The sequence below is a fragment of the Caretta caretta genome, chromosome 1 (assembly GCF_965140235.1).
Source record: "Caretta caretta isolate rCarCar2 chromosome 1, rCarCar1.hap1, whole genome shotgun sequence".
Lineage (NCBI taxonomy): Eukaryota > Metazoa > Chordata > Testudines > Cheloniidae > Caretta > Caretta caretta.
In genome coordinates, this window is record NC_134206.1 from 291,102,913 (window position 1) to 291,391,270 (window position 288,358).

Sequence of the window (288,358 nt, forward strand, 5' to 3'; positions counted from 1 at the left end):
TCAATTTGAACGGTTGGGTCCTGAGCCTGAAAACACATACACACGTGTAAGCATGCATATGATGGGAGCCTTATTGCTTAGGGAGTTAAGCACTTTTTACTGGATTGGTTGCCACTATAAGGACTACAGAAAGACTCGCATCTGCACTGTCTGTAAGTTTTCTGTCTAAACATCTTGGGTAGAAATATTACTTTCATTTATTTTAAAAATTTATTGTGAAAATAATACTAGTGTCAATTGTTACCAGATTCTTGATCTGAAAAGACTTACTGAGCATTCCTATAGACCTATTTTCTAATAATGGGGAGAAACAAGGTCAAAATGTCACACACATCATTCCCACTCAGCTACACAAAATGCTGAGTCAGATATTTTGCAGGTTTATTGTGAGCTCTGTAGAAGGCCTCATTTTAATAGGCAATAAACGTAACAAATATTAATTCAACTTTCCCACTGACCTAAGGAGCATTTCAACCTTGTTGTAGTGCATTGGGAAGCTAATGCATTTGTTCACGGTGCCAATCTTATCACACAATGATCCAGATTATATTGTATCATGCCTGACTAATCTAATTGCCTTCTATGACGAGATAACTGGCTCTGTGGATGAGGGGAAAGCAGTGGACGTGTTATTCCTTGACTTTAGCAAAACTTTTGACATGGTCTCCCACAGTATGCTTGCCAGTAAGTTAAAGAAGTATGGGCTGGATGAATGGACTATAAGGTGGATAGAAAGCTGGCTAGATCGTCGGCCTCAACGGGTAGCGATCAATGGCTCCACGTCTAGTTGGCAGCCAGTATCAACTGGAGTGCCCCAAGGCAGTGGGACTGCCAAGAGTGGACGCTCTATAGAACTAGATCCAGTGAATTAAGAATGAGACTCTTTCCTATAGTAAGTAAAGAACTATTAAGCAGCGTGACGGGGTGTCCTGAACTCTGGTGAGTGCCTCCTGTTGGTTGGGAGTGGTGCTGCAATTTTCTTTTTCTCCTGGCACCCCTGTAGGGTGTTGACCTCATCAGGTGGGTCTTCAATGGCTCAGTCCTCCAGCTAAGTCACAGAGGCCACAATGCTACCTTCCCAGGTAACAAAGTGTTGGCCCTCTCCAAGGTCTTCAGCCCCATCTCCGGGCCTGTTTAAATTCCAGCCCCTTTCTCAGGCTTTTAGGACAGAGTTTTATCCCCTTCTCAGGGCTTAGGTCACTTGCCCAGTGTCTGGTGGGTGGATCTGGGCACACCCACTGGTCCAGATCCCAACCCATGGACCCTATAGACAGCAGCCACCTTCTCCTTCCCTTTAATAGTGGCTGCTGCTGCATTCCCTGGGGTGCTTCCCACTTGATCCCATCACCTTCAGCGGTTGCCTTAGGGTTACAATCCCTGGGTTCTCCCAGTCTGTTCCTTGTTCGAGCTCTTTTTATGTGAGCCTGCTGTGCTCTAATTGGCTGCTTCCTTGCAGCCTTTCTAGGCAGGTCTGAAGGATCCAGCTTCACTGCTCCTTTCCTGGGGTGGAGTGTGGTATGACTGCGAGGCCTCCAGCAGTGGGCCTCAAAGGGCCTGGTACACTCCATTACAAGGAACTATAGCATCAGCATCCACATTTATGTTTGTACAGCGCACAGCCATAGGCTGCCCCTCCCCAAAACTGCAAGCCTCAGGCAGGTGTAGAATTCCCCCCCGCCCCCAATATAGAAGTCAGACTACGCCTATGATACAGCACTTAGCGTAATGGGCGTGTCCTTCAGGTGCTACTGCGATATACATGTTAATTTATGCAGCAGAAAACCATAATTTGGTGAAAAGAGAGACAGAGACTTGCTGGTGCCATGGGCTAGGAAGCTAGACTTTTATCTGTAGTTTGAGATGGGCATTGTATTCCTCACTCCCTGTCCTAAAGTGGCAAGGAGTCTTGTTGGACTTTATCAAATAGCTTCTCCAAGTCACCGGACTGGTGGCTGCATTTCAGGTGCAGATAAAGTGATTCCTATTATTATCATCATGGTATTATATTAAGTTAAGGGGAGTAGGGCCTTCCATTTATATACTGCCCTTTATCCTGATGGATCACAAAGCTTCTATGAAAACATCACTAACAGATCATTTTACATATGCAGCTGCAAGTACAGATAAAAGTTCAGTTCATTCACCCACCTCATCTCACCCTCTCTTTCTTTTAAATGACTCTGCTATGGAAATACCTGTATAGATACCGATGCTACATCTACTGCATAGTTTCCTGAATGCCTACGTTCCTTGCTGTATTAAGGCCCCCCACTGTAAGTGATTTCTCACACACTTTACGTATCTGATCCTATAGTTTAAATATTATATATGAATCTAAAATAAAATCAGATTCTCATATTTGTAAAGAGCTTTGGGAGTCATGAAATTCATAGAAATGTAAGGTCAATGACTCACTTTCCCTGCTACAAAAACAGAGCTACCTCTACACTGAAACCTGGCAGCTGGCTGACAGCTCACAGGAATACCATTTTTGAACAGGGAGTAAAGAATACTACATCTAACTGAAACTAGAGATAAAAGTCTAGCTCACTAACCCAGAGCGCCACCTCGCCCTTCATTATGTAATATCAGTTAATGGCATGACTAGAGAGGCTTAGGAGTTTCCTGAGTGGAAGGCACTATTACAACCGCAGGATAATGGTCATTAGCGACCTCTCATAGACTGCAGTGGGAACAGCAGCACATCCATTAGCCTTATCTGTGGAGATCTGGGTTCAGCTCTAGTAAAAAAAATAAATGTGACAGTCTCGTTACATTCCTTTGTGGATAATTTTTGCTATTACAAAATGATGACACAATTGGCCATAGTTTGATAGCTGACGCACGAGAGGCCAAGGATCAGAACAACAGGAATATTGCAGGTCCTGACTGATGTTTAGTGGCAGAGTTACACAGGGAAGCTTGCACCAAGCCTGCCCATGTTATCAGTCACAACCTCATCTACAACCAAATGGCAAACAGCGCAACCTTGTGATTGGGGATGCAAAGTGACTTCAAGATCATCTCTACCCTCTGTGGGTCCAGCATGTGGGGCCCACCCCTCTGGGTCAAGTTAAAGCAATCTAATGGCCCCTAAGGAGCCAAAACTGTAGCTGGGGATTGACATGAAATGAGGGTGCACCCTGGTCATTCCTCCTTTCCTCCGCTATGCCATCAGCAGGGAAGGGTATTGATGTAAAAGCCTCTACACCAGCTCTAAGCCACTAGAGGATCTTCCTTGCACTGCCTGGGATACACTGGTGTTAGGGTCAGATTATACCAGCAGTACAGTACAAAACAATCAGAGCATGAGAGAGAAGCTGGCCCCGTGTCACATTTTAGTCAGTATTATCAGTCCCTCAGTCCCAGAAGCACCAAATGATCTCAGTTATGAAAGGAGGCAGAAAGGGGAGGGGTTAGAATGGGTTGGTTTAGACTATACTAATGTGGCAAAATGAGTCCTCAGAATGTCACCTGACATTCTAATTGATTGTCACACAGATTGTCCTTAGATGCCCTGCAATACTTGAGAACAATTAACAACTGAATTATTGCACCAATACCACTTAGGTTCCCAGGCATGTAAACATGAAAGCAGGACTGAAAACAACATGAAAGCTCTCCATCTCCACCCCCGCCCCCCCCTAATTTTTGTAAAATTTTTTGTAGAGTTGATTTATCAAACTGAGTTAATCTGTGAACAATGAGGCATTCCAAACCTGTTTCCCTAGAGACGAATCCTTAACAAAATGCAAGTTTTCAGCCAAATTGTTCAGCTGCAGTCTATGCACTCGCATGGTATAACTCTTATAATTTGCAAAGTGTTATCTGCATAGAACTCCCCAAAGTCCTACACTACACACAAAAACATACGGAAGTGGCTGAAGATTTTTGCTAAGGTGAAGGTTGAGCACTCTCCCCTCAATTATATCTGGATCTCTCAAATACTTTCCCAGGGACTGGTGCATGTAGGGAATCAGAGTACACTACACTGCTTAGGCCTCTACTACAGAAAGCTGCTTGTGATAAAAAGTTGGATACATCAAAAAAATACACAAAATGCAGACTGTCATAAGGGGACCCAGATAAAGGAAGCACCTTAGGATTGGCTGAAGTTGAAAGCAGATGAACCCATGGCAAAAACAGATACACTTAGGAAAGAAAACAGGGCAGTGTGTATTCAGAAAGTAATTTTATTGTATATTCATATATGATAAATATATGAAAAGAATTTTCATTGAAAAATTTATATACGATTTCTTAAAAGTATTGAACTGTTCTGAGGAAAGGTTTTAGGTATTAAAAGGTACTGAAGGGTGAAATGATCATTGGATATCTATAATATGTATGTGTACCTTTTAGGTAACATTTAAAAAGTTATCCTGTTCAAACATCCAAGTTGCAATACAGAGAGGATATTATAAAAGACAGCTTTCTATTTCGGCATCATTTGCTTTCAGTATATATAAGCCTCCAGACTGTACAAAGTTTAACCGGATAGAAATGCTCACTTGTTACATTAGACAATGTGCTCAATTCCCAAGATCCATTTGTCATGACCACACGCTGACTGACCTAAATTTGGACTTTTTAATACCAGCCAATGCTGGCATTTTGTAACAGCACTTACCTTGCACTGTGCGGTGGTGCAGAGAGAGAACAATGAATTTCCTATGTTAAACGGTGTAACTCCCACAGATCACATACACCTCACCATATTGATTCAGTTCATTGCATTCCATATCCTGCCAAAATAAATCTACTGTAGGACAGCTGACATTATTGCTCACTGAAGATTTAACAATATATTTCTCTAACATAAGACAGAAATACACTGAAACTTGATAACAAATCCAAGAGCAATCTGAAATTAAACCACATGCATGCACCACATTTTTATAATGTTGCATTTTTTACGTTTGTGTCAGAAAATGTGGTAGGAGAAAACTTACTTCTCTTCAAACAAAGGTAAGGAATAAGAACAGCCCTTCTCTAAGAAATTGTTAAAGAATCACGGGACCCTGAAAAGCTTGACTGCCTTTATACGCTAAGGACTAGCCTGTATAACCTCTACCTACTTCAGTGAGTAATTGTTTACAGGACATCAGTGGGACTACTCCTGAGTAGTGGCTCATTAATGTTAGGATTGAACAATCCAGCTCTAAATATTTAGCACCTTGATTTGTATTCATTTTACTTTAAAGCATTTTATGCTGCCTCCCTACTTTTGTAGTAGTGCTAATGGGGGCAATTCTCACCTTTCTATACGCTTTTACAGAGGCTGTTTTTAAAATAAAGGGCGACTGTGTCTACACTTCAAGCTGGGGGTGTGATTCCCATTGGCATTGAGCTAGCAGGCTAAAAATAGAGCGTAGCCACTACGATGCAAGCCCTGAGTTTGCACCCGGACGAGGCGCTAAGTGCAGACTTGGGCTGGGTACCCCTCCCTTCACTTGTGCTCCCACAGCTACGCTCTCTTTTTAGCAAGGTAGCTCAAAACAGAGCTACTGGGTGTACGGCCCATGCAGCTGGGAGCCACCCCTAGCTCGGAGTGCAGCCACCTTCTACATTTCAGGTGGTATGTTCAGTTTTATTGATATAATAGGCTCAATCCTGCTTCCATTAAAATCAAGGGGAATTTTGCTCCCAGCGGGAATAGGATTGGACCCGATGTCAATCATAACAGGATACTCACAAAGGGAGCACTTGATCTGATTGGTCACTGAGCATTTCAAGGCAAAGTGATATTAGATAATACTGTCTCACTAAAGCTTAGAAAACCTCATTACTCGCAATTATATGCTACTAAATTAAACTCTAAGAGCAGTTGCGGACAACTTCTTGCCAGGGGAAATCAGCAACTCACCAAGTGAAGAGTCTGGCTTTTTGCCAGCTTTTTTCATGCTCATTTGTTACATCCACCTCCCCACCAACACCCCTCACCATAGCTACCTGTTATAAAGACCTGGCCCTTCGAGGCTTTATGGTCCCAGGCCAGTTTAAATTAAAAATGGAGTATTTCAGAAGGGTGTTACTTTTCATTATGCAGTCCCACAGTTCCGCAGAGCCTGCTGATACCTTGTAGTGATTCCTTGCCTTGGGTAGGGCAAACAGCCCACCTATGTCAACCCACATCCACTTCAATTCCCTACAAGTTCTACCGGCTCCTGGCCAAATAATCCCCTTTATATTTTAATTCAAGTCCAGACCTCTAATTGTTGTAGCGGAAGAAGACAGGGCCTCACAAAAAAGCAAAGGCTATTCAGTGAACCTTGAACAAGTGAAGCTCAATAGTTTTGAGCTTGATTTAATACCCCATTCCAACATCCAACAAGGGGAAAATATTTATTATAATGCAATATATATGTCCCTGCAACTACACCCTTTGTATTTTGGCAGTAATTTAGCCAAAGGAAGGGCTTTACATCTCATCCATCACTTTTAGTTGGAAGGGAATTGCCTAAGTCCAAGTTTTTGCAGGGTGTGGTTGATACAGTGAGATGGTTGAATACACATGACCAAAGGCCACATGCCTCACAAATCAGAACCACCACAGATGTGCTGGGATCTCAAGAATTTTATTACACTCAGGAGTTTTCTGTTGTCTGAAGATAACCACAATCCCCTTTTCTTCACAAAAAAAAAAAGGAAAAATATTCAGATCTATAGTAACAAATCTCTAAGGTGCCACTAGTACTCCTTTTCTTAAAGCATGAAGAAGAAACTAATAACTAATGGGGCTAAAGTCTCTTGTTTTAAGCCTTCCCCAAAGCAATCTCCAAAAACAAAACCAGGAGAGTCAATCAACAAATATTTAGATCCTATTATATAGTAAAATACATTGGCAAGCAAGGCCTCAATTTCAACAAAGAAAAAAACCTGATGGTACAGAATGCCTTTATACATTTTAAAATATGGTATAATATAGCAGGCAAGTTAGAAAAAACGTTCTTCATAAGCTGTGAGTTTTCTGAAGACCGCCCTTTATCCTACAGCTCGGTTTTGTCTGTTTGGGCAGGACTGGTGCTACTGCCGCCTTCTCCAGCATTGTTCTTATCTACAGGCTCGAAAGATAATGAGGCAGAGTTTATGCAATATCTTTTGCCAGTTGGACGAGGCCCATCATCAAAGATATGCCCCAGGTGAGCACCACACTGAAATAAAACAACAGAGTATCATTGTATTTCTATACAACTACATGGCACGGCAATGCTATTAATACTAACATCTGAAGGTTAGTCTATAGTGGGACAATGTTTACACAGGAAACTAGATTGAAGAATTTCTTAGGTACCTTTCATTAGCCTAACCCCTAGTCGATGTCTCTGTGGGCTGTACTATGCATACGAGGGAACACAGAATAGTGGAACTGTACATATCCAGAATCATTCAGAAACAATGATAGTTCAGGTATGTTCAGATTTTTTGGCTAAATAATTAAGCCAGGAATAATTTATAAATCGGATTGATGCTTAATTTGTTACTTGCAAGGAATGTGAAAGTATATGTGCTGTCACCCCAGAGAGAAGTATTGTTTTGGATGAGTGGATGTCAGATATGTATAATAGCATGGAAAAAGCCATGCTGCTGACTATAACAGAGGTAACATTCACTTTCCTTTACATAGAGAACATAACCTTTGAAGAAACTGATCCACTGAGCCATTACTGAAGAACTAAGACTGCTGTAGAGGCACATGATGGGGGAGAATTAGGTTAACAAACATCTTGAAACCAACAGCATGCTGTAATTAGCCACTCCGATTCTTTCTTATTTCTCCAGCAGGTCAGGAGGAATAAAAAACAAACCCCTGCACTGTACAAACATTCACCTTGAATAGGGAGTCATGCTGCTTTGCTTGGGCCCCAATGCATCTCCCATTAAAGTGAATGGTTGATTCCAACATGAGTTGAAAAGCCCGTTGCCAATTGTGCCCACATATCTATTCAGGGGACACCATCACAGGGCCTAATAACATCAGCCACACTATCAGAGGCTCGTTCACCTGCACATCCACCAATGTGATATATGCCATCATGTGCCAGCAATGCCCCTCTGCCATTTACATTGGTCAAACTGGACAGTCTCTACGTAAAAGAATAAATGGACACAAATCAGATGTCAAGAATTATAACATTCATAAACCAGTCGGAGAACACTTCAATCTCTGTGGTCACGCGATTACAGACATGAAGGTCGCTATCTTAAAACAAAAAAACTTCAAATCCAGACTCCAGCGAGAAACTGCTGAATTGGAATTCATTTGCAAATTGGATACGATTAATTTAGGCTTAAATAGAGACTGGGAGTGGCTAAGTCATTATGCAAGGTAGCCTGTTTCCTCTTGTTTTTTCCTACCCCCCCCCCCAGATGTTCTGGTTTAACTTGGATTTAAACTTGGAGAGTGGTCAGTTTAGATGAGCTATTACCAGCAGGAGAGTGAGTTTGTGTGTGTATGGGGGTGGGGGGGATGTGAGAAAACCTGGATCTATGCAGGAAATAGCCCGACTTGATTATGTAAAGAGTTGTCACTTTGGATGGGCTAGCACCAGCAGGAGAGTGAATTTGTGTGGGGGGGTGGAGGGTGAGAAAACCTGGATTTGTGCTGGAAATGGCCCACCTGATGATCACTTTAGATAAGCTATTACCAGCAGGACAGTGGGGTGGGAGGAGGTATTGTTTCATGATCTCTGTGTGTATATAAAGTCTGCTGCAGTTTCCACGGTATACATCCGATGAAGTGAGCTGTAGCTCACGAAAGCTCATGCTCAAATAAATTGGTTAGTCTCTAAGGTGCTACAAGTACTCCTTTTCTTTTAGCGGTGTCACAGTTCAGAACATATCCCCTCATGGGCTAGCAGCCTGACAGACAGACAGACAGTCACCCAGCTGGACATCCAGATAACAGAAATTAAGGCAAAGAATTATTCTTTACGCTTAATTCATTTCTAACACAGTATCCAAAGCACATACCAGCAATATTGAGTATTCCTGGCTGTGAATAATTATGCATGTTGGCTAAGTTCCGAACAGCTCAGCATACTGGGGATAATTTTTTGCTCTCTTTGGTCCCTTTTATTGCAGTGTCCTCCTCATGTTATAGTCCTCGATTCACCGAAGCACTTAAGCATGCACTCAGGCCGTCTGTAGGAGCAGGCAGAGATCACTGCTGCAGGTTATACTCTCTTCATGCTTCCAAGAGGTATTTCACAATCGTGATGGCTAGAAAAAACTCCCCGTCCCAAATGAAAACTGAATTTCTGACTAGAGCTGGGCAGGAAACTGCTTTCCTATCCATCCCTTAAATATTTTCCAGATTTGAGGGGGAGGGGGAAGAATTTTCACCTCAAATTGGGACAAAAAGTCAAAATCTCAAACATATTCACAAACATATTTGACAAAAAATGTTTTACTGAAAAATTCCCCACCTGCTCTAATTCTGATCGACACAAGACTGTAGGAGCAGGGGTCGTAGGCATGTGCATAACCTAGTGCTGGATAAAGAGACAGTCCTTACCATGAAGAGTTTAAAGTTTAAGACTCCAATCCTGCAACCAGAGCTGTGTGGGCGGATCCCTGTGAGTGGCAGGCTCCAGCTGTGGTATTGGGAATGGCACCATAAGGGCTAAACTTCCCAGACAGAGAGTTTTGGAAGGGCTCTGTGAAACTCTTGTTGTTATGCACAACCAGTTGGAATCAGCCATAGAAAAAAAGCAGACCTCTTGCAAGCACCTTAAGCATTGAGTGATCACTGAAAACCACACCAGCTTCCTGAGGGCAGCCCATGATAAAGCCCTTCTGCCCTGGCAAGGCAGCGGAAATGGCAGTGGTAGCTCAGTGGAAACACACCATTAGCCAGTGAGACTGCTTCCACCCTGTGGCATCATCAGGAAGTGCTTTCAGTAGCTGCTGTTATGCAAATGAGCGTTGGGAAGGCACAGGAAGGACTTTTAGGGAGGTGGTTAAGGAAGTGGTTAACAGCACTGGTAAGGCTGGGGACAGTATAACTACCTACAGTTATTTTTTTCAGGAGGGGGAAAAACAAAGGAGGTAATGAGGGTTAAATGAAAAAAATAAAAGCATAATATAAACAAAGATGATGCTTTAAAATAATACAACTAATGAGTCTGATGTTATTCATGACTGATCACTTGCTTGTATCCCTCTTTCCTAGCCCTGATCCCTTTTGTCCTTGGAGTGTGTAAGTTTTTTGAAGCAGGGATTGTCCTCATCTTATTGTTTTTTACAGCATGTGGTCTAGCATAATGAGGATCTTATTCCAATTGGGGCCTTTGGACATCAACATAATACAAATCAATCATAATAATTTCGTTTTCCGACGTATTTGTACAAATCAAAAATATGGCAATTAATCTTCTTGACTGAGAAAGTTTTCAAACCTCATGGCTCAATAGCAAAGTCTTTACCAAATTAACATTTACCAAAAGATTATTTATAGATCACTCATTCTCCAATGTAAAGGAACAGAGAAAGAAATTACACAGAGGAGCAGATTTCAGGAAACATTGACATACAAATTTATGGACTACCAAGTCAACCTATCACAACAGAACTTGGCAAAGAATACTAAAGCCTCAACACGGTTAGAGGTGGTTTCATTATATTTTTCTGTGGTAGCAGTCATACCAGGATTGGATTACTGAGAAATCTGTTATATTTTGTGACATTGTCTCTCACTAAAATTTACGTATAGATTCCATGTAAACATGTGCTAGTACTAGTGTGCAATGAAAATAACTCAAATTCAATTGTTTGCACCAGAAAGGAATTGTTTTGGCTGTTATTTGAAAGCATGAAAGACCAACTGTCCCTACACTACATACAACATTTCAACCATCACGGGTGCTGACTATTTTTCTTCGGTGACTGTTAAAGTTGGTAAAGCCTCCCCATGAAAATCATCCTGTGCTGGTTTATATATTGGGCAGAACGTGGCAAGATGATGGAATGCCAAGTGTAACTCTGGCCTTTGGCAGATTGGGAGCAGAGCTGACCACAGCCAACTGACAGCATGGTTGGGTCTCTCTGGGCTCCTGGTTCTCGTTGGTTGCCATGAGCTGAAAAAAGCACTGTGCAATCGGCTGTTAATAATTTATTCAAAGCATATCAACTTGCAACCAATCTTTTTGTGATTAAAGAATTTTATTGGTTTTTACAGGCACAACATAATAGCTAGAGAGACCCTAGGGGGAAGGACCCCCTGCACAGGAAAGGAAAAGGAAGGACACAGAATGTGCAACTAATTTAATATTATTCCCTAAATGTGCCTGCAATTAACATTTACCTGTCACAAGTATGACCTTATATGTATTTCCAGGATGATGTGTTTCTAACAGAACTGTAAACATTGTTTCTCAGATAATCCCAGGGATGCTTTTGTTTTATAGTAAGGTAACACCCCCAGCGTTTGATCTCTAAATTGAAGAACATTTTAAATATTGGCATTTACACAGAAGCAAACAGATGGAGGGACATTTACAGAAAAAGCAACTTTTTTCATCTGCAAGAGATTAATACAGTTTGGAGCATGTGTGTGTGTGTGTTTGGAGGGATTGTTTACCAAGAACTGCACTGCAGTAAAATTGTGGTCTTTTTTGCTGCTGGATACATGATTCACATTCTTAGCATCCACGGGAGGAGAGGAAATGGCTGTGTTATAGGTACACTATATGGGAGGGTTTAGTTGTGCCTTGTGCAAGTTGTTCCCCACCCCCAGGCTATCATCCTGTGTGATCTGCTGCATCTGCTGGGCCAAGTACGTGGGTTCTACTGGTGGGAAGTCACTGATGGGAAGCTGCTGTTGAACTTTGCTGTGGGGTTTAGCCTCATATTTTCCTACATTGTTTAGTAAATTTAGGTTTTGGTGTGTTTTAAATTGGTGTGTGCATTACTAATGCCATTCTGTGAAATCTGCCAGTCCTAGTTTCTCCGAAGCCAGGTAAACGACATTCTCAGACTCCTCCACCCTAACCACATGCTGCTTTGGGCTCCAGTCAGATGAATCCAAAAACTTTGGGTTCTCTGGAAGGGAATCGTCATATTCCAACCCATACGTTGGCCACAGGCTTCATTTGGCTGTACTCACGTCCTGCCAGGTGGCACTGAGTAGGCTGCATTTTCAACGAATGTCAGTAATCACTGAATAAAGGACTCAAATTCTGGTCCCACAGGGACCTTGCTAGTGGCTCACTGAGAGCTGCCTGCCCAGATGACGCTGGCTTGCCTTCTCATTTTCTGCTAAGAGAAACAGAACAGATGAAACGATGATACAAAGCAAGATTTTTTGTAGATCCAGAATAGGGCAATTAGCTCTCTAGGAGGGACACAGGTGAGTTATGCATCATGTGAAAGTATTTTATTTGATCCTGCTTTCAATTTGCAGCCCTGTGTTTGTATTATGAGAGAAGCAGACATTGCTCTCTTTACTATTCATTATTTGATAGATCTCTACTATGTCACCTCTTATTTATTTCTTATCTATACTAAATACAAGTAAGCTCTGATAAGATGAAGATCTCAAAGGAATGCTTCAAAAAGAACAGTTACTATTTTGATATGAACATTAGATACATGGCCAGATATGGATTTCAGATAACCAAGATATTCAGATGCTAGGGGCTGGTAAAACACAACCCTAATAATTTTTAGTATCTCCTCATCTGGAAATTTTTCCATGCCTCTAATTTAATTTAATTGATTTTCCTTGGATTTTTTCTATTTGTACTACATCCTGTTCGAGATAGCATGATCCAACATGAACAGTGCTCTATGTGAGGCCACGCCTGTGATTTATAGAATGGCATTATAATATTTGAAGTATTATTCTTTATACCTTAATACTCTCTAACATCTTGGTTGCTTTTCTAACCACCAAAATCTATTGATCAAATCTTTTCACTGAGCTGTCCACAGTAAAGTCCAGGTCTTTTTCCTGAGTGGTTTCAGTTAATTTAGAACCCATGAATGTGTATGAGTACGGACTTGTCTACATGGCGCCAGCAAAGCTCCCTAGAGGGTTGTGATTTGTACAGTGCTGTAACCTGTTATGCACTAGCTGCCCCTTTAGACCCAGCTGGGGCACTCTCTTTCAGGTACCTGGTTCGCACTGACGTAGTCCTGTTTCAGACCTTTAGAGCAGGGTCTACACAGGGCAGTTGGAGAGCATGTTATTGTGCTTTTCAAATCGCACCCCTCTAGCATGCTTTGCTCTGTCGTGTAGACAAGCCTTGTTAAAATAGTTTCTTCCAAAGCACATGTTAATATTCAACTGAAAAAGTGTGAGGTATCTGCAATTATATTGTGGAACTGTTAAATCATTGTTAAATAGCACCAGTTACCAGCTGGACAGGGTCCTAAGCACAGACTGTGACACAAAGTATTCTCAATACTTCTGTACCTCAGTGAGCAGTACTGCCCTAAACTCAGCCAGGGAAGAATTAGTCCTTGTTCCCTCCACACATTGCCCAGCATGCATGGAAGGGGAGGTTACTTACATGTAACTGGAGGTTCTTCAAGATGTGTGGTCCCTATCTGTATTCCACTGAGGGTTATGAGCAAGCAGCCTGTGCCCGGCACTGGAACTTTTCAAAGCAGAAATGTCCGGCTGTCCGTGCATACGCCCTTGCACTGCCTCATGGTTTTTCCCAAGGCAATGAAGGATGGGGCAGACTGACCGCATCTTTGGCTCCTTCTCTACCACGAATCTACCAGATCCGCAACAGAAGGGAAGGAGGGTGGGATTGGAATACAGTCAGGGACCACACATCTCGAAGAACCTCCAGTTACAGGTAAGTAACCTCCCCTTCTTGTTTGAGTGATAGTCCCTACTGTATTCAACTGAAGGTGAGTAACAAGCTGTACCTAGCTAGGAGAAGGGTGCAAGGAAGATGATGGAACTGTGGAGCAGAGAATCGCTGTGACAAACAAGGTGTCCATTGCAGAATTATACACTAGAGCATAATGAGAAGAAAAGGCATGTACCAAACTCCATGTGGCTGCCTTACATACGTCCACAAGTTGGCACATTTTGGAGTGTGGTGGAATTTGATGCTTGCACTTTCATGGAATGGGCCCATATCCCAACTGGTGGGGATCATCTCGATAACTGATAGCAGAGCATAATGCACCCTCAGACCCACTTCGAGATTCCCTGGGTGGAAATGGCCTGCCCTTTAATTCTCTCTGCTATGACAAAAAATAATCTGGGAGACTTCCAGAATGGCTTCATTCTTTGTAGATAAAAGGCCAGGGCCCTACGTACATCGAGGGAGTGAAGCTGGCATTCCTCAGTTGAGGTGTGGGAAAGAAAGTGGGCAAATGTAGGGTGGGTAAAGGTGAAAGCAAGAAACCACTTCTGGTAGAAATTTGGGATGCAGGTGCAGTGAAACTTTGTCCTTATGGAACACGGTGAGAGGGAGGTTTGCGATCATGGCCCTCAGTTTGCCAATCCTCCTTGCAGCGGTAATAGTAACCAGGAAAGCGACCTTCATGGAAAGAAGAGAAAGGGAGCAGAAGGCAAGAGGTTTGAAGGGAGTGTTCATTAATGATGTAAGCACTAGACTGAGGTCCCATTGCGGAGTGATAGGCTGAATGGGTAGGTATTTATTTACCAGGCTCTTCCAGAATTGGGCAGTCAAAGGAGGGGTAAAAATGGAATGCTTCTCAACGGGAAGGTGGAAAGCATTAAAAGCCACTGCATGCACCCTGATGGAGTTGAGAGCAAGTCCTGAGGCCTTCAGATAGAGGAAATAGTCTAAGAGCATTGGGATGTCCACAGCTTTGGGGGCAAGACCTTGTTCTTGGGCCCAGGAAGCAAAACGCATTCATTTGGCTTGGTAGGATCATCTTGTGGAGTCCTTACTGCTACTGGAAAGGACATTCTCTACTGCCAACGCACACTCCCATGCTAGTGCAGGCATCCATCCAAAAAGCAAGCTGTCAGCATCTGTGGACAGGGGTGCCGGAGTCTGTCATTGTGTTGTGTGAGCAGTTCCAGAAACATCAGGAGCAGGAATGGAGGATGCTTCGACATGCAGAGAAAAAGAGGAAACCAGAACTAGTGATTGCCAGAACGGAGCAATCAGGATGACAATAACCATCTCCCACTGGAGTCTGTGAAGGATGCACAGCAAGAGTAATAGGGGAGGGAAGGAGTAGCTGATCCAGTCCAACCAGTTGATGACCAGGGCATTGCCCTGTGAATGGGCACCAAGTCCTCCCCTTGAGCAGTACTGAATGCACTGGGTGTTGGCATGAGATGTGAAGAGGTCCCTGATCAGAGTTCCCCAGTGACCAAAAATGTCCACAATTACTGTGTCATTCAACTCCCATTTATGGTCAGCGGCAAAGTTCCTGCTGAGAGCATCGGCAATCACATTCCAGGTTCCTGACAGGCAGGCTACCAACAAATGGATACAATGTGCAATGCAACATTTCCAGAGGCATACTGCTTGTGCACAGAGCGTTGGGGACTTTGTGCCTCCTTGCTTGTTTATGTAGTCAACTGTAGTGGTGTTGTCCAACATGACAAGAACACAAAGAGAATGGATAGCTGGTAAAAACTCATGGCATGCCTTGCGTACCGCCTGAAGTTCCAGGATGGTGATAGGTATCCTGACTTCCTGAGAGGTCCAAGTGCCTTGTGTCACATAATCTCCCCTGTGGGCACCTCAGCCGTTGAGCGATGCATCTGTTATGATTGTCTCACACGGCGAGGACAGAAGGAAGGGCATTCCGGAGCAAACTTGGAACAGTTCCTGAGGCCAAGGGACATTTCTGAGTCTCCCCAGAGGCAGTGGCCTGCAGTCTATGGATGGACCCGGGGCTGGTAAGGGGAGTTGTCTCAGGACCCACGAATCACGAGATGCCAGCGGGGCATGTTGCGCTGGAACCAGGACCAGCAGATTTGATGAGCGATGCAACTTCTTGTCGCTCTTGTGGGCTTTTGAAGGCAGCGTTCCTCTGTGGCTGGAACTCGTGGATGGTGTGGTGTCTTTCTTGGATCTAGAGGAAGACTTACTGCCATACTTATGTGCATGCTTCCGAGACTCATGGCTAGGCCCCAGCATGGGTTCCATAGCACTGGTACTGGCAGAGCTGGACTGAGGCTCCAAGGTAGGAGGCGCACTCTTGGATTGTTCAGGCCGATATATGGGGGGGTCCCTGCCAGGATCCGACTGAGGCCCCCTGGCAACCTCCATGAGCTGCTTCTTACAACGGAGGGCTTGGCCATCCCATGTATGGGCAGGGAAGTTAGAGGCAGATACTTCACCTGGATGCGGCACAGGCTTCCCCCAGGCAGTACAGACAGCATTGGTGCTCATTGCTGAGTGAAAACGAGCAAGGGCAGGAAGCAAAGATTTTGAATCCTGGCATCATTGGCACAATCCAGTACCCCAGACATGGGCTTTAAAATACAAATTGTCAATATCACATTTCAAAATATGCAAACTAAATATCCTTAAATCAAACTCTTAAGTTCTCATGCACACTTTTATTTTTTCCATTTTGGCTATCTGTGAATTTCAATTATTGATGGAAATATGTTTTCATTGCTTTGTGTGTACATAAGGAAATTAACTTTTACCAACATTTACTGATACAAATAAAATCCTTCCAAGCCTATTTATAGTTATCATTTAGTTCCACAAAGCAATTCAGTAAAGTGATGATTAGAAGCTCATAAGGTTCCTCAGTCTATTATGAAATAAAAAAGACACAGCCCGAGTTCCTCTAATATTGAGCAATATCTTTTTATGCAGTAAATTTTCCAGCAAGTTGTTAAAATTCTTTAGCAATCAGAGATCATAGCAGAGGTTTTGAGATTCCTAAAATGTGTACAGCATAGCTACCAAAAATGTGTTAAATGGCTTTCTTGCAGCATGTTACCTAGATAAGAATAATACAATTTCATAGAATCATAGACTATCAGGGTTGGAAGGGACCTCAGGAGGTCATCTAGTCCAACCCCCTGCTCAAAGCAGGACCAATCCCCAATTTTTGCCCTAGATCCCTAAATGGCCCCCTCAAGGATTGAACTCACAACCCTGGGTTTAGCAGGCCAATGCTCAAACCACTGAGCTATCCCTCCCCCCCTATAAAAAAAACCAACACTGATGGCCCCACCTCTCCATGGGGCTCCGCTCTGCCAGCTGCTCTGCATCCCACAAACTGCTCTGCTCCACCAGCCGCTCCGCTCACCGTGCTGCCAACGGCTCTACCATATAGCTTCAGGCTCCCCCGCTACCTAACACAACACTCAGTGATTTCAGCTCTTTTGTGATTTCAGCTTGTAGTAGGGGAGCCACAGTGCTGGTGTACCATTAGCGCAAAGTGAATTCAGCTCAGCAGCCTGTAACTAGACTCCTAATGGAATCAAAATTAGCTCTGATATTCCACAGTGGAGAGAGGAGGAAGTGCAATTAGCATGTAAGGCCCTCACCAGGGGGCCCATGCCACCAGGTATTAATACCTGTTCCCAGCCTCTCTCCATTTATATCAGTAGATATTTCCCTTCAGACTGATTCAGGCACTGGCAATTTGGGCCTCATCCTGCACACACTGAAGTTCACTGAGATTTTGCCATTGACTTTAGTGGGAGCAGAAATGGCCCCAGAAGACTACATCATCATTTCAGAGAGCCTCTTTCTTAACATGCTCTAAGCATTCCTGTATGAGCACAGAATAATCAGGATATATTTCAGCAATGCTGAAATCGGTTATCCCAGCCTTGGTCCTGTCTGGAAACACAAAGGCAGATTTATATAGCATGAATGAAGCTGTTGCACCCTCACCAAAAGGAGGTTGAGGATTTAGAACTGGATGGTTGAGAGTTGCTGGGTGTTTTTGTAACATGTCAAGTCAGCAGTTCCCCTCCCTTCTATATAATGATTATGCCATTCACTTCACAGAAAGCTGGGCATCATAATGGATGAAAGCAAGCAGAACAAGACAGATAATGAAAGTTCGGAGCATCTGGCATTATTATTGAGTTCATTATTATGGCAGATGGGATTACCTGATGTGGCCATTAAGATTGACCTGGGAATGGGTCTTGGATTTCAGTTAGTGCTGCTCTTCAGTAATGCACAGTGATGGTATCAGCACACAAATAGTCGCTACAATGCTTCCAACCTCTGTCAAAACCATTTGTACATGGAGGTAGAGAAGCGGAGCTCAAGGATGAGCATTGACGGGATTCCTTTCAACAAGACAATTTCTGTATACTTGGCACCACTGATTCAAGCCAATGATGTATGCTCTGTTAAACAGTGTTTAAGCATACTCTTATTAGCACTTTGTACTTTGCTTGGACCATTTGTCTGTCATACTTGCAATCCACCACGCAATTTTAAGATTATTAGTATTTAATGAACTAAAAGCTTTGTAAATCACAGGGAAAGGGTAGGGTGCTGTAACAATATTTGCAGCCTTTACTATCAGAATGGTCTCAGTGCTATATACTGACCTGACTGCAGCCTGTTTCAATCCTGTGCATCCCATAAGAGAAGTCATCGGTGAACGTAATTGCATCAGGACTGATCACATCATAGAATGAAGGCCAACCTGGAAAAAAGGAACAAGAGAAATCAAGAGCTTCAGTATCTTTGTGTGAGATTGCGTTACCAACAATTGAGGGGACCACTGTCAAAAGCACCTACGTGACTTAGGAGCCTAAGTACCATTTTCAGAAACACCCGTTACCTTGCATGTACAATTATAATACATTATTACTCATGTACAATTATAATACATTATTCACATTTAGACCCTCTCAGAGAACAAGCTGCCAGCACTGCCCTTCTTCTGCACCTGCAGAGCTCCCTGGCATGCACCTCCACAGACAGCAACTGCGGCAGTCTAGCCCAGGTAAAGAGATGGGTGCTCTGGTAACCCGGACACAGATTCAAACCATGCAAGCCTTTAAAGATCAATAAAAAAATACTTTGAGTTCCACTCAGCTGCCCAGAGGCAACCACACTAGCTCATGGGATGCGCATGTTATGTGCTTCAAGTGGAAAGCCCCACTTACTAAAGGGCTCCTGAATTCTGGAATAGCTCAGCTTCTGCATGGTCTCAGGTGCAGCCCCAAGTAGAGAGCATTAAGGGGTCTAATCTCAGGGCAACAAAGGCATGGATAAGCATAAGGCCTACATCCAAAACAAAAGACCTCACTTCACTTTGCCATGCCCAGATGGAAACACGTGATCTTCAGCACAGCTGCTATCTGAGCCTTCTGTAGCAGCCTCAGGTACAATTAAGAGCACTGTATTGTGACCCCTATTTATAAGTCATGGCTGCACATCATCATCTGAAGAATGACCCTTCATTCTTTAACTATTCGCTCCCTAGTCTCCCCCTACTCACCAACACAGGGACTGGGGAACCCAAGCCCCTGCAACTACAGTGTCCCAGCAGATTCCCCTCACACAGCCTGATTAGTTCACCTAAATAGCAATCGAAGGGCTGTGTTGCTTATAGCTGGGCTTCCACATAAGAATCTGCCTGAGAGACTTGAAAGGTCACCTAAAAACCCATACACACCTGATCACCACCAGATACCTGCCCCTCTCATGCAATCCCCTAAGGTCACTCACCCATACATTATACACATACACACACCAGTCTCTCTGTGTGTATATATGCTCGCACATACCAAAGTTCTTTCTCCTAATATCTGTTAAACATTTGTTATTAATGGTTTTATAAAATGCCTTGCAGTAAGTCATTAAAGAATGTAGCTGCAGCTACAAATCACTTTGCACAGCTGAATACAGGATGTACAGAATTTCCCACAAGATTTTTAGTAAAGGGAGGTGTGGAAGCTATCAAATGGTCTCAATATGTGCAGGGAAAGCATGTCAATGCGGAACAATACTGCACATCTTTAGTCACATTTTACTGTGTAAGGTGTAGATGAAAACTTTTGAGGAAGAAACCATGTAAGAGCGAAACAGCCCCTCCCCGAGATGGTTCATTTCTCACCCTTTTGGAAAAACTTGGATAAATACAGTAACATCTTAATTAGAGTTCCAAGTAGGAGCCCACCAGGACCTGCAATGAAGTCCATGGGGTCTACCCACACAAAGCTCATTGGGGTATCAGGGGCTAAAAGTGTTATCCAAGTGTGACCAATGAAAAAATGGACAAAGCTGAAGATCAAATACTCTGAACAAGGCAAACATCCTGCGAGAGAGAAACCCACCTGGAATCCCTCTAGTAATGTCAATCTTTAAAAAGAATGGTTACAAAGTAACAAATGTCTTTATAAATTATTCCACACTGTAAACCGTCCCTGCCAAACAATGCACATAGCTTCACAAACAAAACAAGAAGCAGCCTATTACAAAATTCTGCAGAATGGGAACCTGTCAAAAATTGTTATCTTCCAGTTGGTGGATCCTCTCCAACAATGCAAATTATCTCCTGAGAAGGAACTCCACCTAATGATGAGTGAGGTCTTAAGCAGACCTGGCTGAATAATTTTCAACAGAACCTTTTCTGTCAAAACCAAAATGTTTTGCAAAGCAGAATTCTTGTTTTCTGGCCAGCCCTAAGTCTTAAGGAAGAGAAGCCCCAAAGAAGAGAGCATTTTCCTCATAATGTGAAAGTATTTGAAGGAGGAACTCTTCACTGTTGTAGAAATCCTCAAAGGTAACCCTCCCTCCCCCTACGCACAACAATAAGGAGAAAGCTTCAAAGGCTGCTCTGCAGAGATTGAAGCAATCTGTGTCTTGCTGAGAAAATTATCTTGTGCAAAGGGGTTGGGGGGATATGTTTATGTCAGTTTTGACATTAAAGGAAGATCATCCATCCTCCTCTCTCCAGACTTTTCCTTTTGGTCTTCCCATCTAGCACAAAAAATTATTTGTTTTGGATGCATGCCATGCACTTTTAAAAAGTGAAGTCAGCTGAAAACCTGTACAAACAGAGTTGAACTCCCTTAAAGCAGCCTTTGTACCCAACTGGAGTGACTAGAATTTAGTTTATTAATTTCCAGTGTACACATTGTTTTTTCAGAATGTCACTTGTTCTATAGATTCTGCCAGTGAGGCATCTGCTCCCGCAAAGTAGTGACTACAACATAGTTCGAAAATCCAAGCAGTGGTTCCTCAGATTTTCAACCACTTAATGCTAAATTGTTGCATTTCCACCTCAATGATATCTCCTCCACCTCGTCGCCTCTTTGGGTCTCTTATAGTATTACTATGATGAACTAATAACATTAAGAAGGTTGGTAGTATAACTGTGTGAAACCTGCAGGGTACAGTTCATGAAGGGCACCATCATTTGGTTGGCCTGGAGATGGAACCAAACTAACCGCTGCATGTTTGATGGAAAGTTTGAATTCACTGGTCAAACTTACAAGGCATACCAGTACCCTTCCCCCTCACCTCTCTCACTCCCTCTTGCAGGAAACGTAGCATATAGGAATAGAAGGCAAAAAGAAAAGGAGTACTTGTGGCACCTTAGAGACCAACAAATTTATTTGAGCATAAAATTTCATGAGCTACAGCTCACTTCATTGGATGCATTCAGTGGAATTCCAGTGGATGAACTTTCATGAGCTACAGCTCACTTCAACTGGATGAATTCAGTGGAATTTATGCTCAAATAAATTTGTTATTCCACTGAATGCATCCGATGAAGTGAGCTGTAGCTCACGAAAGTTTATGCTCAAATAAATTTGTTAGTCTCTAAGGTGCCACAAGTACTCCTTTTCTTTTTGCGAATACAGACTAACACAGCTGCTACTCTGAAACCAGGAATAGAAGGGTATCCTTTGGATAGCTTGTGAGCCTTCTAGTAGTGCTCATTGTGTACTATGTTTCAAAAGCAGCCAGAAACCAGTCAGAGCTGGATTATGTATCTAGCTAGACCTGGCATGTTTGTGTATATTTAGTAAACACACTTATCTGGCACCCAGTTGTACCCATGTGGCTTCTTCTTATTGTCTGTATTGTGTAACTAGCAAAACAATAGGGGCTTTCTTGTTTCTCCTCCTTTCCCAGCAACCTCCAGAAGATCTCTTCTTGCTTTAGGGTACATCTACACTATAATTTAAGGTGTAACTGTAGCTCAAGTAAGCTACGTGTGCTAATTTTAATCTAGCTAGCACAGGTAACAATAGGAGTCAAGATGTGGCAGCATGGGCTTCATTGCAAGCTAGCTGCCACAGTAATGTCTGTCTGGGATGCTGGTTGCTGGGTATGTACTCGGGTTTCAAGCCCATGCTGAAGCCTCTGCTGCCACAGAATCATAGAATATCAGGGTTGGAAGGGACCTCAGGAGGTCATCTAGTCCAACCCCCTGCTCAAAGCAGGACCAATCCCCAACTAAAACTTCTAAGGAAGGAGATTCCACCACCCCCCTAGTGAAAAAGTTTTTCCTAATATCCAACCTAAACCTCCCCCACTGCAACTTGAGACCTTTACTCCTTGTTCTGTCATCTGCTACCACTGAGAACAGCCTAGATCTTCATTACCATTGTTACTCACACTCACTAGAATAAAGCTAGGATGGGTACACCTACTCTTCCTTTGCTGCATGGCCATACCCTTAGGACTTGTCTTCACTACCGGGATAAGTCGACCTAAGTTACGCTACTCCAGCTATGTGAATAAAGTAGCTGGTCGATGGAGCTTAGGTCGACTTACCCTGGTGTCTTCACTGTGCTGCATTGACGGGACACACTCTCTGGTCAATTTCCCTTACTCCTCTCTGAGAGCTGGAGTACCTGGGTCGACTGGAGAGCGCTCTGCCGTCCATTTAGCGGGTCTTCACTAGACCCACTAAATTGACCCCTGCTGCATCGATTGCAGCAGTGTGGATCTCCCAGTAGTGAAAATCAGCCCTTGGATGTTATAATCTCCCATCACTGCTCCCTCCTCCTGGGACCGAAGCCCTGCCACCCAGGGTCATCCCTAGCTATTCTGGGGCCCTACACAGCCCCTCTGTGGGGGTGGGGCCCCAGGCCTCAGTAGGGGTGGGGCTGGCTTGGGGGACAGGGGAGAACCACCCCCAGCACTCACCAGCTGCGTGGCTGGGGCTGGACCGCTGCACTGCCTGCCGCCGGTGAGTGCTGGCCAGGCCCTGCTTCAGTCCTCAGGTGCGGGAAGAGGTGGGGCTGGGGTAGGGGTGGGAAAATGTGGGGCTGGGGGGGGAGCAGGGGCAGGGGCCATGGGGAAGAGGTGGGCCAGGGGCTGGAGCAGCACGCAGCTGCACGAGGCACCAGGAAATTTGGTGCCCTACGCAGCTGTGTACTTTGCATATGGGTAAGGACGGCCCTGCCTGCCACCTCCTCCTCCCTCCCAAAGTCTGTAAGTGGTGCAGAGTGGCTGCAGTACCATGGGTTTCAGGTGGCTGCAAGCTATAGACTCATGCTTCATTCAGTTTTTCAAAGGGCATTTCGGGGCTGGATGCTTCCAAAAGGGAAATAGTAACGGGGGAGAAAAAGCTCTCCCATTTCTGCTCTCTGCTGGTTCTACTGAGTTGGGGCTGAGAGGAACTGTAATCCTTTGCATTGTAAAGACTGTGCCCGGGAAGAAACACCTCATTAATGTTCACGCGTGATTTCTTTAGAAGAGTAGCACACTAAAATTGGACGTTTATCAGCTCCAGCTCAGCAGATCTAGCTGGTCGCAATAGCAGGAGTGTTTTCCCTTGAAAAACAGTAAGCTTGGTGGGTAGAGCAGGACAGCAGCTGGGGGGAAGGGAAGAAGGGTAATTGCAGGAGACAAGCTGGGAACAGGGAGTTTGGGATTTCCCAACTAAGTGAACAACTTAACCAAAGTTTGCAAATTTTTGTGAATACATTGATCCCTGAACTCAAGATGCAGTTTGAGAGGGACTGATGCAAATGTTACACACAGCCTTGTTTGTTAGGTTTCAGAGGAACAGCCGTGTTAGTCTGTATTCGCAAAAAGAAAAGGAGGACTTGTGGCACCTTAGAGACTAACCCATTTATTTGAGCATAAGTATGCGTCCGATGAAGTGAGCTGTAGCTCACGAAAGCTCATGCTCAAATAAATGGGTTAGTCTCTAAGGTGCCACAAGTCCTCCTTTTCCTTGTTTGTTAGTAATTTGTATTGCATTATAGACATTTAAAATGGGTCTAATTCTTATCTTTACTAAGGTCATTTTACACCACTCTGACAGTGGAAAGGGGCTTTAAAACAGGAATATATTATATATATGCACTCACTTTAAGGCCCTGGGGCCTTTGTGTAAATGAGAATCAGGCCCATTTATCCTTGGTTCTGTGGGTTTCTGATATATTACATGCCAGATTTAATTGTTTCGATATAGTGAACATCCATTCTGAGCCAAAAGTGCAAACATACAAAACAATGAAACGTTATTCTATCCATTACCTCACTAAAAAAGGTGTATAAACCATACATTAGAGACAGGTCATTTGCACTTGGCCCTGAATAACAAAAAGACTCTTAAACCAGTAGGTTTCACATATTTAATCAGTCATTTGCTACACTTCTCTCCACCTCCTCCACCTGGGATTTCTCCCAAATATTTTGTAAAGCTGCATGGCTTTTGCCCTAAAATTGGGATCATTTGTTTTTACTGAGGACCCTTAATTTTCTGAAGAGAAGATGGAGGCTCATACTCCTTCATCAGGGAATGCTTTCTTCAGAACAGAGAACACCTGATGACTGCCCTGGGCAGCCAGGTTAAGAGCAGGAAGGAACAGAAATGTTTCTGCTCATACAGTATGTCTGATGTTGTTAGTGCAACCCACAAAATCTACTCATAGTCTCGTGTGTGTGTGTGACAGAGAAATCAAAACTTGTTGCAGCGGATGGCATATGATCTCTATCACATTAAGGTTAAAAGACAGAAGGAAGCTTATTCTCCATGAAGATGAAAATTCTAGAAAATCCTTAACATATGCACTCCCAGGGCATATTTTCATAAGGTGATCCTGACGTCTGGGCATAGTCCTATACAGTACACAACATATTTCCTACTTAAACCATCAAATTACAGCATAAATGTAACACATGATAAATATTTTCAAAACAGTCTACCCCCTGGATTTTGTTATTTATCTTTCAAGGAAAGTCTCAATCCTGCTTCCAATTTTGTGAGTTGGGGCACATTTTGTAGCATTTAGACATCTAACTGCCTGCGTCCACGAATTAGGAAGTTAGAGGTTTAACTGCTAAAATGTGAGCTTGTAATTATTTGCAGAAGCAAAACTGCAGGCTGCTTTAGAAAAGCAGGCCCAGTTAGCGTGGTTTCTTTGTTTTTGGTGGGTTTTTTTTTTGGTCCAGAATATTCCTTTTGATAATTTCCTGAACAGCACAATTGCAATCACAAACCATTTCATGTTTTTGCATTAGTGCCCCATTCAGATACCTGTGAATTGGAGACCTCCTCTCTGTCTTCCATAGCAGTGATTTTTACAGTTATGTTTTCCATTTTAGAATCCAGAGACAGTAAAGGGTAGGCTGCACTTCATCATTTTTTTGCTAAATTATTCCAAGCATTTCCTTCAGAAAGCTGTTTGCAGGTGGAAAGGTAGAGAGTGATGGCATATGCTAGGGCTGCAAAATGGCACCAGCTGGTGGGAGGCAGAGCAGGAGGAAAAAGGGCCTTGACCTGAAAAATGCCTGGTTTCTCTGATGGGTTTTGGAACTCTTAAGCTTTTTAAACACAATTTTTGTTATTGTAAACCACAGTATTTAATGTGGAGTCTCATAGTTTGTCTTATTCCACTGAGAAACTACATCTTTGTAAAAACATGAAGCATACAAGGTTTAAATACAGTAATAAATCTTCCACTTTAAAACAGTTGTAGGTCTTTAAGTTACTTCACTCTCTCTCCCCATACACATTTATACTAAGACCTGACAGAGTCTGACAGAGATCCATATACCAGCCTCTAACTTCACACACACAACCTAGATGTAAAAACGGTACAACAGCTGTAATTTTGTTATATATAATGCCTTTGCAAATAAAAGATGTGATTTGGTTAATTTGGTGAGCTTTACACGTTTATTTTCACAGCATTTTCTAGATGATGACTATGCAGTGAACAGTTACAGGAAATAAAATATTTCTTATACTATATCTTGATTACACTTCAGTAAAAAAGTTGTACCAGATTTGAAATACTGTCCTTGATTCAAAATACTACTTGCTGGGATGGTATTGGATAAAGTAGGCCTGATTATGGTTTCATTTATGCACATTTTACAGTGAAGGAAAATTAATTTCAATGGAGTTACTCCCGATTTACACCAGCGTATCTATAAGCAGAATCAGGCACAGAAATCTTGTAAGCTTCCAGGATTATAATCAAGTGTTATATACATCCCACTGAAAAGGAAACAATCCCAATTGTCCAATTCCTATGGCATAAGGCTTTCAGCGGGACCATGAGACCATATTGTTAGGAAGGGACATGTAGGGAGCTGGGCTGAGAGCAAGGCTGTGAATGTGGGGGAGCATAAGGAAAAAGTAGGGCCTGGAGTTTGGAAAGAGAAGCGGATGGGCTCTAACAAACTCGCTGTGATCAGCAGAATTGTGCCACCATAACAAGGAAATATCACGCTTAGGAATTGTGTCTGAAGGAAATTTTACAAAATAATTGTTGATGTGAGAGGATCACCATCTTGCTGTTCTGTCTCTCATTTGGGCAGTAAAGGATTGGAAGTCATAAATAAAGACAATGATTTTTTTCTTTTGATCGCTGTTCTCTGAATGTCAAAACAGGTCTTTACACAACAATGTATCCAATCTGGATTTATTTCTTTTGCTTAGTTTTGGCATGATAAATCTGTTTAAAATGATTGCTGAGAGAAGTCTGAAACTTCACATCTACAATCTTGTTTGACATTTGAATAACTCAGAACAATTGGATTGACAAGAGCAACCCAGATATTCCTGGGTCAATGAAAACATACGGCATCTGTTTGCTTTAGAAAACAACAACAATATTAGCATACAGCTATTGCTATGCCTCCTTCATTAACCCTTCTGCAATATTCTAAAATACTTCAATATATATATATACATAACGGCTGGGAATGGGCTGCATTTCCTCTAGACTACATCAGACATCTCCAACCGTGGACTTTATTAAAATGCAACAGGTAGGCAGGAGCACTGATCTTTTCCCCAGTGTTCTTAGAATGATTTCTTTTTGGTTGAGATTCAGTAAAACTACTGAACCTAATGCCCTTCATCCAAAAGGGTTTTTTCCTCCCCTCAGCTGAACAGTGCCTCTTGTAACTTTAAATCATGGTTATTGTTTTTAAACATGTATCTGACACATAAGTCAGTTGTAGATCTGCAGCAGCAATGGATCTGAATAATATCATGTGTAGCAGTGTAACCTATAATTTAAAAATGTGATTAAGAAATGTCTCAGATAGTTTTTTAAATTTACTGTTGACCTGATATCCTCAATCCAAAAGTATTCAGTTTTGGACAATGGATTTATGTTTCTTATAAGAGCCCGAACAGTAAAGCAAATGTATGTCTTGCAAGTGGCTTGTGATTTACATAATTATGTATTAGCGCCATAATTCACTAAATCAACCACAATTTTCATCCAGTATAAATAAGTCAGTATCAAATTGTGACTGCAAGTTGTGTAGTTATTTAAGTGAGTTAGCCTTGACAGCAACCTGATATAATGCATTAATGGGAAGAACCAAATTAATAAAATAAATACAGCCCAGTCATCAACATAATCCAACTAGAAATGAAACTATTATTATGTTATGTTGTGGTAGCACCTACGAGCCCTAGTCAGAGACCAGGACCCTAACCGTGCTAGGTGCTGTACAAACTGAGACCAAAAAAAGACAGATCTTGCCCCAAAGAGCTTAGATCCTTATATAGCCCAATCCTTCAAGATTTACTCAAGAAAAGCTCCCACTAAAATCACAAAGATTTTTCCTAAGTAGTATTAATATTTTAACATCACCACCACCTAGCTCTTATATAGCATTTTTCTTCTACAGATCTGAAAGCAATCTACAAAAGGTAGGCAAGTATCTTTAACCTCTTATCTTCCTGGCCATCCATATTAAAACCAAATTTTTAAAAAAAATCCATTTATAAGAGACATTGCAAAATGCCACATTAATTGGGCAATATTTCATAATTTGTTACTTCTTTTAAAAAAGATTTTGCATTGAGGTGGCAAGGGAAAAATAATTTGAGGGCTCTCAAATTTCATGGGCCTGATTCTCTCCTCGTTTTCACCAATTTGGTGCAACATATCAATCTTAGGTACTTAGATGACCCCATTACCATAGTATCTGAACACCTCACAATTTTTCATATATTTATTCTCACAATATCCCTGCACTATTATCCCCATTTTACAGATGGGAAACTGAGGCACAGATAGTGACTTGCCCAAAGTCACTCAGGGCGCCTGTGGCAGAACAGGGACTTGACCCCAGGTCTCCTGAGTTCCAAACTAGTACCTGTACAAAAGGACCAAGTATCAAACAGCACGATTCATCAGACATAATTATTGATGAGCTTATATAACAAAGTCCCTTTTTACCAGCTGTAATCAAGTATGTAATGCTCTGATTTCTATGTTTACTCAAACAACTGTGCACAGAGCCTACTTCATTGGAATTCAAGCATGTTTTCATCCTTTGAGAGGCCTGCATTTGTGACAACTTTGCTTTGGACTATTTCAAGAACAGAATATCTATAATTGTTTTTTAAAAAGTGCTAAAATATTTTGGCTGTAATATTCTGTAGATCTATGGAATTTATTTTAGAAAGAACAATCACAGTTCAGTTAGAGAGAAAAACTAGAATCACAGTGATGTAATTCTGATAAGAAAATTGCTTTGACCCCCTAGTAGTTGGTAGGATATCATCAGATTAGAGACACTCAGTCAAAATGTGCCTTGTTACTGAGCAACATGTCATAAAACATCATTCCACACAAACACACTCCCGCATACAGTTGAACAAACATGGAGCTTGGTACAAAGACAAGGTTATTAAACAAGGGAAAGAGTTATGTGTAATGATAAAAAAGTAAGGCTCCCTTCCTTCTGTTTACTTTACCTATTAAATGTGATGTCTTTGAAAGAGAATTTATGTGATACTTACGTCACAATTAACTTAAAAGGTACAAAATATTCTTACTCATCAAGGACATTTTTTCATAATTTGGAACAAAACTTAGGAAGTCAACCGATGACAATTTCCACCCATGACCTACCAAGAAAACTGCACTGGGACAAATCAGTTCACAAAGCCCAAGAGGAAGAGAGTGAAAAACGAGGCGCCATTGCTCTGAGGATCCTGTAATCCAAAGTAGTCTCAGCAGAAGGAAAACCACCTACTCTGTTGAATTTGGCTAAAGAATAAATGAATATTAACATGGCTATTCCACAGATCTCTCCAGAACAAGTTCAATTTCCTTGCTCAGGTGGACACTATCTCTCTTATATGAATCCCTGCTTGAGAGAACTAGAAGCTGCTGGTTTAGCAGGCCTCTGAGGTGCCAAACACCCACCAGTTCTAAGAGGTTCTGGATCTATTTTAACTTGCTCACACTACAACAAGAAGGTAGTCAGATTCTGAAAGGAATGTATCAAGCAGCACAAACACCTTACATTCTCTATCAAGAAAAAAGTTGAACAACATTTTAATCTAAATTAAAATGAAGTGATATGCCGTTATTTGGGCGGTGGGAGAGAATTCAAAGGAAGGAAAAAACAAAGGAAAGGCAACTGTCCTCAAGACCACTCCTCTTGAGGGAGAAAAGTGCATGTTAACATCTAGAGTGAAGATCTTACGTAGCTTCACTTATTTCTTTCTGAGTGGAGCTGAGAATTTTGCCCTCAGATCTGAAAGGTCCTTTTTAAATATTTAACTAACTCCAGGTCACAGTTCTGGAGTGAATGAATGGTGGTAGGGTCTAGGCAGCAAGTTATAATACTTCTTCCAGATTTCCATAATCAGAAGAATTGCCAAATGAATTATTTGCCACAAACAATCTGGAAGCTGCCTGGTGCACTGCCTTCAAAGTTTCTTACTGCAAGCAGTATTTGTCTCTACCCAATCTGGACAAAACATTCTCAGCACGCTGAGTCATACAATCACATCTTCCACAGTGTCAGGAATGAAGAGTCCCCTTCCCTGGCCTTTTCAACCACTGAACATGAGGGGAGCATAGAGAATTGTTGCCCCTTAATAAGATCTTAGCTTTTCCCCCTCTTTAAACAGTGAAGGAGAAGAACAAAGAAAGAACAATGTCTGCTGAGTTGCCAACTTGACATGTGAGGATGCTATTTGAGAATGACCTGCAATGCTAGACCCAGGCCTATTGAGCTTTCACAATGTAGAACCAGAAGCTGAAGGTGCTCACCTAAAATTGGACACTACTAGCAACATGAACAAGATTGTCTAGAATAGGTCAGAAGCGTGACACACGTAAGAAAATCACTAAATAGCACAGAGCTGGTCCCCCCTGGTAGTGACAGTAAACAACTGGTGAATGAGATCCAGCAAGCAGGCTCCAGAAAGAGTGACATCTAAAGTTTTGTTCCTGTCTCCACCTGCTGATAGGGAAAGTAAACCCACTTGCCCAGGCTAATACAGGACTTGTAGAAAGGCCTACATAGAAATATAAGAGGATTGTTCTAAAACTGTGTTTGTGAAAGCACATCTATAGCAAATCATGCAGTTCTAACACCAAAATGTGGAGGTGGGGTGTGAGTGGATTGTGACAATGGCATAAATTATAAATGACTGTTTTCTTAACTATATTTTTTCACTAATCTTCCTGAAGACGAGAATAATTTTACCCTAGAACTTTCCCAGGCCCTAACATTTTAACATATGGATATAGATTATGCAATGCTAGCATATGTGCTACATTCAGCCATTTAAAACTGTTGTATACATGTATACGGCAATTCATTTATTCATTTGGTTTTCAAAGTAAATATCACAAAAAAGTATTCACTACATAGGTGCCAACTCTGTGGGTTACTCCGGGGCTGGAGCACCCACAGGGGAAAAAACGGTGGGTGCATAGCACCCACCAGCGGTCCCCCCATCAGTTCCCCCCCTCAATGCCTCCCACCCACTGGTGGGCCCTGCCAATCAGTACCTCCCCCTCCCTCCCAGTGCCTCCCCCCTGCCATGGATCAGCTATTTAGTGGTGTGCAGGAGGCTCTGGGGAGGAAGGGGGGAAGGAGTGAGGGTGGGGCATGCTCAGAGTAGGGGGAGGGAAGATGTGGGAAGGGGGGGGCAGGTCCTGGGGCGGAATGGGGGTTGAGCACCCCTCGGAAAAGGACAAAGTCAGCGTCTGTGATTCACTATATCAATTTTTAATTTCAGACACTATGGCCCTTTATTTAATGTGAAGCTTTTGATGCTGATTAAAACTGCTCTGCTATATTACTGATTTTTAACTATTATAAACAAATGTGAAACTAGATTCTCCATTGGTACAGAGTAACAATTTATACTGAAGTAGCTCTTGTGATTTCAGTGAAATAATGTTAGTGTAAAACTACTGTAAGAGTGGAGGATTAAGACCAAACAATCTGATAAATAAAACTGTACTATTAATACAGTTTCCACGGTATGCATCCGATGAAGTGAGCTGTAGCTCACGAAAGCTCATGCTCAAATAAATTGGTTAGTCTCTAAGGTGCCACAAGTACTCCTTTTCTTTTTGCGAATACAGACTAACATGGCTGTTACTCTGAAACCTGTTAATATATCTGTGACTCTTTTAAAAATGAAATAATTACACAAGCAAGGAATCTGTTTGTAAGAACAACATAAGAACGGCCATACTGGGTCAGACCAAAGATCCATCAAGCCCGGTATCCTGTCCTCTGACAGTGGCCAATGGCAGGTGCCCCAAAGGGAATGAATAGACAGGTTATCATCAAGTGATCCATACCCCATCACCCAATCCAAGCTTCTGGCAGACAGAGGCTAGGGACACTTCTTAGAGAGTTTTGGTTTATAGCTACAGTCTTCACTAAAACAAGAATTCCTGTCACAAATTTATATCAGGGTCTAAACAGTCAGCTCAGAATATTTAGATATTTAAATCAGAAATTTGCTGATTACCTCAAAAGACCACTTTCTTTGCTGTTTTGAATCATGCTATGCTATATGCATCTTCCAAAGTACAATGATCTGAGGATCCTTTACAACTGTCATCTTGCCGAATGAAGTTGAATTCATTTTTAAATGGCATTTAGGCTTACACTTCAGTCTTCTCAGCTTAAGGACATTCAAATAGATCACATAACTCTCACAAAAGCATAGTCATTTTACACGTAGAGAGAGACACACAGATGAAACTCCTTGTATAAGCAGGACTCGCTCACACTACAATCGGTCTAAACATTTCTGGAACTCACATGCCAAAAAGTATCATCTTCAATTCACTGAACCTTTCAAAACAAGAACACACAAGGTTCTGGTATTCCAACCTCACCTGACTTTCACCCCCTTCAAAAGTAGTAAAAGACTAAAACAAGAAGGGAAAAGGCATTTCTCATCAATCGCTAAACGGTCCGATATACTCGTAACTCTCTCTCTTTCCTTTCCACCATGTGAGTGATGAAAACCTGATGGGAAAGGCCTGCAAGCGACATACTAACATTAAATCATTGGGGTGCATGCTCAGAATTAGACACAAATATTCATAAGCAGACATGGGGAAACTGCAGAGGCAGCAAGTGAAAATCATTGTTGTCATGAAAGGAAGAAGCCAAAAAGATTTAACACATTTCTGAATAAAATGACTACAGGTAAGGTACTGAAGGGGATCAATTTTCTTGAAAAACAGGAGTCAGTCTGTGACCTGGCTCTCCAGGTATTACGTGGAGATATGAAGCACAGTGTAATTTAGAAAGTAACTGCTTCAAGGAGCCCAGCTAAACCTACAGACATGAAATTCCAGTCAGACACAGGAAATTGTTTAGGAAATAAAAGAATTTTATGAGTGAATACCCAATCCAACTAATCTAATGAAGTACTGTCACCAGGAAAGGGGTTTGATGAATTTGTGTGTAGTGCACCACAATCTTAAACAAACCAGGAAACTGAACAAGTTTTCCTTCTTGCATTCCCCCTCTCCCCCCTGCCCCCCCCCCCCCCCCACACACTTTGTTTTTGGTTTTTAAAGGTGCAAAAACAAATTACCCCAGATTCTCCTGTGCCATGGGATTGTTGCATTTGAGATAAAAGAACAATTCAAAACTACTCAAATATTTGGCAAGATCTCCCCTCTGTGGCCATGGGGAAGTCATTTATTTATTATTTATATTACTGTAGGGCCTGGAGGCCCCAATCAGGTCAAAACTCCATTCATTTAAGCACTGTGCAGAAATATAATAAAAGACAGTCCCTGACCCAAAGAGTTTATAATCTAAAATGTAACCTTTGCCTCAGTTTCCCCATCCACAGCATGTGTTTCTAATATCTTCTTCACACACTATTGTGAGGACAGACACTTTCTGGTAAGTGCTTTGAATATGAAGAGTGCTATGTGGGCTTGATCCTGAATGGTTCTGAGCACTCTGGTCTCGCTCAGCATAGCAGCTGAGCACATACTTACCTTTACGCATGTGAGCAGTCCCATTGACGTCAACAGAACTACTCACATGCTGAAAGTGAAGCAAAGAATTAAAGTTAAGCATATGCATAAGTGTTTTGCTGAATTGGGCTATAATGCTCAGCATTTAGCAGGATTGAGCCTTAAATTTATTTACTAGCATTATCAGTATTCTACTTGGATTCAGAAATGCAACAAATCAAGCCCTAGACTCAATAGCTGGCAACATGATTATTTGGGGATACACAGCATGACTGGCCACTTCAGTTCAACATCACATACAGCATTTAAAATAAAGAGCTGGTGGGTTAATAGTGTCCCATTTTGGATGCCTCTGTGTGGGGCAAGGAGAGTTTTCAATTACTTCTTTGATGAGTTCTCAGTACAATTTTACTAATTCACATAAGCAATGTTTAGTTGTTTGTAATCAGCAGAATGCATTTTAGGACACTTAAACTATTAAAATATTTTTAAAATTGTGCTTGCCCAGAATTCTTGCTGTCTTTTGGCACAAAGTTGTAAAAACTAGAGCTGCTCAGGAATCAGATTTTTCATTTCAGGGGGAGTGTCACTATTTTGAAATCTCATCTATTCACAAACAGAACAAAAACGAAACAAAAAAATGAAATTATCCATGAACCCAAACTGAAAAAAATTGTGTTTTGGGTTGATCGAAACCTTACATTCTGATTTCGATTTTTTTTCCATTTTATATTATATTTAAACTACTTTTACATTCATTTAATCTACTGCTTAGTTTAATCTCTGAACTGTCTGTCTGCATCCTTCTATTTGGGTTTGATTATGGACTTAAAATAGTAATTGTTTACATTAAATGGACAAGAGAATGCGTGATGTATTTTACCTGTCAAAAGTGTTGTGAACAGCAGCAGCTGGAAGAAGAATGTCTAATTCACTCTCAGCCTTGTAGATTCAAGCCTCAAGACTTCTATATTCCCTATACCAGCAGCTACATCTTTATTCTTGCGTGCAAAAAATCCTTTTCTGGTGCAAAGGAATAGCACAGCAAAATAAAACAGTGATATAGACTCCATAGGTGCTGCCATAGTGGGTCAGAACGGTAGTCCATTTAATCGAGTATCTTATCTACAACACTGGCTAGTACCAGGTCCTTCAGAGGTGTAAAAATGTCCATTATGTTTCTTCCTAATTCCCTGTCACTGGTTGGCTGGTTTATGTCAGAGATGCGATACAGTTTCCCCTCCCTTGTAAAAGTTATAAACTTTGACTCATATCTTTACACTTGTCAATTGTGGAATTATTTCTAATCTCTTTAAAAAGATGTCTGTCGTAACAGGATAATAATCACCAAGGACTGAATCCTGGCCCCAGTGAAATCAACAGGAGTTTTAGCATTGTCTTCAATGGGATTTCTCCTCTGATGTCCCTTTCATGGTCTAGATGTTGATTTATATTTGTTTAAAAGGACTTATGCAAAATAATTTGGTGATTCAGTTCATTTCCTAGTGATCAGGTATCCAAATGACAAAAGACATCCTCATTCTTGGCACTCCCATCTGCGATCCCTGGAGAGAGAACAAATGCTTGAATGGTGATTGACACTACTCTGTCACCTCTGAAGGAGATCCCTCCCGATCAAAAGAACGACATATCGGCAGAATAGTGCAAGCAACCCTCCACTGCCTGTTCATGACCTCTGCAGAGGATAGAGAGAGAACTATAAATAGATGTCAAATTGACCCAATGGAGTCTGTGTTGTATTTGTCTTAACACAAAAACAGAAGTTAAAAAAATGTGATGGATCCAAGGATTCAGATTTATGGTTCAGCTGGGCAGATGTTGTACGTAATCTCCTAGTTTATGTATTCCTCACTCTTGAAATAAAGATTAAAATACTATTTCTAATATTGCTCTTGTATGGTTATCTACGTGACCATTACCTACATCCTACGTAGACTGGCACTTCATAAATGCCTAAGATAAACAGATTTTACATTAAATATATAGATTATATATTATACAAACACAGTCGTTTCATGTCACAAGTAATATAAACAATGTTAATTTAAACAAAATGTATGTTAATATCTGCTTTTCTGCTGCCACCTATTAATTTAAATTTACTTTTTAATTGTTGAGAAATTCATATTACTGGTTTAGTTTACTTTCTTATAAATGAAAAATCAAACAATAAACCAGGCTATACAAGAGCATGAAATACAAGACGACATAACTCAGCTTCTAGGAGATGAAAGTCAAGCTATGATTTTTTTTTTCGTTTTCAGGCACCACCACCAGTAACTAAAGTTACTGCAGGCCAAATTATGCCTCACTTTTGCCTGTGCAACCCCATTGTCTTCACTAGCCTTGAGTTTAGTAGTTTAAGGTAACCATTTTTATTGTGGTTTATTTACTTGTTTATGAGGGTTTTCTTGAGGAAGATTTTTTTTTGGGTCTATCCCAGAAATGTAAGTGAATTTTAAAATATCAAAACAAAGGGTAGCCATTTTTATTTAACAGGTTTGTTAAAATTCAAGCCTCAGTTAACTAATAACAGGGAAGTCTGTTTGAGCATTTTATAAAAACTCTTCAAACTTGGAAAAGAAGAAAAGTTCCCATTACAGAGCTATTTATATGTATTCTTCCTTGAGGTATTTTGAATATAATAGGTTTCAGACGTACAAGAGATTGTTTTAGTGGCTGAGACAGAACAATAGTTTTACTCAACTACAAAATAAGCAGATTCATAAAACTTGTGCAAACAGTCATAGCACTGGTCCTTTTGTCAAATGTCACCATTAAAAATGGATACATTTATTTAGCATGTTCAACCGAGGAACACCTTTTTGTTCACCCCACTGCGTGTTTTACCTGTACAATTGCCACTTATGTACTAGTACAAAAAATAGACTTAATGAAGTGTAAAATCATGCACTGCATTCAAAGACAGTGCTGTACTTCATTTCACTTTAGTATTTATTTGAAAGTAAACTCTGCTGACACGCTACATAAACAGTGCCTAGTGCATTTGTGAAGTGTTTGGAAATCACAGAAACAAAATTAATTCATATATCAGACATACTATGACTTGTTTGGTATTTCACCGGCAAAAATTCTGCCAAAAACTCTGAGTGAAAAACCTGGGGATATGAATCCACTATACGTTTGACTGGAAGAAGAGTCAACAGCAAGATAGACTTTGCCAACAGAATCATGCCTTTGCCAACCATCAATAATTAAGAAAATTAAGGTTTAGGGTGGCACTAGGTAGAGAATTTTTTGACACCTCAAGTCATTAGAGGTCTTTTTAATCTTCAGTCACTCCCCTTATTTGTCCCCTCTTCTTTCTCCTGATTTCCATGAGTCTTTCCTTCCTCTACTGGCAGCCTTGTTCTTCTTCTGTTTTATTCAATGAGGCAGAGAACTTGTCTTCTGAGTGGCCAGCTTTCTCTTCCTGCAGTCTGTGCTTCAGAATGGGAGGCACAGAGCCGAAGGTACAGGATTTCCAAATAGATCACTGGGAATTCTTTAGCATTGGGGGTGAGTTCCATGGCCCATTCTGTGAGGGGACAATAACCTCTATCCCTGCCCCAATGGAAGGAAGGAATGCTGCAAGGAGATCCTCACAGAGACTTTCACCAAATGAGACAATCCAGCCCAATGACTATAACTAATTCAAATGTTGGGGTTGGCTAACTGAACTATAGAAATATTAGGCTAAAATTTCCACCTGATATTCAGAATCGTCACAAATATCTTGAAAGATATGAAATGGCAGGTAGAGATTTTTCTGCACTCACAAACACATGCTCATGTGAAGATTGGGCTGACCAAGCTGGTACAGGATTGAATTATTTTCCTCTTACAGCACGGCAAGCAACTGGAGGTTAGCTTTTACAGCAGTGGTATAATATTGGCAGTATTATGCTGCTGGAGTTGTCCCAAGTGACTCTCTGGAACCATTTTGGAAGGTGCAGTAGGATTCTTGAAATTACTTACAATCTATTTTACAGGGTCACAACTGTCGGTGTTTCCAGTCAGCTAAGCCAAAAGCAACTCAGCTGCCATTTAAATGTCCCTTCCCTTTTAGGTCAGCCTCAAAGATGTAGCAACTAGGTAATTGGCTCAAATGGAGATCTACCTTGATATACCTGGATATAATTGAGAAATTAGGATAAGGCAAGCCTTCTGCTCCCAGCAACTCTGCTGCTGAGTCTTTGAAGTTGCAAGATATTCCAGTGATATAAGCTAACCATGTGGAGAATGTGTTCAGCTAAAATATTACTGTTTGTCAGTGTAATTTACTTCTTGATTCATCAGAATTGATAGCTAAAGAAGATCCAAAACTGGAACCTCATATCCAAACCTATCTGGATTTTGGGAGCCTTCAGATTCAGCTCCTTGTATCTAAACACAACCTGATAGTTTGGTTCTCGGTTTGACCATAAGAAACCTATTTTCTGGTTCTGTGGTCCCATGTTAAAGGCCTTCGCCATCTCAACACCATAAAAAGGAAAAGAGCCTGAGACTAGAATTTCAAAAATCTAAGGGTATGTCCACACCGCAATAAAAAAACCTGCAACACCAAGTCTCACAGACCAGGTCAACTTACTCAGGCTTGCGGCGCTCAGGCTGTGGGGCTAAAAATTGCGCTGTAGATGTTTGAGCTCAGGCTTGAGCCTGGGCTTTGAGACCCTCCCCTCTTGTGAGGTTTCAGAGCCTGGGCTCCAGCCCAAGCCTGAACATCTACACTGCAGTTTTTAGCCACACAATCCCAATCCCCACAATCTTTTTAGCCAATCCCCACAATCTTGAGTCAGCTGACCTGGTGCAACCGCTGCCATGCCATGGGTCTTTTATTGCAGGGTAGACATACTCTAAGTTACCACCCACCAATGGGCCTAACCTTCTCTCTGTGAGCAGTTTCTAGAGTGTAAGGTTCTCAAGACAAAGACTATGTGTACTGCAAATCACTGAGCGTATTTTGGGTCCCTAAGAAATAATAAAAACGCACAAGAACAGCCCATTCTAAATTCTGCCTCTGATTCTACCTCAAACCCTAACCCATAGCACCAGCCTACACCTAACCTGGATTCATTTATATTGTACAAACTCAACACGCTTTTAAATACTATATGGCTATTTGTATAGCGAAGGTAAGATGTAACTATGTAAGGTATCTGCCGACAATGTCTTTGCTACCAAAATACGGATCATCTCCCAGAGCATTTTCGGTTAATAGGATTACATGAGTTTGGAAATTTCACACAGTGAAAAAATATTTATTTACTTATTTACCCATGTAGTGATAATTAATTTACCCTTTCTGTGCATCAGGAATATAAAACCTGTGGCTTTAACACAGACGCCTTCAGCGAACTGTCTCAAAGACGGAAGTGTTTCTTGTGGATGAGAGGCGCACCCCTAAATACAGGTCTACCTACTCTCTCATTCCAGATTCCACTTCTAACTCAATTCCACTTGAGACATTTTCCACTTTTTGTAACCTTTGCACCATCCTTCATCCTGACCTTCCCCTCTCTCCTGGATCTGCCTGCCTGCAAGTCTTCACCTTGTTGGGAATAATGCCTGTGTACCTTACTGTTTTGGCTTGCCTCTCCCGAAATCCTCATCCATGCCCACATTTCTTACAGCTCCCTTCTCTGCAACATCCCCAAGTCCAAGTTGCTCATATTCTCGCACAAGCCGAACATTGCTAAACACATGCCCAGGCACACCGTACAAAGAAGTGTGAACACGTCACCACCCCTGTCTTCAAACAGTTCTGCTGATGCCCTGTTCATTTCAGGGTCCAATTAAAAATGTCTCCTTCTTTATTAGGATACTATGCATGCTTGCTCAAGCTTCTTCAGAGCTCTTGTCTCTCTGCACCCCCCTCCTGACTCCCTTTGCTGTTTCTTACCACAGTCTCGCTATGTGGGTGCAGTAGCATTCTTCACTGCCATGGAAGCAGGCTGCGTGTGGAGAGCCCAGCTGCTCTTCAGGGGCTTTAGCAACACCACTGTGCGGATGTGGCATGGTGATGGCCAATGAGTCAGTGACTACACACATTCCCACAGCAGAAGTGGACACCACTAAACCCGGGAAGGGCAGTAGCAACGGTGAAGCTTTGGCTGGAACATTCTGTCCCCACCATACAGCTTCTCTACCCCACCCCAAGTCCATTGATTTACATGTGGGAGGAGAGGATTTGGCCCCATTGCAGTAACTAAGGTAATGTTAATGGACAGGCCCAGAATGCAAGAATTCACGGACTGAGAGTTACCCCTTCCCTTCGCATTCCCATCAGGTTGCCTCCCACATTGGCAGGCAAAAATGTGCTTTATGGCTGCAGTCAACTCTGATCCTTATGGAGAGGGTCTGCTTTTCTTTAGCTCAAAACTCGGCAGAAATCTCAAGGGTGGCTATTGCCCCTGAGATGTTGGCGGTCAACCCTGAAACATCTGCAGCCCTCTGCAAAACTTGAACATACCAACAGCTTTGCACACACTCCTGCTGTAATTGTATAGAACAACCGGGTGTTCTCAGTAGGGTTCCTTCCTATACAACCACCAAAGAAGTAAACCACAGTCTAAATCTCTGCAGGAAAAAAATGAACCACTAGGACAATCAGTTTCAGAGAGCTGACTTGGTTCCCACCCCACAGGCAGTAGCATACAAAGCACATCACAGAAGGCACTCAAAACACCTTGCAGAATCCAGTTTAAAGGCAAGGATCAAAAAGATCTGAGGACCCCAAATCATGCAGCTCCATTCCTGTCCTCTGAAAACACACAAGGGGTGTTGAGGCCTTGCAAACTTTGTTAATCCAGGCCACATTTAGCCTTAGGGCAAGAACCCCAGATGCAGCCATGTGGAAACAGTTCTATTGTTTATCCATGAAGTATAATTGTATTGATTACATCTCAGGGGGTGAACTGTGGTATACTGGGGATTACAATTTCTTAGTATTTTAAGATGCCTCAGTAGCAACATTTCAGTTCTCATTTTTATGTTATATTCAGAATATCAGTTTAGTGTTTAATTGTGGTCGAATTAGAAAATATTTGCTCACATCCTAAAAAAATCTGAGGTCTAAAATGTCATGATATTGTACAAATTATTACTCATTTTCTACAAAGACGTGAAACAAGCTAACCATCCTTTAGATATACACAATTACTATTATTTGAACATTTTGGGTATGCTTTTATAAAGAAAAGTTACAATCATGGCAAATAACCAGTCCAAATATTTAAAATTAGGTTAACAAGATAAATTATGTAGTTTACACCCTCTTCTTCTTTCTGCCCTTGTTTTGACCCACCATCTACTTTACTCTGTCCATCTTACAACATTATTTACCTTATCTTGGCTTTGCATTTTCTTCATCCATCTTTATTAGGGCCTGATTCAAAGCCAGCTGAAGTCAAAGGAAAGACTCACACTTACTGAGGACTGCATCAGCTCATTAGTGCCAGTCCTTTTGTTGTCTCCACTCACTTTCTGAAGGCTTTTAAAAATGAGTGCTATCATTTCTCTAGTCTCCCATCATCCATTAGTTTTACAATAGGCTTACATAAATAAACCATAATACTGAAATAATGTGCTAAGGGCAAAAAGTTTCTGTAAACAGTCTGTATTCGGCAGCGGCAGCTCCTTCTTGATACAAGGATGACGTCTGCCAGGAGAAAAGTCCTTGATGAGACTTAAGATGGCTGAGGATACCAATCCATGCACTACAGGTTTTTCCACATATGTGACAGGTGGTTGCGTGGAGAGAGCACAACTGCAGATTAGGATGCTGTACACTTTCCTTCCTCCTCCGCCATTTCTCAGCCTGTTTTAGCAAGGTGATTCTCTTCAAAATGGGTTCCAGCTTGATGTATGGTGCAACGCCATTGCACTCTATTGACAATCAGTTCTTCCTAATTCATGGGGTCAATGGCTGTCTTCTTAAGACATACTTTCAGGGAGTCTGCAGTGTTTCCTCTGTCCCCCATGGATCCTCTTCCCATGATTAAGTTGAGAAAAGAGGACTTGCTTCAGAAGACAAGTATTAGCCAGCCGCACTCAACGACATCCCCAGAAAAGGTGATGCTTCATAATCTTCACTTCAACATTCGTGATGTTGGCTGCAGAGAGAACACTGGCATTGGTGTGACACTCTTCCCCTCTGATACCGAGAATCTTCCCAAGGCAGTACTATTGGTACCACTCCAGACGCTTAAGATGGCTTGGATATGCTACCCAGGTCTCACACCCAGAAAGGAGAACGGGGATGACTACTACCTTGTAGACCAGGATCTTAATTTCCATTCGCAGATCTCTGTCAAAGACATGATGGAGCAATGTTCTGAAGGATGTGTTGGCACAACAGATCCCATGTTCGATCTCTACATCAAGATGGGCTGACGAGTAGAGGTGGCTACCAAGGTAAGGGAAATGCTCAATGTTTTCCAGGCATTCACCACTGATGACAATTTGTGGGAGAATGGGGGCAACTTGTGCTGGGGCAGGCTGATGGAGGACCTCAGTCTTCCCAATGTTGAGGGAAAGTCCCAGGCTATGATAGGCGCCTGAGAAAATATCTAGGGTGGATTGCAAGTCAGCCTTGGTGTGTGTGACATATACCAGCCTATTGTTTGGGGATTGACAAAAGCTAATTTTTGTACATTTACAGCACATTTTGGTTTCATTCTCATTACTTCTATTCCATCTCTTCCCCCGCTTCCCCCCCCCAAACACAAACAATTTCCCTCCAGCCCCAGAGTGGATGCTTATCGGTGAGTAATGTGTTTGCTCAGGTTGAATGGTATCATTAGGTAAAATGCACTTTCTGGACTTTACCACATTTGACAATATTTACTAATAATTCCAAGGCGGAAAAAAGAGGGTTGTAACATGAGTCGCTTTGGCAGTAGAGAATGATTGGGAGTGGATAAACAGACTTTCCTCTTAAAATTAAAAAAATATATAAGTTATTAGCACTGGATATAATTGTTACTATTACATTCATTACTTGTACACATCCACAGCACACAATGAGCCAAATTCTGCCTGCCGAAGTATACAAGTGCGTGGCAGAAAACCCAGCTGGCAGAAGAATTGAGAAGTTTATCAAACTTCACAGAGGTAGTGTTCTAACCATCCTACTCAACAGGAACAATGGAAAGGTGTAACACAATATGGAGACTACACCCACTGATCACCTGTACCTGCATATACGCTCCCGACCCAGCAATGACCTCTAAGGAAGCTCCCACTTATTCACTGTCTCAACAGGAATAGATTGTGTGAAGAGGCCAGGCACAGGGCTAACTGGAGAATGACCCAAATAATCAAAGCACTTACGGTATGTCTACACTACGAAATCAGGTCGAATTTATAGAAGTCGTTTTTTTAGAAATCGGTTTTATATATTCAAGTGTGTGTGTCCCCACAGAAAATGCTCTAAGTGCATTAAGTGCATTAACTCGGCGGAGTGCGTCCACAGTACCGAGGCTAGCGTCGACTTCCGGAGTGTTGCACTGTGGGTAGCTATCCCACAGTTCCTGCAGTCTCCACTGCCCATTGGAATTCTGGGTTGAGATCCCAATGCCTGATGGGGCTAAAACATTGTCGCGGGTGGTTCTGGGTACATATCATCAGGCCCCTGTTCCCTCCCTCCCTCCGTGAAAGCAAGGGCAGACAATCGTTTCGCGCCTTTTTTCCTGAGTTACCTGTGCAGACGCCATACTACGGCAAGCATGGAGCCCACTCAGGTAACCGTCACCTTATGTCTCCTGGGTGCTGGCAGACATGGTACTGCATTGCTACACAGTAGCAGCAACCCATTGCCTTCTGGCAGCAGACGGTGCAATATGACTGGTAGCCGTCATCGTCATGTCCGAGGTGCTCCTGGGTGCGTCGGCCAGGAGTGCCTGGACCGACATGGGCGCAGGGATTAAGTTTGGAGTGACCTGACCAGGTCATTCTCTTTAGTCCTGCAGTCAGTCCTATTGAACCGTCTTATGCTGAGCAGGCAGGCAATACGGATTGCTAGCAGTCGTACTGTACCATCTTCTGCCGGGCAGGCAAGAGACGGGGATGGCTAGCAGTCGTATTGCACCGTCTTCTGCCGAGCAGCCATGAGATGTGGATGGCTTGCAGTCCTTCTGCACTGTCTGCTGCCAGACAAAGATGTAAAAGATAGATGGAGTGGATCAAAACAAGAAATAGACCAGATTTGTTTTGTACTCATTTGCTTCCCCCCCTCCCCTGTCTAGGGGACTCATTCCTCTAGGTCACACTGCAGTCACTCACAGAGAAGGTGCAGCAAGGTAAATCTAGCCATGTATCAATCAGAGGCCAGACCAACCTGCTTGTTCCAATAAGAACATTTACTTAGGTGCACCATTTCTTATTGGAACCCTCCGTGAAGTCCTGCCTGAAATACTCATTGATGTAAAGCCACCCCCTTTGTTGATTTTAGCTCCCTGAAGCCAACCCTGTAAGCCATGTCGTCAGTCGCCCCTCCCTCCGTCAGAGCAACGGCAGACAATCGTTCCGCGCCTTTTTTCTGTGCGGACGCCATACCAAGGCAAGCATGGAGGCCGCTCAGCTCACTTTGGCAATTAGGAGCACATTAAACACCACACGCATTATCCAGCAGTATATGCAGCACCGGAACCTGGCAAAGCGATACCGGGCGAGGAGGCGACGTCAGCGCGGTCACGTGAGTGATCAGGACATGGACACAGATTTCTCTGAAAGCATGGGCCCTGCCAATGCATGCATCATGGTGCTAATGGGGCAGGTTCATGCTGTGGAACGCCGATTCTGGGCTCGGGAAACAAGCACAGACTGGTGGGACCGCATAGTGTTGCAGGTCTGGGACGATTCCCAGTGGCTGCAAAACTTTCGCATGCGTAAGGGCACTTTCATGGAACTTTGTGACTTGCTTTCCCCTGCCCTGAAGCGCATGAATACCAAGATGAGAGCAGCCCTCACAGTTGAGAAGCGAGTGGTGATAGCCCTGTGGAAGCTTGCAACGCCAGACAGCTACCGGTCAGTTGGGAATCCATTTGGAGTGGGCAAATCTACTGTGGGGGCTGCTGTGATGCAAGTAGCCCACGCAATCAAAGATCTGCTGATATCAAGGGTAGTGACCCTGGGAAATGTGCAGGTCATAGTGGATGGCTTTGCTGCAATGGGATTCCCTAACCGTGGTGGGGCCATAGACGGAACCCATATCCCTATCTTGGCACCGGAGCACCAAGCCGCCGAGTACATAAACCGCAAGGGGTACTTTTCGATAGTGCTGCAAGCTCTGGTGGATCACAAGGGACGTTTCACCAACATCAACGTGGGATAGCCGGGAAAGGTACATGACTCTCGCATCTTCAGGAACTCTGGTCTGTTTCAAAAGCTGCAGGAAGGGACTTTATTCCCAGACCAGAAAATAACTGTTGGGGATGTTGAAATGCCTATATGTATCCTTGGGGACCCAGCCTACCCCTTAATGCCATGGCTCATGAAGCCGTACACAGGCACCCTGGACGGTAGTCAGGAGCTGTTCAACTACAGGCTGAGCAAGTGCAGAATGGTGGTAGAATGTGCATTTGGACGTTTACAGGCACGCTGGCGCAGTTTACTGACTCGCTTAGACCTCAGCGAAACCAATATTCCCACTATTATTACTGTTTTCTGTGTGCTCCACAATATCTGTGAGAGTAAGGGGGAGACGTTTATGGCAGGGTGGGAGGTTGAGGCAAATCGCCTGGCTGCTGGTTACGCGCAGCCAGACACCAGGGCGGTTAGAAGAGCACAGGAGGGCGCGGTACGCATCAGAGAAGCTCTGAAAACCAGTTTCATGACTGGCCAGGCTACAGTGTGAAAGTTCTGTTTGTTTCTCCTTGATGAAACCCCCCGCCCCTTGGTTCACTCTACTTCCCTGCAAGCTAACCACCCTCCCCTCCTCCCTTTAATCATTCCTTGCAGAGGCAATAAAGCCATTGTTGCTTCACATTCATGCATTCTTTATTCATTCATCACACAAACAGGGGGATGACTACCAAGGTAGCCCAGGAAGGGTGGTGGAGGAGGGAAGGAAAATGCCACACAGCACTTTAAAAGTTTACAACTTTAAAATTTATTGAATGCCAGCCTTCTCTTTTTTGGGCAATCCTCTGTGGCAGAGTGGCTGGTTGGCCGGTGGCCCCCGCACCACGTTCTTGGGCGTCTGGGTGTGGAGGCTATGGAACTTGGGGAGGAGGGTGGTTCGTTACAGAGGGGCTGTAGTGGCAGTCTGTGCTCCAGCTGCCTTTGTTGCAGCTCAACCATACACTGGAGCATACTGGTTTGGTCCTGCAGCAGCCTCAGCATTGAATCCTGCCTCCTCTCATCACGCTGCCGCCACATTTGAGCTTCAGCCCTGTCTTCAGCCCGCCACTTACTCTCTTCAGCCCGCCACCTCTCCTCCCGGTCATTTTGTGCTTTCCTGCACTCTGACATTATTTGCCTCCACGCATTCGTCTGTGCTCTGTCAGTGTGGGAGGACAGCAGAGAATATTTCATCACGAGTGCGGTTTTTTTTTCCTTTCTAATCTTCACTAGCCTCTGGGAAGGAGAAGATCCTGTGATCATTAAAACATGCAGCTGGTGGAGAAAAAAAAAGGGACAGAGGTATTTAAAAAGACACATTTTATAAAACAGTGGCTACACTCTTTCAGGGTAAACCTTGCTGTTAACATTACATACATAGCACATGTGCTTTCGTTACAAGGTCGCATTTTGCCTCCCCCTACCGCATGGCTACCCCCTCAACCCTCCCCCCTCCCCGTGGCTAACAGCGGGAACATTTCTGTTCAGCCACAGGTAAACAGCCCAGCAGGAACGGGCTCCTCTGAGTGTCCCCTGAAGAAAAGCACCCTATTTCAACCAGGTGACCATGAATGATATCTCACTCTCCTGAGGATACCACAGAGAGATAAAGAAAGGATGTTGTTTGAACGCCAACGAACATACACTGCAATGCTTTGTTGCACAATGATTCCCGAGTATGTGTTACTGGCCTGGAGTGATAAAGTGTCCTACCATGGAGGACGCAATAAGGCTGCCCTCCCCAGAAACCTTTTGCAAAGGCTTTGGGAGTACATTCAGGAGAGCTGCAAATGCCAGGGCAAAGTAATCCTTTCACATGCTTGCTTTTAAACCATGTATAGTATTTTAAAAGGTACACTCACCGGAGGTCCCTTCTCCGCCTGCCGGGTCCAGGAAACAGCCTTGGGTGGGTTCGGGGGTTACTGGCTCCAGGTCCAGGGTGGGAAACAGTTCCTGGCTGTCGGGAAAACCGGTTTCTCCCCTTGCTTGCTGTGAGCTATCTACAACCTCCTCCTCCTCCTCATCATCATCTTCTTCATCCCCAAAACCTGCTTCCGTGTTGCCTCCATCTCCATTGAAGGAGTCAAACAACACGGCTGGGGTAGTGGTGGCTGAACCCCCTAAAATGGCATGCAGCTCATCATAGAAGCGGCATGTTTGGGGCTCTGACCCGGAGCGGCCATTCGCCTCTCTGGTTTTCTGGTAGGCTTGCCTCAGCTCCTTAAGTTTCACGTGGCACTGCTTCGGGTCCCTGTTATGGCCTCTGTCCTTCATGCCCTGGGAGATTTTGACAAAGGTTTTGGCATTTCGAAAACTGGAGCGGAGTTCTGATAGCACGGATTCCTCTCCCCATACAGCGATCAGATCCCGTACCTCCTGTTCGGTCCATGCTGGAGCTCTTTTGCGATTCTGGGACTCCATCATGGTCACCTCTGCTGATGAGCTCTGCAAGGTCACCTGCAGCTTGCCACGCTGGCCAAACAGGAAATGAGATTAAAAAGTTCACGGTTCTTTTCCTGTCTACCTGGCCAGTGCATCTGAGTTGAGAATGCTGTCCAGAGCGGTCACAATGGAGCACTCTGGGATAGCTCCCGGAGGCCAATACCATCGAATTGTGTCCACAGTACCCCAAATTCGACCCGGCAAGGCCGATTTAAGCGCTAATCCACTTGTCAGGGGTGGAGTAAGGAAATCGATTTTAAGAGCCCTTTAAGTCGAAATAAAGGGCTTCATCGTGTGGACGGGTGCAGGTTTACATCGATTTAACGTTGCTAAATTCGACCTGAAGTCCTAGTGTAGACCAGGGCTTAGATAACACAGTGATAGAAAAAAGCCAAAATAGATGGTAGATGAGACAGATAGAATGTTTATTCTGATTAGTCATATATTCAGAATATTAATATTTCAGTTTTCATGTAAACCTTGTTCAGAGAAGGGGATGGATAATATGCATCTATCCAGGAGCCTGCCAGAGTTTTATGACTGTTTCAGAAGTGGACATCCTTTTCTAAGCCGTGCTCAGCCAGACACCTGTAAGCATGAGGAGTTACTGGTGAAAAAAGACTGGAACTGCTTAATTTAGAGAGGAGACCAGTAAAGGGGAAATGATAGAGGTATACAAAATAATGAGGCAATAATACCCAGACACAGGGTGGGAAATGAGATTTATGGGCTAATCTGATATTCTTGCCTTGCAGAGCAGAATGACTTGGAAAATGCAGGCTACATGGCAGTGCTTCTGACCATTTTAATTAACTCATTGTCATCTGGTTTCCAGCCTGATCATTTTGTCATTTCGCAGGTAAAACTCAGTGCAAGTTTTGTCTGACAACAGCCTTCAGGGTTAGGACTTTAATGAAGTTGTGACATCTGCCTTTCAACCCAAGCAGATGTGGGTGTGTCTGGATGTGTTTATTTGCCAATCCCACAGTGGCAGTCACAATGCTATGATACAAACCTGACTAAGATTAATGTTTAAACTCTGTGGTTTTGTCATTAAATTAATTCAGCAAAAGGAAAACTGTAGTGTTCATTACCTGGTATAGGGATCAATTTAATAAATTACTTGCAAATAGTTATTGTAAAGATTTTAAGGGTGACCACTGAACGCTGCAGTTTAATAAAAGCAGGCTGCATTTTTCTTCTTACTCTTGCTGCTATAAAAACTAAATTCAGTTTGTTAATGAAGACTACTATTTGAAGAGGATTAAAAGATAACAGATCTCGCCTATAATTTCTTACTAGTCATAAATTTACAGCACTAATTCAAGATGGTCATTAAAATGAAATGAAAATATTTTAATCTACTTTTGCCATTAATCATGACATTTTTAACCAGACCATACAGCTAAGTTATATGAAACAGATTAATATTCTTTACAACGTCATAGCTTTCCATTTCTGCTCATTCTACATGATATCCTCCTCCTCTTCTTGCTCACAGAAGATTTTATAACTCAACTTCTCTTCTTTTTTCCGCTCTCTCTGTTAGGATATAGATATTCAGGCCTGTCTGTAAAGGCCTATACTCTAAGAATTTAGGTGTATTCTTATCACTTGGCTAGTGATAGAGGTACAAAAGAAAGAAATCACTGTCTGCCGGTGTAAGGGCCTTCTCTTACTGTGACAGTTTGTGGCCCTGTGCTTAGGCTCAGGCCTTTGGCTAAGCAGCAGAGACAGCCATAAGCTGGGAAGCGAACGGTCACATCCTCACATTCCAAACTAGTCACATTGAAATAAGGTGCTATTGGGCTGTTAGGCACTATCAGGACAGGATTGTATTCCTATCACCTCCAGAGGAAGGGAAGTGCCTAGAAAATGTAAAAGGAAACTTAGTTTGATAGCATCCTGTCTGGCAAGAACTCACTTATCAATAGCTGGGATGTGAAATCCTCACTTCTGTATTGTTTTGTCATTATAGTTCCCACTTTGCTGTTGTTTGTCTGTATAATCTCTGTCTGGTTCTGTGATTGTTCCTGTCTGCTGTATAATTAATTTTGCTGGGTGTAAACTAATTGAGGTGGTGGGATATAATTGGTTACATAATCATGTTACAATATGTTAGGATTGGTTAGTTAAATTTCAGGAAAATGATTGGTTAAGGTATAGCTAAGCAGAACTCAAGTTTTACTATATAATCTGTAGTCAATGAGGAAGTGACTGGGAGTGGGTGGGGGTGGGCATGTGGGTGTGTGAGATGGGAACAGGAAATAGGGGTAAGAAAATTGGAATCATGTTTTGCTAAAGGGGGAAATGGGAACAGGGAATGGGGGTAAGGAAGTTGGAATCATGTTTGGCTAAGGGTAGGAATGGGAACAGGGACACAGGCGTAAGGCTCTGTGGTGTCAGAGCTGGAAAGGAGGATACTAAGGAAGGAAACTGGAATCATGCTTGCTGGAAGTTCACCCCAATAAACATCGAATTGTTTGCACCTTTGGACTTCGGGTATTGTTGCTCTCTGTTCATGCGAGAAGGACCAGGGAAGTAAGTGGGTGAAGGAATAAGCCCCCTAACACTCTCTCTCTTTTTTTTTTTTAAAGCCAGATGGCCAAAGCTCTTACCCTTTTGTTATTGAGATCTATGACCTCACAGACCACGCTAGTTGAAATAGAAGACATGAAGGTTTGGAGAACATCCTCTTGGAAAACAAGCTCATGTGTCAATTAAAATCAAGAGAGGAAAACATCTATATTATGTAACAAGAAATTGATGAGAAGAGTGAACTTTCAGATCCTCCCATCTAGCTGAGTTCAGCATGAGACTGAAGAAGTCAGGGCAAAGTTGCCTTCAAGACACCTTCATACTCCCAGATCCTGGTGTTTGGCTGGGGACCAGTCCACTCTTTCGTATACGTTAGAGAAGCTCAAGGGGCCACTGGCAACCAGAGATTGCTGGGGCTTAGGGATGCTATGGCCTTGCCCCATTCCCATTGGCCATACCCCTATGCCAGAGGCTGGCTGGGCTGGTGGCGTAGTAGCTGCCACAATGGCTTTACAGTATACAAGCTTTCCTCTTTCTAGGGCCAGATTCTCGGCCTTTTTTGGTTGCTTTGTGCCATGGTAGCAGCACACAGCTGCCTGAGCATAGGTAGGATCAGACCATGGTTATTTTGTGGCCCTTGCCTCAAAATGCAGGTTCTTCACAACATGGAGCTCTAAGTGAAGCAACTGGCATGTTCAGTGAGTATTGTATGTGAGAAGCAGTCCCAGTGTGGGCTGCCAGGCTACAGGCCATTTTTGCCTGCTGGTGGTGCCTGTAATCAGACCACTCCAAATAGCAACATATATGTATTAAATAAGCTAGCTGGCTGCTTGGAGCTGCTACCTGCTAAATAGGTGGCAAGATCTCAGGCTGAGCAGGATCTGAACAGTTCCATCTGCTGGCCAATAGTGCCATGCCATAAATCAGGGCCACAAGCCAGCATGCCACCCTGTTCTAACAGCTCAATCTTTCCCTTTCTCCAGCCTAGGCTGCCTGACATCATGAGAAGCACAAGGACAAAAAGGGAACATAAGTAATACGGGGCCACCCCTCCTCAGGATGGTCCTGTAACCGGTGATCCAGCCCAGGAGGCCTGGGGGTTTGGGGCAGGAGCCATTGCTAACCTCTGCTGTGCCTGACATCCCAGTGTAACCTATTGGTGAGTATGTGTTACAAGGCCCCCTCTCTAATGATCACAGAGGATATGAGTTATTACAGCCCCCAGTTACACAGGCCTTGCCTCTTTAGCTCAAGCCGTGGGAGCTCATGCTTTTAGTTTGCAAAATTTATGCTTTCTACTGCACTCAGTGTATGCTATTGATAACAGAGATTGGCATAAGATGGGCAGGTAACTTCAAAGCAATAATGAAATATTAGATGGGATCAGAACTATAAGATCAGCTTTCTTGAACACATATCACTAATGGGGATGTTTGCTTTGCCATGCCAAATTGACTATTAAGTGTTTATGATTTACCAGTATTGCTACTCTGAGTGTCTAAGCCTTGAGACTAACTGTATAACATGCAATGATGACTTGAACTACATCTAAGACCAGATGTAATTATGCATTTTATTTGTACACATTCATGAATGAATCCAGGCCCTTACTCCATAGCCTCAGAGGGCCCTTTGACAGCAGAAAAGGTGCGACTCCTCTGTGAGAGGGGGTGCTCGATCTAGGGAAGAGCTGCCATGCATTGGTTGCAAACCCTTGACACAGCACAAAGATCCACTCCACACCAGCTTGCTACATGGAAGGGACTGGGTAGGGCAGACCTGAAAACCGTTCATTCAGTTATTTCATTTACTAATCTAATAAAAGAAGCTGTCTTTTATACCACATTTCAAAGACTTTTTCTACCAAAACTACATTTGCTCAATCTAATCTAAGATGAAATTCAGTAAGGACAAATGCAAAGTGCTCCACTTGGGAAGGAACAATCAAGTGCACACATACAAAATGGGAAATGACTGCCTAGGAAGGAGTACTGCGGAAAGGGATCTGAGGGTCATAGTGGACCACAAGCTAAATATGAATTAACAGTGTAACACTGTTGCAAAAAATGCAAACATCATTCTGGAATGTATTAGTAGGAGTATTATAAGCAAGACACGAGAAATAATTCTTCCATTCTACTTTGCGCTGATTAGGCCTCAACTGCAGTATTGTGTCCAGTTCTGGGCACTACATTTCAGGAAAGATGTGGACAAATTGGAGAAAGTCCAGAGAAGAGCAACAAAAATGACTAAAGGTCTAGAAGACATGACCTATGAGGGAAGATTGAAAAAATTGGGTTTGTTTAGTCTGGAGAAGAGAAGACTGAGAGGGAACATGATAACAGTTTTCAAGTATATAAAAGGTTGTTACAAGGAGGAAGGAGAAAAAATATTCTTCTTAACCTCTGAGGATTGAACAAGAAGCAATGGGCTTAAATTGCAGCAAAGGCGGTTTAGGTTGGACACTGGGAAAAACTTCCCAACTGTCAGGATGCTTAAGCATGGAAATAAATTGCCCAGGAAGGTTGTGGAATCTCCATCATTGGAGATTTTTAAGAGCAAATTAGACAAACAGCTGTGATGGATGGTCTAGATCAGGGGCGGGCAAACTTTTTGGCCTGAGGGCCGCATCAGGTTTCTGAAATTGTATGGAGGGCCGGTTAGGGGAGGCTGTGCCTCCCCAGACAGCCAGGCACAGCCTGGCCCCTGCCCCCTATACGACCCCCCCCACTTCTCACCCCCTGACGGCCCTCCCAGGACTCCTGCCACATCCAACCCCCCCCTGTTCCCTGGGGACCCTTGCCCCATCCGCCCCTGCTCCTGGTCCCCTGACTGTTCCTGGACCCCCTGCCCCTAACTGCCGCCCCACCACCCCATCCAACCCCCCCTTCCCGACTGTCCCCCTGGGACCCCTGCCCCATCCAACCACCCCTTATCCCTGACAACCCCCAGACCCCTCGCCCCTAACTGCCCCCCACCACCCCATTCAACCTCCCCTCTCCTTCCTGATTGCCCCCCTGGGACCCCTGCCCCCATTCAACCCCCGTTCCCTGCCCTCTGACTGCCCCAACCCCTATCCATGCCCCGACCACCCCCCAAACTCCCCAGCCCTCTATCCAACCCCCCCTCTGCTCCCTGCCCCCTTACCGCACTGCCTGGAGTGCCGGTGGCTGGCAGTGCTGCTGCACCAGGACAGGCAGCCGCGCCACACCGCACAGCACAGAGCACCAGGTCAGGCTGGGCTCTGCAGCCCTGCTGCCCAGAGCATTGCGCCACATGGTGGCGTGGCCGTGGGGGATGGAGGACAGTGGGGTAGGGGCTGGGGGCGAGCATCCTGGGCCAGGAGCTCAGGGGCCGGGCAGGACGGTCCCTCGGGCTGGATGTGTTCCACGAGCCATAGTTTTCCCACCTCTGGTCTAGATAATATTTAGTCCTGCCATGAGTGTAGTGGACTGGACTAGATCTCTCAAGATCCCTTCCAATCCTAGGATTCTATGATTCTATAAACTAATGTACTTCAGAAAGGTAACGCATCAATTGTTATTCTTCTTCATTATTTATTACTATTATTTGCATTATGGTAGTGTCTCGAGGCTCCAACTGAGATCAGAGTCTCCTCATGCTAGAAGTAGACATACTACACACATATAATAAGAGGCAGTCAGTCCCTGTCCTGAAAAACTTCCCGTATAGACAAGTCAGACAATGGCCGGGAGGGGAAATGGAGGCACAGAAAAGGCAAAGAGCTTGCGCATAGTCACACAGCAGGTCAGCGTGGCAGAGCTGGGATCCAATCTGTTGTGTCTTTGCTCTCTACCCATCATTAAGAATATGAGGAAACCATGCAAACACAGTAAGGTTCCAAATAACTGTATTCACTAACTGAGACACACAGATACTGCTGCTCGGGTAGATTCTGGTGGCTTTCGCCTCCCTTCATAAGCTCTACTCTATAAAAATATGTATGAAAGTTACTCAGGGAACTGTATGGTAATATTCCACTTTGGAATGAAGAAGTTACTCACCTTGTGCAGTAACGATGGTTCTTCGAGATGTGTGAGAGAGACGGGTTCCCCTGCTCCTTGGGGTGCCGCCTGGAACTGGGGTACCAGTAAGCCTGCCTAACCCACCAGCCTGGGCTCCCTCTCACTCTGTGCTACTGCTGACAAGTTGCTAAGCTCTCCAACCTTGCTCTTTCACCAACAGACTCACAGGCTGGGATACACCCAGCTGCAGCACTACACACACAGGTTCTTTAACCAGCCCCTGCATGGGAAGGCACAGCTAAGGCACCTCCCAGTTGCTAAGACACGCACCCCTCTTTGGAGGGTAAACCCCAAATTATACCGTCTTGCACTGCACGGGGAACTCTACAGCATCAGATCATAAAATTCACCTCCTCCCTCAATGCAGAGAGAGATATGCAACAGCTTTTTGCCCCAAGCTATAATTTCCACACACTGCTTTTAGACAAAATAAAAACAAGTTTACTAACTACAAAAGATAGATTTTAAATGATAAGCAATAGCAAACAGATCAAAGTAGATTACCTTAGTAAATAAACAAAACTGCACCAAGCTTAAGACACTAGATAGGTAGGATATGAGTTATCATATTCTCACCCTGAGTGATAAACAGGCTGGTAGATTCTTAGGGAACAAGCTGCCTTGGCTTTCCCAAGTTTTCATATACAGGGTAGCAATCTCTCTAGCCCGGGACCATCACTTTCCTCCTGTTCAGTCTTTATGCCTCAGGTGTTTCCAGGTGTGTTGTTGTAGGGATAGTGAGGTACCATCATGATGTCATTGTCCCCCTTTTATATCTTCTTCCCACTTGCTGGAAAGCTCTTTTGCTGGGACCTGGGTCAAACAGTTCCCATTGTGTAGTGCTATCTCGGAGAGGTTTCCATTGTACACAGATCCTGCAGTAATCCTTGTGCTTGTGTGCATTTCCTCAATAAGCTATGAACATTGTTTGGCCTTTTTACTGTTGTACCCAAAAGGCTGATTGTGGGTGTTTTCAACCTCACAACATGTTTCAGTAACACATACATAACCAAACTTCCTAACTTCACATACAATGATAGCACATACCATCCAACAAGATATTAACATCTAGGAGATCAAGACTTTTAGAATGATACCTCACAAGGCATACTTTGTACAAAACATATCCTAACTACATGACAGTGGTGAATATTGGGGTACCAGGGTGTCACAGTGTGTTCTTATGGGTGCTCCACTGTAGGTGCTCTTATGTCCTTGCACCGCTGATTGGAGAACTTTGATAGCAGTGTCTGTTCGGCCCTCACATGTACTGTACCCTCCTCATGCCCTGCCAAGAGGCTAAGCAGTACACGAGGGCAAACCCCTCTCAGTTCCTTTTCTACCATAGAGTCCTTGAGAAGAGCTCTGAAATAGACGGGAGGAGGGTGGGTTGTGGAGCACCCAAAGGGACACACATCCCTAAGAATCATCATTACTGCACAAGGTGAGTAACTTCCTCCTCTTCTTCGAGTAGTGCCCCATGGGTGCTCCACTGTAGGTGACTCTCAAGCAGTATCCCGACTGCAGGGCAGGGCTTTGGAGTTGAGTCCATTGTGGATGAAAGTACCATGGAGCTGAAGATGGCATCAGAAGTGGAGTCCCTGGTAATCATGTAATGTTCTGCAAAGGTATGCGCAGATGCCCAGGTTGCCACTCTACAGATTTCTGAAATAGGGACATTTTTGAGGAAGGCAACGGAGGACAAAACCAACCTCCTGTAGGGAGTGCAGACTCTGTATGGAGGTGTTCTGTTGTGAACCTGGCAGCACTGTTTGAGACCCATTTGGAGAGACTCTAGGCTGATATCTCTGTGCTCTTAGACCTCTCTGCAATGGAAAGGGAAAGCTTAGGAGACTTCCTAAAAGCCTTCATCCTATCCAGATAAAAGGCCAGGGACGTGAATCAGTTGGTTTATGTGAAAAGGGGAGGTCACTTTGGGGGCAGACTGAGAGTGACCTTGTCTTGAAAGAATATTGTATAAAGGGGGTGTGCCATTAGTGCTGCTGCTTCCCCTATTCTCCTCCCCACAGTGGTCGCCACCAGGAAGGATGTCTTTATCGACAGGTATATGAGCGAACAAGTAGCCATGGGTTCAAAGGGAGGTCTAGTCAGGTGTTTTAGTACCAGGTTTAGATCCCATGTTGGGGTGGGATGTCTGGATTGGGAAAAAGGTTTACTATTCGCCTGAGAAACTGTTTTGTGGTTGGGCGTGAAAACATGGAGTATCCCTCTACTTGTTGATGGAAGGTTGCTGTAGCCACTAGGTGAACTCTGAATTAACTGAAGCATAGCCCTGATTTTTTGAGAGTCAGTATATAGTCTAGAACTATTGGGAGAGTAGCAGATGACAGGAAAATTTGTCTAGAATTACACCAAACCTGAAACCTGGACAACTTTTGCAAGTATGATGTGCGGTAGATATTCTACTGTGTAGTAATACTTCTGTACTTCCTCAGAGCAGGATCTTTCTATGCACTGGAGCCATCAAGGAGCCAGGCTTGAGATGGAGTATCCGCAAATTAGGATGGAAAGTTTGTCCTTTGCTCTGCGATAGCAGGTATGGAGTGGGTTGGAGAGAGATCAGTGGGCACACTGCCAGTTGTGACAGGTAAGGGTACCAGGTCTGTCTCAGCCAGGTGGGAGCAATCAGTATGACGTTTGCTCTCTCTCTTTTTATCTTTAATAGGGCTTTTGATGGGGGAAAAGGCATAGAGAAGGTCCCTGTCCCATGGAAAAAGGAGAGCATCCCCCCTGGAGTGTTGCCCTATCCCTGCCCTGGACCAGTAGAGTGGACATTTCTTGTTCAGGTAAGTGGCAAACAGGTCTGTCGTTGCTGTCCCTCATCACCTGAATAGGCCATTAAGTATTGCTGCGTTTATCTCCCATTCGTGGTCATGTGGGAACTTGCAACTGAGACCATCCGCTATCGAGTTTTGTACTCCTGGAAAGTAGGCCGCTGATAATGTGACGTGGGACATGCACCAGTTCCATAACTTTAGTGCTTCTGTGCAAAGGGAGGGCGATCTGGCTCCTCCCTGTCAATTTATGTAGTACACGCATGCTGCGTTGCCTGTTAAGATTCTTGCGTGTGTACCCTTGATTAGTGGGAGGAAATGGGCGCAGGCATTCCTGACCACCCTGTGTTTGACTAGGTTGATATGAAGAGACATCTCTATGGATGACCATTTGTCCTGCATCATAAGGTCATTCAGATGCGCACTCCAACCTATGACGGATACATCGGTAGCGAGAAGTAACAACAGGGAAGTTTGTGAGAAAAGGATCCCCAGCAGATATCTGCTGGATTTTTCCACCAATCTGGGGAGCATTTCACCCTGGTGGTTAGTGATAGGGGTTTGTCTAATCTGTCTCTGTTTGGTCTGTAGACTGAGCTGAACCACATCGGAAGGTACCGCATGTAAAGTCTGGCATGAGGTATCACAGATGTGCCTGCCACCACATGCCCCAGAAGTTGAAGGCAGTGTCTGGCTGATGTTTGAGGGCTGTTTTGTACTATCTCTATGAGCATAGCCAAGGTGTAGAACCTGTATTGCAGCAGGAGTGCCTTTGCCTGTAACGAGTCGAGGCTGGCCCCTATCAACTCTAGGTGCTGTATGGGGTGAAGCGTTCAAAAACGTTCTTTTTTGAACGTTGATCTGTTGACCCAGCTCCGTGAACAGGTCTACTGAGGTTTGGGTGACCCAGCAGGCCTCACTGAAGGAGCAGGCTCTGAGGAGACAATTGTCCAGATAGGGAAGTAGTTCATGATCCCCTGAGAGCATAGGTAAGCTGCCACTGTGAAGATGAGAGGCCAAAGGGGAGTACTCTGTATTGGTAATGACACTGGTCAAGGATAAATCTGAGGAATCATCTGTGGGAATAGAATCATAGAAGATTAGGGTTGGAAGAGACCTTACGAGGTCATCTAGTCCAATCCCCTGCTCAAAGCAGGGCTAACCCCAACTAAATCATTCCAGCCAGGGCTTTGTCAAGCTGGGCCTTAAAAACCTCCAACGATGGAGGTTCCATCACCTCCCTAGGTAACCCATTCCAGTGCTTCACCACCCTCCTAGTGAAATAGTGTTTCCTAATATCCAACCTAGACCTCCACCACTGCAACTTGAGACCATTGCTCCTTGTTCTGTCATCTGCCACCACTGCAAACAGCCTAGCTCCATCCTCTTTGGAAACCCCCTTCAGGTAGTTGAAGGCTGCTATCAAATCCCCCCTCACTCTTTTTTTGTGCAGACTAAATAAGCCCAGTTCCCTCAGCCTCTCCACATAAGTCATGTGCCCCAGCCCCCTAATCATTATTGTTCCCCTTCACTGGGCTCTCTCCAATTTGTCCACATCCTTTTTGTAGTGTGGGACTCAAAACTGGACACAATACTCCAGATATGGCCTCACCAGTGCCGAACAGGGGGGGAATAATCACTTCCCTCGATCTCCTGGTAATGTTGCTACTAACGCAGCCCAATATGCCGTTAGCCTTCTTGGCAACAAGGGCACACTGTAGACTCATATCCAGCTTCTAGTCCACTGTAATCCCCAGCTTCTTTTCTGCAGAACTGCCACTTAGCCAGTAGGTCCCCAGCCTGTAGCAGTACATGGGATTCTTCCCTCCTAAGTGCAGGACTCTGCACTTGTCCTTGTTGAACCTCATCAGATTTCTTTTGGCCCAATCCTCCAATTTGTCTAGGTCACTCTGTATCCTATCCCTACCTTCCAGTATATCTACCTCTCCCCTAGCTTAGTGTCATCCGCGAACTTGCTGAGGGTGCAATCCATCCCATCATCCCAATCATTAATGACGATGTTGAACAAAACTGGCCCCAGGACCAACCCCTGGCGTACTCCGCTTGATGCTGACTACCATCTAGACATCAAGCCGTTGATCGCTATCCGTTGAGCCTGACAATCTAGCCAGCTTTTTATCCACCTTATAGTCCATTCATCCAATCCATACTACTTTAATTTGCTGGCAAGAATACTGTGGGCGACCGTAACAATAGCTTTGCCAAAGTCAAGATATATCACGTCCACTGCTTTCCCCATATCCGCCAAGCCAGTTATCTCATCATAGAAGGCTATCAGGTTGGTCAGGAATGACTTGACCTTGGTGAATCCATGTTGACTGTTCCTGATCACCTTCCTCTCCACCAAGTGGTTCAAATTGGATTCCTTGAGGACCTGCTCCGTGATTTTTCCAAGGGCTGAGGTGAGGCTGACTGGTCTGTAGTTCCCCAGATTCTCCTTCTTCCCTTTTTTAAAGAGGAGTACTATATTTGCCTTTTTCCAATCATCTGGGACCTCCCCAGATCACCATGAGTTTTCAGAGATAATGGCCAATGGCTCTGCAATCACATCGGCCAACTCCCTCGGGACCCTTGGATGCATTAGATTCGGACTCATGGACTTGTGCATGTCCAGCTTTTCTAAACAGTCCTTAACCTGTTCTTTCATCACTGAGGGCTGCTCACCTCCTCCCCATACTGTGCTGCCCAGTGCAGCAGTCTGGGATCAATATGTGGATAAAAGCATCCTGTAGAGGGTCAAGGACCTGTTCTAGTGATGGAATAATTGCTGCTAGTATGAACATCTTGAATTCTGAGCTTTGACAAATTTGTTCAGAGCTCTGAGGTCCAGTATGGGTCTTCAACCTCCCTTCTTCTTGGGTATCAGGAAATAAGAGTAAAAGCCTTTGCCTCACAGATGCTAAGGTACAGGTTCTATGGCTCCTAGATGAAGGTGGTGATCTATTTCTTGTTATAATAAACTCTTGTAAGAAGGGTCTCTAAAGAAGTATGGGGAAGGGATTGGGGTGGCGGGGAAGTAAAGTGGGTGGAGCACTCATTGCAGATGATTTCCAGGACCCATCGGTCTGATGTTATTGTAACATTCTGTACCTTGGGGGAGCACCCTGTAACCCCCATATTCCTCATGTATACATAATTATGATCTTGCTCATAAAGCAGGCCATGTGAGGTATCAGGGGAAAGGTTATGATCTGCTGAAAGTCATTTTTCTATCCATATATGTATAACCTTAATGTACATGAAGTTATGAGAATTGTGTTGCATGGTTGTCACTAAAACATGCTGTAAATTGGGGAATCAGCCAGACATTAGATCCCCAGAGGCAACAGCAAGGAAAGTAACCAACACCTGGGCAGAGTATCAAACAACCCATCAACAGCCATTGACCAGCAAGGGAGCTACAACTCAATGACTCACCTGCATGAGGCCACACCAGGGGAATTGCTCAGCCTTGCCTGGAGACTCAGTAATGCCCACCAGACATGCCTGGACTTGTGTGTTCCCCAAGCACATGGGACTGAGGGTATATAACAGAACAGAGCAGGCCCATGCTTGGCCTTTTCTCCTGCCCCCACCTATGCTGCAAGCAACAAGAACACTGAAGACTTGAGACTCCAACGGAGGAGACTGGCCCAGGTTTCAAGGGTGAAATCTGTATACTATGAACTGCAATATCCAGTGAGGTGAGAAAAACTGCTAGATATTGCCCAGTCTAATAGGGTTGAGAGTTTAGACTGGATGCTTATATATATATTTTATTTTATTTTGGTAACTAATTCTGACTTTTTGCCTATCACTTAAAATCTATCTTTTGTAGTCAAATGTATTTTACTGTTTATCTTTACCAGTGAATTTGTATGAAGTGTGGCAAAACTGCCCAGGTTGGAGAAGGCTGGCATATATCCACTTTCCATTGATGAAGTGGTGAACCAATTAATAAATTTGCACTGCTCGTCTTGAGCAGTGCAAGACAATATATTCCTGAGGTACAGTACTGGGAGCTGAGGGAATCTGGCTGGTGCCTTTCCCTGTGTGATTCATGAGTGGCTCTGGGAGCACTCATGCAATCTAGCTGGGTGTGGGTCTCCACTTGTGGTTGTGCTAAGTGATCACAGTGCCTGGAGGGGTTTGCTGCTGGTCACTAGCCAGGCATTGTGAGAGACTGCCCAGGCTGGAGAGAGTTCAGGGGGCACAGCACTCCCACAGTCCCAGGCTGCGCCCCAAGGGTCCTGTCACAGTTATACATTCACAGTTGTGGCAGAATGCGGCATGGTGGTACCCAAATGGGGGTGATGGGTTGGTCTGCTGCAGTTGGCGTTGAGGGGAGTGGTCTGTCAACGCCTCGACCACCACATAAAACCTGATGTTTTGAGGTAGATGGTTGTGATGCAGAAGGCTGTGGGCCAGGTTCAGAAAACCTGGATTTTTTTTTCCTCAGGCTCACAGAAACGTTGAGTTGGAAAATGCAAAGTGCAGGATTTATGTTAAGGTTGTGGATAAAACTTTTTTGACCATGGGTATAAATCTTTAATGAGTGGAGAGTGGCCCTGGAGTTTTTAAGCATATGAAGGGACTAGTCAGTCTTCTTGGCAAACAATTTGATGCCTTCGAAGGGAAGGTCTTCTACAGTAATCTGTGCTTCCCTAGGGAAGTCAGACAGGTGTAACCAGGACGCTCACCACAGACCAACACCACTGTAAAGATGGACTGGGTTGCTGTGTTGGCTGCACCAAGTGCTGACTGGAGCACTGTCTTGGCCACTAGTTGCCCCTCATTGACAATGGCCTGGAACTGGCCACGGATCATGGTGCGAATATGTGAGCTGATCAATAGAAGTGTTGAGCTTTGTGTAGCTGTTGTAGTCATACTTTGCTGTTAAAGTTTGATGGTTTGCAATTCTAAACAGCAATGTGGCAGAGAAATAGGCCCTTCTCCCGAAGAGGTTGAGGCATTTCCAATCCCTATAATCGGAAGTGGATCTCACTTGGTGTCGGCAGCCCCGGAAGTTTACGGCATCCACAACAACAGAATGGGGGAGGCGGGGGGAGGAATGAGAAAAAAGAAATTCCATCTCTCTATCTGGGACATATTTTTTATTGGCACGCAACAGATGGGCGTGACCAATGCTTGGCTTTGCTATATAATCTTGACCAGATCCAGAAGGGCCTCGTTGATGGGGAGGGCTATTCTGGAGGATGAGGAGGAGTGCAAGACATCCAGGAGCTTATGATGGGTATCTTATCTCCTCTAAGGGTATCTGCAGTGTGTCTGCTACCCTTTTAGCCAAGCCTGAAATCATCAGCTAAGGATGGTGGAGGGGCATTATTGCCTCGTCTGGGGAGAAGGAAGAGTCCTTGGCATGACTTCCTCCTCGATTCTGCCCTCCTGTTCCTCCATGATCTTCTCTGGAGGTTCTGGATGCCATGGCTAATTGACAGCGTCTCAAGGGCTCACAGTGATTCATGTTGGATGCCTGAGAGGCGTGAAGTCTATATACTGCCCAGGAATCCCAGTGCAGTAGGCAAAGGGTATGACTGGGGAGCCCCAGATTGATAGCAGGCACCATAAGGGAGGAGTGGTGAGAGAAGACCTCCTCTGCCTCACTATCTGAGTCACCACTAGAGAGTGAAGGTGTGTGATACGGTGCCGGTGAAGATTCCCACGTCCAGAGACGAATACCACAATACTGGAGCCCCAGTACCAAGCAAGGGAGACTCTGGTATACAAGATACCATGAGTTCTCTTGAGTGCTGCAAGTCTTGCAGTGCCAGTGGTGGTTGTCAGGCAGCCGGTGCGGAGGGAATCAGGGATCTTGGCTGTGCTGAGCACTCTGAAGCTGAGTGGCTCACTGGTGATGGTGTTGATGGTACTGCTCGTACCAGCAGCATCTTCTTAGTGGTGGTGTGGCCTCTTTGTCCTTGTCTTACCTACTGGTACCTATGCCCATCAGGTCTTTATGAGCATCAATGGTACCTGCTGTTCCTGACCCTCGTGAGCTATAGGTACCATGTTTAGACTGACTCAGTATCAATGATACCAAGTGTGCTAGTGATCTTTTTCAGCTGGCTCAGGGCTCACAGCTCTCTTTTTAGAAGCCTTATGTGAGGGGTCCACGGTTGTTTTCGTAGACCCTTAGTCCCTAGATGTCGAGGGCTGTGGGGAAGATTTGTGTCGTCCGAGTGACTCCTGGCTCGGGTCCAGGGAAGACTGAAGAGCTGCCTCTGTTGGGATAAGTTTTTGTCTCAGTTCCCTGTCCTTCCAAGACCTCAGCTTGAGTTGTTGGCAGAGACCACACTTGTAAGGAATGTGGCCTTCCCCGAGGCAGCAGATACAGCAAGAATATTTATCTGCTACAGCAGTGGTTCCCAAACTGGGGTTCATGAACCCCTGAGGGTTCGCAATATGTTACAAGGGGTTCCCGGGAAAAAATTCCCTAAGGGTGGACAGAGCTGTCCCTACGGACCCCAGGGCAGCACGGGGCCAGCAGTCCGGAGCCCCTGGACTTCCAAGAGCTAAGCAGATCAAGACAAGTATATCTATCACACTGAGAAGATTTAAACATCAAGACTCCTTATAAGAAATGGAAAGAGAGGTGGGTATTTTTTGCTGTTTTTAAAATTAAATAGGCAGCTAGTATTGTTGTAAAATTATTATGAAGAACAAATTTAATCTGTGTTGTAATGTGCGTTGTTTGCCTGGACTGCTCAAGACCTGAATGCTTGTGTAGGAGTAACTCTTTGAGTTGGCTTCTTAAATCCTGTCATGCTGTTTCACATCTGATACTCCCTGATGAAACATAGGAGCCTTGTCTTATAACAGGCTTATTCAAAGAGATACCAGCTACAAAAGTGAGATCTTAGAAGCATGTTGTCATTTTCATAATGTAATATAAATACTGTCATGATAAATAATAATTAATAATAAATAGTGTGTAATAAGCATGTCATAAAAACAAATTTTATATTTCCAAGATCACTGCTTTTATAATTTATACTTGGGTAAAGGGCGAAAATCGCTGGAAATACTCATTTTTAGGAGGGGGTTCACGAGACTTGACATTTTAGTGAAAAGGGTTCACAGATTGTCAAAGTTTGGGAACCACTGTGCTACAGGGATGGCCTCCTTGCATGAGAGGCACTCCTTGAAGCCCAGTGAGCTAGGCACGCTCTGCGCTTGCGGGGAGGTGGGGCCAGACAAAGGAGAACAAAGTCTTTTTTCTTTTTCTTTTTAAAAAGAATAAAGAGAATCTACAACTTAGAGAAAATGGGGAATAATTTGCTATTGAAATGCTAAAGGAGAGAGACAGACAGAATGATAACCATCCACAATTGAACTGCTAATGTCTGTCTCTCTAGCCAGGGGCGGTTGAGAAGGAACTGAGGGGGCATCACCCCTGTGCGCTGGTTAGCCTTGTGGGGGGGCACGAAGAGGGGACAGCACATGTGCGGGCCGAATGGACATCAAAAGTTCTCTGATCAGTAGCGTAGGGACGCAAACACACCTACAGTGGAGCACCCATAGGGACACTACTCGAAGAAGAACCATAGTTCAGTTTACATATAAAACAAACAGAATGGCAATATTATTGTACTTCCCATTTTGGATTTTTAGTGAGTATAGTACTGAAAAAAGTGATGGATTAAGAATACTGACTTGAGCTATGTAGGTGGGTGTTGTGCAAGCCTATTCATACAACTCAGCCACTGCACCACAGTTCTGACCCAAACCACTTCTCCTATCCCATTCCTGAGGCGTCTCTTGAGCATATTCCATTCTTGGGGCTTTTCTTGCTAAATAAACCTAACCGTGCCAAACTTAGATAATGTATTCACACTGTCGGTATCAGGATGAGACAACCAGACTCATTTTCACTAGTAAAGCAAGAAATAAAACTTTTCTGTACTCTAACATGGTTGTTAAATACACACTATTTCAGGAGCATAAGCAAAAGTCTCTTCTGATTTGTTCACTGCACAAGACTGCAGCAAGACCAGCTTTTGCAGAATATTTAGGTTGCTTCACTCAATATAAAATTGCACAATGAGTTTCAGTCCTGAGCAGGCTATTTCAGCTTTTCTGTTTTTAAGAAATACAGCACGCAAGATGTTATGCTGATGAATGATGCTTACTTGAAAGAGCAACTTAATGTCTGACAACGTAATTTCCTCCCAGGCCAAGCAATCTGAATTTAATTACATTTCTGACCAAAAAAAAAAAATAAAAAAAAAAATTTAAAACCCTGAGCCAATGTACACTTTGCAGTTTACACTGTAATCTAATTAAGCACCCTGATCTCCAAGTCCACATGTCACAAAAACTCATGACTTATGTGTGTGGGTGTGCGTGCACGTGTGTGTGTATGTATTTAGGTTTCAGAGTAGCAGCCATGTTAGTCTGAATCAGCAAAAAGAACGAGGAGTACTTGTGGCACCTTCGAGACTAACAAATTTATTTGAGCATAAGCTTTCGTGGGCTAAAACCCACTTCATCAGATGCATGCAGTGGAAAATACAGCAGGAAGATAGATATTATATATATATATATATATATATATATATATATATATATATATATATATATATATATATATATATACACACACACACACACACACACACAGAGAACATGAAAAAATGGGTGTTGCCATACACACTATAAAGAGAGTGATCAATTAAGGTGAGCTATTAGCAGGAGAAAAAGGTTTGAAAAATATATAATCTTCCTGCTGCATTTTCCACTGCATGCATCCGATGAAGTGGGTTTTAGCCCATGAAAGCTTATGCTTAAATAAATTTGTTAGTCTCGAAGGTGCCACAAGTACTCCTCATTCTTTTTATGTGGATTTAGTTCACCTCTTCTAAACCAACATTGACCTACCAAACTGTTTCTAATGTCAACCTTTTTTAACTGTGTAAAATGAACACAAATATTAAAAAAAGTAAATAAAAGGAAAGAAGGGGGCCTCTAATAATTAGCTAGAACAGTACAAATTATTCTTCCAGATACAGTTGGCAGATTTGCTTATATTAATACTATTAAATTGGAAAAGCTTTTTCTTGAAATATTTCCATTACAACAGTAACTTAAGTATATCTGAAAGCTACTGTCTCTGAGCAAGACAGGAGATTTGTAAAAGGAGGAGTGATTGCTAAAATAAGTGGAAGAGAAAGAAAATAAATAATCCTTGCTGACATTAAATTTTTAGTTCCTCGGGCAAAGCCCTTTAACACACACAGATTTTTTAAATGCCACAACACAGTGCTTTCTAATTGCTTGGAACAAAAGTGGCTAATCCAGTGTGTTTTCTAGTTCATTGAGATGGTGAGTTCCTTGGTAACCTTGGAGTTAGGTTACTAAACACATGAGATGGGCAGAAAGAAGGGAATGGCTTGAGGCTTTAAGGATATAATCCAGAGCTAAATTCCCTCTAAATTGCGTGGTCACACAGCAGGCTATAAATGGCCGCACAGCAGCACCCTGGAGAGGAGAGAGGTAGAGGGTGGGCAGGGCCTAGGGGATGGGAGCAAGTTAGTTGGGGCATGCAGGGCTGCCACGGGCCCCTCCCCTGTACCTCGATGCTCCTGGTGGGAGGAGAGCATGGCCCCTCCCGCGGAGCTCGCTGCTGCCAGCGAAGGGACAGCTGGGAGAGTCCTCTGGCCCCAGCCCTGGGGCAGCCTGCTGCACCCCAAACTCCTCATCCCTGGCCACACCCCAGAGTCTGCACACCCCAGCCAGAGCCCTCAGCCCCCCACCCCAACACTCTGCCCCAGCCCTGAGCCCCTCATCCCTGGCCCCACCCCAGAGCCTGCAACCACAGCCGGAGCCCTCAACCCAGCCCACCCCCCACACCAACCCTCTGCCCTAGCCCTGAGCCCCCTCCCACATGCCGAACCCCTCACCCCCCATTAATTTTGTTATGTGCACTAATATGGAGGTGATTCGTCACACATCACCTCCATATTGGTGCACATAACAAAATTCATTCCTCACAAGTGGGAAAATTAGAGGGAACACTGATCCAGAGTAGTATTATTTATCCACCTTTGATAAAATACAAAAAAGATCACTCCATATTGGTGTAGATAATTGCAATAAGGTCACAAATCCGTTCAAGGCTGCTGTACCCTAGATCCTACTTCCAAGGTTTATGTACTCTTTGGCAGGGTGGTCTAGTGCCAAAATGGGGATATGTATGCCATCTATCGCCCCACCACAATTAGGGAACCTCATCCGCTATGTCCCACACATTTCCCAGATTCACTACCCTTCGTAGTCGAAGTCGATTAATGGCCCTGCACACTTGGAGCACAGCAGCTCCCGCGGTTGATTTACCTACTCTGAATTGATTCCCCACTGACCGGTAACTGTTTGGCATTGCAAGCTTCCAAATAGTGATCACCAGTTGCTTCTCCATTGTCAGAGCAGCTCTCATTTTTGTGTTGCTGAACTGCACGGCAGGGGAAAGCTCTGTACAAAGTTCCTGGAAGGTGGCCTTCCTCATTCGAAAGTTCTGCATCCACTGCTCATCATCCCATACCTGCAAAACGATGCGGTCCCACCAGTCAGTGCTTGTTTCACAGGACCAGAAACGGCACTCAACAGAGTGCAGCTGCTCTGTGACTGCCAGCAACAACTGTGAATTGTTTTTTTCAGTGGCTTGCAGCAGGGCTGCTTGCATGACATGGCTATGTTCCACGCAACGAGCCCTACTTCAGCTCTGGAAATACTGCAGGAGAAGGCACGAGGTGTTTGAGATGCTCACAAGAGTGCACAACTGAACAGGCTCCATGCTTCTGGGGTTATGGCATACGCATGGCAGTTTTAAGGCGCAAAAACCACTGGGTTATTTGCCATTGATATGAGGGAGGGAGGGCAATGCGTCATGGGATGCCAACGCAATGTGCCCATTCTTCCCTGTGACAATGTTTTGAGGCATTGCACAAACTTCCCAAAACACACTGCAGCAAGCTGCACTTTGAGATAGCTACCCACGATGCACCACTTTGAGCATCGATGCAGAAGCTGCTAGTGAGGACATACGCCATCGAGACAATGAGCATGGCGTGGCCTCGCACAACAGAGTTAATTTGGAGGCTCGAGGTCGAATTAGATAAAGTCAACTTAATTTTGTAATGTAGACAAGCCACCATAAGTCCAGATACTGCGATGTATGGTGAACAATCTGACCAACTTTTCTACTCCTATGTAGCAAAGAGAAAATAGAACAGGCTGCTGCTCAATTTTATAGTTATCACAAGTCAGGGCACTATTTAGCTCTTCATTCCTTTATGAATTAGACATGTCAAAATGTTTTGTCCCAGTTCGTGAGCATTCCTCAGCATATTGTAGATATTAATCTGAGTTTACTATACCCTCCAGAGGATCCCTTTCCTGTCTTTAAATGAGGTCTAAATCTATTAAACACTCCTAAAATTTTTTAGTAGGTATTGATAAAATGTTTGATTGTTTAGTCCACATTTGAATTTTAGGCTTTTGGGGGAGGGAAGGTCCAATGAAGACTGATGTTTAGTTTTTGCTTGGGACATGCTTTAGTTGGGGGATGAGTTTTGCTGGTGACTCTTGTAGGTTAGCTGCAGACTTTAATGGGATTGTTTTTCAAAATAACTGTCAAGGGAGTGACAGATAAACAAAGGCACTGTATATTTTGCATTTCTAAACAGAAATAAATAAAGGAGTGAGACAGGAGAGAAACGGTCTCTGGGGATGTTACACTTGCTCAAGAGAAGCACTTTCATTTTTAGAGGAACAAACATCATATCAAGTCAGGTTAACTTGCATAAGCAAATGCAACAAAATTAAATGCAACACAGTGTGCATCCTTGCATGCATTTGTGTATTCAACTGCTGCAAATATCTGTTTCAGAGGCACAGTATTTGCACCTCTCTTATTTTACAAGGTTTCCACATTCCATTCTCTGGTCTGAGTGAGGAAAATATTTACTTGACATTATATTACTGGAGTACAAATGAAGTTATACACATTTTTTTTAATTCCTTCCTTTTTCCCCATTTCCCACTACTTTCACCATCACTATAATCTGTGTCTTACAAACAGTATCGCTGAGCAGTGACAAACTGCATCTTCTAAATTTTGTAAAGTTTTCTTTCAAAGCTCCGTCCCTGAACATAAGCCCTGTGGTCTGAACCTACCGTGGTTTCTACAACATAAATTCAGAAGTTGGTGAACAGGGGAAAGACTGTCCAAAAGCTGTTTCTGAAGTTGTTTACTCAGGACTCCAGACCAGACAGAAGTTCCATAAGGAAAGCCCTCTCTGCCACCATCTCCTGGTGAACAAGGGGGAGTATGGCTACAGAGATAGTTCATTTGCATAAACTTTTTACCCAGAAATCCTCCAGTGACACTTTGAAGAATGAACAGAACTGTTCACAAACTCTGAACTGGTAGGGTGGTGGGAATGAACAGAGAAAGAAGGAGGGGTAAGGTGCTCCTACGTTGTGTCAGGGATTCTGCTCTATGGTCCTACATGCAATATTCCACACTGAAGACTTTGCAGAGAGATGACACAGAGGTGACTCCGCAGTGAGAGTCAACAGGCACAGAGATGGGTTTGTGGCAAGACACAGAGGTGGCTCTTTGGTGAAGCTGCAGAAGGCGGCAGCATCCCTGAGTGAACTCCACTGAAGGCCTCCTGTAAAGCTGAAATCGCCATAAATGTGTTAGGTGTTGGAGATTCAAGGCAGACCAGGCAGCACTCCCCCTAGAAGCTCGAGACAGGCCTGCCTGAATGCACTCTCAGACTCTGGGGATGTCTCTACCCAGTTAAAGGACTACTGCCAGAGATACCACAGAGTGGGTGTTTTACTTTATTATTAGTTCTTATATATGTTGTAGCTGCGTTTTCCCAAGTTAATGCGGTGTCCCCTTAAATCCTTGATTTATATACAAACGCCTTGCTTGTAAGCAGGGACGTATTGCCTGCTAAGGGTGTCCAGAGAAGCTTTAGCATTTTCCTCAGGTTTCTGGGTGGGGGCTCCAGTAGGTGGTGCTGGTTAGTTTTAATATTTGAACCCAGCCCTCGTTGCTGCCAATGACACACGGCAGAAGGGTTACGTGAACAAAAGAGGGAAGTGCTCACTGGCATTTTGCACCAGCACTTCTGCCTCTTCTGTAGTTAAATTAGGGAAGTTCCTGCTAATGCAACACTTGAACTCTGAGTTGCAGTTCCAGGAGAACATATGGAGGAGAGGCAGGTTTCCTGATGGGGGAAAAAAAAAAATTGACAGAAAAACAACCAGAGGAAAAACTAAGCGGTAGCTGAAGGTTCTACAAGAGAAGTTCTCTTCGGTGATACCATCAAACTAAAGGTTGTTTTTTGGGTACTTTACTATTACCAACAAAGTGTGTGCAATGATCACCTGAAATATACACATCATACAGAGTGAAAAAGGGCCGTGTACACAATTCTTATATTTTACAATCCATTCTATACAGCACATTAAAACTCTCCCCATATACCACCAGACATGCATGCCTGTCTCTCTTTTCTGTTAAATCACCTGTTCATGACAGACTCACAATCCAATTTATATGCAAGAGACTCATTGTAAAGCAATGATGCCTGATGCCCTAAGTGAAGAAAGGATTGGCCCCTCCTTCAAACACATGAACGCACTTCTGCCTTTTACTCCCACTCAGTTCAGCTGGTCTCACAATGACCCAGGAGTTCTTATCCAGGGGGGTGGCCTACTTTCTGCTCAGTGACAAAGGAGAACCAGGTGGGTAAAAACCCCACAAGCAGAATGAAGTGGTTATGGATTGGCCAGTTGATCAGGAAAAATGAAATTCCCAGTTCTATTGTGGCATTTCCTTAAGTGTAGCACGCTAGACAATTTGTAAGCTCTTGGGGAGAGAGACTACTTTTATGTTTGTGCTGCACCTGTGCAATGGGTCGCTGGGCATGATCAGGACATCTGAGCACTACCATAATAATCATACAACTCTCTACACAGTCTAGGCCATCTGTAAGTATCTGCCAACATAAAGTGACGTTTTTCTCTTGATCAGAACAAATCTGACTTCACAGTGATGTGGCTACTTGTCAGCTACACCGTTTATAAACTGTAGCACAGTTCAACAGATAAGGCCACAAACAGGGAGTAAGGAGACTTGAGATTTATTCTGACTCTGTGGTTCTCACACTGTGTAACACTGGCAACTTACTCCACCTCTCTGTAACTCTGGTTCCCCACTAGTAAAATGGGGATAATGATACTTAGCTATCTGCTTTGAGATCTACAGATTAAGAATGTTATATAAATACTAAGTATTATTATTTTATTACTAAGATTGACATTTCCCTTAATTTAAAATCCTTCTGTGTCAGATATACCGCTACAAGTCTACACAACATTAATCAGATCTAATTTACTGCCAACAGGATGATATTGATCTACAAGAGAATGGTCACATTGGTTGGAAATTCAGGTGGCATTTTGGAACAATCACCTAGCACAATGGGACCTCTATACAATTTATTATTAATTAATTATCATAATCATCTAAATGATACCATACCAAATGCCAAGGACATATTCTCAGCTTTGTTTTTCATGGGTTACTATGATGAATGGCAATTTTGAGAGAACAGGAAGACAAATACTACATTTTTAAAGTATTTCTTATATATATTAAAGCAAAAAATCTATTGTATTAAAATTATTTAAATATTATTTAAATCCATAATACCATGATATAAAAGTAAACCACAGTCATTTTGTCACATGAGAACATTTACGGCATGAAGCTAATTTCATGTTCTTGGAGGCAAAATTTTGCCTTTGATAAAGATACAAAATTAGCACACAAAAAAGTTTCAGACAAATTTTTTAGTCACGAGGATGAAAACTATGTGTTCTGTGCAGATGTTATAGCTATTTACATGATAAATACTAATCATCAATACAGAAATTTTACAGCACACTTTTAAATTAAATGTTCAAGTTCAAATTAATCTTCCTTTGACAATGTTTGCCTAATATTTCAGTGTTGTACAATGCTTCCAAAGTCTGAATTTACAATGAACATATTAGACTTTTTTTTTAAAAGCTACATTCCAGACTTTATGCCAGCTTCAGAAAAAAAATATAGTCATGTCTTCTTTATTTTTCAGTATTTTCACACATGTTGCTAGGAAAGGAACAGAAGGAAATTTTCCCCTTCTTCCCCTACAGTAGATTTTTGCACTTCAAGAATAGTTTCCATTCTTCCCATCCCACCAAATACATACAACGTACGCACATGAAAGTTACTGCAATCACAGGGTAACAGAGTACCAGATTCCAACAGCTGGGATTCTTTATTATTCAGTCAAAAGAATTCTACCCATACTGACTTGCATCATAGGCATCAAAACAAGTATATTTATCTATTTCACAAGGTAGAATCTCTTTCAAAAGATATTCACCACAAACTCTCACGTGACCATTATTGTGTTTATATTACAAGGGGTAAATATAGGTCATTACAACACCATCAGTACTAGTTCTCAGTCAAAACAGGTCCAGCAGTCAAGTATTTATGAATGGCTCCTTCCCCTTTAAGGCACTGAGGCAATTATAAAAAGAAAAGGAGCACTTGTGGCACCTTAGAGACTCACAAATTTATTTGAGCATAAGCTTCCGTGAGCTACAGCTCACTTCATCAGATGCATTCAGTGGAAAATACACTGGGGAGATTTATATACACAGAGAACATGAAACAATGGGTGTTACTATACACACTGTAACGAGAGTGATCAGGTAAGGTGAGCTATTACCAACAGGAGAGCCGGTGGAGGGGGGACGGGGGGGGGGAGAGAGAAACCTTTTGTAGTGATAATCAAGGTGGGCCATTTCTAGCAGTTGACAAGAATGTCTGAGGAACAGCAGGGGGTAGGGGGAGATAAACATGGGGAAATAGTTTTACTTTGTGTAATGCCCCATCCACTCCCAGTCTTTATTCAAGCCTAAATTAATTGTATCCAGTTTGCAAATTAATTCCAATCCAGCAGTCTCTCGTTGGAGTCTGTTTCTGAAGTTTTTTTGTTGAAGTATTGCCACTTTTAGGTCTGTAATAGAGTGACCAGAGAGACTGAAGTGTTCTCCAACTGGTTTTTGAGGCAATTATGGAGTTGTCAGTCAGCAAACAAGAATGTCCTATCTCCAGGGGCAGAAGCACTGTAAGCTGAGGGCTCCTGTCCTCAGCCTCCTTCAAAGACACACCAGCAAGGCCATCTCTCCTCAATACACCACCCCACAAAAAATAATTTTCTGATGTGGCACTACAGTTTTTCTAGCCTGTTTAAATGCCAGAATTTGAACAACTTTATTTTCCCCTTCCTCTGCCACAGTGGGAAATTTTTAACTATAAAGAAAGCAAAGATGGCTTCCTCCTGAAAGGTCAGCCCTGTGCCCAGAGCTGGGAAGCATGGGATCTTTTCTGAGGGTAAGCCATAAGCATCCTTACTCTGGCTCCAACTACCAATCCAGGCAGCTGTCCCTCACGTTGAGTCCAAAGGACACAACCAGACACACTTATCCATCTCAAAACGATGACTGCATAGGGAGCAAGTCAGGACTCTCCCAATCCGTTCTATTTGCTTGACAAGGAAAGAAAATACACTCCCGGTCTGTGATGCTAAGGACAAATCAGAAAAAGGGAAGCTTGGCCACCAAATTAGCCTGATGCAAACAAAAGTATTCAAGAAAAGTATGTATCTACGGCCCTACCAAATTTGTGCCCATGAAAAACACGCCACAGACCGTGAAGTCTTTTGTGTTCTTTTACTCTATCTATACAGATTTCACTGGGGGAGACCAGCGTTTCTCAAATTGGGGGTCCTGATCCAAAAGTGATTTGCAGGAAGGTCACCAGGTTATTTTAGGGGGGTCATGGTATTGCCACTCTTATTTCTGTGCTGCCCTCAGATCTGGGTGTCTGGAGAGCAGCAGCTGTTGGCTGGGCGCCCAGTTCTGAAGTCAGCGCCCTGCCAGCAGCAGGGCAGAAGTAAGGGTGGCAATATCATACCATGCCGTCCTTACTTCTGCGCTGCTGCCTTCAGAGCTGGACAGTGGCGGCTGCTGACTGAGGGCCCAGCTCTGCAGGAAGCAGCACAGAAGGAAGGGCGGCGATACCGTACCAGGCCATCCTTACTTCAGCGCTGCTGCTGGTGGTGGCTCTGCCTTCAGAGCTGGGCTCCCGGCCAGCAGTCGCCGCCCTCCAGCTGCCCAGCTCTGAAGGCAGCGCCCTGCCAGCAGCAGCGCAGAAGAAAGGGTAACAGTACCTCAACCCCCCTACAGTAACCTTGCCAGCCCCCCCCCCCCCCCCAACTCCTTGAGGACCCCTACAATTACAACACTTTGAAATTTCAGATTCCAATAGCTGAAATCATGAAAATTATGATTTTTAAAATCCTATGACCATGAAATTGACCAAAATAGACTGAATTTGGTTGGGCCCTATATATATCCCACCACTCATCTCCTCCTCATTTCTCCACAAAACAGGAAGGACTTTGATATGAAAAATGAGATGAAGAAACAAGAATGTTTCCTTCCTGCAAACTTGTTCCAGACCATGGCTTGCTGAGAAATCACAGCAGTTGGACTTCAAATAGAAAAAGAGGATGTCAAAATACTAGCAGACAAATATTTCCCTCAAGCTTCCACTAAGGAACTGAAGGTAGCCCTTAATTTAACAGTTGAAGCCATCATCATTACCACGTAGGAGCAGCCCTTCAAAAGTAGACAGATCGACAGGCAACAGACCAACTTTCCACATTTCAGGATGAAGGCACATACATCATGGTGTTAAAGGTGGGTGCTACCACATCTGTCCATGTTAAAGACACATTCATACCAGAAGTAGGGGATTTCCCAAGCATGGTGACTGACCGAATGTTCAAAGCAGCTCTCTGGCATGACTACAAGGTGGCGTCAGTATTCCACTAAGCTTTCTATGCCTCTACCCTCTTTCTATTCCCAGCGTAGTCACTCTAAAGAAAAAGCATGGTAAATATTGCCCATCAGGAGAGAAAGAACAAAACCATACAGAATGCCAGCATCCTTGTTCATACCTTAAACATATTCATTGCAAAGGGGAATTCTTTAACGAGCATTTTCATTCCAATTAGGCAACAAGGAAGAGCAACAATTGGTAGTTATGTTCCATGCCATCTTTAAGTAGTTTTACAAAAAATACTTCAGAAAACATTTAAAACTACCCTGCCCTTCCATTACATATTTACAAGCCATGGGCACCAAAATGAGCATTTACCTCCCTTGAGCCATATCTGCAACTAGGAACCCCAAACACAACAATATTAATTAAAACCACAACAATATCACTCAATTAAATACGAATCATGAATTGGGTCTTGTAAGTGCTTCACTCTTCAGATTTCACACCCTATACTGGCTGCTGCAAAGATACAGTCCAGTGTAAAAAGAAAAGGGAAAATAGTACAGGTACCTCACAATTCAAATTGAGATCACTGCTATAAATGGGAAGAAAGGAAATATGTCATTTCTGAGAGACTTCTAGGTCACTAACATTGTAAAGTTTTCATAAGTATAATAATTTCAAATCCTGCATTAAATAAATTCATGGGGTAACTAACTTAATTACAAGACTGCTCTGAAATTATATTAATATTGTTTTTCTATTTAAAATAATATTTTCCTTCTTAACTAAGATGTGTATTTTGGAGTGACTGTTTCAAGTAATAGATATTTCAGCTGCTCTCAGTATAAGAAATTACTTTTACAATTTAAGGGCATACTATTTTATAACTTCAACAAACAAAAACCCGGGTAGAAGTAGCTTAACAAGTGGCAGTCTGCTTTCACCATCCCCATTTAGAGAAAACAGTTCTGTTTGCTGCTTTGTGTGTTTTGTCTTGTTAGATACACATGAATCTGTTATACTGACCTTCGCTTTTTTCCCTGTAACACATTAAAATTCTCGAAAAAGGTAAGTTGAGAGAGATTGCCTGTTGGTAAACCTACTATAGAGAAGTCTGCAGGCTGGTCTGGCATGCATTGTGTACATGCATCTGTCATGAAAATTTCACAACAAATCACCTGCTTCTTGACATACAGGCTGCACAAAATTCAAATTCCCATGAAATGTCTCTGTCCACGAGGAAGAAAAAAAAATTTTTAAAGGTAATGATAATTACCAAGATCTCCCTCTCCTCCGCTTGCTTTACTTTTTATCATGATTTTTTTTTTTTTAAAAGATGGATTAGTTAAAACCTACTGCAAAATAATGGCTTCCTGGTGATCACCTCAAGGTAAAAAGAAGAAAGTAAAAGAAGATATGAACCAATGAAGAGAATGAATTAAAGGCATCAGTGATAACAATGCTATTCTTAGGTGGTGAGAAAACTCAGATCCTTTTCAAGACTGGCCTGCCTCAGTCTCATTAAAATTGAAGCCAAACTGATAAATTAGTCTGATGAGTATAACAAGAATACAGTGTATTCAGCATGACATTGTAAATCTGAACATACCTGAATTGGAGTCAAACTTTGTTTCTGACCTGCAAAGGGAAGCAAAAAGAATTTACATTATAAGAACTGCTTTTAATCACGGAAACTAGTTGACAAGAGGAAAAAACTACTGTATTTAAGAAGTAGGCATAACTCTGTGTTTTAATAATTCACGCATGCAAATCAATTTTAATTCCAAATGCTGCTTTTCATGTTTAATACTTTTATTGGATTTGCACAATGTACAGATATAAAGAAGAGAAATTTTAAAAGAAAAAAAAAACGCACAAGGGAAACCAAACACAGGATGTAAATATAAAAACAGGATTAAGTTATATAACTATGAATTACAGCACATACTTGTAGTTATGAAATACATATTGTTCTAATTCATTTTAATTTTCAAAAAGTCATTAACAGGATTCCATATATTCATGAACGTTTCTAATCTATTTTTGAACCAGATACTATTTCATTAATATCATACGTATTGTACACAACGATCAGTATTTAGTTGGACAACATCTTATGAGGGATTTGTGTGTCTTTAATTTATTCATTTGGAAAATAAAAAAAAATAGTTCTGTTCTCTTTAAACACAAGTTGAATGAATTTTGATGTCTTAGCAAAGATAATGATGTGTGCTAGATGCACAATTATCCTCCTTGTTGTGTACTACAGATTTTCACTCTCTAACAAGGAGTATTGTCTTCTAAGTGCTTAGCACATAGCAAATGAACCTAATAACCTGTACATTTAATAAGAAGGAGAAATAGTCTAGCCCTTGTGGGAACATTATGTTTCAGATATAGGTTAATAATAGTTGTAAATTCAGAAGCCTTTGAAGCTCTCAGTTCAGCTGTGGGAAAACTTAAGTTGGGTAATTATTCTCAAGATGCTGCTGATGTGCTGTCAAGCAGAATTAACCCTACCACTGGGTCTATCTGTATAAGCAGCTATAAGACAGCATTGTCTATATCTATCTCTCAAACCAATTAGCGGGCATGCTCCAGTCAGATGTATATCGTTCAATCAGTTGTATATATGCTCACAGCTGCCACAGCAAGATACAAGAACTGACCAGCAGGAGTCCTGTTAGAGGAAGTTAACTGGCAGAAAGACTTTTTGGGGAAATGCATTTAATCAAGAGAGAAATAAAACATTTGGCTCTTTGAATCTGTGACAGGATGCTGGGATGGCTTTGGAAGTTACAACCTTGCTTTGTGAAAAATAACTAAAGTATAGGAACAAAATATAGATAGACAGACTTTGACATGTCTAAAAACAATGTCAAGATAATCGTAAGGTGAGAACCTATAAGTGTAAATTAATGTTAATCCTCTACGTTCAAGATAATTGGACAAACGTACACAATGTTTATGGAAGTATAGGGGGAAAGCAAGAGAAAGGGAGGGGGTGAGTTAATCAAAAAGGAAACTAGAAATGTACCAGCCTCCCTTTTCCCTTCCCACTTCTCCCCATTTTCTCCCTCTTGCGCAGTTTAAATGAAAACCTCACTCAAAGGATGGCGTGGAGAAGAAAATACAGTGATATTTTCTGATACTTACAGCAGAAACACATTCTTATTCATTTTTATCAAGAGCTAACAGAAGCATTAAACAAAGAAAACATGTAATTCATAAACATTCAAAATCAACACAATAGGAAAAGCTGCACAGTTAACACTCTATTTTAGTTCCTTTTTTACACTGGCGTGGAAGGGCCTGCTCTTGCAAACATTTATGCATGTGACTTATAATGGGTATTCCCACAGAATTTCTTTTCATACAAAAGAAAAAAAATACAGAGCAATTCCAAACAAAGAGATTCAGTATATTTTGCTTAAATACTCTCACCAAGTTGCACTGTATCTATTTATGCAGTTTGGTCATACCCATCACCATGTTATTTGAACACCTCAGACGCCTAGACTTACTGAGCATCAATACAATTAATATGAATATGGGATCCAAGATAATAGCAAGGCTTTTCTATGGCTGGCAGGTGCTAGAATCACTATGTGCCCCATATATGGCATATTTTCCAAATAGAGGTGACAGGGCAACTTCTCTTCTTAAAGAGGGCCAGGATCCCAAAAGGCCATAGTGGGACAGCTTCACTGAAGTTCTCTGGTTTCCCACCAGTTTAATTTGGGCAAATTTTGTAGACTGAGGAAATGCGTTCCAAAACCATTTTTATCAAAAACAGACAATCACTTTTCACTCTCATCAACACCACCTAGACACAGTATAGATCTCGTCTCTCTTTAGCTCTATTCAGTGGTTAATTTTGTGGCAATAAACATGTTACTTCATCTGTATTTGTTCTTCTCTTGTGATTGGGCTGCTTCAGGTTTTACTTTTTTCCTTTCGTGAAACAGCTTTTACTGCATGACGTTACACAGCATGGCCACTCCAGTGCTATCTTGATATGTAGTGTCATAAGCTGGAAACAGGACTAGCTTTTTGATTGGGCTGGAGACCTATTATTCACCTTGTCATGTGAAATGTAACACACCGTGAGTTGCTGCAACAACCACCAAGCCAGATAGTGGGGGGAGGAGGGGTGTTGCCAGGGGTCAGTGGGCAATGTAATGAGTACTAAAGCTCTAAATAGTCGTAAATTACAGGACAGCAAACCAGGAAACCGATCTGGGGTAAGAAATGAATAGAACTTAATGTCTAGCAGTTGCTATGAAAGCAAACAGAACACTGGGATGTTGCCATAGAAATCATTTAATAAGAGAACATTATACCACTGTAGAGAGAGCTACAGGGACCAAATCTTAGAGTACTGGGCAAAATTTAGGACACAATATTACAGAAATGGTATCGATTGAAGAATTGAAAAAGGGAAAAAAGGTCAAGAATAATGAAGTGTCTCTGACACTAAAACTAAGCAATGACTTCGAGGAAAGACTGAAAAAGCAATTCTCTAGGAATGGAAGGATTCAAATGTCAAGAAGGAAGATATTTAAGAAGACGTTTTTGTTTCGAATGGTTGAAAGAGGTACGGCTAGAATTTAGGGGTAAAATGCTGGTCCCACTGAAGGCAATAGCAAAGCTTCCAATGCCTTCAATGGAACCAGGATTTCATCTTACACCTCAAAGTCATTATATTTCTCCCTTTGCAATACAGCAGATTAACATATCAGAAACTAGGTTCATATGGCCATTAAAACTGTGAACAAGGAAACACCAATAACAGAGATGGTATCAAACAAATTCCCGGAAGTAAGTTCCAAGGACAACTTGTTCTATTAAAAATAAAAATATTCCCTATGACTTTATTACGTTAACATTTCTAAATTACATTAACTAGCAGGAAGGACTTTGTGGTTCTGTTATTTGCTCCAATCTGAGTATGCTGAAAAGCAAGATTTATGACATGGAACCACATACTCACTTTGTAAACTACTTTTAATATTGTTTCCATTGTTTGTTTTTCCTTGAGTGTAATAAGTCTATTGCTTAACTAAAACTCTTGTGATTCTCATTCTTCATCTTTTATCCCTCCTGTATATTCCCTTCTCCTTTGCCCTATGGGAATGTTCTGAAAGTAACAGCAGCATTCAGACACACAGGGAGCAGAAGATTATACTGTTGTACACAGGGCCATCCCTAGGGTGGTACAGGGCTTGGGGTCAAAGTGACTAATCCGTCTCTTCCAAAACTGACCCATCACTTCCTGGACCGACCACGCAGGCCAATTGCACCGGCCTGCTAGGCCCCCAAAAGCGCAAAGCCCGGAGCTGTCGTCCCAATTCGCCATACCCAAGGGATGGCTCCGGTTGTTCATTGATAAAAGTGCCTTTTATCGCAAAGTGCTTTACAATCCATAAACATATAGCATGATGCTGGAATGCAGGGCAAGCAAACAAAACTACTAACACAGAAAAACAAAAAATAGTGAAACTGGAGTATTGGGAAATGTTAGCTAAGGACATTCAGACAAACCCTTTACTCTTACAGAAGATGCCATCAGATCTATAAATATCCACAGGGAGTGGAGAAAGCCTCTTTTGAGGGTCAAACACAATAAATTGCATGTTAGTCACCTCATCTACTTTGGAAAGATGAAAGGCAAATCAACCCTGAGAGGAACTGAACCTGCGGTTCCAGGACACCTAGGTGATTTAAACCTGATGTTTTGACCCTGAAGCCTCTCTCCCAACAAAACTGAGCAGTGAGAATCACAAAATGATTCTGAAGAAGAGCTCTCTGGAGCTCAAAACCAAGTCTCTCTCACCAACAGAAGTTGGTCCACTAAAAGATATTACCTCACCTACCTCGTCTCTCTCAAAGTGTTTCTATGCTGTTGACTGTCATATATTCTTCCAGTATATAACTGAAATGTAACAACAACTGGCCTGTGGCACATATTGCAGACGGACCAGTAGTGGCACAAATACAACTGTGAATATCTGGCATATGAGCATTGATGTGCCATTTGTCAGTGGGGCAGGTTTTTTTGGGATGCGGGGGGGGGGCATTGCCCACAGGTCTTTAATAGAGAATTCCACTAATCTTCTGCAGCAGCTCAACATTAGCACCATTACTAATTTTTCTTCCTCTGTCCTTCCCTGTCTGAGTCTCTATCAGATTCTTTAGCCTTCTTCACAACTGAGTGAGAGATTTGTTTTACTTGGAATTAAATGAACACAGGGAACAGATACTATAAAGCTCACTGCCTCCTTGAATAGCATCTGCGGCAGCCTCCTTAGTTCCTATCTTTACAACAGCTCTTTTCCTTGTAATAGTTACAAGAGGGAGGGAGAGAGCATTGACCCCTTTCAGTTTGTCAGTACTTTTTCCTCAGACTCATATTTTAAATGGATACCAGGCTATCTTTTTGCTTTCCCCAATAATACCAGGTATAGCTTTGGCTGGAGAAATATTAGCAATTTCATACCACTCAAAACGGAGCTTTGGTTGATCAAGAAGTTGGAAGTTTGGAGTTGGAAACATAAATAGTAACTATGGGCCAGCTTTCTTCACTTATTACTTTCTACTTTTTCATAGGGTTGTGTGAATAAACTTTGCTCCAGACTGTCTATGGCCGTGGAGACACAGATGTAAAACATGCATACAAGCAGTCTGACAAATTGTAGTCAAACTGATGTCCTGATCACTGCTGGCAGAATGAAATAAAATCTCTAATCATTCTTCCCATTTTCTCCCAAATACAGATAATACTAAGATAAGTAGTATTATCAGCAGCCTCATCCTCTTTCCAAGCATAGACAGTGTCTCAACCAAAAATGCTCACAAAACCCTATTTATGCACCAAGCCCCAACCAACAAGACAAGTTTCCAAAAAGAAAGAAGGAAAAAAACCATCATGGACTGAAAACTAATACCTGGTGTAATTATCCATCAAGGGATTTATACAACCCCATTATTGTGGTATCTAAGCACCTTCCAAGTATTTAAAAAAGAAAAAAAAAATCTCTTCCCTTCTCAGCCTGTAAGAGAAACAGCTTCACTAACTGTATGTAGGATGTTATTGTGTGTGTTTGTGTTCAACTGCTGAACTGAAAAGAACAGTTTTAACTCAACTGTGGTCAACAGAGTGACTCCAGAATGATTTCCCCGCAATGTTTATATTAATGTTATTGTAGACAACATATGTGAATTTTCTGTAGCTTGTTATGTAGTTCAATACCTATTCACTGTGCCCAATTATCTGTCAGGCTAGATACAGTAAATATGACTAAACTTAACATAGAGTAACCAGGACTGACTGAAGAGTCTAGTTCTTCCAGTCAGGGCTGATGTGTAGTCAATCCAAGATGGCATGCATTTTAAAACACAGGAAACAGGATACAAACTTGACATTTCTAAGCATGTAAAGCTAAATTTTGCCCTCAGACACACATGAAACTCCCACTGAAGTCCATGGGTACTACACATGGGTAACTCAGGACAGAATGTGGTCATTCGTATCCATAGAAATCTTGGCATTTATTACACCTTACCCTTAAACATTTTAAATAGGGGCTTGCACCTCAGTAGTGACTGATAATGGTGAAACTAAACAATTTCAGAAGTTTGATTGGATGACTTCTGAAATATTAATCAACTCGTATTGGGGGTGAGGGAGGAGGAAGAGTGTCTCTCTTCTCTTACTTTGTCCTTTATGGTGCTTCGCATTCTTCTACCACCTTCTTCCAGCTCCAGGCATATCCTTCCCATTCTGGAAGTCCTACCCTCTCCAAATTCCTCTACCCAACAGACTATACGATTCCCGAATTCCCTGTATCCTCCCCAGAAAACACTCTACTGTTGGTGATGTTCCATCAAGGGAATGTACAAAGGGAGAAGTCTCAGATTTAGTGCTCTCCTAGATTGTGGCTGACATTCTAATTATATTTGCTCCTGGACTAGCCGAGGATGTCTTAGCATCCATGAAATTTATAGGCAGCAGCCAGCCTGGTAGAGTTTGCCAGAGTTACAGAAAAACAATTGTTAAAGTTGGTCTTGGTATATGGCTCGTCAGGAATCAGAGAAAAGTGGACATCTACTGTTAGTTTTCTAAACTGGTTCGCCCATCCCTAAGACAGATATGAAAATGTTACAGGAATTGGATGTTTGCATGTCTATTAGCAAACATACATATACTTGTTGCTCACATTTTAAAGGTATCTAAACTAATACTTATGAGGTTTGCCAAGAGGTTGGCAAATTAAGAATTTAAAGTTACCCATGCACTTATTACAAATTCTACATATTTGTATTTACTCTAGTTACTGGAGCTCCTATAAGCCACTCTTGTCAAACAAAAACAGTGAATCAAGCCTTTTCCCATTAGCTCTGTAGCTACATCCAAGGGAGACAGTACTCACATGCTAGAGATCAAGGCTGGGAATAGGGGGGCTGAAGCAGCTGCCGGCATCAATAAGATTTGCTCAGCCTGTTCACTAATCAGTAGAGTTGTGTAATTCTTTCATTAAGGCGCTATTGAGGACTTGTAGAATAAACTGTTCTTCCAACTTGCCACAAAAGACATAGATGGCATGTGAAAACTCCAGGAATGGCATGCTGTGCAGCTGCTCACTGACTCCTGTAAACTGGATAAAGCGCAGGCTTGTGGCCAGGGCTGGCTCCAGGCACCAGCTTTCCAAGCAGCTGCTTGGGGTGGCAATGAGAATGGGGCAGCAGTCCATGACCCGGGGCAGCAATTTGGCGGCAGCTCGGCTGCTGTTGCGGCAATTCGGCGGCGACTGCTTGGGGCAGCAAAATAGGTAGAGCCGCCCCTGCTTGTGGCAAAGGGTTCATTTGCTAGTGTCAAGTGCTAGTGAACTGAGTCACAGCACCAACTGTGCGACTGTATTTCAACTGTACCTTTCTTGCACAAATATTCCCATTTGGTACATTTCCTAGAAGAGTCCAGTGCAATACCACTCTATGCTACCAGAAAATTCAAGGCATTCCTCATCTCTTTCGGAACCAAACTCAGTCACTGATGGAATTCACATTGAGTACCACACAGAAAATTGACCTAACACTAATTCCCCATACACACTAAATCCACTATCTAGCAATATAGGTTTTTGGAGTTGGAAAAAAATTCAAATTTAGAGTCTTTTCTTCTCTTTTTTCTGGTCCACACTGTCCTTGCTCCCCTTACTTTTACCTGGAAGCCCATTCAGGGGCTGCACAATTCCTGCTGATGAAAGCACAACTGATTCCACCTGCAGGCTTCTCTGTAACTGAATTCCAACAAGTAGCTCAAAATTCCAAACCAGCTTTCTTGGCATTTAGAAAACCTCCTTTAAAATTTTATGATGGTTTTAGAGTTCTTCCCTTTCCTTTCCCAATAAGGTTACACTATCAAATCAAGATATTTTTATAATTTACTGTGGGGTAAATAACTCATTACTTTGTGAAGACCAAGACAGTGGCTATGTTGACTAGTGTCTTTGACGACTCACTAAGACCATTTTCTTTTCTCCAGCAGTCCCTTCATGTATCAGCCTCTTCAGGATTCTTTTATCTTATTGATAGAGAACATTTCCTTGCACTGTACCTTTTTGTTGTGTTGCTCTACTATACTAGGTATCAATGCTGCCAGAATGAGAAACAGGCTGAAGAAAGCACAAAAGCCAGGGAAGCTCCTAGACCAATGTATGCCTTCTGACTTGCCTTTGGTTGTGGGGGAAGTGGGTGACCAGAGGGGCTTCCAATGGAGAGCTATTCAATTGGCAGCTGCTCCAAATCCCTTCTGGATCAGCACAGGATTTCATGGCTGCCATGACAAACCTGGGGCTGCCTGAGGTGATTCTGGTTTAACACACATAGCTGGTCACATTATGGATCTAGTATTGAGTATGGGACTGGAGATGTAGGAAGTAGAAATTACTCCCATAGACTGATCACCACCTCTGGCAACCAGGGATTGCATTGCTCCTTTCCTGCAGGGACATAAGACTTGCGTTGTGGTTTTCAACCCTCAGGAACTTATTGAATCTGAGTTTCCAGATGGCTCATGGAAGAATACTGTTCAGCCAAAAGACCACTCTTTGCAGAGTTTGGTGGAAATACATGACAACCTGTATCAATTCCATTGATACAACAGCCCCAAAATACACTCTTGGCTGGCTTCACCTTCACAGGTCACCATTGTTTAAAGATGACCCTGCAACTTACGACACAAGAGGCAATCATTGCCTGATGCTGACAGTTATGTTCATAGCATACACAATGAGAAATTAGATGATGCCATAAGTTGATAAATTAGACAAAAACATAAGTTGCTGGAAGGTTGCAACATAACACTACTTTATATCTTACCATTCAGAACAATAGTGCACAAGAACCCAAAACCAGAGAGAAACCACAGGCTGCTCCCTAAGACAGCAAGGCACAACTCACCTACCTTGTTTGGAGCTGGCTTTTTCCAGACTGATTCTGATTGCATGCTTTACTACAAAGTCCCCTAACCTGCAAGTAGTATAAGGAACCACCCATACTCCCCACCCGTAATGAGATAGTTTGAAAGATTGTTGTGGTGTATTGAGAACTGTGTTGGAATTGCAAGCTATCAACCTGATCTTCCTTTTTTGGGAAAGGTCACTGATCAGATTGGGGCAGATCAATTCTGGCAATTTCTGGTATCCTCAGATTCCCTGGAGTCTCACCACTCAGGTCATTGAGCTGAGTTTGGAATGGAAACCACATTGGTAACAGTGGCTGCTCATTTTCTTCTCGCAATGGAGAAGGCTAATTTATGGGAGCTGATTTTATTAGATCTGGCAGCTATCTTTGATACAGTTGACTACGAAGATTTGTTGGGATGCTTGTTAGCAACTCCATCCATTCCCATGAAGCGACAAGTGGTTCTGGTTTACTCCTGTCCATTTTGGGGCAATTGCTTGTCCACTCCAACAGCTCTCTCATATAGTGTTACTACTGGAGTGGGTTTTATCACTCCCTCCCATTCAGAGAGGATATGAGACCTTTACAAAACTTGGTGAGGAAATATGAACCAGCTGCTAATGATAGCTCTATTTCCATCACATCAGGCCTGACTGGAAAGTGGAACAAATAATTTAGTACCTTTCCAAAAGCACTAGGAGTGAGCTGGGCGAGGGTTCATCTAGGTAAGACCATTATAAAGTTAGTGCTTTGGAGGAAGTAAGAAGAAGGGTTGTGCTTCCCAAGTCTGGATATGTTAATCTTCTGGATGCATTGCAGAGCATACCTTTCTTTGTAAGCAATTAGGGAGATTAGGCACCTATAGATGGCATGATGGAAATTTGGTGATTAAGAGCTGATTTAGATGGGTCTTGTGCTATGGCTATGGCTGGGGGGATTCGATGGGATTTTTGTGAAAGACTCCACTAAATTACTTGAAATACTGCATTAATGCATTTAGTATTTCTAATGGTTTGCTTTGGAAACGTCGAGAAGTGCCAGAAGTGCCACACAAAAGTCAAATAAATATATAAAATGAATAAATAAATACATTATTATTTCTTTCACCACATGGGAGGGGATTAGCTAACACCCTTGCCAAAGAGAATTCCTTTCAGAAGCCAGCAAAGGTAGCAATGAAGGAGTGGCTAATTTATTAAGACTTGGTGACTTTTCTTGCACCTCAGAACTGGAAGTTTAGACAACAATAATATTAAGGGAGAAAAACTAGTCAATTCCTGGGGCCTCCCAGTGCATCTTGTCTGTACTATGTCTCTCTTGCATAGGCTGTCTGTTCTTTTACATCTTGTATCAAGCACAATGCTGATATTTAATAAATAATTCACTATAGATTTTCTTCTGTAGAAGTGACTTCAGAGTGCAAATTCCAGTTGTGTGTCTCTGAGGAACGACACTGATCATTCTAAACTCCTTCTGCCATGGTTGCTGAGAAAAAGCTATTTTTGCATGGTAAAAGGGAAATTCCTTGAAAAATCAAGGAGTAAAGAGTAAAACACTTAACATTCTTGGTCTTTAGAAAACAAACGGCAGATTGGATTTGTCATTCATCATTTCTAGAGTCATTTAATGGTATAGGTGTTCTAGTTTTCTGTGAACTGCCATGAAGTGACAGATCCCAAAGATCCTGCAAACCAAATAGACATGGCACAGCAAAAGATTTTTCAAGTCTGGCGCAGAAGATATTAGAGGCAGAGGTTTACAAAAGTGAGTTCCTGAGACTTGCTCATTGTGTATCTCACACATCCCTTTCCTTAGCTATATTCCAATGTGGGAGACTGTCTGGAGTGAAGTTCAGTGATGGAACAATTGGAATTAAAGGAACAATATTGTTTTTTAAGTTTGAGACACCTTCTGGCTGTGGAAAAAGTGAAAGCACATTCTCTATAAACCCGTGGTGGTATCAGCAGTTTAAATGAAGAGAGATGTTGAGTTTTAATTGTTTCTTTTGATCTCTTCTATTGATAAAGATAAAATTCTATCTTAAGCATGTAGCAAAAAAATAGGTCTTTCATCTGGGCACAAAATTCATATGTTCCCTGACCTTGCGTGTCACATGGTAATGAAACAGCATAAATCAGACCTGTTAAAAGTTGAAGTTTGTTAATATTATTACTGAAGCTTCAGTCTCCTTCCTGGCTAACTAATGGGTCCATAGTTCAAACATCTATATATTAACAAGCTACACTGATGCAAAGAAAAAATTAATGGGCACCCAGCAGGAGCCAAATGTGGATTTCAGATGAAGATCTGGGGAAAAAAAATTCCTATTTGCCTAAATTTTCAGTTTTCAGCATTATGGAGTTTCTTCTTTCACTAGTAGTTCTCTCCTAAGAGACTATATTGGCGATTTAGCCTTTGTATGGGGACATTTATTGATTTTGTACTCTCCTGGTTATATACTTTTGCTACCATTGGTATCAATTTTCAACTTTTTTGGGCTTTAACAATCTCTCAGTATCTTTTCCTAGTCATCAATTTTAATTCATTCAACATATAGTATATCTTCTAGTCAAGGAACTCACTATTCCTTGCTATTTTGCCTCTGAAATGGATTATTACAACAGACTAATTACTGAGTTACACTGTAAAATATTTGCTTTTGTATTCCTTAGCGTGATGACATTGATGTCTACATAGGTTTTTATACCTGCCCATCACTTATCTGAGCACCTTTCAAGTGCAAATTGATACTGATGATAGGCAAGAATAATCCCATGTTTGTGTGTTTACCTTTTAACATCACTTCAAATGTTATAAATAAATATTTTAAAATATACCCTGCCCAATCACTGTATGGTATGCCAGACATCCAGATACCCAGCTGGTATAAATGAGCATAGCTCCATTGAAGTCAATGGCATTACAGTGATTTGCACTAGCTGAGGATCTGTCCTGAAAAGCTTGAATACTAATCATGGCAGGCACACCAAAGATCGTTCTGGTGGAGCTCAAAGAGATAGGCACACCAGGGTTTTTGCAGCTGCGGGCAGGGGTTGCCCACTCCTCCTTCTCCCCATCTTTGGCCAGAGACACTGGATGAGGCTTTGAAAACAGGGCCATTCCCATTTTCAGGGATATATGGTTTCCCTAACCATGAAATGCAAAATATTGAAGCAGGACATGGTTTGCATGAATACCTTCAACACTGCCCCTGGCAATACAGCACGTAAACATACAATTGTCACAATGACCTAATTTGCAGAAATACTGTGTATTACGATATGTGGGGAAGAGAGAAGCCAGGGCTTGTACAATGGTACAAAGTATAGTCAAATTCACACTTGGCTACAGAAACCAAATTCAACTTATTATCTTTACTTCAACTAAAAATACCAAGGCAGTGCCATAAGAGCAGACTTAGTCAACACTGCTCACCTGAGAAAGTCACAAGTAAGTCTTAAAGTGGAATTTGTTCTATCCTGGATCCTGAATACTTCCCCCCAAAGTGGCAATCTGAACATGGGGTTTGAAAGAGTGCACATACACTTCCAAACAATTTTGCTTACTACTGATCTTAGGACACTTTCAAATGCCATTCTTCCTATTTTCTGCTCTTGCTTCCTTCTTGACACAGCCTCCCACCCCCCACCCAACACTTTTAAACAGGTTTTAGGGATGTCTTATGCATATATCATTCTACTGATCTCCTTTCCCCAACCTATTCAGAGATAAGAGCACTGTTCTGACCTGCTGTCTTCCATACGCTCTACAGAGTGAGAATGTAAAAGCAGATGTTGCTATTTAAGGGAAAGATCAGGTTAGACTTGAGACAAAACAGGGCAGGAGAAGAAGTCAGAGTGAAGAAGTCAGAGTGAAGAAATTATAGTCAAAGAGGAAAGTGCCGAAACAAAAGTGAAAAATATTTAAAGAAAAACAAGTAATTGACACTATTTAATCAATCAGTTATGCTTACAGTGACCCATTTTGTAGGATATTTTCCCCTAGTACATTTAAAAGGGGCTTAGTTTTAAGTTAGCAGTCTGCTTTTGAAAAATCTTGGCCTAAATGTCTAATTCAACTCTTAATATGGAATAATAGATATGAAAATTCAGTGAGCATATATAATTTTCCCTTGAATAAGAAAATCAATTATTTTGTCTCTCTGTGAACTACTTGGGTAACCTTTTGGGAAAGGAGGAGCCTATACAGGAAGGACGGGCTCTCCCTAAATTAAAATAGAACCGGACTGCTGGCATGTGAAATTAAAAAGGTCAGAGGCGTTTTTAAGCCAACAAGTGCAGAGGAGCACATGATTTGTACAGAGAAAGCCCTCTGGGGAAGATTTATTGAAGGGGACACTGTATAGAGGAGAGGATAGAAATTGATAAAGTACAGATAGTAACTGAAGAGAAACAATCAAATGAAAAAGAGTCCCATTCAATTACATCACATGAAGGCAGACAACTAAATATTAGTGTGTGTATACAAATGCTAGAAGTCTAAGTACTAGGATGGGTGAACTTGAGTGTCTGGTATTAAATGAGGATGGTGATATAATATCCATTGCAAAAACTAGGTGGAACGATGATAACCAATGAGACACAGTAATATCAGGGTACAAAATATACAGGAATGACAGAGTGGGTTATGAGGGTGAGGGAGCGGCACTATATGTGAAAGAAAGCAGAGAATTAAATATAGTAAAAATCTTGAATTAAAAAAAAAAAATGTACCAAAGAATCTCTATGAATAGAAATTCCATGCTTGAAGAAGAAGAATATAGAAATAGGAATGTACTTCTAATCACCTGACCAGGACGGTGATAGGGAGTGTGAAGAAAGTGAATAAGGAACTGTTATTTACCCCGTCACATAACACAAGAACCAGAGATCACCCAATGAAATTCATAGGCGGCAGATTTAAAACAACATAAGAAAATACTTCTTCACACAACACAGTTAACCTGTGGAACTCATTGCCAGGGGATGTTGTGAAGGCCAAAAGTAGAACTGGGTTAAAAAGGAATTAGATAAGTTCATGGAGGATAGGTCCATCAATTGCTATTAGCCAAGATGGTCAGGAATGCAACAATCTGGGTGCCCCTAAACTGCTAGAAGCTGGGACTGGACCACTCAATAATTTCCCTGTTCTGTTCACTCCCTCTGAAGCTTCTGGCACTGGTCACTATGGAAAGATGGACCACTGTTCTTGCCCAGCATGGATGTTCTTAATGGTCTAACCGCCCAACTGGAGTATGGATAGACTACCCCCATAGGGCCTACATAAGCCTGTAGAATGGGGATCACTGGTTTACACCCACATCTGAATCTCCACTGCTGAAATAATGAACTCAAATAACTCTAAAGTCACCTCACCAGCTAAGTCCATGACACTGTATTATAAAACTCATTTCCCAGTCAAGTTACTTATACTACCAGACTCCAGTTTACTGTATTATGCTATTTAAATTTTTTTATACTATCTTTTGGTTTGAATGGCAGTTAACTCTTAAATTTTCTTACAAAGCTACTGTAAAGTCTGGAATACGAGAGATTACAGTGGATCATAACATAATCTAATACAGAAAGAAGTCTTGAAATTATATTTAATACACTCACTTGAATAAAGGAGTTCCACAGACAACACATCTGTACATCCCATGAGCTTTATGATGTGTGTATTCTCCCTCGAAGGCACTGGGAAAAACAACAACGCTATTTTAAAAATCAGTAAGGGAATAGTGTTTTTTAAATACTATATTAGAGTGCAAAAAGCTGAACTCAAGAGGTAGCTGTTATTCTTTATCAAATGAAAAACTGAATATCTTCATAAATTTGCCTTAACAGTTCCATACCATTCAGGAGGAAGCAAAATGTCACACACGTCAAAGATAAGAACACAAAAACCAACTGCTGTTTAAAACTGTTTGTCAACATCCTACAATTTTTAAATAAAGATGGTTTAAAATTCAATTAATCTTGAGCATTTCTCCAGCTTTAGTCTTCAAACAATCTTTTAACAATGATCTCAAATGCTCAACAACAAATAAAGCACTCGTGTAGTGGGTAAATGACACTTGGTTTGTTAGCACAGGATGGGCTGCCCCTGTGTTAGAGTCACAGAAAATGAAACAACTGGTCCATCATTTCAAGCTGCTTGAGCCTTATATTTTTAGTTGAAAAGGAATATTACAGTTTTAAGGGAATATTTTTCTAAGTTAACAAACTTAAGGGCTAGGCGGTCATTCATCTAATACAAATCAGCTGTGCTAGCCCCACAAAAAGCCTGTGTGCTCAGCAGCTTGTTTTTATTATCCTTTCACCCTTTTTATGAGATCCAATTTTTTTTTTTATAAACAGGATTTTTAAGAATGACCTACTCTCCAGTTGTTTGTGTGCATTAAATCATTGTGCTCATCATGTATACAACAGTAAGTGATTGAGGTGGAAGAAGATCTCACGAGCGGAGGCTCAGGTCCCACTGGCAGCTCATTTGGGGGGTGGGGGGGGAGTGGGGTTTAAGCCAGTGATTCCCATTCATTACATTCAGCAAACAGTATACTCTGATAGGGAGAGTGTTGCCTTTTAACTATGGACCCCATGTGTGGTAAAGAGCCCTTTCAGGTCATGAATGAAAACAAGCAGTTACATCATTAATACATTTGGATCCGAGGTAAGCTAGGGCCTTGTGCCAAGCTCCATGGTATAAATTAGACAACAAAATGGTTAGACCTTGGCAAGTTGCCTTCATGCTGGAATCAGCTGAGAGAGACTATTCACCATGAGCACTTTTTTTTTCCATCCAGGATTTAGGGCTAGCTTCCAGGGACTAAAACCATGTGAGGGCAGTTATTGAAAATTTTTGACATTCCTACCACAAATGAGCCAATAAATACCTTCTCCACATGTGCTTCAAAAAGAAATTGGAGTGGGGTGGAAAGGAACTAAATTAGGCTACCTTCTTTTTGCAGCCAAAATGTCTATACTTACAATGGCCACCTTCAAAATTTCAGCCTCTGGGCACAGAGCCATTTTCCTCGTGGTTCTGCTCACTGTGATATCTTCCAAAAAATGTACCTAAACCGCTATTACTTCCACACATTTTGTAGTAAACTAAAAACAGACCTTAAACATAAGCTCGGTGACTTTATAAGACACTTAGTGTTCATTTAAAACACACACACACACACTTGTGTTGACCACCACACTGCAGATGCCTGTCTTTTCAGTGGTGTGAATTTGTAGGGGTTAGTAAACAAGTGGAGACTTCTTCAAAGTGGTTGGTGGGGAAACAGCAGCAAAGGGGAGGAGAGAAGGAAAGATGGCTATTTCTTCATGAATGGGCTTCCTTCAGCCTGCCTTACCTTTCAGTCCCTTTCTCCTGAGTAACATGGTACTGTAAAGGCGTCAGCCGCTTCCTCAGGTCCAGCTGGGAAAAGACCACCTTGCAGTTCTTTTTATCCCTACATGACCCTGTAAAAGGGAGAGGATATGAGAGAAGGAGTCTTTTTAGCTTAAATCTTGAATAATTGCTTTGGCTGACGGCCACAGCATTGCTTCTGCATTCACTTGTCAATGACCAGACCAGTCCCTAATGCAATAGAATGGCTCAGCTGAACTGCAGCTGATTATTTCTTCAAATCCAAGTTTTAAAAGAATGTGGCTCAAAAGCCAGGTGATTCCACTGGAGCAGTGACAATGTGCTACAGCCAAAGCCTTCTGTGCGCCATCCTAAACCTTTACCCAGTCATTCATGAGACGGTAACATTTTCCTACTACTTAAAAAAAAGTCTGCAAAAAATCATTCAAACTCAATGCTCTTTGCAAGACATCTATATTGTAGACATAAGGTAATGGGCATATGATGTTTCGCCACAATTCAGCATCCAATGATTTCACAACCTTTTAAAGACATTTTAAATATTACAAATCGTTATACTTCTGATATGGTTGATTTCTCCATAATCCTTACATTTATTTTAACTTTGTTTCAAAAGATTTATTTTTGTCACAATTGAATTAATCTTAGGGACTATGTCTTATAATGCAGGTCAAAATATCAGCCCTAAGAGAAAAGTCATTTCACTATTCTAAAAATTGTGGACGCGTCCTCAAAAATAAAGTTGTCTTAAAAATTAGAGCTGGGATTTGTTAATTAAGTAAAATTAGAGCTGGCTCATACTCCCTTGAAAATCCCAACCTAGGCTATGCCTCGTTCTACACAGAAAACGAAAATCTAAATGGTCTCAAGGCATTATTGTAAAAACATCATTGTTATAATGCAAAATCTGTAATTACTTTAGAAAAGAATTCAAAAAAATTTGTTTTGAGGAAGGGAATCTGAGATTTATACTTTTCAAGACCCAATACTGGTTGCTCTGGTGAATGAAAACCAAAAAAGTTACACCAGTGTAAGTGTGCTGAATGTGGAAATAGCTTTACTAGCCGTATGTGATACTTCACATAAAATAACTCTAACTATTCAAGTAATTATAAGATGCACAATTAGAAATAAACAGTCCTGACAAAAATATTTTTGTCAGTAATATATACACTCATAAAAAGTCCAATTGTGTTCCCAAAGTAGAGGGAACAGAGCTACCCATCTGTATGTCATTTAGTACAAGAGAAGCAATAGCAGGTTTAAATTACTTGGTATTGGATTGCAATTTCCTAACATTGGATGCTTTTCTGCTTTTTTACCTTGAGTCATTACTAAGAGTGTTCATAAAAAGTAGCTTAAACACAGATGCTTGCAAATCTTCTCGGCAAAGACGTTTCTCCCCCACCCCTTCTCTCTCTCTCTCTCTCATGTTTTGCTTTGGAAGAATAAAACTGTTGGTCACTGACTAACCTTGTCAAGTAGGTCCAAGGAGAAAAAGTAAAATTGAGAACAGCTGATTGAAATAAATAATGCAACCATAAAAAGCTTGGCTACTGAATGAAAGGTATTGAAAAGCAACTTCATTTCATAGATTAGAAATTGCTTTTGATCCAAACATTCTCAAAACCAGATTGTTTTCTGAAACATCTCATTAACTGTGCTGCAGAACCCGCATTTTAATGGCAAGCTTTGAAAGAGCGCTGCTATACTCCTTTGTTAGTTTCAATCTTATTTGGGAGGGGGATAAAGATTTCATTCCAGGTTTCTTTGTTTGTCTTTCAAGAACCACTAAAGAAGTATTCAGACAACTTTTGCAGGAATGTGCCCTGTGCCATGGCTTACAAATTATTTGGTTTTGGTGCACTTAAAGGTCACCTTCCAAATTAGCAAAATTTTCCTACATCCTGGCTTTTCAACCTTAAATGTAAATATTGTTTCCTAACTGTAAGTGAGGTTTGTTCTTTATAACATTTGGTTGCTTATTTAAAGATGTCAAACTTCGGAGATTTTTATTCTCAGGGTGTGCTGTCTTCTTGCTCTAATAAGTCTTTCAAAGTGTGACTAACAGCAAAAAGAAGTACATGCATTACATAAATAACTCAATGTTGCATTATGCAGCTCAATAAGAAATTGTCTGAGCATTATGAATCTTCAATCTTATATTTTAATATTAAAAAGCAGCCCAAATTGGTACAATGAGTTTTATAGACAAACACCCCTTTATTTTTTTAAAAACTTGCTCAAAATTATTTTGGCTTCCAAAACTTCATCTCATTCCTTAACATTAAAAAAACAAAAACAAAAAAAAACCCTAAGTATGTCTCAACTTTGAAAAATCATGGAAAAGTTGAGTGTTTGAAAAGAAAATCTCATTTTAAAAACTCTTACAATGACTCCTTAAGTGGGTACCCTGATTCTATCATTTTAGAATCACCATTCTTTACTGGGTATAGTCACTACTATACAGAAGGAAATTTCCATTTCACCGAATATCATTTAATCCATGACCTTGCAATCAGAAGTAGGAAGCATGTTATAAGAGATTTTTCCCTATTGTTTTTATAGTTACCTGTATGTTTTACAAGACAGACAAGTAGTTATGTGTACAGTGAAATCTTGCTACTCTGCACTGGTGTAAACTGCAAACCTACACTGGAAAGGGATTTTCAAGGTTTGCAGAGCACTGGCCAGCAAAATTCTAATTCTGTGCTGCAACCCAGTTGGAGGAACCACATGTCATTGCATGGCCCAACCCTCAGATTTCAGGATCATTCTAAAGCAGAACTTTGACACTTATGGTTTAAATGTTAATGGCAAACCAATGGACCAGTAAATTAACTAAGCCTGTTTCATGTTGCTCTTGAATACCAGAGACAAGGGGTAATATGGTGTATATCCCTTGGCTACCCCACCACTGGCTAATCTGGAATGGGTCTCCCCTGTTAGGGTGAATTAGGGCATGTCTACACTTACCTCCGGAGCGATCGATCCAGTGGGGGTTGATTTATTGTATCTAGTGAAGTCACGATAAATTGACCGCCGAGCGCTCTCCCGTCGACTCCAGTACTCCATCGGAGCGAGAAGTGTAGGCGGAGTTGACGGGGGAGCATCAGCAGTTGACCTACCACAGTGAAGACACCATGGTAAGTAGCTCTAAGTACGTCATCTTCAGCTACGCTATTTTCATAGCTGAAGTTGTGTAACTTAGACCGACCTAGCTCACCCTCTCTCTTCCCTCCCCCCCCCCATATAGTGTAGACCAGGCCTTAGTGCGGTTCTAGTGTTTCAAGTTCTTTATTTAGGCCCTAGTTCAGAATAGCATCCCTTTACAAGGGAGCACTTAAAACATATGCATAACTTTAAGCAGGGGCTTAAGTGTTTTCCTGAATTGGAGCCTTATTTTATAATACTATGTCATGCCAGATTAGCCATCCCCAGGCAAAACATGCACAGATGCAACATCTTTACTTTGTGGTTTATAGCAATACTATCACCACCATTGGTTTAAATAGAACGAGGAAGAGGCAGCAAACTAGAGGAGTGAAAACGCTCACTTTGCTCTAAAATAATGCCTGCACTCCACACGGAAAACTTTATATGATCGTTTCTAAAGACAGTTGTTTGTGTGCACTTTCAAAAAATTATCTTTTTTTGCAACCACTGTGGTATTCATACCAATTATGAAAAAATATCAACAGTACAGAGCAAGAGCCCAATCAAATCACTCTACTGTTCATAAAGAACACAGAATGAACCTGTCCATCAGCCCATGCCTGTCTTCCTTGTGTTAGTTCTCTCAACAAGGGATCAATAATGGGGTTGAAACAGGCTTCCCATGAAAGTCTCTAAAACTTTAGAAGGCTTCTTAATTTCCTGGCAAATCAGGTCTAAATTTGTGTGCTGCTTATCCACAAACTCTGCAGGCCAATGTGAAAGAGACAAAAAATCTGCAGGTTTAAAATTAGTATGGCATCCACTTGGGACCAGTCATTTCATGGGACCATGAGGAGGGCGGAAATCTTAAATTTTCACTCCAGTTTTTGCCTCCTTGAAGTAAAAAGCAGGAGACATTTTAAACAGATCCTCAAGAGAGTAAGCATGCAACTGAAAATCCTGTTTTGGTTTGTTACACCTGCCCCTGCTTCTGCAGTGAGCTCCTTGCATGGAGCTCCACTGAAGTGTGTGGCAGGGGCTACCTGCATGGAGCGCAGAGAGATCTGGGCCCCAGTTAAATATTTGTTGTTTATCCTTCCCTCTGCATTCTCATTACTGTTCATTATAAAGGCATTTTGCAGACCGCTGTACTTCAAGGATATGTCAACATTTCCATTTGAGACTTAAAAGTTTTAGTTTGATCCTTTGTGCTGCCAAAAACAGCAGCAGTGTTAACCAAAGTGAAACATGGCTTTCAAGGCTTCAAAACAAGGTAGAGGCTTTTTCAGACTAAACTAATAATAAAACAGGAATATCTATTTTTAGGCTAATAAATATGCATAAAATATCATTTTTGGATGTTTTATTGATTTCTGCATCTCAAAAATGCAAAGCACATTGGAAATAATTACATCCTCACCGTCACTTCCCTTTGTTTTACTGTTTGTTCCCTCAACTTGGAGCCCAGCACTATAAAACAGAAGTGAGCTGTAAACATTTTCTGGTGTTGAACTGAGCACCTCACCTCATTTCTAAATTCCTATTTTTGTGAAGCTTTCCAAATCTGGGGTTCATAATGAAGACAAACACCAACATATACACAATTTCTTTTGATTTAATTAATAACAAAATAAAATAAAATACAAAAGAGCAGTAAGGTTTCTTCAGTTAGAGTGGCAAAAGCTGTCAGGTCATTACTCCTGGCCACTATCCTTAATCTGCTCCACTGTGCCTGCGGGACCAGATTGGTGTATGACATACACGTACTGAAGTATGTAGGCACATTGCCTACCGATAGCTTTGCTTCTTTAATACTCTTTTGAATTGTTACAATTTTTTTTTTTTTGCTTCCTTTCTCTTACTGCATTGAAAATAACTCACATTTCAAATTTCATGTAAAGCACTGTGTATATTCTCCTCTTTGTACATGTGCATAAGTCCCATTCACACTAATGGCAACAATAGGCATACAATGAGTATATACTATTAAGACTTCCTGAATTAAATACAGCAATACAAATGTTCCAGCATAGCATCACTGTATAATAAATCAGGCTTCCAATTTTCAATTCTATTATTAAACTTTTCAAGCATGCGTCAGTGAGGTTTAATCCTATGTTTTTTATACAGCTCCATAGGTCCCAATTCTGCCATTTGACCGGTATAGAGCCCCCTGAGACTATACAGAGCCCCACTGATTTCAAAGGGATTCCGTGTGGACAGAAGGGTCTACTCACGTGGATCAGACTGCAAGATCTATGTCTAAGTATACATCTCCTTCCTTCTCCAAATCACGTGCCTCTGTCTGTGGGGTGTACCTTCCTCCCTAATGGCGAGTTACCTAGTACTGATGTGAAAGGAATGTTGCCAGCCTAAGAGTTATATTTTTTTAAATCAAATATCCTTACCCATACTACCAAACTTTCCATTTCATTAAAAATTGGAATATCTAATTTAGTTTCCACCATTTATGCTATTAGTTGACACTTTGCAATTCCCCCATCTTGAAAGAATTAAAATAGGCAGGTCAGTTTAATTTTGGTTTAGTCTGTTTCTTTTTATGCTTATTTAGCCTTAGCAGAATGCCCCAACATAGGAGAATGTTGGTTTGTTTTTGTTTTTAAAAGAACACTACAGAAGAAACCTTTCATTGGAATTACAAAACAATTGATGGAAAAATTTATGTTGACTGAGTTTGAAAACATTTAGAACCCAAAGTTAGGTATTGTAGTTTGACCTGCCAGCATTTCCTTAAGATGATAACAAAACATGCGCTGTCAGGAACAGTAACAATGGGAAACAAATGAAATTAGATTTTTACTCAGTATAAACCAACTTACCAGTAAACCTGCTCTGCCATTCTCCATGCAAACCATCACTAAAATTTAGGGCAGTTGATTAATTGCAGTTAACTCACGCGATTAACTCAAAAAATTAATCACGATTAAAAAAATTAATCATAATTAATAGCTGTTTTAATCGCACTGCTAAACAACAGAATATCAACTGAAATTTATTAATTTTTTCGATGCTTTTCTACATTTTCAAATATATTGCTTTTAATTACAACACAGAATACAAAGTGTACAGTGCTCACTTTATATTATTTTTATTACAAATATTTGTACTGTAAAAATGATATAGTATTTTTCAATTCACTTCATATAACTGTAGTGCAATCTCCTTATTGTGAAAGTGCAATTTACAAATGTAGAATTTTTTTGTTACTTAACTGCACTCAAAACCAAAACAATGTAAAACTTTATAGCCTACAAGTCCACTCAGTCCTACTTCTTGTTCAGCTAAGACAAACAAGTTTGTTTATATTTACAGGAGCCAGCTTCTTATTTACAATGGCACCTGAAAGTGAGAACAGGTACTTTTCTGGCTAGTATTGCAAGGTATTTATGTGCCAGATATGGTACACATTCATATGCCCCCTCATGCTTCAGCCATGCTTCCATGCTGATGGCACTCATTAAAAAAATAGTGTGTTAAATAAATTTGTGATTGAACTCATTGCGGGAGAATTGTGTGTCTCCTGCTCTGTTTTACCTACATTCTGCCATATATTTCATGTTATAGCAGTCTCGGATGATGACCCAGCACATGTTGTTTGTTTTAAGAACACTTTCACTGCAGATTTGACAAAACTCAAAGGTGGTACCAATGTGAGATTTCTAAAGATAGCTATAGCACTCGACCCAAGGTTTAAGAATTTGAAGTGCCTTCCAAAATCTGAGAGGGACGAAATGTGGGCATGTGTTCAGAAGTCTTAAAAGAGCAACACTCCAACGCAGAAACTACAGAACCTGAACCACCAAAAAAGAAAATCAACCTTCTGTTAGTGGCATCTGACTCAGATGATGAAAGTGAACATGCTTCTTTCCGCACTTCTTTGGATCATTATCAGCATGGACGCATGTCCTCTGGAATGGTGGTTGAAGCATGAAGGGCCATATGAATCTTTAACACAACTGGCATGTAAATATCCTGCGACGCCGGCTACAACAGTGCCATGTGAATGCCTGTTCTCGCTTTCAGGTGATATTGTAAACAAGAAGTGGGCAACGTTATCTCCTGCAAATGTAAATAAACTTGTTTGTCTGAATGATTGGCTGAACAAGAAGTAGGACTGAGTGGACTTGTAGGCTCTAAAGTTTTACATTGTTTTATTTTTGAACACAATTTGTTTTGCACATAATTCTACATTTGTAAGTTCAACTTTCATGATAAAGACATTGCATTACAGTACATGTATGAGGTGAATTGAAAAATACTATTTCTTTTGGTTTTACAGTGCAAATATTTGTAACAAAAATATAAAGTGAGCACTGTACTTTGTATTCTGTGTTGTAACTGAAATCAATATATTTGAAAATGTAGCAAACAGCCAAAAATATTTTAAAAAAGGTATTCCATTATTAACAGCACGATTAATTGTGTGATTATTTTTTTTAAATCTCTGGACAGCCCTACTAAAATTACATATTAGAAGTCTTGTGTTAAATTCTAATTTAACTTTCTAGATTTTCCCCCTTTAATCCACAACTTTCGTCTAACTCCATCTTTCGGTTCGTCTCTGTTCTAAGTTTCCTCATAGCTGAATTAAATCATAGACCATCTTTGAGTTATTTAAAGTGTTGTTCAGAAGAGCGGAGCGGCTAACATAGGGAGTTTGCCTGGGATCTGTCCAAGAGGAGGTACGCTAAGTGCTGCATTGGGGCACTGTGTTGGTGAGTATCTGAGTCTGTTGCAGGGACAGTTTGTCAGTTTGCCCGTGGGCTTCATTGTTTGAAAAGTGTGAATTGGGAGTGCTTTGTTCCAGGTGGGCGCTGAGTGGGCCTGACTGTTATAAAAAGCCAGTCAGCTGCGAACCAGCTGAGCGCAGGGCCGGTGCAACCACCAGGCAAACTAGGCAGTCACCTAGGGCGCCAAGTGGTTGGGGGCGGCCAAAAGCACGCTCTGGGGAGGCAGTGGAGCAGAGGTGAGCTGGGGCAGGGGGGCCGCCTGCAGCAAGTAATGGGGGGAGGAAGGGAAGGCACACGGGAACCGCTCCCACTCACCTCCTCCCCTGAGCATGCCACCCCGCTCTGCTTCTCTCCCTTCCAGGCTTGCGCACCAAACAGCTGATTGGCGCCACAAGCCTCGGAGGTGGGAGAAGCGGTTGCATGCTCAGGGAGGAGGTGGAGCAGAGGTGAGCTGGGGTGGGGAGCTACCGCATGGCTCCTGGGGGCGGCAGCGGGGAGTTGCCACACGGCTCCCCGGGCCAAGGGGAGTGGGGGAGAAAGGGGGAGGTGGGGAACTGCCACAGGGCTCCCGGGGGGGGGGGAGGGGGGGCACAAGTTGGAAGTTTCGCCAAGGGTGTAAAACATCCTTGCAGCGGCCCTGGCTGAGCGGCGAACAGCAGAGTAGCTAATAGAAGGAGTTTGCCTGGGGAGAGCCCACTGAGGCTTTCATCTTGCAGGCTTCACTGAGTAGTTCCTGCAACAGCTGAGGAAACTCGTAGAAGGAAGGTAATATGGATGGTGAGCGTTCAGTTGTTGTTACCTGCACAGGAATGTGGCATGTTTGTCTTTCTTACACAGGACAGAAGCGACTTTGTCTGTACAAAGTGCAAGCTGGTTTTCATATTGGAAGAGAAGGTTCAAAGTCTGGAGAAACAAGTATCAACCCTGCGTTGCATAAGAGAAACAGAATATTTCCTGGACAGACGTCAGGATATGCTTCTACGGGCACAACATTCTGAAGAATCAGAGCAGCCCGCGCAGCGGGGACAGGAGGACGGTGAAGAAATTTGGCAGCATGTGACCTCCAGAAGAAGAAAGAGGAGCATCCATGTACCAGCAATGCAGATACAGGTGAGCAACCATTTTCATGTTCTCTCCACAGGTACTAATGCGGAGAGTGGACTAGATGATGCATCTGAGGGAAGGGAGCAGAAGGAGACTCCGCCGATTGGAAGGCATGAGATGCACTGTCCTAGGGATGGGGGTTCCATGACCACCGCTCCCAAGAGAAGGAGGCGGGTGGTGGTGCTCGGGGACTCCCTCCTCAGTGGGACTGAGTCATCTATCTGCTGCCCTGACTGGGAAAACCGAGAAGTCTGCTGCTTGCCAGGAGCTAGGATTCACGATGTGACAGAGAGACTGCCGAGACTCATGCCCTCAGATCGCTACCCCTTCCTGCTTCTTCACATGGGCACCAATGATACTGCCAAGAATGAACTTGAGTGGAGCACAGCAGACTACATGACTCTGGGAGAACGATAAAGGAGTTTGACACACAAGTGATGTTCTCGTCCATCCTCCCCATGGAAGGAAAAGGCCGGGGTAGAGACCGTCGAATCGTGGAAGTCAACAAATGGCTACGCAGGTGGTGTCGGAGAGAAGGCTTTGGATTCTTTGACCATGTGATGGTGTTCCAAGAAGGAGGCGTGCTAGACAGAGATGGGATTCACCTAACGAAGAGAGGGAAGAGCATCTTCGCAAGCAGGCTGACTAACCTAGTGAGGAGGGCTTTAAACTAGGTTCACCGGGAGAAGGAGACCAAAGCCCTGAGGTAAGTGGGGAAGTGGGATACCGGGAGGAAGCACAAACAGGAGAGCTCGAGAGGGGAGGACTCCTCCCTCATACTGAGAAAACAGGACGATCAACGAGTTATCTTAAGTGCCTATACACAAATGCACGAAGCCTGGGAAACAATCAGGGAGAACTGGAAGTCCTGGCACAGTCAAGGAATTATGATGTGATTGGAGTATCAGAGACTTGGTGGGATAACTCACATGACTGGAGTACTGTGATGGATCATTATAAACTGTTCAGGAAGGACAGGCAGGGCAGAAAAGGTGGGGGAGTTGCATTGTAAGTAAGAGAGCAGTATGACTGCTCAGAGCTCCGGTACGAAACTCCAGAAAAACCTGAGAGTCTCTGGATTAAGTTTAAAAGTGAGAGCAACAAAGGTGATGCCATGGTGGGAGTCTGCTATAGACCACCAGACCAGGGGGATGAGGTGGACGAGCCTTTCTTCTGGCAACTAATATAAGTTACTAGATCACAGGCCCTGGTTCTCATGAGAGACTTCAATCACCCTGATATCTGCTGGGGGAGCAATACAGCACTTCACAGACAATCCAGGAAGTTTTTGGAAAGTGTAGGGGACAATTTCCTGGTGCAAGTCCTGGAGGAATCAACTAGGGGCAGAGCTGTTCTTGACCTGCTGCTCACAAACCGAGAAGAATGAGTAGGGGAAACAAAAGTGGATGGGAACGTGGGAGGCAGTGACCATGAGATGGTTGAGTTCAGGATCCTGACACAAGGAAGAAAGGAGAGCAGCAGAATACGGACCCTGGACTTCAGAAAAGCAGACTTTGACTACCTCTGGGAACTGATGGGCAGGATCCCCTGGGAGAATAACATGAGGAGGAAAGGAGTCCAGGAGAGCTGGCTGTATTTTAAAGAATCCTTATTGAGGTTACAGGGACAAACCATCCCGATGAGTAGAAAGAATAGTAAATATGGCAGGTGACCAGCTTGGCTTAACAGTGAAATACTTGCTGATCTTAAACACAAAACAGAAACTGACAAGAAGTGGAAGCTTGGACAAATGACCAGGAAGGAGTATAAAAATATTGCTCAGGCATGCAGGAGTGAAATCAGGAAGACCAAATCACACCTGGAGTTGCAGCTAGCAAGAGAAGTTAAGAGTAACAAGAAGGGTTTCTTCATGTATGTTAGCAACAAGAAGAAAGCCAAGGAAAGTGTGGGCCCCTTACTGAATGAGGGAGGCAACTTAGAGACAGAGGATGTGGAAAAAGCTAATGTACTCAATGCTTTTTTTGCCTCTGTCTTCATGAACAAGGTCAGCTCCCAGACTTCTGCACTGGGCAGCACAGCATGGGGAGGTGACCAGACCTCTGTGGAGAAAGAAGTGGTTCGGGACTATTTAGAAAAGCTGGACAAGCACAAGTCCACGGGATCGGATGCACTGCATCCGAGGGTGCTAAAGGAGTTGGCGGATGTGATTGCAGAGCCATTGGCCATTATCTTTGAAAACTCATGGCGACCGGGGGAGATCCAAAAAGCCAATATAACACTAAACTTCTAAATTAATGACAAACTGGGAACAGGACAGTTATGGTGGGTTGGTAATAGGATGAAGTTTTTTACCTTTAAGTTCTGAGTCTGAATTGTTCTATAATTGTTCAGTGGCCTAGGTGATATGAGTTGATACTCAGCATAGCTCCCAACAGTAACATCCACGTAAAAGAAACCATCCTCACCGTAGTAACTGGCACCTCCGCTGGCGGTCACATCAGAAAGGCTAAAACCTGAGGAAGCACGAAGACTGGCCTATTCTCTTCATCCTTACAAGTGAACACCACAAGCCAAGATTGAGACAGGTTGGCTGAGTGGGGAGAAACTTATGCTACGCTATCTTTTTTTCTCCCCAAAGAGGAGACTTCTGAGTCCAATGCTGTCATTTTGGCACATTTCACCAGACACGACATAAAAATGAAGACATAACATATGGAAATATTTTATTAACATAAGAATTAAGCTAAAATTAAAAATAGCAAATTGCTCAGTCTTTCCAGCTACCTTATGCGTTTAAAAATATTTCAGTAACCCATCAAAATACGTATATTCCAACAGCTTTAATAAAAGTCTAACCTGCAGTAGAAACAATTAAAAAGTCAGCATTTGCCAGCAGTTACCACAGTAGTGTGCAACTTAGAGTTATTCAGGCTGTTGCTAAGTCCTCCTGGTAACTTCCTCGGCAATAGCAACATACCACCTTCTCAGCCTGCGGACAGAACACAGTATTTCAAAAGACCAAGGTGCCACAATCAATATTTTGGGGCACATTCTCTGTTCATGTGTCCTTCTGAGCTGCTAAGAGCTGAAACTACCTGCAAGTCCCACAGTGTTCAAGAGTTCCTAGCAGGCACAGCTGACTCCTATGCCTATGACCATCGGCACAGAGTGATGTACTGAGGACAAGAGGACAAGGCTGGAGCATACTGTGCTCCAGCTATCCCCAGCGTAGATTTGCTGCCTAGTGGACTATTGCCAGCTGGCAGCATTTAGTCCCCAAAATACTTTAACCTGCAACAGGCCTAAGCCAGAAAAACAGGGATCCATAAATGATTTAGTTCTCAGCTTCTCTTTTCCCTCTCCCCTACACGGCTATGTGGAGGAGGGAGCCCATCTTTCGCTAGCTATACCCACAGGCTCAGGAAGACCCAGCTGAGCTCCTATCCTGCTGTGCTCTCCTTGGGGCTCCCACAGCTCAGCAGGATACTTGGCAATGGAGTAGCCAGAGCTACTCTGTCTTTCATGCCTGCAATACAGCAGGTAGCCAAAAGGGATCTATTGAGTAAATGCAGCAGGAAAAGAACAACAGCTACTCAGAGCACTCCTTGGTCACATCAGAGCTGCTCCTGAGGCTGCAGGAGAGGCGATGCCCAGCCACTTCCTTCCCGTAACGATGGACTCAATTCTAACACCTCCTTTATTACATCCCCAGGCAAGGCAGGCAAAGCACATATTCAATTTGTAATCAAAAGCAAATTTTCTGTGTAAGGTGTTTTAACAGTCTCCCTAGAGGGCCACAAATTAGACAACACTTCTCTACCATTTCTCCTGAATCTCTTTTCCTCTCCATTCTTAGTGCCAAAATCTCCATCCATGCCTTGGCAATGCCACATCTATGCTATAGCAACACTCCCCTTCCTTGCTTATCTGACTCGCACTTTGTACCACTGCAGGTCTAGTTGACAGGCAGACACCCTTCCCCTTTGGAAGTCCCTTGAGTGTATCCAGAACACCTCCTACATCAACTCCAAATGCATCACCACCTTCAAGTGTCTATGCAACTCTTGCCCAGCTAGTATCTCCTCTCTTCTCTCCCACTCTGCTAATTCTGCTTTCCAGTATATCCTTCCCCCTCAACACATTTGGGCTTTAATCCATGCTGCTCACTACCCTGATCCTGTATGTAATGCAACCTCAGTCAAATGCCTCCTCGAAACCTACTGCTCACCACACCCTCTCCAACCGTCTCCTGTTCTCCCTGGTCAACCTAATAAAATCTAGATATTTTTTTTTTTAAAGGGGGAAGTAACATGATATATAAAGGAACAAGAAACCTTATTTTGTGTAAGCCTCCCTTCTTCTTGCTTGAGATCATCTCCCTCTGCATGATATCCTCTCTAACCTGGATTAAAAACTCTTTAGATCAGGGAGAGTTTCTTTGTTGCCCTTGAGGAATTACTCAGGCCTATGGGGCTGTTTATATACAAAAGTTGAACAAGAACATGATAATTGCTGGCAAAATATTCATTTTTCATGGCCACAACTGTATAGTCTCTAAAACAATGAAACCCAGAGTTAAGGCTGAAAATCCATCTTTAAATTACCCTAGTGTTTCCTAAGCTCAGAGGAAGGGGCAAGCTACCTCAGCCGAGGTGGTGTGAAGCATAGAAGTGGAACGATGTGTGCGAAGGAAGTTCTGATATCCCAAAACTACCCCATACTTGCCCTGCAAACATGCTACTTCAGCAGTTCCCAAACTGTGGGGTTGTGGCAATCCTGAATGTGTAGAGGATGCCATTTTGCTCCGCACAGTGTGATCTAGCATGTATTGTGATCATGCACCGTGACCTTGCACGCAGGATGCCATTTTGTAGAGCAAAATGGCATCCTCCGCACAGCGTGACCTTATACACACCATATGTATGAGGTCACATTGCGTAGCGAACACCATTTTAAAGAGCAAAATGGCATTGTCCATGCAGCATGGTCTCACACGTATGATGTGTGCAAAGTTACGCTGTGCAGAGGATGTCATTTTGCTCTTCTGGAGTCCCGGCAGAAAATACTTCATTAAAATGGGATTGTGCCGTAAAAAGTTTGGGAACCCCATGCGATTGATTGGGTGGGTCCTTAAAAGTCATCATTGCATTCCCACTCTGCTCCCACTGGGATCTCTAATGCAACAGACTGTGGAAATGGCTCTTTGTTTGCAACGATGGGAGCACAGGCACCTGCCCACCATCCCAAGCAGCTTCTCTTCCCTCACAGCATGGTGCTCAGCCACTAAGCATGGGCCACTCAGTACCACCGGGACTTCCCACCAGATGAAGCATTTAACAGGGCCTTCTAGTGAGTCACAGAATGAGGAGAGGACAAAAACCCAAGAAAACAAATGCAGAAAAAGAATGCAAAGGAAAAGGAACAGAGACAAAGAAAGACATAAGAGATGAATACACAGAAAATGGAAGGCCCTGGCAACAATGCCTGGACAGAGCATTGCGGGAATCAAGACTGCCTGTCCATCAATTTCTTGCAAGGGTGCAGGGATCCAACTGAAAAAAGAGGGGTGGACACCAGTGACTTAACATGATATGCCTATATTGTGTAGCTCATGTGGAAAGCGTTCCCTGTTGGTTACTTCTAATATGGGGCAGAGAAGAGGGTGCTAAGGAAGGAATTTCAGCCTTTTATACAAATTCCAATTTTTGCAAGTATAAGACATAATATAAATGTTACTCAAACCAACCAATTTTATGAATAAATTTCATTCTCTTGGATACTAAAGAATGAACAAATAATACTGAACAAAACCTTTTACATTGCACATATACAAATGTACAATATTTAAACAATTGCAGATTTAAATAGTAGTAAACGATACATTAGTTTCCTAAATGATCAAAATATCTGGGTAAATTTCCATTCAGGCACCTTTACAAAGGTGATTTTTTACCTCATATAGGTGTGTCTTCTTCCTTTAGAGCCATTACATAGATATGACAACAACATACCATGTCAGGTTGTAACAGGGTGCTATTATGATGTCACTAGGATAGCCACAATAAAAATCTTGAAGAAAGGTACTAAGTCTCTATAAGCAACAACTGAAAGCACCATTTTTATGTTAAGTATATATAAATGCATTAACATATTATTTACTGTGGCACTTACATAGTACTTTTCATCTTCAACACTTAGGTAATTCTCTATATCCTGGCAAACTAATGAACTAGCAACATGAAAAATTGTATTTCAGATAAAAACAATATTTTGATTATAGAAGAATAAATGTATTTAAATCTTCAAAAAACAGTGAATTTTCTTCTCTCTCTCTCGCTCTTTTAAAATACTGTCTGGAGAGGGGACAAAAGCACACATACCTCAGACCTTGTATGACAAATTTAAGCTCAGAGCAAGTAAGTTATAAACCCCACAAAAAAGGAATTTATAATGAAAACACTGACAGGCACTTAACCATAGGCGTATCAGTGGGTGTTTCTAAAGTTAGTATATATTCTCTCTCTCACTAATATTTTTTTTCAAACCACATGAAGAGACATCTGCTATATGACATCCTTGGTAACATACAAAGAGAAACTACGGGAAAGTTACAGCATATATGAAAATCATATGTACACATATACAACAGATACATTTAGACATATTTAAGTTACACAATATATACACATTCTGTATAAAATCTAACAGTGATTACAATTTTGGTGGATGCGCGGGCGAGCGAGGGGGAGGGGGCATGGTTGACTCAAGGTTTCAGAACTTCCGTTATAAAAGCCAGATTTTGCAAAAACTGTGTGTGAGAGTTAATTTAACTGACATGAGTAGTCCCTGAGTTCACGTGGTTCACACAGGTGAATTACTCATGTTTGCAAGAGCTGCCCCACATGTAATCCTTCATGTTAATGGATTACTGCAAACAGTCCAATTTTGATCATCTATTCAGTATATTTTACTTATATTTCCAATTAATTTTCAAGTAATTGAGATTTAATAAAAGGTGTTATGAAAAAACATACTACATATATTTAATAAAAGAGACTTACACCATATGCCCAGCACCCTTTTCATACAGATGTATTGTAATACAACAACCGTATCCTAGAAAAGTGTGGTTTGCCAGTACTATTTTAATCATTCTAGTAATTAAACACTGCACAACAACTGAATTATAATTTAAGTCTTTATTATTTCATACACCTATGCAAAAATGTGCACATAAGCATACCCAAGCTCTCTAGAATTTTGTATCATTAGTTTTACTTAATTTTTACAAATACTGTAATCTTTCCTGATCTACAGCAACAGAAAACCAGATTTCTATCTCATGCAAAAAAATGTGATGCAAGCAGCACAACATTCAAAGTGTTAAAAAAAAAAAAAAGAAAGGACACTTTTTAAAAGGAATGAGAGCCCATAATAATTCAAAGACACAGCAAAGCAAAGTAAGATTTTTCTTTATAACTTGGTGCTCTGCTACAGAAAACATATGTATATGGAATATGCATCATTACTGCTTGGACCCATGACTTGCTGGTATGCATTAAAGTAGCCAACGGAAAATTTGTTCTTATCTTAAAAGATTTCAAACCAGATCTATTTCCTTATGAACCCAATCTGGAGAGATGCTGACCATCTCCTACATTTCACTGGACGTGGAGTGCACCGGATCAAGGCCAAACAGTGTCAGTTTATTTTAAATCATGTGAAAGTATAATGGAATTGCAACTGTTACTGGAAATGAGGAAACCTCTAACATTATATGAATGAAGTTTGTGTATAAGCCCAAACTTGGGTGGTTTTTCATAATGCTCATGCTTTTCTTATGATAGTTTACACACACTTTAAACTAAATTCTCAGATTGTACCTATATATGAATGATTTCTTAAGTGGAAACTTTTCATTCTGTTCTATTTATGCAAAAGAATATATGATTAGTGCCATCTACTGGAAGTTTGGAGCACTGGGGTACATTTTAGCTATTTCTTCCCTGTTCACTATAAATCAGATTTAATCCTATTATTTTGTATAGTTAGAAGAATGCATTTATACCTCAGGCATTAATATGTGGATATTAAAAATGCAAACAAACCTTCCATCAAATTAACAATAATAATAATAGTGATATGAAAGGTATACAGTTCATAACATAACTCAGTGTGTATCCATAAACTTCAGAATGGTCAGAAGACAAGACAAAAGTTACAATGTACTGAAGATTTTTGGATCGGGAAGAATTACTCAAAATAAAAAGCAGATGTTCTAAAAATTAATGCATGTACTATTCTGAAATTAAATTGAATGTATTTGTTTTGAAAAGCAAAAAAGATTTCATTTGGTCCTAATCTATAAATGACAGTATATATGAACTCCATTTTATAGCACAAGCAAAGGTTAGGGGCAGTATATAGATTACATATTTGAATTGAAGTACTTATTCATAAAAGGCAACAGCTGATTCTGGGTATCATCCAGAAAATTAAAATGGGTATAAAAATTACATTATTGTGCCCAATCCAGCAAATATTATAAGTGTGGAACTTTATTGATGTGAGTAATCCCAGTTTACCAACTACAAGATAGTTTAACAAGGCTAGAGCCTTGGTTTTATGCCTCATTTGAAAGATGGAACCTTTGTCAGCACACCGCTCCCTAAAATTATTTGGTGGCATTGGTTCATTAAGTGACGCATGTGAAATTATGCCTCCTAAACCACTTCTTGTACCACCTGGATTTTCTTTGAAAATTTCTATCCAACTAAAAGTAGATCTAATCCTGCTTACCTTGAGACTTGATGTGGTCACAGCACAAAGTAATAGAGTCTTACATTATACATTTTGTACAGAATATGATTGGGGGGGGCACAAGAAAATAATTTTCATAAAATGCTTGTAATTCTAAAGAAAACAGGGCACTTCTCTGTCTTTGAAGGTAAACTCAAGATCCAGTTGGACTGTTGCATTTATGCAAATATTACTTCTAGGACTTACTCTTGCATTTATATGATGCACCCTTCACCATTTACTTCTGTTCCCCACCTCTACTACACATGCACAAATTGAAGACAAAATTAGCCAACATTAATTTATAGAAGTGTCTAGGAAATTTAGTTTCCTCTTAGAACACATGAAATATGCAGTTATACTTTATTCTGCTATCAGTGGATGAATTTTGTTTTATAATATACATCTATAAAGTAGTCACTGTAACTGATCTGTTAAAGTTTGGGTAGCTATGGATCATACAAACAGAAATAATTGCAGAGATATAAAAGTTATAATAAAACATGTGAATATTGGATTATGCCAGTGACGCAGGTGACAAAATGGTTAATGTGATGATTTATGAGCAAGTATGCACCAGAAATACTTCTGTCAGATTCTGTTCCTAACAGACCAGCTTTGAGATCTGCTTGGGATCTGCTTGTTAGAATAGGCACAAAATGAACAGGAAAGCTGTAAATGCCTCATTTTAAGGTCTCACTAGTGTGAGCTCACATCAAAAGTGCACAAAAAGTTAGGAAATTTGCTTGTCCTCTGTTTTTAGGATTTGAAGCTTGAGTCAGCAGCACATATAATTGGAAGCAAAGATCAGGCTAACACAATGGGGTCTATTGTCTCCTTATCAAGATGGACTGTAACTCCTGTTTAGGTAATGGGAGTTATGGAAAGGAAAATAGACTCCTATGCCACAAAACTGGGGCTCAGTTTTGATAGTTCAAATAAAACAGCTCTAGAAAAATCAATTAAGCTTAACTGTTGTGTCTGATCACCGAAGGCATTTATGACACTTCTTTCATATGCAATATGCTGCTCTGAAATTATATTAGCAAACAGCAATGATGCTTTGGTTGTTGTATTTTGTGCCTATATTCACTGGCGATGGGTGCATAACAAATGCCCAGATTGGAAGGTTACTTGGGGTTTCAATCAGTGATTATTTACAGCTGCATCTTAGTTTTTATTTTGACTTTTTAAAAAAATAATTCCAGATAGCCTTTGAACTCTAAAAATTAACCCACTAAAGTTGTCATTTCCTGTCAAATAGTCAGATTTGGTATCTTATAAAGATATTACATATGTTACTGTTTAAATGCAGACATTAAACATTTAGACAAAGGTCTTGCAGTCAGATTCACATGGATGGGCCCTTATGCCCCAACAGCTGCCTTTGCAAATCCCAATTCAGGAGCGGGGCATTACACATGAAGTGTAGTTATTCCTCTTTAAATTTTTTTTTAAAAGGTGGATGTTTTTTCTAAAAAAAAGCAGCTGTGATGGAGCATTTTGGTTTGTTTGAACTATAGTAACACAACGAAAGTACACATTGTGAGGGAAAGAAAATTACATTACAGCTCACATCACTTTCTGCATGAACCTTTGTGTGCACTATTATTAAAAGTAAATTTACAATAAAAATTTCACACACACAAAGGAATAAATGGTGAAAAAGATTTCAATGCACTTGAACAGTATTTGTAAAACATTTTCCTAAGAGACTTATTAAATTACAATATTTCATATATTAAATGCTGCTAAGCAATTTCTTATTAAAACCGTGTGTAATATATAATACAACTGTGATTTTCAAGTTAACTGTATAGTCTGTGTCAGGGGACAGGAAGATGCTATCAAACTTGAGATATGGTAATATACTGGGCAAGGAAGCTGGACAATGTTTCCAAAGCATTCTAAAATCTGGGCTATGAACACACTAAAAGCAAAGCAGTGATTTATTACAAACTTCCGGCTTCAACAGAGAACTCTAATAAATTGCAACTAAATTTAGTAAACCATAGTGTATCATTTCCTGCAGCAGAGACACCCATTCCTAAAAGGGCCCTCAATATGCATGACACAACAAGCAGCACCCATTCAACCTGAGGGAAGCCCACAGGCTCGCAGGGCCACTGGCTGGCTCTTTGTCACCAAATGCAGCAGGTTGAATGCAGACATCACTGTGATATCCTCACCAACAAAACCAGAGGCAAAGAACAGGGGCAAGAGCTGAGTAGGGAAAAAAAAAAAAAAGATGAAAACATCAAAAATGTTAGATACATTCATAGCAAACCTGATGGGTTATGATTCTATCTGAAAAGAAAACATAGGACTACGGAATTCTGAATGCACATTTATTAGTTCGTTTAGCCCCTTTTTGCCTTCTTCTGTAAGCTTATTTGTTAATTAGAATACATAGCATACAATGCTGCAAGTCTTTGTTAGTTACCAGGCAGGGGGGGAATCTTAATGTCGTGCAATGCAGGGCAACCCAAATTTGCAATTAAAAATTTACTAAAAACACATGTCTATGTGGTGAATGTTGGTAACCAACCATTATGAAAACCTGTTCAGTTGGCTGGCTGGTTAAACAAAGCCAAACTTTATTTTAACAAATAAATTTTCCAGTTACCAGACAAAATAATGGGACAATCATTTCTTTAAATAAAGATCATTTAGATCTTAAATTCTCCAAGGGATACATTCAAGCAATTTTCCAGCTGGCACCAATACAGAAGAGAGGGATATGGCAGTGGGGATTTTTTAGTTTGTAAGATGCAACATGTGACTATGGTGATTGTTTTGTTTACCTCACAATAGGAAGGATGAAATGCAGCTGCCTCATAGGATAGTCATTCATAGCTGCAGTCTGCTTCAGAAGATTACTGCAGTAACTGGCACCTGGGATTCAAACCCACCCTCACTGAAGTCAATAGTGAAATTCTCGTTGATTTCAGTGGGAGCAGGATTAGGCCCCTCATGGTTAATGATTTGAACAACAATGCACCACTCTCAACCTCTTCCAAGACACGTTTTTTAAAAATGGTTACAGAATGGAAATGCCCAGAAATGTACTCAGGAATGATTTTCTCTTGTACATTTCCTGAACCAGAAGAGAAGTCTGTGCATGATCTCTTCTGACCCCTGAAGAACAAACACATAATAAACAGTAATATATATTATCACATCACTCTGGAGTATATCTGACAGAAATCTGCTTGCATTAACATCCCTGAACTCTGACTTCTCCAAACTAAACTCACTACAAAACCAAAACATTTTTATGTTACTAAATGGAGACAAAAGAGAGAAGGAAGGTAAGTGCCACACCACGAACAGCTCGAAAGAACCATTAAACATAAATAAACATGTCATTTTCACGATTGACTGCAGAACTGGTTAAAAAAATCCTCCAGAGCAGACTACTGACTAATAAAAGATCAAAGATCTATACATAATAAGCACTACGAATAAAAATGTATTTTTTTCTAGTGACCTTCACTGTGAGAAGTAAAGTGTGCAGTGAAAATGTAATTACCTAGCAAAGCTGCAGTCTTATTGTGCTCCCGCAACTGATCATAAAACGTCTTCCTATTCTGTTTCATCAACTGCAGTACCAGGCAGCCTGTGCGCCTACCAATCGCAGCCATCTGGCTTGTGTCAAAGCCTGTGAGTCAGGCAGCTACAGTGCAACAGGAAGAAAGGCAGTGATGTCACTCTGCAGGTCAGGCAAAGAACAAAGATGTATTCTACAATTAAAAAGCTGGGTGCCCCAAGAGTAGGGGGTCTCCAACATGCTCTTACTGGATGACTTATAGTTAATACTGTTTTTACTATTATCTAAATAGGAGAGCACCATCTAGTGGTTATTGTTGCAAAAAGATCTTTAAGGAAAAAAATCATTCAGTTAGCAAAGATATAGCTGTGTTGCTAAGGTTAGTTAATGGACTCTGAAAGTGTTAAAAAGAACTTCATACAGCAAGATGGACAAAGGGTATGGCTTGCTTTCCATCAATGATCTTATGCCCCTATACAGCAATTGTATCTATTACATGGCACAGTCACACAAGCAAGGTGAAATGTTTAATATCTGCCAAGTTTTAGCACTAAGGCTGAAATACTTCCTTTGACTCATGAGTGAATTTGGAAGTAGGAGGGAGGGAGTGAAAAGGAGAACAGCATCTCTGTATGATTTCAAGTGTAAACAAACAGGATTTTGTTACTTCTCTGAGAGACCACATGTCTTCCCAGGCCACATCACCACAGAGCTGGAGCTCCCATTGGTATAAAGGGGGCTGTTGGCAGAGCGTTCTCCATTTAATCACTGATTGGTCTCTTGTTAGAATAATTCATACTGAAAATGTACATCAGTTTAACAGATGCAATCCTTAGGGCGATAAGATACCACTGATTTGCATGCAAAATTTGTCAATGAAGTCAACTGGCTTCTGTAAAAACTGATTACAAAACTAAAAGGCGACGTTATGCAAACTCCTCAGGGCAGAGACTGTGTCCGCCTGCGTGGATGTGGACAGCATCTAGCCAACTGTGGGTGCTACCGCAATACAAGCTGTAATTCAAAGAGTAAGACTCGTATCTAGTTCCTAATGTCTGCATTTACATCATTCAAATCCCAGTCCTGTGCTCATTTCTCAGTCAAAACTGCCACTACCTTTAATGGGAACTTTGTTTCCTGTAGATATTATTTTAGGTAGGCTTGGCTCATAAGAAATTCACAAAATAGTACTCCTAGTTTATTAAAAGTAATCTGCTGAGAAAACTCTCAGTTATTTTGGAGACCTTGGTGTCAGACATCAGTTTCTGTAGGCCAAGATGTGATAGCCCATACCAGAAGCTGCCCATATCATGTCTAATATGTAGTTTACCAGAGATTTTCCATTGCAGCCAGTTAGAAATACAATATTCCCGAACATTGTTGCACTGAGAAATAGAAGATAGAAAAATAAAAATACTTAATTTCACACTTTCTAAAAGATCATCATCATTTGTGTTTTTTTCACACTTTTTATCCTCTGTTCACTGTTCTTTAGATAGATACCTCCCATTGGATGACAGAGGAGCTGGCACATCTGTTTGCGAGGGGAAAGGAGGGAGAAAAGTTAGCCTCCTCTCTTTATACTTTCCTCATGGTTCATTTTTCCTGTTGTTCCTTCCCTCTGCTTGTTTCATAGATTTGTTTCTTAACAACCTGAGGCTGTTTGCCGCTGCAGCACAAGCTAGGTTTTCCTCTTTTGTTACAAGTAAACAGGACTGCAACTCCCCAAAGTGTAAACTGCTGAAAAACTCTTTAAAAACCCCAAAGATTTCGAACTAGACAGACCCTGATCTCCTGAAAAAGCCAGTGTTCACTAAATTGTTGCTATTGGTCCCAGGTATCTACAAAGGATGTAAGGCTATAATTCTACAAAACCCAATAAAACTGAACTAGCATTCATAAAAAAAACACTGCAGCAGAAGGCTTTCTTCTCTCTTTTGAAGTTTAAGCGCTATTTCTATTACTTGTACTGCAGCAGTTCCTATTAGTTGAAGCCGCACCAGGGCCCCCCTGAGCTAGGTGTTGTGCAGACACACACGAAGCCACAGTCCCTGCCACACAGAATTTACAATGTAAGCTGACAAATGACATGCAAAGGGGGGTGGAGGGAAGAAAGATACAGTCAAGAGAGATAATTTTTAGCATAAGCTAATGCAAGATAAATGTGCCTAAGAAGCTGCTGTACATTCCTGCCCTGTTATTTCCAAGCAAGAGTAAGAGAGTGTGTAGTTTGAAGGGGAACATTGGTCAGTGGTGGATTACCACTGGGCGGACAGGGCCCATGCCCAGGGGCCCCGGCCAATTGAAGGGCCCTGGAAAAATAGGCACCCCCGTGCCCTGACCTCCTTTCTGTCATGTTTCGGCTCACGGGGAGCAGACGGAGCAGGACTGAACAGCTTTTCCCCTGCACTCTGGATCCTGCCTCAGCAGCTGGACACCGCCTCCTGGGTCCTAGTGTCCACCGGTTGCCTCTACAACCCTGATGCCCGGGGAAGGGGAGAAGGGGCAAAAGAAAGGGGGGAGGAGGAGAAGGAGATATGGGAATGGGTGGGGTGGGTGGAAGCAGCAGCCCAGCATGTGGCATTCCCTGGGCAGCAGCAGCCCCAAGAGGAAGGCAACCACAGCAGCAACAGAGCAGGGACATCGCTGCAACAGCTAGTGCCGGAGTGGTCTCCAGCAGCAGCTGGGGCTCCCCCGTTATGCCGTCCTGTCCCTCCCACCCCCCCACTGGCAGCCCAGGTACTGCTGTAGATGGGAGGAGAGAGGGGACTGGGCAGTGAACCAAGGGGACTGGCTTCAGCGTGACATGTGCATGCGTATGTGTGCATGGGCACACTTTGCCCCCTCAAACATAGCAGTCAAACTACGCTTATGGCCCCGGGGCTGGAAGAGCTCTTGCTCCCTGCTGTGGCCTCAGGGCTGGGGGAGCTCTTACTCTCCGCTGCAGCACGGGGCCATGTCAGAGGGAGTGGGGACAGAGCTTTCTCCCGTCTTGGGGCTACAGAAAGGAGCAAGGTTGCAGAGCCACAATGTGGGGGTGGGCAGAATGGGGCTGACCGTGTGTGGAATGGGGCAGGGTAGCAGGGGAAGGGGCAGAATGGGCAGGGCTGCAGGGGCAGAAAGTGGGGCGGGGCTGCAGACGGAAGGGATGACCATTTGCTCTGGCCCAGGGCCCCACGAAAACTTAATCCACCTCTGATAGTGGTAACATATCTGGATATCAGTTAAATCTTTGTTTCTACTTTGCCATAGACTTCATAGGTTCAGAATCAGACCTGCAACTTGGATTTCTAAAATAAGTCGTCAGGCCACTACAAGGAACTTAGGAGGAAACCACTGTTCCAGTATCTTCAATGCCAATTACCATTCTTGGGGAGAGATTTTATGCTGTGCCTCTAGAGCAGTGGCTCTCAACCTTTCCAGACTACTGTACCCCTTTCAGGAGTCTGATTTGTCTTGCATAACCCAAGTTTCACCTCACTTAAAAACTACTTACTTACCAAAGCAGACATAAAAATACAAAAAAGTGTCACAGCACACGACTACTGAAAAATTGCGCACATTCTCATTTTGTCTGTATGAAATTTTAGTTTGTATCGACTTCACTAGTGTTTGTTATGTAGCCTGTTGTAAAACTAGACAAATATCTAGATGAGTTGACGTACCCCCTGGAAGACCTCTGCATACGCCCCCCCCGGGGTATGCGTATCCATGGTTGAGAACCACTTCTCTAAGGGGTGCAGCACAGAATGCTTAGCCCAGGGAGATGGTGAGTAAAATGGTTTTAAGCCACCTTTGCACCCTCCCAGTCTTGGACTGTTCTGGGGACAGAAGAGACCCCTCCAGCATAATACAGGCAGCTCAGGGGGGCCTTTCTAAGTTATAGCAGCCTCCCAGGGCTGCCCGATGGACTGCAGCACTGTGCAGATTCTGCGGTGCTGTGTACAGCTGCACCCCCGACATACCCCTCCTGCCCCAGCTATGCACTCAACAAATCCCTTACACTAAGGCTTCTCTCCCAACTGGAACCAGGGTTTTAGGTAGGGTTGCCAACTTTCTACTCACACAAAACCGAACACCCGTGCCCTGCCCCACCCCTCCTCCGAGGCCACTACCCAGCCCCACCCCCTGCTTACTCCACCACCCCCCCACTTTCCCCCACCCTCACTCACTCGCTCATTTTCACTGGGCTGGCTCAGGGGGTTGGGGTGCGTGAGGTGGTGAGGGCTCTGGTGTGGGGCTGGGCATGAGGAACTTGGGGTGCAAGAGGGTGCTCCGGACTTGGACAGAGGGATTTGGAGGATGGGAGGGGGATCAAGGCTGGGGCAGGGGCATGGGAGGGGATCGGGGTGTAGGCTCTGGGCGGCGCTTACCTCAGGCGGCTCCCAGAAGCAGCGGCATGTTCCCCCTCTGGTTCCTACGTGGAGGCAGTGCCAGGCAGCTCTGCGCACTGCCCTGTCCATGGGCGCCACCCCCGGGGTTCCTGGCCAATGGGAGCTGTGGAGCTGGTGCTTGTGGCAGAGGCAGCATGTGGAGCCCCCTGGCTGCTCCTACACCTAGGAGCCAGAATGGGGATATGCCGCTGCTTCCGGGAGCCGCGCGGAGCCACAACAGGCAGGGAGCCTGCCTTAGTCCTGCTGTGCCACCAACCGGATTTTTAACGGCCCGGTCAGCGGTGCTGACCAGTGCCACCAGGGTACCTTTTCAACTGGGGGTTCCAGTCAAAAACCAGATGCCTATCAACCCTAGTTTTAGGGCCCCTTTGACCTAGTGCAAAGGGGCCAGAGCAGGGGTGTGTATCTCCCTCTTGGTGTTTAAGCAGTCTTTTGTTAGATTGGCTCTCATCTCCAAACATAGTGCCCATGTTCTATCTTGTTAACCATATAACTACAGTAAATCACAAATTCCACTAGCTCCTGCATTGCCTTACTAAATCATTAGGTGGGATCTGGAAGCCATTTGTTTGTATTATAAACCCAAACAATAGCTTCAGGAAAACCTTACTTTTTGGATTTTGATGCAAAAAGAGGACACTGCAGTGTTGTCAACTCTCACTACTTCAGTATGGTCAATTCCAAATGTTCAAAAATCATGAATCAGGTCCCCAGAACCATGAGTATGGCTTAAAAATCATGAGAATTGTTTAAAAAAAAATGCAGGGGTTCTGTTTTAATTTGCCTTCTGGATTTTGAGTCTTTAGGGTACAGCTGCGTCACTTGTTTTACAAGGTGTTAGCTCTGCAACTATGATGGCTAGGAACATATGTTTTTAAAAAATGAGAGCTGAGACTCTCATATTAGCCTATGGTTCAGAGAGCTAGAGCTATAGGTAAAATATCGAGAATCTCAAGCCTCACAACAAAATCACATGAGTTGTCAATACTATAATTATCTTGTGAGTCCTGCAATGTTAGGTGTTTTCTTGAAAGCCACAGCTAACTGGAATCCTGTGATTACGCAAGTATCTCAACTCTCTTAAAAAAAAATTTTCTAGCCCTCACGACTGCAGGCAGTTCCTCTCCTTTCATTTTAAAAACTTTATTCTTTAACTGTACAAAGATTAGATTGTAAATTCTTGGGGAAAGGATTATCTTTTCATTGTGTGTGTACAGTACCTAGCATAATGAAGCCCCCATCCTTGAGTGGGGCTTTATATCATGGCTCCTGGCCTTCCCCCTGGTTCAGTCACCTACTCAGCTACCTATGTATCAAGCCTGTTAAAACTAAGCACCTCATAGTATATGAGTGGATGGGAACCTGGGAGGCAGTGACCATGAGATGGTCGAGTTCAGGATCCTGACACAAGGAAGAAAGGAGAGCAGCAGAATACGGACCCTGGACTTCAGAAAAGCAGACTTTGACTCCCTCAGGGAACTGATGGGCAGGATCCCCTGGGAGAATAACATGAGGGGGAAAGGAGTCCAGGAGAGCTGGCTATATTTTAAAGAATCCTTATTGAGGTTGCAGGAACAAACCAGCCCGATGTGTAGAAAGAATAGTAAATATGGCAGACGACCAGCTTGGCTTAACAGTGAAATCCTTGCTGATCTTAAATACAAAAAAGAAACTGACAAGAAGTGGAAGCTTGGACAAATGACCAAGGAGGAGCATAAAAATATGGCTCAGGCGTGCAGGAGTGAAATCAAGAAGGCCAAATCACACTTGGAGTTGCAGCTAGCAAGAGATGTTAAGAGTAACAAGAAGGCCTTCTTCAGGTATGTTAGCAACAAGAAGAAAGCCAAGGAAAGTATGGGCCCCTTACTGAATGAGGGAGGCAACTGAATGAGAGAATGTGGAAAAATGTACTCAATGCTTTTTTTGCCTTTGTCTTCACGAACAAGGTCAGCTCCCAGACTGCTGCACTGGGCAGCACAGCATGGGAAGGAAGTGACCAGACCTCTGTGGAGAAAGAAGTGGTTCAGGACTATTTAGAAAAGCTGGACAAGCACAAGTCCATGGGATCGGATGCACTGCATCCGAGGGTGCTAAAGGAGTTGGTGGATGTGATTGCAGAGTCATTGGCCATTATCTTTGAAAGCTCATGGCGACCGGGGGAGATCCCGGAAGACTGAAAAAAGGCTAATGGAGTGCCCATCTTTAAAAAGGGGAAGGAGGAAGATCCAGGAAACTATGGGCCAGTCAGCCTCACCTCAGTCTCTGGAAAAACCATGGAGCAGGTCCTCAAGGAATCAATTCCGAAGCACTTCGAGGACAGGAAAGTGATCAGGAACAGTCAGCATGGATTCACCAAGGGCAAGTCATGCCTGACTAATCTAATTGCCTTCTATGATGAGATAACTGGCTCTGTGGATGAGGGAAAAGCAGTGGCTGTGTTATTCCTTGCCTTTAGCAAAGCTTTTGACATGGTCTCCTTCTGTATTCTTGCCAGCCAGTTAAAGTAGTATGGGCTGGATGAATGGACTATAAGGTGGATAGAAAGCTGGCTAGATTGTCGGGCTCAACGGGTAGTGATCAATGGCTCTGGTATCAAGGGAAGTTGGCAGTTGGTATCAAGTGAAGTACCACAAGGGTCAGTCCTGGGGCCAGTTTTGTTCAATATCTTCATTAATGATCTGGAGGATGGCATGGATTGCAGCCTCAGCAAGTTTGCAGAGGACACTAAACTGGGAGGAGTGGTAGACAAGTTGGACGATAGGGATAGGATACAGAAGAACCCAGACAAATTAGAGGATTGGGCCAAAAGAAATCTGATGAGGTTCAACAAGGACAAATGCAGAGTCTTCCACTTAGGACGGAAGAATCCTATGCACTGCTACAGGCTGGGGACCGAGTGGCTAGGCAGCAGTTCTGGAGAAAAGGACCTAGGGATTAAAGTAGATGAGAAGCTGGATATAAGTCAATAGTGTGTCCTTGTTGCCAAGGAGGCTAATGGCATTTTGGGCTGTATAAATTGGGGCATTGCCAGCAGATCGAGGGACGTGATCATTCCCCTCTATTTGACATTGGTGAGGTCCATCTGGAGTACTGTGTCCAGTTTTGGGCCCCACACTACAAGAAGGATGTGGAAAAATTGGAAAGAGTCCAGCGGAGGGCAACAAAAATGATTAGGGGGCCGGAACACATGAGTTATGCGGAGAGGCTGAGGGAACTGGGATTATTTAGTCTGCAGAAGAGAAGAATGAGGGGGGATTTGATAGCTGCTTTCAACTACCTGAAAGGGGGTTCCAAAGAGGATGGATCTAGACTGTTCTCAGTGGTACCAGATGACAGAACAAGGAGTAATGGTCTCAAGTTGCAGTGGGGGAGGCTTAGGTTAGATATTAGGGAAAACTTTTTCACTAGGAGGGTGGTGAAGCACTGGAATGGGTTACCTAGGGAGGTGGTGGAATCTCCTTCCTTAGAGGTTTTTAAAGCCCGGCTTGACAAAGCCCTGGCTGGGATGATTTAGTTGGGGATTGGTCCTGCTTTGAGCAGGGGGTTGGACTAGATGACCTCCAGAGGTCCCTTCCAATCCCGATATTCTATGATTCTGTGAGCTATATGAAGGAAGCAGATCCTCCTACATGTTCCAGTTTTTGCAACCCTCCCTTTACCTTTCCTTCCCTGTGTTCTTTGTCCCCTTTACCCTCTTCCACCATGCCCCAAAGTGGCCTGATTTATGTCCATATTTACAAAAATTAACTGGTATTGTAGAGTATGAATGCGTCAGGGGCCTTCTGAGACACTGCAACAATTCCAGTGGAATAAGAAGGCTGTCATGTGGGAGAAACCCAAATAACTAGAAGCATTAAGCTGGTACACAAATCAATGAGATGAAAGTATTATGGTAGAAGCTTAACTGAGCTCAGGGAATCACAGAACTTAGAGATGGAAAAGACGTATTTTTGGAATGTCATCCACTCCACCTCACTGCCAATGTATGACTGTTCCTTAGAGGACATTTACGAGTGCTCGGGCATTTCCAATTTTAAATGTCCCGAACAATGAGATTTATACCTCTTTCTTAGGTATCTCAAGCACCGTGGCTTCTATCTATTTCCTAGACTTGGAGTTTGTAGGCTGTTCCCATAAAGTTGAATTTCAAAAGCGTTTTGACAAATTTAAGCCCAACAACTATTTCGAAGAGTTTTTCTTTTGCTTCGATTTCTGCCTTAACAACTCTGTACCAAATGCTCAATGACCTGACTGAGAGTGGTATTTAATGTGTACAATTATTCCAGCCTTCCCTCTCGAATAATTTAAAAAGACTTACTAGCTATAGCACAGTTCTGCCAGCCAGCTCCCAATCACACAAGGGCTTAAGTATGTAGAATTCTGAAATGCCACAACTATCAGAAATTTGGAGGGAACATTGGGAATTGTCTATGAAAATCCAGGTAAGTGGACATTTTTAAGTGCATCACATCAATTTGAATTTTTAAATCATTATTTTTAATTTTGGTATAAAAATGGTACTTTTAGACTAATGTATGTTTCAGCTCTTACTCCTACCATACTTGAGGCATTTGGCACATAATAGTGATGTTACATTTCAAAAACCTTTGAAATTCACCTTTATGAGAGGTCTTAAGCACTAGATTTTCATGTGTTTGTAGAATATATCAATTGATAATGTAAATTGCACATGTTCCAGATTTTCTATTAAAATCCCTGGCAAGAGTTGCTACATGATAGGAGTATGGTATTCCAAATCATTAATAGTTAACAGCATGCACCTATATATCATTTGTAAGGTTGGTGTTCATAAAACCAAGGGTCTGCTGTACAATACATTTCAGAAACGTACGTAATCATCTTTACAGTTAAGAAAGTCCTTGAAAATATTAAATACAGGTCACATTCTAAAACTTTTACTCACATTGAGTAGTTCCTTACTTCTTGTGTAATTCTACTGATTTCAGTGGCTTTGGTAAAGTAAGAAAATATTCACTGTAATCAGAGGTGTCAGACTCCAGTTCTGTGAGGTATCTGTACATTTCCTTTCTAGCTATCAGGATAACAATTCTAGTTTTGATGGAAGTGATTTCTCTGTAAAATAGGAAAATTACTTTAACATTTGATTTGAGGAGGTCAGAAAGTGACACAAAATTTGTATTTAATAACTGAATTCAGTTAAAGCTTCTTTCTGGTAACAGCTGTAAGAGATGGGGACTTCATGACCCTTTGCCATCTGATTCTGATATTCTTGTTTGCTAAAGTTGTTCACTTTAATAGCATCTGTCTGCGTATTCCAAAGGTCAGCTTTCTGAATTGTTGGTATGACAAAAGAAATATAAATATATCCCAGGAACAAATAAAAAAAGATGTGGGAAGAGGAAGTTCAAAATAAACTGACTCTCTTGGATTCTAGACCACTAATAAAAATGGAAAATAAAAGCACATTATCATTCCTCTTTTACAACTACTCTTATGTTTCCTGCCTTCAGGGAGATAGCTACAGCATTGATTCCTCATTATTTTGTTACTTAACATTGGTATTCAGCACCATAGCTAAGACGCTGCACTCCTCTAAAGAGTTTTACAGTCTAAATTGCCAGTTCCCAAACTGTGGACCACATATCACTCGCTAGTGGTTCAAGGAGGGCTTAGATAATGTATTAGGCATGGCCAAACCACAGCTCGTGAGCCACATGCGGCTCTTTTACAGTTACATTGCGGCTCATGGAACCCCCCCATGTTCCTTCCCATTCTCCACCAAAAGGGGTTGGGGGGCGGCTGGAGGCTTCTGCCCTGCAATGAAGTGGTGGGGCTAGGGGCTTCTGCCCTGTACTGAGGGAGGTCTCAGGGTTTTAGTCCCATGCCCCAGCAGGCACTGCCCTGCGAGGCAGGTTGTGCATGTCTTGTGGCTCTTGAACTTCTGTAGTTTATTGTATGTGGCTCAGAGGCTCAGTAAATTTGGCCACTCCTGCTACACGTTGGGCTGGCTTCTCCTCCTTGTTTCAACCTATAGTGAAGGCTCTTGCCTGAAGGCCTGAAAAAAGGATGGAAACAAGAAGCAGGAGCTAACCTAGCTGCCTTTAGTGGAGGCCACAGCTAAAAGAGAAGAAGAAACAGACCACTGCACTCTGCAACCAGACTCAATGTAGGACTGGAACTGTAAGGCACCAGCAACAGAGGGTTATCCAGGGAAGAGGGTGTCGGGTCTACTCACCCTAACCCCAGATGGAGCTCTTAACTGCAACAGCTTGAGTGTGATATGTGATGAGTTCGGGGGCTGGGAGTTTGTTTATAAACAGATGCAGGTGATTAATGACAAGTCTTTTTGTTATTAATGACAAGCCTTTTTGTTAATGACAAGCCTTTTGTAAAGTAAATTAAGGATCCTTAGATCAGAGGTTCTCAAACTATGGTCCTGAGCTCCATTCAGGTGGTCCGCAGATAGTTCCCTCTAAGGTGTGCACCTAGATGGCCGCATACAAGAGAATGGGGCCACCCACCTAATTAGTGGAGCCATGCCCGTGCAGGCATGGCTCCCCTAATTAGGTGCCTGGACCCTGGAGAAGACGCACGAGTAAGGTGAGGTGGTGGCCTTGGGGGGGAATAGGAGGTAGCTGGGAGGGGGCAGCGGCCAGAGAAAGAGAAGACTTTCCCCAGCTCCAGGGCTGCGGCTGCTGGGGAGAGACAGCCCTCCTTCCCAGCCTCAGCTCTGTGGCGGGGGAGAGAGAGCACATCTATCGCATTAGAAAGGTAAGACTTACTGATATTAAATATGTGTTGTGTGCTTTTATTTGTAGAACAAAAACCGTTTATTATTAAGTTTTTATCCATAGCGCTTTACAATAATTGAAATATTAAATAAATAATAAATAATAATAAATATTGCTAAAGCAATAATCCATAGCTAACGGTACGAACAACATTTGGAAACATTATTAATTGATCCACCGAGATCCTCAGCAATTTTCAAGTGGTCCACGCAAAAAAAAGTTTGAGAACCACTGCCTTAGATGATCCTGAAAACACTTCCAGGCACTTCAGTTAAAAGATAGGAAACAAAGGGTAGGAATAAAAGATGAAAGTGGAGAGAGGTAAATAGTAGTGTCCATCAGGGGTCTGAGACCAGTCCTATTCAACATATTCATTAATGAACCGGTTCTAAAAGGGCTTCTAAATTTAACAACCGGTTCTAGTGGACCAGTGGGAACCGGCTCCAGCTCACCACTGTGTCCAATGACGTGGGGGAGATGACAGCCAGGTGACTGTTAGCCTATGCTGGAAGAAAATGGACAAAGCAACAAGGAAGTGTATGAAAGGGGAAGAGGAGGAAAATGGAATTCAGTGTAAGTATGATCAGGTGAGCAAGGGAAGAGAAAAATGAGAGTAGCATGTGAGAAGCAGAGATAAAATGAGGCAAAAATAGGAGACAGTGTGATTAACTTTTTTTCATAAAAGATAAAACCACACTCCTCGCAATCTCACTTTCTCAAACATGGGACTGCTGTAGTTTCTGCAGTTATGTTATGCAACTGCAAATGGGAGGGAGGTGGTCAGTGAGAAGAACATGGGGTATCAGTGAACTGTGAGACTCTCTCTAAGAGGTGGTCTGCACTATGAAAGAGTTTTAGAATAAGGTTATAGGGCTTCTTGGGTAATTATGATGCATATGACACCAGTTCCTAGCCTTTAAGAATCTATTTTTAAAAAAAAAAAATTAATTCCTTTTAAACAATAAAAAAGTTAGAGGATCATTGTTTGAGGGACGGTGGGAAAAAGTTGAGCTTTGAGGAGGGATTTGAAGTAGGCGAGGGAGGTTTCACAATACTGAGGAACAGAAAACACATTCCAGGTGATGCTGCTGCTGAGGTAGACACCAAAGGAGCGATTGCAGAGTTTGGAGGAGAACCAGTCAAGTATTGAGTCTCAAAAGCCCAGAGAAAGGATCCATGGTTAAGCAGTACCTAGAGTCTCCGAGCCTTGTCAGTGCATGCAATTGCTTCATTTCCAGATGACTATTGCCTGAGAGTACAACTGGCAAGACTTCTCCAAAATAAAGTAAAATTGGGTCAGTCTGGATTATCCCTCATTCTATTCCCAGTCTTCTCAAGTCTGATGCACTAAAATAGAGCTCTGTTACATTTTTCTTTTCCCGCACTTGGCAGCGTACCAACTTACTGCACATTCCTTTTATGGCAGTAAGTTTATAACTGCAACAGACTTAAATACACTTTTTTTTAAAAGTTACAATCCTTTCAACATCTTGAAAAATATCCCTAATCTTTTCCATTCCAGGACTGGCCTGAATAGTGCAACAGCAAAGATTAGATGGCTTCTGGTGCTCAAAGGACATGATGCAAATATTCTGAAAGCACACTTTTAATTTAATAATTCCTACTGGCTGGCTTGCTAGCCTGCCATTTTGTTCACTGATTAAGGCTGGAATTTCTATCCCGCTCTTCAGAAATGACTTAATATTTTAACTTCTGAGAAAACAGACCAATTCTGAACTTTCACCCCTTGAGTGAAGGTTAAACAAATGTATTATTTATTTTCTGAGACTCTATTGTAGTTCTATCCTAAACTGCAATGACCCATCTTCTTCGTCCTCCATAAGTATATGCTGTTTGTCTAAAAAGTGGTACACGGTACGTATGTGAAATGGTGATGTGCATCGAGTGAAGCATGTTGTATAATAAATCACAATAAAGAATGTTATGTTATTAAATTCTCAAACTTTAACTACCACTCATAAAAATGTTTTTAAATGGCCTGGTTAGAAGACGAGTGAGGCCCCACTCTTGCCCATTGTCCCATTGTGACAAGGACTGCCACATCCTGTGAAGTAGCATTTTTGTCCCCATTTTACAAGTGGGCAAACAGCCCAGCACAGCGACATTAAGCGATCTGCCAAATCAGAGGCAGAGCTGAGATTAAAACTCAAGGAGTTCATTGTTCCGAGTCCTAAACTCTGTGCACTAGATTATGGCACTGCTGCCTTCTGCTGTACTCAGTGTACTCTGGAAAAAATACTAAACTCTTTAGCAGGTTAATTAATTATTATATCTCATTTGCACTTTGACAGCTCTAAAAGGCCCCAGTTGGGATCTCAGCCCCATTGTGCTAGGCATTATGTGAGCGAGGAATTATTTTCATTAATGACTAGCGCTGGGATTTTCAAAGGAGCCTACAGGAGTAGTCCAACTTTTACCAAACATCACTGGGACCTAAATAGGACTTTTAAGTTCAAGTCTGGAGGAAGTACACTGCTTTGAAAGAATACTCTTGCATGTTTGTGTTGCTTTTGTCTAAAATAAATGAGGATGTGACGGCTTACTGTGGAAGCTAATTTACAGCTTGCTGAGCGTGCACGGTATCCTTAGGTGGCTGATCAATATGCAGAGCTGCCCATGCAGATGCTTTATTTTAATAAATTATGCATCAATACGGCAGTCACTTTTCATGACCCCATTTGTGAGGCACTGCAGGACAAGTGAGAGAAGACAGAATTGAAAGAAGAAACACAGAAAGAAGAAAATGATAGGACCAGCTCCCCAAATGCATCAAAGCATTGCTCAGCAAGGCTGAGAACACAGATAGATTCACACCGTCTTTCCACCCTCAGATCCTGGGGGCTCCCAGAGCCAAACTTGTGCTCAGGGCTAGCAACTCCCAAAGAGCTCCAGCCCCAGCCTAGATTGTCCCAACATACCACAGAACACCCTCTATGCAGAATCAGTTGCCACTGCTATATCATGGTGCCTTTGAGAAACATCTAACAAATAATCACTAGGTATATAGCCAGTAGAGACTTGGGATATATTTTTATTAATATTTTATACATTAAAATAATTGATCTTAAACAAAATGTGATACATCTTAATACATTAAATGAACATGCACTCCAATGGAGAAGCTGATTTTCCTAGAGACACCATGACACACACCTATATATCAGAAATCAGTCCTATGTAATTTCATTCAGTAACTAATTCTTTAATATAATCCCTATTTTTTTAGCTTCATCTTATCTCATTCTTTTGCAGTTTGCTACTTTTTAAAATTTAGAATAAATAAAAGTATATTTAAAATTCTCAGTCACAACCATGAACCAGTGTGACCCAAGCACCCCTGCATTCACACCCCACACATTACTACAATGATATTTGAATAAATTATGCTCTGTGAGGTACCATATGAAAGTTAATAGCATGCTGGTTATTAATATCATTGTAAAATGCATGTGATAATTTTTGATATGAAGTTATGAATTCCGTTTATGATGTTACTAAAACTTGTTTAAGACCAGGCAGTCTAACCAACGTAAAGGTGATAAACAGGTCTGTCCTAGACAAAGGAACGTGGGCTTACCTCAATTTACGTATCAGCCATAAATAAAGCTGTAGAGCTAAACCAGCAGAGGTTATCCTGAGCCTGAACTCGAGACAGAAAATTAACATGGCTCCTGCTCTGCAGACACACACACGAGACTAAATCCCCAGGATGGACCTAGACAAATTGGAGGATTGGGCCAAAAGAAATCTGATGAGGTTCAATAAGAATAAGTGCAGGGTCCTGCACTTAGGACGGAAGAACCCAATGCACAGCTACAGACTAGGGACCGAATGGCTAGGCAGCAGTTCTGCGGAAAAGGACCTAGGGGTGACAGTGGACGAGAAGCTGGATATGAGTCAGCAGTGTGCCCTTGTTGCCAAGAAGGCCAATGGCATTTTGGATGTATAAGTAGGGGCATAGCGAGCAGATCGAGGGACATGATCATTCCCCTCTATTCGACATTGGTGAGGCCTCATCTGGAGTACTGTGTCCAGTTTTGGGCCCCACACTACAAGAAGGATGTGGATAAATTGGAGAGAGTCCAGCGAAGGGCAACAAAAATGATTAGGGGTCTGGAACACATGATTTATGAGGAGAAGCTGAGGGAACTGGGATTGTTTAGTCTGCAGAAGAGAAGAATGAGGGGGGATTTGATAGCTGCTTTCAGCTACCTGAGAGGTGGTTCCAGAGAGGATGGTTCTAGACTATTCTCAGTGGTAGAAGAGGACAGGACAAGGAGTAATGGTCTCAAGTTGCAATTGGGGAGGTTTAAGCTGCATATTAGAAAAACTTTTTCACTAGGAGGGTGGTGGAACACTGGAACGTGTTACCTAGGGAGGTGGTAGAATCTCCTTCCTTATAAGTTTTTAAGGTCAGGCTTGACAAAGCCCTGGCTGGGATGATTTAATTGGGGATTGGTCCTGCTTTGAGCAGGGGGTTGGACTAGATGACCTCCTGAGGTCCCTTCCAACCCTGATATTCTATGATTCTATGATGCCTTCCTAACTTGTAACACTAAGACATCCCTTTGGGGATATAAGGACATAGGTGATGGAACTAGGGGTGCTGAGGGTGCTGCCACGTCTCCTGACTTGAAGTATTAATAACCACCCAAAAACATGGTTTCCGCCGTCAGCACCCCCACTGTAAAAAATTGTTCTACCACCACTGTATAAGGAACAGGACAGACTCCATCTTTATCTTTCATCTGAGGAGACAAAGAAACCATCCAATTTGATCTCTCTGATGGGTCCTGTCCAAGCTGGCCAGCAAAAAGCTGGAAAGGAGACTAGGGGTGAGAAAAGCCATCTTGAATGAACACTAACTTGCTAAACTACGTTTTAGATTTTTAGATATGTGTTTTCACTTTTATTTGCTTGTAACCATCTCTACCTTTATTTCTTTTATTTGGTATCACTTCATCTATGCTCTTTTGTTAATAAACTTGTTTTACTTTTACTATAAACAAATTCAGTGCTGTTTTTGAGAGAAAGGATGTATCTACCCCATTTAAACTAACAAACTGTGATGTACTGATTCCTTAACAGAGCAACAAACGGTATCTTCTGTGAATGCACAGTGGTAGGGGCTGTGCATTGCAGAGAAACATCTCTGAGGAACTCAGGGGATGGAGTTTACTGGCTGTTACTTGCTAGGTGAGGTTTGGGCAAGGAGAGCCTTGAGGAATTTGCTGATGAGGAAGACAGACTGGTGTGGCAGGAAGCTGTCACACAGTCTGCCAGCAAAACTCACACTTGCTGAGGCAGAGGGGTAACACAACAGCTCATAGCTTGGGTTCCCCTGCAGCATGTTATAACCAGAAATCAGCACCATTTCAAATTTAGCAAAAAAGATGATCTGAATATAGTTTTTGGTAAAATACTGTAATGACTTCTCCATTAGTTCATCAATTACTTTAGTACAGAGTATCATTTGAGAATCATTAGGTTCCTTTTTTAATTTCTTTTTTTTAAACACCTCAGGTATTCCAAAGCATTTCAGCTTAAAAGGATCATAGTCACCAAATTCTCTCTCAGGCATTCTCCTTACATGGAAATTTTCCCAAGAAGCTTTTTTTTTAAACTATCAATAGTACTTCCACCACAATCTTTTAGTAAACTTATGTAATTAATAGTGTTCTGACTTATCTTTAAAACAATGTTTAAAAATGTTAAGCATACAAAAAAAGCCTATGCATCCAGCAACTGAAGCAAAATATTTCTTTAAAAATGCAACGATTACCATCCTATTGCGCTGTGCCTACACCTAAAGTAACCTTGTGAGTGTGCAAGTTAAATGCGGGCATACAAAAACTAATTATCTTTATTTTTTTTAAATAGTCTAAAGAAGATATACCAAATACTGCACCCACAACGTGAAAAGTACTGTTAACGTGCCATAACTCTAGAATTAATCTTTTAAAAAAAGCCACTTAAGTGTAACAAAGCTATTAAGCCGCTGATATTTTTATATCCAGAACAAAACATTCTATAAAGTGCAACATATGCTAGTTGGTGTCATCTGATTTACAGATTTTTTTTCCTTTTAAGTAAGAGAACTGTTGAAAACATACTAAAATGTCCAGTAATATATAAAAACTGTGTTAATCCTCAATGTTCATACCTTTTTTGAAGCTACATTTGTTACAGAGTGTTCATACTGAGTGCTAGTGACTGAATAATATGAGAGCGGGGAAAAACCTAGTTCAAATACTATAAACTTGATTGATACACAATATTTAGCTGGTAAACTACCATCCCTAAATGACAGTTTTTCAAAACTGAAGCTTTCCAAATCTTAGACGTATTCAAGAGAATGATTTATGAAGAACCTAATCTTAGAACATATGCCAATACAGTGAAACCTCAGGGTTACAAACACCTTAGGAATGGAGGTTGTTCGTAACTCTGAATAAAACAGTATGGTTGTTCTTTCAAACGTTTACAACTGAACATTGATTTAATACAGCTTTGAAACTTAACTATGCAGAAGAAAAATGCTGCTTTTAACCATCTTAATTTAAATGAAACAAGCACAGAAACAGTTTCCCCTTACCTTGTCAAATCTTTTTTTTTTTTTTTTTAAACTGTCCCTTAATTTTTTAGCAGTTTACATTTAACACAGTACTGTACTGTTACTTGCTTTTTCTCTATCTGCTGCTGCTGCCTGATTGCATACTTCCAGTTCCAAATGAGGTGTGTGGTTGACCGGTCAGTTCATAAATCTGGTGTTCATAACTCTGAGGTTCTATTGTATACAGTATTATGAGTAAAAAGTACATGCAATCAGGAGACAAAGTATTTAAGTTAGATTGCAAATTTTAAGGTATGACTTAAAAAAAGTAAGTCATACCTTTCTCCTCCTTAAAATATCTTACCCTTTAACAAAAGTGTAGGTAAAATTAATGCTTATGAAAGCATTAATGATTTTTTAGCAGCATTGGCTAAAGCTAAGTACCACCTCCATGTAGTAAGCAAGCAGTTTTAACAATGTATCTCAAACCCGACTTGTAACAGGCCATCAGTCATGGAAAACCTGTTTTGTTTTGTTGGCCTTGGCGAGTAGTAACTTTTTGCTTTTGCAGTCAGATGGGAGTTACAAAGAGCTGCTTTCACATGTACATAGAACAAAGTTTAATATAATTTATAAACATAAATTGATTTTCTGCTGATTTAAGGCTGTGCTAATACAGCCAGTAGGCATTGATCCAGAAGTGGTGGACCATGGACAGGATGTGTAGAAGACCAGAGGTGAAAGGACCAGGAGTGTCACTGAAGGTATGAACACTGAACGGAGGGCAGAGGGAAGGGGTCTGGGAGGGACATGGAAGGGTGCCATGGGGCCACAATTCTTGGTCTCAAAACAAGGTCAGTAAAAGAGGCAGAAAGAGGAGTTGCATGGACTGGGGCAGGTGATTGGCACGGTACAGAGGTGAGGAAAGACTTTTCAATATAGGTGGTAGTGAGGTTGTGGGGGGGAGGGTGTTTATTTTTTAAACATGTAGAATTTTTGTAAAGAAAGCAATTTTGGGAGTGTTATTTAGAGTCAGCTGAAACACACTTTTAGCCTTAGCTTTTTTTAAACTAAGGTTTTTCTTTGTGTATCTATATACATACAGGTTTCAGAGCGGCAGCCGTGTTAGTCTGTATTTGCTAAAAGAAAAAGGAGTACTTGTGGCACCTTAGAGACTAACAAATTTATTTGAGCATAAGCTTTAGTGAGCTCACTAAAGCTTATGCTCAAATAAATTTGTTAGTCTCTAAGGTGCCACAAGTACTCCTTTTCTATATACACACAGAGTATATGCACATCTTATAAACATACTGCAAATGAGGAAAAATCTAAACAGAAGCCTGTCAGAAGGATAACATTAGTGTTTATTCATGCTCTGTGACCAAGCCATCAGCCATAACAATCACATTTCAGCATGCTGAGTTCTTGTATGATTTCTGATATCCACAGCTTAGACAAAGCAACTCTGCAACAGAGTTAGAGTCCTTTAAGACAGAGGTGCTCAACCTTTCCAGGCTACTGTACCCCTTTCAGAGGCCGATTTGTCTCTTGCATACCCCAAGTGTTACCTCACTTAAAATCTATCTGCTTACAAAATCAGACATAAAAATACAAGTGTCACTGCACACTATTACTGAGAAATTGTTCACTTTCTCATTTTTACCCTATAATTATAAAAATAAATCAATTCAAATATAAATATTGTACTTATATTTCAGCATATAGTATATAGAGCAGTATAAAACAAGTCATCTGTATGAAATTAGTACTGACTTTGCTTGTGCTTTTTATGCAGCCTGTTGTAAAACGAGGCAACTAGCTAGATGAGTTGATGCACCCCCTGGAACAGGTGTTCTCAATCTTTTTCTTTCTGTGCCCCCACACCTCCAACATGCTATAAAAACTCCATGGCCCACCTGTGCCACAACTGGTTTTCTGCATATAAAATCCAGGGCCGATGTTAGGGGTCAGCAAGCAGCGTAATTGCCCAGGGTCCCATGCCACAGGGGCCCCCATAAAGCTAAGATGCTCAGGCTTTGGCTTCAGCCCCAGGTGGTGCAGCTCAGAGCTTCGGGCTTCAGCCCCATGAAGTGGGGCTTCAGCTTTCTGCAGAGGGCTCCAGGGAGTCTAATGCTGACCCCGCTTGGCGAACCCCCTGAAACCTGCTGGTTGAGAACCACTGCCCTGGAAGAACTCTGCGCACCATCAGTTGAGAACCACTGCAAAAGATTTACATCAACAGGGTAACTATCCTCTCTAGAACTACAGAGTCCATATAATCAGCAGTCTGCTAACAGGGCAAGCATGCTAGCACTCTTAGACAATGACACCAGCTATTAAATGTGTATGCAGAATTCTCCCCTGACAGTTAGCTGGGAGGGAGAGAGACTTCAGGAGCAAACTGTATTTACATGCACACACCTACTCTGCTTAGATATCCAGCAGATAGAGTGCTGTTGTTCAAAGTAATCAGCTATGGCTGGTGTTGGTTACAAATCGCTTTGGTACTGAATTCAGGGGTAGTGAATTGCTGTTACCAATGTTGTCATTATTGTATGAATAAAGAGGAGCAGAATTGTGTTTAACCTGTCCCAAATGAGGGGGTCACCCTCAGCTGAAAGGCCCGCGTTAAGCCAGGGGCTGAAATGTCAGAGCCCTGTGAAAGTAAGAGGGGTGGAGACAGGTGTCCCAGTCAGGAGGTGTGGACTCTCCCCAAGGATCCCCTGTCTGGTTTAACCTGTCCCCTCCACCGTTCAAAGAAAGAGCTAAATAGGCTTCATTAGGAGCCTCTTTGTTATATTAAGTTTCAGAGTAACAGCCGTGTTAGTGTGTATTCACAAAAAGAAAAGGAGTACTTGTGGCACCTTAGAGACTAACCAATTTATCTGAGCATAAGCTTTCGTGAGCTACAGCTCACTTCATCGGATGCACTTCAGAGACTGCAGAGACTGATGTGCAGAGATCACAGCAGAGAGGCACGTGGCAGCAGAAGGTGACTGACAGCGAGTGAACAAGCAGCTGGTGAGGCGGTGAGCAGAACAAGAGGCTGGCGGGGTGGCCAGCCAAAGCAAGTGCTCAGATGCCAGAGAAAGCAAGGTGCCTTTTTCCCCGGGTGGGAGGTGAACTCACACAGATGCACATCTGGACCTTGGGTCCAAACCGACCAAGGACAACCACTGTGAGTGGGGTGTGGTGAGGGAGCAGAGAGGGGCACGGTGAGGGAGCAGAGAGGGGCACAGAAAAGGAACTTTTAGCTGTAGGACACAAGAACATGAGGCAGAAGGCACTGCCCCTCCCACTCTGGGATGAGTGTCCTGCTCAGTTTTATAAGTATGAATCCCACTTGTGGCATTTTCCCTAATTAATGTCAGGTGACTTCCCTCCTTTCATTAAAAGTCTATTTTCTATACTCAGACTCTGTGCTAGAGAGTGGGCAAATATTGCCTCTCAGAGGTGTCCAGGGGTGGTGTGTAATTTTCTCATGTTATTGGGTGGGGGCTCGACCTGGTTCTGTGTTGTACTGTTGAAAAGGATATTGAACCCGGCCCTGGTTGCTACCGGCTCCAGCTGGCAGAAGGGTTACAAATATATTTTTTCTTTGGGGCTCATTGAGAATGCAAGTAAAACAGCCATATTTGATAGACAAAGTGGGTTAGGTAATATTTTTTATAGGACTAACTTCTGTTGGTGAAAGAGGCAAGTTTTTGAGTTACACAGAGCTCTTCTGATGTACTCCAACTCTGCTAACCTGTTGCTGAGCAGAAGTAGATTTCAGGGTTTAGCAGGTCAGTTTCCCACTTGGAGCAGAACTCTAACACAGAACTAGGTATTTCCTTAGTGTAATATGTTTATTTACAAAATGTACATGAGTCCTGTTTCCTTGAACGGGGAACTGCACATAGGCAACTCTCTCTTACAGCAACCTAATATAAGGCACCTCTTCCCGGTCCCAAGATTAGAAGCAACTGCCTTTGACTCTGACTCTCTCAGACTTGAACTCCAATTTCAAACCATCCCAACAATTTAAACACATCTGAGCCCCATTTCTTCCCTCACTCCCTTCACTTTACACCCAGGAAACCCCTAGTCCAAGAATCTACTGAGACTAAGTGATCTGTAAAGGTAGCTGGGCCATTAATCTTCCTTTTGTGCAATGTCAAGGTTCCTCCCCCACTCTGAACTCTAGGGTACAGATGTGGGGACCTGCATGAAAAAACCTCCTAAGCTTATCTTTACCAGCTTAGGTCAAAACTTCCCCAAGGTACAAAATATTCCCCCCGTTGTCCTTGGACTGGCCGCTACCACCACCAAACTAATACTGGTTACTGGGGAAGAGCTGTTTGGACGCGTCTTTCCCCCAAAAATACTTCCCAAAACCCTGCACCCCACTTCCTGGACAAGGTTTGGTAAAAAGCCTCACCAATTTGCCTAGGTGACTACAGACCCAGACCCTTGGATCTTAAGAACAATGAACAATCCTCCCAACACTTGCACCCCCCCTTTCCTGGGAAATGTTGGATAAAAAGCCTCACCAATTTGCATAGGTGACCACAGACCCAAACCCTTGGATCTGAGAACAATGAAAAAGCATTCAGTTTTTTACAAGAAGACTTTTAATAAAAAATAGAAGTAAATAGAAATAAAGAAATCCCCCCTGTAAAATCAGGATGGTAGATATCTTACAGGGTAATTAGATTCAAAAACATAGAGAACCCCTCTAGGCAAAACCTTAAGTTACAAAAAAGATACACAGACAGAAATAGTTATTCTATTCAGCACAATGCTTTTCTCAGCCATTTAAAGAAATCATAATCTAACACATACCTAGCTAGATTACTTACTAAAAGTTCTAAGACTCCATTCCTGGTCTATCCCCGGCCAAGACGACTACAGACAGACTATAGACAGACACACAGACCCTTTGTTTCTCTCCCTCCTCCCAGCTTTTGAAAGTATCTTGTCTCCTCATTGGTCATTTTGGTCAGGTGCCAGCGAGGTTACCTTTAGCTTCTTAACCCTTTACAGGTGAGAGGAGCTTTCCCCTGGCCAGGAGGGATTTCAAAGGGGTTTACCCTTCCCTTTATATTTATGACATGCCACTGCTCTGCAACACAAAGGAAACTCAGAGAAGTCTAAAGGCCCAAACAGAGAGGAGTGTTTTAACTCACAAAATATCTAACAGTTTTCTGGATGTGACTACTGCAGGACATCTCTCAGGTCTTCTATGGAGAGTTTCATACTGGGTGGGGTGTTTATGCCTCAGTAACCCCTAATGCACAAGCCACCAGCACCTTCTGCCATAACAGTACAGAGGATTCCTTACTAGCAGTGTTTACTCCCTTCCATTTTCGTAGTATTTTTTTAAAATATACGTGTTGTTTTTATTATTTATATTACTGTAGCACGTAGGAGCCCCATGATGTTAGGCATTGTACAAACAGAACAAAAACAGTCCCTGCTCCAAGGAGCTTACAATCAAAGCCTGAGACAAGAGACAACAGCTGGACACAGACAGATGGGGATTACTAGGAAACAATGAGGCGAAGGTAGTCAGCATGCTAGGCAATGGTCTGAGCACACAAACAGCCTCATTTTTGTCAATTTTTCTGTATGCATCAGAGCAAAGGAGAGTCTTGAGAAGGGATCTGAAGGTAAATAATGAGACAGCTCTGCAGATGTTTATGGAGTGCTCCTTCCAAACATGAGGGGCAGCATAGGAGAAAGCATGAAAGTGTTGGTTTGAAAATGTAACAAGTGGGCAGTGGAAATTGGTATCACGGGTTGATCAGAGGTGAGCTTTGACATTCAGTAGTGACTGAGAGATGATAGGTAGGGTGGGGACTGCCTGTGAAGGGCTTTGAAAGTAAATACAAACAGCTTATGTTTGATGCAACAGAGAAGGGAGAACCAGTGGAGGCTTCAAAATGAGGCTATCCTGCATGCATATTTATATATTTTCTAATGTTGATGTGTATATATTTAGAGGTTCAGACTGAAGCAGATATCATTTAGACACTTATGTGGCATTTTTAAGCAGCAGGTTGAATAAACAAATAAGACAATGACTGGATAAGCCATATAGACAGATGGCTATTAAGTCAATTTGCAGAGCTTGACATTTGTGAATTTAAAAAGATGTACACAGTAGACTGTGTTTGGAATTAGGCAGTACCCACCAGATTTGCTATCTATATAATCTGACATGTTGTCAATGCATATTCTGGGGCTTTTAAAAGAAAAAGCTGAGAAAATTGTCTCAAGAAACAGTAAGGGCTAATTCTAAACTGTTCAACATCTACTGAGTAGATAGATCTGTCTTTGGTCACAAATCATTAGCACAGTAGAGCATGACAGTCACTTAGAGTGGCAATGAACTATCATGTGAATTAAACTGCTGAAGTTGCATATTATGGCCCAACAGTCTATATACGTTCCATTGAAAGAAAACATGGAGTACTCATAAAAGTTCTACAAGCCCAAAATTGCCTGGAATCACAAACTTTTTTTTTAAAAAAATGTATTATATACAAAGTGGTGGGAGCATGCAAATAAAAACTTGTTTTTTGGCTAAGACTTTTATAGCAACTATCAGCCCTGGTCTAATTTTTTATTAATAAATTTTATACACCTCTGACCTGGTCTCTTTCTATCTTTCCCACCCTCACTGCTCTGCCGACAGAAGGTTCCATAAGGGTGGCACTTTCTCCAACATGTCTCCCTCCCTTTTTCCATGCTGTTTCAGTGTTTGGAATGCCTTATTGAAATCTACTCATCAAGTTTCCATGATCACTCTTCATATCACTCCTAAGAACTCACTTCTGTAGCATTACTTAGCTACAATATGAGAGAATCCACATTTTAAATGAAATACAAAAGTGTAGATGGTTCAGGGTGGTTGTATGCCTAAACTGAGAAACCTCAATTTTTTTCTTTAACCTGTGTCCTTGCCCACCCCTCTTTCCTGATATACGTTATTTCTCCAGTTTTCCCTCAGTTTGATCATTCAGATTTTAAGATCATTCAATTTCAGCCCAGAAAGCTGGGCACTGCATGAAGCCAATTCCTGGGACTAACCACTAGATCGTCTCACACTTTCTAAACATTGATTTTCTCTTACCTGGTTTCTAGCAGGAATTTCAGGAAGCCTGGACTTAAAATGAATTAGCTTCCTTATTGTTCCCTTTTGATTTTTCTCACCTAGCCGTGCTCTTCAATAGCTCCTTAGCTTCCTCCACAATTCTCATATGTTCTTCCTTCCCTGACAGAAAACAGCTTGCTGAACATGGCTAGACAGGTGACAAGCTGTGCCTGCCTCTCTCTCTCTCTTTCCCTGTTCCCTTCCTTCCACCCTTTAGACCAGGAGTGGGCAAACTACGGCCCGTGGGGCCACACCCAGCCCTTCAGACGTTTTATTCCGGCCCTTGAGCTCCCGCTGGGGAGCGGGGTCCAGGGCTTGCCCTGCTCCAGCACTCCAGCTGGGGAGCGGGGTCAGAGGCTTGCCCCGCTCTGCACGTCTCATGGCTCCATGCGGCTCCCAGAAGCAGCAGCAGCATGTCCAATGTTTTCCCCAAGAATTGAAATGGGGGTGGGGGGAAAGACTGATGAGGGGTGAGACCATTAGGGTGAAGGTGAGCTGTATGGCACCATAGTAAAAACTGAAAAATATTTCATGACCATTTTATTTGATTTAACTCATGTTTTAAAATCATCACACAAATTAAAGTTGGCTACTCAGGCCTTCTATGAAGCACTACGTCTACATCCTTCTTGGTTTGTTGTTATAATTTTGCACAACTCTGTTAATGAGCTTCTTGAATGCAATGTGTTCATCTTTGGTGGCTTCTCGTGTGTCCGGTACTTCCATTCCTTCAATTGATATGCTCATTAGTTCATTCACATGATCAGGCAGAAGGCAACTTCTTTCAGAACACAAAATTCTATTCAATGATGAAAAGGAAAGCTCAGCTGTAGCTGTTGTGACTGGGAGTAGCAAGAGATGAATTCCTTCTTCTTTCATCCCAGGAAACATAGAATAAAGATTGGGTCAAACCACTACTGATGATAAAAAAGAAGTTGAAGTCAAATCTTCATTCATCCGTCGTATGATATTCCACTCGGTGTTCAAATTCTCTAGTCTGTCCTGAGCACCTGGCAGCCCCATTGCTGGTAGTGCCTCACTCCACTCAACTGTCAGCGTTTTATAGGACAGGGATCTGTAAAAGTTGCGTAGAGGTTGAGTAGAAAACAGAAGTTGCTGTTGTAGATTTTTAAGAATCAAGTCTGTGTACTTTTTCAGGTGGCTTAACAAACACTTCTTGTCCTCTTCACTTAAGGATTCGGTATAAATGCTTTCATTAGTCAACTTCTAGACTGAAGTAAAAGATTGCTTCTTCCTGTACTTTTTCAATGGATAGCTCTCTGATCCAAATGTAGCTTCTATTGCTGGACAAAGATCTACTACTGTTGTAGCAGATGCCTGGATGGCATTGTTTAATAACCCAAGTGGTTTCAACAGTAGACTTACAAGACAGAGAATGGCAATAGTCTTTTCTGAATGTAGTAGCAAAAGTAATCCATCAGCCTCACTACTTAGATCCATCCCATCTTGGTAGATACTTTCCAAAGCCACTAATAACAGCTGGAGTAATTTTAAAACAGCCAAGGTGTGCTCATGAGAAAGCCAAAGGGCTTTCCCAGATTGGACTAATTTGAACTTCAGTCCCAGTGTATCTTCTATATTTTCCAAGATATTCAGTCTTTTTGGACTCTTGCTGAAAAAAATATAAATGAAGACATTAAATTTATAGCTTTTTTAAAGTCTTTTGAAGAGTCTGCAGCTTGTACTAGTGCTAGTTGGAGTAGATGGCCTCTGCAGTGTGTATAGGAGAGATTAGGGCTACACTTTTCTCTGAGCAAAGCTTATACTCCCCACGGGGGGAGGGATAGGTCAGTGGTTTGAGCATTGGCCTGCTAAACCCACGGTTGAGAGTTCAATCCTTGAGGGGGCCATTTAGGGATCTGGGACAAAAATTGGGGATTGGTCCTGCTTTGAGCAGATTAGATGACCTCCTGAGGTCCCTTCCAACCCTGATAGTCTATGATTCTATGTCTTCCAGAGAAACTTGCAGCTCCATCAAATGTACAAGCAGCCATCTGTTTTGGGTCCAATCGACAAACATTTAACTATTTTAAGATGTGGGTTGTCACAGATGCAGCCGATGGGTCTTCTATAACTTGAACATCTAGAAATGCATCTACTGGCCTACCACTGACATCAAGATAATGTACACAATGACTTAATACTTGATGTCCATTTGCATCAGTGCATTCATCAGCCACATATGCAAATTTTTTGAATGTGGTGAGAGAGTTCTTTACTTTTTCAACTGTTGAGTCTTTCACTGTTGCACCACATGCGTCTAGCCAGTCAGCTGAGCTTCTTGCAGAAAGATAGTGAGCATTTGCTGGTCTTGTTTGGAACCAGTGTTCAGCTTCAGGATGAACAAGTCACAATGTACTTAACATTGGCCTCCAGTTTGTAGTGTGTGGTATCTCTTGCTTAAATAGAAAGTATGATGCCACAGCCACGTTTGTTTGCATGAACTGTGTTGTGTCTTCAACTTTCTTAACAGCCTCATTAACACTCACCAGTGTTGTCCTTGGTCAGTGGAGACTCAGAGTTCAGAGGTGCTTTCACCTGAGTTCACTCCCCAGGTGGGGGGTAAGAAGGCACCTTGCTCGTTCCTCCAGCTGCTCACTGTTCGCTCTGACCACTGTTGTTCGTTGTGCCACCGTTCACTCCATTGCTCTGTTGCCAATGGCCCTGCACCGTGACCCTTGCAAGTTGGTCTCTTGAGGTTCCACACAGCTCTCAGTGCTTTCAGCTGAGCTGTCAGTTGGGGGGACCTCGCAGCTAGTGCAGACTGGGCTGTCTCTTCCACAGAAACACTGTCCCACAGCAGGTCATTATCAGTGATTTCAGCTGTAGTGGTCACTTACCAAAACAAGAGACTATCTATGGAGCCTAATCAGCTCTGTCTTTAAACAGTGGAGAGGGGCAGGTCAAATAGTACTTGTGACTCAGATAGGCCATCAAGCAAAACACCTTTCCCCTCCCTCACTCTTGATGCGCTCAATCAGCACAGGCTAAGTACACTTCTACTGCCCTTTACTCATACAATAAAAATAACATTTCATTAGCTCCCCCACCCCCATATTCAAGTGATTTGTAACCCAAACCCAACCAAAATCTATCACTTGGGCAACACAGCTCTGTTTGCTGGATACCTAGGTAGATTAGGTGTGAATGTAAATACAATCTGGTCATGAAGCCTTTCCCCCCAGCTCATCACTAGCTGTCAGGGAGAGCTCATTTAGACTTTGCTTACAAATCATAGTTTGAAATTATTAGGTTGAACAACATCACCGACATGAATGCACTGACATTGTCAACAACTGAAAAACAACAGCTGTATAAGGAAGCTAGTCTATGTTCATACTTTTCAAACCTATTATACTTTTTCAGATACACGTATTTTATCATACACATTATATGCTTTTAAAGTGTGTATTAATGTTTCAATTCAAATTTCCAAACAATCATTAAATTGGCAACACTGCATGTAACCAGTTCACAGAACTGGGGGGGGGGGGGGGGGGGAATGCGGGGGGGGTGTAGGAAAATCCTTAAGCATGTCCCCCCTCTGGCTCCTACACATAGGGGCAACCAGGGGGCTCCACACGCTGCCCCTGCCCCAAGAGCCAAACCCGTAGCTCCCATTTCCTGGAACAGCAGCCAAAGGGAGCTGCAGGGGTGGTGTCTATGGACGGGGCAGCGCACAGACCTGCCTGGCTGCACCTCTGTGTAGGAGCTGGAGAGGGGACATGCCGCTGCTTCCAGGAGCTGCTTGAGGTAAGTGCCACCTGGAGCCTGCTCCTCTGCCCCACTCCTGTGCCACTGCTCCAGCCTTGATCCCCTCCTGCCCTCCAAACCCCTCAGTCGCAACCAAAAGCACCCTTCTGAACCCCCAGCCCCTCATCCCCAACCCCACCCCAGAGCCCTCACCCCACCTCACATCCCAACCCCCTGTCCCAGCCGGGAGCCCCCTCCTACACCCTGAACTCCTCTTTTTTGGCCCTACCCCAGAGCCCGCACCCCCAGCCAGAGCTCTCCCGCCCTCCCGCACCCCAACCTCCAATTTTGTGAGCATTCATGGCCAGCCATACAATTTCCATACCCAGATGTGGCCCTCAGGCCAAAAAGTTTGCCCACCCCTGCTCTACACCCAATTATTTAAATAAAAAAGAAAAGGAGAGAGAGAGAAAAGAGAACGAGAATTCCAATACCATTGGCACTGACAGAGTTGTACCACTTCTTCACTAAACTCATTTGCTTATAGTGTTGTATCTACATCCTCCACTCCACATCCTCCATCTGTTTGTGTTTTCAGGACAGGGATTATTTCTTTTCTGTTTTTGTAAAGAACCAAGAACAATGGGGCCCTACAACAGCATAATATAAATATTTACTCCTCCTACTACTAATAATAAAGCTCTCTTCTATGTGTCCCCTGTGAAGCGTCTAACATATTTGTTCTAAGTGCTTGAAATAATATATAAAATAAAACAAAAACAAAGGACAGCACCAGAAATAGTACAAGGATGACACTTGCAAAGTCAAATTAAACTTGCAGTTTTTCAGACAAAAAAACCCCTGCAGCTCTTAGCTGGGACAGTAATCAATACAGAATCAGTTTTTCAGGATTTCAGAAGAATGCACTGAACTATAAAATGGATTATAAGAGTATAAGACCTCTATTTATAGCAAAGCAGTCTACTACAAAGGATCTTGTCACCCACTGTTACAGGATTTTAGTTCTTCGACTTCCATGAATGCTAATGAGAGTTTAGTGTAAAACATCCTGGTATAGGGACAGCAAAATAGATCATTTTCCAACTGTCTCCCCAACTTTAGCGTAACTGACCTACTTCAAACTACGGCCTTTCCACACATACACACAGTACCAATTTTAGTTAAATTGGTCTAGAACAGACATTCTCAACCCACGGCCCAATCAGCACACAGCTGCAGCCTATGTGACATCCTCAGGGCCATATAGATAGTACATATATTGTGTGGATGCGACCCACACAACACAGAGAGAGCTGCATATGCAGCCCATAATGGTAAACAGGTTGAGAACCAATGGTTTAGAAACTGATTGGTGCAACCCCTGTCTGGACACCCTTACATTGGTTTAAGCAGGTCTACACATGCACTGATGTAACTGGATCAGTTTCTCAAGTGATTTAATTTAATTGGTACAAACTGTGTTTAGACAAGCCCTGAGTTAATAGGTGGATTTTACATATACACAACATTATGTCTATACATCCATTTGTTATAGCAGGTAAGCAATACCAATGACAACACCTTTTGAAAATTTTACTGCTCAATAAGCTCCCTGCATGTTCACACCATGACAAGACACAACAGGTAGTACGTTTGATATTTGAAAAATGGCAGTTTTATTGCATCTGCTAAAAATATGGAGAAGGTTTAAACTCCTGGTGAAGGATGAATGGAATGATAGGATCTGGTATATCCTGACGATGGATAAACTGATCAATATCTGTTTAACGGACAAGGGAAAAAAGAGTAGGATTAAATGGTCAGTTTTCACAGTCGAGAGAGATAAATAGTGGTGTCCCCCAGGGATCTGTTCTGTTCAACATATTCATAAATGATCTGGAAAAAAGAATCAACACTGAGGTGGCAAAATTTGCAGATGATACAAAATGATTCGAGAGAGTTAAGTCCAAAGAAGACAGCGAAGAGTTAGAAAGGGATCTCGGAAAATTAGGGGACTGGACAACAAAATGGCAGATGAAATTTAATGTTGATAAATGCAAAGCAACGCACATTGGAAAACATAATCCCAACTATGCCCTCAGTTTGAATACTGATGCAGTTCTGGTCACTCCATCTCAAAAAAGATATATTAGAATTGGGAAAGGTACAGAGAAGGGCAACAAAAATTATTAAGGGTATGGAACAGCTTTCATATGAAGCGAGATTAGAAAGAATGGCACTTTCTTGGAAAAGAGACAGCTAAGAGGGTGTAGCAGGGTGGCTACCCTGCTCCTAAAATAGAAGGGGTCAAAAGCAGCCCTGGAGAGGGCTGTGGCTGGGGATGGCTGGTTGGGGAAGCAGCCGCAGCTGGGCCACGCCCCAATCAGGCCCCAGCTGACTTGTATAAAAAGGCTGTGAGCCAGAGGCCCAGGGAGTCTCTCTCCAGGCTGGGAGGCAGAACCTGGCTGCCTACCTGACAGAGTACTGGGAGTGAAGTAGGGCTGGGGAATGAGCAGGATGCTCCAGGCTGGCAACTCCCCAGGCTGTAGGGCCTGGTCCAAGGCCCATAGAGGTACTGGGAGGCAGAGGAAGGCAACAGGTCCGAACCCCCTTGCCTATGATGAGTGGCCTTTACACTGCAGTCTGCCCCAGGGAGCGGAGGCTTGGGGATGACTGGCAGTAGCCCAGACTGAGGCAAGGTGGAGATAGTGGGTTGGAGGTTCCCCAGGAAGGGGAGACTCAGAGGCAGTGTGTGGAGGTACTGCCAGGGGGCAGAACCCCAGAGGAAGGGGTACTGGGGTCTGTGAGGGACAAGGGGGCCAGAGCTGTGCGGATCACCAGCCTGCAGATGGTGCTCCAGGCTGGAAAAGAGCTAATTCCCAATGACCAGTAGGAGGCACCGCACGGGTGAGTCTGCTCCATTACAGAGGGGATATGATAGAAGTCTACAAAATTGTGAAGAGACTGTGCAAAAAGTGAATCAGGAACTGTTTACTCTTCAACATAAAACAAGAACCAAAGGTCACCCAACACCAAGAAAACTAAAGTGCTCCTCCAGCAGGCTCTGAACCTTCAGGATCCTGCTCCTGCAATCAAGTTCAACATAAGGACCCTGAGGGACGCTGAGCACGTCCCCTACCTCAGTAATTATCTGTCGCAGAAAGCCGACTTTGATGAGGAGATTCAACACCATCTCCTATACATCACTGCAGCTATCAAACGTATTTGAAAATTGTGACATCAAGAACCAAACCAAGCTTCTCATGTACCAGGCCATCATTATTCCTGCTCTCCTATAGGGTGCCGAAACCTGGATCACGTACAGTAGACACCTCAAGGCTCTTGAATGATACCATCAATGGTGTCTCTGCAAAAGCTTCCAAATTAAGTGGGATGCCTGATGCACCAACATCAGTGTCCTGGACCAAAACAAAACTTCTAGCACTGAAGCTATGATCACCCGCCACCAACTCTATTGGGCTGGTCACATTCTTCGAATGCCAGACAATCGATTCCTGAAGAAGTCATATTCTCACACCTGAGCCAAGGCAAACAGATGAGGGGAGAGCAACAAAAGCACTTCAAGGACACCCTCAAAGCCAACATGAAGAAGTGCAACATCAACAGATGCAATGAAGACAATAGGAAATGGAGAAATGAAAAAGGAGGAAGGAATATGCTGCAGCCCAACTCAATAATCCAGATCTGCCCCTTCCATCGGGAAACATCTACCTCCAACTGTGATAATATCTACGGATCCCCAACTGGTCTTATTAGCCACCTGCAGATCCACCAGTGATAACTGGTTATCATTTCATGGAATATGATCATCCTCAAACTCCAAGGGATTGCCATCTATTATATTGCAAATAGTGTTGCACTGGAAAAAATGTTACACTGAACTGCTACATTACTGTAACTTGTCATGTTTTGGATGAAAATGCATCATTCTATATTTTATGTAACAACTGAACAACAATAAAAAAATACTGCATTTATTCAGACAAGTGCTCAAAATTAAAAAGGACTAAGTAGACAGATTTTGAGGAAACTACAGAGTATCCACTGCAATCCTATACACATAGCAATTCAACAACTGCTAAAATAGTTTGATTCAATTCATCTCTCAACTCCACAAGTCAAATGGCAAAGCTGTTCACAATTTATGACCAGGAATGATAAATAGAGCAGAAGACTACAAGCCAGGTGGGTCTAGTGTTCTATTTCAGATTAAGGTACTAACTCACTGTGTGATCACAGGAAAATCACTTAACTTCTTTGTGCTTCAGTCAGTAAAAGCAGGTGTGCATGCTGACGCACAAAGAGCATGCAGGGCATTACATTTTTCTCAAATGTTTTTTTAGAAGTACTACTGCAATAAAGAATATCTTGCTACTGTTACTACTGTTTCATTATCTTTTTCTGAATACATATTAAGGTTAAGATTTTAATCCCACAAGAATTAGCTACATTTAAAATTATGGTTCCCACAGCAAACATACTTGTTTATATTGCACACATTCACACTAACAGTGCTGAAATCTGTCTCACTCCTGACAGTTGAAAGAAGGGGAATCACTTCCTCATAACTGTGAATTTCTTGACTTGTATTTAAAATTTTAGTTATACATACTGTATATACACCAGAATGTAACCTGATGAGAGATTAAAGCAGTTACACAGACAAAATGATTAACTGGCACCATGTGTGCTCCTTACTGGGAGAGTGTATGAAATGCTACCACTTCTATCAAGTGGCTTTCTGGTGAGGGGTTAAAACTGACTGGTGGTAGAAGGCCTGAAACAGAATTTTTTTTTGTCCAGGGAACCCTGGCAGAAGAAGGGAGATGCTGCACCTGTTAATCATGGCATAGTGCTATCATCAGAGAAACTGGACAGGTCTCTAATTTAATTTCTGTCACCACAGAGGGATCCCACAATCCATCTGTGATAGAATACTTCCCTGTATTCACACTACCGTAATAATCTTTGTACAAAGTGTGCCTTGTAAGATATCATTTGAAAGCTCATAATTGGCTAGTCAGTATTGTCCCAGTAAAGTTTGTGGCAACGCATAATGTGAAGTTTGAAGATTCCCCTGCATGATGTTATTACCACATGTTCCAAACCCCCCAGCCCTTCCCAGGCAGAAATGAGGTCTGCCCTAAACAAAGGAAGGGATATATGCTTGCCTTAATTTGCATTTAAGCAGTAAACAGAGTCATCAAGCAGGGAGGGAAAACAAACAGGTGAAAAAAACCAGCAGGGAATATCCTTCCACATAAATTCTTTGTCCCATAGGTCTCAGCTAAAATGTTTTTCAAGAGGGGGACTGAAACTATAAAAAGGAGGGACATGCAGCCCAAAGCACCCCCTTTCACCCCCTCCCCCATTGCATTCACTACACCTGAAGCAGCCATAGGATTCTGAGGGAGGAGTCCTGACCTAAAGAGTTTGATCAGTAAGACTGCCAAGAGCAGGTGGTGAGAATAAAACTTTGCTTTGAATTTAATATAGTTTTTATGTTAGGCTCCAGGAAGTGTTAGATCTTTATTTTTCTCGTAATCATTTCTGACTTTCATGCCTCATTACTCTCCTCACTTAAGAGCTCTCTTTGTAGTTAATACATTTGTTTCATTGTTTTTAGCTAATCCAGTGTGTTCAAGTTGAAGTGTCTGGGTAACTCCATTTGGGGTAACAAGTTCTGACCATATTATTCCCTTAAAGGAATAATGTACTCAATATATTTGTGCTGTCCAGGACAGGGCTGGGAAGTACAGGATATACATTTCTGGGGAGAAATCTGGACTAGGAGTTGTTGGGGTCACCCTGTGGAAATCTTAAGGCTGCTAAGAGCCAAAGTGTGGCTGGCTGCAACAACAACATCACCACACAGAGAGAGAGAGAGAGAGCTGGGAGTGACTTACATGCTGAAGGCTGTTTTGTGAGCAGTCCAGGCTGAAGGCTACAGCAGCAAGGCATTGTAAAGGGCACCCCAGATTACAGGGTGGAGTGACACAGCTACTCATTAGTCTGGATTGTACCCTGGTATGTCACACCATCCCATGCTTAAATTTTATTTCAGAGCCTCTTTTGGCTACTGGTACGATTATAACTAGAACACTAATAGCCAAAAGATTCAAATACAGAATTCGCAAAAAGAAAAGGAGTACTTGTGGCACCTTAGAGACTAACCAATTTATTTGAGCATGAGCTTTCGTGAAGTGAGCTGTAGCTCACGAAAGCTCATGCTCAAATAAATTGGTTAGTCTCTAAGGTGCCACAAGTACTCCTTTTCTTTTTGCGAATACAGACTAACACGGCTGTTACTCTGAAATACAGAATTTTCATTCTAAAATTAATATTTTTTGTATTTTCTCTCTACCTTCTTTCTCCTTTCCCAATTTTTTTTAAAATTAATTTCTCTCCTCTTCTAGAAATCTTTTGGGTCTCTTTCTCAGCCTGGGATTTTTAGTCAATATTCCCTCTCTACTTTAGGGGTTGTTGTTTCTCTTATCTTGGTATTTTTGGGGCACCTTACCCTTTTGGTTGGTTTGAGGCAGGGGGATTCATGCATTTCACCTCTCCTTAAAATCCCTTCTGGATTTTTGTTTGGTCATCCTCCTACTGTGGTCCCTTCAGAGAGTGTGCTTCTTCTCACTTACTCCATTCCCCATACTCACAGGAGGGGGCTGCCAACTCCCCTAGTGTTGAAACTGGTGAAAGCCTAGCCAATTTCACCCTCAGGAGCTTCAAAGACCACTGTAAATCCAACCCAAGATAAATCAATTTCACTCTTCCCCTACACAATTGCTTAAAGTGCTGTAAGTGAAACGGCCTAGACTGCCTGAACTACCCTGGGTTTCATTCTGGCACAGCAGCAGCATCCTTGCCTGTACACTGGCCTAATATGGAATTTTCAAGATGCACAGGAAAAGGGGCATAGGAAAGCCTTTCAGCCAAAACTGAACATTTGTTGGGATGTTCTCTTTTGGCTACAGCTGGCATAGATCGCTTCCTCATGAAGTTTTTAGATGTCCTGCATTGAAGATTTCTTTTTCATTGTGCAGTCCGAGTGAAGTTAATGTTATTTAGCAGCCAGTCTTCATCTGTTTTATTGTCACTTTCTGGTACTAGTGAGGTGTGTTCTGTCAGGTGAAACTTATAGTCATTTACTCTCCCTGGAAGGAACAGTGAATCAGAGATTCCTTCAGGAGAAACTTCCAGACTCAATGTGTAAAGTTACTCATTTATCCTTTGGATGGGGTGGCGCTTCTTAACAATGCAATTACATTATTATCATGTATATATTTTGCTAGACTGCTACTTAAGGTTTAAAGAGATCACTATCTACTATGGATAACACAAAATAACTAATCCACATGGTTGGGTGTTTGGGATAGTCAGGTGGGAAACTGCATAGTAGTCCGCTCTTAGGCCTGTCTTGCCTATACTACAGTCACAAATTGAATCGTGTTTAAACACAGAACTTACTGAGAAGGCCACTTCCCCTGTCCAGTGTGAACAAGGATGAACCATGCCTTTCAGCATATTACAAAATTTTGCTATACTAGGACTTAAGTCTGCACAGCTAGGGAAACTATTAGCAATTTGCTAATAAGAACTGACTTTGAACATGTTTCTGGCTAATCTGGTTTCAATTTTCAGGCCTTAAACTGTGTAATTGAGAAAAAGATGCTTTCCTCCTAATAACAGTTCCAATATTGTGTCTTCTCAGTCCTAAGTCGCAGTTGTGAGGGATACTGAATCCTTAACAGAGAGATCTTTTCTTCCAAGTTTTAAACAATCTCCATAAAAATCAGTTCCCTCCTCAATTTATCAAGCTTCACTTCCTTGGAGTTTCTGCTATAACACACCTACTAACTGCCCAGTCACCAAGAGAGTCCTGTAGCATAGATGGGGTTTTATCCTGTAGAACCTGCTTGGGGTTTTATCTATTCTACAGGACAGCTCCCAGTGCTCGGAGCCTGTCTACACTAGTGCTTTAAAGCGCTCAGACTTGCTGCGCTCAGGGGGGTGATTTTTCATACCCCTGAGCCAGCAAGTTAGAGCACTATAAAATGTAAGTGTAGACAAGCCCTTTGTAGCCAAAGCCAAAAACCTAAGCCAATATGGTTGACAAAAGGTGACATGTTTAAAGCTGATGGCTTGCTCTTTGTGCAGACAAATATATGATTACACTTTTCTTCCTAAAGGATCCATCTGAGGTGACTTCTGAAGAACCAAAGAAATATTGAGAAAGGAAAGTAAACCAAGAACCCAAATTCCAGATTGATATATATAGTATGACTCCTTTGACTTAAATGACTTTGTGAAAGTCACAGCAGAACGTTACACAGAGATCTCTCTCAAGTGGACACTTTATTCACTAAAAAGAAAAGGAGTACTTGTGGCACCTTAGTACTCCTTTTCTTTTTGCGAATACAGACTAACACGGCTGTTACTCTGAAACTTTATTCACTGTCATCCACACATTGTTATAGGTGGAGTCTTTATTTTCTGTAAATCACAAAGATTTTTTTCCAATCCCAAAGCAGAGATTCTCTGTTTAATTTATCGAATATTTCTTTTTCTGTAACCCAGATTTTTGCTAGGACAGACACTTACCTTCCTGGGTTATTTAGCAATGTGATTAGTTGTTCACCATATTTAATTCCCTATACAGATTAAATATCTTTTTGTAGTCTGTTAAATACTGTTTTTCTAGAGTGAGAAATCTCTAAAATAGCGCAGGCCATTACTGTATCTTAAAAACTAGGAACAAATGCCTGATTAGGATTAAAAGCCACATGAAATTTATATCCTGAATCAAACCTCAAAAAGCAATGCAACTAACAAGACTTGCCAGACAAGCAGCCCATGCACCATGACAAAACTGCAAAGGCATGCAGCAGGGAAATCAAAAGGAAGGAAGGAAGAAAGAAATAATAAAAAAAAATGAGACTGTAAGCACTGGTAACAAGTCAGCAAGGACAAAAATATAAACAAGAAAGATTCTTAGCATTAAACACTGGATTCAAAATAACTGGCATTAGGCCACAGTGTGGGTGGATTCCAAGCTACCATTTATGGACTGCAAGCCATCAACTGAGCCCCATATCACTAAGGCAAAGCATCCGTATTCTGTAGATATTTTGCTTGGTTATCTTTCAAAGCAGTGTACTTTTAGAACCATCTTGATTATAAAAAAGGGGAAAGTTAAGGGAACTGACAAACCATGACATATGCAATATAAGGCTCAAGCTGTTCCTAAAGTAAGGGCATAGGCAGCTCATCAGTCTCTAAAAAAATATTGTACGTCCATCTGAAGTCTAACACTTATTTTACAGAGGCACTAATTCCAAAATACAATATTCCTTTATAATTATTGTGCCTGGTTATTAACATTCACTAAATATGGTAAACGTTGACTAGAGCATCCCACTATTATTCTAGGATGCCAACGTGTGCTAGGCTCTCAGCTCCAAAGGGCTCTGCAGTAAGCAGTAACAGAGCCTTACCTATCAAAGGCTGAGTGACTGGATCCACTCTCAGTTTCTCTATTTTGTGTGTTTACCTTTGGAAGACTTAGTTAGTTTGCTGTACTACAAAGAAAGGCAGCAAAGGCCATCTCCCTCTTTCCCCCAAGAAAGCATGTGGGGCTGATACAAACCCTGCAGAGACCTGCACCCCCTGGTGAGCTCAGGCTGGGCCTAGCCCCAACTTCCAAAGGGTCCCACCTTTCTGGTGCTGCTCCTGTCATTCTGCCCCGCCCCGACCCCCACTGCCTCCCAGGGCCCGGTCCCCTCCTGCTGAATATGAACAGCTTGTCCAAGCCACTTGGGGCTATTCGTTTCCCCCCTCCCGCACTGCAGGTGTTGCTTTTGCATTCCCCCCCCCATCGCCCCCCGGGGCTGCTCCTGCCGCCCCTCTCCCCGCCAAGCCCCAGCCCAGCACCACCCCCGCGCTCTCAGTCTCCTGCCCCCTCGGGGTCTTCCCCGCACCCGCGCGCAGAGACATCACCTCCTGCGCACCGCGCTGGGCTGCAGCAGCCTCAGCGCCGCCGGGCCGGGCCGGCTCTGGAAGCGAGGCCGGCAAGTGGCTCCCTGCCCCGGGGAGGGGGGGGGGGGGGATGCGGCTCGGGCAGGGCCGCGGGCCTCTTACCTGCGACCAGTGCCACGGCGGCCGCCAGGCAGAGCGAGAGGAGCGGCGGGGGCGGCCGAGCGCGCATGGGGCGGCCCCGCCAGCAGCTCCCTGCCCACCCCCGGGAGCAGAATGACGGGCCCGGCCGCCCCGGGAGGCATGACGGGAAATTCCTGGGCACCGGCCTCTAATGCCAAATATGAGCATGGAGCCGCGGAGAGTGCAAGGGCCAGCTCCGGCCTGCCCCGCCCCGCCGGGCGCCAACCCAGCCGCAGGGCCGGGCTGCCGCGGCTCCCCCTGGAGCAAACAGCACCCGCGTGTTATTTGCGGGGAGACCCACCCCCCCCAGGACGGCGCCCTCGCCAGCTTGCGTCAGGCGCGGAGGTCTCTCCGCCTAAGGGTGGGGAATTACTCCATGGGCTTTAGCACAGCCATGCCGTGATTTCAGCCGGCAGCCCGGAAAGGTCTCACGCAGCCCCGCCTCACCGGGGAAGGATGGTGCGGCGAAAATGGAGCGGGCTGCAGGGAGACTGCAAAGTGCTAATTTCAACAGTATTTGTAACGTGAACAAGCCGTTACCAAGGAAAAAGAAAAACCACCAACTCCTATAGCAGGGTAAGCACCCGCCAGTGAAAGTGACTTTCACTCCCAAGGGCAGGGTTCAAATTACTGGTATAGAGATACGACTATCGTCAGCGTCTCTCGCTTTATTATTTTCCCCTTTTAGCATTAAAGTAAATCCAGATTATATATTGGAAAAAGCTTAATATAAACAGGAAAGGATGTGGTAGAGTGATCAGCTTCATTAACGTATTTGCTGTAAAAACTATGGTGTTGGCTTCCTAGTCTGAAAGCGACCACTACCACTCCGCTAGAATGGCTTTTTGGTCAAGAGAGCGATTAAGGGTGACTTGGTCTTTATTTCTCTTTTTGCTGTAGCAAGATTAAGCCTACATTAAATGGAGCAACTGGTCTCAGAAAGCATAGACCTCTGAGGGCAGAAGAGAGGGAAGGGGGGTATTATTTAGTTATGTAGTTTACTAGTTTAACCACTATTGTGTCAAGTGTCTTAAAAGCCTTGAGTACAGCTTTATGAACATCTGAAGATTAGTAGCCCAGGTGTGCTAGCTTTAACAGCTACCCCCATACCCAGCCACAGAAAAAATGGTAGCTATTTAAGAATTTTATCACAAAGTAAAGTGGTGTCATTACCCAGCATAGAAACAATAGCAGAGGGTTCATCATGGTCTTTTATATGTCAAATACTGTGTATAATATTTAGCAGCAAGGATCAGACAGCAGATGTGCTTCTGGAATTAACTTTTTTCTTTACTGTTCTCCAGCCCATAAAGACAAGATGTATTTGCTCCTTTTGTAATGGTAAATGGCTAAATGTAGAAACCAGAATTACAACATAGCTAAAGAAACTGTTCTAGAAAACCAGATGATTTAACAAAAGATAGATGTTTCCAAAGAAATCTGTGCCCATGTTTCCAAAATAGAAAAAACTTAATAGCAGCATAGAAGAAACCAGGAAATATTAAAAATATTTCCAACTTTGAACTGTTTTTAAGACTTTTCTGATTGAGCTGTTTGTCACCTTCTCCTGCTCAAACTCACTCTTGTATTTTAACCCAAAATCTTTAGGGAATTTCTTCATCGCACTAGTGGGCTCACCTTTTGATATTTCAAAATATGCAGGTTACAATTTCCCTAGTACAGTAACACAGCTTTTAGACTTTCAGGCACCTATGAAACATTCTAGTCTCCAGGAATAGGCATTTATTGCAGTCTAACGTTTGTGGAAAACATACAATACTTTAATCAAATAAACGATTAAGAGGTGACTTGGTCACAGTCCACAAGAAATGGCATGGGAAAAATATTTGTCACAGTAGAGTTATCTACCAGAAAAAGTATAATGAGATCTAATGGTTGGAAGCTGAAGCTAGACCAATTCACAGTAGAAATAAAAGGTGCAGTTTAAGAGTGACTAATCAATCATGGAAATCTACCTAGAGATATGATGGAGTCTACAAATTTGCTATATTTCAAAACAGAAGTTATGAGCTTGATGCTGCTGACATTTGTGGGTGAGATTCTTGGATCTGTGTTATGCAGGTCAGATTAGGTAATCATAAAGTTCCCTTCTGGCCTTAAAATATATTACAAAAATAAAATACACTCCCACACTCCCATGCTCAATGTCAGTGATCTCTCAGCTCAAGATTGGTCTTCAGTGGAGTTAAAGTATGTATTAAATCAGCTCTAGAGCATACCCTAAAACTTGTATCTTGAGAACATGAGCTTTTGTTAAAACTTTAAATAGTTTTAGTACGAAGCTCTTCTCTCTCACCCATTCACCAAATGCAGACAAATATACAAATCAAAGAGACTTCTGAAGATCGAAAAGTTGAGACACATATAAAAACCCCTAATAAACCTTTAATTAGAGTTTTGTTTGTGTGTGTGTTTTTGTTTGTTTGTTTTTACAGGACAGGTGACAAATTACATCAAATATCTGATTTTTCTCAAACGTCCAGATATTATACACATTCCCCTCTGTCTTGCAGGGAGGGATATTGGTCAACTTAACAGTTTTAGGTAAAATAAGATGCATAATAGTACATATTACAATAATAAAATGTACAGTGTTTACAAGAAATATATTTTAGAAGCAAGAAAATGATGCATCTGCATCAAAAGGTGACCTTTTAAAATGCCACAACTATTTTTACATTCACTCTTGCAACAGGTCACAAGATGGGGTCACTAAGAGCAGGTCAACAAATCACTATGATGCACATCAAATACAGCAAAATCAGTTTATATACATATATTATACATATACATGTATATTATACATATACATATATGTATATGTACATATAGTAAAACTCACGAAAATCTACCAGACCTGACATAAAAATCTACTCACTCATCAAAAATATGTACTTGTCCCTCATGAGTAGAAATTTGCATGGCAGATTATATACATTATATATACTAATTCATTAGCATCTGAGACGTAAAACTGAGAATTAAAAAATTTTCAGATAACAAACCCTCCAATAATAAACATGGTGCCCTCAAAAGCACAAGGTAAGGCACAAAAGGATTTTCTGTTGCAGAATAGTGTGCATCATGTTTAATGAACCATAAGAAAAACATGCATTATTTGTGCAAGTTCATGCTGCAAATCCACCATATCTACAAAAGAATTAAAGTGAGTTTTATTAAATTTATTTTAACTGGTACACTTCCAGTCTCACCACCTATGCAATATTTAGCTGGATAATTATAGACAAAATTATGTGGTGTAAACAAGGGATCAGTGCAGCCAATAGTCTTAGATATGCAATGAAACTTCTCAGCAACAATTCTGTAGTTACTAAGAGTGAATAAATGTTAATACATAAATTTAACATTGAAATAAAGTAACTCACTTGTACATTTATATTTCTAGCTCTCATGAACCAAAATTTTGTTGCAAAAAATATGCACCTTTGTTAATTTTACATGTAACTGGTTAATTAAAACTTATTTAAAGTTATAAATATATTAGGAAAGTTACTTAATCCCAATAGTACTTTGTCACAGTCCTGGTATTTGTAATAAATACAGCTTTTCACAAAATATTTTTTCAGTATCTGCCAATTGCTTCTTTATTGCTCACATAAATTTGAATCCACTACAATTGGTATCAGACCTTTCACACAAAATCATAGTCAGATATTTCAATATAAAAACTATAAAAGATATTTAACTTGTATCTAATATTTTAAGGTGTGCGGCTGTTTGACGTTTATGTGATGGTACAGCCAACATTATAAAAAACATTAGGTTATGAATAAAATAGGAAGCTTATTCACTGCTTTAATGCAGACATCCTCACAGAACACGACTACTTTTGCCACCACCAGCATTTACACTTATGTACAAAAACCAGTATATCTGCATTCAGTTTCTGTTTCCCTCACACTTATATGCAACCACTAAAGCCAAATTAATTTTCCCATACCCCAGCTGGAGCAAATGAATCCTTTAGAGCAACAGAAACCTAAGATTAGACTGAAAAATTAACTTCTTTACTTATTTGCCATCAGGAACTGTAGGTGTGTGTTACAAAATATCCACAAGATTATTACACAGGAAACTATGGAAATACAGGAAGTCGTCTTTTCTCCATGCTTTTGGATTGTTATCAAAACACTTCTTGGTGCAAAAAAATTACAGCCACCACATCTGAAAATGTTTAATAAATTCAGTGTTCTTCATGCAAAAATTAAATGCATTGGTTTACTCAAGCTCCAAAACTTCCTGAAGCAACTGTTTTTGTCCACTTAGCATTACTGCCTCATTGCTAAGTCCCTTTGGAAACAAGATTTCTGGAACGTTCAGACTTTTATTTAATCAATGAAAATATTACATACAAAAAGCACTAAAAAAGGAAGACGGCAGCCAAACAGGAATTTTCCTGCTGCAAGTAACAGTCCTAGTAGTTGTAGAAAGTCTTCTCAGGAGCTTCCCTGAGAGTTAGTTGTGCCTGTCCGTAGACGAAGATGTGACATTGAGTTCATGTGTTTGTTTGATGGCTTCAAGGGTGTGTTGCAAGTAAGAGCCTGGGGAAAGCGATGATGATATCGATCCAGCCGCAGGTATTTTACCGTTACCAGCTTTCCTGCAGTAAAATACAACCAATTACTAGTTTAGACCATTACATTTAGTTTAACAGATAAATATACTTCAAGTTAGATAAATACTTCAATGCACTGATGTAATCAACAAATTGCCAGATAATTCATACCTACGAAAAAAGTCAATGTATTTTGCTATTGCTTAATATTTTAGTTAGAAGTCATCTTACAGTGCTAGCTAAAAATGACAGTAGCTGCATTTCTCCTCAATTTATAACCCCTAAACTTCTTACCATCAAACCAAGAGCCATGTAATGCTTTAAAAGCCTTTCCAGCATATTCCGGAGACAGACACTTGACATATACACAACCCTGTGGTGAGAAAAAAAAATTAAGCTGTAAGACCAACAAGCCAAAACATATAACGGGAATACAGGAAATGCATTTACCTCACGTGAATTTTTGTCCACAGCTATATGAACAATTCCATCATTATCGCTGCATTTTTCCAAGATTGCTTCTTGAATTGCCAAATGCCAGTGGTCACCAATTTCCCTAAGTAAAACAATTAAGAGAAGATATAATGAAAGAGTCTGCATAAACACTTTTTTACATTTCTATTAAGAAGTCTGATTCTGGTTAATTTTTTTTTTTAAACAAAGCAATGCTTAAAGGAACATGCAAAGTATGTTAATATGATATTAATATGTAGTAACATTAACCCTTGGAATGTGCACCTTGGATGGCCAATTAAAGTAGCTAATAAAATGTTAAGGTCCCAACATGGCAATGCATTCTTTACCGGGGGAAAGAGTAAAACAATCCCTTTTAAAAATCTAGAAAACGATCAGATTTTTTAAAAAATGGATGTTTCCTGAACTGGAGGGAGAATTGCCAAGATTGCTACTAAGTAAACTCTCAGGGAGCTTAGGGAAAGGCCCAAAGATCTGAGGTGTAGCGGGTACTCCAAAATGTCTTGAATCCTAGTTTCTGATAGAAGTATGCCCTGGAGTGTGGACCAGATTGAAAGCTGCTTCCACTTGTCTAAATAAGCAGGTGTAGTGGATTACTTTCTGCTATTAAGCAATACCTCCTGAATTGCCATTGAGCAGTCTTCCTCCACCTGAATTAACCTTTACACCATAAGGTGCAGGCTGTTCATGTCTGCATGCAATATCTGCCTGTGCTTCTGGGACAACAGGTCTGAAGAAGAGGCAGAGAGTTGATGGAGGTTGAATCAGGAGGCTGTGAAGGTCCAAGAACCAGCATTGTCTCAACCATGCTGGAGCTTTAAGCATTATCTAGCATGGTCTTCTGTCAACTTGAGGATCACCTGTGGTATGAACAGAATGCAGGGGGCTGAAATGAAGAATGTGTACAGGAAACTCTGCCTCCACTGTAGGAGAGAAGTGTCAGTAAATGAGCCTGGGCTGTCACCCACTTGCAAACAGAATGATGGCATTTCGTCTTTTATTGCACAGAGGTCAACGAATGAAATATTCCAGACCTGAAAGAGTTCTGAGCACACTGTTCTTCAGAGACCACTCATGATTTTTGGAAAGTTTCCTGCTGAGATGACTGGCCAACAGGTTCTGGGAACAATGTGTTCCTTTTCATGCAAAAGTCTGTTTCACTGGTTTTGACAAAGCTGAGTGGATAGTATCTAGACCAACAAGCCCTTGATGTGTGGGGGGGGGGGTGGAGTGCAGCAAGCCTTGAAAATTGTTTGAGGATATTGATTATGAATTGACCCTTCATTGTCTGTCCATAATTATTGGGTTCACAAACCTTCTAGCTGAGCACCCCCATCCTATCAGGGATGCATTATGCATTGTAATGAATGTCTTGGATGAAAGGGGATGAGAATATGACACATCCCTACATATTCTGTTCTGATCCACTCACTGTTCTAAAGACACTAGGAACATAGGAAGTACACGGACCCACTTGTCAAAGGGATTTCTGTTTCATCAATAGTTTTGCTGTAGCCCCCCGAGAGAACATGTTTGGTCACATAACATGTTGGGTCACGTAAGTACAGGAGGCCGTGTGGCAAGCTCAGACTGTGGTGGTGGGGCATGACATGAGACACTTACACAGCTGGACAATAGTCTGAGTTTCTCCCTTAGGAGAGATTTCAGTCAACTTCATTGACTCAAGTAGGGTCCCAATGAACTTGATTTTCTACGTTGGAACTAACGCGGATATCCCCTTGTTCAGTGTAAGTCTCAGACTGTCAAAGAAACGAAGGATGAAATGGATGTCATGAAGAACATGATGTTCAGATCTGCTTTGAAGTAACCAATCATACAGGTAAGGGAAGACATGAATTCCTTTCCTCCTTAGGTATGACACAGCCATACTCCAGCTGAATACTTGTGGCACCAATGACAGACCAAAGGGGAATAACGTATTCTGATAATGTTGTTGAGCTACCACAGAACTTAGAAGTTTCCTGTGACTTGGCAAGATTGCCACATGTAAGCAAACTTCCTTGAGATGAAGGGCAGCAAACACAGTTGCAATCTTGGGAAAAAATAATCGATGTTAGGGAGGCCAAGGGAACTCTTACATACTTGATGGACTTGTTGAGATTTCCAAGAACTAGAATGGGTCTCAGACAACCCCCCTCCACAGACTTGGGAATCAAAGTATTGTAAATAATACCCCTTTCCCCAATGTTGAAAGAGAACTTCTCCTATGACTCCTAGGATGAAGTGTCTGAACTTTTTGAACAAGCACTGACTTGTGAGATGGGTCCCTGAGAAAGGATGGAATAGCTAGGTGGAGAAGGAGGTGGACAGAAACTAGAGAGAATACCCCAATCTCTCAGTGCTTAGGATCCATTTGTCTGTCGTTATAGATTCGCAAGCACTGAGGAAATGTGATCATCTGTTTTCAACCTGGGGTTGGGTGGGAGGAAGGAGGACTGGCTGCTGCTGGCAACTGTAGAGTTATCCTCAAAGGAGGAATCAAATGGCATGCCTCCCGACAGCCAACTGAGAATGAGATGCTTGTGTTGTGCTACAGTTAGCGGTCTGTACAGGCACCTCTTGGGGGCTGGAGTATCAAACACTAATAAGCAAAAACTGTTGCTTTGAAAGTCTTTAAAAGAATGTAAGGTCTCATCAGTTTATATCTGAAAACAAAGACAAAACTGCCAAATAGAATATCTTATATCATTTGTTGACAGTTCATAGCTATTCCTGAGTTCTGTAACCAGGAAACTCTCCTCAGAGTTACTGCAGAGGCACTCACTCTACAAGAAGCATCAGCCACATGAAGTGCAGACTGGAATGACATCTTAGTCACCATGCAATCTTCTGCAAAGAAAGCCTTAAATTCTTCCTTTGCATCCTCTGGTAGTTTCTCAGAAAACGTGGACAACATTGCGTCTGAGGTTACAGTCAAGTTTAGCTAACAGTGCCTGCTAATTTACTATATACATCTTCAGAGAGGAGGCAGAATAAAAAATTTTCTCCCATTTAAGTCAAGTCTTTTGGGCTCTTTTTCTTTGGGAGTTGATTTAAGTCTCCCCGACGTGATCTCTCATTCGTAGTGACAATTACCAAAGAGTTCAGGGTGGTATGGGAATAAAAACACTTGAATGTTTGTCCGTGTGCCTAGCTGTAGGAGCTAAGGAGGCTGGCATATGCCATAAGGTCTTTACTGGCTCTAGAAGAGCCTTGTTAATAGGGAGGGGCTATCCTCACAGGGGCAGAAGAGCAAGTCCAAAAGCTTGTGGTGTTTTCTTGTACAAGCTCAGCTTTTATGTCCAAAGCTGCAACCATTCTTCTCAGAAGTTCCTAATGAGACAATCATCTGCAACTGAAGAGGAAGTGTCCAGGATCATGAAGTCATTAAGCGAGGAGGAAAAGATGTTAACAGGAGCAGATGGATCCTCCTGTGTTAAAAATTGGTTCCCTGGGCAAAGGTTCCTACTGAAGCACTAAGTGCTCTGTGGGAACAACATTTTGTACTTCCAACCAAGGTGGCTTTGTCATCATATGCTCTGATGAGATTCCCCCGACTGGGCTGGTGATCAAGACCCAAGGGAATGGAAAACACCCCAATGTTTAACATTCTAAATCCAAATTGGGCAACTTTAAGACTGTATTCTTAATTTTACAGCCAATGCAGTCTGTTGCATGTAAGCCACAGAAGCTCCAGTGTCTTTTTTGGTGCTTCAGAAAATCAAACATTTTTACAGCCAAACAGGAGAGGGCCAGAGTGACAGTGTATTTGGACAGCAGATGACTGACGACCACACTATTGTTGAGGAAGTGGTCCGCAGAATACTAACACCAAAAAGCAAGAGGAAAGGGAGGGTGAGGTAAAAAAGCAAAAAGAGTCTCTAGTCACTTTGGCTGGTAAGGCACACATCCTGAATGTTAATTTTTTGCTTATATACGATACTATTTCTCTGACCAAAGTATCGGGGTTGAAGTTTTTGAGATATCATGCATTTTCAGGAGGGATTTGAAGAATGAAAGTTTTCCACCCTGTCCTAAGGCACATTAGAAATAGCACCTGGGGTACGACCACATTTACTTACATGACGGGATCAAACATATTGCGAATCTTTAGACATGGTGTCAAACTGTTTGGTGGCGAATTTCTTCTATCTAGATGAAATGCTACAAGGAAAAAAACAGATTTAATAGTTTACTAAGTAATGAATACAATACTATCCAGTTTACAAGCATCTTATCTTTACATTTAATCCTTTTGTTGCCTTGAACTTAAGAGTAAGAATATCTTCCTTCCACAATATGAAGGAAAAAAATTTCAACAAATTACAATGTTCCCATAAAGACACTAATAATATTGAGAAAAACAACAGATACTTTTATTTTTTCAGATTCATAATTGCTAGGTTTAAAGATATTAGTTTTGATATTCCGGCCAGTACACTGGATGGTAAACAAATTCCAGATAGCTAAAAAGTTGTATGCTATAACTAATGCAGAAATTGCATGCACTATCTGTAAGTAAAAACAGAAATCTAAGTTCTTGCTAACTAGTTTAAATTTGACAAGGATTTATGCAGTAATTATTCAGTTATAATTATGACCTGCCAATATGTTTATAAGGATGTAATTTTATGATGAACTTATCATTTATACTATCCTTTGGGTATTCTATAATTCATAAGAATCTATTAAGAAATAGGGACAGATGATGTTTCAGTATAAAAATATTTCCATTATTAATTCTTTATATTGGAGTGACATATGAAGGCCCACCATCAGGATGGGGACACTATGTATTAGGAACTGGTAGAAATGGTCCTTAAGACAAAAAATTTACAATCTAATTTTAAAAACAAAAACCACACCAAGTTTACAAAGAAGAGAAGGATGAGAACAGTGAAAATAAAAATGTGGTTACATAGATTAGCTACTGCACAACTTGATGGTTCTATATCTGAAAGGGTTTCTGAAGAAAGACAAACTATCCCATTTCTACACAATCTGTCAATGGTTAACTCTTTCTTGAAGGTGTTACAGTCAGAGTGTTTTAAGTAAAAATCTGGAGGATTTGTTAGTAGCCTCACAAATTAATTCAAGGAGGGCATTCCATTTAGGGCTGCTGGGTATCTGGTTTTCTACCAAGAAGTCTGCTCGAAAAGGGAACCTGGTAGTGTCCCGTTAGCAATGCTAACCGGACATTAAAAGTCCGGTTACCTGCAGTAATCTGCCTCCGCCACCAGGAGGTGGAAAGAGCAGCAGCTGGAGCCAGCAAGAGCATTCAGGAAAGGCTCCAGCAGAGAGAAGTACTGGTGGTTTCCCCATCCTGCCCCGAGCACGGCTCCCCCTTCCCCCACCCTGCCCCAGTCACCCTCCCACCCCCAGCGCGCAGCTCCCCTTTCCCCTCTCAGGCAAGGTGTGCCTGAAGTGACATCCCTATCAAGTTTCAGGGGAACAAAACCATGGGAAGTTTAATTTCTGACTTCCCCTTCTACATTAAAGCAAACGGATGGTTGTGCCAGACAGAACTAGGAGACGTGGTGGCAAAAACATCCTATATATTTTCTAAGAAGAGCAGTTCCCCTCTGAAATGCTAAAAACAACTTATCATGGATACATATTTTTGTATGCAACTTCCCCACTACAGAGTTTACAAATAAGAGGATTTATTTATTTGAATGCCACTCTTTCAGGCTCCACCTGAAACGGAAGTCATGCTTCTTTTTCCTGACCTGTGCACAATGACAGCAATAAGTGTTCTGGAGGCCCAACGCTGCCCTTGCACCTGTATACCACTGTTTCCAATAAGCTGGCACAAGGGTAATGAAAGTCAGAATCTGACCCCGTAAATGACGCGCAGTTATTTTTGTTGATAATACAGGAGCCAGAAAATAGCTCACTTTCTGTCTGACTACTCTGCGGGCTCTGCTGTATGGCCATTGCAGCACTAACAGAAAAGTTTATACCTGGCACTGAAGTAAACAGATGAGATGCTAAGTATAGAGGAGCTAGTCTATTGAATAGGAAAGTGCTATTTTTATATTGTCACTTTTTCAGACAATAACTGCAATTTACATTTAAATAGATTAGAAAAATCAAATTCTTCCTTTTCAAATGACAGATTAGCCTCATTAGGAGATGCAAGAATAAATGTTAAGTGTAGAATGCAAAATATAAGTTACATTTAATAATATAACTATACCTTGGCCTTGCCATACTTTAGATGGTATAACTAAAATTTTGTCACATGCTGCAGATGGCTGTATCCATCTCCAAACCAAGTCATCAGCGCCACCTATTCGTCGTGTCTCTGTGCGAACTCTAGATTCATTTGCAGCAAGGAAGTCAACAGCTCTATTCCAGACCTTCTTCATTTTTTTCCTTCAATTTAGAGCAAGAACAAGAATTATAATTTTAATATTATAACAAAAATACATTATGCATCCAAATACAGTAATTTCTAATTAAAAGAAATATGGAGGTTACTTACTTGTAACTGGAGGTTCTTTGAGATATGTGGTCCCTATCTGTATTCCACACATGGATAAGCATGTGCACCAGGCACCTATGATCAAAGATTTCTAGCAAGTAGTGTCCGTTGGCCCACACATGCGCATTTCTTCTCACGCTCTGAACAGAGGAGGGCGGTGCAGACCGATGCCTCCCCAGTTCCTTCTTACTGAGAATCCAGTGATGATCTGCAGCAGGAGGGTAAGCAGGGCAGGTAGTGGAATACAGATAGGAACACAACTCTCAAAGAACCTCCAGTAAAAGGTAAGTAATCTCCATTTCTTCTTCGAGTGCTGGTCCCTATGTGTATTCCACAAATATGTGACTGGTAAGCAATTAAACAGCAGTGGAGGGAGTGCAAGGATGCAGTTGTTATAGATGTCTGTAATATTGCTGACCCCACAGCTGCATCTGCGAAGATGTCTGGACCAATGCCTGTTTCACGAAAGTATGGAGAGACCTCTTGCCCTACATAGGTCCAGTATAAATATGTCTTGAAGAGATGCTGTAGAAGTCACTTGTGTTCTAGTGGAGCGGGCACTCACCGCTCTGGGGAGGCACATGCACCAGTTGATAATGAATGATGCAGCCAGAGATCCACTCAGAGTCTCTGAGCAAATAATGCTTGTCCTTTTAATCACTCTGCTAAAGGAACAAGTTATCTAGGTATTTTCCTAATTGATTTTGTTCTCCAATGGCAGAACACTAAAGCCCATTGTACATAGAATCATAGAATCATAGAATATAAGGGTTGGAAGGGACCCCAGAAGGTCATCTAGTCCAACCCCCTGCTCAAAGCAGGACCAATTCCCAGTTAAATCATCAAGAGAGTGAAATCTTCTCTCCTCATCAGAAGCATGAGGTTTGGAAAAAAAAATACCAGTAAGTAAGCTGATTCATGTGAAACTCAGAAATTACCTTAGGGATAAATTTTCGGTGAAGGCAAAGAAAAACCTCGTTATGAAAACTATGGTATACTGCCATAAGCACTCCCAGTTCACTTGCTCTTTTGGCTGACATGACGGTGGCTAGGAAGACAACTTTTTCATAGAGAGGTAGGACATGGAGCAGGTAGCAAAATGATTAAAAGGGAAGTCTGGTAAGTTCTGAAAGAACAAGATGAAGATCCAAGTGCAGGGTTGGTTTTACCACCAGTAGAAAGGTCCTGATGAGGCCTTTCAGAAATCTGATTGTAGTTGGATGAGTGAAAACAGGATAGCTCTTAACTGGAGGATGAAAAGCAATGATTGCTTCAAGGTAGACCAGCAGCAAACTAACAGTCTCAAAGTCCATGAGTAGGTAGTCTAGAGTAACAACAATTCCCATGATTTCTGTGGATAGTTGGCTCTGTTGTGTCCAGGAGGAGAAACATCTCCATAGGTCAGCCAGCATTTTCTGGTGCAATCCTTTCTGCTTTGAGAATAGATTGAATAGTCTCCAAACATGAATGTTCTATGTCTAATGCCCATCCAAATACGAGGCTATGAAATGAGAAGAGCCTGGGTTGGGATATCTGGCCCCACTGTTCTCGAGACAGGAGATCCGTAAAGGGTTGGATGTTGATGGGAGGTCAGGTTGACATTTTCAGAAGTTATCTGAGCCAGTTGGACACAATGAGAATAACCCGAGCTTTGTCATGGTGAATCTTTTGTAGAATTTGTAGTATCATTCGGATGGAAGGAAAGGCATACCTGAGGTGGTCCATCCATGGTAGATGAAAGACATCGCCCCTGCAGCCTTGGCCCAGAGCTGTTGCTTCCACCACCTATGAGGGATGTGGCCATGAAAATGGTCGCACCAGGCGGATGGATAAGGAAAGGACTCCCACACATACTTGTTCTGGGTTTGTCCAACAAGACAAGCTGTGACCTTGGCAGGAATCATACTCTAGTATTCATGTTGTGTCTGTAGGGTTAGTAAGCAGACCACAGCCAAGCCAGGACTTTTCTATATTAACACAGATTCCCTAAGAAGATAACAGACAATGTAGGAATAGGGACACCAACTGAACATCCATTCTGGATCTGCCAGTCAAGAGCCAATCATCCAGATACGGACAGATGGTGTAGTCATCCAGGCCAACCTCACTGAGAAGACCTCTGTGAAGATCCTGGGTGCTGTAGCTAGGCTGAACAGGAGCACTTTGAATTGGTAGTGCTCTTGGTTTACCAGGAAACTTCTGTGGGACAGGCAAATGTCCACATAAAAGTAGACATCTTTCACATCAAGAGCCACAATCCATGTGCCCTCTTCAAAGGGGATTATGAATGCCAATGTGACCGTACAAAATTCTGATTTTTGAATAAAGACACTCAGTTGGCATAGACCGAGAATTGATCTCCAACCTCCGTTTTCCTTGGGCGGGAAGAAATATGGGGAGTAGAACACTGTCTCTCAATGCTGAGGTGGCATGTATTCTATAGCTTCTCACTGAAGAAGAGTCCACCTCTGAATGGAGGATCTCCTTGTGAGAGTGGCCCTGGAAAAAAGGGGTCAGGAAGGGGTTTCTGGTGGTGAGGTGACAAACTTGATTGCAAAGCCAGACTGAATCCTCTCCAGCACCCACTTGGCCACTCTTGTTGCCCTCCGGTTGCGAGTGAAATGAGCAAGGTAGCCACCAAAAGTTGTTTTTTTGTTTGTTTGTTTGTTTGGTTTTGGGGGGGGGGGGGAATGAAAGGTGGCATCAATAGAGGAATGCAGTTCTCAAGTATCCTGTCAAAAGTAACCTATGGATGGTGAGTGGGGTTGAGTGGTGGCAGCTGAGGTGGAGAAAGCCACAAATTTGAGTTTTTGTACCCTCTAGCACTTACATAGTAGTTAGTAAGAGCACTGGTTTAAAAAGGACTGAGGGAAAAGGTTCAGGCTTATAAACCTGCTTGTGGTGTTCTCTCTTTGGGGCTAGGATGTAAATGCTCAGGGAGCGTTAAGGACTCTAGAACAACTTAAGTGAGTAAATCAACTCATCTCCTTTCAATGAAGGCATCGGACTCACTAAAGGGGAGGTTCTCAGGGGTATTCTGGACCTCCCTGGAGAACCTTGAAGCATGAAGCCAGGACTCTTGCCTCATGACTATAGTGTGGCAACAGCTAGAGCCCTGTGTGGATACAAGAATTTGTACCCGTATCAATCCAAAATAGTGGATATTCACAGATTTGCAGGACTATAGCAGTAGCTCTGGACCTAGTATCAGCTGCATCCACTGCTGTTTGGAGCAGTCTTAGCCACCAGTTTGCTTCATTGATGAAGGCTTAGACCCGAGTCCTGTCCTCCTGGAGAAGTCTGTCCTGAATTCCACACGTTCAGAATAATTTGTGAAATCATATTTTGCTAACAGAGCCTCTTAAGTTAGCAGTTCTGAACTGAAAGCTGCTAGATGAAAATACCTTCCTCTCTAGAAGGACAAGGCATTTAGTGACCTTGTATCAGAGTTGTCATGCAGTGATGCAGCCTGGATCTTTCTGTGGCTCCCTGCACCACCAAGCAACTGGACGGGTAAACAGAACTCTGCTCCTTCAGCTGGTACAAAGTAACAATTTTCAGCCCTTTCTGGTGTGGGGGCACAGAAGGCTGAGATGTGTCATATTGCCCTAGCAGGTACTATAATGGCCTTGTTTACTGAGAAGGCCACCCTGCTAGGGCCAAAAGGTTGTAGAATGTCCAGGAGTCTACACTGCATGTCACTGATCTCCTCAGGACAGATCTTGAGCTCAGCTGCCACTCTCTGCAAGAGCTCCTGGTATTGCCTGTGGTCATCAGACAGAGATGGGGATGATGTAGAGACTGCCTCATCTAGTCAGGAGGATGACATGCCCAATGGAACTGTCAGCACTAGCGATACAGCTCAATTTCCTCCTTTGCTTACTCCAATGGGGCCAGTGGCACTAGCCAGGGGAAGAGGGCCAAGTGTGATTCTTGTCCAGATCTGGGATGTCTAGTGTACAGACCCCAGAAGGGCCAAAATGAAGGCTGATTGAATGGGGAGTGCTTCAAGGCACTGGGTGTCAACAGTCCCCTGGGTCATAATACCTGGGAGGAGGGTGGCTCCAAGACCTTGAAGAAGTTCTGTGTAGACTCATCTCCCTCCGAGGGAGTGAAGGTTCATCCAGAACATCAGACTCATCTGATGAAAAGACAGGTTCAAGTTCCACCTGTCGTGCCGTTGGTATGTTCCAGCTTGTGGACAGGGTACAGGAAAGACCCTTTCTCCTCAAGGTGGTTTCTTCTGGTATTGAAATGTCCCGTGGAGAATGGGACAAGAAAGAGAAGAGAAGATTATGGGTAGGATAAGTCAAACATATCCTCCGGTGACATAAAGATCTCAGTCCATCCTGGAGTTCAGAGTTCTGGAGGCCAGATTGACAGATCCAGTGCATCTCAGGAGATGGGCTCAGCAGATCCTTCCTGGAGTATGTTGAATGGGAATCCAACATGGAATTTCTAGTTGAAGCTGGCAGGTGCTGATTTTTGACCTTTGAAAGTTGGAGTCGGAACCAGAGCTGGAAGCAATGGATCCTTCTTCCATTGCACCTTCCCTTCTTGATTGGAAGATTTAAGCAGACTTAATTCTTTAAGACTCACCCATGAGCACTCAACCAACTTGGACAGGGACAGAGAGGTGTCCTGTCTCTCAGAGGAAGATCTAGATAGAGATACGTCCTTATGCTTATGTTCATATCCCATACTCTTATGAGAGGCTTAATGGTTTTGCCCTCTGCTCCAGAATTCATGCTCAGAGGGTTGCTACTCACCATCTGAGGCCACAGCACTTGGGGGGGGGGGGGTCTCCCCAGTCTCGGTCAGACTGAGGTCTCATGGCTTTCTCCATGAGATGTTTCCACAAACAGCTCTCATCCCTCATGGGTTCAGGGAGCGAAAGAGCAACAAATGTTGCACTTCGTGGTGATATGAACCTCCCCAAGGCAGTAAAGGCAGTGCAGGTGTTCACTGCTGATGGAGAAAAAAGAACTGCATTTCCTGCCCCTGCTCTAACCCTGGGGTGCTGGGCATAGTACTTTTCTGTGGGCAGGAACTCTTTCAGGTGGAGAGAACTAAACTAACTATAAAGTCTAAAAATTCTAAGAATACTAAACTATATACAATATATACATATTTTCAAATTAGAAGACCGACAAAGATAGTTTTAGATAAAGAGGATTCTGACTCTGGCCATGCGGTGGTAAGAAGGAATTGAAGAGGCATTGATCTGCACCACCCCTCATGCCCTCACTTCAGAGCATGATGAAAACAACTGAGATGTGCAGACCAATGGACACTACTTGCTAGATCTCTCTGATCCCAGGTGTATGATGCACATGTGTACCCATGTGTAAAATACACATAGGGACCAGCGCTTGAACTAAGGTTTTCATCGCTTATGCCTGCAATTTAATCTAGATGGATTCATTTACTCATTTGAAATATTCAGTAGCTTAGTTTATTGACTAAGGCATTTATGTATGTGTAAGCTCAACATACTGCCCTTTAAAGCAATTCAACAGAATAATTTGAACATACCTGTCCTGAGGTGGTATTAAGGAATCACACACGTGGGGAATAGGCATATATGGCTGCAAGTCTTTGTTCTCCTGACACGCCTCATTGTGACTTCTTAGAACATCTGAGAACACCACAACCAACAATTAGCTACACTGTTACGAGTCAACTTCAAATTTAGTCACCTTTAAAAAAAAATAAAGAATCAGAAGCAGTTCTGGGTACAGACAGCTGCTTCAAGTCCCCTGCCAATATCGGTAGTTTTCAGGTTTCAGAGTAGCAGCCGTGTTAGTCTGTATTCGCAAAAAGAAAAGGAGTACTTGTGGCACCTTAGAGACTAACAAATATATTTGAGCATAAGCTTTCGTGCCTTTTTGGTTTTTAAAAAGCTCTAAGGAAGACAAATCAGGGAAACTGAATATACAGGGAAAAAAGCAAAACTGACTGTATACAAAGTGCTGTCAAATGTAAAAAAAATAAGCCTGGAATAAAGGGGAGGGGGTATTCTCTATAAATCAGTTCTGAGTTTTAATAATCTTGAGTGTTATCTTTAACTATATGTAAAAAAAGTTTTAGACAGAAGTGGGGTTTTTTGTTTTTTTTAAAGAATAGAATGTTACTCTATCCCCTCCCCAACAAAGTTATTTTTAAAACAAATGATTGTGGTAGAGTTATATGGACATTAATATTGTATATCATATATAATTATGTTTGCCCTTCAACCCCATTCGGATTTGGATCAACCACTGTAGTTTACAGGAAGTCCTAAATCAAGACAGTTTTAAAGTGAAGCTACTGTCCTAAACAAGTAACAACACTGCGTGTATATACTGTCCCTCAAAAGTAGTAAATTAATATTTAGGGGATAATCTGGATATTCAGCTTCAGTAAATAAAATTTGGTCTGGTTTTGGAATGATCTGTTAAAAGGCTTCTTTCACTGGTATACAGCCACTGAAGATTACTTTAGTACTGAATTTATCAGTTTTAAAAGGAAAGTTGGCCAGATCTAGCTTAATTACAAGAATAAATTGGATGTGGAGAGCATTGTGTCACCATTATATAACCCATCCACTACCCTTCCCTATTTCCATTTTTAAGAATAGATTGTTCAGTTAGCATAACTTTGACTGTGCTATATTTAAGGTAATACCACAAATCTTCAGGATTGCAAGAATGTATAGTATTCATAAATCGAACACCTTATGCCAATGGTTTGCTTGGGTTTAAAGCACAGGCTAAAGTGGTTTAGCACTTCTGGATACAGAATAGGTATTATGCCTAAACTACTGCGCTAATAATGAAACATGGGAAGGAAATGCACTCGCAACAGAAGATGCGGGAGAGAGTAAACACAAAAGCAGAAGATGAGCATTTGACTTGCCACTTGATACAGAAAGGATCAGCATTTTGAAAATGTGTACAGGTTTTCTAAACCAGTGTTTGTTGTATATTTTAAAAATTCATACCTATAATCTTTACAACCATATCATACATCTGCCTGGTCTCCTCTTCCTCTTTTGTCCAGCGATATTTCATGTAGTTCAAGACTCCCCAAACCATCCCTATACCTGCATTAAAATTCATAATATTCTTTTAGATATACTTAGAACTTTAGCTATTCTTAAATGTGCACCACATACTAGCTGGTGTGTTAAATTCAGCAAAAGCCTTGATGTATCAGAAGTACATACTACACGTTACTGTTAATGTTTTGCATTTTTGCAACAAAGCAGCATAGAAGCTAGTTTGGGGGCTGAATAGGAAATGGGTTATTAGATTTTTTTAAAAAATACTTCATTGATATCACTAAAAGGACAGTTTCCCTCTGCTGAGCATCACATTTTGCTATTATTATTGGCAAACTAAAGACCATTTAATTTTCCCTGAGATGAAGTACAATACAATTTGGATTATCTTGACAGATGAAAATAGTAAGGTTTCACATAAGCCAATATCCCCTCTAAACCTTCAGTTTGACAGCCTGTGGAACTTTAAAAAGCACACGCTTTGCAGCTTTTGGACTCTACCCTGTTGGCTACAGGCAAGCGTTTGGGAGTAGAGGGAGGATGTTTGTAAATGGGAAAGTCTCATTTCTCAAACTTGGACTGCTTCAACTCAGTAGTGTTCCTTGCTGTGAAGTATTGCATGTATTTCTACAGCTGAAAATCATTCTGATCCTAACTTTGTATCTCCAAAGAGGTGACAAATCTTTAGGCTTAGCAGGAGTGCAGCCTCCACAGTTTGTGCCTATATGGATCAGGTGTCCCTGGTACTGCAGCAGAGCAGGGAGCCTCTGTAGCCCCACTGTCACAGGCCACCTCCCTCACTCCCATGACAGTGGAGCTGCAGTGGGCCAGTAACAGCCTATCCCTGCAGGCGCAAAGCGTGGGGAAGCCTGAGGGCCTGATGGGGCAGAGCAGAGACTCCTGGCCAGGATGACGAGTTCCAGGCAGCAAGGGAGGCCATCTCACTGCTGAATGGCTCCATCCCCAGGCACTAGCCATTCAGCAGTGGGATGGCCGCCCCTGCAGCTGGGACTCCTCCTCCTCCTCCTCCCAGTCCTGGCCAGTGGTCTGTTCTGCCATGCCAGGACCACAGCCTTGCCCATACCTTACACTTGCAGGGAACAGGCATCACTGGCTCTGCAGCCGTGCAGGCAGCCCTCTGCAGCTCTGCTGTCATGACCCCGCTAACTCACTCACCAGGTAAGGAGTGTGGGAGCCATCCCCAGACAAGGAACTGTTCAGCAGCACCCAGCAACCAAGATATCCTCCTTGCGGTACCAGCCAGGGGTGTCTGCTCCACCAGGACTGAAGCCTCCCTCACACCTTGCGCTCTGGTGTCTTGGGACCCTCAACTATTCAAGGAATCCCCTGCAGCCTTGCTGCCATTGCTGGGAGCCCCCTGAAGCCCCACTGCCCTACACCTAACCCCAACCGTACTACCCCCTTTATTTCCAGCGACTGTAAAAATAAAAAATTGTTAAAAATAAACAAACATTGACAAATATCGAAATGGGGGGGGGGGAGGGGGGAATCAAATTCTGCCAAGCCGACAAGTCCTTCTCTGCTTCAGTTCCAGACAGAAATGTCTGGTATTCTAGTTATTGTAAATAACATGTTCAAGTCAGAATTTGACCCAGGTTCTTCCCCACTGGACTTCACCAGTCAGGAAATTAAGCTTACTGTTCATTAACAATCTTGTCAAACTTTCCCATGTGCATAAAGGAGCTAAGGGGCAGGAGAGAAAGAAAGGAAAACAAGGTGCCACACTATTCTCAATGATGAAATTGTGAATTCTCTGCTCAAGAAGTCATCTCCTGAAGGGGACAGTCTTCTTATTGATCTTTATCAAATTTTGGGGGGAATGTTTAGTGAGAAGGTCATGGATGGTAATTTCTGATGGTTTCTGGAGTTTTGATTCCTCTTCCCCTTAACCCTAGTATGGGACAGGCATTGCACTGGTTGATGATCTCTTAGCAATGAAGAAACAGTGCTGAAGGAAATTCTTTTGGTTCTTCCAGCCATTTTTGATACACTGACCATGAGATCTTTTTTGATTCATGTGCAGTCCACACAGGAACCAGTCTATGGCTCTTGAGTAGTTCCATCCCTTTTCAGCAAAGGATCTGAGAGGCTATTTATTATTAGCAATACCATCCAAAGTTCAATACAGTCAAGTCAGAGAATGTTAGGGGCTGCTCATTCAGCAGGATTTCACAGTAAAAATGTTAAAATTGTGCCTAGTAGTCTGCATCCGAGTTCAAGGCTCTGATTTTGGCTTATTGAATCATATATAGTCTGGGATTCAGTTACTTAAGAAAATCTCTTTTCCATGCAAAATTACTCCTGATGAGATCAGCAGTGACAACTGAGCAAGAGCCCTGTCAGTTTAAACAGGAGGGCATCAGACTGGCATTTTCTATTAATGATTCATTACACTAACCCATGTTCTGCATCAGTCTGTCATAGCCCAGATTTGTTGATAAGGAGCATGCAACGGGTTGATAAGTGAGCTTGTAGTTATTCTATTGTGGGATATATTTAATTAGGATGACCTTGACTAGGCAGTGAATTTGTTTGTACAGGGGACTGTATTATTTATGCATTAATCATTGCATCGCACCTTGAGTCAGTGACTGGTGCGCCATACAGAAAGATAAAAGTTAAAGACCTAATTTTCTACCCCTAAGTCAAACCTGGTTGTGATTGGGGTGTTGATTGAAGAATATCTGATCTACAGGTAACAGCTTTAATTAACCAAGCTTCACACAAGTGCTACTGTACAGGATAGGTTTTATTTTCAGTGCTTTCTACAGAAATAATATACAGGTTCTCTGGAATTTCTACTCTATCCTCTCCGTGTAGACAGTCTCATCTCCCCTCCTCCATCAACACCTACACAGAATGTTTTGTAAAGGTTATATTATTTTTGTTAGTTTAAAGAAATCAGTGCCCCAAGGATAAAAAAAAATTTCCTCTTCCTATAAACGTTTATAAAAGTAATTGTATATGACTTGTACCAAAAACTTCAGATATTACAATCAAGTCATATTAATTTATTACTTCAATTAAACTGTGAGCCAACTCACTCCAGACAAAGAAATATGACAGACAGAATTAGAAGGCAAACATTGCTAGACCCTGTCCCCACCCACACACTTAATTGCAAATTACAACCACTAATAGGACGAATTTAAATAACAACTTACCCAAAAGCAATATTGATAATCTGTGAGTTACAGTAATAAATGCACGGCGAAAACGACATCTGAAAGACATCTGTGGTCTAGTAGATTCCAGGTATTTCACATCAGTTACATTATTTAATTCCTCACTGGGGTCATTACCAATACACCTATTTAAAAACATTTAACAGTGTTAGGGCTAAATTAACTTATTGTGAAAATAAAAGCCTATGAAATAAAATCACTTACTTTATGCCAACATCTTCCCCCCTACTCATGATCCATTGTAGCGCTGTGTTAAGTACTTTTTCATACTCTGGACCTAAACTCTGTCAAAAACAAGTAGTAGAAGTAAAAGATTGATTTACTCTGGTATATTAAAGAATGTAACACTAACACATAGGTTTATGTAATACCATATAAGAAGGATCAGTAGCCAATACTGATTATTTTTCATATAAAGTTTCAACAACGCACACAAAGGGATACCAAATATATGCAGATTATATGTAACTTTGGGACTAAAAATGAATGACATCCATTGAATTGAGAGATACTTGAGAAGTGTGCCATTCTCAATTTTAAAGGAGTCATGAATCACAACATTCAGCAATAGTCTACCATTTAGTCACTAGAGGGAGCTCAGCATTCTGCAAAATTAAAACCAAAACTAGATATGAACCTATATATAGAATTTATCCTAGAAGATAAACTGCAACAAAAGATGAATTAAATTTTAAATGTATAATATACTATCAAAATTTTAATTAATCCTTCCTTTCCTAGCATACTAATGTTTCTGCTGTAAATCATTTCACATCATCTGTTGTAGGAGAAAGCCTTCATTACTTTTTGGCAGGTAAGCTCCACAATTCACCTTTAAATATCCTTTGCACAACCAGACTGAAGCTGAAATACAGTTTAAGGACTACTTTCCTGAAAAATGTAAATTGAAAAAAGATTTTACAGTAAGTCTTATTCTATCACCTAAGGATCAGACTGATATAAATTGTCCTAAAATTAGGAGGACAAAAGTTAAATGTGTGAACTTATTTTCGCACCAAGAATGAAAGCACTGAGTAGATTCTAATGTGCTGAATGTGTTGCATTGCTTTAAAATTCTGTCACTGCACACAATTAGTGAAGTGCTGCACATCAGATGTTATATTTATATTCCAGTTACAGGCTGGAAGAGTTAAGAGTAAATGAAACTTGTATTTAAAAATGACAAATTTGTATACCAATTTACAGCCTCTCACATTTACAGATTTGAAATCTTATCACCATAACAAATGCCTTTACTTCCTCTCTGCTAAAATCCTCTACTGTGCATTTTATCTCTTACCTTTACTGTTAACACCTTTTTCTATAGCCCCCTCAAAAGGTCACGCCCAGCTCTGCATACCAATAGATACAGAACGTTGCTATCAGTCTTCACCCATCATTCAGAAGTGCAACCAGCAACACCTCCACTCCTTCCCATTAATGTTTGGGATGCTGTTCAAATTGTCCCTTTGTTCACAGTACAAGTAATTTTTGCCAAGTAAACAACATTTAGTTTAGCTGTTAAAATGAGAATACAAAAAAACCTCCAAATACCATATTGTTTGGTTTTAAAAAAGAGATTAAAATGAGTAGCAACTTAATAGTATTTTTGCCCCAATTGGGAGCAAAAGGAAGAGTGAGACAAAACTCTCCTTTCAGAAGGTTCCAAATGCATCACTTTGATATGCATCCGATGAAGTGAGCTGTAGCTCACGAAAGATCATGCTCAAATAAATTGGTTAGTCTCTAAGGTGCCACAAGTACTCCTTTTCTTTTTGCGAATACAGACTAACACGGCTGTTACTCTGAAACCTGTCACTTTGATATGAACTCTCTCTCATGGCGGTGGTTGAAAAATACAGATTTGACACTTCAAAAGAAAGAGGGTTGGATTTTTTTGCAAAAATGTTCACAAAATTATTCCATTTCTCAACCAGCTCTACTCTTATGCTCTTCCCCTTCTCTATTAGGGAATGCATATATAGGTGGGGTTTCCTAAGAGACTACTGCCTCTAAGTCCTGTCAAAGGGCCTCATGCTGTTACTGCTGTTGGCTAGTACATACCTGGTAAACTTAGGGCTTGGCTACACTTGCAAGTTAGAGCACATTAAAGCAGCCCCAGGCACCCTAGCTCACTCCCTGTCCACAAAAAGAAAAGGAGTACTTGTGGCACCTTAGAGACGAACCAATTTATTTGAGCATGAGCTTTCATGAGCTACAGCTCACTTCATCGGATGCAACTCACAAAAGCTTATGCTCAAATAAATTAGTTAGTCTCTAAGGTGCCACAAATACTCCTTTTCTTTTTGCGAATACAGACTAACATGGCTGTTACTCTGATCCCTGTCCACACTGGCAAGGCACGTAGAGTGCTCTGACTCCACCGCAAGTGCGCTCCTGGTACTCCACCTCAGCAAGAAGATTAAAGCTTGTTGCGTAGTGGCTGAAATGCCCGGGGGTGTCAGTGGGAATGAGGTGTTGCATTACTGCACTCTGATCAGCCTCTGGAAACATCCCATAATCCCCTTAAATCAAGTGGCCACTCCTCTCATTGTTTTGAACTCGCCTAGGAATACGGATATGCCCGGCTCCAAGACAAAGCAAGCCATTACTGTGAAATGCTGTGTGTGAGAAAGAGAGGTGTGGAGGAGTGGGAGGCTGTTGCTGTCTGAACTTACAAGACAGCACGCTGACATGCTTTCAGCCCCCAAAAACCCACTCTCTCTCCCCCCACATACACACAACACACTCCCTATTACACTCCACCCCACCCCCCATTTGAAAAGCACGTTGCAGTCAACTGCATGCTCGGATAGCTGCCCATAATGCACCGCTCCCAATGCCGCTACAAATGCCACAAATGTGGCCATGCCAGTGCACTTGAAGCTGTCAGAGTGGACAGACTGCAGCGCTTTCCCTACTGCACGCTACGAAGGCTGGTTTAACTCAAAGTGCTCTACATCTGCAAGTGTAGCCATATCCTTCGAGACCATCCTCTCTCACTGAAAAGAGTATCATTCTTGCTTCTTCTCTGCATCCACGCAGCTGAAAACAGCATGAAGACACAGAATAGCAAAATGCTACTGTCTACTGAATTCTGACCTGTCCTTTTACACTTTTGTAATTCACAAGCTTACAGCAAAATTTGTGCTTATAAAGCAACGTCTCCATTCAGTTTTAAAATCTATGTTCTCTTAAGATTCTATATACGACACCTAGGGTTTTCTGGCTCATTTCATGAAACAGGAAAAGGTTAAAGGATGTAACAAGCACCTTTACTTTCTACATTTACACTCACATTCACAGAAGAAATTTTGCAGTTTAATAAAACAGTCTTTTCCCTTTCCCCCAAAAATAAAAACCATAAGGGCTGTGTGTGAAAGATATGTTCATTTCCAGTGAAATACAAAAAAAGATATGCAATAAGTAGTTAAATTTTAATTATACTGCTACACTGCATGTGAAAGCAGCTTTTTAAATACAAATGGTAATGTTAATTTGTACAAACCTTAACAGATAAAACTAATGAAAAAAATACCTTTTCCGATCACTTACTTTTAAATATGCAGCTGTCTCCTGGACGGAAAGGTTTCTCTGAATAGAGTTGCCACAGTCATGATCTCCTGGTAAAATTAAATTTTTTAAAAAATTTTAATCTATTTATTACTTTGTTATATAAACTAAAAAGCCCACAAGTGCAAACTTACACAGTTAATGCAATCTACACAAGCAGAGAATAGTTGGAGGCGCTAAGTATTTAAAATAAGAACGTGGGAGAGAGACTGCTGGATGCTTTCCCCCCCCCCAAACATCTGATTGCCACAACTATCTACTGTGATGCTACAAATATGATTAGAACTTCAGGTACTAAACAAAAAACAAGAGCAGAAGCACGTTCTTAAAAACCTTTAAAAACTAGAAGTGAAATAAAAGGTAGTTTACAGAACTTTATTAAAAGAAACGTTAAGACTGAGGCAAAACAAAAGAATTACTGATTCAGTTAAGGGTGAACACTTGGTCCACTTCCAAACCCTACCCCAAAAGGATGCCTTAAATAATTGGATAATCCTCCATTTTGTGCCTAATTACTGGGAAACTTCTTGCATATATGAATTAATTTTTCCTGGCTTTTTCTTTCAAAATCGTGAGAGTCATAAGTTTCTATAAATTTCCCTTCCTAAAATGAATCTAGTACATGAAGTAAATTCAGTGCACTGAAAAAGGCTAGAAAGTATACACATACATACCATACAGTTTTATATTTTAAAGATAAAAAATGGTTACTTTATATGCAAACCAATGTAAAGTAAAAGCAGATTTCCCATTTACTCTGAACACATTTTTGTGTAATAACTTATTACCATATTGGTCTTACAAATTTCTTATATAAGCGCACCTTAAAAAATATTAGTAAACAGAAGTATCTAGAACCACCAGAAATGCAGAGTGCGTTTGACACACATGCCCCTGTCATCATAAAATGAATGCGAGTCAAACTTAAGGGGGGGGGGGGGAGAGAAAAATCAATGTGTGAAGGCACACTAGCTTCTTGAACAGACCTAATGGTATTTGAAACTTTCTGTTTTATCTCCTTATAATAGATGTGTGCAAACAGAAAGTCGTAATACCTTGCAGACCCGAGTCAGTCTGAAAAGCTTCAAGAATTACCCCACCATCATTCTATTAGTAGGCTTGACCAGAACTGGACTTCTAGATTAAATGCACCTCCTTGATCATCCAGAGAAACTGTAATTTATTGACAGGTTTCAGAGTAGCAGCCGTGTTAGTCTGTATCCACAAAAAGAACAGGAGTACTTGTGGCACCTTAGAGATAAACAAATTTATTAGAGCATAAAGCTTTCGTGGGATACAGCCCACTTCATCAGATGCATAGAATGGAACATATAGTAAGAAGATATATATATACACATACAGAGAAGGTGGAAGTTGCCATACAAAATGTAAGAGGCTAATTAATGAAGATGCGCTATTATCATCAGAAGAAAAAAACTTTTGTGGTGATGATCAAGATGGCCCATTTAGACAGTTGACAAGAAGGTGTGAGGATACTTAACTCAGGGAAACAGATTCACTATATGTAATGACCCAGCCACTCCCAGTCTCTATTCAAATTCAACTGGGGGGGGGGGGGGAAGAGCTGTGCATATCTTCCTCCACATTGAGGGAGGGGGTGAATTTCAATGAGCTTACACTGTATAGTTCTCTGTGCAGCGCAAGATGATACAATTATGGATTTACACACCAGAGAGGGTGTGCACTCAAGTTCTGGGCAATTCCTTAGCTGAGATTTCCCATGCAAAGCTGATCTCTGCATTTGTGTGAAACTGCAGCTGGGCGTGTCCCTACCTGGGTGTGTGCTAGTAAAATGCAGTCTGAAGCCTGAGAGAGGGCTTGGGTGACTTGCCTCGGCAGTACAATGTAAAAGGAACCCAGGCTAGTGGGACAGGCAGGCTCAGTGGCACCCCAGTTCCAAGTGGCACCCTGTGGTGGGGGGGGACCCATCACAGGGGGGTCTGCCATTAAAGCTCCAAACAATCAGATTCTGCAGGCTGATGAAATAGCCACTAAGAAGGCTGTTTTCATGGACAAATTCAGTAAGATGCAGTTTGCCATTGGTCAAAAGGTGACTTCATGGAGACTTAAGAACCAAATCAAGGTCCCAAACAGGGGGGACCAGTGGGCGAGATTACCCAGACCTTTTGTGAACCTTACAGTTGTAGGGTTAGCGAACAGCGAGAACCCCTCAACAGTGCTATGAAAAGCTGTTAAGGCAGCCAAATGAACCTTGAAAGTACTGATAGTCCCATTTTCTTTAATTGAAGCAGATATTCCAGAACAAGCAGAATCAAGGCAGATCTGGCGACAGCATTCGGGAATTCAGACCAGCGACTAAAAGCTTCTCCACTTTTGAAGGTATTTCTGGAAGAATCTTTCCTACTATTTAATAATACCTATTGTACTTCTGCAGAACAGACTGACTCTACCCCACGAAACATCAAGGAGCCATGCCTGGAGGTGGAGAATGCTGGGATGCAGCAGTCGACCAGTGCTCTGAGAGAGCAGCTGAGGAGCGATTGGAAGATTTATTGCTGGACAAAGAGCTAGGTGAAACAGGTAAGGAAACCATGCCTACCTTGATAACGTTGGGGCTACTAGAATAACTGCAGTCACTGGTTTGACCCATTATGGCTGTCCTTATGTTTTTATGAAAATCACCTGCTAAAAGCAACAGCTGAGACATTTTGCCTGCCAGGGAAATATACTGCAGAAACTCTCCTGTGATGTTCTATTTGACAGTTCCATGATGTTATTGCTTTGCACAGAGGGAAAGGGTTCTCACTCCTCCCCACCAACTGATATTGAACACGCAGGCAACATTATCTGTGATGACTTTCATAGGCCTGTGTCTGATGAGAGGCAAGAAAATGAAGAGAGGCATTTCTGATCTCTCTGGTTGAAATGGAGGCTGGATTCTTGCCATCTGACCTGTACCATTAGGGCAGTGATAATAATTAGATCTACCCATGGGCCAATCAGATAATTTTATGACAAGAGGCAGGCCATTTGTGCAGAAGGCTGACTTAAACTTAAAAAACCCACAACTTCAGCTGCCAATAAATAAAGACCTTGATTGTAACATTAAGTATTAGTGTCTCTATCTTTTAACAAAGTTTATAAATCAACATTACCACCTGTGTCTGTGGTAATCTCTAATGGGAGAGGACATAAATGATCTCTGGCAAGCTTTCTGAAGAATGGTTTGTAGGAGGTCAGTGCAAGGTGCATGAACTGGTGAAGATCCCAGTCTGTCAGGCGACTGCCGTGTTAGTTTTTTATAATGTTCATGGTAGAAAACCCTGATTTGCAGAGGTACATTAATCCAAACATTGTTAAAAGATAGATGGTTTAGATGCTGGCTATTCTGAAACCGGTAAGCATATCAAGTCCAGAAATCACAAAGTCTCACTTTACTGAATTTTGCCTTCAAGACATCTGAGCTCTGGAGCCTTAAAATTTGTAATTGAAAGGCACCTTCATCAATTGAATCAAGAAAGTTATTTGCTTCAGAAAGGCAAGGTCTATCGGCAGAGACAACAAACTGAACACAAACAAATTAAAGCAAATCTTTCGGAATTTTAAAATTCTCAAAATCACATTTTAAGATTTTTTATCAGATTGTTTAGGAATTCTTGCATCATTTTCATCAACGTTTCATCTGTAGCAGCACGCCATGAGGGAAAATGCAACATCTCTCCTGTTAAGTCTGTCTCACAGATTACGAGATTCCTCTCAAAGAAGCACACTTTTTCAAACAGATCCCCAACACTGCTCGCAAGGCCTTGGAGTTGCAAGTTGAGTGACTAGTAATATTGAACAGATAAGCTATCATTCATAAATTCCAGGAACTCTCAAGCCTTGTTGGTCTTGTGGTTTGAACAAAATTCTATTTCTTTTTGAAGCACACACAATCTAATACATGCTCCCTATTAACCAGTGAACGTCGTCGTGCTCAGAGGCAGATTAAGCTTTTGTGGGGCCCTGAGCCAGAGCAAGTAGGGGCCCCACCCCATCTCTTCCGCGTGCAATCCCCTCTGCCCATGCTCCTACCAGGGAAATGGGGTCGGGGGAGCACCGGGCAGGCGGAGCGGGTCCAGGCATGGGAACGCCCATTTTTCCAGGGTCCCCCAATTGGCCAGGACCCCTGGCCAATCCACCACTGGCTCTGCTGAAAAGGTCATTTATAAAAGAGCTTTAAAAAGACACGGTGGCAAGCTAGAAATTGAGCATATGTAGTTCACTAATCTCATCACAATGCCCATTTTTTTCATGTCCCCAGACAACTTACCACAGAGGACAGTCTGGGGAATGATGTAGTGAAGTGTGTTTAATGAAGGGCATATCACTGCCAAATGTGAAGCAATGCCCTTCTGTTTCCCTGTCACATTCTCAGTCTGTAACAAGCAAATTTACTTCCCGCAGATCTAAACCTTTTTTTCGAATGAGCCTTTTACCTTTTCAGAAATGATCTCTCATGTGGTATAGGTTTCTAATGGTGTTAAACACAAAAATTCTTCCTTGAAAATTTCACCATCATAAAAGCTAACGAATAGCAATAACCGGGCAGTGTCACTTAAATCACTTGATTAGTCCCTGCGCTGCAGAGAACAGAACACGTGGCACTTCCTTTTTTGTCTGGACATGAACAGGTCCACCTGGGGAGTCCCCCACCTGAGGCCATGCAGAAGATCAGGCTGATCACCTCCGGATGGAGCTACCATTCGTGGCAAAACGAGAAAATCCTGCTGAGGTGATCTGCCAGGACGTTCTTGGCTCCGGGCAGGTGGGTGGCTACCAGATGAATGGCATGCCGCACACAAAAGTCCCAGAGGCTGAGCACTTCCTGACAAAGGCCAAAGACCTGATTCTGCCCTGCTTGTTGATGTAGTACATCGCAGCTGTATTGTCCGTCAGGACCTGCACCACCCTGTCCTTCAGGTGGGGCAAGAATGCTTGGCAGGTCAGGAGAACCGTGTTGAGCTCCCTGACATTAATATGAAGGCCCAGATCGCTGTGAAGCCAGCAGCCCTGGTTGTTGAGCTCACCCAGATGAGCTCCCCAGCCCAGGTCTTACACATCCAAAACCAGGGTAAGCAACGGAGACTGGGTCACAAAAGTAACCCTGCACAGCACCAACTCGGATCCAGCCACCAGTCTGAGGAAGAAAAAAAGCGGCTCAGCACCATGACCAGTCAATCCAGGGTGTGCCTGCTGGGAATATAGACCGAGGCCAGCCATGCCTGCAGAGGTCATAGATGAAGATGGGTATAGTGGACCACATACGCGCATGCAGCCATGTGGCCCATCAGTTGCAGGCATGTGTGGGCTGTGGTAAGTAGATGCTCTTTAAGTGGGCAATCAAGTCCAACATGGCCTGGAAGCATGCCTTTGGAAGGAAGGCCCTGCCTCGCGTGGAGTTGGGAACTGCTCCGATAAACTCTATTCATTGGACCAGCGTTAACATGGACTTTTCTGTGTTTATTAACAGGTTTATTGCAGATGGATCGCACCAGGTTGAGGCTCTGTTGGACCTGCCCCAGAGACTTGCCCTTGATGAGCTAGTCTTTGAGATACGGGAAGAGCTGGACACGGTGACGTCTCAGGTAAGCCACTACCGGTGCCATGAATTTCGTGAACACCCTGGGGGCCGAGGATAGGCCAAAGGGTAACACTAAACTGGAAGTGATGTGCTACCACTATGAAGCGCAGGAAACGCCTGTGACCCAAGAATACGGAGACATGAAAGTAAGCGACTTTTAAGTTGAGAGCGGCATACCAGTGCCCCAAATCCAGGGAAGGAATGATGGAGGTCAGGGAAACCACGCGAAACTTCAACTTCTTGAGGCCATGCAGGTCCAGGATGGGCCTGAGGCCCCCTTTGGGCTTCGGGATTAGGATGTAGCAGGAGTGCAGACCCGGCACCGCTCCTTAATGTATGACTCCCCCAGGCACTTAAGGCAGCTGCTGTGGGGGTCGTTCACAGGCACAGGCCTGCTGCAGTCTGAACAGGGCTCGAACCCGAGAGATCAGGGCATGCCTTGCCTGGGGCAAAGTCCCACTGGGACCCTAACTACTAACCAACTCACACTTAACTACTTAAGAACTACTTAAGACTAACAAAGTGAACTATATACAATGGCCTTACGGCATGAAGTTCAAAATGGTAGACAATCGCTAGCTCTTGCCAAGCAAGAGAGGCGCTCCAACTGACCACCACAGGCGGTAAAAAGGAACTGAGAGGGCGTAGGGTCGGTGGCATAGGTGCTGGAACTAGGAGTGCAGAGGGTGCTGCAGCACCTGCAGGCTTGAAGTGGTTTCCAGTATATACAGAGTTTACAGTTCGGTTCAATGGCTCTCAGCACCGCACTTTAGAAACTGTCCCAGCACCCCTGGCCGTCAGCACCTGATATACCATGGCATGAGCGCAACATTCCAGAGGGCGCCACAGTCGGCACTACGGGTACCACAAACGCAAAAATCTCTGATGGCTGTGCACGTGGGTTTGTGCACACCTAGAATGGAATCGACATGAACAAGCACTCAAAGAAGAATTATCCTGGCCTATGACAAAACACAGGAACCTTTTGTGTATCAGGTGTATTGCTATATCGAAGTACATGTTTGAAGGTCAAGGGCTGAAAAACAATTCCCTGAATCTAGAAAAGGAACTACAGATACCAGATGTCACTATCTTGAACTTTTGAGACCTCACAAATTTGCTTAGGAGTTTTTCTCCACCTTCCACTCTTCTTTGGCATGAGAAAGTACCTCACGTAGAAGCTCCATCTCCTGTGCTGAACAGGGACCAGCTCTATTGCTCCTAAACGAAGAAGGGGGTTTATTTCCTGTCTTAGGAACAACTGAGGAACAGCGATGGGGAATAAGAAGGGAGGGAGGGAAAATGGATTGTAGCCCAATGGTGGCATATCCAGGACACATTTGTCTGAGGTGACAGGCTCCCCATACTTGTTGGAACTGGGAGAGTTTGTCCCCAAATGGAGGGAGGAGGTAGGCAAATCATTGCAGCTGACAGACTAAAGACAAGGGAGTGGCTAGTATATCTTGTGTTAGGCTACTATATCTTGTAAAAACTTCAAGATCAGGAACTAGCAGCAAATTGAGGTGAACAAAGAGGAATCAAGATTACTCTGTCCTTCACTAGAGAGGAAAGAAAGAGTAATCTTGATTCCAGAGAATTGCATCAGGTAGAAACTGAGCTGTTTGCAATCTACGGAATTTTCTTTTGTTCGCAGGAGTGTAGATACCTAACAAATGTAATGTGGCCCTAGAGTCTTAAGAGCATGCAGTAACTCATCGATATTCTCTGTGAACAACTTTGGACCATTAAACGGGAGATCCTCCACCATATTCTGGACTTCTCTGGGGAAAACTAGACAACCATAGCGAGGATGCCCTGCACATCACCACTGCTATGGAAATGGAATAGGCTGCAGTATCTGCAGCATCAAGTGCCGCTTAAAGAGATGTCCTGACCAATAACTGTCCCTCAGATATAGTAGCCTGAAATTGTTCCCTTTGGTCTGGAGGAAGATGTCGAATAAAGGAGCCAAATTTTGCATGATTTGTAAAGTTGTATTTGGGCCATCAGCGCCTAATAATTTGCAGTGCAGAACTGTAGGGTTGCCGATGAGTAAGATTTTCTCCCCAGAAAGTCCAAGCGCTTCTGGTCTACAAGAGGAATCAAGATTACTCTGTACTTCACTAGAGAGGAAAGATAAACCAAGTTAAATTTGCTTTTCAGCACTGACTAAACATTTGAAATTGCTATTGACTCTTCTGGCTTTTATTTAGCCCATTAATCTCAAAGCCTGCTTCAAGCACCAAAAATAAAAGGAGCATAAAATGAATCCTAAAAGGAAAATATTTAGGGTTTGGGGGTTTGTTCGTCTTTTGCTATCTCTTGGTTTTCATATCTGTTCTCTTTCAGTTGTTCACCAAGCTGAAGTGTCCAGTATATTTCTCTCCCTCTCCTCCATCAAGGGATGGTAAATGGATTGTTCTGTCATATCTCAAAATCTTCAGTAGGGACATAATCACATCTATAAAGTTGACTTTGAAGTCTCAGGTTCAGAAAGTTCTCCTTACTCAAAATGAAGAGCTGATACATTTTCCTTTTAAAAAAATAAATTTGGAATCTGTTTTCTGATTACTAGTAGAGCTTTATGTACAAGGCCTTTGATTCTCTCTATTAATACCAGGGCCTTAGCATAGTCTTCTGTTGAAGTAAAGGCTGAAGGCCTGTGCTTCAGTTTTATTTTTGGTTTCTTGTTTGTATTAAGATTAACTTAATTTAATATTTAAATAGAGCTTTATCTGAACAAAAAGTTCCACCTACGAGGCTCAAATGCTCATCCAAATCTTTGAGGAAAATTTGGATTTTGTGATCAACTGCTGATTCACATCTGGGTGTGATGTACTGACCCAATGCAATAAGGCAATGGCATTACTAGGCACTAATAAGCTTAAATAAATCTCATGCTTACAGGGTGCACCAAACAGGGCATTAGAGTGGGCAGCTGTTCTGTGTCCTGTGTTTTGGAGAGGGGAGGTGCAAGAGTGGAATGAAGGTAAGGGAACAGGAAAGGATATCTCCAATAGAATAAACTCTTCTTGATTCGCCACAGAAAAGTTCAGCAGTTTAACACCTGGAATGGTTTATAACGTATCAGTCATGCAAAAGCTATTCAAGATAGAGCGATCAAATAATCCTTGAGATGTGGCTCCTGCCAGAGAATAGTCTAATAAAAAGAAGGGCCGTGTAGAGAAAAATTATGTTTTCAGAAAACAAGTCTCAAAAGTTCACTGGGGTGAGGGACGACTAAATAGGGATACAGTAGGTCTTTTTGGGTTCTACATAAGGAGAGAAGATCTGCTGCAAGATTATTTATGACTGAAGTCCTTTCCATACATGGAGAGATAAACATGCAAACAATTGTAATAATATATGTATACATTTGGGGGAGGGTGTGTGTAATTACACAAACAAATGGAGGAGCCATGTCTTCCTCCATATGATACAGAATCCAACCTTCTGGTTAACAGTACAGAACCTTCTACTACTGTCTTTTAAATAGCTGAAAATGGAATCTTATATAAAAAGAACGTAGGAAACTTAGGAAACTATTAAAAGCTAAAAAGAGATCAATGAGGCTGCAGCATGAAGCATTCAGTTCAGGAAATGACAAATTTAAGGCTGTGTGTGAATGTATGCATTATGATAGCGTAATACCTAATAAGACTTTCTTCATTATGTTGATAAAAGAATGATGCAAACTGAATAGCAAATTGTTCTAAAATCCAGTCACTGGCGATGTTGTACGTGTACAGTGAGCAAGACAGGACCTGCCGCAAGAGGAAGAATGCTCTTGTGAGGAAAGCACTGGACTGGAATCCAAGAGAACTTGTTTTTTTGCTGCTTCTGTCAGATTTCCCATGTGACCCTGTGCAAATCATGCTGTTTTTCAGTCTCATCTATAACATACAGCTATCTGCAAAGTTTGTTTTCTAACGTTTGTGAGGCATTTATGCTATGTTGGGTGCCACAGATGTGTCAACAAAAAATTCTGTATTCGTTTTAGAGTTTGGATGGTGTGCAGTAAATAAGGCACGGGGCCACAAAATGAACAAGGATAAAAAAATATTCAAAAGCAATCTCTTTCACTATGCACCATCCAGTTTATGCACTGAAACAGGCAAGGGTCCTATGGAGAAAACAGTATATAATCAAGCAATGAGATACTGTATTGTAATGCAGTCTCACAAGATGCCAGAGTTGTTCAGACAACTTCACCTTTGCCATTTTCTGATTTTTTAGAGCTTCACTTTGTAACTTTAAGCTTCTTCTAGATTGCTCTAGACAAAAAACACACATTGTTTCTTCATGTGTCATTATGGTTAACTATTTTAACAGTAATTGTTCCTTTACAGTTTGTCACAAAATATGTATATAAAGGGTTTACATTAGCACACAGCATTCTTAATTCAGACTTCTTGTTAATGAACTTGTTTATTTCTCTATGTACATTACAAATAATGCTAACAGAGTGTTTCTAAACATCAGTATGACAAATATAGCACAGTATACCAGATAAAACAGGTAATTTCTTTTCCAAATAAAGTGGCATATGTTTGTTTAGCTTTTAACAAATATGCCACCTTCCCTACATTACAGCATATTTAGGCATTGAAATAGAACTGGACTGCTTTATTTCCGCAAGGGCCAGTAGATGGAACAGTTCCAGAGCTCTTACCAACACAAAAAAGTTCAAACACTTGTCGTACGAGACAATTAAGGGGTGATTTGATTACCATCTATAAGTATCTACATGGAGAACAAATATTAGGTAATGGGCTCTTCAATCTAGCAGAGAAAGGTATAACACAATCCAATGACAGGTTTCAGAGTAACAGCCGTGTTAGCCACAAGTACTCCTTTTCTTTTTACAATCCAATGACTAGAAGTTGAAACTAGACAAATTCAGACGCAGGGTGGATATGATTTAAATCACTAATCAGGAAGATTCAATTTAATCATGGATTTCTACATAAAAGTGCATTCTTGTTGGTTATTATAAACTTAATACATGTTCCTCTACCTGTGAAGAATTTCATTAAAATATTCCCAAACTGAGTCTCTTTTATGGCCTGCTACCATTATAGGTTTTCCCTTCTAGTGAAAGAATGGTATGGCAGATCTCAAATCAATGAAGGCTACACTCAGAAAGACCTCAAGACTTCTGGAATACGCTGCTCAAACAGTTTTACTTCTGTTACTACTGCCTGTCCCTCCCTTCTCACATTTCTCTCCAGACTTCTTCTCCTTGTCCAGATCTATTCCGCCCCCAACAATTTCATTGAACTTTCTGAAATTTTGCACTTTTAGAGAGAGGTAAGGGATTGACTCTGTGTACACAAACTTGCAGAGGGACAATAGGGTTGAGGTTATTTCTCACCTCTATATATTATTTATTTTACAAAAATTTTCTGTTAACAAGCATGTTATCTCTGGAGACACAAATACAGAGTTGGAGAACTGCAAAACTAAGCATCTCGGATGGTATCTTCTAGACTGAGCACTGAGTCCCACTGGGTAGACAGAAAGATTAACCTAAATAATCTATACAGATGCCCCTGGAACCCCATAAGATTGGGTCTCTAATCCATGAACTATTGGAACTCATTTACAAAAGTTTTCTTAAACATTACATGACTATATTGTATCATACTACAGAGTTAGAATTTATCATCCCTATTCTATGATGAGATATCTAAAGATAGATACATTATAGCTCAAAGATTGCTTTGAGGGAAAAAATCTTCTAAAAAAATCTGATTTAAATAAAAAATCCAATATTTTTTATTTAAAAAAAAATCATTGATTTTTATCCCCCTGTAATCAGACCAAAAATAAGGTGTAAATTTCTAACAGCGAGCGTAATTAATCATTGGAAAAAAAAGATCTACCAAGAATTCTCTATCACTGACTATTTTAAATCAAGATTGGATATTTTTTCTGAAATATATGGTCTATGAATTAGTTTGGAGGAAGTTCTACAGCCTATGCTATCTATGCCAGAGTTAAGACTAGATGATCAAAATGGTCGCTTCTGGCCTCAGAATCTTTGAATCCTGCTGAACTAAACCTTAGAGAGTGTCAAGATAAAAAAGGTTACATGCTTGAAAAGGCAGCTTATGTGATTTAGAACTGGGACTCCGAATCTCCCTATTCACAGTATATGAATAACTCCTAGTGATTTCAACAGAGTTAAGTCATTTGTATCTTGCAGCCAAGAATCTGGGCCCTGGGATTTTATCTATTGCCACAAACACTGCCTGCATATATATTAAGTTGCATTTATAATTATTATTCTCTTATAGTCAATATTAATTTTAAAAACATACCTGCTATTTGTGCCAATCTATCATGAAGTTTATATAAGCTGTTCATCAGACTTCTTTCGTTTGCCTGGAATTAAAAAAGCTGGTTAACATTAAGAATTTACAGCTTCACAAGAAAAATTCATTTTTCATCTACTGAGAACGTAAAGCTATTTACAGTAAAATAGTATTTTATCTACAGAATTAGATAAGACAGCCAAATGGTGTTTTGTGCATCAAAAAGACAGTATCAACTGATTTTGCATTTATCTGTATCCATTCAAGGTATAATCTTTTATTGAGCTAGTTTAAACTAGTTCTTAGAATTAGAGAGGAAAATTATAGGAAACAGATTAACAATTTAGGTGGTTGCACTGTTCTCTCTAACATAGTACTAAAACAATACCCCAGAATGGTCTTAATAGGTATTAAAAACTTGGAGGTGCTAACTTTCACAAAAAATTTAAACAAAGCCCCTGGATATTTATTCTCATTAAAGGTCCTATGACACTTTAGGCAAAACAAGGTACATTAACCATCCCAGATGAATTTCTATTCAACTAACTATGTTCTATTCATGGGAAATTCAGGCCAAAATTAGACTTTTGGAAAGGCCAGAACAAAAACTCATTACACTGGAGACCCTCAAACTTGACTGACTTATTATGCATGAAAGAAAAGCTGTGGCATCTAAAGTGTAAAGGTGGGAGGAAGAGACAATTCTAGAGGCAAAATGATCTTGTGGACAAAGGAGAAGAATAGGAGTCAGGAATAGAGAATGATGCAAATTGAATAGTGAATTATTCTAATATCTCTTGTTACTGCAGGTATGCCCAATTTGTGTGTGACCTTAGGCACATCATTTAACACCTGACTCAATTTTTCTAACTGTACAATAGTTTTAATACCTCCTTTGCAGGAATTTTATAAGACTGAGTTATTATTAGTGCTCGTAAAGTGCTTTGCAATTCTCAGATAGCAGGCACTCTTTAAAGTGCAAAATGTTTAAGTGTATGTGGTAACTAAATACTTTTCAAAAACATTTTATTCTCGAGCATATAACTTGTGTTTTCTACTTCACCACCACAATATTTTCAATTTAACAATTAGCTCAGGCATATGAGGTTTAGAGTAGAACCTCATATTTTTGTATATTGCAACATGAAGACTAGTTTTTGTACTCTTCATTCTCAGTTTCTCAAATCTGAATTAGTTTAATGAAGGAAAAATACGTTCAGATACTTATATTCCTTTCTCCTACTTCTGACACAAAGCTCTGCACCTAGGTGATTACACAGTAACTTCCACCAATTCAAAAGATTTAATTTAATTATTTTTTTTTAAAGTCAATAGTGCACAGACATGCCCACACAAGTTTCAATCTCACCCCTAACATAGATGAACTGATAGAAGCTTCATGTCAGACCAGTAGTTACCATCTCTCCACGAATAAAATTTTGCAAGAGTAGTAGTGTTTATCCTTCAGTCCAGGCCAGATTCAAGTATATGCAGAAAGTCTACTTAAGTTTCTGCAGTTTACAGTGAAATCATCATTTGTATCCAAAATTAAAAAAAAGTATGTAACTTTCTGGAATTTTGCCACAGAAGTGGCTGCACTTCAACAGTGTGTGTTGTGTAGCATCTCACCACAGAAATGGATGAATTTGAGCAGTTTGGACTACATAGTCTTTTGATCCCTCAGAATTAAAGATGTTCTATTAGGATGAGTTACTTGTCAGTAGCTGCATATATTATGTCTGTACATCTCCATTTGCAGCATGTAAGCTGTGCTATTAGCGCTGAACTATTTAGAAAAAAAGCATCTAAACTATTTAGAAAAAAAAGCCTCTAGAGAATATTTTCTGGAAAGCCAGTTTTGTAAGTCTTCCGGGCATGATGCAATGTACACCTTTTCTTTGATGGATCATGAAGACACTGGCATTGTTGGGTAGGGCCGGGTGTAGGACTTCGGAGATTGTGCATGTGGTTAATTTCAGTTACATTTATGTTGTTGCTGTACATGATGGATTTATTTTAACTTATTTCTTAAAAAAACTGTTAAGTGCACCCAGAACAATGGATTGGGGTTCTTTTATTACACTCTGTATACATCTAAATAATATCTCATGAATATTTTATCAGTAAGCCACTAGGAGAACGAGTGAAGAGTAATTAAATGAAGACTGAAGATCTATTTCCCTAAATAAGCATGACAGTGAGATGCCAAATAAGATACGGAAGGCCTACCATTGTCAGTTGTAATGGAGATTTTGTTCAGTATCTTGTTAAAGAAGTCCATTTTCACTGCAGCATACATTAAGCAGCACTCCTTACCAAAGAAAGTTTATCAATGCTTGAAATAATGAAGGTACGAACAGAAAAGTTGAGAATTTCATTGTTACTGGAGCTCTTAAATGTAGTCACAGTGCAAGATTCCTACAGACAGAAGCATCAGATGTCTAAACTGAAATCACATTCTTATTTCAGAAAAGAGAAGACGGATTAGTTTTACATAATCTGCAATGGTTGAATGACTTGTTGGCTTTATTCAACAACCACAAACTAAATGTAAAACTTCAAGGGTCAAGGAATGATTGTTATCAAACACAGTGGCTACTAAGATTATGAAGAGAAAGTGGAACTACTCAAGATGACTGATACTGGAAAAAGAAAAAGTACTTGTGGCACCTTAGAGACTAATCAATTTATTTGAGCATAAGCTTTCGTGAGCTACAGCTCCCTCCACTGAATGCATCCGATGAAGTGAGTTGTAGCTCACGAAAGCTTATGCTCAAATAAATTGGTTAGTCTCTAAGGTGCCACAAGTACTCCTTTTCTTTTTGCCAATACAGACTAACACGGCTGCTACTCTGAAACCTGATACTGGAAAGGTAAAATACTTCTCTTCATTGACTAAACATCTGAACAATTCAGCATTCATGGACCGGGGTGGCAACATAATAATGCACTAGACATTCAGATGTAACTGGGAATCTTACCGGGAGTTTAGGATCCGACAGCTAGAAAACATGTAATGACCCAAGAGCCACACAGGATCAAATACCTCCAAATACCAGATTTCAAAAACTTTTATCTCAACAACCTGGAGATGGAGATTGTCAACTTCCTAGAGAATATTTTATAGAAAACCAAGTTTGTTTATTTCATTTCCCAGATGGAAAATAGCGAACATAAAACAAAAATCAACTTACGAACAAAGTTTGGCACTTAGAACACACTGTTCAATTCTTTTATTTCTATGGGAAAAAGAAGCCACCTATAGCTTTGTAGATGATCTCTTGTTCAAAGTACTTGTGAGAACTGTTTTCATGAATCAATTTAATGTCTGACAATAACAATCAATCAACAAATGATGTGGATTAGAAGGAGGGGAATTGGAGAGCATAACCCTTCTGGCTAATGAACAATCCATAGTAATTCTACTCCATACTAGAAGGAAACTGACAAGATTCCCAGAAGGAAAGGGAAAAGCCTAAGGGACAGGATGAGAAACTGAAAACAAGTTCTTGGGTTGTCAGTCAAATCTGGTGCCCAAGAGACTATAATGTCAAAAGAATCGTGTCTCTTCGTGCAGTGCTTATGGGCCTTTCTACTGGACTGCTTGGAAGAAGGCATTCTGAGGGGAAAGACAGTATCCTGCAACATCAGGCCAGTATTTCCAAGAAGATTGCATCAGTCAGAGATCTGGTTGCCAACTTCATATTACAACATACAGACACCTCAGAGTAGGTCCACCTCAGAAATTGTTGTCCCAGTTCTCTAGCTGAAAAAGTCAATATCATGATGGAAGAGAACCAATGTGGAATAGAGGGACAAATTCTCTTCAGTGAAATCCACCTTCTGAAACCCTTCCTCATGAACCAAGATCAAGGAGCTTTTTCAGAAGTAGAAAGAGCTTAATCTCCTGATATTTCACACAGGTTATTTTTTTCTAACTTTAAAACACTATCCAAGTCAGATTTGGGTTTTACAGAATTAAGCTTAACAACCTGAAGACTAATACAATTCTTTCCAGGATTTTACAACACAAGCACTGCAGCATTTTTTTTACATTCTTTCAATCCTATTTGTTTTAGGTGTAACGTAACTAGCATTTTTAAGCTAATAATGGTTTTAGTTCCTAGGTCTTGCAGTAGCCATTTGTGTAACATAACAGTAGCTTACTTAATTTTCTCACTGTCCTGTATGACACAGTGACCTCTGCTAAAAGCATGGAATACATTCCAAAATTTCATACACCTTAATAATTCTTGGTGTTTGCAATGACTTCATACAAATATCTAACAAAACATAAATCACAATGTATTATAATCATATTTACTTACTTTTATTTCTTCAAGCTGCTCACTGAAGGGATTTTTAACTATTAAGGGTAAAAAAAACTTCATTAGTTCACTCATTGTCTGGCTTGTAGATGGTAATAAAATATATCACTATTATAGTCTCTTAGCACATAAAATTTCATAGTGTATAAAGGTAATTACATAGATATTTTTAGGGACAATCCTATCTTTAAATTTATGCTAAATGAGAATCAGCTACAGCAGCAGTTTATTGGACTAAGATGCAAATTCTGTCATCTCAGCAGCTAGGAGCTATAATTAGCCATGTAGCTATTTAAACTGTTTTCAACAACCACCTCAATATGAATATAAAAATAAAGAGTGGTTTAGCAAACCCAAAACAAACTTCAAAAGTGATTCAACTATTACACTTAAATAACGGAATTTTGAGGAGCTAGACATTTTCACAGTATATAGTGTAAACAATGCAAACGTATTTCAACATGCATTCTTATTCAATGAAAACCCCTGCATGACAACATCATACCCCTCTCAAAAGCATTTCTTTAAGAGACACTACTTTGAGAGATTCTCAAATGAATAGGGAAATATAGGTCTGCTTACAAACAGGAAGTAACGTATTTTTGACAGAACAATTTTCACAGTTCATTTAAGCTGCAGTTAATCTGCTTTCCCCGGCTACAGTGAATGCCTTTGGAGCCAGAAGAAGCGGATTTTAGACAAATTATAACCAGAAATAAAGTACAAATTTTGAATATGGAACATTCAAGGGATGTGGTGAATTCCCCATCACTTGAAATCTTTAAAGAATCCAAAGTATAAAACAGGATTACTCAGGTGTGTAAACTGCAACATTTGTGTTTTTTTAAAATGCATCATCACTTTGCTACAAAATCTAAATTTTCATTTAAAAGGTGAAATCTCTAGACCTTCTGTTTACAAAGAACTTTAGAAACATTAGCCAAACATTAATTGGTGCAGCCCTTTCCACCCGCATCTGTAGACACCTTGAACCTTTTCTGGGATATGTGAACTGCCCCCATTCATACCTGAAGTCCAATGGTAATTTCAAGTGTGAAAGTTAGCTATTTCACTACTGATCATTTTGGTAAAAACAGAGTGTTAATGTTCTCTGTCACTGTTTAATGTTGTGGCAAATATTTAGAGTATAGTGGGGCATCATCTAGCTCCAGTCAAGGGTTTCTGGACCAAGGAACAAGAAATTCAAACCCCTTATGACTGAAACTTAAAGTGACTGCTGCTTCTGCCCAAGAAAGGAAGGACGGGTGAAAGAAAAAAAAGAAAAAATGCATCACAGTATAAAACTGAACTTAATATGAAAGTGAACACAACCAAAGAATATTTTAGTGACTGAACTAGGGTCTGGGTCAATAAGGGGGGAAAAGGACAAGTGCTACAGAATTCTATGCACTTCCCATAATTTAGGCCCAATTTGCTAGATGGGACATGAGTATTTTCCCTTAGCCAAAGTAGGTGAATCTTACTGTTTGTGAAATAGAGATTTCAGCACTGGCAGGAGCCTGTGAAAAAAAAAAATGCAAGATTCTCCATACTACAGTCTTCAATATTTCCATGCTTTCTAAGCCCCTCTTGCACAAAAACTGTCAATTGTTCCAATGCATGAAATGATCAAAGTGGAGGAATTTAAATTAAGGTAATTTCATTATCTCCTCCAAATCTCTGTGTCACTGTATTCCAGGTTACAGACAATCATGTAAGTACTTGTGGCACCTTAGAGACTAACCAATTTATTTGAGCATGAGCTTTCGTGAGCTACAGCTACATACGGTATGCATCCGATGAAGTGAGCTGTAGCTCACGAAAGCTCATGCTCAAATAAATTGGTTAGTCTCTAAGGTGCCACAAGTACTCCTTTTCTTTTTGCGAATACAGACTAACACGGCTGTTACTCTGAAACCTGTAATCATGTAAGTGTGACCCATCTTAATTCCTAGATGTATGACCTTGCATTTGGCTATATTAAAATGCTCAATTTACCAAGCAATTCAGATCAGTCTGTATAACTGATCTGTCCCCATCATATTTACCACTTCTCCAATATGTCCTCTGCAAGTTTACCAGCATTGATTTTTACATTTTCTTTCAGATCATTCATGAGGATACTGAATTGGGCCAAGCAGAGTCTACAACATGCCATTAGCAACACCCTAAAGGATGATGATTCTCCTTTTACAATTACTTTTTGCAATCTATCAGTTAACCAGTAACCAGGTTTTAATTAATTTAATATGGACTACATGGATATTATATAGGGCTAATTTTTATCAGAATGCCATACAGGACAAGTCAAATACCTTACAGAAGTTGAAACATTATGCTAACAGACAATTTATCAACCAAACTTGTAATCTCATAAAAAGACCTATTTTCCTTATAGCCTTGTTGATTGGTGTTACACTACCATCCCTTTAATTTTTTTTTACTGATTACAACCAAATCAGCCTTTTTCATGGTTTTGCGCAGGATCTACATCAGGATAATCGACTTAGTCAGCCGTGTCACTCTGTTTACCCTTTTTAAAACAATGGCCTAACACTAGCTTTGTCCCAGTCCTCTGAATTTTCTCAGTGTTCCAATAATTGTTAAAAAACAACATTAATGGTTCAAAAAGCTCCTTGACGCTTTTTTTTTTTTTTTAAAAGATTTTGGAGTGCAAGTTATCTTGTCCTGACTACGTTAATAAGTTTAACCTTATAACTACTGCTTAGCATCCTCCTAGTTACTAACAGAAGAGAAATTATTTCCTTATCACTCCAAAATATGAATCCTTCATTCTGTTTCTCTCCAAATACAGAACAGAAATATTTAATACTTCTGTATCTTGTATCCTCCCCTTAATCTCTGTACAAACCTCCCAGAGAGATCATTGGGGATCTGTTGTGGATTGAAGAAAGTATGAAATCCTTAATTTATATCCTGACCCCCAGACCATCAACATAGTATCTGCCCTCTCCTCTCGAGGAATTTGACAGCTCTTCTCGAGACTGATCCACTGGCGCAGGGATTGTCCATCAATCTTTCTCCACACTAAGCTTATTGTTGGTGCTTAATTATCAGTTTCTGCAGGATTACAAGATTCCATCTTAATTATGTTTCTAATTTTACAGCTGTGGAGATAACTTTCCAGGGTGTGAACACAATGGAAATTACTGCAAGTGTCATCTTCCTAAATCAGCTGACAGACCCAATGCATCTGATTATGACAGCTATACCCAACTGCAGCAGAGTATGGTATCAAGACAGTTTCACTGTTGTTTGGAACCCTATGGGTACTACTTAAACTAATCAGAATCATGCCAATTTTATTCTGCTACTGGGGGAAACAATCGCCTGGAGCAAACAGACGTACAGGAGTTGTGCGTGTGTGTGAGGAACTCCCCGAGACAGACTGGGGAAACGGATGAGGAAGCTGCGTTTACCCCAATACACATAATATTAGCCAGCAGGTTCTGAGCAAAAGGGAAGGAGGAAAACCTCTCTCCCTCCCAGCAGCCAGGGGATGGGGCCTACAGATATATCAAACATTCAGCCAAATAAATTAAAGTCTCTGAGCAGATCCAAGGACAACATTCTCATAGGAAATTCTATTTAGGATGGCAGGGTCACTGCCCCTAAACTTTACTGGAGTCACCACACACATCCTCTCTTTAGTTTATTTCTCTAACTAGTAGGTATCCAGTAAGCCTTGGCTGGGAACCCAAGAAGGAACTGGGAGGCAGGGCCAGCCAGCAGACCACTGGTAAAGTTTTCAAAAAAGCAACTTAAGCACTTTTGAAAATTTTACCCAATGGCAATTAAAGTAAAGGAAGAAAATGAGATTGGGCAAAAAGGGGGGGGAGGGAGGGAAACAGGCCTGTAAAAGAGACTCTAGTCTAGACAGCTGTTATCAGAGGAATACAGCTCAACAAGAATGTCAAGAACCCTTACATCATGCCTTACTGGAGGACTAGGCTGAAAACATGAATTGCATTTCACTAGAAGTCCCTAAAAGGTTTAGAACCTAAGAGAGTTACTTAAGAGAGACTGCCTCACTCCCTGTGAAGCAGAGATCAGCAGAGGCACCTGGCCCAGAGCCCCTTTGATATAAAGCAGGGTTATTTTCTGCGGCCCGCCAGCTCCTGGAGGCCCCCCCAGCATTTACCTAGAGCAGCTCTGACCCGGCATACACCAGGGGCAGGGCAGGCTCCCTCCCTCCCTGCCCCTGCGCCACTCCGGGAAGCAGCCAGGGGGAGGTTCCTCATTCCCAGCCAATGGGAGCTTTGGGGGAGGTACCTGGAGGAGCGCCCAGGGCAACACACGGACCCCTGTGCCCTCCCCCAGCCCCCGCAGGTCCCAGCTGCTTCCTGGAGCAGCGCAGGGGCAGGGCGGGCGGGCAGGCAGGCAGCCTGTCCTGCTCCCAGTGCGCACTGGGCCGGACCCGCCCCCCAAACTCCTCCTGCAGCTGAATCCCCTGCCCTGAGTCCCCTGCCGCACCCCGCATCCCAACCCCCTGCCCTGAGCCCCCTGCCGCACCCCGCATCCCAACCCCCTGCCCTGAGCCCCCTGCTGCACCCCGCATCCCTCCTACACACCAACCCCCTGACCCACCCTGCACCCCAACCCCCTGCCCTGAGCCCCCTGATGCACCACGCACTCCTCCTGCACCCCTTGGGGGCAGGGAGGGGGCAGAGTTGGGGTGGGGATTTCAGGGAAGAGCTAGAGGGAGATTTGATGAATATCTATAAGCAATCTTTGTGTGTGTTTTTAACTTATGGGATAGATATCTAAAGCCTAAGACAATCATAAAAACTGTAAATGCTTAATAAAAAGATGAAACTGTAGGCAAATTGCAGAGGTTTATGAACATGAAACGGAAGTCATAACTTTTCAGGTGATGAACCTCAATTATGGAGCTCACTCCTGCCAGACACACATTACAGGTCCTTCCACATTCAGACGAAATGCAAAAAACTCATCTGACTTGGCTTTTCACCCAAGATCTTCAGACATATGCACACAAACAAAATTATCTGTAAAGGATATATTGAATGAGTTCTCCACAGTGGACATTTTCTTCCTCTCTGCATAGTAGTAAGAACACTGCTGATGCTCAAATAAAGTAAGATGCTTTCTTACCAGGAACACCCTTATCACCAGCCTGGCACTAGAATCACTGGGTTTAGCTAACGTACAAGAAGGCAACAGAAAGAGAACTGGCTCTCCTACAGCAATTCGCACCAGATCGCTATACCACATCCTGCAGATCAAACTGAGGTGACCATTACAGGCTAGGCAGACACAATACTACAGCCCCGCTAAACTCCTCACCTACAGTAAACACTTATTTTAAAGATTTTTTTTTTTTTAAATCAAAATCTGTCATGGTAAATGGCAGGCAAATATTCAGAACAGTTTTGCAGAGCAATTCTTGCAGTTGCAGTTAGGATTTTCAGATTCTTGGATAAGTTTGTCTTTGGGCCCAGAATACACTGAATTTGACACATTTTCCATCCATTTCTGAAAAGGGAACACCTGAGAGCAGACCCTCCATTTCCATGCATGAAATCTTGACCTGCTAAAATGATCTGCTGAACAATTATTTCCTCTTACCAAACTACTGTAATGTAAGCAAATTTCTTTCTGTCCATGATAAAAATAGGAGCTTCTCTCACAAAGATACTGGCTGTTCAGAGACAACACCATAAATTATTACTATTAGATTATCACCTTTGCATATTGTGACATTAAGAACAGCACAAGTGCAGAAGGCGAGTGGCACCCGGATAACAGCTAATGAATTTCAGATGGCTTAACCAGTTCTACTTTACCCCAATCCTTTTTAATGCCATGAAATGTATCTGATAAGCGGCATGCAAGGTATCAATGAAAAGCTCATTACTCACTAGTTATTAATATCATCATATAACGTAGGTGCAAGCAACTGATGCAAACAGCTTGATGTAAACTGAAATAATAATTCTTAAAATATCTTTGCCAGCCAAGCAGGAGTTACCCCACCCTAGACAACGGAATGCAGTTTCCCCACCTAGGTATTAATTCCAAAGTACTTCGAAAGGCAATGAGAATGCATTTACATATTGCATAAACATCAACCTAACAAGGGATGGAGGCAAACCTAACACTATCACAGAGAGGGAGGGGACTAACAATCATATTTCTAATGTTCATTTAGTTGCATGAAGGGGCAAGAACTAAATTATTTGCATTTTAGCAGACAATCCCAGTGGAAGCAGCAGCAGTAGAAGCTCCCTAAAAGTGGGGTGGCCACCAGCACTGGAACCATGGCTCTGCCCCCTGCGCCACCCCTTCCCCCAAACCTCCACTCCTGCCCTCCCCACACTTTTAAAAGTGATGGGGCCATAGCCCCAGCACCCTTGAGCAGCCGCAGGACACTTCCTTCAAAGCAAAGTCCAAGTAGCCTAACTCACAGTTGTATTTATTATCTGAAGGTATCCTTCAGAAGAATCTATTTCAAAGATTCAATGTAAAAAAAGTGGTACAGAATCTTAAATTATCTGTCTTTCACCTAAGACTACAAAAGGTGCCAGCCCTTTGACTTTCGGGGATAAGTCCTGACCCAGCAATTCCATCAACCATCTTGTAAAATCTGGTGAGGATTTTACCTTGACCCAAGTCTAGTTTGTTAAGTTTTAGATACTAGAGGCATTTTATCTTTAATTTCTTTTGTAACCATTTCTGGCTTTAATCCTTATACTAGTACTCATTTAAAACCTAATTTCTTTTATTTTTAATCTAAACCAACCCAGTACTGTGTTTGAACTGAACTGTTTGGTAACTCCAGTTAAAATAACAAAACTGTTGATACTGACTCTTTAAAGGAGCAATGAACTTTAAAACATTCCTCTAATTGTTCCAGAGCAGGGCTGGACATTTCAGAACACATTTTGGGGGAAATCCGGGGTTGGGGAGACAGAGTCACCTTGCCAGTTGTTAACCAAGGCTAGTGAAACCAGTGGAAATCTATGGTATTGCAGGCCCTCAAAAACAAAACAATGTAAAACTTTAGAACCTACTAATCCACTCAGTCCTACTTCTTGTTCAGCCAATCACTAAGACAAACAAGTCAGTTTACATTTACAAGAGATAATGCTGCCCACTTCTTATTTACATCACCTGAAAGTGAGAACAGGCATTCGCATGGCACTTTTGTAGCCGGTATTGCAAAGTATTTACATACCAGATATGCTAAACATTTGTATGCCCCTTCATCTTCAGCCACTATTCCAGAGGACATGCTTCCATTGTGATGACGCTCGTTAGAAAATAACGTGTTAATTAAATTTGACACTGAACTCCTTCGGAGGGGGGAGAATTGTATGTCTCGTCCTCTGTTTTACCCACATTCTGCCATATATTTCATGTTACAGCGCTCTCGGATGATGACCCAGCATATGTTTGTTTTAAGAACATTTTCACTGCAGATTTGAGAAAACGCAAAGAAGGTACCAATGTGAGATTTCTAAAGATAGCTACAGATCTCAACCCACAGTTTAAAAATCTGAAGTGCCTTCCAAAATCTGAGAAGGATGAGGTGTGGAGTATCTTTCATAAGTTTTAAAGGAGCAATACTCTGATGCCAAAACTACAGAACCTGAATCACCAAAAAAGAAAATCGACCTTCTGCTAGTGGCATCTCACTCAGATGATGAAAATGAACATGTGTCAGTCCGAACTGCTTTGGATCGTTATCAAGTAGAACATGTCAGCAGCATGGATGCGTGTCCTTTTGAATGGTGGTCGAAGCATAAAGGGACGTATGAATCTTGTGACATGGGCTACAACAGTCCATGCGAACGCTTGTTCTCATTTTCATGTGACATTGTAAAAACAGGAAACCGGCAGCATTATCTCCTGCAAACGTAAACAAACCTGTTTGTCTGAGCGACTGGCTGAACAAGAAGTGGACATGATGAAAATGAACCTGCTCTAAAGTTTTACATTGTTTTGTGTTTGAATGCAGTTTTTTTTGTAATTAATTCTACATTTGTAAGATCAACTTTCATGATAAAAAGGTGAATTGAAAAATACTATTTCTTTTGTTTTTTTACAGTGCAAATATTTATCAAAAATAAATATGAAGTGAGCACTGTGCATTGTGTTGTAATTGAAATATATTTGAAAATTTAGAAAACATGCAAAAAATATTTAAATAAATGGTATTCCATAATTGCTTAATAATGCAATTAATCGCGATTAATTTTTTTAATCACTTGACAGCCCTAATTTTTATGTCTTATCTTGGAAAAAAGGTTCAGAGTAACAGGGAGGCTGAAGCATAGGACACAATATTTGAAATAGTGGCATCACAGACAAACCATTGGTGCAGTCTTCTCATTGCCAGAGGTTGGAAACAAAACCAAACAAAAAAAAAAATATTTAGAATTTAGGCATTTTATTTTTTAAGAGGGAAACTGCTGCTACCAAATATTCCTATTTTGTTTGTATACAGTAGTCAGGATCAAGTACGGTTTCCTTCTGATGCTATTGTGTTTAAAGAGCAGTCATGTTAATTTCATTTATTCCTGATTAACTAACCTTAGACTTGTAAAAAGGAGAGAAAGAGTTGCAAGACAAGTTTAAAATTAACAAAGTATTACAGGTTATATAAAACAAGAGTAAACACATACAGGAGGACAAACTTTCTATATATAGGAAGAATATGAATTGAAATGGATAGATACACAAAAACTGAAGAAAGATTCTCTCTGATCTCAGTTATAGCTATTTTGAAAGTCATTTGTAACATTAGTAGGAACAAAAAGAAAAGGAGTACTTGTGGCACCTTAGAGACTAACCAATTTATTTGAGCATAAGCTTTCGTGAGCTACAGCTCACTTCATCGGATGCATGTAGCTCACGAAAGCTTATGCTCAAATAAATTGGTTAGTCTCTAAGGTGCCACAAGTACTCCTTTTCTTTTTGCGAATACAGACTAACACGGCTGTTACTCTGAAACCTGTCATTAGTAGGAACAGTTTTCAGAGATAGCTAATTTTTAAAAATCGGCTATGTCCCACTAAGCAGAGAAAAGAAGTAGTAGAAAAGAGTTTTGTTAACTCCCTTTAAGAAGTTTCAGAGTGATAGCTGTGTTAGTCTGTATCAGCAAAAACAATGAGGAGTACTTGTGGCACCTTAGAGACTAACAAATTTATTTGGGCATAAGCTTTCGTGGGCTAAAACCCACTTCATCAGATGCATGCAGTGGAAAATACAGTAGGAAGATATATATACAGAATACATGAAAAGATGGGGCTTGCCTTACCAATTCTAATGAGACAATTCAATTAAAGTGGGCTATTACCAGCAGGAGGGAAAAAAAATCACTTTTGTAGTGGTGATCAGGGTGGCCCATTTCAAACAGTTAACAAGAAGGTGTGAGTAACAGTAGAGGGGAAATTAGCAAGGGGAAATAGTTTTGAGTTTGTGTAATGACCCATCCACTCCCAGTCTTTATTCAGGCCTAATTTGATGGTGTCCAGTTTGCAAATTAACTCCAGTTCTGCAGTTTCTCATTGGAGTCTGTTTTTGAAGTTTTTCTGTTGAAGAATTGCCACTTTTAAGTCTGTAATTGAGTGTCCAGGAAGGTTGAAGTCTTCTCTGACTGGTTTTTGAATGTTATAATTCTTGACATCGGATTTGTGTCCATTTATTCTTTTGCATAGAGACTGTTTTTTCCCTTTAATAGGTTCTGTTTAACACTTTCCTTGACTCCAATTCTCCCCCCTCCCCCCACTTAAGTAGCTACCTCAGTCAAGCATTAATTAAACAGCTTTTTTTCTTTCTGGTCACTACATCTAAACCCTTTGGGTTGAAGAGCATCTGCATCAACATTTTAGCAAACTGACCTGGAAATGATAACCTGGAGCAAAAATATTCTTCGCATTTACGTAATCTGTTACTTTCTAGACTAAGTGTTAGAATAGATATTGCATTGATTTGTTTAAAAAAAAAAAGTGAGTAAACTGGTCTTGCATAGTCTATCACACTTCTATCATTGGATAAGGTCGTATGTCCCCATGGATACACTGCAAATAGATCACGCCTCTGGATTTTCCTCCTGGCACCAACCACCACTTCCTGACTCTGGCTGAAGCCAGACTTTAGTCAACCAGGTCCTTGTACTACTTCTCCATTCATATGTTCAGGGACTAATTTTCCCGTGGCCCCTTTTCCAAGCCCCGTTATCTGCTGTCCACGACGGCCCATAATCACAATCTGTGAACAGGTAGTCCCATCTGAAATGGCCTGGTTGCCTACATACAAAACAGCCCCTTCTGAAAGAAGGAGGTTCTGCCATTTATTCTCCTGAGTGGAATGGCTCCTTCTGATAAGACCTCTCCACTGGAACCAAATCTCTCCTGGGTACCTGAGGATGGGCTTCCAGGCTCCTCTCTTGGCCTTTGTAGCCCTCTCTGGTGAAGTTGGATCAATACACTCAGCAGGATAGGGGCCTCAGTAATACACGGGCGCCAAGGGCACACCAAACTGACTTTAGCATTTCTGCTTCAGGCCCAATGGACATCAGGTAGTTCTCTGCCAAGACAATGGCCTTTGCCAAGGGCTCCAGTTGGTGTCTCACCATCCATTTATGCCCCTCTGTGCAAAGGATTCGAGTGAACTGCTCCACGACTATCTTCTCTGCCAACTGAATCGTACATCCTTCGGGCTAGAGTCAATGCCAGCAATGCTTTTTTTCAGCTTCTGGGCAATGGGCCGGGGCCAGACTCCAAACAGCAATTTCTCACGGTAAAACCACTGACAGCAGGTTTCAGGTAAGATGTTCAGGATGTCTGTGATGGCTGCCTTGACAAGGGTGTAGTTCTGTGCAGCCGCCACATGGAAGTCCCAGTACGTCACGTAGATCAGGCCTGTCAAGTAGGCGACCCACAGGGTGCAGCCCAGCCTTCCATGGGCCATCAGGCCTTGGCAGCAACTCTCTCGAACACAATGAGAAACACCTCTGCGTCATCCACAGGAACCCATTTTAATTTCATTTCAGATTCATTTCAAGTAGGTTCTAAAGTCAGCGCGTAAGGCGAAAATCACGTATAGTCAAATTACCCTTGAAAATCCCTTAAATCGCCCATAAAGTACAGTATACACTTCATCACATTAAGACTGGGATCAGCATCCATAGTGCCACATATCCGTGAGAACGTAAGCATCATATACATGGCCTTGAAACAGCGAAGCACGCGTTGGTCGAGAGGTTGGAGGATGGAGGTGGTATTGGGGGGAGAAAGACGACTTCAACATTATGCGCAAACCGGAGTGCCACAGGGTGGCCGGAGCATCGTCTATGATCAGCAACACTTTAAAGTCAAGTCCTTTCTCTTCAAGGTACTGCTTGATCCCCAGAATGAAACACTTGTGGAACCAATCCAGAAATAATGCTGCTGTCACCTAAGTCTTTTTATTGGATTGCCAGAACACAGGCAGGAGATTTTTATTCTTGCCTTTTAGGGCACGGGGCTTTGAAGCCCTGTAGAGCAAGCCCGGCTTTATTAAATGTCCAGCCGCATTGCCACAAAACAACACAGTCACATGGTCTTTAGCTGCTTTTAAGCCAAGGGCTTGTCTTTCTGATTTTGAAGTGTAAGTGCAGTTGGGCTCTTTTTTTTTTTCTTCCCAGAAGAGCCCGGTCTCGTCAGCATTAAAAACTTGTTCCGGAAGATAGCCCTTTTCTTCTATGATTTTAATTGTTTGGGGTAGGCTTTTGTTGCCTCTTCATTGGCAGATGCAGCTTAACCAGTAGTCTGCACGTTTTTGAGGTTGAAGCAGTTCCTAAAAAACTGTTAAGCCAACCTTTCGCTGGCTTTGAATTCCTTCTCATCAGAAAGCTGTCCCTCTTCGGTGGGAGGTTTGATCAGCGCATAGAGGCTAAGAGTCTTTTCGCGCAACATGTTGCCATCGACAGGCATACGTTTACGGTTCATGTTTTCCAGCCATAAGTTCAATGCCTTTTCAGTCTTCACTAAAGTCTTATCACGCACCTGGCTTGTCACCTTCAAAGTTATTGGAGCACTTCATGCCACGGCTTCACGAATTTCTCTCTCTCAAATCTTGTGGCAAGGATGTTAGATTCATTGCGGCCATATTTACAAGCCACACTGGAGACTGACATACCATCTTCTCAGTAAGTCCAACACAGCCAGTTTTTCCTCCGGCGTTGGAATAGATCGCTGTTTCTTTTGTTGAACACACATGAAGTAGTTGCCTTGCGTTTAGGGGCCATGCTGTACGAAAAATATGTACAGTATCTTTAAACACTAGAATCACACTCAGCGCAGCGAGATGCTCACACTATGAGAGGCACTCGGGAACTCAGACCGACTGAGGGAACAGCAGATTCACGTATCCCATCCCATGCTCACTCCGGGGTATATGCTCATTGAGTGGAATGGTGGGCTAAATCGCCCACACTATTTACAGATACCTTGTTTTTTTTTTTGTTTTTTTTTTTGTTTTTTTTTGCTGAGCACGTATAGTTGAATTCGGGTAAGTTAAATGCACGTATGATGCGACTCACCTGCATACTTGTTCTAAAATCCTAAAGCACATGGTAACCAGAAACATTCTGTTAAATTTGCTAACTACAAATCATACCTCTTTTTTAATAAAATCAGTTTTAAATGTAAAACAGGTGTTGACAAACTTGTTACCATATGTATCCAGAACATTTAAAGTAGTTTTATTTAATACAAAATTAAGTGATGTTTTTGTGCTTTTAAGCTGAATTTCCATTCAAATCACACAAAGATTAAATACATAAGAAAAGGTTCATTCACCATTCTCTAACAAAAAATAATCTGAATAAATGTAAGATAAGATATATAATTGCTTAAATAAATGTCATATAGAGAGCTTTCTGGTTAGCAAAAAGAAGCACCAGATTAAGCACAAAAGCTATATTTAGTTGCACATCAACATGTTTTAATGGTTACCAACCAATGAGACTCAACTTTTAGGAAAATAACTACAGAGTACAAATACAACACACAAAGTCTATTTAAAATCAGGGTTTCCTGTTTGCAGATTTAAATAATGATTTATATCAGCAATTTAAGTAGCACTGCGGTGCACTGATTTAAATCAAAGCATCCAGAGTGCAAACCTCAGGGGATATCAGTGTAATAATTTGAACCCCAAGTGTCTGCAAAAAAAAGTTTTTTCAAGAGGCCTTTGCACATGGCCACTCTTGAGACGTGCTAACACTGCAGCTTGGACTGAGGAAGTCCTCTAGTAGCAGTACCCATCAGAGTGCTCATATGGCCCCTCCTCTTCCCTCCAATAGTTTGGAGGACAAAGCTATAAACTGTGTGGCACGCTGACTACTGTTCCTTTCAACTATGATACAAAACTGACCAGAAACTATGCGGGGACTTTGGACCCAGATTAGTTGGAAAAGATCCCCAGTGCCACCCTTTTAAATTAAGTTAGTTCTTTATTTTGCTTTTATTTTCTTCTTTTTCAACTAAACACAGGCACATGGCCTTGATTCCAATATGCTAGAATTAAAGACAAAAAAACAGGGATCAAGAAGCATGCCTCTTGCCCTAACTTTTTTCCTGCTTTGGGTGCACACATGCATTGTTTGGCCTGCTTGGGAGAAGGCATTTGTCCTCTTATTGCTCTAAGTGCAGCACTTTCACCTTTAGGACCAAAAAGAAGAATCAGAATTGCCTCCAACTATGCTATTGCATGAAGCATTAGAGGCTAAACCTTCCTGTGCTGAAGCACCAGGATCCATAAGTGCTGGGAGACCAGCCTTAGTTTGACCCTTAAAGGGGTTAAAAGCCCAGGAAAGTTCTAGCACAGACTACTGCCTTCTTGACTGGAGCCAAATCTAAGGTGCTGGTTAAGATAACTGTACAGAGATTGGATCCAACTAAGCATAACCAGTTGGCCTCACAGGTGTCTAATGAAAAAGCCAATCCTCAAGAACATACCACTAAGGACCCACTACTTCTGGTTCTGCACACAGAAGTGCAAAGCGTAATAGTTATGGTCCGGTCTCAGACATCCAAGCCAAAGAAAGCAAAGGCTGATAATGAGGACCAAACCATATTACAGAAAGGAGCATAAATTCTGGCAAGTGTAAACATATAAATAGGCAGGCCAAAAAAGAATTTGAAGAGCAACTAGGAAGACACAAAATCAGCAAAAAAATTTAAGTGCATCAGAAACAAGAAGCCTGCGAAACAATCAGTGGGGCCCCTGGACGATTAAGCACTCAAGAAAGACAAGGCAGTTGCAGAGAAATTAAATGAAATCTTTGCATCTGTCTTCACTGCAGAGGATGTGAAGGACATTCCTACGTCTGAGCCATTCTTTTTAGGTGACAAATCTGAGGAACTGTCCCAGATTGAGGTGTCAGTAGAGATGGTTTTGGAACAAATTGATAAATTTTACAGTAATAAGTCATCAGGACCAGAAAGCCTAGAGACACTTCATACTGTTTTTATCTCAGCTCACCACAACTTAAATCAAACAAAAGGCTATTTATCTGTGTTATAGTAAAGAGATCCCTGAAGGAGATAATGAATGTCCATCCTCCAGTTACACTGCCCACACCTCTATGGGATCTCAATCTAGAATAGTCTGCTCATGAAACCTTTCTTTGTACCCATGGGAGAATGTTCCCTGTTTCATCACCCAAGACAGCCTTTACTTCCTCCCTTTTATAACTTCATCCTCCAAATGTCAGGAACCACAAGGGGCACAAGAGTGCTCCAACAGGCACTGCTATTAAAAAGGTTCCAGGGGATATGCTTAAGTCATCCTGAAAAGCTCTGTTTTCAGGTGACTAACCTAAATTTACTGACAAGTCCATTTTCCTCATAGCCCTATGCCTTGGCAACCTCTTGACCAAATGATTCCAAATCTGTACCACTATTCCTGTTCCAAACCCTGATAAGGTACAACCAATTTTCCACAACAATGTGAATATATGTATGGATTTTAGAGTACCAAGGGAAAAAAATCACCTTCTCAGCTGTAACTATGGTGGATCTAGAGCAGTGGTTTTCAAACTTTTCTGGCAACCCAGTTGAAAAAAACTGTTGATGCCCGCAACCCAATGGAGCTGGGGTGTGGGAGGGGCTCAGGGCTGGGGCAGAGGGTTGGGGTGCGGGACGCGGTCACGTCTCTGGGATGGGGGTACAGGCTCTGGGGTGGGGCCAGGGATGAGGAGTTTGGGATTCAGGAGGGGGCTCGGGTGCGGGAGTGGGTTGAGGTGTGGGAGGGGGTCAGGGCTCTGGGCTGAGGCCGGGAACGAGGGGTTTGGGGTGCAGGAAGGGGCTCTGGGCTTGGGGGGGCTCAGGGCTGGGGCAGGGGATTGGAGCTCAGGGTTGGGGCATTGGATTAATCTCAGGCAGCTCCTGGTCAGCAACACAGCGGGGGTGCAGAGGCAGGCTTCCTGCCTGTCCTGGCACTATGGACCATGCTGCACCCCGAAAGCTGCCAGCAGCAGGTCCGGCTCTTATGCAGAGGCGTGCGCCAGCGGCTCTGCACAGCTCTCGCTCAGATGCACCACCCCTCCCCGGCCCAGCTCCCATTGGCCGGGAACTAGTAAACAGGCACTGCCCAATAGGAGTGCACAGCCAGTGCTTGGGGCGGGGGCAGCACACGGAGCCTCACGGGTCCCCTACCTAGGAGCCGGACCTGTTGCTGGCTGCTTCCAGGGCGCAGCGCAGTGTAGGAAAAGGCAGGGACTAGCCTGCTTTAGCTGGGCAGCACTGCTGACAGGACTTTTAACGACCCAGTTAACTATGTCGACCAGAGCTGCCACAACCCAGTGCCTTCCATTCCACAACCCAGTTCTGGGTCGCGACCCACAGTTTGAAAAAACCACTGATCTAGAGCTCTCATACCCAACAGCATCAATAAAACAGCTACTGACCTGTAACTCACTGAAACATTTTATTAGCAAAAAATGAATTCTTACCTAGTTTCCCAACCTACCTTTAAATTTTTACAGTAATTTTTAAACACTTTACTATTAACAAAAAGCCATACACATTTTCCTCAAATTAGGAAAACAAAGTAATCATGTTTTTATTTCAGTCAGCAATATCTATTGTAAAAGTTGTCCCAGCTCCTAAGCAAAAGATCCCACAGATTACTAAAGCCAATTCAGCATTATTCCAGCAAAAGGCAGCACCAACTTCCAGCCAACTCCTACAACTTATGCTTCAAAATAAGATATCTACCAGAATAAAGAGCACTTCGGTCTCAGAGCCACAACAGCAGTGGTTTTGAGCTTTTTGAGGAGAAAGGCTGTCAATTTTCCCATCTTCCCCTCCCCCGCACCATCAAAAAAGAGAAAAATATCCACCACTAATAAGCATCCCATCTGGCAGAGATGGCATTTGGGAAAAAAACAGGGAGGAAAATCCCATTTTCTTTTTAGAGATTTGTTTTTTATTAACTATCCCCAATAAATTGATAGCCAAAACAGGTAAATGGCAACCTTTATACTAAAATTAATATATTCCCCCCCTCCCCCATGATTTCTTGTTTCTGTGCATCTTTTGTCCCTCTGAGGAGGTCTTCACATCTCCTTCCACAGCCTATCAACGCTTCTGCTTTGCAAATGCAGCTCAGGCATCACCTAATGACAACACGGGAGTTCTTTCCCTCAAGAAAGAAATATGCTAAATTACTGTTGCCAGCACTTGTTAACGAAGGGACAAAGGAACTACATTTAATTCCAAACTTCGCCTACACATACAGTGCCTTCTTCTCTCATGTCCAACAGGATCATGAAAGTGCAACTGTCAGTTTTACAGTTATTCCTAATAACAATGGCATGTACAACAGCCAGCAACAGTCATCTGTGGCTACAAGGGGTAAGAACAACTTTTTAAAGTGTCTCACCAGATTTTTACAGCATTCTCAAACATTAACCAAGGACTGTACCTGAGACTTTGCTATTCCTGTACAAGAAGCATGAAACTGAAATTATTCCTATCTTTTATTAACCACCAGGCTCCTGCCAACTCAGCTGGGCAAGCACTATCAGCCAAAATTTGCCATCGAGTACTCCCACACAGTTCCTACTGATCAGTGGAAATTGTACACAAGTTTTTGGAGGGTATAACTCTCCTACAGAAGAAGAAACAGGCCAACATGAATTTCATGATTCTGCACTAAATTTATCTCCTCATAAAAATAACAGTATGTATACAACTATCCCTCTATGTTGCGCGCACATATATTATACACACACACGCTCAATACGAAAAATATGCTTACATTACACACAAAGAAGAACAGCAATAAGAATACTACTGAAGTCTATGCAGAGTCACTCTTTCACACTCCCGTCTCCTTCCTATAATGCTCTGCATAAGGAACAGCTCCTTTAAAAATATTTGCTTTCGGATATGGTAGCATCCTTAACTCTACCTCCAGACCAGGAATCAGAATCTCAGCCTATTCTGTTGAGAGCAGAATGTACATTGAACACAACTGAGCACGCAATGCAGAAAAGACAAATGGAAGATGAGACTATGGGAAACATGGAGGAAGAATACGATTGAGGAAGAGGACAAAGGAGACTGACAGATGACAGAATGGAAGCTCCCCCACCTCAGGGATTAGGAGAGGCCCTTCCAAGCCACCAACATAGAAGTTGTGAAACCTGCCTGTAATATTTCATTATATGTTCCATTTGTTTGTTTTGTGTTTACCACAGAATTATAAAGGGACCATTCAAGTAGGCATTACCTGCACATATGCAGGAAAGGGGCAATAGCTTCAGATAATCCTACCCATTTACCAGTACTTAAAGAACAATGCAGGTGTCAAAGAACTTTGGAGTGAATAAAGAGACAGCCCCTTAAGGACAGGAGAGGGAGACAGAGGCTTCTGGGGAGCAGACTAAACCCCTATCTCCAGGTGTTGGGGTGTATAGGAAAACTAGGCCTACCTTAAACCCTTCGGTAAACATATGTGTGTAGATCTTTTATTGTGTTAAAAAAACCTCACTCTTGTTATATCTGTTCCCACTGTTGAGATTAAACACTATGTGCTGACAAGGCTGTTTTGTGTCACTGCATTCACCACTGATCAGATGCCTTAGGAAAGAGCTGCAGGTAACTGAACCCAATCAGATCTGCTGAGCAATCATGGCTGGTAAACAGGCACTGTAGCCTTCGACCCAGAGTGAGAGAACCATGAGATTCCACACAGAGAGGTGAACACCTGAAGGGAAGCATTCAGAGACCAGAAGAGGATCAAAGGCACAGCTAGTCCTGCAAACCATGGCAGATGCTCATTGCGCATTTTAAGTTGAATTTTGAAGTTGTAATAATCATACACAAATAGGGAGTGGGCTACTTCCTAATAACAGCTCAAAAAGTCAGAAGCCCTACAAAAGGGAGGGGTTTTTTGTTTTTAAATCTCATGATTTGGGGAGGTCTGATGCATGATTTTTGAATGTTTGTATTTGGCAATACTGCTTCTATTGCCCTCTCATTCCCCAAACACAATCCTTAATTTTCTTTTCTCCCCTCTATCCCAGCTCCTAAAAGGCTACAGGAAAAGGGAAACTAACACGCGTACTCCCCGCAAACAAGCAAAGCTCCAAATTCCCCTAGTGAGTCAGCCACAGTCTGACAAACTTCCCAGGCTCACCACCACAAAGGACCCCCTAAGGAAAACCATGGGAAGTTCACTGATCCAAGACTGCCACCAACCACCATTCTGAAGTTGGGGGAACCAGGAAAAGAGAAGCAGAGATTGTGAAAATTTGTATGTGAGGGTGACATCTAATGCTTAAACATTAGGAGTAGAATTTTCAACCATTCATTGACTTCACTGGACACACTTAGGCCCACATCAGTGCTGCTGAAAAATTCCACCCTGTAATCTTGTTAGGAAATTAATACACAGAAAACTGATTTATGAAACAGTTAAGGTTCATACATAACATTTTTTCAATATCAAGGAAGTGAAGAGTTAAGCCACCCAACAGCATAATTGCTCTATTCCTCACCCAGGCACACATCTCGCCACTAACACAACTACCAGCCATCACAGTCGCATACTAATCTAATTTTGCTCTCCTCCCACAACTCAGGGATGTCAAAATTCCACAACCCTGTCTTCCTGCAAACTCCCTTTTACTAAACTACCTCTCTGTACAACAAAGTGTTGGGAAAAAATAATCTACTGAAGAGATATGTGCAGAAGAGTGAAATAAGGAGTTGCGAGGGGGGGGGGGGGGGGCGTGATGGAGTTAAAGGACACCACTGGACCCAGGTAGCCCCGCCCCTCCAGAGCACACTCCAAGTGGAGAAAGGGTAGAAAAGGGAGCAACTCAGCTCAGAAAGGAGAGGAGAACAAACCTACCTGGCTCCTGACAAGGGTGCCAGAGAAGCCTCCCCGAGGAACTAAGACTGTATGCCAACGATACTCAATAGGTGGCCCACAGGCCAGATATGGCCCGCCAAGGCTTCCTCTGTGGTCTGCCAGCTCTCCTTAAAAAAAGTTTATAATTACATTCATGAACACTGATGCCCTCTGCTTATCATTTGCCTATGACTTCTTTAGTAAGTAACCTACTGGCAATGCTTAATTTGTAATGAAAGAGGAGCTATAGCTCAAACCCTGGCACAAATTAATCAATGACTGGTCAACTGGAGAGTGGCAGCTGCTGGCCAGACGCCCAGCTCTGAAGGTGGCACTGCTGCCAGCAGCAGCGCAGAACTAAGGTGGCACTACTATACTTCTACAGCACTGCTGCTGGTGGCGGTGCTACCTTCAGAACTGGGTGGCTGGAGAACATTAGCTGTTGGCCAGGAGCCCAGAGATGCCGGGGCTATAAACTGCCAAAGGCTTCAAATGTCATTCTCAGCAGCTGCTTCTCTCTGGATAACGTTGATATGTTGATAGAGAGAAAAAGCCTTTCCTGGATGCTGAGCTTGTGAAAGAGTACATCTGGAAAATGCTGGAGGAGCTATTTGCCAGAGATAAAAACTAAGATGACATTGTGAACCGTGTGAAGCAGTGTCCCCTGTCTGATTCCACATCAGTGTGAAGACTGGAGGTAGTTTAAGAGGACTGTTTGTCAGCACTGCTTTCCGATTTTAAAAAAATGCCAAATACAACTCTCTTGCAGTGGACGAATCAAGAGATTTAAGTAACATTGCCCAGCTATTGCTGTTTCTTAGATTTTATGATGGTGACATTTTCAAGGAAGAATTTTTGTGCGTAATGCCATTAGAAACTACACCACATGAGAGATCATGTCTGAAAAGATAAAAGTCCCTTTTGGGAAAAAAAAATATGGTTTAGAACTGCAGAAAGTAAACTTGCTTGTTAGAGATGGAGGTACCTCCATCACAGGGAACGAGAAGGGCATTGCTTCACGTTTAGCAGCAATACACCCATCATTAAACGCACTTCACTGCACTATTCACCAGACTTTCCTCTGCAGTAAGTTGTCTGGGGACTTGAAAAAAAGAATGGATATTATGATGAAATTAGTGAACTACATACACTCAACTTCTAGCTTGTAAAAGCTCTAAAAAGACTGTTGCAAGATGTTTCAGCTGTTTCAGTGACCTGTTGCAGCACAATGACCTTCGCTTGTTAATAGGGGGCGTGTGTCAGTGTGTGCTTCAAAAAGAAATAATAAAATTTCTTTCAAACCACAAGACCGATCAGGCTTGCGAGTTCCTGCAATTTATTAATAATGTCCCTTTTGTCACATATAGCTTTTCCGTGCAATATTACTGCTCACCTGAATTCCCTCAACTTGCAGCTCCAAGGCCTTGTGAGCAGAGTTGGGGATCTGTTTGAAAAAGCGTGCGCCTTTTAGAGTAATCTTGAAATCTTTCAGACAGACTTAATAGTAGAGATGTTGCACTTTCCCACATCGCCTGTTGCTGCTACAGATGAAACCTCAATGAAAACACCACAATAATTCCTAAACAGTCTGATCGAAAATTTGAAAATGTGATTTGAAAATTCCAAAGGATTTGCTTTTATTTGTTCATGATCTGATGGACCTTGCCCTTCTGAAGCAAAGAACATTCTTGATTCACTTGATTAGAAATTGTAAGGCTCCAGAGAAGTGGGACTTTGTGATTTCTAGACTCAGTATGCTGACCAGTTTCAGAATAGGCAGAATCTAGCCATCTATCTTTTAAATGATGTTCGGATCAACATACCGCTGCGAAACTGGGTTTTCTACCATGAACATTATAAAACACCAGCATGGCAATCGCCGGACAGATGAGCATCTTCACCAGTGCATGCACCTTGTCCTGACCTACAAACCACTCTTCACAAAGCTTCCCAGAAATCGTCAGTGTCACCTCTCCCATTACCAATTGCCAGGGACACATGTAATGTTGATTTATAAACTTTGTTAAAAAATAGAAACACTAATACTTATGTTGCAATCAAGGTCTCTATTTATTGGCAGCTGAAGGGGTTGTTTTTTGAAAGCCTTCTGCACAAATTGCCAGACTCTTATCATAAAATTCTCAGATCAACCCACAGGTAGATCTAATTAGTATCACTGATGTACGTTGAGCCTGGCTGGGGCTGATGGTTTGGTTTACTGTTCTTTCTTTTCACACTGGACGGGAAGCTAGGGAAGAACAGCAGAGAGTAGGAAGAGACCCAGGGAAAGTAACTCGGAGGGCACCTTTGGGGATCAGACACTGCTGACCCTCTTAAGGCCCTGGTTCAAAGCCAGACAGAGTGGGCAGGCCCAGGCTCCCCTACCACTGCCCACATCTTATTAAAAGAGGGCCTGGACTGCAAGGCAAGAAGGTGGCATTAAGTGCACTGACCACTTGGCCACCTAACCCATCGAGGACTTTAGTACAGGGTGCAAAATTACAATGTATGGTCTGATGTATGATAGGTGTGGTAATGACAAGGTGTTTGTCTGTGGAAAAGATTTATGTTAGGTGGATTAACTTTTTACTTTCCTGTTTTTTGAGAGTTTGTGTTAACTATAGTACGTGTGCAACCACATTAACTACTTCACAACGAAGTTTCTTGCATGTTAAATTTCATGGGATATTTTAAAGCACAAACAAGGGTGAAACTGGGAGAGAGGGGAAGACCACCAAGCATAGAGGTACTGATTTGCTAAAAGATTTTATGTGCACCCATCCCCAAACAGGCTTGCATACAGAGCAGAAACTTTAAAATATAACACGGTAATTTTTGGCAATTATTCATAAATCAATTTTTTTTAAAACCACTGCATCAATCTGCCTAACAGTTTTTGCGTAGACAGTTTAATAGAAGATCGTCAAAAAGAGAAGTAGGAATGCCAAGAAAAATTAAACGAAAGCCTAATTTCAACTATTCCTATTAAAAATTGAAAGAAACCAAATAAGAGCTACCTAGAAAATTAAAAATAGCATAAAAACTAACACTGACATTTTAGATCAACTGACCCCTCTTTAGAGGAAAAACAGGAACTCATGCCTGACTTATAACTTGAGCCCTACCAAATTCACAGTCCATTTTGGTCAATTTCACAGTCACAGGAATTTAAAAATCGTAAATTATATGATTTCAGTTATTTAAATCTAAAATGTCACAGTGCTGTAATTGTAGGGGTCCTGACCCAAAAAGGGAGGTTGAGAGGGTGGAGGGGGGGAGTTGTCGCAAGGTTATTGTAGGTGGTGTTGCAGTACTGCTACCCTTACTTCTCCATGGCTGCTGGCAGTGGTGCTGCCTTCGGAGCTGGGCAGCTGGCCAGGAGCCCAGCTCTGAAGGCAGAGCTGCCCCCAGCAGCAGCATAGAATTAAGGACGGCATGGTATGATATTGCCACCCTTACTTCTGCACTGCTGCTGGCGAGGCTCTGCCTTCAGAGCTGGGCGCCCAGCCAACAGCCGCCACTCTCCAGTCACCCAGCTCTGAAGGCAGCGCCGAAGTAAGGGTGGCAATACCATGACCCATTCCCTAAAATAACCTTGCGACCCCCTGAAACTCCCTCACTGGTCTCCCACACGAAATCTGTATAGTATAGGGTAAAAGCACACAAAAGACCATATTTCACAGTGGGAGATCAGATTTCATGGTTTGTGACACATTTTTCATGGCTGTGAATTTGGAAGGGCTCTACTTACAATCCATTTTAAAATGCAATTCTAACTATGGACTCACTACAAGGCACTCCATAACAATAACTCTTTGGAAGATGCAAATAATTTATCTCTACCAAGTGATCTGAAAAGGAAATGGAAAATTAAAAGAAGAGAATGAGAGTTTTAGAACAGAGGTTCAACTCAACCCAACAGAGCACATCACAGCCTGTTTCTTTGACAACAGCTCAAGTGATTTTCCAGCTGAAAAATCAAGTGGAAAATATTGTGTTCCAGAATTCACAGATAGGTACAGCTGGTCTCTCCCTTGTGATGTTAAGGTGCTGACATTAAATCTTAAGAGATTTAGAGGGATATTTTCAAAAGTCCAGAGGACAGTTAGTCACCTAACTCTTTAGGACTTAAAATAGGAGTGATAATCCTGAAGAACAGGCTGCATAAGTGATTTAAGTCAAATTTATTTTTTCTCTGTCCCAATGAGTTACCTAGGTAATAAAGTCATATTTTTAAAAATATTTTGTCACCTAAAGAAGCAAATGAAAAATCTGCATCTTCAGCCACCTAAATACCTTTCAAACTAATCTGGCCCAACGTGACTGAGTAGATGTCTGACCCAGTTTATAAAGTTAAGTTATTTAAGCACTAGCCAGAATGTTACCTATCTCCCTAGCACATGAACACATGCAGCCAAAATTAATTTAGAAACAGCATGAAGAAGAAGAAATTATTTTAAGACTACAGGAATTTGTCACTCACTTTGCACCTTCTGATCAGCTTTCTTGGTTTACTATTTCGGTTTTTATCCATACCATTTTCACCTCATCCAAGTCTCAAACCTCCTTTAATACTAGTCTTTTCATATCTCTTCCGTTGTCAGGTATCTTTTAACTAGACTGTGTATACCAATATTTGAAGAGGGATATTCAGTGTCAGAAATCCCAAAAACTGGAATCTATCAATCACCAGACATATCACTATGCTGTATGCCATGCTTAGACTACAGCAGGGAACCTTCTTTTAATTTTATTTTCTGTATTCTTTAAAAGATAAATACTGGAACTGTCCAACATTCTGTTTTCTTTGACAAACACAGAACGGTGGCTAAAACAACATGTTAACCTAAAGGCACAACAATTTGGTTTACATGGTAACTGACAGATGTATAAAATAAAGAATTCTCACCCAACCCACCACACCCAAACACACAAAGTTAAAATTAAGATAGTCCAATATACTGCACACATATACAGGCGATATCTAATTCTTGCTGCGTCTTCCTGCACAACAACTTCCGAGATATAGAAAAAGATGTGTCCACACAACTAAAACTCTTGTCCAGGCCCTCCCCATCTCGCTTCTTGACTTCTGCAGCCTCCTCCTCCCTTCTAGTCTTGAAGAATGCGTTTGGCCCACTTAATTCAATTCAACATGTTGCTGCAAAGTCATTCCAACCAGGTACATCATTTCAGAAAAACTTGGGTGGGAGGGAGGAACCAACACATTGGGGGCAATTGCTCACCTTGCCCCACAGCAAGCAACATCCTTGATTCCAACCACATCATCCCCTTTCATCACACCCCTCTGACTACCCTTTTTCCATTGCAAAAATAAAAGCTACTGGTCTTCATTTTTAAAGCCCTTCATAGCACAGGTTTCCCGGTTTTAGATCACACATTTTCAAACCTTCAATCCCAATGACTCTACTCCACCAAGGCTGCCACGCTTAATTGCCTTTTAGTCCTGTTTTCCCCTTCAACACCTTCACATGCACGTTATGCATAGAAGGAGCTCTCCGCAAAAAATCCACAAAGCCCCTACACTGTCGTTCACATACCTCCTTAAAATTCACCTCTATTGTAATACCTACAAACACTTGAAAGTAGTTAAACCACTAGTGTGCTGGGACCACTGTCCACTGCTAACAGTGTAATGAGTCCCACCACTTCCTTGTGCTCCTCTAGTCTGAGTTGTACCATCCTTTTCCTCTGACCCCAGACCCCGACTGTATTCTTGTCATAGCTAGGCTGTAAGTGTTGGGGCAGAAGCAGTCTTAATATTGCATGTACAATGCCTAGAACAACAGAGCCCTATTGTTCTTACTGCCCGCCCCTAGGCACACCACAATACAAATAATAATTGCGGCAATACCTTCTGGTTTTTTCCTTTTCAAAAAACTTCAATGGGTTGTTGTAGAATGGACTTGTTAAATTAGGGAAAAAAGACATCTCAGCATTTGTGGTTATGCTTACATGCTTAGAACTGAAGAATGCTGGTGAAGGACTAGGGTTGGTATTTGACATTATTTGAACTGTCCAAAGATTGATCATATATTTAAGAGCACTAATTTATTAGCTGCAATAAAAGTAACAAAAAAGTAAGACTTCATGGTCTGCAGTAGGCATAGCCTTAGATATATACTTAAGCCTAATTTTAAAAAATTACTTATTTTTAACTCAGAATAATGTAGAAGTTAAATGATGTTCTAAAATATTAAAGAATTACCTTTCTAGAAGTGTTAGGTTAACATTTAAATGTGAATATTATTCAAGACTGGACAGTTACAAAAAAGAAATGAAATTAAACAGAAATAAAACACATTGCAACTATAAAAGTTTTTAAATGAAAATATGCAGGCTAACTCTTCAGTCAGCTTGATTGTGTGCACCTTTTCTCTGTATGTTGGGGGAAGTTTAATGACAGAACCTTCCTCTCCCTCCCCTATCCCTTCTGAGTTCTTTATGTATGTTTGCGTAGTCAGTTTAGACTGCAGGCTCTTTCAGGGCAGGGAGCAAGTCTTCTAAAACTTGATTAATATGCTTTGTGAACTGTCAGGTCTATTGATGGTCTGGTATTCAAATAAAGATATACATACATTTGTTCTAGAAGAGTCCAGCCAATCAAGATGCTCAACTCTCAAGCAGTACACATTTTCCCCCCAAAAGTCTGCTACATGCTAATGCCAAATGAGTGATCAAGACATTTAAGTAGACTTGATAACACATGGCATCATGATGCAATAATAAAAACCTGCAGACTACATCAAGGTATGTTCCCTAGAATATTTGACAATACTTGCCCATGGACAAATAAGCAGTCAATTGAACAGCTTGCCAAGCCAAGGAGAAACTTGTCAGTTTTAATCTTCTAAGGTTTGTTTTTTTAGGAGAGTTACTCATTTGTACATTATGAATAATAGGACACTATCCTTTCAGTTCCTCTTAATTTCCACCTGCCCAACAGGTTTTTGGTTAAAAGGGAACTTGCAACTGAAATGTGAAGAAGGTCCTAGATTTTGCTAAACTAAATAATCAATGTAAAAGAAAGCATTCAGTAATTAAAGGAGTACACTTTTCTTAAAGTGTGCAGTCTATTATGGAATAAACCCTCACTTCTACCCCAGTTATTAGGTAATTTTCACATATAACTGAAGTACCACAAGCAGTATTTTAAAATTTGTAACTCCTTCTAAAACCATGGTGTTTTGCACCTGCATTCTTTGTGCTTACACAAGAATCCAGGTGCAAAATACCATGGCAAAGACAGAAGACTGCCATGGTAGATCCACCGTCAGTTCCCATATTTCTTAAATTTCTAAGTACACCCATACATACAACCCTGAATAACCTCGTTAATTTACAACTTGAAGAATGACAGAATATCATCTTTTAGAAGAAAGCGGTCTCTTATTAGTCTATCAGGGCATAAAACAGATTATTTGTATTCCAAGCAAAAATACCTCAAACTGGTACAGCCTCTTAATTCTGCATCTCATTCAAAACAGCTTGTCTAACTTTTCCTAAAAATATTTTTTAAAGCTTTTTCTTTTACATTTTAGATTTCAAGGCCAGAAGAGACCATTGTGATCATTAGTCTGACCTCCTGTAAAACAGGTCATATAATTTCCCCAAAATAATTCCCAGAACATATCTTTCTTTTAAAATCTTGATTTAAAAATAAAAGGAGGACTTGTGGCACCTTAGAGACTAACAAATATATTTAGTTTATTTATTTAGTCTCTAAGGTGCCACAAGTCCTCCTTTTCTTTTTGCAGATACAGACTAACATGGCTGCTACTCTGAAACCTGATTTTAAAATGATCACCATAACCCATGGTAAATTGTTCCAATTGTTAATTACACTCACTGTCAAAAATTTTATTGCCAGTCTCAATTTGTCTAGCTTCAACTTCTAACCACTGGAGAGTGTTATACCTTTCTTTGCTAGACTGAGGAGCCCAAATATCTGAACATTCCCCATATAGATACTTATAGACTGGAATCAAGTCACCCCTTAACCTTCTCTCTGTTAAGCTAAACACATTAAGTCCTTGAATCAATCACTAAGACCATAAGGCATGTTTTCTAATTCTTTATCATTCTTTATCTTCTCTGAACCCTCTCCAATTTATCAACATCCTTTCTGAATCAGGGGCATCGGAAGTTGACACAGCCCTGGTGTACAATACAGAATTAGGTCGATGTAAGTCAGCTTACGTCGACCCAACTCTGTAAGCGTCTTCACTAAAAGATAGCTTCCACCAATGTAACTCACCCACTACATCGATTTAACTCCATCACCACGAGATGCACAGCACTTAGGCCGATGTAATTAGGTTGATACAGTGTCAGTGTAGACACTGCTTTGCTTACATCCACTCATGAGCAGCAGGTATGGGAAGCTAAACCTTCCCAAATGGGCAAGAAATGCCAGATGCAGTGCACCTCTCTTTGGAGGCATGCCAGCCCAACACCTTTGATGCGCCACCGCTGGAAGCTCCCAAGAAGTGGGGGAGCCACCAGCACGCAGACAGTGGCCACTCCCTGAGGCCCCATCTAATACTCCACTTCTTCCCCCCAAGGTCTTGCCCCTGCTCCGCCTCTTCCCTTCCCCACCCCCCACCCCGCTCCGCCTCTTTCCCCCCGACCGCTCCTCTCCTGAGGAGGGGGTGAAGTGCGAGGAGGGTGGCCTCAGGGGAGGAGAGGCATGGGTGAAAAGGCAGAGGTGGGGCAATGCTTCAGTATGGAGTGCAGTCAGAGCCTATGGGGGAGCAAGGAGTGGGGCACAGTCCAGGCACCAGTGCCTCCCCCACGCTTCTAGGGAGCTTCCAGCGCTCAAGCACAGCCACCCCAAACACAACAGTCACACGCCACCTATACATCCACTGTTGCTGCCTTTCAGAAATTGTCCCACAACGTCCCAAACTGACAGTTAAATCAGTCCAAGAGTTCCTGGTGAGGATGCGCACCTCCAACACAGGGAGTGTAGTGTGGACATGTAAAACCTATTTAATTACTGCGGTGGCTATACGGCCACATAACTTAGGTCGACTTAATTCTGTAGCATAGACTTGCCCACTGTATTCCAACAGCGGACACACCAGTGCCAAATATAGAGGTAAAATAATCTCTCTGCTTCTACTCAAGATTTCCATTTATGCATCCCAGGATTGCATTACCTATTTTGGCAACAGAGTCGCACCATGACCCCCAAATCTTTTTCAGAGTCGTTGCTTCCTAGGATAGAGTCCCCCACCCTGTAAATATGGCCTACATTTTTTCCTCGATGTATACGTTTAGCCATATTAAAATGCATATTGTTTGCTAGTGCCCAGTTTACCAGGCAATCCAGATTGCTTGGAATTGGTCACCTGTTGAGCTGTTCTCTTCATTATTTACTGCTCCAACAATTTTGGGGTCAAGTGCAATCAGTGATGATTTTGTTTTCTTCCAGGTCACTGATAATAAGTGTTAAATAGTGTAAGGGGTCAAGAGAATTTCATCCTCTTTAGGCCTATGTGTTCATTTTCCGATTCAATATTGAATTTTTGTTTGCTTACACCACACACATTTTGTTAACCAACAACAATTAGTTTTTATTACTGTAAGCACTGCATTCAGACCTAAATCGCCAGGTAGCTCCAGTTTCAAAATCATCTCATGGTAGAAAGTAGTCATGTACAAAGCAAGAGATAATAGCATTATTTTCAGATAACAAAATGAGCTTAGAGATGGTGATTAGTGAAAGGAATTTACTATAACCGAGTTCCTTCACAGCCCTGTTCTCCACCAATAAGTAGCACTACACTCTACCTCTTAAAAATCCAGTTTGCTCCCAAGAGTTCCAAAATGGCCACAAACCTGGAGCGTTTAATCAAGGATTCAGGTTCCTGGTGTGGAAGTATAACATTGTATAAGTATAAGATTGTATAAGGGGACATGCTGAATACATTGTATATGAGAGGGCATGCCAAAACATGTTACAAAGTATCTGAGGGAGCACACATAGGGACAGTTAGCTTTTGAATGGAGAAGCAATTATGATAGAGCCAGCACGTCTAAGAAGCAGGCATCAGAATGGAAGGTGTGAAGGGCAATTAGTTAAGTAAACTGGAAGCTGTTAAAGGAGACTGTTAAGGGTGGCAAGTAATTGAAGATACGTGACTGGTCTCAGGGATCTCGAAGGGTGGTGACTAAAATCTTTTTCTTCTTTTGTCTGTAACTTCTCTGTAACTTGTTCTCCAAAAAACTGTATAAATTAAGAGACACAAGCCCCACTTGGGGGGCTCACTTCTAAATGTATTAGCAGAGCAGCTTTGCTAATAAAACAGAGTGGTCTGATAAATTGTGAGTGTGAGTCTGAGTCAAACTTTGACAATTTGGAGGTTCCACCGAGATGGCAAGCGGCTTCACTGAGGCTGTGTGATCCCTGACTGCCTTGCAGGACGATCGTGGCAGCCAGCGCCTGGACGCTTAGTCCAAGCGATCCTCCACAAGACAAAAAGGTACACAGCAGCAGCGCAGTCTACGCCATTGAACTTGTTGGTTCCCACTCTGTTCGGGTAGGGGTCTTTGGATCCAGCTTCTGGAATCAGAAGTCTCAGGTAATTATTATTTTTGTGCTTTAACCGGTTTGAGGACTGTCTTGTCTTTGTGTCTATCCGTCTTCCCCGTGGTGTGTGTGTGAATCTGGGAGCCATCTCTGTCCGGAGACTGGCTGACCAAGGGGTCCCCGTCCCCACGGTCTGAATAAGTGGAATCTGCACAGCTGCAGCCGCACCACGCCTTGGGTATAACCCCTGGTGTGAAAGCAAGGGCAGTTGAGGCAGTAGCCTGTGGGCTCCTTTCTGTGTGTTGCACCGGGTACCGCTCTGCTGAGCCCGAATTTCCTTCTTGTGTGAGTGCTGTGTGAAGTCCTCCTGGATGGGTAATCAGAAATCTAAGGTAGAACAGTTCCCTAAGGGAACTCCAGCTTATTTTATGTATTTTAGGAGGGGTCCGGACTCTTGTAGGTTTCTTGAAAAATGGTCCAAATTAGCTCTAGAGAACCCCAAATTACAGTGGCCACTGTTAGGTTCTTGGGACAAGGATCGAGTGGACGCTTTAAAAAGCAAACTCGTCCTCCCAAAAACCAAATTGGAGAGAGGAGAAGTAGACTGCTTCATGCAGTGGTGGGAAGAGGCAAATCGTAGATGGACTGAGTCAAAACTCACCTCTCTTAAACATTCTATCAAAAAACTAACAGTTCAATTGGATGCAGTCTCTCCCACCACTAGTCCAAGCGCTCCCCTTTGCCCAGTCCTGTGCAATGATCCGGATCAAACCCGACCCCCACCATACTCCTGCGCAAATAAGAAATCAGAAAAGGAAAAATCTTCAGTGACTACAGATAATGAAAGTGAAGAAGATACCCTCATTGGCCTCGCAGCTCTGCAAAATATTACGAAGAAGAAATCCAAAGCAGACTGCAAAGATTCTCTTGACATCTCTTCTTGGAAAAGAGAACCTGATGGGAGGTTAATGAGAGAGACCGATCAAACTGTTGTGGCACCCTTACGAGTCCTTAAAATGGGAGAAAGTGAGTCCATATGGGATTATAAGCCCTGGACTCGTATGGAACTTTTATCTATAGTTAAAAGTTTTCCCAAACCACAGGAAAACTCTGTCAAATTTGCTGAGGAGTTTCTGTTAATCTGTGAAACCTATGAACCCTCTGAGACAGATCTCCTCCAGCTGTGTAAATTGTTAGCTCCTGCCAGTTATTATGAAAAATGGTTGGCTGCCGCAGACTGGCCAGCTGAGGCACGCCACTCAACCATAAAAAGTACTGGCCCAGATTCGGCATACAGAGACCGGTGTATGGCTCTTTGGAAGCGCCTGCATCAAGCCATTCCCAAAGTGTGGTCTCCTAAAACAAACTGGGCAGCAATACGTTGCTGTAAGCAAGGGAAAGGAGAAAGCCCAGGTGACTATAGGTCCCGGCTAACTGATATTTTCCTACAACGTTCAGGAATACAAGAGCCTGATGTAAATGGGCAGGGGGCCTTGGCACATGCATTTGTTGATGGTCTTCTCCCTGCCACAGGCAGCATGTTAAAACGAATAAGTGTGGGATGGGAGACTGAAACCATGGACAAATTGCTGGCAGTAGCAGAGCATTGCCACCGAACTTTAAAAGGAAAGGAGGAACAGTCCTCCCAAAAGTTAATGGCTCTGCAGATACAGCATTATTCAGGACTAAGCAGACCACACCGGGGACAGGGACGGGGTTGCAGAAGGGGGCGGGGGGCTGGATTAACTGGGGTTTGTAACTACTGTAAACAGCCTGGACACTTGAACACTCTTTTTTCCAGACGACCTAATAATTGTATGGGAAATCAAGTGAACCCCCGGCTGGTTCCTCCAGCTGATCCCCAACCCTATTTTTCACCCCAACGACGGGATGCTGGGGAACCTCACAAAGTTCTAGCTCCCTTATTACCTCTGTCCCCTACTGGAGAATGTGTCCTGACTGTAAATGATCGCTCTCTCCCTTTCCTTGTTGATACTGGAGCTTCTCTTTCTACAATCCGCACCACTGACTTGCCTGAGGTTCCCCGATCTGGAAAATCTGTGTCTGCTGTTGGCATTACAGGGATCCCTACCTCTTTTCCCCTCTCAAAACCTTTGTCTGTTCAGGTCGGTCCCCTCTCTGAGGAGCATGCATTCCTCCTCTCTGATTCCACCCCTGCAAACCTTCTGGGACGGGACTTGCTATGCAAACTTGGCTGTTCTATTTACTGCTCCCCAGATGGTGTCTATCTGCAAATCCCTCAGTCTTCCTTATGTGATTTTGTAGCCTCCCTGCTGTCTGAAACTTCCCTCTCCACTCCGATCCCTTGCTGTCCCTTAACTCCGTCCCTAGAGCACCTAATCTCTCAGGTTCCTTCCTCCCTATGGCCATCTCACCCATCTGAAGTGGGCCGATTAAATACTGACCCAGTTCGGATTACTGTAGACAATTCCAAACCTCTGCCTCGCCTGTCTCAGTATCATTTGAATCCTGAGGCAGAGGCTGGGATTGCTCCAGTTATATCTGCATTAAAAAAACAAGGAAATATTGTCCCTTGTTCCAGCCCCTGTAACACCCCTATCCCCCCAGTTCAAAAGGCTGATGGCAAATCGTGGCGATTTTTTCAAGACCTTCGAGTTATTAACCATATTGTCATACCTTCTTTTCCAGTGGTTCCTAACCCTGCTACAATACTAGCATCTATTCCTCCAAATGCAACCCACTTTACTGTTGTAGATTTGTGCTCCGCTTTCTTCTCTGTCCCAGTTCACTCTGAATCCCAGTATCTCTTTGCCTTCTCCTACAAGGGTCAGCAATATACATGGACTACCCTTCCCCAGAGGTATACAGAGAGTCCATCCTATTTTTCTCAAGCCCTAGCCAGGGATCTCGCTGATCTGGTTTTCCCATCAGGATCCACACTGATCCAATATGTGGACGACTTACTCCTGTGCTCCCCCTCTCTGTCTGCCTCAGAAACTGATTCACTAACACTTCTCACAGCCTTAGCAAACAAGGGTCATAAGGCTTCTCGCACAAAATTGCAGCTCTGCCAAACCTCTGTCACATACCTAGGCTTCCTTCTCTCCCAGGGCTCCCGTACACTCTATCCAGCCCGGGTACAAGCCATCCTTAGCTTTCCCCAGCCTTGCTCTCCACGCCAGGTCAGAAAATTCTTAGGCATGACAGGGTTCTGTAGGCAATGGATTCCCCAATATGCTTCTCTGGCTAAACCACTCCAAGAACTCACTCAATCCGCTGTACCTAACCCCATGCCATGGCCACTTGAAGCAAATGCTGCTTTCATCTCCCGTAAGCAGAATTTAGCCTCTGCCCCTGCCTTAGGGTTACCTAACTATGACAAGCCTTTTACCCTTTTCTGTCACGAACAATCTGCTTGTGCCCTCAGGGTTCTTACTCAGGAGCACGGTGACAGAAATCGCCCGGTGGCTTATTTTTCTGCAACCTTGGACCCTGTAGCCCAGTGTTTACCCCCTTGTCTACGCGCTGTAGCACGCCTGGTCGAGATGTCTGAGTCCCTTGTCTTCCGCTCTCCTCTCATTCTCATGGTTCCCCATTCTGTGGAAACTCTCCTTCTGCAACGCAACACTGCTTACCTCTCCTCTGCTCACCTCACTAGGTATGAACTTTTGCTGCTTTCAGCCTCACATATCACTATTAAGCGCTGCTCCCGGTTAAACCCTGCTACCCTCCTTCCTTTACCTAGTGATGGTGAACCCCATGACTGCCTTGCAACTGTCTCCGCTATCACTGTCCCGCGCCCTGACCATTCAGATGTACCTCTCCCTAACTCTGACCTGGTATTATTCACTGACGGGTCCTGTTATAGAAATGACCAAGGCCACCTTCTTGCAGGGTACGCTGTGGTCTCTCTCTCTGAAACCATAGAAGCTGCGCCCTTACCCTCTGTGACCTCTGCCCAGGTGGCTGAACTGATTGCTCTAACCCGTGCCTGCTTTCTAGCCAAGGGGCTCTCTGCCACTGTTTTTACTGATTCTTGGTATGCCTTTGGGGTTGTGCATGACTTTGGCACCCTCTGGCACGCTCAAGGTTTTCTTACCTCTACTGGTACCCCTATCAAGAATGGCCCCTACACTGCCGCCCTCCTGTATGCAGTTTTACTACCGTCTGCCTTGGCAATTGTTAAGTGTACTGGCCACTCAGCGGCAGACACCGAGGTGGCAAAACGTAATGCACTTGCTGATGCTGCTGCAAAACATGCTGCCACTATAAAACCTTCACCAGAAGCGTTTCTTGGTCCCCTCTCTGTCTCTGTAACACCACCATCCCTGTCTCATCTCGCTCAGCTCCAGGATTCTGCCCCAGAAACAGAGAGAGACTCCTGGAGTGCTTTGGGTTGCTCTTTGCATTCTGATTCCCTTTGGCGATCGCCCACCGGTACCTTTGTAGCCTCCCTCTCACTCTACCCGTCTCTAGCCGCCCTGCTACATGGTGTTTCGCATGTCGGCAAGGAGGGGATGGTCTCTGCTATGAGTAAGGCGGGGTGGTGGGCTCCCCATTTCAGCTCCTTTGCAACCCGCCACTGTGCTGCTTGTGTTACTTGTCAAAGCCACAATGTAGGCAAATCTGTAAAAGGAACACAAGGATTCCGGGGTTTGCCTCAAGCACCTTTCCTACACTGGCAACTTGATTTTGTACAAATGCCAAAGTGTCAGAAATATGAATTCATTTTAGTTATAATATGTCTGTTTTTGGGTTGGACTGAAGCCTTTCCCTGTCACAAAGCTGATTCATTGTCCGTTGCAAAATGTCTGTTAAACCACATTATCCCTACCAAGGGAATTCCTGCCACTTTGTTTGTCTAGTGACCGGGGAACACATTTTACTAGAAAAATTGTTCAACATCTAAACCAGGTATTACATGTCACCCACCTGTTGCACTGCCCTTACCATCCACAGAGTGCAGGGGCAGTTGAAAGGCGAAATGGTGTGCTTAAAAATAAGCTGGCAAAAATCTGTAGTTCCACAGGGTTAAACTGGCCAGCTGCTTTACCACTGGCCCTTATGGAAATTCGGTCATCCCCATCCCAGAGACACAAATTGAGTCCATTTGAAATCATCATGGGACGCCCTTTGCGAACAATGGCTACTATTACCCCAGCCCCAGACCTAAACCTAACTCACAGCACGCTCCTCCAGTACTGCAAAGGGTTAATGCAAGCTGTGAGCTCCTTCCATTCGCAGGTGCGAGCAGGTTGGCCGACGGAACCCACCTCTGCTGCCTATCACACTCTTGAGCCTGGTGATTGGGTCTACCTGCGGCACCACCTTCGGAAGCACGCCTTGGAACCCCGGTGGAAGGGTCCATACCAGGTACTGCTCACCACCCAGACAGCAGTGAAATTATCCGGCATCGCTGCATGGATCCACGCCTCACAGTGTAAGCCAACGCCACCTCAAGGGGACCAAGCACCTCTGCAAGACCACGCAGAACCAGCTTCAACCCCAGAAGACAAAGAGGAACAGCCTGCAATACCTTACAATCTGCGCTCTCGTAAGGGTTGCCAGAAGCAGAGGGTAAGCAAACAGCAGGACCCAGCAAACAAGAAGCAGTAGTGAGCCTAACGCCTGCTGCCTGGTGGATGTAAAACCGTGACTGCGGTTCCCTCGAAAGGGGTTGTCGGAACCAGAAAGGGTCCTGCTTCCAACATGTGTCCTTTGAGAAGCTTAATCCTCAGCTACTGTGTCCTGAGGGTCTTGGGAATCCAGAGTGACAGTGACAATTCTTTCATCCAACAACAGGTGCAGAGAGCCCAGATCCTGAATATTTCTAATTGCTGGGTCTGCAGCCACATCCCAGCTCACTCACAAGCTAGTATCCCCACCATGGCAATCCCTTTGAATTCCTCAGAGCTTGCTGGAGAACCCTATCCACTTAAAAGGACATGGAAGGAAAATGACACTTGGGGGCTGGGAAAAACATATGTTCCTAAACTTATAAGTGTGGTGAAAGGAAAGGGCCACTGGTGCTGGGTGTGTAATGGGACAGGGCTGAATCTAGGGAGGAGCAGCTGTCTCCAATACATTGTGTCCCATGGTGTATGGGACTATTCAAACAAGGTTGGAGAATGGCAAACCGGGTATGGAAAGATAAACTTCCTCTCAACCTGGGATCAAACCAAAGATTCAATCTCTTGCTTGCCCTACAGCCTCCCTGAGAAAAACAGCACCATCTACAAATGTCATGTGAATGCTACCTCTTCTCTCAGTGAAAATCATCCTGTGCCCTTTGGGGGATACTATATATATATATATATATATATATATATACACACACACACACACACACACACTCCTTCGTAAATTCTTACATGTCAAAGGGTTGCAGTCAACCCTTCCCAGCTTTAATGGGACATCATTGGGTTTGTGGGGAAAATGCTTACACTGTGTTACCAGCAAATTGGTCAGATATCTGTTATCCTGCTCAGCTTTTCCCACAATTCCAGGTGCTTCAATCCCTCCCACGAAATCGCCTCCGTAATTTCAGGCGAAAAAGGAGGGACTTGCCAGATGCTAAATGGTACGTGGATAACATAAGCCCCCTAACTTGGGAAGAAGCTGTTGGCATTTCTTTAGTCCCAGAAGGGGGGTAATCCACCCATGCAAAAAGGCTTTTAAGGTTACAAGCGGTGGTTGAGATCATGGCCAATGAAACAGGAGAGAGCTTAAAAGCTCTAGCCAAAGAAGCAGGAGCGGTCCGACAAGTGGCCCTCCAAAACCGTCGGGCATTAGATATAATACTGGCAGCCAAAGGAGGAACCTGTGCTCTAATTGGAACAGAATGATGTGTATACATACCTGATAATACTAATGAGGTAATAAATCGTGCTAGCCATCTGGAGCAAACTGCATACCTTCCCCACGAAGAACCAAGTTCCTTGTGGAAATGGATAAGTAACTTATTCAATTTCTCTAGTCTGGGAAACTGGTTGTTTCAAGGAATCCTGACTATCCTATTTGGAATTCTAATAATCTTTGTATGTTTTCAATTGATTTCTTGTTGTATCCAAAACTGCACAAGACACACCATCCATCAGGTTACCCCTAACCAGGGTGCTAATCTAATGTTGTTAAATGTCACCAGTGAAAGTAATGAAAAAGAACGACTGATGTATGGAATCCAGTAAGTCATTGGTCATGGGCGTAGCCTTGACCAAAAGGGGGGATTATGGAAGTATAACATTGTATAAGTATAACGTTGTATAAGGGGACATGCTGGATACATTGTATAAGAGAGGGCATGCCAAAACATGTTACAAAATATCTGAGGGAGCACACATAGGGACAGTTAGCTTTTGAATGGAGAAGCAATTAAGATAGAGCCAGCACGTCTAAGAAGCAGGCATCAGAATGGAAGGTGTGAAGGGCAATTAGTTAAGTTAACTGGAAGCTGTTAAAGGAGATTGTTAAGGCAGGTAATTGAAGATACGTGACTGGTCTCAGGGATCTTGAAGGGTGGCGACTAAAATCTTTTTCTTCTTTTGTCTGTAACTTCTTTGTAACTTATTCTCCAAAAAAAATCTATAAATTAAGAGACACGAGCCCCACTCGGGGGGCTCACTTCTAAATGTATTAGCAGAGCAGCTTTGCTAATAAAACAATGTGGTCTGATAAATTGTGAGTCTGAGTCAAACTTTGACACTGGCCAACGGACCCAAAACATGGCCCCAGTATGAAGACATTCATTCTTAGCTCTGCTTTCCAGTTCTTTGATTCATAACTTTAGATTACCTCTAAACAAGTCAATGACCCCAACAAGGAGCTAGACCACTGAGTCTCCAGCATTTCTAATGAGTTTGTCCGCATCACATATCTTCTACCCTGCCACTTGTGAAACAAACTACACAAAGTACTGACTGCATATAGAATGTATATACTGTTGTAGCTGTGTTGGTCCCAAGCAATTATAGAGACAAGGGGGGTATAATAGTTTATTTTATTGGACCAACTTCTTTTGGTAAGAAACAAGCTTTTGGGCTTACACAGAGCTCTTCTTTGGGACAAGAACAGCTACATGTAAGCTTGAAAGCCTGTTTCCCAACAACAGAAGTTGGACACACCTTGTCTCTCTTATATACAACCTACCATATAAAGTCTCCAAACATATACTACTTTTCTTTTAAGGTCTCTTGTCCTCACTGCTTTTAGAGTGATGTGCCAGAAAGGTTATTTTCCAACATGTATTGAACCAGTTTAACAATTTCACTTTGCACTATACAATACTCTTCTTTTTCTTATTTTGCCAACAGAAACCTGACTATGCACTCAAGACTTATTTGCTGGAGTGGAGGTAACATCTCTAGAATCCTTATCTGAATTTCCCATTCTTTTACTGTGAAAAAACACAAGAAGTTAACTCAAGATGAGCAGTCACTCGAAGTGCTTGGCAGATCATGCAGAGACACTTAACAGCTATCTGTATTCAAGTGAGCTGTAGCTCACGAAAGCTTATGCTCAAATAAATTGGTTAGTCGCTAAGGTGCCACAAGTACTCCTTTTCTTTTTGCGAATACAGACTAACATGGCTGCTACTCTGAAAAGTATCACAGCTGGATCACTAACATCCCACTGGGTCCAAAGAGTAAACGCTGTCATGGGCTAAAAGTTTTATATAGCTCAGCAAAAAATGGATTTCACCTTTACTGGCTTACATATTTTGGAGTGAGTTAGATTTTACTGAGCCTAAGAAACAAAAACTTTTATGTAAGTGAAAGATGTGTGTGCATTGTAAAAAGTGAATTTGAGAGTTTTTAAGGTATAAACCACACAGCACTTTACTCATTCCTTGAGGATTCCCAGTTGTGGGAAACAAGTGAATACAAGCAAAAAAAAAAAAAAAAGTTATGCCAAAAATGCTCCAGTCTGAAATTAAACCCTCTTATTGCTGTGCAACATGAGTGTTTCTTGACACAATGATGGTGAACTATAAGAAGAGGTAGGGCCAGTTTCGAGGGAGAGATCAAAAATAACATTTAAAATAACATTTCTTTACGCTGTAATTCTGGTGCAAAGTGACAGACATAAGCTGAAATGTAGTTTACAAGTTTATGGAATATTCCAACTATGAATTTTTTTTAATAGTTTGGAGTAGGAATAGAAAGCTGCTAAGGCTTTTTGAAAAAATTAGAACTGAAAGATAACAGTCAGATAGTGATTGAACTTCAATCACTCAATGCCCGGTCATATGCTAGAGACTAATTTAATGTGCACACAACTTACACAGGAAATGAGAACGTATGCACTGACGTTTACAAGTCACTTACTTCATGAAAGAGTTACTGCTTGCCACTTTTCTAATCGAAGTGTTGAATGGGGTTTAAAAAAAGACTAGCCACCTCTTACCATGTCTTACACTCAACAGAAAAAGTTTCAGAGTGGCAGCCGTGTTAGTCTGTAACAGCAAAAAGAATGAGGAGTATTTGTGGCACCTTAGAGACTAACAAATTTATTTGGGCATAAGTTTTCTTGGGCTAAATCCACTTCATCAGGTGCATGCAGTGGAAAATACAGTAGGAAGATGAGAGAGAGAGAGGTAGAATGAAAAAATGGGGGCTGCCATACCAAACTGACTAATCAATTAATAGCCCACCTATTGGCTAGTAGTTAGAACCCTGCAAATCTGCAGATGTCCACTTTATATCTGCAGATGCAGATATCCATGGACCATTTTTGCCAATTGCAGATGGATGCGGATCCAAATTTTACATCTAAAGCCCTGCAAATCTGCAGATATCCGCAGATCATTTTTGTGGATACAAATTTTGTATCCACACAGCCTCTATTTATAGCCCTCTAGGGGGTCCCGCTCATTAGAGAAGTCTCCAGCAGGGAACATACAGGTGGTTTTTGCTGCCTTTCTACCACCTAGACAATGGAAAGGAAGCAGAACAGGACCAAGCATTGATTGTGACCCCTTTACCTTTTGACATATTTGCTCAGTGTGAGGGCTGAACATATATCTGCAGGATAGGTCCATCAATGGCATCCCTAGCCTCTGTCTGCCAGAAGCTGGAAATGAGCAACAGGGAATGGATCACTTGATGATTACCTGTTCATTCCCCCGGGGTACCTGACCCTGACCACTGTCGGAAGACAGGATACTGGGCTAGATGGACCTTTGGTCTGACTCAGTATGGCCATTCTTATGTTCTTATGACACCACTGCTCTAAACTCTGATTCAAAAGAGAAGTAGCTTTCTTCCAAATACAAAGAGTTCAAGATACATTTACATACAAAGTACTTTTTGTACAGTGACTGAGAAATCCAGCTTATGGAATATCCACACTCCGGAGACTATACAGGTATAGCTAGGTCACCATAGCTACGCCAGCATAAGTCTAATGTAGCCACAGCCTACACTGATGAAAAGGTTCCCCCCACCCCTTCTCCCCATTCATGGAGGACCACCACCCTCCCAAGCAACAGTAGCTACATCCATGAAAATTTTCTATGGACCTAGCTGCGTCTACACTAGGGGTTAGGTTGGCACAGCTATAGCACACCTCTGATTAATGTAGCTATGTCAACCTAACTTTGTAGACTAGACCTTAGTCTTCAGGAGGGCTTATAAAATCCATTTGACTGTTCACCAGTGGAAAACCTGCCCATCAAAATCTTCAGAATTTAATACTTTTGTCTTTTATTAAAAACTTCACTGGGAGTTGTGATGCTCAGTACCACTTAATAAAAAGAGGCAAGTTTCTAGCTCTTGTGGTTATACATAACAGGAATATCTTCCTGAGTATTCAGTCTATTCCAGTGTTTTGCCTTATGTTCACAGCTTTCCCAAAGGGCAGAAGACTGCCCAGTTTCACTGCAGCTCTTCTGAGCCACGTGGGTAGCAATAAAACTGACAATTACATACCTATTACTCTGCTACTGCTTGAGAAGGCTACTGTCAGCGGTAGACCACAAAAATGGCCCAGTAATTGCTTCATCCCTTTCCACAGGCAAAAGGATAGTGTTCAGAGAGGGGGGGAGGAGAGGGGATTCTTTCCCATTCCCAGAATAGCAGAAAGATTCAAAATGTATCAGACAACTATATGCTGTTGCAAGAGACCCAGTAGGTTCCAGGGATACATTAATAGTTTGTATTGCAGTAGCACCTAGAGGCATCAATCAGGAATTAGGGCCCCATTGTGCTAGGGCACTGCACACACAAGGAAATACACATTTGCTATATTCCAATATATTCATCTACCTACATCTATTGTAGGTGTGTCTTGAATTAGTTTGTCTATCTAGTCTGCAAGCAATTGATGACAGTGACTGCACCTCCCTCTGTTTATTTTGCATGTTACACACTTACTTCAACTAAAGATATATGCAGCCTTTCATATCAGTCACTGTTCCAAGATCAGACTACACATTACCATCTAACTGTTGCTCACTCTCTTTAAGACAAGATTCTGTCATCTTTTTAATTTCTAATGAACAGCTGTCTAGATAAAGAAAATACCACTACAGTTAATAGACAGTTTTGATGCCCATTTCAGGGAGGCGAAGAGTTGAATTAGCATGATTCACCACCCTGAGATGATAGACACAAAAATGGAAATGTGTTTTGTGGTTACAGAATGGCAATTTCTAAATTCATTTTAAGTCATTTTTAAAAGTTACTTTCACATATTTAAGAAGTCCAAACAGGTACTATGTGAAGATTTAAAAGACTGCTATGATGTTCAAACTAAGGCCTCAACCTTTATTTTATACAGGATAGTCAATCTTAACAAATTTAGATTAAGGTCACTGCTAGAAAGCACTACATCACATCAACCTAGAGCAGTGGTTCTCAAACTTATTTGATCAGTACCCCTCTGTAATTGTTTACCACCCCCAGCCCCCCCCACACACACACACACAGGCACCCAGCTCTGAAAGCAGTGCCATGCCAGCAGCAGCACAAAAGTAGGGGTGGCAATGTGGGGAAAAAATTATATTTGTCAATATCACTTTTCATAGAAGTAGCAGCGCCCCACTGCCACCCTTACTTCTGTACCACTGCTGCCACCCCAGGGCTAACAGCTGGAGTCTGCCACCTCCAGGTGAGGGACTGTGGAGGGTGGGGGGGAAATGAGATGAGATCCTGAGCCACCTCCTGGTGATGGCAGGGGGCAGAGGAATCTGAGCCTATGTGGCGGTGCAGCAGCTGTCAGCCCCAGGGCAGCGGAGCTGTGGCTGTACCCTTTATCCCTACCTCCCGGGTGTGCATGGCCCTTCTGCAGGAGCCCCAGCATCCCAGGTTTAACAGCCAGAGTTCTTAAAAAAAAAAAAAAAAAAAAAAAGCACACAGCTCACACCTCCCTTAACACATTCCTGCACCTCCCTTGGGAGGCCTGAGAACCACTGTCCTAGAGCAAAACCAAACCTTTTGCAGTATAACCTCATTTGTGAAAATATCATCCAAACCTGGGTTATGCTTTATTGATTGCACAGCTTCACTTATGTATTAAAACTTAATCTGCTTTACCACTTGGCAGCTACAGGTGAATTCCAGCCCTGTTTGGCCCAAAGACATCCAAATGCAGATGAATCTTACCGAGATCATACCAATACATAAAACAAATATCAAAGTGCTTAGTGAAACAGAAAAGTCATGCTAGATAGACAGGTGTCAACAGGTTAGAACAGGAGATCAAGTCAGGTTCTACACACAGTTGTCAAATAGACTCATGGGACACCTCGAGCAATTCATCCTTCTGTGCCTCAATTTATACATCAGTAAGTGGGAACACTACTTACCTATACTACAGATGCATTGGGAAGATTATGCTGTCAAGACCCTGAAGTGGAAAGTGTTAGAGTGCAAAATAGCATTGAGTAAGTGTATGCCTCATTACAGTAAGAGACCCCTCTTACCATTGACCTAATACTTACTGTTGACTTCCCCACGCTCAGCTACTCCCGAACCTCTCATTCTCACGTACATGAGTCCCAGTATCAGAAAAAACAAGCATGCAGCAGTTAAGAGAAACATGGACAGGTAATGTGCACTGAAGCCTCCAGTGGTGGATACCTCCTCTCTCTTGAACTGTTGGAGAAGCTCCTCCTCAGGCTCAGAAAGCTTTTGCTTATAGGTGTTTTTCAGGTAGGTGTGATTAGAGCCCGTGTGGTTGGAGTGATTGATTCTAAGGGAAGAAGGGGTTGCAGCACCCAGAGAGAGGCTGTTAGTAGCTGAATAAATCCTGGGTTCAATATTAAAGCCACCAGTAGCACCGCTGAGAACATGATTATTGGCTGCTTTCCTAACAGTGCCCAGAGGGTCACTGATTTTGCTGCTGTCCATGTCTGTGGGCTGCGGCAGTACCAAGAGTGGAGGGGAATTCTTGGAGGAAGTGCTGCGGTATCTGGGGATGGAAGGGCTGGTGTCCAAGTTTTTACAGTCTCCCCCCCTCGTCACCGCTGCCTCCTCCTCCTGATTTCTGCCCCTGTCTAGACTTCCAGCAGCAGCAGCCGCCTCCGCCCTGTCATTCATTGCGATTACACCAGCACCGCCGCCTCCTCCAGCCCTTTGCTGGCCCGTCTCCATCATGCCAGCGCCGGCTGCAGCACATTTGCTGGCCGTGAATGGGGCAGCAGATTTGCTCAGGCTCCGTCTGGCCCGGTGCTGGCGGGCTGCAGTCTCCTCCTTCAATACCTGCTGCTTGGCTCTCTCCCCCTCCTCCTCCGAGTCGGAATACTCGGCCCTGCAACCAAGGGAGGGGTGCCTGCTACCATTCACAGTCCGGTTCTTCCACTGCCGCTCCTCCTCGTCCTCTTCCTCCTCCCCTTCCCCAGGCTCCCGCATGCCCTGAGTCTGAGCCCCCGCCGTGGCCGTCGGTCTCCTGGCCACCGCCCCCCACCAGGCACTGGGCTTCCTCCTAGCCGCCTCCGGGGGGGAACTGTTCCTCTCGCTGCAGGCTCCATGGGAGGCTGCGGGCCTCAAGCCGCGGACTGGGGGTGACGCCCGCTCCCTCCGGCTGCTGCTGCCGCCGCCGCCGCCCCCGGCGCCGGCCTGGCTCCTGGGACTGGCCTCCACATCCGACTCGTCCGAGCTGAAGCCCAGCAGCACTTTGCCGCCCCCGACAGGGGGTGCTGCGCGGCTCCGGCCGCCCCCGCCTGCGCCGCCCGGCAAGGAGGGCTGGCCGGGGCTGGCCAGCCGGGCCCCCATGCCCGGGGCCGCTCTGCCGCCGCCGCCCGGCGCTGCCGCGGCCCCCGTGTTATTGTTGTTGCTGTTCCGGGTCTTGTTGGCGCCGCCGCGGGCTCCGGCCCGCTCGTCCTCCCGCAGTTTCTTCAGCTTCTTCAGGTAGACGGGCCGAGTGCTCTCGGTGACCGGCCCCGGGGAGAAGCCGAAGCGCCTAAGCTCCGAGAACAGCTCCTCGTCCGTGAGCTGCGCGGCCGCCGCCATGTTCCTCTGCCCCGCCGCCGCGGCGTTGCCTACCCACGCGCCGCGCCGCTCTCCCGTCCCCGCCGGAACTGACGCGTGCGCACTAGACTGTGGCCTAGACCCGTCTGTCACCCTGGAAGCGCCACCCTCCCCCCCGCCGGAGACGCGAGCCAGACTGGAGAGGCAGGGGACGCTTCCCCCGGGGGCCGAGCTTACCCTTATGCGTGAGCATGGCCTGCGCTGCGCTCCACGGCCGTGCGCTGGTGCTGGGCACAGGGGGGGCTGAACGGCACCCACGTGCACGCCCGTCTGCGAGCAGCGCGGCCCTCCCCTGCGAGAAGAGCGCGTTGCAATGCGCCAAGCGGGGCGACGCCGGAGGGGACGGAGCCGTGAGAGCTACTCGGTAGCGAAGGGTGCGCTGATTGCTGCCATTCTCCGGCGTCCCAGGAAGGCGGCTGGTGGGCCGCAGGAGGGAATGGTGTAGGAGGCTGGGCTCCACCCAGCAAAGTTGGGTCCCCCTCCTGCAGCCAAAAATCTGTGTGAAGTGGCATGGGGTAAATGGTGGACTTATAAAGTCATCCCCTCTGCCACATGCATGAAAATAGAGCCATGGATACAAGAATGAGGCAAGCTTAGATTTTGTACTAATTGTTTCATTAAAGCTGCAGCAGAACAGGTCTGAAATAGGCGTGGATAAGATATGCTATCAAGATGGGGGGGTACAGTCAGTGTAAGCAATTTGCTTCCACAAGCCTTTCCTCGACCTAGTCATGTCTACACTGCAGGCTTGGCTACTTTAATTATGGTCCAGACCTCGAGGTTATGAATTTTTCACACCCCTCAGTGACAGATCTAGGTTGATCTAAATTTTGTGTGTAGACTAGGGCTGAGGCAGAGGGCATGGCAATAGGGAGCTGTCCTCAGCATCTGTACCCACCCCTGTAGCCTCATTTCAATGCAGAAGACTATTAGTTCTGAGGCTGTTCAACTTATGCTGGAGGCAGGGCCAGACTGTGCAGGTGCTTAGAAGGCCTTTTAGAATGGTGAGGATGATTAATCACTTTTGCCTCTTTCCATTCCTTGCTAAGTAGAGCTCACCTGGAGCACAAAAATCAGCCCTATTGCTCTTTCAGGAGGAGCCCTTTCAAATAGCTCTGAAAAGCACTCTGTAAATGTTAGGTATTATCTTTATCTACAGCAGTAGCCAGGAATTGCCAGTTGTCATTTGCAACTGCCACAGGATCTTCTGTTTCCAACATTCCATCCCTATTCCTGCTGAATGAGGCAGCGGTGCTGGAACCATTTGTGTAGTAGGGGTGCTGAGAGCCATTGAATCAGGCTGTAAACCCTGGATATAATGGAAACCACTTCAAGCCAGGGGTGCTGCCACACCCCCTGCACCCGTAGTTCCTGCACCTATGGAATGAGAACCACCCTCAACAACATTTCCCTTCGCTACAGTCTGAAATGCAGTAAAGAGGAACAGGTGTGCTGCAAGCTCAGTACTTGTCTCAGGCTACTAGTAGCCCTGGCCAGCCCAGTAGTCGTCAGTGCCTCAGAGATCACTAGGGCCTGTAATTGGGCATTGCACTGCACTTTTGGCTAATGTCAGTTTAATACTGATATATGTTGAGTTAACCTCACCAGCTTCAGTGTGGTTTAACAGCTGCTTTTCATTCAGGTTAAATGAAAGAAACAATAGGGGGCCAAACCCAACAAAGAACACTGCCTAAAACAGGCAGATGTAAGTCTGTATGTCCCCTGAACAAAGTACTGTGTGTTGGCCCTGGAAGAAGCCTAGAGAGGTTTTGGGCTAGGTGTGGTCTGAAAGGGTTTGTCTACACAGCAATAGAACACCCATCACTGGCCTATGTCAGTTGACTCAGGCTCTTGGGGGTCAGGCTGTGGGGCTATAAAATTGCCGTGTACATGTCCAGTTTTGGAATTGAGCCTGAGTCAGTGACATAAGACAGTTGTGGCTGTTTTACTGTAGATATACCCAAAGAGGCTGGATGCTGTGAACAAGGAAACTCACTTATGTTCTTTGTAAAGAAAGAAAAAATACCTGAGTCCATCACCAATTTCTCCTCCCACCAGGAACAACGTGGTGACTCCAAACTTTTCCCTCCTGCACCCTGTGCTCCTCTCTTCAAGTTCCATGCCGATTGTTACATCTTTAAACAATTTTTGTTGTTATGGGTGGTAGAGCTGGACAACATTTTTCACACAATTTTTTCCTTTGAAAAATGCAGATTCTGCTCAATCAACACATTTTGTGAATTTAACAAATTTGTTTTAGTCAAGGCTCTGCGTCCTCTTGGCCCTGGGCTTGGCCCCGTTTGTCTAAGCATGCCAGCTCTCCGCTGCTATTATACAGTTGTATTTGATTTAATTTCCACCACTGACCTGAGACTAACTACTTCATATGACCTGTGTCCCACTGAATAGTCAATTGTTCGCTTTTCCCATTTCTTTAGGTGGCTATTTAATGGTTAAGCCAGATCTGCTCCCCTGTGCAAAGTAGCCTCAAGTCTTTGCTCCTTTGTTGTAAAGGGCTGCCTGCTTAGCTTGGCATTCTCTTAACTGCTTCTGTGTAGTGTTCATCATTCCTCTGCTGGAATGAAACACACTGCCCCTCTTAGGAAGCAGAATCTTGGTTCTCCGGTCCAGTCAGTCATTGTGCTGAGCTACTATCTAGTCCAGGGGTCTCAAACTCCCCACTCATGGGCCATCTGCGGCTTGTGAACCTCCCCCAACGTGGCCCGCAGGGCTCCAGCAGTTTTGGGCCTGGGTGTCTCCCTTGGCCCCACCTGCTGCCCCTGGGCACTCCACCCCAGGGGCCCTGGCAGCGCAGTGGAGCTCAGCGGCATCTGCCTGCTCACTCCAGTGGCTGCTGGCTCCGGCACGGGGCGGGGCTGGGCAGGGCAGGGCAGGGCCTTTGCACACTGCCCCCACGCCAAGCGCCCCTGCAGCCAATGGGAAGCTGCAGGGGCGGTGCCTGGTGGCAGCAGCAGCACGCGGAGGCCCCCCAGCCTGCCCCGCCTTGGAGCCCCAGGTAAGCACCACACCCCCAACTCCCTCCCAGAGCCTTCACCCCCACCCCCTCCCCATATACCCTCTCCTTCCCCCAAACTCCCTCCCAGAGCCTGCACCCCCAGCCCAGAGCCTTAGGCAGGTGGGGGTTGGAGTATTGGGGGGCAGGTTCTGGGTGGCATGAGTGACATTATTGGCCCACTGGGAGGATTGGAGGATTGGCACTGGCCCAAAGATAAATTGAGTTTGAGACCCCTAATCTAGTCCCTGGGAGGGTGTATTTCAATGGTTCAAAGCTGCCAGGTAAGGATCCCTTCATGTCTGATTTGCCTTTGCTGTCAGCCTCTTGGCTGTCTTTACTGCAGACTTTGCCTTTCCATTGCTTTGTGATACCCAAGGGAAGTTGTCTTGTGCTTAAATTCCCATTTGGCACTGAATCATTTGAATTCTGTTGCAGGGTACAGCACATTGTCTGAAGAAAGAAAAGGAGTACTTGTGGCACCTTAGAGACTAACAAATTTATTTGAGCATAAGCTCTCATGAGCTACAGCTCACTTCATGCTGTAGCTTACGAAAGCTTATACTCAAATAAATTTGTTAGTCTCTAAGGTGCCACAAGTACTCCTTTTCTTTTTGCGAATACAGGCTAACACGGCTGCTACTCTGAAACCTGTCACATTGTCTGAGCATAGCATGTTAGATATACTGTACCTTGCAAAATGTGCCTTCAGTTTCCTGATCACAGTTCTTGCCTGAGTGTCCTCCAAATACTCTACCTTTGAGAAATATAGTGATAGATTCTGTAAATGAATTGACTGTCCCATGCACCCCCATACCACCAGCAGTGTCTTTGCATTGCCCCCTGCTCTTGATTCTCCCTTTTCCAGACCCTTTTACACAGATTCCACACACTTACTAAACCAGTCACTACCCTTGTTAGGCATCTGGATTAATTCAGACAGTCAACTCAAAAGTAAAACTCAAAGTTCCAAATATCTGTCCTGGGCATGGCTCTTACCTAAGAGCCTGGTTGAGCAAAAGGGTTCCTTCAAGTGGGGCTTCCCCCCCCAGTTCTTAAGATCCACTCTGGGAATTGGCTTGCCACTGTCCTACTCACAGCTGACTCCATTGCAGACTTCCCAGGCTCAGCTCTTCCACAAGAGCTCTCTTACAAGGAGCCAGATGCTTGAGGTTCCCTCCCTGCGCCAGGTGCCTCTGGTTGGCTCTTTTAGCAAGTCTGCTCCAGGCCTCAAGGGTCCTGCAGGCAGCTTCCTCTATTCCTCTCACAGACTCAATCTACTTAGCTAAACAAACAGAAGGTTAAGGGGTGACTTGATTACAGATTATAAGTATCTACATGGAGAAAAAAAATAATAGGCTCTGTAATCAAGCAGAGAAAGATATAACAACAGAATCCAGTGGCTGGAAGTTGAAGCTTGACAAATTCAGACTGGAAATACATATTTAATCCCCAGAGTAATTAATATTGGAACAGTTCCGCTAGGGTCATGGTGGATTTGCTAACACTGACAATTTTAAAATCCACATTGGATGTTTTTCTGAAAAATAGGCTCTAGGAATTATCTTGGGGAAGTTCTATAGCCTGTGCTACACAGGATGATATAACACAGATGATCACAATGGTCCCTTCTGGTCTAGGAATCCCTGGCTCTTCTTGGGCAGGCCTCAGTCCCCAGGTATGAAGCATGTGTCAGCCTCATGATGTCCATGCTTAAGTCTGCTGGGCTTACTTCTCAGTCCCCTTTAAATAAAATCCTATCTTGCACTCACTGATCTTCCTTCAGCTGGAAGCAGGAGGGTAACCTCCTGCAGAACTTGCTTCTTGCCATCTGGCCAGTTCTGGAGTCCGAGTTGTTTTACTGCCTGTAGCACCTGTGGCAAATTGCCAGCACTACTATGATGGGTCTCATGCTTTCTCTTCTTTGGGGGTGGGGGGGAGTTCAGGGCACTGTTTCTTGCCCCTGAACTGGGGTATTAACTGCCCCACTAGTGTCCTAGAAGAGGGGAATGGAGAGGGAGGGACTCAGGCCCACCCTCTACTCCAGGTCCCAGCCCAGGGCCCTAGGGATAGCAGTAAACCACTAGAACTAGCAGTTCCTTCCCCTGGGCTATTTCCCTCTCCTGCCCTTCAGCTTGTTGGGCTTCCTGCCCTCCCGCTGCACAAACCAAGTGTCCCTTTACCTAGGGTCTTGGTAGTCCACCATAGCACTTCTCCAAACTCTCCTCTGCTTCCCTCTAAACTGCTCTCTGCTCCAACACCAATGCACTCTGCTTCAACTCCTCCTCTTGTCTGATTGAAGCAGGGAGTTTTTATCATGTGACTGGCTTCAGGTGCTTTAATTGGCTTCAGGTTCTTTAATTAATTTATAGCAAACTTTCTTTCCTCTACAGGGCACAAGGCTCCCTTCTGGCACTCTCCTGCTGCCCCCTGGCCTGGGCTTTCCTTGCTTTTTGCCCCTGCTTTCGGCTTCCCCCCCGACCAGGCCAGACACTCTTCCCCCTTCTCCCCCCCCCCCTTTTTTTTTTGCTTCTTTGCTGTTGCTTGAGTGCTGGTCAGCTGCTGGCTGGCTGTCAGCCCCCCCGCCTGCCCTCGGATGCTGCTACCACTCCAGCTGAAACCCCCTGAGGGGGGGGGCTACTGACCCGCTCTCCGGAGGGGGGGAGTGGAGGGACCCAGCCCCCAGACCCAGCTGCTTGCTGTTTGTTTGTGGACCCGTATCTGGCCAAGAGAGACTCTTATCATCTGTTCCGGCATCCCTGGAATGCTACAGCTGCAAAGAAAACCCGGAAAAGGAAAGGAAAAAGCCGTCTACTGGAGGAACACCGCCCAGGGAATCTACAAATTGCCGTGGAGGGGGCCTTCAGACTGAGTAACTTTCGAACTGTGCTCTTGTGGGGGAGGCCTTGACTGTGTTTGTAGGGACACAGGGGGTGTGGCACAGAGCTGCGCCCCGATCCATCTGTGTCCTCCCAACCCCCACACTACTGTCTTCACCACTGCCCCCCTCCACCATCTTTGCTGGCTGTTTAACATCTGCCTCTGGACTCAGCTGCTCGCCCTGATTCCACCGTGTGGGCCAGAAGCACCAGCCAACCAAACAGGACTCTCTGTACAAGCGTACGGTGGTTCATATGCCCCCCCCGTGAATTGTCCACCCCACAGCTTGTCCCTTTTTACCTGACCCCAACTCCTGTTAACCACCTGCCACCGCCCCCACTGGGGCATCGGCAATGGAGGGCACCGGGATCACCTCTGCCGCTGCCATGCCCATCACCTCCCCAGACTCTAGGGGAGCCCCCCCAGCCAGCGGGAAAGGCCAGGGCAAGAAGAAGGGGAAGGGCCCCGCCAAAACCACCAGCCCCCCCCCCCCCCCCGTGGCAGGGGCCACCCCCACTGCTGCGGCCCTGCCACCGACCACGGTGTCCTTCACTGCTGCCTCTTCCACCAGCTCTGTGGGTGTCCCCTCCTCAGCCCCCAGGACGTATGCCCAGGCAGCGGCAGCCCTCTCGCCTGCCGCCTCGTCATCTCTCCCGCCCACCACCTCCGCCACCATCAATAGTAGCTGGGGCCCCTTTCCCACCATGACAAGGAAGCACGGTGTCCGATGCCTCCTGGTGCCCGCCTTGCCTCAGGTGGAGACCTACGTGCGGGTGTCGGCAAGGGTGGTGGGGCCCTCGGCCTATGTGGCGGCCTCCAAAATGTACGGGAAGGTTGTCGTCTTCTTAGCATCAGAGGCTGCCACCCAGGAAGCAGTGGAGAGGGACCTGGCAGTGGGGAGGAGGGGTGTTTGTCCCCCTAGAGCGGCTAGAGGACCTGGGCGTCCGCCTGATCCTGACCTCTGTCCCTCCTTTTCTCCCCAATGCTGCCCTGTTACCCACTCTTTCCACCCTGGGGAAACCTGTTTCTGTTATCAGCCCTCTCCCATTGGGCTGCAAGGACCCCACCCTCCGGCACATCTTTTCCTTCAGCTGGCAAGTGCAGCTTCTGCTGCCGTCGAGCGCCTCTCCGTCATGCAGCGCCGAGGGGTCCTTCCTAGTCCCCCACCAGGGAGCCCGTTACCGGGTGTACTTCTCCACGGGGGAAGCCCGGTGCTACCTCTGCCAGGCGTTGGGGCATGTCCGGAGGGACTGCCCCTTAGCCCGGAAAGGAGGGGCACCTGGGATCCCCGAGACCCGGCAGGACATCGGCCCCGTCATTGCCGACACCCCGGCCCCCCAGTACCTGAACCCGCCCCCCCTCCTCTTCGGACCACCACTACTCCCGCTCAGGCCTAAGGGGCACCTCCCGTACAATGCCCAGACGAGCGGGAGAGCCCCGGCCTCGCTGCTGACAATCTGGCGGGGCCCATGGAGGAGGGTGTGGCAGAGATACCAACAGGCATGGGAGAGAGCCTGCCCCAGGGAGAATCCTCCCTCCCTTATGCTGCCCCACCATTCCCCCCCCAAGTCCCAGAGCCATCGCCTCTACCCCCTGACACGACCCCTGCTAATCAGCCCCCAGATGGAGGGCCGGGCCATAGTCCAGGGGAAGCGAGGCAAGCAGAAGGCTCGAGTTCTGCCTCATCTACCCGAAGCGGAGGCCCCCCAGAAGACCAGGAAGGGGGACACCGATGCCGAGCCTTCCGCTTTGCCCACGAGTGTGTCCCATCCACCGGTGTCAGCTGAGAAAGACGTGGCAGCACCGGAAGGTAGCGTCTCCCCTCCACAGGAGACCCTCTCCTCCGAGACCCTCAAGGAAGCCCCTTCTGTCCTGACACTACCCGAAGCCCCCGTGAACCCCGAGGCAACCGTTGTGGTGGGTGCCAGCAGGGAGAACCCCCGGGTGGCGGAAAGTGTCCTCTCCTCCATGTTCGAGGAGATCAAGGCCCTAGATCTGACCTCGGTCGCCCAGGGGAAGGACGACCTTTTGCCAGCAAACCTCGATCTAGGCGACCTCCCTCCCCCTAACTGCTGCTTCTACTCCCACATCCAAGGAGCCCCTGGACTCCTCCATCGACCTGGCCGCTGATGGCACCCCGCTGACGACCACCGAACCTGCTCAGGTGACAGCCAGCGCCACGCAGCCGGGACACGAGTTGCCGGGGCACCCCCTATTGGTGCGGAGCAATCGACTTCCTTCCCGGGCGGGGGCCCTACAGAAGATAATCCACCTCCTGATGCTGTGGCCGCTAAATCCACCATAGAGCCCGTGCCCGGTATCCCTGAGCTCCTTCCCCACCCCCTTAACCCTCGAGCCTGATCGGGAGGTGCCACCATCCAGCTGCTTGCCTCCCGAAACCCAGAACCTCGCCTCTGCCCCTGCCCCTGCCCTTACACCTATCCAGTTTACCTCCTGCAATGTTATCGCCGTCCCCGGGGCTGTCTCCTTCCCTTTTCCAACTGATGACCCCCAGGGAGCGGCATTTGTGTTCTCCTGCCCCGACCCATTAGGGGCTGCTATTTTCCCTCCACCGCCCCCTATTGCCCCAGGGTTTGAGGAGGACCTAGAAGCTCCAGCCCATCAGGCACCCCGTTGGGGGTCCGCACCCTGCTTGCCCGTTTTAATAGGCCATGGGGCTGCACCAAGGGCCCTGCCGGGGAACAATCAGGAAACCGTAACCCCCCCCCCCCCATGAGCTGCGAGGAGCGCTGCGGAAGTTTTTAGAAGATGTCTGTGGCTCCCGCAAGAAGGTACAGCTTGCTCTCCAGGGATGGGGGAACTTTTCTCAAATCCTCTGCACCACAAGGGGCCCTCATGGGGGAAGGTAAAGGATGGGGAAGCAGGCTGCTGCGGCCTACTGGCGAGTCCACCTCTTCTGTGACCAATTACTCACCTACAGGATGGCTCAAGGACTGTTGCGCGGCCTGCTGGGGGCTGCGAGCGTCCCCGCCAGTGAGGATCCCCCCCGGCCCTCCCCATGACACCTCTCACCATCACAATGTTGAACACCCGGAGTTGTAGGATGGCTCTCCGCAGGTCCCAGGTGCCCTCCTTCTTTCGGGAGGGAGGGTACTCTATGGTTTTCCTGCAGGAGACCCATATGGATCCAACCGCCGAAGACAGTTGGCGGCTGGAGTGGGGGGCAGGGTCTACTTTAGCCATTCCACAGTTCAACAGGCTGGAGTGGCGACCCTGTTCTCCCCCGACCTACTGCCCGAGGTGCTAGGGGTCGCAAAGGCTGAGCCAGGTCGCCTGCTGCATCTCTGGGTCCGTATGGAGGAGCTTGTGGTTAACGTTTATGCCCCGACATCAGGCCCAGAGCGGCTGCAATTCTATCAGCAGGCGTCCGCCTTCCTCGGCACCTTAGATTCTCACCAGTGCGTGGTCCTGGGAGGGTATTTTAATACCACCCTTGAAGAGCGGGACTGCTCAGAGACGGAGCAGGGCCCGGCTGCCATGGACACCCTCCGGGAGATAGTCAAACATCACTCCCTAGTGGACATCTGGCGTGACCACCACCCAGATGACACTTCCACGTTCACCTTTGTCCGGGTGGAGGCCCATCGGTCACGCCACTCCCAGTTGGCCCACATCTCTTTATCACACTTCTCTCTCTCACGAGCCCACTCCTCCAGCATTCAGCTGGTCCCATTTTCTGACATCACCTAGCCACCGTGACAGCCTCCCTCTGTGCGGAGTGGCCGCGGCTGGCCTATTGGCATTTTAACAACAGCCTGTTGGAGGATGAGGGCTTCGTGACATCCTTCCAGGAATTCTGGCTGGCCTGGCGAGGGCAGCGGCGTACCTTTCCCTCGGCGCAGCGATGGTGGGATCTGGGGAAGGTGCGCGCCCGGCTTTTCTGCTGCGACTACACCCGGGGCACCAGCTGACGGAGAAATGCGGCGATAGAGCAGTTGGAACAGGAGGTCTTAGAAATGGAGAGGCGTCTGGCCGCCAGCCCCGAGGACCCGTTCCTCTGCAGAGCATCCCGGGAGAAGCGGAAGGAGCTCTGGGCCCTCGAGGACCATCGGGCCCGGGGCGCCTTTGTTCAATCCCTCATGTGCCTCCTTCGGGAGATGGATCGCGGCTCCCACTTCTTCTATGCCCTGGAGAAAACGAGGGGGGCCAAGAAACACGTCACCTGCCTCCTGGCAGAAGACAGCACCCCCGTCACGAGACTGGGGGAGATGTGCAGGAGGGCCCAAGCCTTCTACACAAGTCTTTTCTCCCCGGATCCGACTGACCCTAGCGCTTGCAGAGTGCTCTGGGAGGAGCTCCCTACGGTCAGCACAAGCGACCGAGACCAGCTAGAGTTGCCTCTCACTCTGGCTGAGTTCTCGGAAGCCCTCCGCTGTATGCCCACTAATAAGTCTCCAGGCATGGACGGGCTGACCGTGGAGTTTTACCGTGTGTTTTGGGACTCCTCGGCCCAGACCTAGTCACCGTCTAGGCCGAGTCTCTGCAGAGCGGGGTCCTCCCTCTTTCATGCAGGCGAGCTGTGCTCACCTTATTGCCGAAGAGGGGGGGACCTCCGCAATTTACGAAATTGGCGTCCCGTCTCGCTCCTCAGCACAGAGTACAAAATCGTAGCAAAAGCAATCTTGCTGCGGCTAGGGTCTGTGCTGGCGGACATGATCCAACCAGACCAGACCTACACCGTCCCAGACCGCAGTATCTTTGATAATCTATTTCTGGTTCGGGACCTTTTGGAACTCAGGTGTAGAGACGGTCTGTTGTTCGCCCTCCTGTCCCTAGATCAGGAGAAGGCGTTCAATAGGGTGGACCACGGGTACCTCTTGAGCACTCTTCAGGCGTTTGGCCTCAGGCCCCAGTTTGTAGGTTTTCTCTGCGTGCTGTACGCTTCCGCAGAGTGTCTGGTTAAGCTCAACTGGACCCTGACCGAACCGGTCAGCTTCAGGCAAGGAGTACGGCAGGGGTGCCCCTTCTCGGACCAGGTGTACGCTATGGCAATCAAGCCCTTCCTCTGTCTCCTCCGCAGGAGGTTGACAGGGTTGGTGCTGCGGGAGCCGGAGCTGCGGCTGGTCCTGTCGACGTACGCTAATGACGTGCTCCTGGTAGTCCAGGACCTGGGCAACTTGGCGTGGGTGGAGGCTTGCCAGGCCATCTATTCGGCAGCCTCCTCCGCCCGGGTCAACTGGGTCAAGAGCTCTGGCTTGGCGGTAGGAGACTGGTGGCAGGCGAGCTCCCTCCCACAGCGCTTCAGACCATCCGGTGGAGCGTGGGTCCACTGCTCTACCTTGGCATTTACCTTTCTGCCACGCATCCCTCTCCACCGGAGAACTGGCAAAATTTAGAAGGCGGGGTGATAGAGCGGCTCCGGAAATGGACGGGACTACTCCGATGTCTCTCCCTCCGAGGGAGAGCGCTGGTGCTTAATCAACTAGTCCTGTCCATGCTCTGGTACCGGCTCAACACCCTGGTCCCAGCCCCAGGTTTCCTGACCAACCTCTGGACATCGATTCTGGGGTTCTTTTGGTCAGGAATGCACTGGGCCCCTGAAGGGGTTCTTCATCTACCCCTGAAGGAAGGAGGACAGGGCCTGAAGTGTCTGCACACTCAGGTCCGCGTCTTCCGCCTCCAGGCCCTACAGAGGCTCCTCTGTGGTGCAGGCAGTTTGGCGTGGAGCATATTGGCGCACGCCATCCTGCGCCACATCCGAGGGCTCCGATATGACCGGGAGGTCTTCAACGAGACCTCTCTGGGCTGCCGGTCTTCTACCAGGACCTCCTCCGGACTTGGAAACTGTTTTTAACGACCAGGTCCGTGGCGGCCACTGAGGGGGCAGATCTCCTTGCAGAGTCCCTGCTACACAACCCCCAGCTCCATGTGCAGGTGGCGGAGTCCCACTCGGTGTGCCAGAGCTTGATCCTGGCAGAAGTCACGAGAGTCGGAGACCTCCTGGACTACGACCGGGGAGACTGGCTGGATCCCCTGACGCTCGCTTGGCGCATGGGGCTCTCCAGACCTCATACCCCCCCCCCCCGGCGCATACTTCAGGAGGTGAATGCCGCTTTGCCACCCGCTGCTCGAGCTTACCTCGACCGGGTCCTGCTCGAGGGCACGCCCTGCCCACCCTCTACCCCAGGCCCGCTGGAGCTTTTAATTGGACCCCTGCCCCGTAGACCCAATCGACCCCCTCACCCTTTTATTGCAAGCCGGCTGCATGAACTGCAGCCCGTATGCTTCCAAACCACGCCAAGGAAACATCTACACCCACTCGTGCTCCACACCCTTCACACCCTCACCCTAGTGTCCCACCCTGACACAAAGTGGCGAGACCTTCTGCCACCTTTGGAGGGTGAGCAGCCCCGGTGGGTCAGCCTGTATTCCACCTTGGTTCCGAGACCCGTCGGGGACATCAGTTGGCGGCTCCTCCACGGAGCTGTGAGCATGGGCACATACTTGGCACGGTTCACCCCCATCCCAGATACTTGTCCCTTTTGCGGTGTGAGGGAAACCCTGGCACATGTATATTTGGAATGCGCCAGGCTGCGGCCCCTGTTTCGGCTCCTCACAAATCTTCTATTACGTTTTTGGTTGCATTTTTCCCCTCACCTTTTTATTTATGCACTCCCCATCCATGGCCTCACAAAGTCGCAGGATCTCCTAGTTAACCTCCTCCTGGCCCTGGCTAAAACAGCCATCTATAAAACCAGAGAGAGGAGGTTGGCCGCTGGAGGTTGGCCAATGGAGTTTTCTGTGACTGTGGGGCCGCTTTCCGATCCTCGGTCCATTCACGTATCCGGGCGGAGTTCCTCTGGGCGGCATCCACTGACTCCCTTGATGCTTTTGAGGAGTGGTGGGCACTGTCCGAGTTTCTTTGCTCGGTGTCCCCGTCCGGTTCCCTTTGTTTGACCCTTTGATTGGGGGAGAGAGTAAGGGACCCCAGCCCCAGCCATTGCTGCTGTGGACACCACCACCTTAGAGGGGTCCTTTCACATGTGGGTGCACATGCCCCCCCCCGCCCCTGGATTGTCCACCCCACAGCCTGCCCCTCTTGTTGGGTGCTTTCTAAGGAGGGAATTGTTGATGACAACTGGGCGTGGCGCCAGGTAACTCGAGGGGGTGGCAGACCTTGAGAGTCGATGAAGCCCCCTCGCTCTGGGCCACCAGGTAACTCGGAAGGGGGGAGGCCAAGAGAGTTGAGGAAGCCCGCCCTGGGCCCAGGCAAGCTTGAACACTTCCCTCCCCTGAAGCTAATGAGAAAACAATTGTGATTGGTTGCTGTGTTACACATTGCATATGCTGTTGTTTTTGCTTTGTAAGTGTGTTATGCAAATAAAAACACCTTTTTTGCTTCAAAAAAAAAAACACTCTCTTGCTGCCCTCTGGCCATGCTGTATCACATATCCGCCCCCCCCCCCCCCCTTGAGGTTGGGCTACTTGGGACGAGAGGCAGTGCTGTCGTGATAGGCCATCAGCGTTGCTGTGTTTGCTTCCAGCCCTATGCTGTACCTGGAAATGGAAGGGCTGCAGGGATATGAACCACCTAGTCACTCTTGCGTTCTTCTCCTTGTTTCTGTGCATCCACTGGAGTGGGGCGTGGTCTGTCACAAGGGTAAACCACCCTCCCAGTAGGTAGTAGCGGAGAGTCTCCATAGCCCATTTTACCACCAGGCATTCCTTTTCAACGACTGCATACTTTTGCTCCCTGGGGAGGAGTTTCCGGCTGAGGTACAAGATTGGGGGTTCCTCCTCCCCTACCATCTGTGAAAGGACGGTTCCTAGCCCTACCTCCGAGGAATCTGTTTGTAGGATGAATGCCTTCTCGAAGTCTGGGGCTATGGGTACTGGATGGCAACAAAGGGCTGTCCTTAAATCTGCAAATGCTCCTTCTGTCGCATCAGTCCACTTTACTACCTCGGGGTCCCGGGCTTTTATCTGGTCCGTCAACGGCCCTGCTTTTATGGCGAAATGAGGGATGAGTCTCTGATAGTATCCTACTATCCCTAGAAATGCTCTGACCTGCTTTTTTGCAGACTGGTCGAGACCAACCTTGTATTGCCTCCACTTTATTCCATTGGGGTTTCACCAAACCTCTCCCTACTACATACCCGAGGTATCTAGCCTCAACTGGTCCTATCACGCACTTGAGAGGGTTGGCAGTGAGGCCGGCCTTCTGCAGGGCGTCTAGCACCGCTTCTACTTTTTCCAGCTGTGTTTCCCAGTCAGGGCTATGGATGACTATGTCATCTAGATAGGCGGCGGCATACTTGGCATGGGGTCGCAGCAATTTGTCCATAAGTCGTTGGAATGTTGCAGGGGCCCCATGGAGTCCGAAAGGGAGGAGAGTGTATTGGAACAGGCCATTGAGTGTAGAGAAGGCAGTCTTTTCCTTGGCATTCTTGGCCAGGGGAATTTGCCAATATCCTTTGGTCAGGTCCAAGGTGGTTAGGTATTGGGCCTTGCCTAACTGATCAACGAGCTTGTCAATGTGTGGTATCAGATAGGCATCAAATTGGGATACTTCATTCGACTTCCAGAAGTCGTTGCAAAACCTCAGGGTGCCGTCAGGCTTGGGGATTAGGACGATAGGGCTGGACCACTGGCTGTGGGATTCTTCTTCAATAACCCCGAGTTCCAGCATCTTCTTCACTTCTGTCCTAATTTCTTCCCTTTTAGTTTCCGGTATCCGGTACGGTCTTATCACCCTTACTCCGGGCCTGGTGACACTTATGATGTTGGACCAGTGTCGTACGGACCAGCTGTGCACAGAACACGTCCTGGTTCCGTTGGATCATATCAATGACCTCTGTTCATTGCTCTGGAGTTAACTCGGGAGATATCTTCACTTGCCCCTGTAGGTCGTCTGTCTGGGGTGGAGCTCCCCGAATGACCAGGCATGTCTCTCAGTCACACCAAGGCTTCAGTAAGTTGATGTGGTAGATTTGCTCTGGCCTTCGGCGGTCTGGTTGTCTGACCTTATAGTCCACCTCCCCAGCGGCTTCCACTATCTCATATGGTCCATGCCAGCTGGCTAGGAGTTTGCTTTCTGCTTCGGCACTAGTACCATCACCCATTACCCCGACTGAAATCTCCGTACTTTCGCCGACGGTTGTAATATGTCCGCTGGGCTTCTTGTACTTTTTTCCAAATGTTCTTGTACTATAGGGGCTACTCGAGTTAGACGCTCTCTCATCTGTGTCACATGCTCAATGACATTCTTTCCTGGGTTGGGTTGTTCTTCCCAATCTTCCTTGGCAATATCTAATGTTCCGCATGGGTGGCATCCATATAGTAGTTCAAAGGGAGAGAAACCAGTGGATGCCTGGGGGACTTCCCGTATAGCAAACATTAGATATGGTAGAAGGGTATCCTAGTCTTTTCCGTCCTGAGCTACCACCTTCCGGATCATACTTTTAAGGGTACGGTTAAACCGTTTGACCAGTCCATCTGTTTGTGGATGGTAGACTGAGGTCCATATGGTCTGGATGCAGAATAGGGTACATAGGTCTTTCATAAATTTTGACATCAAAGGGGTTCCTTGGTCTGTCAGGATCTCCTTAGGGATGCCCACTCTGGCAAAAACCTGGAGTAGTTCTTTTGCTATTGCCTTGGATGTGGGATTTCTTAAAGGAATGGCTTCTGGATACCATGTGGCATAGTCAAGGATGACTAGTATGTCGGTGGCCCCATGCCAATCTTTCCAGTGGGCCCACTATGTCCACGGCTATCCTCTTGAAAGGGACTTCAATAATAGGCAGAGGTACTAATGGGGCCTGCAAGTGCGGTCAGGGGCTACGCAACTGGCATTCCGGGCAGGAGACACAATAGCGCTGGACCTCTGCACGTATTCCTGGCCAATAAAACCTTCTTAGGACTCCATCCAGTGTCTTGTCTACTCCTAGATGTCCCCCAAATAGATGACTGTGAGCTAACTCTAGTACTGCCCTTGTGTGTTTCCCTGAGACTAAGAGTTGCTCTACTTCTTCCCCTCGTATTTGCGCTATCCTGTACAACAGATTGCATTTGAGCACATAATATGGACTTGGGCCTTTGGGCTTTCCTTCCACAGGTATGCCATTTACTTCCACTACCTCCTCCCTTACATTTGCATATAGAGGGTCATTGGCTTGGTCCTGCCTGAAATTCTCACATGCGGTACCAATCTGACCAAATTCCAGGGGGCCTGTTTCTACTCCACCCTCTGGGCTGCCCCTACTTGGGCTAGGAACCGCCTCCGAGTCCTCACTGGCCCGAATGATCTCCTGGCCTCCTGAACGGATTCGCCTACCAACAAGGGAGGTTTTCTGGTTCTCTGCTAGAATCCTGGTCCCCAATCTTTTATCTGCCCTCCTTTCCCGCCGAGACTTTTGGGGTTTTCCCGGGGATGAGAATAACTGTGGGGCAAATTTGGCAAACATTGGGGTGAGGTTATCTGTAGGTGCCTCCATCTCAGCCCAGGGGTTGCTACCCTCCCCTGGCTCTATTTGCAGGAGTAAGCTCTCAAACCGGGGGAAGTCCCTACCAATTAAGACAGGGTAGGGGGGCCTGGGGACCACCCCTGCAGTCACCCTGGTAGTATTCCCCTGGATCTCAATCCATACCAGGATTGTGGGGTAGAAATTTATGGTGCCATGAACGCACATTACCCCTGTGTTATTGGCCCGGGTTAGTTGGTCTTGCCCCACCAACTTCCCCAAAACCAGCATGACAGCACTCCCGGCGTCTATTAATGCTATGGTCTCAATACCATTCATTTTTACTGATCTTGTATACCCATGCAAGGTCACTACGACTCCTGCCAGGCCGATTAGGCCACATTGCTCCCCATGATCCCCCAGATTACATTGCATAGGCTCTTCCCTATGCTTCTCTAGGCTCCTATATGCCCCAATTCCCCACACTCATAACACTGCCCCCTTATTCCGGTTGCCGCCCTCTGCCCCGGGGCTATTTGGCCAGACCCGGCCAGACCCCCCCAGTCCTCTCTTCCCAAACCCCAGGTCCCTTCTTGGCCTCAGGCCGTTCCTCGGTGTCTTTCCTCCCAGTTATGGTTCTCCTGGAGTTCTTGACAGTCAGGTGCCTTGGGTTTGGGACTAGCTTCCAGGTTTGCTGTGTCTCACCCCCTGGGGTCTGGAACTGTTCGCGGGCTGCCAGCTGTCTTTCGATGAGGGAGATCAACTCATCATAGGTGGAGGGGTCATTCTGGCCAACCCAAACCCGGAGGCCTTGTGGTAGCCCCTTCATATACTGGTCCAGTACCAGGAGCTCCATCATCTTCTCAGAGCTGAGGGCCTCAGGGCGCAGCCATTTCTGGGTCAGGTGGATCAGGTCAAACAACTGCAATCGGGGTGTCTTGTCCTCTGTATACTGCCACTCATGGAACCTCTGGGCTCGCAATGCCGTCGTTACTCCTGCTCTGGCAAGGATCTCTGCCTTCAGCCTGGGGTAATCTGCTGCAGTCTCCGTAGCCATATCGGAGTAGACCTTCTGGGTCTCCCCACACAGGAATGGGGTGAGGATACCAGACCACTGATCTCGGGGCCAGGCCTCCCGCAGGACTGCTCTTTCAAAAGCCAGGAGGTATGCCTCCACATCATCCTCCCATGTCATTTTCTGTCGGCAGTGGCTGGCCTGTATGGTCCGGGTCCCGTCGCAGTTGCGGTTCAGCTCCATAAAGGCCTTCATCTGGTTCACCAGCTCTTGCAGCAGGGCTTGATCCTGGGCAGGCTGACTCATCAGACAATTAGTATCCTGCTGCATCCAAGTTGCCTCCTGTTGAGCAGTTGCTTGGACCCAGGTAGCCTCCTGCTGGGCTGCGGTGGCTTGTGTTAGGGCCTTGACCACGTCATCCATCTTAGGGATGGGAGGGTTTCGGCTAACCCTGGTTTAAGTCCCCAGCACGTATATCCCACTTCTCACACCACGTGTGGCAAATTGCCGGCACTACTATGATGAGTCTTGTGCTTTCTCTTCTTGGGGGGGTTCAGGGCACCGTTTCTTGCCCCTGAACTGGGGTATTAACTGGTGTCCTAGAGGAGGGGAGTGGAGAGGGAGGGACCCAGGCCCGCCCTCTACTCCGGGTCCCAGTCCAGGGGCCCTAGGGATAGCGGTAAACCACTAGAACTAGCGGTTCCTTCACCTGGGCTACTTCCCTCTCCTGCCCTTCAGTTTGTGGGACTTCCTGCCCTCCCGCTGCACAAACCAGGTGTCCCTTTACCTAGAGTCTTGGTCTTTTTAGCCCACAGTAGCACTTCTTCAAACTCTCCTCTGCTTCCCTCCAAACTGCTTTGCTCCAACACCAAACCACTCTGCTTCAACTCCTCCTCTTGTCTGATTGAAGCAGGGAGTTTTTATCATGTGACTGGCTTCAGGTGCTTTAATTTATAGCAAACTTTCTTCTCTCTACAGGGAATAAGGCTCCCTTCTGGAACTCTCTTGCTGCCCTCTGACCTGGGCTTTCCTTGCTTTTTGCCCCTGCTTCAGTTCCCCCCCCCCCCCCGACCGGGCCAGATGCTTTTTCTTCATTTTTTTTTTCTTTTTTTTTGCTGTTTTTCTTCGCTGCCGTTCGAGTGCTGGTTGGCTGACAGCTTGCCTGCCAGCCCCCCCACACCTGCCCTCGGACGCTGCTACTACTTCAGCTGCAACCCCCGGAGGAGTGGGGGAGGACTACCAACCCGCTCCCCGGAGGAGGGGAGTGGACGCCCCCAGACCCAACCGTTTTGCTGTTCATTTGTGGACCCGCAATTAATCGTCCTTTTATCTGCTTGGCATTTTTGGATTGCTCCACAAAGACCGGGAAAGAAGACAGCTGACAGAGACATCGTCCAGGGAAGCTACAAATCATCGTGGAGGGGGCCGTAAGACTGAGTAACTTTTGAACTGTACTCTCGTGTGGGGGGTATTTGACTGTGTCTTAACTGTGTTTGTAGGGGCACAGGGGGCGTGGCACGGAGCTACCCCCCGATCCATCGGTGCCCTCCCCAACACTACTACAACCATCACGGCCCCCCCGCCGTCCATCCCTGCTGGCAACCTGCCATCTGCCTCTAGACTCAACTGCTTGCCCTGAATTCCATCGCCCGGACCAGACACAACAGCCGACCAAATGAGACTCTTTGGACAAACGCGCGTGGGTCCGCGTTCCCCCCCCGCCCCCGGACTGCCCACCCCACAGTTTGCCCCTACTACCTGACCCCAACTCCTGTTTCCTTCCCCTGTCCAGTCCGACCCATTTGCCCCCCCCCCCCCCCCCGCCTGCAGCCCAACAGGGAGAAGTGGTTAATCTGCTTCCCCCTCCTCCTGGTGTCTCCCCGTCTCTCCCTGCTCACGATGGCGGGGAATGAGAGGGGTGAGGCCCCTCTAACAACCTCAGTTGCCCCTCCCCACCTATCCCCCTACCCAACCCCCAAGGCTCCCCCCCCACTGCTGCCGATACACCTGCCACCGCCCCCGCTGGGGCATCGGCAGCCAGAGGCACCGGGGCGACTATTACCGCTGCTATGCCCACCGCCCCCCCAGATTCTAGGAAAGCCCCCCCGGTTAGCCGGAAAGACCAGGGTGCGAAGAAGAGGAAGGGCCCCGCCACAACCAACAAGCCCTCCATGGCAGAGGCTGCCCCCACCGCTGTGGCCTCATCATTGATCATGGCGTCCCTCCCCGCTGTTCCCACCAGCTCTGAGAGCATCCCTCCCCGGCCCCCAGGGTGTATGCCTGGGCGGTGGCAACCCTCTCCCCGCCTGCCACCTCGTCATCTCGCCCACCCACCGCCTCCGCTACCATCAATAGCAGCCGAAGCCCCTTTCCCACCATGACCAGGAAGCATGGCATCTGTTGCCTCCTGGTGCCCGCCTCGCCCCATGTGGAGACATACGTGCAGGCGTTGCCGAGGGTGGTAGGACCCACGGCTATTGTGGCGGCCTCCAAAGTGTACGGGAAGGTCGTCTTTTTCTTAGCATCGGAGGCTGCCACCCAGGAGGCGGTGGAGAAGGGCCTGGCGGTGGGGGGGGTGTTTGTCCCCCTGGAGCCGCTAGAAGACCTGGGCGTCCGCCTAGTCCTGACCTCTGTCCCTCCTTTTCTACCCAATGCTGCCCTGTTATCCACTCTCTCCACCCTGGGGAAACCCATTTCCGTCATCAGCCCTCTCCCATTGGTCTGCAAGGACCCCACCCTCTGTCACGTCCTTTCGTTCTGCCGGCAAGTGCAGCTTTTACCGCTGCTGGCGGTGGGTGATGGAGAGGCGCTCAAGGGGTCCTTCCTAGTCCCCTACCAGGGAGCCCGCTATCGGGTCTACTATTGCACAGGAGAGGCCCAGTGCTACCTCTGCCGATCAGCAGGGCATGTCCGAAGAGACTGCCCCTTGGCCCGGTGGGGAGGGGCACCTGAGACCCCCGAGACCCGGCAGGACATCGGCTCCCTCGTTGCCGACGCCCCTGGTTGCCCGAGATCTGAAACCACCTCTCCTTCTCGATCCACCGCTGCTCCTGCCCAGGCCCAAGAGACACCTCCCCTACAACGCCCAGACGAGCGAGGGAGCCCCGCCCTTGCTGTTAACAATCCAGCAGAGCCTACGGAGGAGGGTGCAGCAAAGATATTACTGGGCATAGGAGAGGGCGCACCCCAAGGAGAACCGCCCCCCCCTCATGTTGCCTCACCGTTACCCCACCGAGCCCCTGAACCATCGCCTCTGCCCCCCGACACGACCGCTGCTAACCAGCCCCCAGACAATGCTATGGAGGGCTGGACCCTAGTCCAGGGAAAGCGAGGCAAGCGGAAGGCTCGAGCTCCGCTGCACCCATCCGATGCGGAGGCCCCCCGGAAGACCAGGAAGGGAGGCACTGACACTGAGCCTTCCACTATGCCCACGAGAGAGATCCATCCGCCGGTGTCAGGAGGGGAAGACAAAACAGCACTGGAAGGTAGAATCTCCCGTCCACAGGAGACCCTCCCCTCTGAGACCCCTGAGGAAGTCCCTTCTGCCCGAATATCACCCGAACCCCCCGTGAACCCCGAAGCCACCGTCGTAGCGGGTGCCAGAGGGGAGACCCCCGGGGTGGCAGAAGACGACCTTTTCTCCATGTATGAGGAGATTGAGGCCCTAGGTTTGACCCCGGTCACCCAGGGAGAGAATGACCTACTGCCAGCTGGCCTCGATCTGGGCAACCTTACCCCAGTCCCCCTTTCCCCATGCTCCCTCCCCCTAACTGCCTTCCTGGGCGAGCACCCTGCAGAAGGTGGTCCACCACCTGAGGCCATGGCTGCCAAATCCACCACAGAGCCTGAGCCTAGCATCACTGGGAGCCCCCTCCCAACCCGCTTAACCCTCAAATCTGTTCGGGAGGCACCATTTTTCAGCTGCTTGCCTCCCAGAGCCTCGCCTCTGCCCCCACCCCACCCCTGTCCCTGCCCAATCCACCTCCTCCTGCAATGCTATTGCCGCCCCTGGGGTTATTTCTTTCCCGTTTTTTGCGGATCCCCCCAAGGAGCAGCCTTTGCATTTTCCTGCCGCGACCCATTAGGAGCTGCAATTTTCCCTCCGCCATTCTCTTCTACCTCAAGGCTTGAGACGGACCTAATAACTTTAGCCTGTCAGACGCCCCGTCGGTGGTCTGCACCCTGCCTGCCCGCCTCAGCGGACCACGAGGCTGCACCAAGAGCCCCACCAGGGAATAACCCGGAAATCGCAACCCCACCCCCCCATGAGCTGCGAAAAGCGTTGCGACAGTTTTTAGAAGACATCCGTGGCTCCCGCAACAGGGTACAGCTAGCTCTCTAGCTATGGGGGGACTTTGATCAAATCCTCCAGGCCACAAGGGCCCTTATAAAGGAGGGTAAAGGGAAAGGAAGGCACGGTGCCACGGCCTACGGGCGGGCCTGCAGCTTCCGTGACGATTTACTCACTTACGGGATGTGTCACGGATTGTTGCGTGACCCGCCGGGGCTTGTGAACACCCCCGCCAACAAGGAACCCCCAGCCCTCCGCATGATGTCCCTCATTATTGCAACTTTGAACACCAGGGGCTGTAGGATGGTTTTCCGCAGGTCCCAGGTGCTCTCTTACCTTCGGGAAGGGGGGTACTCTGTGGTTTTCCTGCAGGAGACCCATACGGATCCGACCGCCTAGGACAGCTGGCGGCTGGAGTGGGGGGACGGGGTCTACTTCAGCCACTTCACGATCCGACAAGCTGGAGTGGCGACCCTGTTCTCCCCCAACCTACGGCCCGAAGTGCTAGGGGTCACTGAGTCCGTGCCGGGCCACCTGCTGCATCTCCGAGTCTGTATGGAGGGGCTCGTGGTCAACCTCGTTAACATGTATGCCCCGACAACGAGCCCAAAACGGCCGCAATTCTATCAGCGGGTGTACGACTTCCTCAGCACCCTAGATTCTCACAAGTGCTTAGTCCTGGGAGGGGACTTTAACACCACCCTCGAGGAACAGGACCGCTCAGGGGCCGAGCTGAGCCTGGCCGCTGCGAACATTCTCTGAGAAATAGTTGAACATCACTCCCTAGTAGACGTCTGGCGTGACCACCACCCAGATGACACTTCCACGTTCACCTTTGTCCGGGTGGAGGCCCATCGGTCACACCACTCTCATTTGGACCGTATTTATTTATCCCGTTTCCATCTTTCACAGGCCCACTCCTCCAACATTCGGCCGGCCCCATTTTCCGACCATCATCTAGCCACCATAACAGCCTCCCTCCGTGCAGAGAGGCCGGGGCCAGCCTATTGGCACTTTAACAACAGCCTGTTGGAGGATGAGGGCTTTGTGACGTCCTTCCGGGAGTTTTGACTGGCCTGGCAAGAGCCGCGGCGTGCCTTTCCCTCGGCGCGGCGATGGTGGGATCTAGGGAAGGTGCGTGCCAAGCTCTTCTGCCGTGACTACACCCGGGGCACCAGCCGACGGAGAAATGCAGCGGTAGAGCAGTTGGAACGGGAGGTCTTAGAGATGGAGAGGTGTCTGGCCGCCAGCCCCGAGGACCCGTTCCTCTGCGGAGCGTGCCGGGAGAAGCGGGAGGAGCTCCGGGCCCTCGAGGACCATTGGGCCCGAGGTGTCTTTGTTCGATCCCGCATCTGCCTCCTTCAGGAGATGGATCGCGGCTCCCGTTTCTTCTACACCCTGGAGAAAATGAGGGGGGCCAAGAAACACGCCACCTGCCTTCTATCAGAAGATGGCGCCCCCCTCACGGATCTGGTGGAGATGTGTGGGAGGGCCCGTGACTTCTACACAAGCCTTTTCTTCCCGGATCTGACCGATCCTAGCACTTGCAGGGTGCTCTGGGAGGAACTCCCCACGGTCAGCGTGGGCGACCGAGACCGACTAGAGCTGCCTCTCACCCTGGCCGAGTTCTCGGAAGCCCTCCATCGCATGCCCACCAATAAATCTCCGGGCATGGACGGGCTGACCGTGGAGTTCTACCGCACGTTCTGGGACATCCTTGGCCCAGACCTAGCCACTGTCTGGGCTGAGTCTTTGCAGGGCGGGGTCCTCCCTCTTTCGTGCAGGTGAGCAGTGCTCGCCTTGTTGCCAAAGAAGGGGGACCTCCGCGATTTACGAAACTGGCGTCCCATCTCGCTCCTTAGCATGGCCTACAAAATCGTAGCGAAAGCAATCTCGCTGCAGCTAGGGTCCGTGATGGCGGACGTGATCCACCCAGACCAGACCTATACTGTCCCGGGTCGCAGCATTTTGACAACCTATTTCTAGTCCGAGATCTTTTGGAACTCGGGCGTAGAGACAGTCTGTCATGAGAAGGTGTTCGATAGAGTGGACCATGGGTACCTCCTGGGCACTCTGCAGGCGTTTGGATTCAGACCTCAGTTTGTGAGTTTTCTCCAGGTGCTGTACGCTTCCGCGGAGTGTCTGGTTAAGCTCAACTGGACCCTGATCGAACCGGTCAGCTTCGGGCGAGGAGTACAGCAGGGGTGCCCCCTCTCGGGCTAGCTGTACGCTCTGGCGATCAAGCCCTTCCTCTGTCTCCTCCGCAGGAGGTTGACGGGGTTGGTGCTGCGGGAGCCGGAGCTGCGGCTGGTCCTGTCGGCGTACGCCGATGACGTGCTCCTCGTGGTCCAGGACCCGGGGGACTTGGCGCAGGTGGAGGCTTGCCAGGCCATCTATTCGGCAGCCTCCTCCGCCCGAGTCAACTGGGTCAAGAGCTCTGGCTTGGCGGTGGGGGACTGGCGGCAGGCGAGCTCCCTCCCACCCGCGCTTCAGACCATCCGGTGGAGCGCGGGTCTGCTGCTCTACCTAGGCGTTTACCTTTCTGCCACGCACCCTTCTCCACCGGAGAACTGGCAAAATTTAGAAGGCGGGGTGATAGAACGGCTCCGGAAATGGACGAGGCTACTCCGATGTCTCTCCCTCTGAGGGAGAGCACTGGTGCTTAACCAACTAGTCCTGTCCACGCTCTGGTACCGGCTCAACACCCTGGTCCCGGCCCCGGGTTTCCTGACCAACCTCCGGACATCGATTCTAGAGTTCTTTTGGTCAGGAATGCACTGGGCCCCTGTTGGGGTTCTTCATCTACCCCTGAAGGAAGGAGGGCAGGGCCTGAAGTGTCTGCACACTCAGGTCCGCGTCTTCCGCCTCCAGGCCCTGCAGAGGCTCCTTTATAGTGCAGGTAGTTCGACATGGAGCATATTGGCGCACGCCTTTCTGCGCCACTTCCAAGGGCTCCGATACGACCAGAAGCTCTTTTATCTTTGTCCGAGAGGTTTTCTGCGAGACTGCTCCGGGCTGCCGGTCTTCTACCAGGACCTCCTCTGGACCTGGAAACTGTTTTCAATGACCAGGTCCGTGGCGGCCACCGTGGGAGCAGATCTCCTCACAGAGCCCCTGCTACACAACCCCCAGCTCCGTGTGCAGGCAGCGGAGTCCCGCTCGGTGCGCCAGTGTTTGGTCCTGGCGGAAGTCACGAGAGTTGGAGACCTTCTGGACTACGACCAGGGAGACTGGCTGGATCCCCTGACGCTCGCTCGGCGCATGGGGCTCTCCAGACCTCGTACCCCCCGGCGTGTACTTTAGGAGGTGAAGGTCGCCTTGACTCCCGCTGCTCAGGCTTATCTCAACCGAGCCCTGCGCGAGGGCGCACCCCACCCACCCTCTACCCCAGGCCCACCGGACCTTTCAATTGGGCCCCTACCCCACAGATCCCAACAAACCCCTCACCCTTTCACTGCGAGCCGGCTGCATGAACTGCAGCCGGACAGCTTCCAAATCGCGCCACAGAAATATCTATACACACTCACGCTTCATACCCTTCACACCCACACCCTGGTGTCCCGCCCCGATACAAAGTGGTGGGACCTCCTGCCACCTTTGGAGGCAGAGCAACCCCGGTGGGCCAGCCTGTATTCCACCTTGGTCCCAAGGCCCGTTGGGGACATTAGTTGGCGGCTCCTTCATGGAGCTTTGAGCACGGGCGTGTTTTTGACACGATTCACCCCCATCCCGGATACTTGCCCTTTTTGCAACGTGAGGGAAACCCTGGCACACGTATATTTAGAGTGTGCCAGGCTGCAGCCCCTTTTCCGGCTCCTCACAAATATTTTATTACGCTTTTGGCTACACTTTTCCCCTCACCTTTTTATCTACACACTCCCCATCCGTGGCCCCACAAAATCGCGAGATCTCCTGGTTAACCTCCTCCTAGCCCTAGCTAAAACAGCCATTTATAAAACCAGAGAGGGGAGGTTGGCTAATGAAGCATCCTGTAATTGTAGGGCTGTTTTCCGATCTTCAGTACATTCATGTATCTGGGCGGAGTTCCTCTGGGCGGCGTCCACCGACTCCCTTGACGCCTTCGAGGAGAGGTGGGCGCTGTCCGAGGTTCTCTGCTCGGTGACCCCGTCCGGTTCCCTCCATCTGACCCTTTGATTGAGGGGAAGAGCAAGAGACCCCAGCCCCAGCCGTTGCCGCTGTGGATACCATCATCACTGTCACCTACGAGGGGTCCTATCACACATGGTGTATGTCCCCCCCCACCCCCAAACCGCCCACCCCGCAGCCATGCCCATCTTGTCGGGCACTCTCAGGAGAGGAATAATCGGTGACACTGGGCGTGGCACTAGGTAACTCGAAGACCATGAGTGTCGAGGAAGCCCCCCCGCTCTAGGCCACCAGGTAACTCAGGAGGGTGGAAGACCATGAGTGTTGAGGAAGCCCCCCCCCGCTCTGGGCCCAGGCTAGCCTGAACACTTCTCCCTCCTGAAGGCTGCTGTGTTATACCTTGTGTTTGCTTTTGTTTTGTTGCATAGTTTTGCTTTATCCTTTTTGGTGATTCCTTGTAAGTGTTACTCAAATAAAATTCTTTTCTGCTTCAAAAAAAAGAAAACAAAACACTCTCCTGCTGCCCTCTGGCCATGCTGTATCACACACCCCATCCCGTTGGTGCTTTGTTGGCTTGCTGGAACCCCCCCATCAGAGCTGTGAAGGTATTGTAGCATGTTGACTGATTCCATCTCCTGTTCCAGAGCCATTTGTGTTGTACTCTGCTCTGCTCAGGGTATCTGCTACCAGTAGTAACTTTCCTTGGCAGTACCTTATCCTCATACAATAGTACTGGAGTCTCTACACGTGTTGTAATCATTTGGTTGCTCTCACCAGTGGCTTCTTTTTAATGTTTTCTAATGGTTTATGATCAGACTGTATGTCTGCCTTTTGCCCAAAGGTGAACTGATGGAATCATTCCATTTCAAAGAGCATAGCCAGTAGCTCCTCTTCTATCTGAGCACACCCCCTTTCCGTGTGTGTCAGGGAGCTACTAGCAAATGCTTTGTGTTCCTGGCTTTGCATCAGTGCTGCTGCTGGGCCTCCTTCCGAGGCATCACACTGTCGCTCCAGCTGCTCCGCAGGGTTGTAGTACTTTTTAGGACTGGTGCCTCTATTATTATTTTCTTGACTCTTTCAAATGCCTGTTCTCGGGTCTCTGACTATTCCCACACTGCATAATTGGGTGTTAACTCTCTCTTGGTTCACAGGCTTCTGATAGCAAGGGTATCTCTAAAGGTGCTGGACTTCTTTATATCCTTTGGTCTAGGCATTTCCTTATTGGCTCTCAGTTTCTCAGGGTCTCTCAGAAGTCAACAGATGTCCAATGTAGGGGACCTCTCAGCTTTCCTCTGCTCCAACTTGTCTGCATTCAGCCTAATATTCTGTTCCCAGCACCTGTTTAGGAGTTGTAGCAGCTTGGTATCATGGTTCTGGATTGCCTCTTCCTTGACTTCTCCTACAATAAGAACATCATCAGCTATAATCTTGATGCTGGGGAGTGCCTCTAGTACCTGATTCAGTTTACACTGGAGCATTTCTGTGGCATAAGCATTTGTACCCAGTGGGACATACCAGAAGGTGTGGCAAGAGTTGCCAGGTCTCTGGATGGCTCATCTAGCTCAGGTTTCAGAGTAGCAGCCGTGTTAGTCTGTATCCACAAAAAGAAAAAGGAGGACTTGTGACACCTTAGAGACTAACAAATTTATTTGAGCATAAGCTTTCGTGAGCTACAGCTCACTTCATCGGATGCATTCAGTGGAAAATACAGTGGGGAGATTTATATACACAGAGAACATGAAACAATGGGTGTTACCACACACACTGTAACGAGAGTGACCTGGTAAGGTAAGCTATTACCAGCAGGAGAGCGGGGGGGGGGGGCGGGAACCAGTTGGAGAACACTTCAATCTCTTTGGTCACTCGATTACAGACCTAAAAGTGGCAATTCTTCAACAAAAAGCTTCAAAAACAGACTCCAACTAGAGACTGCTGAATTGGAATTAATTTGCAAACTGGATACAATTAACTTAGGCTTGAATAAAGACTGGGAGTGGTTGGGTCATTACACAAAGTAAAACTATTTCCCCATGTTTATTCCCACCCCCCACCACCCAGCTGTTCCTCAGACGTTCTTGTCAACTGCTGGAAATGGCCAAACCTTGATTACCACTACAAAAGTCCCCCCCTCCCAGCTGTTAATGAACAGCACACCAACTAGCAACACACTATTAAACTGTGGCCCCTGCTTCCACGCCTCATCCATTTGTAGCACACTTTGACATACTGCTGTTTCAGACTTAGTGTGTGGCAGGTTAATGAGCTGTACATTCACACCTTGACTTGCTGCACAATAAGGGTATGTCTACACAGCACACTAAGCCTGGGCTCTGATGCAGGTTTTAAGCCCAAGTCCCCCTTCCAGGCACACAGGAATCAATATGACTTAAGCCAGAAACCCTCCTAGACTTGGGCCCGTGGACACTGCTAAAGGGTGGTCATAGCCAAAGCCCAGCTGCGACACAGTTCAAAGCCCAGGTATTTTGCCATAGAGATGCAGCTCATGTCCATGTTGTCAGACTCAGATCTGGAGAGTTGGATAACACTATCCCACAATCCCCTGAGGCTGTGCTGCCCAGCCGTTCCATCCCAAAACTTCCCACTTGCTTCCCAAGAACCAGAAGCAACCTCCTGGTTCAAATGTAGCCGCTTGATGTTTAACCTTTCATTTCCATGCAGACTGCTCAACCAGATACAGTTAACCCTTGTGTATTAGCAGGGACAACACTGGGGGTGGGGGGCTATAGCCACCCCAAAATTTGCCTTAACCCTCCCCCTTCCTCTCCTCACCCCTCACCCCACCCCCAGCAGCTGCAACTCTCCAGCCACCCACCTCTGAAGGCAGAGCAGAGAGAGCAGCGGCTGCTGGCCGGGCACCCAGCTTCAGCAGGAGCAGGAGAGAAGTAAGCCCAGGCTGGGGGCAGGAATGCCCAAGAGCAGCCCCCAGCCCATGTCCCTGCCCTCTGCCCTCTGGGGCACACCACCCAGGGCAGCTGGAGGAGCCAGAACTCTCCATCGTAGCCCAGACTGACCTGCTTCAGCCTGGGCTCCTGGCCCCTCACCTCCCACAGTCGCTGCTCTCCGAGGGCTCTGCCGGCCCTGGAGCTGGATACCCCCTGCCCGGGCAGCTCTTACCAGCTTCAGCTTCTGGCTTCTGACCTGGCCAGGGGGCAGAGTTTCAGGGGGAGAGGAGGAGCAGGGGACAAAACAGGATCTTATGTGTCTCCGGGATGCTAGCAATTAGGTAACCGCACTGACATGCTGAGGACAGGATGTCATGATGTTATTTTCAGAACTCACATGTGAAAAACAAAGTTATTTGAACAAGAATAAGGCCAGCCAGCCTGGAAGAAAGTCTGTCTCATTTTGTTTCTTGGGGTCAGGGAGGATGAGGTAAGATGAGCTGGGCTGGGATGCAAGGTGGGACAGGAGATGAGAGAGAGGGAAAAAGAATGGAGTTTTCAAAGTCTCTTTTTAAGAAACCCAAAAAGGGGGAATTGGGCACCATACTCCATCCCCATCATTGTCAACCAATTGTCATAATATGCATCACACTAATTTTGATCAATTAACTTCTGGTTTTACATCTTCTGTTTTTACCGAGCATGATTTCCATAGTCTATGAATCAAAGCAGGTCTTTTTCTTTTGGACAAATCCAGCTTTTATTGGTCTGGTATAATGTTCATTGTGGTAAGCAACTTGTTTTTTACAGTTACTATAAATTTCACATACTTTTTACAGTTCATCTTAAGGATTTTAGATCCAATAATCACAACAGGTCCTATTACGTTATTAATATAATCTAGGGGGTTGATGTGCTTCTGTTCAGTGTGGGACCCACACCATTCTTTTATTGTACGTCACCCTTCCCTAACGCCATGTAGGATTCAAAATGGACACTGCAAATGAGGGAAAAAGTTAAACAAGCATAAATAACATCAAATTTATAATAGTGACTCACTGATTGTTATAAGTATGGATTGGGTCTCCACAATTAACAGCCTCACATACCCCTCCCATCTAATACATCTAATAAAAATCAACCATGCTTATACCGTCCTGGACCACTTGTAAAGTGAGTCCCAGAGAAACCTGGTTGTTCAGAGTACATATCAAACCGGACTGTGTATTTGGTCCATAGCTAGTTTAAATATGAGTCCAAATTACAGTGAGGATGGCTATTCGTGTTATGAGTCCTCCTGGCTGGCAGTCATTTGGGTCTGTGGATGGAGGCAGGGTGCTTGTAAGGAGGCTGTACTGCATCTCCATGCCATATGAGCATCTTGCTGATTTTTCTATGAATTTTCACTCCTTGCTGGCTGGTGATGAAAGAGAACCTAACAGAATAGTTACTCCAGTTATGTTCCAAAGCAAAGCATACTTATAGGGCTACCTTTGTAACTCACAAGCCCCCTCCATTCTGTGATATGCTAGTCAGTCGCTAGACTCCGAAATATCTCCTTAGCCTAGTCCAGAGGTGAAAGTAAGCTGGTACACCCTGGTACGGTGTACTAGTAAGAGCTGGTGTGCCGTACCAGGACCGGCTTTCCGAGAGGGCAATTTAAAGCCCTGGGGTAGTGACGGTGGGGATTTAAAGGGCCCCGGAGCTCCAGCCGCTGCTACCCCCCCCCCCCCCCGGGGCCCTTTAAATCCCGGCCTGAGCCCTGCTGCCCGAGCCCTGGGGTTTTTACCAAGTAAAAACGTAATTTTTTCATCATGATCAGACAATATGCTCCTTCATTTTCCTTTCAAGGCCCTTCCACCTCTGCAAGGGAAACACACGGCAGCAAAGCCTGGGAGAGCCGACCTACTGACTGTAGATAAGGAGAAAGAGAATCTGAGATGAGTTGATGGAAGATTCTAGATAACGCAAATCCGCAGATAGAATTCCAGAAGGACCAGATTGAGTATTAGATGGTAAATATGCAAGACGGGTGGAAAGAGAGAGAGAGAGAGAGGCTGCACAGCACAAGGAGAGATTGGCAGAGATTCATGGAGTGTGACCGCAGATTGAGGGAGGAAGACAGAGCACAGAGCTGTTCAAGCAATTACTTGTGCTCATGACTACCAGACTCCAGACTCCGCTGCCACCTTCAGCTCCTGCTGCAGCCCCACACCTGAGTCCTCTCCCCGCTATTGTGTCCTGCAGACTATGCAGCCTTTGTACAACTCAGGGATTTGCTGGACCATGTCATAGGCAATGAACAGCAGCACATGGAATAGACAAGCGTACCATGTGCATTCATCCCCTCCACTGTAGTCACGGCCCACACTTGTAAAGTGCACCCAAAAGGCCAAGGAGAACAGGGGGACAGGGGTCACCCAGAACCCCCTGTCGGTCATGTCAGGTCTGCATCACAATGTGATCCCGCCATGTAATTTGGCAAAATGTACCTTTCACTGTTTTGGCACTGAGTTTGGTGATTGTGCTGTATGTTTTGATGGCAGTTGGTCTGTCTTTCTAGATCTTAAATGGAAATACATGTGTAAAATAAAGCGTTGAATTTCCACCAAGGCTACGATAGCAAGTTTTATGCAATGCTAAAATTTAGGAAAGTTTGTGCCGTTTTTATCACATGCCAATTCTCAATAAACTTCATAATAAAAATTACAAACTGTCATTGCAGTAATCCATAAGCTTGTGGATTGCAATACATGACCAATATTTATAATATCATGACATCTCCATACATTTCAGGGAAGTGTTTACAAAATTCATAATGCCAATACATTTAAAAAATTCCTACAGCTCCCCTGTACACAGCACAACTTCGAATACCATTTCATATCCCCTCATGCATGGGACTGTGCAAATCCATTAGGCGGGTGCACAAAGCAGCCCTGATTTCCATTGGGGATGTAGATCCAGCACTAGTCATGAAAGGAGCACTGTCTGCCTGCGTGTACTGGTTCAGAAATCTGTCTTGGGTTCACTCCCGGCAAAAAGGTTCCCCCTTCTCGCAGACATTCTCCAGAACATAGCAGGCCACAATAATGTGGACTGCACTGACAACATCCATACAGTCTTGTAGGCAATGCCAACAGGATTTCAATCTGCCAAATGCACATTCCACCACCATCCTACAGCTACTGAATGTGCAGTTGAACCTTCTTTTGCCAGGTGCTCTGAAATCAGAATATGGTTTCATAAGCCATGGCAACATGGGGTAAGCAGGGTTCCCTAGAATAACAGCAGGAACAGTATATATATATAATATTTATAACAATGTAATTCAGTGACATAATGTCCCAGCCTCTCCATGAAGATGAAGTCTCAATCTGCAGAACACCCTGACATAATACACGCTGCCAGTGCATGCCATATTAGTGTCCATGAATGTTCCCCGGGGTCAACTAGGGCCTGTATAATGGTGGAATAATACCCTTTCCAGTTTATGGACTCATGTGCTCCTTACAGAGAGCAAACTATAGGCACATGAGTTGCATCAATGGCCCCAGCAAAGTTTGGAAAGCTGATCTTTTGAAGCCAGCAATTATTTCAGGAACATTTGTAATGCCCCCCATCTTTGGGTACATTACAGTCCTAATCGCATCATAAATCTGCCATTACAACCCCCAAAGTTGATTTGTCAACTTCAAACCATGGACCTGTAGCAGTCTAGGATAGCCAGCTTCTAGGTGGTTATTGTGACCCACTTCTAATGACACATGAGGTGTTGGGGCACTGGAGGGTTGGGACAAGCTGATCACAAACCTCTAAGAACGTCTGCTTTTTCATGCAGAAGTTCTGAACCCATTGTTGGTCATGCCAGGTCCACATGACAATGTGATCCCTTCACTGTATGCTTGTGCCCCTGCTCCAGAAATGCTGGTCTACATAAGGGGAATCTGTGGCTAAGGTAACAGGTATGAGTGGCATCAGCTGGGTTGTGCTGACATGTCAGAATCCTCCTCTGAGAGATGCCTTTGGCAGGTCAAAAACTGCTGCTGAAATGTTCAGCAGCCTCTTGCAGATACTCTGCATGTTTCCTGAAATAAGACTCTGAAGTGGAGAAGTTCTTCCAGCAGGTTGGGATCCATGTTGATGGCTCTAGCTGCTGGCAGTGTGAGGACACAAAATGGCTCAGTTGGATGTACTGCAGACTAAAACCCCACAACACCTCTGGTCAACTCACACAGGGCAGAGAGACAAGTTCTTCCACAGTGCACTATGAACCAAGCCCTAGAATGGCAACACCGGGCAAGGGCACTGGGAACACTGGGATATGATGGTATATGCCCAGAGAGGCTGAAGTTCTAGCTCAGGTCTGTGTAGTGCCGTTGTAAGGCCCAGGTTTCCAATGGGGTGGGGATGCTGAAGTAGAGGCTTGGAAACAATAGGTCTGCACAGGTGCATGTCCCGCAGATCCAGGCTTACCATGCTGGGTGGGCATATCCTTTGTCTCTGTGTAGACAAGCCACAAGTTAAATTCTTGGTCCTTATCTTGAAGGTGCTCAGTGGTCTGAGCCTCTCTAAAAGATCAACTAAAGCTCTCTGATGAAGACCACGGTTGACAACTCCACACCTCAGGCACAATGGAACTGTCTACTGTAAAGACAGGCAGATCCCTTTCTTGCCAGCCAGTCAGAGACTGTGGAAAAAAGTACCACAGAAATTTAGGACCATCACAGACTTCACCACCTTCCACTCCAGATGCAAGGCACTTCTTCAACTTCACCTTCTCTAACACAAACCCGTGGCCTCATGTACATTAAAAAACAAACAAACCAAACAAAACCAACCCCCAAATAAAACCCTACCAAAACAAAACACTAAATTACAGACAAAACACATGACAGATGTTAATGTTTTTTACCAAATTTATTTCTAAAGTGCCTTCAAGCCTCTGCTGTTGCACTGAGAATGTTGAGCAATATCAATAAAACCAAGATACAATACAATAAAAAGCACAAACACTAAACTAGACCAAAATATGTCTTGATTTAGAACATAGCTTTATCAACGCCCTTCCTCTTCGCGCTCTGAGGGAGTTTACTACCCCTTTAAGGCTCAGCCAGGAGGTCATAACCAGAACAGTCTGGGGAGAATCAAAGAATCTCCCTACTCTGCCCTAAGGCTGAACTATTCAAACAGGAACAGGCCTCTGAGTACGAGAGAGGAGACTGAAGCCAGAGGAGAGTGGTGATCTCTCTCCAGCAGTATGAGGCTAGCCTGATCATCCACAGAGACTTTGAGTTTGGGAGCTCTGAACCCAGGTCCTAAGGAAAAGGGCCTTAGAACTGTTATTCCACATACTCCTTCCCCAGGGCTCCATTAAAGGAGATATACTTCTATTGATTAGCTTACTGTGCTTCTCATTGCTCTGATCTGTGCAAGTGGATTTTTCACACCCGGTTGAGGGAAAGCAAGGTGGGGCTCCCCTGCAGTGCTACAGCTGGCCACAAAAAGGTGCATAGGGTGGCCCACACCTTTCTAGCCCCAGTTTTGTGCTCCTTTAATCCATCTTTAGATTCATGTGCGGCTATTCTAGCTTTTTTAAGGACTATATATGCTGCACGCACTTGTTCTTTAACCCCAGTGCTCCAGTTGCTTCCATGCCTCATGAGGTAGATCCCATGACCACTCGATTATTTTGTGTTAATGCCCCAACAGGAACTCTTGTAGCTGCTAGACAAGGTACTAACTTGTCCCTATGATATTTCATTGACTCTTTGGCTCTAATCCTTTGGCTTTGAGCACTTCCTGTACTAGCTGCATTTTACTTAAGCCGGGTTCTAGCACCCATTACCTTTGTTTCGCTCCCTACAAAGTGGTTTACTATGCAGCAAATTAGCATTTCTTCCTGTTGAGTCCCATTCCCTGTGTTGGTGTCATGTTAATGGAAGGTATTGTCTCAGATCACCACATCAGCAGTGGAAATTTGGACCCCTCTAAATTTATTTGCAGTTGCTTGGTGGAATTTGCTGGAGATGAACACATCCCAAACAAACAGTGCCAAAGATGTGTCAAATGTATACATTTGAGCACTTTCATTAGCTAGCTCTAACTTCCATGTGATACATCAACTCTGCTGCCATCTCACATTTTCTCCCCCTCCCCCCTCATCTGGTAGTGATCTGGTATTATATTTTTATAATGGATGGATCTCTGGGGGTCCATACATATTCTGAATATCCCATCACTTCCCTCCACTGAATCCACTTAGTCTATGAGCTTCTTACTGGGTTTACACTTTGTATAACCAGCCTGTTTAATTCTTTCTGTAATTACTGTCAAGGCCACCAGTATTCACTTTACAGACAGCATGTTGTTAAACGTCATGGTTTATGCAGTATTACCTGCCCCAAAGGACAACATTAAAATACCATCAGAAGTGCGAAGAAATTGCTGTCTCTGTGGTTTAATTTGATTGCAAAGCAGACAGCTCTTGTATGCTCTCTGTCTGGCACTGTTTTGTTGTTGTTTTTTGTTTGTTTGTTTTAAATAAAAAAGTGGACCTGGTTTCTTAGCAAAGACTCCTTCTCCAAGTGACAAAGAGTTACAAAGAGTTAATGTTCATCCCTTTTTAAGCAATGTAATCTTTGCATCTCAATCAGCTGCCTGTTATAGGCAGTACACTAACCCTACAGTTTTCAGTAAGGTGCCTGAGTTCTATAGCAAACCTGTACTGAATTATGTAGTGATTCTGCAGCTCTGTTGACTGATTGCAAATTAATCTTCCCAGGATTTTCAGTTTTACTGAAATAATTCTAAGATGTATCATTCAGTGAACACGTAACAATAGTAATACTATACATTCTAGAATTTATAGTACACTTAATGCTATGCACCTCACTGCCTTCTGCTGCTCAGATCCCCCATGATCCCTGAATGTACTAAGCCACCTTACTTTCCACCTCATCCTAGTAACCCTGCATGCTTGGCAGCTTTTCCTTCAACCCTGATTCTCCACATGCGCCCTGTATGTGTCAGTTCCTTCTCCCTTTGTCTCCAGCTGCTCCAATTTGCTGCATCCACCTCCAAGTGCAGGACAAACCCATTCTGGTGGTCCTGACAGTAATCACACTGTTCCTTAGTAAAGGTGCTAGGGCAGCTGGAGGTTGTACAGTGAAAACATTTAATTCCCTCTTATAGGGGAATTGAAGTTTAGCACACACAAGATAAGCTGGAGGCAGAAAACAAAAGATGACACCCAACAGTAGGACAAGCGGTCAGAAAAATTGGAGTTTCTATACCAGGAAATTACTGGTGGCTGGACGCGTAGAACTCAAATGGCTAGGATTGTAGATTTCATTATTTCTTTGTGAAGTTTGGCATAGTTTTATTCCTCCTGATTCCCCCAATGTGTTCACTTTTGCTTCTCTATCCAGCTGTACTATGACTCTTGTGCCAATTACAGCATGGTTGCTATAGCATGTCCTTACTAGAGTGCCATCTTGCAGCACTGTGAGGTGCAGCAGCCACTCATTCTCAGTTTCCCCCAAGTACCCTTCTGCTGCTCTGCCCAGCCTCCACTTCTGGATGGCAGAGACTTAACCCTCCCGCTAGGTCACTTACAGTTCTACCCCTGCTGGAGCCTCAAAGTCCACATCAAGTAGGAAACAACAAACACTCCCATTCCTCCAGGAGATCTGCTAGGTGCCAGTCTTTCCCCAGTTCCTGACCATAGCCAGACTTCTCTCCCACAGTGAGAGTGCCATATCTACTCTGTCTGCCTGCTCCCTTTCAAATGAGCCCAACTCTTCCATTTAAACCCCTCCCTGGAAGGCTGTCTCCTGCTCCAGTGTCTCATTTTGGGAGGCTTGTGGGTCCCTTTATAGTGGTATAGTCCTTTTGTTTCTAATTTGTCTATTTTGTGTGGCTTCTCTTATATTGCAGCATGTTGGTGTGCTTCTTTATCTACTTCACATATAATATCACCTATGTGTTATCAGCATTGTCTATAAAATGTACCTCAGACGTGTCTCCTAAAAGACACATCTTCCCTACATCTGTATAACACCCCTATCTCTGTCCACATGGTGGGGAGAGCAGAAAACCCAAAGAAATAGCTAAAGGAGACTCACATCAAACAGAAAGGCCACTACACTTTCCCTTCTGGAAAAATTTGACCATTAAATTGTGTGGGAAAAGGAGGATTAGCCAGGAATAGGAAGGGAGGAGCTGACAGCCAGTCAGCATGCCACCCCTCAGACAGGCTAAGGGCTATGTAAAACCAGAAATTAATCAGACTTGCTGGAAGCAGCAATAATTGCTCTTCCACATTTTCTGACTTCCACTAGAGGAATTACAAAATACAATCTATGGCCTAGAAGACAATGGCAGCATGCTAATAGCTATCTGTGCTGTCATTTTGAGGGATGGGAAGCCTGGAAGATGCACAAGGAGACAAACTCCATGGGGGGAATCCTGGCCCCCTCAGAAATCAAAGGGAGTTTTGCCATTGATTTCAGTGAGGTTAGGATTTCATCCCATGTGTCTGGCCTGGATTCATGGGAAACCCTGGATTTAATTGCATGAATCCCTGGCCTCTATTCATGTTCATGGCCCTGCACCCTGGCGGTTCTGCATCCCCACTGGTTCCACAGGAAAGTGGGGAGGAGAATACAGCCCAGCAGCTGCACTTCAAAAGCCACATCATTTTTGGATTATTTTGTTCTCTTCCATGCAGTTTTATGCCAGAGCGGAACATATGGTCCAAAGTTATTTTTTTTCCTTTGCAGTTAGCATATACTTTACCATAGTTAAGTATTGTTTCATGACATAGCAGTTGCAATCTTTTCCCTGTCCATTTTTTTCCACCTTTCTCGCTGCTGAACGTGCAACCTGAACTCTACTTTTCTGCTCCTATGGCAGCGTCCCTACAATTGGCTTTTCAAGCATTGGCTAGATTCTCGCAGCACCTTTGTAAAATATTATGATGCGATTTGTCTATTACTTCTCGAAGGGATTTTAATTATATTTTTAAGTTTTAATTTTCACGGTATAAGTACTGAAAGTACTCCCAAACCTTATTGCTGTGTGTGATGGGGTGACCACCCCACACTCATCCTGCAGGGTTGAATGCAGGCCAGATGGTCCAATTAACCCAGTAGGCAGCTGATTAAGGATGCTCAGTGGGTCAGGAATAGGTGGGGCCTATAAAGCCCAGGAGCTGAAAGGTGAAGGGGCTGCTTGGAAAAGGTAGACACTCCCAGGAGAAAGGGAGGAGTGCGTGGGTACTGCACTGCAGGCTCTCCCTGGGAGGAGGCTTTGGGAAGTGGTAGGTTCCAAGGGGAACCTGTAGTAGGAAGCAGGCCAGGACAGAGCAGTGAGCCAAGAGAGAGAAGGCCCAGACTGTTGAGCTGAGGGTCCCTGGGCTGGAATCCAGAGAAGAGGGTGGGTCTGGGTTCCCCTACTAGCCATTGGGTGAGTGGCACAGAGGCACTGTGCAGGAAGACCGCCGAGGACTATTGAGGAGCTAAACCTCCCCTGGAAGGGAGGAACACAGGTAGTGACATGGCCAGAGGGCTGAGCCATTAAGAGGATGCTGCAGTTCCTGAGGCTGCAAGAGGGGCGGCACACAGACAGCAGAGACAGAGAGGTGTGCCCCATGACACTGTGCAAGTCAGTGACCCTTTGATTTGTTATCAAAGAAGCTTGCATGACCCCATCATTACAATATTGAGCTTTTAATCTTAAGTGTGTGATTACAATCATCAAACACCTTTGAGCTGCTACATTCAGCAGCAAATTACCCTACATGCTTCATTTTTTTCCAGTGAGCAATATGTATCAAATTTGCTCACTATGATGGTGAAATTAGGTCACAATCATCTCCCCAGTTAATTTAAATGCAGAGTATATTTCAATTGCCTGAACCTTTGCAATGTTACAGCCTGTTGATACTGGTTAAATGTTAACAAATGCACAGTAATGAACATTGGAGGGAAAAAGTTAAATTACATGTGCAACTTACAGGGTTCTAAGTTAGCTATATCAATTCAAACAAGAGACCTTGACATCTCTCTAGATAGCTCAATGAAAACCTCTGCTCAATATGCAGCTGCAATCAAAAAAGCAAACAAAATATTAGATTGAACAGGAATGGGATGGAGAATAATACTGAAAATATTACAATATCATGATACAAACTGACAGAGTGGCTTCATCTAGAATACTGTGTGTAGTACTGGTTACCTCCATCTCAATAATGATATCACAGAACTAGAGAGTGTCCAGAAAAGGACAACAAGAATGATTAAGGGCTTTGAAAAACTCTCATATGAAGAAAGATTGAAAAGATTGGAACTGTTTGCCTTAGAAGGGAGACAAATAAGAGGGGACATGATAAACGTACATAAAATGAATGGGTCAGAGACGAGAACAAGAGATATTCAATGAAAATATAGCTGGGAAATTAAAAATGGAAACACCCTCTTTTCCACACACTGTACAATTGAACGGTGGAGCTCATTGCCAAAAGAAGTCACTGAGACCAAGAACTTAAGATTCAAAAAGATACTGGACTCATATGGATTTCAAGAATATCCAGCGTTATAATTAATAAAAATGTTTGGAAGAGATATTGCACATGCTTCCAGATTTAAGCCTAACTCCAAATCTCTAAATGCTAGAAATCAGGACAAGACCTAATATCGGGGCTGGGAGCAGATAAACCCACATCTCCCCACTCTGGGGTTCTTACATCTTCCTCTGAATTTCTAATTCTGGCCACTGTGAGAGACAGGACACTTGACTGAATGGACCATGATTCTGAACCAGTATTGCAATTCTTATGTTCCTGTCTAATGTTGTGACACTCTGTACCTCAGCGTGGCACCCTGGAACCCCCATATTCACCACTGTCGTATAATTAGGATATGTTTTGTACAAAACGTATGCCTTGAGGCAAAAAGTCTTCATCCGTTGAACATTACTGTCCTCTTTGATTGTATGTGCTACAATTGTATGTGAAGCTATGAAATTTTGCTATGGGTGTGTTACTGAAATATATTGTGAAGTTGGGAACACCCACAACCAGCCTTTCAGGTACAACAATGGAGTTGCCAGACAGTGGTTAATGGCTCATCAACACCCATCAAGGAAAGAATCCGCTATCCCAGGAACTGTATACAATGGAGACTTCTCAGAGAGAACACGTAGACAATGAAGACTGCTCGACCAATGGGGACAGACTGTCACATTACAAATATAGATCTTTCCATCAAGCTGGAAGAAACTATAAAAGAGAGGAAGTGCATCATCACTTGACCTCACTCTCCCCACAGTTCAACACCTGAAAACACGTCTGGAGGATAAAGACTTTGAATTGCGGGAGGGTGGACTCAGGCTGGAAAGCAGTTCCAGCCTGTGTATTGAAGATCTGTCACCTGTTTGTACCATCTGTCAGGGTGAGACATTTCTTCATTCAAATTCTGTTTAGTTTGTAGAACTCAGACCGTGAATTTATTTTTGTTTCTTAAGTAACCAACTCTGATTTCCATGCCTGCTACTTATAATCACTTAAAATCTATCTTTCCATAGTTAATATATCTGTTTTATATTTTACCTAAAACAATGTGTTTTGGTTGAAGTGCTTGGGAAATCTCAGCTCAGTTTATAAAGGATAGTGTGTGTCCTCCCCAGATCGAGGGAGGGGGTGAACTGGGTAATAAACTTATACTGGGCAGGCTTCTGACCAGTGCAAGAAGGTACAATTCTCGGGTGTAGGGCTGGAGCTGGGGGAGAATTGGCTGGAGCCTCCCTATTGATGGGGTGACTACCCCACACTCCCATATGGGCCAATTAACTCTCATGAGTGGCTGAGAGATCATTCATGTAACTCAGCTGGGTGAATCCCTGCCTGTGGATGTCTGTAGGTGCAGTACCTGCCAGGGGGTTGTGTCTTGACACAGCATCACAGTGTGAGAGGGATACCCCAGCTTGGTGGGCCGGAGGGCTCAGTGGTCCCACAGTCCAGGTTGCATGTGCAGTCAGCTGTTAAACACTGCAGTAGCAAAATGAGCCCAGAGGAAATGACATTGTTTCACATATTAACTACAAAACAGCCTGCAGCACTATGGAATCTTCATAAATTCAAACTTCAAATAAAGGCAAATTCTCTCACAAGAATTGTTTTATCCTTGCCCCTATATTTTCAAGTATGATTAATTAGATTTATGACTCCTCCAGGAACTGTGTAGTTAAATCCCTGCATTCTACTTTGAAAATGTATGGATAAATTTGCTAGTCTGATTGTAAATATAAGTAAACCTAGATGTAGTAAATTACATTCAAGGTAGTACTATATAAAGTTAATTTTAGCTTTTTAAAGAATAGAATTATAGTTTCCGCTTGTTTTATTGGGATTTACTTTTCATACAGTCTGATGAACTGAAGATTTGAAAATCAAGTTCTGAGAAAGTTGAAACAAACAAGTTTTCTAAATTTGTGTAAAAATAGTCTATTGCACTGAAGATTACTACAGATTAAGGTCCATGTATGGTGGTTTTTATTTTGTTTACATTGCCTTTAATCCTTTAGAAAAGCATGACACTAACAGTACTGAAAATAGAAGTTCTCTGTATAATGGGCAGAGCCCTGTATATTACACAATTATGCAGCTGAGGAATTTGCAGTGCATTCACTCCCTGCCACAGAACTGTGCTCCAGAATCTAAGATTTCTCAATATTTTAAAATTAGGTTGATAACCTTTAGGATTGTAAAGAACACCTACTCTAAATGTGAAATGAGTCTAAACCATAATATTCCTATAAGAGATGTGAACTGTGCTATTCATCTTGATGGGTTGTTAAATCTGAAACCTAAATATGGTGCTGTTACCCCACTTCTGTCCAGGGTGAGGTTAGGGATGCCAGGGGGCAAGGTGCACTTTGACCAAGGGGAGTTCCAGGTTCGATGACTGGGCTCAGAACTGGAGAAATCGGGCATAAGGAGATCACTTACAGGATGAAGAACAAATTAGCTTCTTTTATCTACAGCTGTCTGGCACCTCGGGACAAGCCCTGGAAGCAGCATCAAAAAAAAAAAAAAAAAAAAAAAGGGAGCTGCTCACCCACAGTTACAACTGTCGGCTCACTTCACCAAACTGCAGCCAGCCTCCCCAGGAGCCTGCTATCCTGCAGCCTTTCCCTCAGGATTACCACTGCTAACAGCTATAGCCCTCAACCCCTTCCCCTGCCTTGACTCTCTGGAGACAGCAGCTGAAAAATCCTTCAATTTGGCCAAGTAGGGCCAATGCCTCTGGAAGGGGAAATCGTGCCAACTCTGACTGCCATAGAGACAATCACTCCCTGTGTCTGCTCCGGGCCTTTCTTGCATAAGCTGGTGGTCTTCCTGCAGACTCTGTCTCCATACTACACAGTTCAGGCTTGTTACTCCTGTATAAATATCAACACTGTTGGCCATTTCACTTTGAATTGTTTCAGTAGAAACATCCAGCTAATGTTCTTATTCTATACTCCTGAACTGTCCTCTGTGCCTTCCTGTGTGCCAAAAGCTCCAAATGTCGGCTACCCAGCTGCCAAAATTCTGATTTCCCCCCGACACTTCCCACATTCCAGTTATGTGTCATCAATAGAAAGTTCTGTAATAGTAAAATAAACAATTCAATAGCGGGGTATGGTATTGTATTACGAATTGTATTATCCATTTTCATATTTAATTAAATAGAAACATCCTTTTTTAAGTCTACCTGAAGAGGTTGCAGAATTTCCAGTTGGTGGCACCAGAGTGAACATCAACTAGGGGGCCTCGTTGCAGGTTTACTCCAGCTAGCTGCAAAAGGCAAAGGACCTTGATTGCAGCTATGGCTCTTGCAAAATTCCAAATATCACAACCTACTGTGCCTCAAGTTTGTTTTGGAAGAATCACTGTAAATGGTATAGAACTGTGTTTCTGAACGACCAGTCTCTGGACCAGTGCCAGTCCCTGAGATCCCCCTGAAGTGTAGGAAGGCAGCAAGCCAGGCCCTGGTATCAAAAAGGTTGAGGAACACTAGTATAGAAGATAAATTAATCTCCATTCCCATGCCGTTCTTGGCCCCTCTACTGAGACTGTTAATATAGGTGATCATATAAATTGCGACTTTGATTTTTGAGATGTGGACACTTGTCCACTAAGAAGGGGACCGAAACAATCAACCCATTTGACACTGGCACTGAATAGTTTGGTATTTTACATAGAGAAATATAGCATAACTGTTGTATTTAATGTCCTTATTCACAACAAAATTAAAAACATATTTAGTTCACATAGATTCTATAATTTAGTCCATGTGACTTGTCCCACATGTCCTATGCATAATTACTATTTAGTTACATTACAATAGTGCCCAGAGGTTCTGATTAGAATTAAGGGCTCAGTATGGTAAGTCCTCAGTAAATGGGGCTCCATCATTCAAGCTGTTGAGTAGAACTGGGCAGAGGATGGAAATTCCATTTTGCAAAGAATTTTGAGACTTTTAAATTTGGCTTCCTTTTGAATCAGAAAGAACCCACACATTTCAAAATTCTCTGCAAAAGAATTCTGAAAATGTCTGTGATCAATCAAAACATTTTGTTTAGATTTTGAATTTTTTATGCTATAATACATAATAGAAGAGAATTTAAAAGATTCAAAATGACAAATTGTTTCAAAACAAAATTGAAAGATTATGGTGAAATGGGATGTCCTGACATTGTTGAAACTTCTTTTATTTTTTCTCCAAAGCCTCTTGATTTTGACATAACTGCATTTTCCAATGGAAAAACTTTAGTGGAACCATTTTCCATTCAGCTCTAGTGCTGAATACTCTGGTCCCAGTCCAGTGAAGCACTTAAGCATGTGCTTAACTTTAATCACTTGAGTAGTCCTATTGAAACTGGCCTACCTCTGTTCCTAGTGAAGTCAACAGAAGTGTTACCCCTGACTCAAATTTAGGCCACTGCTGAGTGCTTTTAAATATGCCACCCTCAAATCAGAAGACTCCTCCTTAATTAAGTGAGGGACAGCGATTACTTTATTAGCCACCAAACTTTACTTACAAAGCAGGAAGCAAAGAACAAGATCAGCTGTGCACCTGAAAGGCAATATCAGGTGAAAGCAGCGGGATCCAAATTAAGCATCTCAGTCCAGGGTTGTGCCTACTGTACACTCTTTTCATGCCTCCTCTCCTCCTACGACACTGATCAAGGGGACCTGGCAACCAGTCACCTCCTGGGTTACCATATCCCCAGCTGGATGTAGTGTTCAAATCTTTCAGACATCCCAAGGTGGTCATCAAAGAGATCAAAGAGCACAGCTAGTAACCTCCAGCACAGTCTCATTCCAACACTACTATACTGAGGAACTCAGGCCTGGTCTACACCTAAAACTTGGGTCGACCTAACTACATCGTTCAGGGGTGAAAGATTCACATCCCTGAAAGGTGTAGCTAAGCTGACCTAAACCCTGATAAGAATTCTTCCATTGACCTAGCTACTGCTTCTTGAGAGGGGTGGATTTACTACAGCAACAGAGAAACCCCTTCTGTAGCTGTAAGAAGTGTCTACACTACAGCAGTGTTGCTGCAGCTGTGGCTCATGGAGTGTAGACGTACCCTCAGGTAACCAAAGGACTCTGCAATGGAGCAAGGCAATCTCTACACTAATATTAGTCACATCTTAATCCCAGTGGAATTCAAATACACAGTAAACATACCCATTCAGGTCTCGTACAGCCAGTATAGGTCAAGTGTATATGGACCCACTCTCTCTATAGATAGACAGAAACATACAGAGCGTACTCTATAGAATGGAAATATCCTTGGTAGACACTGTCTGATTTTATTAATACCTGCAGAGAGAAATCTGGTTACTGTATCCCTTATTCAGAGGTTATAAAGGTATGGCTTTTGGTTCTGATCCTATCAGTTTTAATAATTAGTTAGGTAAATTTCTAGGAATTGATGTACTATACAGCATTCTGGGGTACTCAAAATGACACCAGCCATTGGCAAATACTAAGAAAACCATTTAAGTGATAGTGACAGAGAAATGAATCTCACTTTATAACATCTCTGGGATGGATGCCTTTTTAAGCATCTCTTGAACTGTTTAATAAAGAAAATTTTACTCCTTCACTTAATTTTTAATTCCTTTTCAGGTATAAAATTGCCTGCATTTTTCTGGCGCTATAAAAAAAAACGTGTTTTTTAATTAAAAACGCTCTTGTTCCTGTGCCCTAAAATATAATGGAAAAGCGTATTGGTAGTAAAATCTGAAAAATGATGAATAGCTGTAGTTTTGTAGCTGCATCAGAACCAGAGATTTTAGAAATTAAATTGGCATGCTTCTTAGGAAATCCATCAAAGTTTAATTGCTTATATCATTTTTATGATTAATTTTTTTATTGATTTCCATAAAGAAACAAAATACAGAAAGGTGAATGACTTACAGCTTGTAGGTCTTCAAATCCCACTCTCTTCACAATAGAATTATGGAATTTCACAATTTTACTACTTGCCAAAGCTGCAATGCCAGACAATACTCTATAGACATAACACAATGGGGTGAGAAGTAGGAGAAGATATATATGGACAGGGAGAGGAGGGCTTAGGTGGAATGGAAATCTGGCATTCTCTGAGCCATCTCAACATTTTTATCCAAATGTATCTAGAAACAGAGTCCAAATTTCTTCAAATGAATGTAATTGTTCTCTAAGGTAATAACCTATTCTTCCTTTGGCTGCTAACTCGGAAAGATCTGAATACCACTGCTCTATTCTGGTCATAAACTTACTGTTCCACTTTTGTAAAATAAAAAAATCCACTTGGGGATCATTGCAATCCTCAAGAACCAAAGTCATTGTGACGGTGTGTGATAGAGCCTTCAATGGGCTCTTTCCCTGGGCAACTTCCTACTAAAGTCTCATTCGTTTGGGGCGTGGCCCCTCTAGTCCAGTTACTCTGCAGTTGGGGCTTATCTGCAGGCTCCCCTGTGCAAGGGGAAGGCTTACTTGTCTCCAGTGGCTGCATTGTCTGGCAGGTTGGTGCTCCGTCCCTTTAGGCAGGCAAACAGTGAGCTCCTGCCTCCTCGCCAGTCAGCGCCTGACTGAGCCATGCTCTCTTCGTGGCATGCAGCCAGCAGAGAGGGACATGGTCAGTGACTAGGGTGAAGTGTGTGCCCACAAGATAATAATGGAGCAACTCCATAGCCCATTTTACCGCCAAGGGTTCTTTCTTGATTACAGAGTAGGCTTTCTCCCTCGGAACAGCTTTCTGCTAATGTATAGGATGGAGTGTTCATTGTCTCCCCCTACCTGGGACAGAACAGTTCTTAGGCCGATGTCCAAGGTGTCCGTCTGTAACAAGAACTCCTTGGTAAAGTCAGGGCTATACAATTTGGGTTCCTGACAGAGCTGGGCTTTCAGAGTTTGAAAAACCTCCTCACAGGCTCTGGTCCACTGGATCCTTTTAGGACTCTCATTCTTGAGGAGATCAGAAAGGAGGGCCGCAATGGACGAGAACCCTGGGATAAAGTGGTGGTAGTAACCAGCCAGTCCTAGAAACCGGTGTACTTGCTTTTTTGAGAAAGGAGGAGGGCACAGCTGGAGGGCCTGGACTTTGCTAAACAGGGGTCGGACTGTGCTCTTTCCCAACGTGTACCCGGGGTAGGTGGTCTCATCCTTCCTGAGGTGACATTTAGCAGGGTTTGCCATCAGGCCGGCCTCCTTGAGGGACTATAGCACTGTGGTCACATGTTCTAAATGGTTCTGTCAGTCGCGACTATAAACCACCACGTCCTCTAGGTAGGCAGCTGCATACTGGCTATGCGGGTGGAGAATGTGGTCCATTAGTTGCTGAAATGTGGCAGGGGCCCCATGCAAACTGAAGGGCATGGTGTGGAACTGGAAAAACCCGAAGGGGGTGGAGAAAGCTGTCTTTTCCCTGGACTCGGGTGTAAGGGGGATCTGCCAATATCCCTTTGTTAAATCCAGAGTGGTGATGTACTCTGCCTTTCCTAGCTGGTCGAGCAGCTTATCCACATGTGGCATCAGGTATGCATCAAACTTTGATATGGCGTTGACCTTGCAGACGTCAATGCAAAGCAGGTACTTCCATTGGGCTTAGGGACCAGTACCACGGGGCTTTTCCAGTCACTGAAAGACTCCTCAGTCACCCCTAACACTAGCATTGACAGGAGTTCCTGTTTCATGGTCTCAGTTTCTGGGGAAGGGACCAAGGGTTTTCTCTGACCTTAACTCCTGGTACCATCTGAATATGATGGGTTATCAGGTGAGTCTGCCCTGGTCGGGTCAAAAGAATGGAAGAGAAGGCAGTGATTACTTGCTGCGCCTGACTTCTCTGTTCTGGGGCAAAGTTGTCCCCAATCTTGACCACTCCTGCAATTGAAGCCTCCCCAAGCGGGCTTAGTTCAGGCTGTGGTAGGTAGGGAGCTATTAGTAAGCCTTCCTGGGCTTTCCACTATTTTAAAAGGTTCACATGGTAGATTTGTTGTACCGTACATTTGTCGGGTTGCTTGATTTCATAGTTCACCAATTCCCACACGTCAGATCACCCCTATCAGCGGGCTAGGAGCTTTGACTCTGAGCTGGGCAGCAACAACAGAATCCTACCACCAGGCTGAAACTCCCAAAAGCAGGTCCGTTTATTGTAGGCAGCTTGTTGTGTTTCTTGGGCATGAAGGAGGTTCTCCCTGACAAATGAGCCTACAGCCTCAAGTTTCTCCTGCAGGCTCAAGACATACTATACCACACTGGTGGCTTGGGATGGTTGCCCCTCCCACGTTTCTCAAATGAGGTCCAAAAATCCCTTAGGGATGCCTCCCATATAAAACCTCAAATGGTGAGAAGCCAGTGGAAGACTGGGGAACCTCCCGGACCGCGAACAGGAGAGGAGAGAGTAGCTGGTCCCAATGTCGGACATCCACCAGGACAAATCTTCGGAGCTTATAGGGTTCTGTTAAAGCGTTCTACCAGGCTGTCTGTTTGGGGGTGGTATACAGCTGTTTGTAGAGTCTTGATTTTTAGTAAACGGCAGAATTGCTTGATCGTCTGGTACATAAAGTTTGTTCCTTGATCTATCAAGATTTCCCAGGGCACCGTGACTTGGGCAAAGGTATTCATAAGTTCCATTGCCACCCTTTTGGCATTCAGAGAACATAAGAGCACGGCTCCAGAATACCGGGCCACATAGTCCACTATAATGAGAATGAACCAGTATCCGGTAGCACTCCTCTCCAGAGGGCTGACTATGTCAACTCCAATCCGCTCAAAGCAGATAAGCCCATAAGCAGGAGAGGGATCAAAGGGGTTTTCTCAGCTGGCCAAGGTGCAGTGAGCTGGCACTCTGGGCAGGAGGCACAGAAATCCACCACCTCTCTGTAGATCCCTGGCCAAAAGAACCAGGCCAGAATCCGAGCTAATGTCTTTTCCCTCTCAAGGTGCCCAGCGGCGGGTTGCATAAACTCCTTCTGTTAGAGGCCGAGCTCCAAGAGCGAATGTCGAATCTCTTCGGTCTGCAGGTCTTTCTCTAAGCAGTATAGATGGTCACCCTGAATCTCAAAATGTGGGAACTGTCCCACTTGATGGGGTTCAACGGTCGCCTCATTTACCACTGCCAGCTGGGCATATGCTCGACTCAGTGTGTCGTCAGCCTGTTGCTCTCCCACAAAGTCCAGCAGGAGAGTCAGAATCTCCAATTCAGGTCTGAGGGTGGGCTCCCCTTCCAACTGGGAGGTGGCCTGATCTGGCTGGATTGGAACTGAAGACCAGGATGTCCCTTCACCAGGGTCTGTAACCTCCTGCACACTTGCAAGGCTTGCCACTTCAGGTCGTCCTGTGGCTGGAGGTAGGGCCCCCTGGCCATCGGACGGGATTCCCACCAGCTTGGTTAACAATTCTCCAAAGTAGCTCCAGTCCCTGCCTAAAATAACTGGGTAGGCAAGCATCAGGGCAAGACCGACCATCAGGGGATCTTCCTGTCTCCCCACCTTTAAAGTCACTTCTGTGCGGGGGTAGGCCCTCACGTTTCCATGCATATAGTGCAACATGACGGTGCCCTGAACTGGGCCTGGATTAGGAACAACTGCACTTTGTACAAGGGTCTGGGCACTCCCCAAATCTACCAGCCCCATCACTTCTCTCCCATTTACCTGCAGCAGGATGGTCAGTTTGGCTGGGTCCCCTTGGCATGCTCGTGTCCACAGAGTGCAGATCTTCCAAAAGCTACATTCCATATAAGGACAGTCTCTGGACCAGTGCCCAGAATGGCCACACATGAAACACCGACCCTGATCTTGGGTGATGCGTGGAGTTTCCTGTCTAGGTACTCGGTTGTTCTGGTCCCCACAAGCCTCCCCAAGTCCCGGGCCAGGGAAGGCTCCTTGATGTGCCTTTGGAGGGCCCATGGTGTCTCGAACTGGAGTATGAGTAAATGGTACTAGGTCTCTGGGGTAGGGGACCCTAGCACCTCTTTGCCCTCGAGCCCTCTGGGGCTCTGGTACGGGGTGGGGGAGCATGTCTATATTCCTTAAGGATCCGGGGTCCACAGGTGGTTCCATCCTTTGACAGCACAGGGCTCTTGGTCCCAGATGATCCCTGGGGGAGGGTGACATCACAGGAGACTTGGCAGTTAGGTAATTCTCAGTGAGCTGGATGGCATCCGTCATGGTTTCAGGATGGTGCCGCAACACACATTCTCTTCCCCCAGGGGGCAGGATCTGGACAAACTGCTCCAGCAGGACCAACTGCACTCCCATCTTCTCTTCAGGTTTGAGCCATCTCCAGCATGAGTCCTGCAGCTTCTGGGCAACCACGTGTGGTCGGGCTCCTGGTGGGCAGTGTTCCCTCTAATTTTTTCCACCCATCTGCAGAATCATCTCCATATTGGTGCACATAACAAAATTCATGTCGTGGGTTGGGGCTGAGGGGTTTGGAGTGTGGGAAGGGACTCTGGGCAAAGGCTCCGGCTGGGGAATGCAGGCTC

General features: G+C 43.8%; 3 protein-coding genes and 1 long non-coding RNA gene across 12 annotated transcripts; 1 reads left to right on the forward strand and 3 right to left on the reverse strand.

Annotated features, from left to right (window-relative positions):
- Positions 1–4,175: 4,175 nt before the first annotated feature.
- MSRB3 (methionine sulfoxide reductase B3) lies at positions 4,176–152,960 on the reverse strand. Of its 8 annotated transcripts, none has more exons than XM_048835896.2 (8): positions 152,650–152,753; positions 123,211–123,380; positions 112,439–112,565; positions 92,555–92,663; positions 90,810–90,887; positions 76,337–76,365; positions 18,488–18,585; positions 4,176–7,154 (listed from the first exon to the last, which is right to left on the reverse strand). In XM_048835896.2, the coding sequence occupies exons 3-8, from the start codon at positions 112,512–112,514 to the stop codon at positions 6,990–6,992; spliced, it is 555 nt and encodes a 184-aa protein (XP_048691853.1). In that variant the 5' UTR covers positions 112,515–112,565; positions 123,211–123,380; positions 152,650–152,753; the 3' UTR covers positions 4,176–6,989. The 8 variants fall into 8 exon arrangements, 6 of the variants coding, with proteins under 6 accessions (XP_048691853.1, XP_048691849.1, XP_074980477.1 ...); XM_048835892.2 differs by lacking the exon at positions 112,439–112,565 and adding an exon at positions 113,875–114,018; XR_012666474.1 differs by lacking the exon at positions 123,211–123,380 and adding an exon at positions 12,107–12,255 and having other exon boundaries at positions 7,039–7,154; positions 152,650–152,960.
- On the reverse strand, positions 45,751–47,989 carry LOC142070877 (myb/SANT-like DNA-binding domain-containing protein 7). The gene is made up of 2 exons (XM_075124801.1): positions 46,825–47,989; positions 45,751–46,237 (listed from the first exon to the last, which is right to left on the reverse strand). Exons 1-2 carry the CDS (start codon positions 47,384–47,386, stop codon positions 46,182–46,184), a joined length of 618 nt encoding a protein of 205 aa, XP_074980902.1. The 5' UTR covers positions 47,387–47,989; the 3' UTR covers positions 45,751–46,181.
- Positions 152,961–153,103: 143 nt separating the features above from the next.
- LOC142070602 (uncharacterized) lies at positions 153,104–186,102 on the forward strand. Its single transcript, XR_012666475.1, has 5 exons — positions 153,104–153,243; positions 159,486–159,578; positions 180,463–180,608; positions 183,541–183,655; positions 186,001–186,102. It is a non-coding gene; the product is annotated as an uncharacterized LOC142070602 (long non-coding RNA).
- LEMD3 (LEM domain containing 3) lies at positions 155,054–238,848 on the reverse strand. 2 transcript variants are annotated; one of them, XM_048835899.2, is made up of 13 exons: positions 237,169–238,847; positions 194,297–194,334; positions 189,975–190,038; positions 178,029–178,096; positions 174,678–174,757; positions 174,453–174,598; positions 171,208–171,309; positions 169,761–169,863; positions 163,938–164,116; positions 161,821–161,902; positions 157,715–157,820; positions 157,559–157,637; positions 155,054–157,309 (listed from the first exon to the last, which is right to left on the reverse strand). In XM_048835899.2, the coding sequence occupies exons 1-13, from the start codon at positions 238,676–238,678 to the stop codon at positions 157,146–157,148; spliced, it is 2,721 nt and encodes a 906-aa protein (XP_048691856.1). In that variant the 5' UTR covers positions 238,679–238,847; the 3' UTR covers positions 155,054–157,145. The 2 variants fall into 2 exon arrangements, with proteins under 2 accessions (XP_048691856.1, XP_048691857.1); XM_048835900.2 differs by lacking the exons at positions 189,975–190,038; positions 194,297–194,334 and having other exon boundaries at positions 237,169–238,848.
- Positions 238,849–288,358: the final 49,510 nt, after the last annotated feature.

Coding starts and splice junctions, on each gene's coding strand:
- LOC142070877 (XM_075124801.1), bottom strand. CDS start 47,386: ATGATGGAGTCCCAGAATCGCAAAAGAGCTCCAGCATGGACCGAACAG. Junction 46,238..46,824: donor AGGCGGAGAAGGGACCTCCG/GTGAGTGTACCT, acceptor TTTCTCCACCAG/CTGCATGTTTTAATGATCAC.
- MSRB3 (XM_075124376.1), bottom strand. CDS start 152,835: ATGCTCATATTTGGCATTAGAGGCCGGTGCCCAGGAATTTCCCGTCAT. Junction 112,566..152,649: donor CGCCGTGGCACTGGTCGCAG/GTAAGAGGCCCG, acceptor TTCCCTACTCAG/CTCTTGCCCCTGTTCTTTGC. Junction 76,366..90,809: donor TGTGGAACTCCTTTATTCAA/GTGAGTGTATTA, acceptor TTCCCTTTGCAG/GTCAGAAACAAAGTTTGACT.
- LEMD3 (XM_048835899.2), bottom strand. CDS start 238,678: ATGGCGGCGGCCGCGCAGCTCACGGACGAGGAGCTGTTCTCGGAGCTT. Junction 178,097..189,974: donor TAGATTGGCACAAATAGCAG/GTATGTTTTTAA, acceptor TAATTTTACCAG/GAGATCATGACTGTGGCAAC. Junction 157,638..157,714: donor TGGACAAAAATTCACGTGAG/GTAAATGCATTT, acceptor TTCTCACCACAG/GGTTGTGTATATGTCAAGTG.